Source organism: Cnephaeus nilssonii (genome assembly GCF_951640355.1).
Source record: "Cnephaeus nilssonii genome assembly, chromosome: 5".
NCBI lineage: Eukaryota > Metazoa > Chordata > Mammalia > Chiroptera > Vespertilionidae > Cnephaeus > Cnephaeus nilssonii.
In genome coordinates this window covers 37,797,264-38,019,999 of record NC_137076.1, presented here as the reverse complement: position 1 = coordinate 38,019,999, position 222,736 = coordinate 37,797,264, and the positions used below count along the sequence as shown (strand labels likewise).

Below are 222,736 nucleotides of genomic sequence, written 5' to 3'. Positions count from 1 at the left end.
TGAACAATCATTCCTTGGGGAGCTATGTTCTTAACCCCTGAATCATGTTTGCTCTTCTCTGTGCCTGTGTGTTTTTGTTGGTTTTCCCACAAGCTTATTAAAGTAAGAATACCAAACTGAATTCAGGATTAGTCCCTCTTAATGGGATTTCCAGGGTACTCTGAAGAAAAGAAATGATGGACTAAAGCTATTTGCATAGTTCTGTATGAAAAATCCTAAAGCAAATACTGTGTGCTTTGTGATTATTAATGGGTTCAGCCCTCCGCAGGGAAAAAACAGCCACCAAGCAAAGATTTTGCACTTACTTTGCAAAAAGGCTCCAAACTGACCTTCTTTCATTGTCCTTATTTCTGCATCCTGTTCTGCCCAGTTTATCTCAGCCATCGAGACTCTTTCAATGCCCGGATGTGACTTTCCTCTGTGGCAGTTTCTCTCTTCTGGGGATCCTGGCAAATATGTAAATAACTAGGCCTTCCCTCAGATCTACTAAGTCTGAATTTCTTGATAAGGCTGCTAGATACAGACAAGTCCACAATTGAGAAGGTAATGAATTCCTTTGTGCTCCACTCTGAACGTCTTACCGCCAGTGAATCCAAGTTTCTCCTCTGGCAGGGTTGTCTTGCTCACATACAGGGACTGCAAATGTCTGAGGAGAGATCAGTTGGAATCCAAAGCTAAACATTGAGAGAAACATACCCAAGAGCATGTTCTTTCAAACGTCTTCTAGCTTTTCCTAGGTCGGTGGTTATTAAACCTTAGCATTGAAGCATCTGGAGGGATAGTTACAACAAAGATGGTTAAAACTCTGGGCCACACACCCCAAGTTTCTGATTCATTCAGTCTGGGATGGGGCCCCAAAATTTACATTTCTAGCAAGTTTCTAGGTGTTGGTGATCCTGATGGTTTGGTATCCACACTTTGGCTTAGATTAATAGTCTCACCTTTTTGAAAATGCCTTTTTAAAGGTAGTCTTATTAATGTTGAATGGGTTTAGAAACCATTTATCATATTTAAAAGCTACCTATTAGAAAATGATAGCACCCCAACTCACTCAAAATCCAGATGAGTGTAACTCATTCCAATAAATATTTACAGCCAGAAGCAAGTTCCTCTTTTAAGCAGGATCACAGAGCTGGAAGACCAAGGACAGACAGTATGATGGTATCATAGTAAATATCTTTTTAATCACTGACATTTCTCAATTAAACTATAGTGAATAGGTCAAGACCCCTACTGTTAAGTGCCTGGCATTGAACATCACGTTAATAATTTAATTCTCATTGCTCCTTCCTCTGAGCTGTTAGTGAACGTCGTACTACTTACCGTTGAATAGTACCAAAAATCCAAGGACGGCGTAGTATGGTCAAATAATTTATTTACGTAACATTGCTTTTCAGTATCTCAGCCCTCCCAGCCCAAACCGTGCTTTATCTCTAGCTCTGTCTTGAGAAAAGAACCATTATTTTTTGGTGGCAGATACCTGGCCAACCTCATTTCACATACACTGTGAAAATATGATGGAGATGGGCTCCTCTCATATTTGAAAACTGCTGCAAGTTTAATTAAAAGTCTTTTAAGTGGAACAATATCTCACTATGTTCATTTCAGTTCAGTAACTTCATTAGAAATAGTCACAAAAAGTACAGTTTAGTGTTTCTACCATGTGGGAACTGTAGTTCTCTCGGATTTGTAACCTCCTTTTCATGGAAAATAAATACGAAGATTTTTTTAAAGATTATTTCCTCCTCGTCCTCTGTGTTCAAAAACAAAAGTTAATTGAGAATATTTTTTCCCCAGTTTATTTCAATTTCAGCTTCTAAGAGCACACAGAGGAAATCCTGCAAATGGCTTTTTTTTTTCCCAAATATTTTTCTGGGTTGTGTGTGTGTGTGTGTGTGTGTGTGTGTGTGTGTGTGTGTACACTAAGGATGTAAAAAAGAGAGTGTATGTGAAAGAAGTTTTGCTCTACTGATGCTTGCTCTCAGACTTCTATCACCCAGCAAATGGGTTGTGAAGGAATTTATAATGTGCTCATGTGCCAATAATCCAAGCCACTTGTGTTCAGATTTTGTGGAGAAAAAAAGGACAGTAGATGCAAAAACTCCTTTTAGGGCCAAAATCTAGACAGTGCATCTCAAATCAAAAGGATAAATTTCTATCATCAGGACTTTCAATTCCTGTCCAAACTAATCAGATCCAAAGAAATTGAAGTCCAAAACAGCACTCCCCTCCCCTAATAGAGGAGGGATTAAAGGAGGCAGAGACCAGCAGGGGGTGAGGTTGAGAGAGAAAGAGAAGCAGCCAAGCTTTATTTTCCTTAAGATAATATTTTTAATGTCCTGGAGGAAGCAGCAGGGAAGTGTGGGAGAGACTAGATGTCAAAGAAATAATCTCACAAAAGAAACGCTGCCCTTGAAGCAAGGTGCCACTTCTCATTAGTATCTACCCGCCAGCAAATGGTGAGCGTCAGACACACACACACACACACACACACACACACACCACACCACACCACACACACACACCACACACACACACACCACACACACACCACACACACACCACACACACACACACCACACACACACAGCCACACACACACACACATAGCCACATATACACAGCCACACACACCACACACACACCATACACACACAGCCACACACACACACCACACACACACCACACACACACACCACACACACACACAGCCACACACACACACCACACACACACCACACACACACACCACACACACAGCCACACACACACACCACACACACACCACACACACACACCACACACACACATAGCCACACACACACACACCACACACACACACACACCACACACACACCACATACACACCACACACACAGCCACACACACCACACACACACAGACACACACACACACATAGCCACACACACAGCCACACACACACAGCCACACACACACACACACCACACACACACACATACCACACACACACAGCCACACACACACAGCCACACACACACAGCCACACACACCACACACATCACACACACACCACACACACAGCCACACACACACCACACATACACACACACACAGCCACACACACACAGCCACACACACACACCACACACACACCACACACCCACACACACCACACACCACACACACACACCACACACACACCACACACACACAGTCACACACACACACCACACACCCACACACACACCCACATACACACCACACACACACACAGCCACACACACACAGCCCCACACACACACACACACCACACACACACACCACACACACACACATACCACACACACACAGCCACACACACACAGCCACACACACACAGCCACACACACCACACACATCACACACACACCACACACACAGCCACACACACACCACACATACACACACACACAGCCACACACACACAGCCACACACACACACCACACACACACCACACACCCACACACACCACACACCACACACACACACCACACACACACCACACACACACAGTCACACACACACACCACACACCCACACACACACCCACATACACACCACACACACACACAGCCACACACACACAGCCACACACACACACACACCACACACACACACCACACACACACACACACACCACACACAGCCCCCCACACACACACACACCACACACCACACACACACACACAGCCACACACACACACCACACACACACACCCTCCCAACCCGCTCTCTCAGAAGAGGAGGCTTTCAGATGAGTGCGAGCACAAACAGTATGAGCTGTGCAGAGTCACAGAATGTCTAACAGAAAACCATCCCTGGGCCACCCATCCGGAGGGTGAGTGCCTCCGCTTGAGAAAGGACACGGAGCCCAGGTTCTCATGGTGAACGACAGGGAAGACTTCACAGGAGGAGAGCTAACGGCCTTCTTTCTGCATTCCTCAGACATCTGCCGGCTGCCGAGAGCCCCACGGGGGAGGCAGTGGGGGTGCAAAATGGCCAGGGAGGGAGCCGGCTCCCGGACCAAGTGCGGCCGCTGGGCTGGCAGCTCTTAGCCTGCTGGTGAGTGCGTCCCCGAGCCGGCAGCACCTGCACTCCGGCCTGCTGGGCCCAGCCCCCCGCCAGGACGCTGAGACCTTAGCCAGGCTCCTGGACAAACTAGTCTCCGCCTCTCACTTCCTCCCTCATCTTTCCCTGCTTCCACCCTCCTGAGTGAACGCCCTCCAGAAGGAAGTTAGATCTGCAGGTCACCTACCCCTTTGGCCACTTGAGGAAGTCAGAGCATCTTTCCCGCTGGGGTAAAGAGAAATGGTAGGACAGCAAGATCCCCATCTTCCTTGACATCCATCGCACTTCACGTCTCTTCTCCTGAACTAGAAGCTGTTTCAGGCAATGTCAGCAGGCTGCCCTTTTCTCTGAGGACTCAGCATTCTCCCTAAATTTAATTCAATAAATGTCTGTGGAGTAGCCATAAGAGTGAGGTTTCACAGGAGACCAAAAGGTACAGACAGCTAGGGGGAAAATGTCTGTTCAGTTGTCAAAAAAATAATATTCTTGACCTAGTTGTAGCCCTTCTCTCCCATTTGAAACTGGCTAAATCTTTAAAATTCAGTTTCTTGGGGGACACGGGTTAATAAGATTATACAAGTTTCACGTGTACATTTCTATGATACACCATCTGTATATTGCATTGTGTGCCCACCTCCCAAAGTCTAGTCTCTTTCTGTCACCATATGTTTAACCCTCCTTACCCTCCTCAACCTCCCCCCACCATACTCTCTACTAATCACCATACTGTGGTCTGAATCTGAGTTATTTCTGTTTGTTTTGTTTGTTCATTTGTTGCTTTCAAGTTTATCCTTCACATATGAGTGAAATCTTATGGTTCTTGTCCTTTTCTGACTTATTTCACTTAGCATGATACTCTCACGATCCATCCATCTTGTTGCACATGGCAATATTTCATCTTTCCATTGTATATAGTATACGTACCACATGTTCTTTATCCAATCATCTATGGAAGTACACTTAAGTTGTTTCCATGTCTTGGCTACCGTGAATAATGCTTCAATGAACATACGGGTACATGTATCTTGGTGAATAAATATTTTCAAATTTTGGGGGTAGATACCCAGAAGAGGGATTGCTGGGTCATATGGTAACTCTATTCTTAATTTCTGAGGAATCTCCCTACTGTTTTTCATAGTGGCTATACCAATTTACTAGTATATTCTCATCAACAGTCTATGAGGGTTCCTTTTTCTCCACATCCTCTCTAACACTTGTTATATGTTGTCTTGTTGATAATGTGATTCAATTTGCATTTCCCTTATAGTGAAGTTGAGAATCTTTTCAATGATCTGTTGGTGAAACTGGCTAAATCTTTAAATGGGTGAGTCTCGCTCAAAGCATAGTGATAACTATGAAATACGATAATGAACAAAATATTGCCATGCAACTTGTAAACAAAATGTAAATGAAATATGTTAGTACTTAATGAAAATCTGCCCTCTAGCAGCTTACAATTTAGCAAAGGATGCTAAGACAGTGATGTTAACATAATTTACTGTACAAACCAGATAATTTTTTAGAGTGAAATGAGTTGTTACTAATAAGTATGGCGGAAAAACAGATGAAAACCAAAATTGAGAAAACTGGGACATATAGTTATCTTCTTCTTAAAGACAGATTTAATTATTTACTCATGTATAGGAGTTCAAAAAGAAAGGGACTAAAGAGGCAGTTAGAATTTGGGGCTGATTATACCTTCCGAATAGGGAATGGATAGGGGTAGAGAGGCACTTCTGAGAGAACAAGTGACTTCTTGGATGGGGCTCAGGGGAGAAAGAGCACTTATGGAAAAACAAGTGCCTTTTTAGAAATATAAATGGGCCCTAAGGAGAATAGATGGGAGATACAATAATAATTTGTGACAATGTCTGTTTGGGTACGGTGCTGACTTCTACCTCCAAGAAAGGATTAAAATTCTTCCAGGGGTGGAGATTTATGACAGTTGAGTCCTTTTGGGAGGCTCTGCTTTTAGGCAGATAAAGGATTTCAGGTTCTCAAATGCCTTAGTTTAAAATAATTCTTATGCCAAAGTGTCCTATTTTAGGGTGGCATATTCTGATCCCTATCAAGGTTCACAAAGTGGATTTGGGTTTTCATACTTAGATTCTCTTATTGGGAAGTTCCTTGAAGTCATCTAGGCTATGTGGTTCTGTTTGCTATTTTTAAATGTAAGCATGAAGCTTTATGTAAAATAAAATTGTTCGCGTGTTATTATTGGTAGAATACAATATCTAGGCTAATCAATCATTGCTTGAAAATTGCCCTAAAATCTTTATTCATAAAATCAGGGTATCAAAATAATATCATAATAATCAGAGTAATTTAAGGAATATAAGTAAAAATCTTATAAAGAAAGTGTTTGGAAAAGAAAATATAGTCTTCTCTCTTCTGATATGCAGTTATATACACTTAATTTTTAAAAAGCGGAACTATAAAACAACTCAGTTATTAAGTACCTCCCACAATATTAAAAATGCTGTTTTGTAGTTTGCTTTATGTGCATTGCCAATAGAGTTGTGTTTTCTTGATGAATGAGGGTTTTGGAAGGAGGCTGCTGTCAGGGAATTCAACAGTAAAACAGAACACTGAAGAAGACATTAAGTTTTTATTGCTAATTTACTTCCTTGATTTTGCAGTGCACCAGGCCTAATTCCTCTATCAAAGTGTGGTAATAATGTTGACAGACTTACCTGATAAATGCACCCCATTTTCAGAATGTGGGATGAACTGTGTTTGTTCAATTTTACTGCTTCCTGAGACAAATGCAACTGGGGACAGGCTGCAGGGTTTGCTCCTGACAAGCTAGATTGCAGCCCCAGCAAAAACAAGGAACAATCTATCACCTGCTTTACAACCAAGCAAACCAGCCAAACCAAACCATCAAAACAACAAAACAAACAAATGTAAGTCCCCTAACTGCTGTTTCAGCAATAGACCTCTGGAGACCAATGTCAATTTATCTAAAATATGCATATATTAAATTAAAATTTTTGTTGAAAGGATGGATAGCAGGAAGGATGCCTACTTCCCTTTACTGCTCTCAATATTTCTCATAACTCAACCTTGGAAATGGAGAGCAGAGAGAATGGAGAAGATAGAAAGACTCATATGTAATACTTTCAACAATAAAGAATTTAAATTCAAAAAAAGATAGAAAGACTAAGAGAGGGAGAAAAAGTAATATAAATGGAAGCCAATACTCTAGAGTTTAAAGCATAAGAAATATACCTCCTCTGGATATTTTGATTGATATGGTAAGTTGTTTTATAATTGCTGCTCTAAGAAAAAAAAAATGAGGCACAACCAAAATATGCCCCATTAGGCAGTAGACAGGAAAAAATGTCTCCATAGAAGAACATAAATCCCTGTCTACACTGAGTCTGTAGCAATCTGAACTGCTTCAACTCCACCTTTTGTAGTTGCCCCATTGGAAGGGATACAAGTCATAGAGAAACTACCACCCTCTTTCCCTGATGATGTTTTTACCTTAAATGTATATAGTAATGATGTTTACCAGCGATTGTCAGTAGTTAGAGAAAGGAATCTGCGGGGGGGGGGGGGGGCAATAACATCTGATAAGTATACAAATTATATGTGCTATCTCTACTTATTGATGGAAATGGCAAATATAGATATGTTATTCTGTCATGTGCCATATAATGATGTTTTGCTCAATGATGGACCACATATATGAGAGTGGTTCAGTTAAGATTATAATGGAACTAAAAAATTTCTATCACCTACTAACATCATAGCCTTCATAAGGTTGTAGGACAAACGCATTACTCATGTATTTGTGGTGATGCTGGTGTAAACAAACCTATTATGCTGCCTGTGATATAAAAATACAGCACATGCAATTATGTAAAGTACATAATACTTGATAATGATGATAAACAACTAGGTTACTGGTTTATGTATTTACTATATAATATGTTTTTCTTAATTAAATTTTTAATTTTTTTAAATTTTTCAATCACAGTTGACATACAATATTATAGTAGTTTCAGGTGTACAACCCAGTGATTAGACATTTATGTAACTTACAAAGTGATCACCCCAATAAGTCTAGGACACATCTGACACAGTACGTAGTTATTACAATATTATTAACTATATTCCCTATGTTGTACTTTACATCCCTGTGACTACTTTTATAACTATTTGTTCTTCTTAATCCCTTCATTTTTCCCCCCACTCCCTAACGACCCTCCCCATCTAGCAACTAACAATTTGTTTTCTATACCTATGAATTTGTTTCTGTTTTGTTTGTTCATTTATTGTTTTATAGATTCCACATGTAAATGAAATTATATGGTATTTGTCTTTCTCTTCCTGACTTATTTTACTTAACATAATACCCTCTAAGTCCATCCATGTTGCCACAAATGGCAAGATTCCATTCCTTTTTATATCTGAGTAATATATACCACATCTTCATTATTCATTCATCTACCAATGGACATTTAGTTTGCTTCCATATCTTGGCTATTGTAAGTAGTGCTGCAATGAACATAAGGGAGCATATATCTTTTTAAATTAGTGTTTTGGATTTCTTTGGATGAATACCCAAAAGTGGAATTGCTGGGCCACATGGCACTTCTATTTTTATTGAGGAAACTCCCTACTATTTTCCATAATGTGTGCATCAATTTACAACAGTGCATGAGGGTTCCCTTTTCTCCACACCCTCTCCAACACTTATTTGTCTTGGTGATAATAGCCATTCTAATAGGTGTGAGGTGGTATCTCATTGTGGGTTTGATTTGCATGTCTCTGATGATTAGTGATGTTGTGAATCTTTTCATATGTCTGTTGGCCATCTCTACTCTATAATACTTTTTATAATATTTTAGAATGTATCCTTTCTATTTATAGAAAAGGTTGTTGTAAAATAGTATGCTGTGTTATACTGGCAGTAGCCTCATACATCTCTTGACCACATTATTTTCTCTTGTGCTTGATTTAATCTCATATTTCCTACAGTAACATGATATATAGGCTTGTAGCCTCAGAGCAATAGGCTCTATAAACCATGTAGCCTAGGTGTGTAGTGGGCTCTAGCATCTGGGTTTGTGTAAGTACACTCTGTGATGTTCACACAACAACAAAATCACCTAGTGACTCATTTCTCAGAATGCATCTGAGATAGTTAAGTGATCCATGACTGTATTGAATCCCTTCAGGGAAATATTAATTCTATTGGCTTAGACATCCATAAAGCTAAGGCAGAATGTTCCCATTGTGTAATGGTTTTCAGCTTCTTTATTGTTACTAGAATGAGTACTAACCTTCCTAGGGGTAGCCCTGGGGCACCAGGAGCTCAGGGAGTAGAAGAAACAGTGGAAGCCATGTAAGGGTGTTGTAAGCAGGCATCTGTGGTTTGAAAGCTTTCCAGAGTGGTGACATTGACTTCAAAAACTAATTAAGCAACAAGAAATGCATGAAACTGAGGAAGGAGGCAAGTCCAAAGCAAACACTGGGCTATAACACCATCTGAAAAGGCTTCAGAAGTAACTGAAGATTTACTGACTGTTCTTGACCTACAAAGTTTACTTCATTTTGCTTATACTGCTGAGTCACACAAATAGAAAATAATCAAACGCAATGAATGTGGTATTTACTTTCTTAATAATCATCGGTTCGACCTGATGTGAATTAATATCTTAAACTTATTTAAGGTACATTTCATTTGATCACCTGTGCTTATTAATTCTAAATCACCACAAGAGCCCAGATGGTATGGCTCAGTGGTTGAGCATCGACCTATGAATCAGGAGGTCACAGTTCATTCCCGGTTGGGGCATATGCCCAGGTTTCAGGCTTGATCCCCAGTGTGGGGCATGCAGGAGGCAGCCAATCAATGATTCTCTCTCACATTGATGTTTCTATCTCTCTCTCCCTTTCCCAAGTCAATAAAAAAATATATTTTTTAAAATAAATAACCACAAGAGGAACCAGCCTTAACATACATGTAGCAAAGCTGTTTTTGCTTTTTGTTTTGGATTCCTAAGGCCATCAAACCTAATTTTATTGCAGTTAAAATTTGTTACTAATTAGCTGTATACCCATGGTGAATGGTCTGATATCTACAATTTAGAATATTCATTCCTATATTGCACTATACTCTAAAGTTCCTTATAAAAAGAAAACTCTGTTATTTTATAATAAAAATAAAGCTAAAAAGCGAACCATGGTAAACTATAAGAATTTAGTCTGGAGAACATGGGATATATTTTCCTGGGGTTTTTGTTTTGTTTTGTTTTTTGAGGATTGGGGTAGGATAATCATTGGCAATGTTACACTGAACAAGTGAACTTTATCTATACATCATACAAAAATGAAATGATGAGTTATAGGGCACTTTTGAATATTACAAGTGACCGACAATGTATTAATTCTATCAGCTATTGACTCATCCATCAAACATTTATTGAGTGACTAAATGGTAGACACTCCTCAGACAAGTTCTTAAAAACCTATAGTAATGTGTCCTGGCAAAGCTTTCCCCTAGGAAGCTGTTTAAAAATAATTGAATTCACAGAGAGGCTAGTCAAATACTCTGTAAACCTTGCCAGCAGGCTGCAAATCTGCTTATCAGATTACAAGACCACAGCCAGATGTAATGTTTAAAGGAACATTCTTAATAGCAATCTTACTGTCCCTTAGTATTGTTTTTAGTAAATGACTGGTGATTTCTCAAAGAATAAGATATTGAGTACTTTTGAACTCTTTAAGTTTTATAACATAAAAAATCCTGGTTACCTTCAGTATAGGGAGGAAACAAGGAATTACACATCCTTGGGAGTGGACAACATCTTCCTTTTCCTAATATTGTCCTCTGGACCGGCCAGTTGACAAAAGAGTACTTTTCCCCCTTGAAATCCTGAGAGGGGAGCAAAGGAAAGGCAGCAGCTCTCGGCTCCTTATTGGGTGTATTCGTGTATCACTATTAATTTCTTAATAACATATAAAGCTCCAAAGTTTTTTATTGAGTTAAAGGTATCTAAATTTTCCCTGAAATAAAATCATGCTGATTCACTGTATTCTGATATGCTTTCTGAAAAGCATGGGAAAGGGGTATAGTTACAGTTAGTCCTGAGAACTGAGGACAATCCTGATTCTGCCTATGAGAAAACATTGGCCACATGGAGGCTATCCATCGTTGTCCCAACAGCACAAAGACTGAGAAGAGATGCCTCAGGGAGTTCCTCATGAATTCAGTCACTGGCCCTCCTCTTCTTTACTTCTTAGGACCTCTGAGCTCTAATGGTAGAGTAGAGGGATAGACAGAGGCAAGTTAATTTTCTTGCCAAGAAAAGTCCTAAGAAAACTGTGCACAGTCTATTGAAAAATGTGAAGTCTGTCATATTGTTCCAATATGATGATAAAAGGGCAACCCAGTAGTCCTGGCCCGTGTGGGTCAGTTGGTTGAGTGTGGTCCCATGTACCAAAAGGTCGCTAGCTTGATTCCCAATCAGAGCACATGCCCTGGATTTCAGGCTCAATTACCAGTATGGGGCATGCAGGAGCCAGCCAATCGATTCTCTCTCTCTCTCTCTCTCTCTCTCTCTCTCTCTCGTCTTGCCCTCACCCTTCCTTTCTCTTTAAAGTCAATAAACACATTTTTTTAAAAGCAACCCAGTGAAGGGTAAAATTTACTCTACTCGGGCAAATGCTTTTGATAAGCCAGACTCAAACTCTTAATTATCAAATGTTAATTAATTAGGTGCCAATCACTCTACCAACACTAAGGAGGCCTCCATTTTTCTTGCACTACTTTAAATTTATCTGAAAAGAGACATAGGACAAGCACAAGCTCACTGATCAAGTTCAACCTGGCAGGTAATGTACCAGCTGTACCAGCTTTAGGAAGAGAAGACTATTACCCCAATTGCCAGCTTTTACCTATCCAGTAATAAATACTGTAGGCCCAATCTTTATAGGCAGCTAAACGGTGTAGTACTTGATAAATACTCCTGTGTGGCTGCCTTAAAGCAAAGCAAAGGACACTACTGGATAACAAGACAGCAGCAAAATTAACATTAGATCCCAGAGGAGATTGGCGTTTCAGGATCACAGATGCTATCTCTGGCAAGAGAGATACCTGTTACAAAAGAGTGATGGTTATTAAAAGAGCAATAAGCTACTGCAGATACATTTAAAGCATTCTACGATCAATTTTAAGATAAGTAACATTGCCTGAAGTTGAGTCCAATAAGATCACTAAAAACTATGATTCTATGTTATTATTTGAGATTCACAGCCTAAGGGAAAGAGCTGCACAAAATACAAACTCCATCTGAATTTTGTATCAAAGCCTCGCAATGAACTTCCCATTATGAGAAGCAAACTTGCTATAAAAGGGATTTTGAAGAAGGATATTGGTCCATGCAATAGTGGAATTTAGTAGGTTAGACCTTGAGTCTTCTAAACTCCTTATAATGTCTTTTTGCAACCACTTGTAAAACCCTAGCCAGAAGTAGGAAAAATCCACATGCTAATCAGACTTCCAATTGGGCTAAAACTGAAGAAAGATAAGAGGATAGCACAAACTTGACTCAGAGAGCAAAAAGATTGACATGTGAAAAGAAATGATTTAAAAATTCTAAAATGCTCAGCTCCACTGAGTAGCAAGCAAGACAAGATGTGAGTGTAAACAACAGTCAGAGTAATTACTGAGCCGAAGAGAAGGAATAAATTGGGGTGCAATGTAGGAAAGAGGAATTAAATGTAACGTCTGTGATGAAAAGAGCTGCCACATAGAGAAACAGCTCCCCAATGGTAACCATGAGACATCTACTCAGGAGGTTTTCAAACGTCAGGCTTCCCCACAAACCAATTTTTCCAGTTCTTTGGATGGGAAAAGCTCCTCATAAAAGACCAGGATTCTAATTTTTTGGAGAAAATCATTGTCTACAATTTCCATTGGATAAGAATCAACACAGGGAGCTAGTTTTAGAGGAAGTGCAGTAAAAGCAGAATGCTCTGGAAAGAGGCAGGTCATTGGTAACCAAAGAAGTGATAGGAAATACCACCCTGTCTAGACTCTTCAGAAAGACAATGAAGACCTCTCCCTCGCAACAAACTTCGGCAATGATTTTGTGTTGAGAGCAATGGCACAGACATCTTTAGTTCATCAACATGACTTGATTTTTCCCAGCAGGAGCCTCAACAATTGGTGTTAACCTTCCACACGAATCCTCTGTGTCCTTAAGCTAAGAAATAATCTCTTAAAAACTATAGTAAGCTAGTCTTTGAAATATTTTCTAATTTTAACTAACAAGAGTCATGTCTCAGAATACAGGCGCGGCATCAAGTAGATTGGGGTTCAGATTTCAACTCTGATATTTACAGTGTGACCATTGGCCAATTAATATAACTTTGCAATGACCCTCCATCCCCCCCCTTAAAGATGGGGTAATCATATCTACCCCTAGCAGCCAGTGTTCTTGGCTGCAAGAATTACACATAAGCAGAAAAGGAATTTATTGTCAAATATTGAAGAGCTCAGAGAATCAGCTGTATAACTAGGTAATAAAATGGGTGAGAATTAAGAGAGGTGAGTTGCTCCAAGCCATGGGCCAGGTTATGCCACAGAAATGGTCTTGTTGGGGTGTCACTCCATGAGTTGGTGTTGTCCCTGCTGCTGGACCATACACGGCTAGACTCTGCCACCACTGGACACTGGATGCTGCCTCTATCCCCCCTGTGCTTGGCCATTGTGAAGTGAATTGTAAACCATCTCTTTCTCTCAAGACTCTAATTGCTATATAGTTGAAAGGTTGCAGAAGCACCTTGCCAGACGTTGCATCCTATCTGGCCCCATAAGTAAGTTCTCGATAGGCCTTTCAGTAAAGCCAGCTACTTCTGGATAATGGGGAACATGTAAAGTTCATAAATAACTGAGCATGAACCCACTGCCTTTGTTAATTTACTACAAAACGAGTCCTTGGTCAGAGCAGATTGTAAGGGATACTATGTATAAGGTCTTCAGTGAATCCAAGATTATTAGGAATCCAATCCATTAGCAGCCAAACCATCATCCAGTGATCCTGACCTGGGTCAAACATTCCTTGGGCCCTTCTCCTTTCCAGACTTAACAGATAGCAAATAGGTGCTATTCAGAGATCCTCCCACCAGAAGGACTTACCTTCACCACCCCTTCACCAGGCTGAGTGGGGCCATAGTTGCATAGCGCTCCATTTACTGCTAGTTCATGCCAACGTGGGGTTCAAAGCACTAAGTCAAGCTCCAGGCTCTTCCTCCTCAATCCAGTAGTCACAGAGAACCCGAATGGGGGCCAAATTTGTCTGCTCCATTGTAGAGTGGGTTTTAGGAGCCTCTCAGGTTGAAATGGGGTAAGTATTTGAAGCAGTTAGTCCAGAGTCTGATATAGAATAAACACCCTAAAACCCAAGTCATTATTATTGCCAAGGGCATTCTCAGGTAAGAGCCATTATGTTTGGGCAAAGAAATGAAATTAAATACAGGTTTTTCTTGAGCCCACATAACAAATAAGAGTATTCAATTAATACATTAATTGGGTGCTTACTTAGCATTCTATTAGCATTCAAGTTATGCATTTTAAACCCAATTAATGGAAACACAAACACACATACACATTCCTGGGGAAAATAATACAGGTCTATACTATCAAATAGAATGAGAAAATTCTAAGCCTTTCTGCATATAAATACTTTCTATATCAATGCTTTTCATAGAAAAATTCACTAGTCCAGTCCAGTGGGTTACCAGGGTCCTGTTTCTTCTCACAAGTCACTCCCTTTCTCCAAATGTATCCACTTAGCAGCTGAGAAAGGAACCTGTCAACAGAGGTCACAGCAAGTTCTTGAAGAGTCTTTTTGGAAGTCACACCTGTAAAGCCTTCACTCGCTGACAGTGTCATCATGCTGACTAAATCTCTAGATCTTTGTCATCTTTCCTGAAACATTAATGTAATTACGGGGGGCAGGGGGCGCGGAATTAAGCACAGGAGACATCTGGGGAATCTCAGAAACCCGGAGGTGAGAGACTGCTTGTTAAACTTCCTCCTACGCAATATATTCTAGACTGAAGTTTTGGAGTGTCTCTTATAGCAAAAGTGTTACTTATCACAATTCTCCCTTCAACCATCAGTTTTAAAATAACTGAATATTTAATGAATTCTCCAGAGGAACCTAAAATATGCAATTTCTGAATTGATTAGAGTAAAAAGGTTGCAGTTTCTCTATAGCTCTAACTTCACTGAATTCCAACAAAATGCCCCCAGACGTTCGTGGTTATACAATCTAAAGGATGTTTCAAGGTATATAGAGTTGAAGGTTCATGGAGGTTACAACTGGAGGACCATGGACGAAGCCCTCTGGGTAGCTGCCATCTGTTTTGCACAACTAAGCTGGCCTTGAATTTAAAGGGAAGGGGACTAATCGTAACCTGTAATTCTGTGAAGATATGTCACTACGCGTTTGTGAGTGGTAGTTCACAGTAAAAATTAAAAGCTCCATGGTTGATCTTCTTAATGGGTACTTCCTTAATTTCACGCGATAAATTAAAAATTCTACAGCAGAATAAGCAAAACGGTATCCGGGTCCCCACCGAGCTGCAACTGAACAATTTGATAAGCCCTGCGTGAGACCAATGTGTTGGCTGAAATAGTGGGCAGCTCAAGCCTGATTATTTATGAAACCTGAATGACAGGAATGAGGGCATTTCAGGGCAGTCGTGAGACCATTTCACATATTACCAGGAAACAAAGTAGCCTCAGTCAGATATAGATGCTGCTTGTTACAAAGCAATCTCGACTTCAATGTACCTTAGTGATGACGGGAATGGTGATATGAGGAGGAAAGTGGCAAGAAGGTTGTACTCGGTGGTGAAATAAAGGAACTGTTTGTCACTGCATACACCTTAATCAAAACAGTAGTCGGGGAAGAGAGTCAGAGATTACACCCAGGTCAGCAGCAGCCGCAAATAGGTCATACCTGAGGTTACATTAGGACCTTGGTCAGACAAGCGTTGAAGTGCGCATCATAATTTAAACACAGCGTCGCCAATCTACTCAAACAACAAACAAAATACATTTCTAAAACTTAACATTTTCCTATAAATGTTTGAATATGCCGTTTCTGATATGAAACATTGGACTTCTCGTTCTGAAAAAATAAAATAATGACAGATCAAAGTCTTTTTTGGTACAGCAAACATCCCGAATTTACTCATACTCAAAACTTACTCATCCCAAACTACGTCAGCCTCCAGGAAAGTTGTGTTTCCAATTTCGTGGGCGAAAAATAAAACTGATTGGGCCCCATCGCTGTCTGGATCCTCCTGAGCGATGGGGATGGGCCGCAGGCAGCGGGGGCAGCAGCCGGTGGAGTCTGCACAGAAGATGAGGTTCCAGCAGCCAAGCCGGTCACTGAAGAAATTAATTACTCAGCACATAAAAGACAGAGAGAACCTCCACCAGAAGGAATCCAAGTTGTTAGTACAAGAATAACAAAAGCAGGTGTGTCAAGTTCAGGGGCTAAAAGTGAGATGTTTTTAAAAGGGAAAATAGCCAGGAATGTGGGAAGAAACAGATGGTAAGAGAGTTTCAAACTAGCCAAAATGAATTCTTCGCCATGTAGGTGGGGTGCTGGGCGCTGCATAAATGAGGTAAAGGTGCAAACCTAGACTGTGTGGTGTAAAAGCTCATTAAATAAATTGCCTGTTATCGTGCACTGAGTGGCATTAGTGAGAGAATTAATATGCTGCAAAAATACCTAGTCATTTTGTTTGCTCCCGAAATGCCGCGTAGGAATTGAAGGTCAGATTTACATTTGCACTTTTCTTCCCGAAAGCAGATGGAAGGGCAAGATCTTCAGCATCAGTCTGGGAGGCAGCTTGTTCCGAAGTCCTGCTGTCATGCCGAAGGCAGCCCACTCTTTCAGGGGAGGCCGGCTGAGCAGGCATTTGTCATGCAAAGAGTAGAGACAGAGCAAGATCCACGGAAGGAACATTAAGAGCACAAAATCAGGCCACATGGCAATAACCCTGAAGTGCCGGGAAGCCATAGCCGCACTGGGGAGAAAATGAGTCATTGTGAATACAAGGCATGTGTGCCACGAGGAGCGAAGAAAAACAAGGGCAGGTTTTGCAAACAGTGAGCACAACCAACAGAACCCAGACCACATTACAGATGGACCTTGGAAAGGACTGCATGAAGCACATACACATTCAGGTACACAAAGGGTTCGGCTCAGATATTACAAAAGGAGAATCAAGGAGAGAGAGCATCTCTTAATAATTAATGGGTTATAGCCACAAATAAATTACTTCTATTTTAATGCCATTTTCTCTCTTTGGGGAGATTTCCCCAAAATTTGAATGTAAACATTTAAGTATAAATCAGCTATTATCAAGAAATTATGCCTGGCCAGTGTGGCTCAGTGGTTGATTGTCGACTCATCACCAAGAGGTCACAGGTTTGATTCCTGGTCAGGGCACATACCCTGGTTGGGGGCTGGATCCCCAGAAGGGGGTTTGTAGGAGGCAGCCAGTCCATGTTTCTCTCTCATTGATGTTTCTATTTCTCTCTCCCTCTCCCTTCTTCTCTCTCTAAAATAAATAAAACCATATTTTTAAAAAATTGTCAACACTATTAAAAAAAGAAATTATAACAGGATTTTCAAATTATGAAACAGGAACATTAAAAAAAGAATGTGTTTGAGCAAGACATTCTGCAGGTATTACGTTTTCTCATCTGGGGAAGAGAATCACAGATTTTGGTATAACTTGCTAAGAGCAACAGACAGTGGACATTTCAGATTCCATCTGTTTTTCATAAGAAGAAAACATTTTTTATAGCAGAGAATGAAGGTCCTCGGGCTTCTGAAAGGGTTATTCTGAGACATTTCCCACAAAAATGAGTTATTGGTAAAGGAGGCTAGAATGAGAAATGGGGAGGACAAGAAATATGCATGCAAAGGCCCGGGTGGAGAATCATGGTGCATATGAGGAGCTGAAGAAGTCACTGCAGCAGGAGCAGAGGGACTAAGAGGGTAAGTGGTAGAGATGAGGCTGAAGAAATGCCAGATGCCATAGGGCCTGACAGACCATGTTAATGATTTTGATCTTTTTCTTAAAACAATAGGGAGCCATTGAAGGATATTTAGCAGGAGAGTAATAACGGATGTGTGTTTTTAAAAGATCACATTTTCTGCAACTTGGAGAAGGGATTAGAAAGGAACAGAAATAGATGTAGAGAAATAGTTATAGGGCTACGGTAATAGTTCTGTGGGTTTTTGTTGTTGTTGTTGTTGTTGTTTTCTTAATCCTCAGCCAAGGATATTTTCCCATTGATTTTTAGAGAGTGGAAGGGAGGGGGAGAGACACACAGAGAGAAACATTGATGTAAGAGAGACATATCGATTGGTTGCCTCCTCCATCCATCTCAACCAGGGCCAGGTATCCAGCTTGCAACCGAGGTATGTGCCCTTGACTGGAATTGAACCTGGGACCCTTCAGTCACAGGCCAATGCTCTATCCACTAAGTCTAACCAGCCAGGGCTCTAGTAATAGTTTAAGAGGGAAATAATAATAGCTTAGATTTAGGATGGTGGCACTAGAGGTGGAATAAAATAGACATGAAATTAATAGGATTTAATCATAAATTGGATTAAAGAAGATGGTGATCTCAAAGATGAGTTCTTCATTTTAAGCTTTTTTTATAAATAGATGAGTAGTGAATATATTCACTGAGAGAGGAAAAACTGTAGTATGAACAGGCTTGGTAGGGTAGTGTTGTTGGTGGTGGTGGTTATAGTTGTATTTAATTTAGAAATGTTGAATCTGAGGTACTTTGGATATACTGTGTATATACAGTGTGTCCCCCACAAAATGTATACACACTTTAAAAGCTAATAGTCCAATTGATGTTTCTTTCTTTTCATAAAGAAAAAATAATAATTCCATTATTATTATCAGTAAATAATTCCATTATTAACCCACTGGAATTAATAATGTATAATAAGTATGTATACATTTCTTGGAGACACCCTATATATTAGTTGGAAAGTTGCATATTTAGCCCAAAAGTGAGATTTGTGAGATAGTGGTATTAAATTGGAATATTGGTGGGGAAGACAGAAGAATGGATGAGATTATTTAAGGAGAGAATGTGGAGTAAGGAAACACAAAAGAAAGATAAGAGGAAAATCAGAAAAGCAGCTACCCAGAGGCCAAGGTTTTACAGAGGACTAAATAAGCCTGCTGGATTAGCGGCATGAAGGTTACTTTTTAGGGCAAAAAGAGTCATCTCGACAAAAGAGCAGAAACAGCTTCAAAGTGTGTTGATTAAGGAGTAAGGGGGTGAATAGAGTAAGTGTAGACAACAAATCTTTCAGGAAGTTTTCTGTTCAGGGAAGATTAGTACAGGAGAGAAAAGTGAAACTGGGCTAGGTCCATAAGAACCATAAATGGATGAGACTTGAGCACAGATACCTCAATACCAAACAGAGGAGTCCATCAAAGAAGAAAAGGTTGAAACTACAAAGGGGAGAATGGGTTACAGAAAACATAATTTTTCTGAATCAGCAAAAGCTGTGATCTTGACCACATACATAATGACTGACCTTAGAAAGGAAAAAATATAAAAGGAGGTTGAGAACATTCCCTCTGACTGCTTCTATTTTCTTTGTGTAAGTAAAGGGCAGAGCTAGCCCAGAGGGTGAGAAAGAGATGGGATTGATGAGTTGGAAGTTTGAAAAGAATAGTGGTCTGATATAGACCTTTCAAGGAATGGGTAAACAAGTTAATCAGAGTAGCATTGATGGATTTCCAGGTAATGTTGAAAGACCAGTTGAAGTTGTTTAATCGTAAATATGTGATGGTTGATATCTACCCCATTCTAAGATTTTCTCTAAAAATTCTTCAACTCCCTGAGAATAGAAACAGAGAAAATGGACAACTAGCATTGAAGTTTTCTCTGATAAGTATAACAAAAAACAGAAGTATGAGGTACTTTGGAATCTTAGGAAGAGATACGTTGAAATGATGGCTCATAGAATCTAAGTTAGATATGAAAGAAAGTAAAGATAAAATAGGTTAATGATTAGAAAGAAGCCCAAGCTGTCAATAGAGTTGATGCCCACATGAGTTTGAAGTATAGACAAAGTACAAGTAATTGAACAAGAAATCTGGAAAGATAAAAGGCTTTAATCCTAGTGGATATCAGATTTGTGATTCAGAAGTAGAGAAGTGTTAGGTGTTTTCAGCTCCAGGATGTGAGTGGGTAGAGGTGAAGTAGAGGAGAAAGTCACCGGAGAGAGGAAGTCAAGAAAATGGGGGCCAAAGTGTGGAGTGGGTCATATATTTACATGTAATAGTAGAAATTAGTAAATGACTGGAGAGTGATGGGAGGTCATAAGAATGAGAACATCTTAAGAGAGGCTAGCAGAGCCAAAAGACATATGTCTTAATGAAGCATGATTTCAACAACTCTATGGAAATTATACAGAAATAGGAATGAAAAGCAAGGAAGACACCAACACTGTCTCTAGCCTCAAAGCTACATGGGTATGAAAAAATGAGCGACCGCCTCCTACCCCCTGAGATCCCCATTCCCAAGGCAACTCCAAATTCTTAGCTTCTACCTCTCTAGGCCATCTTCCCTTGTTCTTCTAAATCTATCATTCCTCTCATCAAAAGCCTCTGCAATGACATAATCATGTCTTTAAAAATATAAAGTTGATTTACCATTTGAAAGATTACATTTTTTGTTTAACCAGCTCAACTCTAAGATAGTTAAAGCAGCTGCAACAGACCTAGCAAGATAATCTCAGAAGCAAAATTGGGTAACATTCCATTTTTTTGAAAAGTCTAAATCTGAGTTTAATTTTTAAGTAAGACCTTTAAGGGAAATTCATCAGACACTCATATTCACAATCAATTCAGCTGGTATATTTGGATTTGATTCTCAATTTGTCTATAACAGCATATTTTCACACTTGCACAGCTCCACAGTTACAAGGTCTTAACCATAATGAGTCATAATGAACTCTTCTTTGGTAAGTGAAATTAACATTCCCTCATGAACTTGAGACACTAAAATATAATAGCCTCCTAAGGCTTTTGGTTTTTACTGTGATGCCTGCAATACTTTCATAAAAATTTAAGATCGTTAAGATAAAATGCGGGCTCAAATTTTTTTAAAGTTTTTAAAGCTATTCTTTCTACTGTGGGTTCGATATTCTTCAAGATAAGGAAAAAACTAACAATAAAAGCCATCATGAGGTAAAAGGTTTCTCTTGAGGTAAATATTGAAGCAATGAACTTAGTTATACTTTAAAAAGTGTTATTGCACCATACTGAAAAGGAATAAACTCTAAATATTTTGTTTTTACTATGTGGCATTTATGGTTAATCAGTATGACTTCCTCAATAGTCTGCATTGGCATTAAACTAATACTACTCAATGAAAAGTGAAAAATTCAAACAACTGTGAGATTGCCCCCCAAAGACATAGTTTTACTGGTTTTTGCCTCTTTGTTTTCACTAGATTCATTGGGGGAAATAGTGTAAGAAAATATTCATGAGAAACTTTGATCACAAAGAAAACATCTCTATGCAAAAGGATGAAGAACTTGTCATTAAAAAGGTGGGGGGCAGGAAAAGAGAGATGCAGGGACTCAGGCATAACTATGTTACATTCAAGGATGAGAATAAAAATAAAAAGGATCCGTGGGGTGAAAAGGGCATTGGGGGGATAAGGACACATATGTAATACCTTAATCAATAAAGAAAAAAATAAAAATAAAAAAGGATCCAAGGAAAGAAGCTCATAATAAGGGATTTTCAGGAGAGATGTAGATAATTTACAATTTTTAAATGGGCTTCAGGATGTGAAAGGATGAAAAGAAATAAAATAGTTAAATTTGAACAAAGGCTATATTTACCAAAGAAAAGTAATCAAAACATATCTGCTTCAAAAGAAATAGCTTTGCAACTTCTAGAAAAGGAATGACATGAGGTGAGAACATTCGAAGTTGTCGAGAGAAAACGAAAAGAAAAGAAGAATTCTAGGTCTGCAGTGGATGAAACTCATCAAGAGGAGAAAGAAATGCCAAAGGGTGTACATTATAGAATAGAAATAAGAATATCACATAAAATGAAAAGGTAAAAATTGAGGAATCAATGTGAGAAAGGGCAGAGGGAGTTCATAGGAAATCTAGGAGTTGTAACAATATCACACAATCATGGAGAATGCAAAACTTCTAGTAAGAAGATTTAAAACAAATAGCACATATGTGTAGATATATGGTGATAGAAGACTAAAAGGATGAGATACACTTTTTTTAACTAATTTTTTTAAATTATAACACCAACTATAAAAAGATAAAGTGTGAGGTGACTGGCATCAGGACTCATCTCAGTGGCTGCATCAGTTTGCTAGGGCTCTCCTGATAGAGGACCACAAACCAATGGACTTAACCAATAGAAATGTCTGGTTTTATGGTTGTGGAGGCTAGAAGTCTGAGAGGCAGGTGTCGGCAGGGTTGGGTTCTTCTAAGGGCTGTGAGGAAAGGATCTGTTCCAGGCCTCTCTTCTTCACTTGTAAATGGATGTCTTCTCTCTGTGTCTCGTCATGTGGAATTCTCCCTGTGTGCCTGTCTATGTCCACATTTTCTCTTTTAATAAGGACACACATCATATTGGGCTAAGGGACCACCCTATTCCAGGATGACCTCATCCTAACACAACTGATTTCATCTGCAATGACCCCATCTCCAAATAAGATCATATTCTGAGAGACTGGGGATTAGAATTTCAACATATGAATTTTAGAGGACACAAGTCAACCCGTACCATGGTCATCAGGGTCACCAGCAGAATGCCAAGCAGCAGTGGGCTTTCTGTGTTATCCAGAGGTCATCTAGGGTCTCCTGCTCCTTGAAATTTAAATATAATCATATTGGGCCCTCATTCATGCCCAGAGGATATTCAACCAATCTCCAACACATCAGTAGTTTCCCTGTGGACTTATTCTGTCAAAGGCAACTCTGGTTTCTGGCTCCTGGTCTCCTGCGTTCTCCATCCTGCACTACAATGATCTGGAAGTACATTTCCTTGATATCCACCAATGTAATATGAAATAAGTAAGAGCCCCATTCACTAAGTGTTTGGGAGGGTAATGGAAGTTACCAAAGATCAGAAGGTCATTGGAGGGGAGAGAGGTGGGGCATGTAGGAAGCACACAGTGAACAACTTAAAATCACTCTTAACCCTCCTGCTACTAAGAGTTCTTTAGAACAGTTTGCCACCAGGCTTCTGCTCCAAGCTTGCTGCCTCCTGGTGTCTGGCAAATCTTCAAACTGGCAAATCAACCCTCAATCCTGCAGTCCTCCGTGAGCTGGAGTGAGTTCCCTGAAGACGAGAGAGACCCAGCTCCCCACTTGGTCACATTCATCGCCTTGGCCCCAGAGCAGGGCCTGTGGTATCCCTGTGATCACTGTTCTCTCAGCTTTCCTTTGGAGCCCCTCTCTCTGTGAGACTCATCCATGGATGTGTCCCTGTATCAAATCAAAGACACAAACCTGACCATCCCCTCCATTCCTTTCCAGATGGCACAGGGCAAAATGCCTTTACCTCACTTCATGCAAATAAACTTCTTACAGCCTAACCTATGAGTTCAGACTTGCCTGAATCCCAGAATATACTCAAATAGGGACTTCTATTTCATTTATTCATTAACTATTATGAACTGGGAGTTTAGGCAATGAGAAACAAGAACCTTCCTGTCGGGACTGGAAGAAATTGAAAATGTAAGAGAAATGATATAAGAGAGTAAGGCTCTGTCCTTTCAATGTGCCGGAAAACAGGGGGACCTATTAAAATATAATATACAGACAGCACAAAGTCAAAGATTTTAAAGAGCAAAGTAAATATTCCCAACTGCTAAGATATTCCTCAAGTACAAACTAGAAAAAAACAGAAGTAAAATACTGGAGTAAAATATCGAAAGACAACATGCAAGAGATAATTTTGTCAACAGAGTCCAGACTGCTAAGATAAGAAATCCAGCAAGGTGAAAGACATTTTCTACACACATTTTAAATATGCAAGAAGAGAATAAAGGGTGATAGTAGGCTTAGGAACTAAATATAGATTGAAGTTTAGCCAGAAGAAAATTCTTTTTAAAGGAATATTGCATACAATTGTTTCCAGAACAATGTATAGAAAGGACTAATTTTTTTTCAACTACATTCAATATTATGTTGTATTACTTTCAGGTGTACAGCATATTGGTTAGATAATCATATACTTTTCAGAGTGTTCCCCCTGATATTTCCAGTAACCAACTGGCGCCATACAAAGTTATCACAATATTATTGACTATATTTTCTATGCTGCACTTTCTATGCCATGACTATTTTGTAACTACCAATCTGTACTTCTTGATCTTTTTACCTTTTTCACCCAGACCCCTAACCACCCTCCCCTCTGGCAACCATCAGTTTGCTCTCAGTATCTGAGTCTGTTTCTGTTTTGTTTGTTCTTTTAGATTGTTTCTTAGGCTCCACATATAAGTGAAATCATATGATATTTGTACCCAAGTGATCATCAATAGACCAGTGGCTAAAAAAGCTGTGATACATACCGTATATACAATGGAATATTACTCGACCATAAAAAAGAATGAAATCTTGCTATTGGCGATAGCATGGGTGGACCTAGAGAGTGTTTTGCTAGAAAGCACTAATTCTAAGGGGAGCAGTGATGGATCTCGTGACCCACTGCCCAGATCCCCTGTAACCAGTGAAGCAACCTCGGCTCCTGGGAGTGCTGGGGACCTTCCGTTGACAGCTCCTTCAGGGACTGCTGGAAAGAAAGACTTACCGAAGGCCACGCCCCTCCCCAGGACAGCCCACAGCCCCTATTCAGTGATGGTTCACTGCAAGGGTAGAAAGGCCCAGCTACCTTGATACAACTGAGGACCATCCTGAAGGGCCATTCTAGCTCCAAAGTGCCCATGGACTCGGATGAGGCTGTCATTAGATCAGCACCACAGCTCAACTTCTCCATCTGCCCTATTCTGCTTCCTCCTCTCCCCTTTTAGGAGTTGATACTAAAAGTATTCCTTAATGAATATCCTGCCCACTAAAATCCACCTCAGAGTCTGCTTTCCTGGGAATCCAACTTGTGAAGGAAGGTGATTCATGTATATAAATAGGCATATATGAACTTGCATGCCTGTTTGTATACATTCATTTGCTTATTCAACTGAATTTATATGAGACCTTAAAAATGAGTGGGGTATTAGTCCATTTGGGCTGCTATAACAAAATACCATAAACTGAGTAGCTTATAGATAACAAAAATTTATTTTTCATAGTTCCGGGTGCTGGAAAGTTCATAAACAAGGTGTGCAAATTCAGTGTCTGGTGAGGACCAGCTTCCTCATAAATGGTATCTTCTCATTGTAACCTCACATGGTGGAAGAGGCGAGGGAGCTCTCTCGGGCCTCTTTATAAGGGTGCTGGTCCATTCACAAGGGCTCTGCTGTCATGACAGAATTACCTTCCAAAAGCCCCATCTCAAAGTAACATCACACTGGAGACAGGTTCAGTTAATGCATAATTCAATCTTAAACTCAAATAGTTAGACATTGGTAGCATCCCAACCTTTCAATGTGACACATCCCTTACTGAGTTTCTGTTCAATAAATAGCAGTCAGATTTGATGTTTACATGCAGAAATAGCAATTGCATATGTATGTGTCTATATTATATTTATAGTCATCGTGTTTTTCTTCAGCCTGCCTGTCTGCTTTCACCAGATGTAGTTTACTTTATTTTGTCCCCACCCTTCCTACCCAATGCTTGCTTATTCTCTCTTCATGGTGTTGTGATTGTTGCCTCAATATTTTTGGCACCTTCCCTAACTCTGAGATTTGAGATGCTCCATATGCTTTATTTTACCATGAGGTGTATTTGCTTTGCCCCTGAAGTTTATCAGTTTTGTCCTGTTTCTCAGAAAGGCAAATAACAGCCAATGGCCACCATTAATTGATGGAAAGGGGGCTGTCTGCCCTGCCAATCATCCAGTGACCACTTTTCACTCTTCTACAGTGATTTTACTCCAAAAACTATCTGGACCTCTAGAGTTTCTCCCAAGTACCCCAAGAGATGGGGGTATATGCTGAGAACTTGAATTACATATCAAGAATAGGTCTCCCAGCAGTGCTCTTAAAATGTTCCAGATACTCTGGCAGTGAAAGCAAACATTTGGAATTCTCTTCACCTTCTTCATGTTTGGTCAAGCTGCTCTCTCTAAATTGCTAGTTTCTTTAAGTTGCAGTTTTATTGTTCATTATCAGAACAAACATTTTTGATTGCTTTATTCAAAAGGTCTGCATCCAAATATGCTATAAAGATGTTTCCTGGAAAATTGACTATTGTTGCTTCAATGCACATTTATCAGAGAACTCTAAGAACTCCTAGTACGTTTCTACATTTACATAAAAAGATTAATTTGCATCACAACTATTACACTTTCAATGCCTTTATTTTTTCCCTTTTAGTACTCGTTTCTTACTCTTTTCTTTTCACTGATTTCTTTAAAATCTCAGCACTCTCCCATTTGTCAGTAAAAATACTAGTACTTTTATTATCTACCAATGACGTCTTTGGTAGATAATATTACATTGTTTTTATGACTAGGGTGGGTGCCCTTCTCTAGCTTTTTTCCAACAAATACTGTAAATATATTTTCTCTTTCTTATAATTTTCTTAATAATATTTTAGATTCTCTAGTTATTTATTGTACAAATAAAGTATGTAATGCACAGAATATATAAAATATGTGCTGAAAGACTGTTTATGTGATCAGTAAATCATTCAATCAATAGTTAGCACAATTTTCTGGGAGTCAAAAGTTAGACGTGGATTTTCAACTGCATGAGGGGTTCACACCCTAATCCCCCCATTGTTCAAGAGTCAACTGTACAAGTGTTTGGAAGAGATATTATCTACATCAGTTTAATCCAGTGAACTTCCTTATTTTTTTCCTATTACTTATAGGAGTAGAGAGTTAGCCTCGGGGAGTCAAGCGTAGCCCCAAAACGTCAAGCTAACCCCAAAGAGCCAAGCCTAGCCCTGAAGGACCAGGCCTATCCCTAAGAGCTGAAGCTAGTCCCTAAGGGATGACCCTAGTTCCTAAGAGCCAAGCCTAGCCCTTGAGAACTAAACCTAGCCTCAAAGAGCCGAGCATAGCTCCAAAAAGATGAGATAACCCCAAAGAGCAGAGCCCGGCCCCAAAGGTCCGAGCCTAGCCCTGAAGGACAGAACCTCATCCTAAGAGCCAAGACTAGCCGAGTCTAGCCCGAAGGAGCTGAGCCTAGTCCCAAAGATCTGAGTGTAGCCGAAGGTTCGAACCTAGTCCTAAGAACCAAACCTATGCCTAATTGCTAAAGCTAGACCCTATGAAATGACTCTAGTTCCTAAGAGCCCAGCCTACTCTTTAAGAGCTGAGCCTAGCCCCAAAGAGCTCAGCTAACTCCAAAGAGCTGAGCCCAGCCCCAAAGGTCCGAGCCTAGCCCCAAAGGGCCAAGCCTAGGCCTAAGAACTGAGCCTAGCCTGAAAGAGCTTAGCCTAATCCCAAATGGCCAAGCCTAGCCCCAAAGAGTTGAGCCTAGCCCCTAAGAGCTGAACCTACAGCCTAGACCAGTCCCAAAGGACAGAGCCAAGCCCCTCAGAGGCGAGCTAAGTCCCTAAGTGCCTAGCTCAGTCCTGAAAGGTGGAGCCTAGGTCTGCAGAGCCCTGTGCTCTGTTAAGGAAAGTTTTGCTTCATTTGATTACTTAGGAATAGAGAGGTAGTCTTCTCAGAGCCTAGCGTAGCCTCAAAAAGCCAAGCTAGTGCCAAAGAGCTATGCCCAGCACCGAAGGTCCAAGACTAGCCCTGAAGGCAGAACCTAGCCCTAAGAATCAAGCCTAGCCCTAAGAGCCGAACCTATAACCTCGGCCAGTCCCGGAGGCTAATCCAGTGAACTTTTTTTGAAATGTCTATTTAAATTAGGCTGAGATGGGTTTTTCTGTGGCATGCCATTTAATCCATCCTTACCTGACGAACCACAGAGAGGAAAGAAGTGGAGGAAAGCCTGCATCTTGGGGCTGATATCCCAGAGTTGGGATTAGCAAAGCCCTAGAAACCTGAATTGAGGTGTCAGTGCATCAGATCCCAGCTGAGAGTTCAGTAGCACCTTCAAGTTCACCTGGACTTGGCTTAGGTACCAGCAGAAAATAGGCAATAGTAAATGGTGATGATAAAATTCAAAGTGCTTTTGTGAGGCCTGGGATGGGATAAGATAGGTTGGGTCCTGAGGTGGGAAAGATATGGCAAATAATATAGGTGCAGGGATGTATGGATAGCCAGACTGGGTATAGAGAAGAGAGGCTGATAGGCAGGAATCTTTATCCTGCTTTATTGCCAATACTATTCCTCTAACTGGTTTCTTTCTTTCAGGTTTTTCATCTTATATTTATTTCTTCAGTAAACAATCACAGAGCATGTAGGATACACAAGACATTGTACTGGCAACATGCAAATTAGATAAGAGAGTGTTTCTACCTTAGTAATTGCCCTATTATAGAAGACTAGAGGCCCGGTACATAAAATTCATGCCTGGGTAGGGTCCCTAGGCCTGGCCGACAATGAGGGCCGATCTGTGGGGCAACCAGCAAGGCGATCAGGGGTCCCCCGCTGGCACCTGCATTGGCCGGCCTGGCACCACCCACTCACCAGCCCCGCCCCCCACCGCAGCCTCTGGTCACCTCCCTTTGCAGGGTGACCAGCAGGGCAATCAGGGGCCCCCTCTAGCATCCACCTTGGCTGGCCTGGGGCCTGTGGGCTGGGGGCAGCTCCTGTTTTGAGTGTCTGTCCTCTGGTGGTCAGTGCATGTCATAGCAACCAGTCGTTCCACTGTCTGGTCAATTTGCATATTAGGCTTTTATTATATAGAATTATATTCAATTTATATTTCCTCAACTATGTGTAAAGAATCAATACTGTTCCTATAAGCTACATTTTCTGACATTTTATTTCTGTAGTCAAAGGATTTGGGGAAATGCCTGTAATATACTACTGTTACATAATCACTCTTTATTAGCACAGGAAAGGTACTAACATATCCTGCAGTACAGAAAAGTTCAACTCATTATTTCATGAATTTTTTGGTGTATTTTATTTTTCATAACAATTTGTGATATCCTAAATGAGGGATAGTCTTTGAACATACTGGTGGGCAAAAGTATGTCTATAGTTGTTTGTATGAAAAATAATACAAGAGTTAATAAATAATAGTAATACAAGAACAAACTCTGTGTTTTACATACTCACAACTATAAATCTACTTCTGCCCCACCCTGAATTTATAATGAGTGATTTAAAGTATTTCTCTAGTAAGAACAACATTTGAACTTCCTAGAAGCAGTTTCTATTAAATGCTTTTTATTTAAAAAATTGTATAAATTTATTAATGCAACATCTATAAGAATAAAAGTATAATATGCTAATTAGACCCGACAATCTTCTGGACGAAGCCAGGGCTGCAAGGGAAGCCCGGGTCCCAGGTGCCTGCAGCCAGAGGGAAACCTGGGTCCCAGGTGCCAGAGGGAAGTCGGAGCTGGCAGCCAGGGAAAGGAAGGCCTACTCTTGCATGAATGTCATGCATCGGGCCTCTAGTTGGTTAATAAGATTATATGTTTTACATGTATAACTCTATAACATATCATCTGTGTATTGTGTTATGTGTTCACCACCTAAAGTCACGTCTCCTTCTATCCCCATATATTTGACCCATTTACCCTTTTCTACCTCCCCCCACACTTTTACCCCTCTGTTAACCACCATACTATTGTCTGTGTCTATGAGGTTTGTATTTGTTTGTTTGTTCATCTGTTGCTTTCTGTTTTTTGCCCTATATGTGAATGAAACCATATAGTTCTTGTCTTTTTCCCTATGACTTCTTTTGCTTAGTATGATATTCTCAAGATCCATCCATGTGGTTACAAATGGCGGTATTTCATCTTATACCTGAGTAGTATTCCATTGCATATATGTACCATATCTTCTTTATACATCTACTGACTTTTTTTTTTTATCCTGTGAGCTAAACTTGCTTCATGGGTAGGAATCATCACACAGAGAGAGCACTGACTCAAATAACAATTTTAAAGCCCTGAGAATAGAGCTCTTTGATGATCTGCAACAAGTCAAGTAGTGACAATTCTCTGGGGATGAAGCTTTTGGGGAGCTCCAAAACTGCCCCCCCTCTCCCCGCTCCAGTGTGTGCCACGGCGCTGGTTTTCATAGCTACCATAGTTATAAAGCTGTTGGTTTTCAAGGGTACGGGGCTACAGCAGAAGTTGGAGAGGGAGATGGGATCAGGGCAAGTTAAAATGTCACAAGCTTTGCTGTTTTTTTGAGATTCCGCTGTTTTCCTTGAACAAACATCCCTTGGGTCATTACAAGCTTTTAGTTAATTTTGAGAGTTCTGAAAAAGTTGATTTAACAGTTTTACCAATGTTCTTACTGCTTTTATGGATGAGCAGCTTTTCAAACATCCTTACTCTGCTATTCCCTCCATGCATTTTTTGGATGTCACTGTGCCTTTATTTTTGTTTTTCCCCTCATGATAGAAATGTTCTTGTCCTCTATTTATGCTGTATTCAGATGTTAAATGTCTCATCCTCAGTATCAACTTCACTGACCTCCTTATCTTCTTCCCCTCCCAGGCAGAATTATTTATGCCCCACATGATTTGTTCATACATTTTATAGCAGTAATCACATAGCCTTATGCTTAGCTATATCAGAGCTCCACATTCGGTTATGAATGGTGTGTATTACATACCCCAGGGAGCACTGTGCATAGTAAACCTGAATGTGCCCGCTGGAGTGACATAATGAGCAGTTTGCATGGTCATCCCTTCTGTCTATCTCCACCAGGTATCATGAAATACTTAAGATAGAAGTGGAGTCCAATTCAAATTTGTTTGCCCAAGATTAAGTCCAGAACTTCGTCAAAATACATACTCAATAGCTTAAAAAAACGAATAAATGGAATATATTCTCCCTATCTTTGTTATAGATCACAGACAGGCTCTTCCTCAGAAAAACTTACAATGTAAAATATGAACAAGAAATCAAAATCACTGAACTAAATAGAAGTCTATAACTGCCATGGGTTAAGAATGAAATTCCTATTATTTTCGCAGCAAAGGGGTATGATTAGCAAATTCATAATTGACTTGTTTTACTAAGGGATTTCTACTTAATTCATGCTTTTGGCCTTAATTATACATGCTCCCATATGTCTTATTAAGAAATCCTTAGGTTGCAAGAAACAGAAGCTGCCGAGAGACAGCTGGAGTAAAAAGGAGTTTTTATAAGGAATCAGAGGTCTTTCATGAAAACCAAGTACAAAACTTGAGCAGAATGTCTCGAGAGACTGAAAGGCAAAACTATAAAAAGTTCAGAGCCAAGGTCCCTCCTATCTCTCTGAGACCATTTTCTTTAATTCTTATTTCTTCTCTCTGCACATCAGCTTTATTTTTTTTTTTCTTTCTCCCAAAAGACCTACTTTCTCTGGGTCAACATAAACAAGGTCACAACAGCCCGGGCCTCAAATACTCTCTCTGTAAAGTCATCTCATCAAAACTAGAACTAGAGTTTCCAAGTCCTTGTTTTGAATTCCCACAAGAAAGAATCTGCTGGACAAGCTTGGATCAAGTGTGAACAGCATGGATATGACTGTGCTCAGGGGTCAGGGTTGCATGACTCACTTGCTACCAACTTAGAGAAAGTAGGCAATGAGGACAGTGCTGTAGGAGATGGAGAGTTTAGCTGGATAGGCATCTGTATTAGTCTGTTAGGGCTGCCATAACAGAATACCGCAGACTGGATGTGTAAACAACAGAAATTTATTTCTCACAGTGTCAGAGGCTAGAAGTCAAGATCAACATCCCAGCAGGGTGGTTTCAGATGAGACCTCTCTTCCTGGCTTGCAGACGGCCAGCTTAGAGAGGAATCTCTGTTGCCTCTTCCTCTTCTAAAAAGGACACCAGTCATATTGGCCCTACCCTTCTGACCTCAGTTAACTTTAATAATTTCCTTAAAGGCCCTACCTCTGAATTTGGAGGAGAGGGCTTCATTATATGAATTTAGAAGGACACAATTCAATCTATAACATCATTCCCAAAGGTATCTACTGTGCCATATAAAATTATTTCTGAGTTGATTTTTTTAACATAATGCACACTGTTTTATTTACTAATAGCCAATAATGGACTAGAATTAAGACAGACGTATTAAAGAACTAGAGGCCCGATGCATGAAATTTGTGCAAGGGCCTTGGCCCCGGCCCTCGCCCGCCACCGTCGCGGCTGGGGGCCTCTGTCGCCTCTGCTGCGGCCCCTGCCTGCTGCGGCTTTGTCCGACAGAAAGGATGTCTGGTCTAATTAGCATATTAGGTTTTTATTATTATAGATAATTAATAAATTTGTTTTTCTTCTCCATGACCAATATCCTCACATGTGTACATGCATGTATACACTATCTGGTCATGTAATCCAATTTTCAATTATCAAAACTAATGAAGATGTATAATAGATAGCCAGATTAACTGAAAATAAAAAATATTATTGCCTGTCTATTCTAATAACCAAGTGTCCTACAAGAGGAAATAGTACAATTCAGAGGATCCACACCCTTAGGATTGAGTAGAAGAGATGTTCTATTGGAGTCATATAGATATCTCCATTCTATGTTATTCAGTGAGGAATAGGTCGCACAGCGAAAAGCATGAAAGTGGCCTAAAAATAACAGAAGTGAGTAGACTGGGCAGAAAACTAAGGGGACTCTTTATAGTATGCAAAGGTCAATTTATATACATCAAATTTACCAAGTGGTAACTCAGAATTGTAACTAAGCACTAAAAACAATCACTTTCTAAGCAAGTGCCACTTAACTCAGTCACTGAAATCCATTCACCCAAAGCCAATGACTTATGCAAATATTATTTGGGTGCCACTCTAAAGCAGAAATTCTAATATAATCTCAGGATCTTAGGGATATTTTTCTGTGCCCAGCAAATATTTCTGAGCATTTTTGGTTCTCAGCAAGCTAGTAATACAGAAACACTAGAGGGCCGGTGCACGAATTCATGCATGGGTGGGGTCCCTTGGGGTGGCTTACGGGAATCAGGCCCCAGTTTGCACCCCCAGCCTCACAGCCCTGCAGCCCCGCCTCGCACCCCTCCTTGGCCTGGCGCTGCCCCCTCACCTGCTCCACCATCCCTCCTGTGGGGAGATCGATGGGGGCCGGCCCCCTGCCCGGCTCCCTCAGTGCCTAGGAGTCTGGCAGTGGCCCCATCCCCCTGCCACTGGTTTCCATCTGCCGAGTAATTGGCAGGGTGACTGGGCCCCCGCTCCCACCCGCCTTGACCTGGTGCCGCCTGCTCACCTGCTCCACCATCCTGCCGTGGTCCCGCTCTTGTCAGGAACCATTGGGGCCAGCAGCGCCTCCATTGCTGCCCACTGCCAGCACCGCATTGCAGGTGCTTGCCATGTTCTGTGCCACCCCCTGGTGGTCAGCGCACATCATGGCAAGTGGTCAAACTCCCCGTTGAACTCCTGGTTGGACAATTTGCATATTAGGCTTTTATTACTTAGGATAGTTAAATCTTGAATCACTCAATAGCTGTCCTATGCAGTGTTACCCTAATTCTGCTTTGCCCATCTCAGCTGCCAAAACAAGGGAAGGAAAATAACACAGACTTAGCAGTACAAACATTATCTCATCTACTCAGAACATTTTAATTTCTTATAATATTACTAATAATCTGACAATTCCTTAAAAATATATATAAAATAAGAAATAGACTAAAATCAACCAATATGTCAATAAATTACTAATTATAATTTTTATTATATAAGGCTGTAGAGTATATGCAAAGTAGAATAAGGGTTAAGAATAAGGACACTGGGATTAGAATATCAAGGTTCCAACCCCATCTTGACCACACACTAGCTGTGCAACCTTAGGCAAATCACTTAACCTCTCTGTGCTTCAGTGTCCTCATTATGAAAACAAAGATAATAACTTCTACTTCATAAGATTGTTGGGAGGGTTAATGAATAATAAGTGTAAATGCTTAGAGAAGTGCATGGTACAGAGTCCGTACTCAGTTCATTTTTTGCTATAATTACAATTTCTATTATTCCCATGTTAGCTACTATGGCAGACAGACTCTAACATGGTCCCCAATGATCCCCAATTCCTGGTATTCACACCCTTGTGCAATCTCTTCCCTTTGAGTGCGGGTGGGACCTGAAGTGCAGCAAAGGTGATGGATGCCACTCCTATGACTAGGTTACAGAAAACTGGGACTTCTGTAACTAGCAAACTTTCTCTACTGCTTTACTGGCTTGTATGTGTTAATTTAAAAAAAGCAAGCTGTCACATTAGAGAAGCCCATGTGACAAGGACTTGAGGGCAGTCTCAGCAACCCACAAGGAATTGAATTCTGCCAACAACTATGTGAGTTTAGAAGTAAATCCTTCCCCAGTAGAGCCTTCAGATGAGACCCCAGCGCTGGCCTATAATCTATACTAATAAAAGGGTAATATGCTAATTAGACTGGGTCCACCAGCCATCTTCTGTACGTCAGACTTTCTTCCGGACAAAGCCATAGTGGTGGGGCAGAGGCAGAGGCAGTTAGGGGCAATCAGGCTGGCAGGGGAGGGCAGCAGTTGGGGGCGAGATCAGGCCAGCAGGGGAGGGCAGTTGGGGGCGAGATCAGGCCTGCAGGGGAGAGCAGTTGGGGGTGAGATCAGTCCAGCAGGGGAGGGCAGTTAGGGGCAATCAGGGAGGCAGGCAGAGGGGTTAGGGGCAATCAGGCAGGCAGGCAGAGGCAGTTAGGGGCTATCAGGCAGGCAGGCAGGTGAGCAGTTAGGAGCCAGCGGTTCCAGATTGCAAGAGGGATGTCCCCCGAGGGGACCCCAATTGGAGAGGGTGCAGGCTGGGCTGAGGGCCCACCCCCATGCACAAATTTTGTGCACCAGGCCACTAGTTTGATTATAACCTATAAAAGACCCTGGAGCAGAGGATCCACCTGAGCTGTGCCCAGTTACCTCCCCCACAGAAACTGTGAGAATAAGTTTAAGTCACTAAATTTTGTATCTACAGTAGTAGATAGCTAATATACCTAGATAGTGCTTAACACAACGTGATCACTCAAATAAATATTCATTCTCTCTCCCTCCTCAGTTCTATATTTTAATATGATTTTTGCAAGAAATTATTCTTTAGAGAGTTGTCTAATGTATTAGGCACATGGGATCAGCCCAAACTTGACTTATGTCTCCTTTTGTAATCATTATTCTCTTGCTTCGATTTCGTTTCTTCCACAATACTAACCATTCTTTATGAAGTACCTACATGTGGCATGTACAGGTGTGTACTAAGCATCTTACCCATATTATCTTATTCAATCTCCACATAAACCCTGAATGGTGAGTATTATTACCTCCACTTCACAGGTCAGGACACTGGTATTCCATGAGATTGAGCCCCTTTTCCAAGACGATAGTTAGATGCTCTAAATTCTTTAAACAAAGCAGAACAAAAAACCACCACTATTAATGCTCATTGCAGTTCTCAAGATAAATGCAAATAGTGCACAAAGACCTCCAAGATGCTATTATACCTTTTCTTCATTCTATTCTCCTAAAAAATCCTCATACATCAATGACCATTTAATCTGTCTGTCTCTGTGTATTTACACTGCAATCAAACAGTGCTTATGCTGAAGGGTAGCTACATCTAGTTGGTATCCTGTGTTAGGGGGCATCTTCATACACAGCTATATCTGAAAAAAAAATTAGATGGTGACTTTAATAGCTCAGAGTCAGGCCAAATGCTCTCATCACAGTATGCAAAGAAGCCTCCAAAACATTTTTTTTCTGTTTAATTTTATGGCTTAGCCAGAAACCGAGCTGAGATTTATGCCCACAAACATCAAGTTTTAAAATTGTGGTTCTTATGACAGTCATAACTTACCCTCAAGCACACAGGTAGTATTTTTAGTTGGTAGATTATAGTAGGAATGTTGCAGCTTTAAATATATGTGTGAGATGTTCAGACCACAGCTAATACAAGATTGGTTAGTTTAGATTTCCTTTACTCTAAGGTTGTTTATATTTATACATAAGCTGATTCACTTGAGTGTGATTTTTGCACTTAAAAAAAAGTGCATTTCAAATTCAAGGGGGTAATAATTGCTTGCAAATTTAAATTAAAGTAGTTAGAGCTTAAAATAGACAGTGTGTGAGCTCAGCATTCAATGACAGGTAGTGGGAATAAGGTAACCTCAGAATACATTGAAATATTTAAGTTAAGGAGACTCAGAAGAAGGAAGGCTGTCTTGTTTATAAGGTATGAGAGAAGTCTCAAGGTTAAAATAAGCCAGACAGGTTAATGTGTGTGTTATATTTAAGTCCTGATGATCCACATACATGCATACAAGTAATTCTTCTAAATGCACTCATGCATTTAGAGTCACTCTCTAAAATCAGTATGTAGTGGATATGAGCATTTAATCTTGAAAAAATGTACACGTGTGCCTGGGCCTGAAAATAAATTCTGAAGAAGAAAGGAGAAACAGGATATAAGACAAAAGGAAGCAATATATATTTAGCCTCCCCCTTCTGTTTGGATTTCTCATGTACCAGTGGCTACTTGGGGAAAACTGTGAGTAGTTTGGCTTCAGGAGATGATTAAATTTTCTGAGTCAAAGTAGAATGAGGCCTGATACACAGCATTTGGGGGCCTTTTACTCTTATAGAAATGTAGATTTCTGAAACAATGTGTAGATATTCAAATTCTTCTCTGTCAGTAAATACTACATATTTATATATGCAAAGATATCAAGGTTCTCCCCACATACACACACCAGCGTTTTCTTTCTTCACTCACAATTTGCACTATTTGAAAAGATGGACTTCTGGAAGGCAAACAGGGATATAAGATCACTCAGGAGTGATATAAAAATTGGGAATAATTTTAAATGGACAGGAAACATGGAGGTGTGCTGATGCATCACCTTAAAACTAGAATTTTAGTTGGATACTAAAATACTCAGCTTCTAATACTCAATTATTAAAATTCTAGGTTTTAGAAAATAACATTGGTTTAAAAGGACCCCAAACTCTGAGATTGGAACAATACAGTAAACTATGTGCACACCTGTTGTCCAAAGGTTCATTGAATGAAAGATCTATTTGAAAGCAGTGGTTCTCAAAGTGTGGTTCTCGGGGCCAACAGCATCAGCACAATGTATTAGAAACACAGGCCTCCCCAGCCTCTCCCCATATCCACTGAAACCCCCTCCAAAATCTGTGTTTTAACAAGACCTCCAGGGGATGCGTATGCAGGCTCAAGTTTGAGAACCCCTGACTTAAAAAAGAATAAAGCCAGAGCAGCCCCCAAACATAAGAAAGAGACCCATCAGCAGAAGAAAAAAAAAGAAAAGAAAATTGAGACCTTTCTGAGAAGTAGAAAGCAGACTGGATCAGATACTCAAAGCAACAACACAGGAGAAAACTAGGGCGGAAGCAGCTCAGGAAAGGGATTATCTTATCAAAGAAAAAGTGCTGAGGGGGCAGTTCAAGGTTAAGAGGGTGGGGAGCCCTTGGTGGTTAAACACACTGCTGCCTGGGAACGTCTGGGCAGGGCTGACCACTCTCCTGCGTCCCCGTGTTCCTCCCCCACCCAGCGGGTGCCAAGTAGCAGGCAGTGCGGCCTTTCGCTGTTACAGCAGAGGTTTGGGGCTGTGCCAGCAAAGCAGGACGGGGCCCCAGGTGGGCACTGGTGGGAAAGATAAGGGACCCCACACCAAGGACACGTGGCTGCCTCTCGCCAGCAATCACTATTGACAAAACAGGGTAATTCTGTAAGCAAACAGGGACTCAAACAAGAATTATAAACTTGGAGGAAACCAAGGGGGGAGCCGGGCGGCGTTGGCAGCGGCGGTGGCTGCCCAGGGTGCCTGGTTAGTGTCTGCACTGGGCAGAGGCGGTGACTCTGCCCATGGTGGCCAGGTCCCAGGCAGTGACACAATGAGTGTGAGCCTGGCCGGTGCAAGGTGCGCTCTCCCTCCACAGAAATGAGCCTCCAGACACACAGAAATGACCTCCAGGTACACAGCTTACCAGAGGGTGCCTGTCCTGACGGCACCACCGCGTCCAGCAATGACCTGGCCAGTCTTTGAGAGTCCCGTCTGCTTCGACTGTGAGTGACCAGCCATTCTTCAGTGTCACAGTGGGCTTGTCTGCAGCAATCAGGACCAAAGCTCACGTCGTCTAAACTGCTGAGACCCCTGGGGATCCAGTCGCAACTTGGCAATGGAGAAATTGGCCAATCCAGGACTTTTTCCCTTGTAAATATGCCTCTTCTAGAAGGGAAATACCTCTGCCTCACTCAGGAAGACCTCTGAGTTTTGGCTTTCCACCTGCCTGGTGCCTTCTGTAAGTGGCCAGGTTCTTTGGATGCTGTCCTGCCTCCTCTGAGGCATCAGCACCCGTCCATCACCACGCTGCGGGGAGCGCATATACACTGAGTGTCCAGATTATTATGATCTCTGAATACATAATAATCTGGCCACTCAGTGTGTGTGTATATATATAAATATATTAGAAGCCTGGTGCATGAATTCGTGCATGGGTGGGGTCTGGCCAGCCTGGCCAGGGAGAGGGGACATGGGTGGTGGCCGGCCTGCCTGCTGGTCGAACTCCTGGTCAAGGGGATAATTTGCATATTAGCCTTTTATTATATAGGATATACACTGAGTGGCCAGATTATTATGCGTTCAGAGATCATATAATAATCTGGCCACTCAGTGTACTTTTTCTAGCTACAGACGCCAGTCTTCCAGGGGCTGTGGACGGGTGCTGATGCAGGCCTGCTTCGGCTTTCATGTCATGTCAGTCTTGGAGAAACGGGAGAAGCATGGCAGGCCCCGCAGTTCTTTGCGGCTGTACAGCTGATAGGAACACCCGAGCAAGCGGAACGTTTTGCTTATCGACTGGAGCTAAATGGTCATAGGCGGTGATGGACTTGGGAAGCCACTCCTCAATCTATTCATGAGGGCATTGAAACAGCCATTAGGAAGAGTGACTGTCTACTCTTTGACGCCGGCATTGCACGGCATTTTGCAGAAAATGGCCATGTCGGCATCAGTGTAACTATTTCCCGGTGATGAAAGGGCAATCAAACATGTTCTGGCCTGTGTTTAAAAACATTGCCTTCAATCTCACAGAGAATAGGCGCCATCCTGCCTGGCAACCTGAGACTTTTGGTAGTTGGAGCCAGTCACATGAAGGTAAATAAGAGGAAAGGCTGCTAAATGCAGGAAACAGTTGCCTGTTGTAACACTAATATATTTAAAATAAGTCAACAGTAAACCCCAGAAAAAGATATATATGCACAATATCTATTATGTAAATACTAGAGGCCCGGTGCACAGGATTCGTGCACTGGTGGGGGGCGTGGCCTGCAGGGATCGCCGGCTGTGGGAGCACCGCTCATCCGGGTCAGCCAAGCGGCTGTGGACCCGCCGTCTGAGCAGCTGCTCCCTGGTCTAGCATCTTTGTGGAGCCAGAGCACTCGCCTTTCCAGGGAACCCGGTCGGGACTGGGCCTAGGGACAATAGCACTGAGAGGCGGCGGAGTAGGCCTCAGTCCCGCGGGGGCCATGAACCCGCCTCCAAGCTTCCAGGGTCAGCTCCACGAGCCCAGAGGCAGCACTGCACGGCCTTCAGGCATCCAGAGGAGGCAGCAGGGAGAGGGGAGGAGGAGCCTGGGGCGAGGAGGTGAAGATGGCAGCCTGGGTTCCTGCCCATCGGCCCAGGGTTTGCAGTGGGAGCAGCCACTCATCCCAGTCAGCCAAGTGGTGCTCCCACTGTGGTAGCACACTGACCACCAGGGGGCAGCTCCTGCATTGAGCATCTGCCCACTGGTGGTCAGTGTGTGTCATAACAACTGGCCAAGCGGTCATTCTGCTCGTTCTGCCATTTGGTCACTGGGCTTTTATTATATAGGATATATACTCACCCAGGATGGGCATCATTTATATTAAGAAAAGAAGCATTGTAAAATAATTCTGAATTTGTGTTTGTTATAGATCACATATACTGTTGAAAGATATTGTGTGTGTGTGTGTTGTTTTGTTTTTCGTTTAACTGAAAAGCCAAGTTGAGTGGTCTTGGACCACTGCTTTCTCCCTTTTTGAGTCAATACATAGTACTGCTGTTTGTGTTTATTTTTGTGTGTGTCTATTTGCTAATTTAGTTTTTCCATTAAATAAATCTGAGTTTTCAGGCTTTTCCCACTTTTTTTGGTTCCTTTTAAAAGTTAGTCTCTTTTTGAATGCATAATTAGTTGTGGTAAAGTTTATACATATGTGTTCTATATATTTTTTTTCCATTAATCATTTCATTAGAAATACTTTAAATTCAGCTATTTTTTTTAACATAAGTGTTTCAGAAAGGAAGGTAACATAGAAAGAATTATCAGAAGCTATTTAAAGCAGTATAAGATGGCGGTTTATTTCTCTTTTCTTTTCTCCAGTTGAGTCATACATTCAAACTTATTCTTTGAAAGGTTAGGGTATATTGATTTTTGTTTTAAATACTGACAAAAATCAGGCTCTTTTTAAATATCTTGGACAAACCACATGTTTAAAATTTGTATTTATTGATTTTGCAAAGAAAGGCATCATCTTACACAGTATTTGTAATTAAAAGCAAATCATTTGTGCTCTTGCCAGGTAGCTCTTTTGGTTAGAGCATCATCCTGATGCATCAAGGTTGCAGGTTCAATTCCTGGTCAGGTTACATACAGGAATCAACCAATGAGTGCATTAATATGTGGAACAACAAACCTACTTCTCTCTCTCTCTCTCTCTCTCTCTCTCTCTCTCTCTCTCTCTCATAAATCAATAAAATATTTAAAGAAACATTTTTAATAAACAAATCAGTGTTTTTAGAAAGGTGGTTTGCAAGGAAATATTTTTGGTCTTTTATAATTCTTATTAAAAAATATCTAACAAATTTAAAACTGTTTTGTGTTTGCTTTAGCTCTAAGTTTAATTAAAATCCAAAGTTATTTTCCTATTCAATTCTGTGCTTTATAACAGAAAGCAGTGTGCTGTTTTGACATGTGGTTTTATTCTGAAGTGCAGCACAGGAATGGGTACAGGCCTGTTTGCACTACATAGACTTTCCCCCTCCCTCTTGCTTACATTTTAACTCTCACAACTCTTAGGAGACTGATTAGTTAAAATGCTGATCACTTTTTTTTTCTCCTTAAAAAACAAAACAAAAATGAGTTAATATTTCATAGCCTTGTGATTATGAGTATGGGCTCAGCAGCCAGACTTCCAATGACCACATGCCAATCCTATCTCTAATCCCCTTAACTAGCTGTGTGACCTCAGGCCCCAGTTTCCTAGTGTGTACAATGGGGTTAGTTATGTAGCTACCCCAGAGGATTAAATTGGGTACAGGTAAGTTACCAGAACAGTGCTTTGCACATCATGAGCACCCAACAAATGTCAACTGCTATTATTATGCTGTCAACTAGCTCCTTACCCTGAGGCAGCTGGGAGGATTCTGAAATTGCCTTCTGAAGATTTTTTGCAGCCATTGTGGGTTCCCTAACTGTAGAAAGTCAGTTAAAATTCTTTGGGCTTCCCCCTTATCGCACCACTACCAACAATTCTGGAATCAGAGTTTACTTCTGTACCCATTTTCAGTTTGGACGACTGTGTCGCCTACGTAAGCATTGTTTCTTTCATTGGTTATCTGACAGGCTGTGTAACCACTTCTGTGGCAAAAGGAAACACAGGTCAACCACAAATGTATATTCAGGTCTATCTGTTCCTGTTAGTGTGCGTGTTTAGAAAAGCAGCTCCTTCCCCTCATTTAACATACAGTTGAGTCTGGCCTGCGTGGCTCAATGGTTGAGCATTGACCTATGAACCATAAGGTCTCAGTTGGATTCAGTCAGAGCACATGCCCGGGTTGTGGGCTCAATCCCCAGTATGCGGAGTTCAGGAGACAGCCAATCAATGATTCTCTCTCACCATGGATGTTCCTATCCCTCTCTCCCACTCCCTTCCTCTCTGAAATCAATACACACACACACACACACACACACACACACACACACACACGTATAAACAGTTGATCCTGGAACACAGGTTTGAACTGCACAGGTCCACTTATATGTGGATCTTTTTCAATAAATATGTACAGTACTGTAAATGTATTTTCTCTTATAATTGTAACATTTTCTTTTCTCTAGCTTACTTTATTGTTATTTACATATAACATAAAAATATGTTACTCTGCTGTTTGTTATCTGTAAGGCTTCTGGCCAACAGTAGGCTACTAGTAGTTATCCTGTGGGAGTCGGCCCCTAATCCCTGGGTTGTTCAAAGATCAACTATATTGAATATTTTTGCAGAGGTGTGTAATTTTGTCTTTAAAATACTATTTTTTAAAATGTTCTCAATATATAGACTTTGGAAGTTAGAAAATGGCACACACAGTAGAGACCTATAACTTGCCCATCCAGAGATGACTGAATATTTTTATTTTTCTAGTCCTTTATGTGTATTTACATGTGCTTACACGCATTTAGTTTGAAATCATGTGATTTTGGATCATGTAATTACATAACCCACTCACATCCCCACACACATGATCATCTAAGCATATCACTACCTTAACAATCTTGGAAAAACTACATTCTGGGTAAATTTTGTGAGGATTGACTAATTTTAGCCAGTTTCCTGAAGTTAGATATTTGCTTTGTCCATTTTGACCAGGTAAATTTTTTTGTCTATTTATTAATAACCTGTGAACATTTCTGTTTTCTGATATTCTTGAGACTATTTTTTTAAAGGTCTTGATACTTTTATCATTGCTTTCTGGAGGTTTTAGTGGACATAGTAACCCAGTAATTTTCCATTTGGTTGTAACCTCATATTTTGCTAATTTATGCAAATTAAGATAATAAATTTTGTGTTTGACAGCTAATAAGGTTAACATTTTAATATTTGCTAGCTATTTACATTTCTTCTAAGTTGCCTTCATATTCTTGGCATACAGGGATGATGAGATTTAGAGCCATATTTCGTGGTCCATTGGAGATTTGATTTATGAGGTCTATTTTGTTCTGAAATCATCTTTGTTGTAATCAATATTCTACTGTCTCCTATTTAAAAAAAAAGAAAAGAAAACCAACACCATGAAAAAAGCACCAAACACAACAAGCACAATAAGCAAAGAACCTAATACAAGAAGAATTATTATTCTTTGGGAAGACAAATAAAATAAGCAAACTTTTGACAAGAAAAATAACAGACACAAAATAAATAGCATTAGAAATTAGAATGCAGCATGTCTGATATAGACAAGATTTATTTTTTAATTATAATAGAAGATAAAGTAAAATTTTGCTTCAATAACTCTAAAAATCTAGATCACATGAAAAATTTCCAAGGGAAAAGACTGACTCAATATCAAGTAAAAAAATCTTAATATATGAAAAACCATCAAAAAATTTTTTAAGGTAAAACAAAAAACAGCCCTAAAAGTATAGAAGGACTACAATGTTTTTAAAACAAATCTAGCAAATAAAGAACAAATCATTTCTGTGCCACATAAACCAGTCTAGGGTATAAAAAAATATTAAAGACTTAGCAGCTAATTTTGACACGAAAGCTGGCAAACATAATATAAATAAAATGTAGACCAATGTCACTTGTAAATATCATAAATACAAATCACAAATAAGATGTTAGCATATAAAATCCATCACTCTATGCATAAGTGGAGTTTATACAAAGAATGCAAATTTACTACACTAAAGGGGAATTTGAAAAAATATCATTAAACGTGGAGCAAGAAGATTTGCATTATAATCCTAGAAACTGCAGATCACCTAGCCTGTCTGAGCTGTGGTAATGTTAATTTTAAAAATCCCTTTTAACTTTAAAAACAAATGTTGGAAAATAAGATTTTAGAGAAGGAAAAAGACTTCTTTATAATGCTCTCATCAAGGATCATAAAGTTAAATGTTTTAAATATACACATATAAAGATGGAAGTGTCTCCTGAGTCATAAATGCAGGGCCACTCCTAAACAATGTAATGAAATGGCAAGATTTCTGAAGTAGAAGGAGAATAAGAATTAACATTAATTACAACATGCCGATACTCACAAAGTAGTTATAGAAGGTAAGTAACTAGGGTGGACCTGTCAATTAATATGAGCTACTCAAGCACATAATTCTCAGAGTGAACCTACAAAAAGCCAGATGAATCTGAGAACTATTTAGGTCAAACACTGTATTTTCTAGGCACAGAAAGAAATACCTTTTTGCTGACACCTTCAAATTCTCTAATACTTCCAAATTAGTCATCCCTAGTTGATCTCTATGAGATGTTGGTAATGGAGTCTTCTCATGCTACTTTATAAAACATCGTGACATCTGCAAGATAAAATATTATACATATGATAAAAATAAACTTTATAAAGGATAAAATATATATCTTTAGAGAGAATGCCTCTAAAATAATGTTTTGTTTTTAGGAAGCAGATATAAAACTGTAAATACAGCGTGTAAATACATATTTTTATACAAATAAGATACATAATATATATAAGCTTTAGGTCTTCATCCACTTTCTTCTGCCACCACCTTTTCGTTCCTGAGAGTATCAATAACATAGGCTGTTAAGTGTGAATATTTTCACTAAAAGTTGAGACATACAAAGGGGAATTACTACAGCACATACAGGAAACTACCTAAACCTAGCTAGAATAAGAGATTTTCCTATTGGGTATTGTCTTTTGTAAACCTACAAAAATTAAAGCATTGTAGTACTGCATCCAAATAGATGGATGGAATAAATATTGTATCTAAAAATTAAATCCAATTTAATTTTAAATCCAATATAAGAATTTAGTATGATTAGGAAAGCACTCCAAAACAACAGGGAAAGAACAGATTCTTTCATAGTCAGAAAGACAACTGGAGAACTACTAAGTTAAGTTAAATTTTCCACCCATGTTGCATTCCAAATAAATTTAGGATAGTGTAAAGATTTATATAGAGAAAATTAAAGCATTCAACAATAAACATTAATAAAATCTTGGAGTAGGGAAAGGAATTTCTGAAACATAAAAGAATATCTGGAACCCTTAGAAAGGAACTAGCAAGTAAGTACACTTGCAAAAAGTAGTTCAAAGGAAATAATAAGACCAGAAAACAAAGGTGTACTTAAAACGGTGCTATCATAGTGTTCATAAATCTAAATATTTGAACTAATTTAAACATCCATCAGGGTGACATCGATCAATAAAATTATATAGGTTTCACGTGTACAATTCTGTAATAATCATCTGTCTATTGTAATGTGTGCTCACCACTAAGTCTAATCTCCTTCCATCACCATTTGTCCCCCCTTTATCCTCTCCTACCTCCCCCCATCCCCTTTCCCTCTGATAATCACCATACTGTGGTCTGTATCTATGAGTTTTTGGGTGTTGTTTTTTTTTTCCTTAATCCCTTTACCTTTTTCACCCACCTCCAACACCCCTCCCTCTGATAGCTGTTAGTCTGTTCTCTGTATCTCTGAGCTTGTTTCTATTTTGTTAGTTCATTTTGTTCATTAGATTCCACATACTAACGAAATCATATGATATTTGTCTTTCTCTGACTGGCTTATTTCACTTGTATGATACTCTCCAGGTCCATCCATACTGTGGCATAGGGTAAGATTTCCTTCTTTTATGTGGCTGAGCAGTATTCCCAGCTTTTAATCCACTCATCTACTGTGCACTTCAGCTGCTTCCAAATCTTGGCTGTTGTAAGTAATGTTGCAATAAACATAGGGTGCATATATTCTTTCCAATTAGTGCTTCAGGTTTCTTCGGATATATCCCAGAAGTGGAATCGCTGGGTCATAAGGCAGTTCCATTTTTTATATTTTGAGGAAACTCCATACTGTTTTCCATAGTGGCTGTACCAGTCTGCATTCCCACCAATGGTTCATGGGGATTCCCTTTTCTCCACATCCTCGCCAGTGCTTGTTGTTTGTTGATTTTTCCGGCATTTTATGGTCTTTACTATTTAAAGAAGAAGTAACAGAAATAAAAATGGTAAACATAATTCCTCCCCCCAAGACAACTTCTATTAAGAATTCCATATATATATATATATATATATATATATATATATATATATATATACCCTTTCACAATTTATGTCTCTAATTTTTTTATAAAAATGGCATCATTACAGAAAAATTTTCCTCAGATTAGCAAGATTCTTCTTCCTAAATTCCTCATCAGAAAAATTTAGAACATTTGTTTCTTTTCAAAATCCTTCTTGCTTCTTTCCCATATTATACCAAGCACTTGTTTTTTAATTTTATTTGTCCCCATTCATAAGTCCTCGATTTGTCATATGCTTTCACTAAAAGGAGGCAATAATTCATGGTGACTCAGCTGGTCTGCCTGGGCCTGCTTGTCAGTCTGACTCAGGCCTCTCACCCTTTGGGCTTTCTCATTACTGGGCTTAAGTGGTCCTAATTACGTATTAATGAGATACTCACAGAAATTCAGATACTGTCTTTAAAGCAGTATCTTGAGATCTGCAGAAAGTGAACTTGGCTGGCGACCAAGTTCAGGGTCTTCTCGAGTTCCGTTTCCCACAATCTTTGTCACAGGGCCCTCTGGATCTCAGTTTCTTGGTTAATGACTCATTGGGTGGACATCAGGAATTTTTAAATTGTGCTCTGAAAAGTACTAAGACCCTGAGAATGTGCCCAAAGATTTTCAACAGAAGGATAGAAAAAGAATTACTGAATAAATAATTAATTAATAGAAAATCACAGTTCATCAAATAACTCATCTTGGAAATTACTGAAAATGATGAGAAAGTAAAATTAGCTCCTAGCTTATAGGAAAAACTAAATCTCTTATTTGGTAAGGAATGAAACGTAGGTACTGTCGAGCCTAGTCTCTAAATTGGTATCTTTAAAGTTTAAAATGCATCCTTTTGTTTCACTTTATCTCTATTACCTGCTTCCCCTACTCCCCCCAACCACTCCAGTCTCTTTCAAAGTAAACTCTTGTTCAGTTCCTAAGCTCAATACAAATAATGAAATGGAAAAAGCATTGGTTCAACCAGTCAGAGAATTTGAATCTGAGTCTCAGTCTGCCACTAATTTTTGACCTTGAGCTAGTCACTTACTTCCCTGGAACTGTTCTTTCATTCAATAATTTATTAATCCATTTTGAGCACTTACAGTAAGCACACCTGCTACTAAACGGAACACCACAATTAATATGTCCCAGCCCACTTTCCAGGAACTTACCCTGTGATAAGGGGAAGGCAGAAAGACAAATAGCCACAGCTATGTATACCATAGTAAGTCAGTGGGAATGAAAGGAAAAAGACAGCCTTGAGGGAATATGACCACAGGATTGCCAAATCCCTTTCAAACCCCCAAAGTCTGCAGCTCTGTGGAAAGTAGCTTGTTTTTCTCAGGATCCTAAATACTGTAAAAGTCTTCTCCTGAAATCACTGAAGAGAAGGGGATAAACTTACAAATATGTAATGTGGGTTGACTAGCACTTTCTCCAATATCCCTCCCAAGCTGGTCTGAAACTAATCACAGCTGAGGCAGGATCTTATCACCAGTGTGTGTCCAGCACCTGGGAGGGACTCAAAAATATTTGTTGGGTTAACTCATTAATGCCTGGCAGGCAGACTAGGCCAAAGAAGAAGAAACCTTCTAGCTTTTTTCTACAGGTATGGATTTGGCAAAAGCTAAGTCTTAGAAAATATGACTCTCAGAACAAGAGTGGAACGTGAAAGGCACTCCTTGGGACCTGAACCTGTGCAGTTGCTCATTCTGTTATGTTTCCAAAGCTGATTTTCCAGCAAATGAAAATGATGATGATGACGATGACGATGACGATGACGATGATGATGATGATGATGACAATGACACTTGGAGCTTGTCATCATCATCATCAAGCTTGGAGATATTACCAGTCTTCATAGACTTATAGATGAATCTTTTGGCCCATGACAAAGAAAGAATTTCCCAAACATGAATATGTCTTTACATTAAGACTCTAACTCAACCGGAGATGTACTTCTTTCAGCAAATCATTTACAGATGTCTGTGAGTTTCCGTGTGTCCAGGAAGGAGCGATGACGGACTTATCTGTGGTATGCATCAACCTAGTTTGGCGCGTCCAGTGACATTCTGGGCTTCCAGGTGTGGCCTCGAGGCAGGAAAGTGTTCTGCAAAGGCTGCAGACACTGCAGCTGCCTGCCCAGCAGATCCAAAGCACAGCTGTTTGGCTCAGAGAGCGGCAGATAGGAAGAGCGCCACAGCCTGCCACGGAAGTCAGCTGGGATATCTGCTACTCCTGCAAATTGGTCTATGTTAGATACGTAATTCAAGGGCTAAAATTAAAACCAAAAATGAATGCACAATTTCTGGAACAGTCTTCAAACCTTCCGGTGCTTTCTTTTAAGACAGCCAGCTGTCGTCTTCTCAGGCGCAAAAGGAATTTCCTCTAAGCAGAAAAGTCTGAAGCGAGTTCTTCAAAGATCCTTGAGGGAAACTTATTCTGATAGCAGAGAAGGAAGGTTCAAGATGCCTCGGAGCTGACATGGATGAAAAAAACACTGTAGGCTGTCAGGGGAGAGGAGGTCATCTTAAATGGTACATGAGAATACAGTAATCGAGTTAGAAGTCTAGATGGAAACTAAAGAGCAGGAGTACTATTAAAGACATAACCTTGTAAAGCAAGGACCCAAGAACACGAATACCTATATAGAATACATTATATGTGTGTGCATAGATAGCAATGCAGGAGTGAGCTTAACAACCAGAACAGATGGTAGCTATGCACAACCATGTGGCCTTACCGATGCCATGTCTGATCTCTCATCCTTGTTATCTGAGGAAGCTTGAACTGCATAAACCCTGGGGTTCGTGCAGTCCTGGGTTCGGTTCCCCAAATTTCTCATGCTTTTTCCTGCCTCTGTGCTTTTGCACAGACTATTCCCTCCACCAGGGAAATCCTTGGCCAACACCTGTAACTTCCTGCAAGAAGACCTCTTGACCCTTCAAAACTGAATTAGGTACATTTTTGAAGGTCTTCCCTAGGACTCCATATTTACTCTTATATTCAGCATTTGGGGTGGGGGTGGAGGGGGGAGGTGAAGAAGAAAGACATTACCAAAGAAGCAAAAGTGTTCATCTCAATTTACTTCCGAACGAGGAAGAACTGGTGAGCAATTTTCTAAATCCCCACCTCCAAATTCTGAATCTAAATAATTTTATCACAGTTGGTAACATTCTCTAGGGAGCCACTAAAAGCTATTAGAGGCTTCTGTTCATGTTTCTAGAGCCCCAAACAGCAGGGGGAAAAAAATCTTAATCTGATGATTTTAGGTACAATAATGAAGACACACTGTTCTGCGAGTCTGGGCCACAGCCTAGTAATAAGAGAAATATTTTTGTTCAAATTAGGTTTGGCCATGTTGTCACTGAGAACATAATTACTGTATGTCCTTGGGAGGTGCAATTAGTTAATAAGGTGCCAGCAGACCCAGAGCCCTCCCAGGTGGCGAGCCTGAACCAGAATTGGAGGAACCTTGTGGGCCCTCCCCTGCTCCCCAGGCCCACCGCCCTCCCACACCTATTGTTGACACTGCAGGATTCAGGAAAGAACCAGAATTGAACATCCCCTTCTGTGGAAAGAAGCAGAGTTTACCCAGGGGCCACGTCACGAAGCAGTGTGAACTGAAGGTGGAACCAGGTCAGGGATTGGGGAACGCCCAAAGGACTGGGTCAGTTAAGGTCCCAGTAGGAAACAAATGGCATACTCATAACAGGGAAATTCAAGGAGAGTTGAATAAAGGGTCTGTTTGCAAAGGTGTGGGCAGGATGTAGAGAAACCACAGAGATTAGTGCTGGCGATAGTACAGCAGGTGTCACCGCCCCTAAGCAACAGGAGAGGATGGTTACCAGCACCAGAGACAGAGAGTGCTGGGTGGAGAGAGCCATTTGACAGGAGGTTGACACCTGTGGTGGGGAGACTAGGCCAGTGATCGGGGACAAGGCAGGAGGGAGTTGACCTCTCTCTCCTTCCTCCCTCCAATTCTCTGCTGAGGTCAAAGGGTAAGAGAGCAGGGGTCAATCTCTGGGTGCACAAAGCAGAGTGGAGGGACGCGGAAAAGGCCTGGAGGACAAGCAGAAGAGTCCAACACATGGATGCTCACGTTGTGAAAGCTGCATCATATGGTCATTTCCCTCGCATGTACAAAGAAAATTCCAAACCACGTAAACTTGAACCTTGCCAGTGGTTAAAAGCCTGGGTGAGACTGCCCAGGCTAATGACTTGGCTCTACCTGTGGCAAGTGGCTTCATCTCACTCAAACTTGGTTACTCACCTATAAAACAGGCACAGTAATAGTCCATATTCAGAGTTGTTGAGATTCAGTAAGGCAGCCAGGATAGTTAATGATGAACTGCAAGTGCTCAATAAATGTCAATATTCATTTTCCAGTTATTGCTATTACCGTGTTTTGACAAATATTACATGTGCCATGTCATCTGATGTTTTCTGATTGAAGAAACTAAAGGGCCAAGGGGGCAAGAGGAAAGTAGAGGCATCTTCTCCATCCCATTCTCTCTGGCACCAAGAAGGAAAGAGGAGTCAGTCACTGAGGGTGCTAACACAGAGGGCATCATGTCAGACAAGAAACCTAGAATGTCAGAGACCCCAGAGAGGAGGTTTGCAAAGGAGGTGGTGAGATCAAACGTCCTAATTAACTCACATAGGTTAAAACATCCACCCACAGGAAAGGGTTGGGAGGCTCACACATTCCTGTTATGCTTAAAGGAGAAAATATATTGGAAAATGGAATTGCCTCTGTGTAGAACAATCTCTGTATTACACAGAGAAATGAAATCTCTTCAGCAATTCAGTGGTGGTCTTAGTATGTGTCTGACAACTCTGGCAACAAAAAAGTTCATGGTCTGCAAAAGTTTCTTTTATGTAACTGGCCACAACTTAAATGCATTGGCAGAAATGGATGCCGTTCAAGTATTCCCTATAGTTAGGAAGCATGGGAGTTTCTCCTCTGTATCCTACCATAGGTATAATCCTTTATAGTAAAACTACCTGTTTTGACAACCTGACGTAGCTAAGTTAAAAACGGAGAATTAGTATTGGCAAGTTAATAGGATTCTATGGATCTATAAGTCACCAAGTTCAGCGTCAGAAGAAGACAGATGCAGAGAAAGCAGAACGCAGTTTCTGCCAGGGGAAAAGGAATGAATTGGATCAAACAAAAGACGAACACCAAAGACATGCCTAACACAATCCCTGGGCTTAACATCTAGTCTTTGATGAACTTACCTGTTTTGATTTAAGAAATTTAAATATTGGTAGGTTGTGGACTTCTCTTTTTTGGATGGCTGGTTTTAGAGTTTTGTTGTGTTAAATAACAGCTTTCTTAAAATGTAATTCATATACTATACACTTTACCCATTTAAAGGTGCAGTCCAGGGTTTTTTTTTTTAGTATATTTATACTTATTTACAACCATCAGCACAGTCAATTTTAGAACAGTTTCATCACCTCACAAAGAAACCCCGTACCCTTTAGATCTCATTCCTTTGTCCCCTGTCTTCTGCCTTCTCCAGCCTAAACAGCCACTAACCTAGTTTCTATCTATATGAATTTACTTATTCAGGCCATTTTATATAAGTGGAATGATATAATATGAGATTTATTGTGACTGTCTTCTTTCACTTAGCATAATGTTTTCAAGGTTTATCTACGTTGTCACATATATCAGAGCTTCATTCTTTTTTTCTGTGGCAGAATAATAGCTTGTCGAAAAGATATACCACATTTTGTTTATCCATTCATCAGCTGATGGACATTTGGGGTTGTTTCCACAATTTGGCTGAGATGAATAATACTGCTGTAAACTTTCTTGTACGGATTGTTGGATGGACATATGTTTTCATTTGGGGGGGATAAATACCTAGGAGTGGGATTCCTGGGTCATTTGGTAAATCTATGCCTAACGGATTGCTTGTGAAACTGACTGCACCATTTATCTTTCCATGACTCCTTCATTTTTTTTCTACCATCATTATAACTATGATAATCAAGTTAATATCTAAGTGAAAGTACAAAATACTGGATTGGTCTCTATGCCAGTCACATCCACAAATAATTCTTCTCACTTCCCCACCCATTCCCAAATATATATATTGACCATCTGTGTAACAAGTCACAGTGAATCTTATGAGGCTTCAAATAAGAACTATGTCGTCCTTTCTATTATCTCTATGAGATTAATTCATCTTACTTATCTCATTCTCAAAAAAATCAAGTGAGATAGGCAGGATGGGTGTGACTATCTCCATTAAACTTATCAAGGAACAGCACACAGGAAAGTGAATAACTTGCCCTAAGGCACGGCTAAGCGGTGATGCCAGAGATAGTAACACACATTTCAATCTCTTTCCTTCTGTAGGAATGATAAGATATTAGCATAAGCAATAGCAATGCTATGAGTCAAATGAGTGACAAAAGCCAAAATGTAATGAGTGTTGTAAGCAGTGAGAGCAGATGTACTGAGATAAGGGTGTAGTGGGGACAGAGGAGGAAGATATGAGGAAGAGTTCCTGGAGAAGAAGAGAAGGTAGCACTGGAGGTGGGTTTTATGGGACACATAAGAATGTGAGAGTTTGACAAGTTGAGTTGAGAGAAGACACTGCTGCCTACAAAGCAGTAGGACCACCAACTTAGAAAACACAAGCAAAACCAGGGAACAATGGGTGTTCCCCTTTGAGTGGAAAATATTCCCTTATGGTTAGCTGAATAGTAATAGGTTATGGGTTTCAATACAGAAGTCAGAATCTGGTCTTTATTCAGTCAGAAGTAGAGAAAAATTGACAGAAATTTTATTAAAAGATTTTTACAACAATGTGGTACTCTAATAATTCTGTTGTGACAATACCGTATGAAAACAAAAGTAAGATAGATAATGGGACTAGAAACACTAGTTAAAAGACTGTCACAATAGCCCAAATGTAATTAATATAACAAATGTCTAAATCAAAAATTCTCAACCAGAGGAGATTTTGCTCCCTAGGAGACATTTGCAATATCTGGAGACATTTTTGGTTGTCACACAGTGTGGGTGCTCCTGGCCTCCATTGGATAGAGACCAGGCATGCAGTTAATATCCTAGAATGCAGAGAACACCATACAACAAAGAATTATCCAACTCATATCGTCTGTGCCATGGTTGAGGAAATCTTGTCTAAATTCAGGTCGTGGCAATGAAAATAAAATCAAAGGACAGATAATAGAATTATTGTCAAGGAATAAACGATAGGATTTAGTGATTGATTGGATCTGGAGGCAAGAGATGGAGAGCAGGTGGTTTTTAACTTGAATGGTTGACAAAATTATAATAGCAAAACCAAAAAATGTTAAAGAAATTGGTATTAGGAAAAGGAAAGAGTATAGTGAATACATGTTTTAATCTTTTCAGTATTCCTTTCTTTGGAAAGAACCTCCTTCTCAAACTGTAATGAAGTCTGGATGGGGAAGATCACACCCTCAGCCCCACTCCAAGTGGCATTTCCCTGACCTACTTCTGGACAATCAGAATCCACTCTAGATTTAGCTCTAGTGAATGGTTCTCTAGGTCGGCATGTGATCCAAGCAGAGCTCTCAGAGTTCTTCCTGGAGTTCTACATGTCACACATGAAGCCTATCTGAAAATTAAATTAAAAAGAGGGAAGCAAAACATGGGGGCGGGGTGGGGGGGGAGAGAGAGAGAGAGAGAGAGAGAGAGAGAGAGAGAGAGAGAGAGAGATTTAAGTGATCTCATTTAAGGTCCTGGATCCAGCTATACCTGAAATACAAGATTTAGAGTTTCCAATTACTAGTATATTAAGTCAATTCGTTTTCTTCTTTCTTTAAGCTAGTTTGAGTTGGATTTCTATTACTTTCAAATGAAAAATCTCTGCTAGTAAGAATGAGACTAGTTTTGGATATGTTAACAGGTGGAAAATTCATTAAATAGATATAAGTGGGGGAGTAGCTAGAATTTAGAGGACTATGTTGTTAGGAGACATATTTCATAATTTATATTTCATTTTTTTAAATATATTTTATTGATTTTTTACAGAGATGAAGGGAGAGGGATAGAGAGTCAGAAACATTGATGAGAGAGAAACATCGATCAGCTGCCTCCTGCACACCCCCTACTGGGGATGTGCCTGCAACCAAGGTACATGCCCTTGACCAGAATCTAACCTGAGACCTTTCAGTCCACAGGCCAACGCTCTATCCACTGAGCCAAACCGGTTAGGGCCATAAATTATATTTTAAAGATTACGGTTAGATACCACAATAGTTACAATCTTTTTGAAGCAGGCCAAAGATAGAAAAGAGACTTGGTATTTCTTCTTTAATCCTACCTAATAAAAGAGAAACATGCAAATTGACCATACCTTCGCTACGCCCACAGCCAATCAGAGCCAACAAGATGGCAGTTAATTTGCATATGCGGGCGCTGAGCGGCCTGGGTCCCAGAAACATCCTCCAGACCCAGGCGGCTCCTAGCCTATAGGCCCGCGCTTAGGTCCTGAGCGGCAGGGGTCCCAGAACGCTCCCTGGCTACTCGAAGCCTATCGGTGCAGGCGCCAAGCCTCCTGGCGGGCAGGAACATTCCCGCATCGCTATAGCGACGCGGGGATGTTCCCGCCCCACCCCCGGCGGCTTGCAAAGGCTCACGCACGAAGCAGCAGTTTGGGGCCATGCCCCCAGCCAGGCACCCATGACCGGGGGCTGGCTGCTGGCCTCTGGGGTGTGCCGAGACCCTAGCGGCCACCGCTGCATGCTGCCCAGGGTCCCTGCATGCCCCCAGCCTGGGGCCCATGGTGAGGCTGGCTGCTGGCCTCGGGGCGTTTGGAGACGGGGATGTTCCCGTCCTGCCCCAGAGGCTTTCCAAGCTCCAGCACCAAGTGGCGGTTCGTGTCCATGCCCCCAGCCCAGCTCTCTCCACAAGGTGATGGCTGCTGGCCTCTGGGGTGTGCGGAGACCCCAGCAGCCACCACTGGGTGGCAGGGACATGCCCCTAGCCCAGTGGACACAACCCAGGGGCTGCATGAGCTGCAGAGGATACACCTTTTTAAAAATATATTTTATTGATTTTTTTTACAGAGAAGAGGGGAGAGGGATAGACAGTCGGAAATAGCAATGAGAGAGAAACATCGATTAGATGCCTCCTGCACACTCCCCACTGGGGATGTGCCTCCAACCAAGGTACATGCCCTTAACAGGAATCAAACCTGGGACCCTTCAGTCTGCAGGCCCACGGTCTATCCACTGAGCCAAACCAGTTTGGGAGCAAATACCTTTCCTGACTGCTCATTGGCTAAGCTCCCTGTAGGCCGCCACTTGCAGTGTTCTTGGTAATTTGGATTATAAGAATCCAAGAAGGTGATCTAGGGTTTTTCCACCTCACTCCTGGAGGAAAAAATGAAGGTCCCTTGAGGGGTCCCAGATTGGAGAGACTGCAGGCTGGGCTGAGGGACAACAACCCTCCACTCTGCCCCCCCCCCTCACCCCCATGCACGAATTTCGTGCACCGGGCCTCTAGTTTATAATAAAATAAAAGGAATTATAAATTATTATTTAAGAAGTTTAAATTATAAGTTGTGATCAGTCAGAAATAATAGTTTTAGTAAAGATATTGGAAACAAGTTACTTGTGAATTATTTTGAACTATTTGTAGTTTCACCATATATAGAACAGCTTTGAATTTATTCAATTCTGGCCCATCAGTGTGTTATTCTTTGCTCTTAGATCTCTTTCATCTGCTTCCCCTGCTCTGTTTTGTACAACAGAGGGTTGATTTCTGCAAAACACACTGGCCTGGCTTCTCTGCCAATTGGCTTCTGGTTAATTTGGCCAATAAGAGTCATTGGCAGGAGTTTGGAGTGTAGGAGATAGGAAGAAGCCAGAGCATGCCTCTTCTTCTCTCCTGGCTTTGGCCAGTGTTTCTGGTGGCCGTGTCTCCTCTCCATGGTCCCGGTTTCCCCAGGGCAGCCCTACCCTTGGCAGCCTCATTTCCTGCTGAGCAGACCCAGCTCCTAAATTCTAGTGAAACCACCTCCTCTTTTTGTCCCTTCAGCCCTGGAGGTGTTGACAACTTCTTCCTATTGCTAATATCCAACATCACTATTTACTGTTTGCTTTTTTTGCTCTCCCAACACCTTTGTTCCCTATGTTAAATCATTTCTACTACACCACCAACTTTGGGTTCTCTGACTATAGTCTGACTGATTTGTTTGCTTCGAATCTTAGTCAGTTCAGGCTGTATAAGAAAAATACCATAGACTGGGTGGCTTAAACAACAAATAGTTATTTCTCATACTTCTGGAGGCTGGGAGTCTGAGATCAGAGTGCCAGCGAGGTCAGGCCCCTGGTGAGAGCCCTCTTTGTGGTTGATGGACCTTCTTGCTGTATCCTCACATGGTGGAGAGAGACATCACCTCTCTTGCATTTTTTTATAAGGGCACTAATCACATTTATGAGGGCTCCATCCTCATAACCTAGTTACCTCCCACCTCTGAATACTATCACACTGGGGATTAGGGCTTCCATGTGTGCATTGGGGATGGCGGGGCACAAGCATTCAGTCCATAGCATTTAGTCTCCAATTCAAATCACCAGAGGAACAAAACAAGCCCATTTACAATTTCTGACCCTTCAATTAAATAAAAAGATGTATAAATGATTGTGTTGCTGCTGGTGGATATAAAAATATAAAATGTAGTTTGTAAGAAGCATGGAATGTAAAGTCATATAAAAATAAAATTAAAAATGTAAAACGGTATGGATGTAAGTTCTGAAGGTCAGAGGAGGGAGAGACTGATGTGAGCCGAACTCTAAAGGAAGCAGAATTCCAGACGGCATTATGTGGAGAAAAGGGCAGCGCCTAAGCAAAGAAAGAGGCATAAGCCCAGGAAGGTCTGACTGAAGTGGAGGCATGTATGAGTAAATCAGTTCAAATAAGTAAGAAAAGGTCACAGTGCAGGGCCTTCCATCGCAGGCAGAGAACCGTGAAGTCTGTGCGATCAATCGCAGAGGAACTGAATGGAGAGACTGTGTCCTTGAGGAGATAAAGCCTATACCCCCTTTTTCATCTGGTTAATGAAACACAGAACAAAGGGTCCGAAGCTGCCTTTCATTCCCACTTCCTGACCCATTTTATAATCTTAAAATCTTCCCAGAGTTTAGGTCTTGGTGGCCTAATTGTAGAGGAGTTAATAATAAATAAGTTTCATCGAAAAATAAAGATTTTTGTTGCTTTTCAGATGACTAAAGACTTTTTAAATATTTACTATAGACACCTAATCTTTTGCTAAGCTAACATTATGAGGTCCGTTTTATTTTTCCAATGACCCATGCGTGAGACTGTTGCGTGAGAATAACCAGAAAGAAGGGTGTTTTCCCAGCACCTAGTTCTGAAACATGCTAAACTGAGTGGTAACTCTGACCTTCATAAACCAGACTGGCAGAAACAAACCAATACTTGAACATAGTCTATTAATTGCTTTTTAGAAGAGAAAGTACCTAGTATACAGCACCCAAGAGTGTGTCGTTCAAAATTGATGTGGTTTTTGAGAATGAAGATGAAAAGAAACACTAAGGCGAAGATTAAAAACTTATTTTAGAATTTATAAGTGGGTTAGCTTGACAGGTGGCTGATGAAATAAAACCCTACATCCCGTTTTAGATGAAGGTGAGTTTGTTTTGTCATGTGTCTGACGATCCACATTAGAACAGCTAGTAATCATCTGCTGTTCCCTTCATCTTCATTGTGGGAAGAACCTGCAGAAGTGCTGTCTTAGCTCTCATCCCAGCCAGGAATGAATTGCAGACAGAACAAACAAAAGACTTAATTGTAGCCTTTAACTGGGAGCAGGCATAGTACACATGGAACGGAAATCACATCCAAGACAAATTGTTTAAAAGGCAGGGAGGAGAGAATAAAAGAAGTGAACTGAAATTTCAGTGTTGGGAAGAAGAGATTAAATTTAGCTTCTACCCTTCTATAAATTGCTGTTGGTAAAAATTCGTTTGGCATTTTGAAAGGGGTCTTCGAAAGGATTTTCAACAGATTTTGAGTCTGTTTTGTTAACTTGCTCCCAAATAGTATTTCAGTGCTGATAATACACAGGATTACAGTAGCTAAGGTCACTATAACTTTATGAACTAAGGACCTATATGATTTACGCATAGTTTACAAAAATGTGTGACTTCTTTGATGGCTTGGGTTGGGCGCAGAGTGCGTTTAATAGAAAACACACAAAAATAAACCTGTTAACAGAAGGCGAGTGGAAACTTGGCAGAGTTGCATAATCATGTCATTTGGTAAAATGAGCAGGCGGGACGAAGAAACATGAATTGAAAAGGCGTTTCCAGTTCTGGACAAGACGTGGCCAGGCAAGTCCGCTGAGTTGTGGCCCTTCTACAATGATGACACGGAGCAGTCTCCGGGGTTCAACAAGCTTCTCAGCTAACCCTTAATTGTTAAAGCACTATAACAACTACCCATGTGTCATCCCTGCTCTAGTTGCTGTAGGCTTCTTTCAGCACCTGTTTTGCATTTGCTGTTAGTATAAAGAGACTTCACACAAATGTAAAATGAGACTATTACTGCTGCTAACTACATGTATACATTGGTTACAAAACATTTAAAACACACACACACACACACACACACACACACGCACGCACGCACGCACGCACGCACACACCAGAATGGGAATCATCAGATCAGCTCTTTGAGCTCTGAAGGTCAATAATTGTAAAAACAATACAACAAAGAAACGCATGCAGTCCATCCTCCAGGGATTTCATGAAAACCTTGAAAAGAGAAGAAAGCAACCTTTTTCACATGGGCAGTTTGCTGCTAAGGTACAGTATGTACCTCAGTAGCCACTGCACCCGCCAGGCCAAACTTGCTTCTCGCTCAGCCTCCTGATCCACGAAAAGACTGGAACTTAGAGGCTGAGAAGTCCTGGAAAATGAGGCCACAGAAGCCGAAGCAAGCGCGCTTTCCTGCTCCTGTCTCCCCATCTCATCCCACCCCTTTGTACCTGGGGACAACTTGTAAAAAGAAAGCCCTGATAATCACATGTTCACATTCCTGTGCTTTCTCTATGAATGACAGTGGTCCTTAACTAGACAGGTTTAAACTGAACTTCTTCAGAGAATTTTTTAAAATGTATTTTTTATTGATTTCAGAGAGGAAGGGAGAGGGAGAGAGAGATAGAAACATCAATGCTAAGAGAGAATCACTGATTGGCTGTCTCCTGCAAGCTCCCCACCAGGGATCTAGCCCAAAACCCAGGCATGTGCCCTGATGGGGAATCGAACCGTGACCTCCTGGTTCATAGGTCAATACTCAAAACATTGAGCCACGCCGGTCAGGCTTCTCCAGAGAATTTACAGAAAAAGTTTGATCTCTACTGATTGAAGGGAAGGTCTATTTGCCCGGAGTAACTCATTCCCTTCAGAGTATTAAAAATATATGTACCGGGATGTAGGTGTGTGATCAACACACATTTAACTTATAGTTTTCCTCTCTTGTTGGTCTCTGGAGGGGCAAAAAAAAATGCCTTCACTCGGACCACTGGGTCAGTGTGGAACCACAGACCTGTGGGGCTTGTGACCGTGCTTCTGAGAGAATGACTGCTATGCTTCAGCCCGACTGCCCTGTGGGACCTGCAGAGTTCCATCAATCCCCCCCTGGTTATCACCCCGTGCTGCTGTCCCAGAGTGGGCGGATAACTGATCATCCACAGAGGGAAGGTTTATCAAAACTGCCCAGCAGCTGGCTGGCCTCCTCAGCCCTGGAGCTGAAGCGATCTTGTTTTAGTGCTGATGTTTGAATTCCTTCTTTAACATAAAAGCACAGTGGATCAATGGGAGTTTTGAAAATCTGTACGCAGAATGAGTTACCAACTCTAGTTCATTTTCTCATCCCTGGAGGAGAGTTTAGAAAGTATACTTTCCGACGTGAACCATCTAGAAAAGAAGTTAAAATAAATTGCTTATCATAAAAGGTTTACATTAAAGAAAAACATAAAGACCTATAGTGGCTATTCAGGATCTGATTTTTTTATAGGGGTGGCAAAAAGTAATATGGAATGATGTCAGTAACTGAAATTGTCAGTAACTGAAATTGTAGATACACAGGGTCAACATATCTGATATCTGAAAGTAAATAAATGTGGTCCTTAAAAAAAAAAAAGAAAACTTTCACATTTTCATACAAAAAAACCCACAACACTATGCTAAGAGGTCTCAAAGATTTCTTCCTATTCTTACTGTAGTGGAAAAAAGTGATGTATTACAGAAAGATAAGTCAACTTACAGGACACCAAGAGAATAAGAGGACTGTTAAAGATTGCACAGCAAGACCATTCTTGACTTTCAGTCTCCAAATACACCACTCTAACCGCATTACTGCACAGTTGTTTTAGGGGTCATTTTTACATGAGAATGCTTTCTTTCATTGACAAAGGGAAAAATAAAAAAAAAATCCCACTAAATATATAGGAGTAGGTTTAGGTCTTAGAGAAAATAACCACTCATTATTTGTTACAGTCGACTTCATGCCCGATGATCTTGTTTTCTTAATGCCATAATACAAGCCCCTAAAATGTATATCTTTGCACCATCTTAGAACCAGTTGAAAGTCAGCAGATGGTTCCTTTCACAACAGTCTTGATCAGCATTTTTTCTGATCTCTCACTCTGTGCTGGATGAGGTATAATTTTTAACACAAAAGTCCTATGGCTGCCTGTGAGGATAGAAGAAAGAAACAGGTGTTGGGTGACATACAGACAGAAGATCAAGTTAGACTTGAAATACCATTTCCATTTTTCCTTTACTTGGATCCCAAGGAAGGGGCTTACTCCCTACAGAGAGGAGATTTTGAAGATGAAAATGCTAAGTTGGGGATTTCAGACTAAAACTGTCTCTCTATCATAAAAAAAAAAGCATGTGTTTTATGGCTTTTGGAGAAGATTAAGGGGGAGATGGGTCTTTGAGAAAGGTCTGTTAAGGATATGAATTGTTACGATAGAATAGTGCAAGTATGGCAATTTCTTTTATCCTCTGGAACAGCATGGAAAGAGATATATAATTGTATCTGTGGATTTAAAAGGCACCCTGAAGATTTATGACTTAAAATATGAGCCTAGCAATGTCTCCTTTTCTGCAGCTACTGCAGGGTTTGATTTGCAAATGCATTTGATTTGGAGAAATGGCACTTTGCAATTTATCCACTGGCATAATAGATGATCCAACATTCATTTAGTCCTGTTCCCCATACTGCTAACAAAATGGATTATGATTTGGTGAAATTACCTGGTATTGGGAGCAGGGAGCCAAGGAGATTAGAGGTGAGCAAAGGTTATATTACAGAACGATGTCTTCTAGGAAGTAATCTTGCCTGAGGGTGATATGAAATAAGCATCTTGTGAAGAAAGTTACAGAATATCTCATATTTGTTTTTGTTTTTTCAGCTGAATCCGGTAATACTTGATGGTTGGCATTATCAGTACACACACATAACTACATTGCATTTCCCTTGGTTTTGTTCTTTATTTAATATTCCTTCATAACTTTTCACTTAAAACACAGCATGGAGATGTAGAAAGAAAATCATGTGGATGCATAAATAATTCATTTGTACCTGAAGGCATAAAAATCATGCTAGACAAAAACAAGTAGCAAGAAAGGTGAACAAGAAGTTAAATTTAAATGTTATTTTAAAAAACACACCCCAGTGGAAATCTAACTGAAGGAGTCTGAAAACTAATAAAAAAGGACACCGCTTTCTCAGTGAGGATGTATGTAACCTTGCTCTTTGGCCCACATCATGGGAATCGACTAATTCATCAGGGATTGTCTTGAACTTGAATAACTTTAGTGTGGGGAAGATTGTTCATGTTCAGGTGGTGAATTGTCAGTTCTATACAAAGAGATCTCCCACTCTATTTACATAGTGTTCTCTTATACATTCTAGGATAATATTCTGATCTCTGCCCATGCTTCTTAGAAGCACCTGTCAATCCATTTGCAAACTTCAATGGCAGTATGTCTACAGACTTCATAATAACAGAGATTCTAGTACTGAATAAAAGATAGTGACTGCATTTTCTAAAGAGTGTATGTTTAAAACATAAAACTTAACTTTGAGGAAGGGAAAAATGAAATAGCCTTAGATTTATCATATTTTACAAAGCATTTTGTATCTCTGTAGAGTGGTAATATTAGTACTTTATTTTCCTATAAGTATTGAAGCATGTACAGCTATCTAAAAACCTCAAAAAAAAATAAGTGCAGAGATAGAAAAGGCAGCCAAATTTCCCTTTTATTTATTAGTGTTATACTTCCCCATATCTTATTTCCTTTTATTTCATAGAAGGTAGATTAATGATAATAATAATGGTTAACATTTATTTAGTACTTACGGTGTGTCAAACACTATGCTGAGTACTTTAAAAGATTTTTCCCTTTGAAACCTCCTAATGGTCCTATGAGTTATCCCCATTTGATAGGTAAGGGAACCTGCTATAGATGAGGAAACCCAGATAAGAAACTTGTTCAGTGTGATCAAGCTGGTAAGTGATGGGGTTGGAGTCTAGCAGTTTGAATCTTGAAATATATACTGTTAAACACTGCTATTTTCTGGGCTCATCAAAGAAGAAATTATCACTAGCCCTATTATTATCAAGCAAAATCAGATATGTGTTGAGTCTGTCTTGGATCCTTACCAATGGATCTACTGAACTAAAAGGACTTCAGTTTTAAGATAGTTTCATTGATCAAGCAGTTGTCTCAAAATATGGATATCAAAGATTGTGAAATTACAATGATCTGTACCACCATTATCTCCCAGTCCTATTATATCATTTTTTACTCAACAAGCATTTATTGATCACCTACTATGTACCTGGATTTTTTTTTAATTGTAGGAAAGATAGAACAGAAGATAAATTATACAGATGTTTTATCTAGGTAGACATCTTTCTGCAAATTGTATTGATATTTGTATGCTCACCTTCATTTAACAAGTAATTAATGCTATTAAGGACACAATTATCTGGAATACAGACCCACTGACTGGACTCTCTCTGTGCTTTCAATCATTCTCCCTTTCTTACAATGAGTGACACCTCTATCCTAAGAAAAGGGGGATCTTGGGGCATGATTAAAAGTTCGCATCTCTATCTAGAATTTCTTTCCCTGTGATGGTTTAGGTTTGGCTCTTAATCACCTTCAGTTTGTGGAAGGAAGACTCAAATAGCTAACAGCTGCAGTTCCAAAATCATCTCAGACTCCTCACAAAGCTGGAAGTTCAGTGGGGCATCAGCTGCCCTTGCCTAAGGAAGAGGAGAAAGAGAGAAAAGGGGCAAAGGCAGAGAGAACAATAGCAGCAGGAATACTGCCTAGCTCTACAATTTCTCTGGTCAGTGGGAAATGCTTTATCTTAATCCACATGAGCTCTCTCAAGGATGAAAATATTCTTCCTGGGCAATCTTTGATTCACATGAATAGTTGCTATTCTAAAGCAGAAAATGGAAGTGTACTTATGTAAGAGGTGGTAGGATAATAAAAGGGTATTATTTCCCCCTTAAAAAGCAGTAAAACACAGGAGGAAATCTGAACATAAGCACAGTGCTTTCTCTTACACACACCCATACACCAATGACATTACATTAAAAATTACTGAAACTGTTCTCCAAAGTAGGACAATCAATGTATTCTGAGATTTCTTAATTGATGTCCATTCACTTCTTTGGGAAGGATTAAGGAAAGTAAAGAATCCTCTTTGTCCTATTCCAATCCTGCTGAAGGTGAAGGTTTGAGACTGTATTTGGATTTTTCAGAATGAATGTATTACTGACCAGGTCCTGGAAGCTCCAGAATAATAGGGCAGTCTTCTAAGAAAGGCACTTGTAAACTCTTTGGAGAACTATTGAAACTTCTCTCTTGGAAATGGGCTCTTTATCCACATGCAATTAGTCTAAAATACAAATCCCTCCTCAAAAAAAAATGTGTGCAAGAGAAACAGTACTTCTAACTCAATCTTCTCATGCTTTTTACATGCTATCACATCATGAAACTTGAAGCTGGGATTGAAGCAGAGATCAGCCAAGCAGAAATCTCCTCTAAAATTCCCCTAAGATGTAATCACTTGCTGATTCCCATCTGGGGGAGGAAATTCTACCTTCAGAAGATAATCATTTCTTCCATATTTGGAAGTAAAGTCTGTCTTCCTTCATGATTCCACTCATAGGTACTAGATTGACCTCTTGGAGCATCAGAAATTTCCACTCTCTCTACCACAGAGGGTCCCTTAACATTTGGAGATGATTATCCTATATCCTATATAATAAAGAGCTAATATGCTAATCAGACCGAACCGCAGAACGACCTTCCGGGTGACTTTACAAATGAAGCCGGGGCTTCGAGGGCCGGCCAGGGCTGGGAGAGCTGAGCCTTTTGCATGAATTTTGTGCATCGGGCCTCTAGTATACACACAAGCCCTTTATGTCTTCCTGTTTGCAGAGAAAACAAGGGCTTTGGGCTCAGTTCTACTTTCAAAACCTGGCTCTGCCCTAGCTGGTTTGGCTCAGTGGATAGAACATCAGCCTGTGGACAAAGGGTCCCAGGTTCGATTCCTGTCAAGGGCATGTACCTCCATTGCAGGTTCCTTCCTGGCCCGGGCCCTGGTCAGGGTGCATGCAGGAGGCAACCAATCCATGTGTTTCTTCTCACATCGATATTTCTCTCTCTCTTCCATTCTCTCTAAAAATCAATGGAAAAATATCCTCAGGTGAGGATTAAAGAAACAAACAAACAAAAAACCTGGCTCCACCATTTACATGGACCTGGATATAACATTAAATGTTTCTAAGCCTCAGTTTCCTTAGTAAAAAAATAAAATAACACCCATCCCATATGGTTGTTAAGTAGATTAAATTAGTTCAAGGTATGCAAAATGCCTGACCTTGGAGGCCCTGAGTTAATTGTGACTTGTATAATTCTGAATACTCTGGCTTTCAGCCCCCTCTTTCCACCCCAGGTGTTTTGCTCCTGAAGCAACAGAGCAGAGCTTTGCAAACATGTGCTACAGGATGTGCCAAATTATTATCATTTTCTGTAGGTGTCATAGCCTTGGTGTGTGTGTAAAAGCAGCACATTGCTTTTCATGTCCTCTCCCATGGACCTCAGCAATTTTTTAGTTTAAAAAAAAGTCTCTCTCCCTTGTCATATAAATATTCTTTCATTATCAGCATTTAAACAGCAACTTTTGTTAGAAATAAAGGATTCTCAAAGAGAAACATGGTAGTTCTTGACAGCTTTTTAGTCCCTCAGCAAGAGTGGCCCAGCAAGGCTTTTTTTGGCCAAATAATATTTGCATCCTACAAATATTATTTTCACCATGGTATAAAAAAAGTTAAGGAAATACTGCAGTTATTAATGACTATTTGTTATGTGGTACTAGAATTAACTAAATATTATCCTCCAGAAGGCTAAGAAGAGTAGAATGAATTATATTATTCATTTGTCCTAGATCTGACACTTCTGTTATTGCAGTTTAAAGTGGTACTTGGGTTTGGGAAGAGCCACATCAGACTGTTAACTAACATTGACCTTCCAGTAGATGAAAATTTCTAGCAAAAATACAGATTCATTCATTCATTAAAAAATATTTTGGATGTACTCTGGGCACTATTCTAGATAATGTGGACATAGCTTTAAAAAAAGAGCAGTAATATTTCTTCCTTCATAAAGTTAAAATAATAATAAACTTCCAATAAAGTCTGTGGTATCTATAATAGAATTTGAATTTTAAAAATAAATAAATAAATAAGTAAGTAAATAGACTCCCAGGTTGCTGCCCTGGCCCATTTCTGGTCAGGAGGATAAATATCAGAGTCCAAATGGAATGGAAATAAATTACTTTTAAAAATAACCTCCTAATATTTTTTATTCATTTAATATTAATAAATGCAAATGAATACTCAGTAGGCTGCCCGATATGGCTGCCACTCTGCCAGCTATTGTGTATTATATTATGCACCATCTAGCCCCCTGCTTCACCAGTTACATCTTTGTTAAATTCAAATAAATTGGCACAATTTGGGTTATCTTTCTCCTAGCAACTACTGGCAATTTTTTTCTTTGTAAAACAGAATCAAGGCCAGAAACCAGTCTGTATTTCATTCTTGATGATGATGTCCAAGGATCTATTCCTGTATACTCTTGTATATGGTGTTGTGACAGAACAGGCTGGGTTGTGACACAGTGGCAAACTCCAAAACCTCAGTGGCTTAAAGCACACATTTACTTATTTCTTGTTTACACTGTATTTCTTTCTCTCTTCTTCTTCTTCCTTTTTTTTCCTTCTTCTATTTGGGATGGTTGATCTTGAACCTGCAGGGAGCAAGCTGGCTCTAGATTTCTCCAAGTCCACATTTCTTTCTTTGCCTCCAATTCTTAGTGTCCAAAGACAGGGGACCACAGACACGCCTTTGTAGGAGGGGCTTACGCTATATTTCTATTGCAGGTAGCAAGTAGGTGTCTGTCTTTCATAAACCCTCAGGGGTCCCAGCTGGCCCAGCTATGCCATTTTAAATATTGTCAATCAGAAAGCCAAAGGGAAATTGGATGTGGTGAAGGGGACACTGCCTCTTAGAGCTTTCACTTTCTCTACTCAGAGAAATTACTTGCCACACCCAATGCCAAGCACACAGGGAAATACAACCCTGCCATGAATTGAGAGAGACAGCCTGAAATTTGTGAACCACCATAATGATTTTCACAGGAGCACTATTTACTGATTATATTCTTCCCTCCCAAAGTAATATTACTTTCAGGTATTCAGAATCATACTTTGACATTTATGCTAATATGATCAATTGAACAACTTATGATAATGCATTAAATTTAGGAAGTTCTTACATTATCTGTCAGGTGTCATCATAAATCTTGAATATATCTCCTAATTAGACATTTCACTTCTTTAATCTTAAAGAAGTAAATCATTTCATGCTTTTGGAGGAGAGTGATATTGACATAAAATACGTAGGCCTCTGAGGGTAATGAGTAAGTCTATAATGATGTGGGCATGGATTGGAATTTTTCTCAACTGCTAAAATGGCATGAACTGTAATAAGTGATTATTAAGCAATCCTTGGAATATTTCTCATATACCTTCATTCATAATCCATCTCATCCATTTTTTATGGGAAAAAATATGAGACACTCATGGTTTTTTAAAAATTAGGTTTTAGGAATTTACCGATTGTGGATGGTTTGGGGAGGCCTGAATGTGACAGTGGCAGCACATTTGGGGGAACGCTTCTGCTCAGTGTTTACACGTTACCTTTGAAGTCCTTGTAAATTAAACCACTGTCTGGAACTCAGCTTGTGAAGAAGGACCTGGCTAATAGCCTATTCAGGCTTGTCTTTCTTTTAGAAAAATTCTGTTGCAAATAACGTTGCATTTTCTTTGTACCATTCACCTCTAAAAACCTGATTTTGAGCTTCCTTCCGTGGTTTCCTACAGGCTCTCTGTTTGTGGCTGTTTTGTTTGTGTTGGTGCTTTATTGCTTGCACCTTTGATAGAAGTGAATATTTTTCTCTTATTTCTTTGTTCAGTACAGAAGGCTGCACTGTGCGTTCTCCTCTGTTCCTTGAATGAATTTCTAACAGTCTTTCAGAACCCCCGCATTGGGGCGACAATGAAAGTAGTCAGTAATTGTTGATGAAAGCTTTGTAACTCCTGCATCGGATCACAAAATTGAATTGTGAAGAACAAAAGCTGGGCCCTTATCCTCCTTTGTATTCTGAGAGAGCTTCCAGAAAGCTTAGGTAAAGTCTAAGTATGTCATTCTGCCAATGTAGCACCTGCAATATAAGACACAATCTGATAGAAATTAATAAGATAATTTGACAAAATGAATCCATAGGTAACTAGGAAATATTATCTCTTCCTGATAGAGTTGGCATTCTGTGTCTGAGGTTGTAGGATGTTCAGATATTGCCGAACTAAGTAATTAGAGATTTACCTATTATTTGCATTCATGACTGCCATGAAGTCTCCATAAATTATTGTTTATTATACATTTTTTATGATTTTTTGGAAGGCTGGAGTTATAAATACTTATTTGTTGGGAGCATAAACTGAATCTAATGGTTTGTTCAACTTTTATTTATTTCCTACTCCATTAACTTTGGTATAACTTACAAAGATACTGTAGTACAAATGGAAAACAATACTTGAGAAAATTCAGGATGTAAGAAAATTATAAATGAGAAAAATAAGGGTATGACAACCATTAAAACCAAGAATTACAAAAAAAAAATTTATTTGGAACCAGATATCTGATTCTGTATTTCTAAAGCTCACACCAAAATTGCAAAAATAATGGAGCTTATCAGTCATATTGCTTTCTCTAAAAGTTCATGTTAGTAAGAGCAAGAGAGAGTTCACAACAATGTCAAATTCTCTAATCTTGCCTTTTGTGATTTGCCCATTTTGTGTTTTGATGAAGAAATTCTTCCAAGGTCATAAAGATAATCTCTATGCTTGCATCTAAAATTCTTAGTGTTTTGCCTTTCATATATAAGCCCTTGATTCATCTGGGATTTTATTTTTTTTTTAATGTTGCAGAGTAGCAATCTTTTTTCCTTCTTTTTCTACATTGAAAAAATCAATTGTTCCTAGTCATTCTAGTTGAGGGCAAATGAGTGAGAAAGTGTAGCCAAGATTAAAACAATTTAGTACCAAAAGCTAGAGTCCAACCTCCGTGAAGCGTGGGGAACACTGCTGGTGTACTCCTGGCAGAAACACACACTGCTTGGAACTATTCCCTTGACTCATAATTTGAGATTTTAGCCGTTCCAGTTCCCTTACACATTATAAAGCTTCATTATTTGGGGCTTCACTAATTCAGAAGTTGTTAGAATTCACACAGGTACGCTATTGAAGTTTATTTTTACACCAAGAATAATGGCAGAGATTGCAAGCAAGCTTAGTCATAGAAAGGAGGGTGTTCACAAGAAATAACACTATCTTAAACTACTTTCAAATACTGTAAAAGAACTTGTTTGTGTACAATATTATGCTTAACTATATTTGAAAGTCACTCCAATTGTCAAGAACTTCTACTAGGCAATTATTATGTTACTAGAGGCCCAATGCACAAAATTTGTGCAAGGGTAGGCTTTCACAGCCCCAGCTGCCTTGGCCCTTGCAGCCCTGGCTTCGTCCATAAGGTCGTCCGGAAGGACATCTGGAAGGTCATTCCGCTGTTCGCCGTTCAGTCAATTTGCATATTATGCTTTTATTATTATAGATTATTATAGATTACACATTGCTAGAAAGAAGTGAGAATTTTCAGACTAATTTGAAGTAGCTTTTTTTCCCCAAAGAGTCCAATAACATGTTTTTTAATAGAAACAAATACACTGTATTACTGCTTAATGAGTTTAATAAAACAAAAAATAATGCTGTGGTTACACTTTAGTTTCCAAAGCTAAATGTTAACGTTTCTAATGTCCTGCTGGTAACCACTTTTAACACATTTCACTGAAAGAATTAATTTGAAGGAAAACAATTAAGATGAAACAGAAATGTCAAAATTTGTCAAATCATCTAATTTACTAATCATTGACCCATATTGCCTTTATTTATATGCTATGTGTCTTAATTATCTATCATGTAACATATTACCCCAAAACTTAACAGAGCAGCTTAAAACAACAAACATTTATTATTTCACATGGTTTCTGAGATTTAAGACTCTGGGAGTGGCATAGCTGGATGGTTCAGGCTCAGCTGTGGTCATCTGAAGGCTCAACTGGGGAATGGTCCTCTTCCAAGTTCCCCGACATGGTTGATGGCAGGCCTCAGTTCCTTGCTGAATCCTCAGGTCCTTGTCACGTGGGCCTCTCAAGAGATGGCTCGAGTGTCCTCCCACAGGAAGATTGCTTCCCCACAGCCAGTGATTCAAGAGAAAAAGAGTGTGAATGTCTACATAGATGTAAGCCACAGTTTTTATAATCTAACTAGAGGCCTGGTGCATGAAATTTGTGCACAGGTAGGGTCCCTAGGCCTGGCCGGTGATCAGGGCTGATTGGGGCCTTCCAGCTGCCAGCCGGGGCCTCCCTTCATTCCACACTGCCCCCGGTTGTCAGCACACATCATAGCGAGCTATAGAACTCCTGGTCTCCCGGTCAAACTCCCGTGGGGACACATTGCATATTAGCCTTTTATATATATATATAAATGACATACCATTACTTCTGCTGTGTTCTACTACCCACAAACCTGGTACAAAGTGGAAGGAGACCACACAGAGTGTCAACTAGGAGGTGGGTAACATTGGGAGCCACTTTGGAGACTTTGCTATCACAGTATGGCATTTAAAAATATATATAGAAAAGGAAATAAAACACAATATAGGGATCAGGAGAAGTTCACTAAAATAGAAGGCTCAGAAACCTATCCATAGATAGATATAGATATAGATATAGATATAGATATAGATATAGATATAGATATAGATATAGATATAGATATAGATATAGATATAGATATAGATATAGATATAGATATAGATATAGATATATACTATGTATAGATATAAACATAGTATACAAAAAATGATAATTATATATGTTTGAATATACTTCTGGGTCTTCTATTTCAATCCATTGGTCTGTCTACTGTGGCATCATCTCTGTTCTGATTTTGAGCACCATAGCACTGAAACATTGCAATATCTGTTAGGAAAAAAAAGAAGGAAATGTTAATTTTTAACAATAACAAAATTACAATTTTTCAAAGCTGTCTTTTATTTCTATGCTGAAATAATTGCTTTTATCTTCCTCCCCTTGCAAATTCATTAATTTCAAAGAAGTGATTATCAACAAGTTATGAAAAACAGAAAATAATTTTAACAACTTGGGAAGGGAATGCAGGGTAGTAAAACTAGTTAATCAAGGAGGCTATGTTGAGTGGAGGAAATGAACAATTGATTCCCAAGGGCAAGTTAGCAGCTATATGTTTGGGGAAACCTTAATATATTGGTTTGCTAACTTTTTGTTTATGTCTGGCACTTAGATTATGTGGTTTTGCTGTTGCCATATTCATTTCACGCAGAGTAATATGGCATTAGTGGCAAACTATAAAGCAAGGATATTTGCTTTCTTATTCTCCTACCTACCATCTCCCTTTACTGACTGCATTATTCATTGTGTATTAACGGCTATGATAAATGATCCCAAACCTTAGAGGTATAATGCAATATAGGTTAATTTCTTGTTCAAGTCACATTCCAATATAAATGCAATGGGAGGAAGGGGGTGCAACTATTCCACACACTTCCTCAGGCTGCCTCTTCCATTCCCTTAACCTCAGTCTTTCCCTGAATTCTGTTCACAGTTAAAGGAAAAGACAGAACTTGAAGGCCTGTACAAAATGGTATTTAAGGTCTAGGCCTGCAAGTCATGTACATAATTTCCACTGACCAGAACTCAGTCACATGACCCCAATAGGAGACTCTGGGGACTGTAGTAAAGCTGTGTATCCAGGAAGAAAATGGAATGAAGTTTGGTGAACACACAGTAGTGTCTACATAGCATACCCCTTAGTCTCCCTGGGCAATGGGAACACATGTTCTGATGAAACCACTCCTACAAAACTCTAGTATTCAGTCCTTCAATTTATAATTTTCTTGTATTTTATGATTTGAAACAATGATTCTTTTTTTAAATAATTTTTTAATTTTTAGTTACAGTTAACATACAATATTATTTACGTAAGTTTCTGGTGTACTGCATAGTGATTAGACATTTATATAACTTACAAAATGATCTCCCCAATACATCTTTAAATTTATACAAATAAGAAGGGACTTTCCTGAATCTTAGTTAAAACTATGCAGTAAGCTTTGAACTGGGTGGTAGACGAGAGGGAAAGGGCCACTTGGAGCTGTTGTGAGTTATTGAGTGAGATGGTGGGACTATTCAAACCACTTGTGCTCAAACTCTGGGTGATCAATAAATGCAAGTTGTGACAACTCTGAATAGCAAAGTTCCTTTTTAACTCACTGATCCTGAAGTATGAGAATGCATATCTAAAATGATGTGCCGATTTAAAAAGGCCTACTTGTATGCACATGTAAATTCTTATTCATAGCACCTTCTACCTGTGCAATCACCATTTTTAAAAAATATATTTTTATTGATTTCAGAAAGAAAGGGAGAGGGAGAGAGAGATAGAAACATCAATGATGAGATAGAATCATTGATTGGCTGCCTTCTGCACGCCCCCTACTGGGGATCAAACTGTAACCCAGGCATGTGTCCTTGCCTGGAATGGAATCCGGGACCCTTTAGTCGGCAGGCCAATGCTCTATTCACGGAGCCAAACCAGCGAGGACTGCAATCACCATTTTAAAAAACCCAGGAAGTAAAACAATCTGCACTTTAGGAATCTCCATATATAATACAATGAATTCAATAAACTGTGGCTTGAGTCTGAAAAGACAGAACTATAATGAAAAATTCGGATTTTTAATGCTGAAATTTCAGAATTAGAGAAGCAAAATAAATCTAAAACCTCAAACTTAATAGATTTGGAGTATTTTTTTCCTTGCTTGAGTTGTTTTTGTTATTAAGCAGCAAATGACTCATGAAATCAGACATCACATATTTTTTGCTGTCATTTATTTAATTATCCTATTTCTAGGCAAGACATAGTTCTTAGTCACTTGGTAAACTTCACGAGGACAGTTGGTGGCTGAAATTTTACTGAATGCTGCATTAAAAAATTGCAACAAGTTATTCCTCTTGATAACATACCCAATTTAAGACCTTCTCAATCCTTAGCTTCTATAGTTGAGGATTTTCCTTAGATTGCATTGGCGAATTATGAACCTTCTGTTTTCCCAACTTTGGTTAAAAAAATAATTTTGACTTGTTGTACACTTCTATCTATATTTCCCTTTCATGTCTTTCTATGCTCCCAAATTGCTACTGTGCTTAATTATTTTTTATAATACATTATCCATAATTTCATTGGTCATTATGCTCATTAACCTTCCTTCCTATCTTCCTTCCCTTCTTTCTCCTTTCCTTTCTCACAACATAAGGAATCACCTAGAGGGAGCATGGCAGTGTATCTCCTTGCTAAGTTATAATGTGAGCCATAGTGGCAGAACACAAATGAAAGTTACTCAGAAAAAGAGTGTCTTCACACAATTCCAATGGAAAAAAAGAAGGGATATTTGAAAATATTTGCAAAGTGTTAACTTTAAGTTTTTTTTATTAAAGGTGTAGTGAGGAGAATGACCAAGCCAAAGAAATGCTTTCTATTACCATAAATCATTCCATTCAGATTTTCCAGGCGGTAAACTTCTAAGAGCAGGACGGTGTCTCCTCAGTCTGGCATTATTACTCACTCAATATTTGCTCAATGAATACATCAATGAAAGCATGTATGAACGGTGAGACTTATATCATTGCATGTTTTAAATGCAACCAGAAACCTTTTCACGTTGAGATATGAAAATCAGTGTGTAGCACGTAAGACAAAAGCTAAACAAATGCATTTAAAATGATAAATAGGTTATTTAAGTCTTTTAAAGAAAATGGCATTCTGATAAAGTTTTCCAGGGCCTAGTCCACTGGTTGATTTTCCTTAATCTGTGCTGATAGAGAACTGTCTAATTATACTGAATATGAATATGTCTCCTTATGATTAAAACAGTTTCGTTTGGGGAATGCAGTGTTCCTTTTCTCATTAACAAAAGATTAACTCCCCAAACAGGAAATGATTGATCACTTTTATAATTTCATTTGACATCTTATTCTAATTTAGAAAATTTTAGGAGAAAACAGGAATGAGTTGGATTTCAACCATTTTATTTAAAATTGTGTCAATAGAAAAAATGCAAGAAAAGCATTTCTCTCATATTTGCAGTGTGAGGGAACAAATTAAGTAGGTTTACAAAGTTGCCTATGTTGCTTTAACTCCTTGCCTGTAGCACATCTAATGATAATGTATTTGTTCATATGTCTAACGCTCATATGTCTACATACATTATTTCTTTTCTTGTTTTTAAGCTTCTCAGAGGCCAGGAACAATGTCCTCAGTTTTGTCTGGCATGTGATATGCATTCATACTTTTTAGCAAAAAGGAATTTGGTAGCATAAAACTAAACTTTGTTCTTAATCTTTAAAAAAAATAAGCCAAATATTATCATATCCTTGGATTTAATCTGGTATCAACTTAGTTGCTTATTGAAACATTAAGCAGTCTGCATAATATGTTTGTAGACGGGCCCCATTGTCTCATTTTGTTTTGTCTTATCTTCCCATCAGATTACTATAAATAAGGCCCTCCAATAATCACAACTCAAGAGTATAATGGGTAGGCAGACGTTATGTAATCACTTGCTCATTGAATCTTCAATAGTGCCTAGTACAAGGTGTTATATGCCCTTGAATAGAGCAGCTATTCAATAGACATGTATTGAATAAATTGAAGGATAGCATCAAGTCGGAGAGTACTGACTTCTCTTTCCTCCAGTCTACTTTTAGGAAGGTAGGTATATGTGTATTCTTAGCATTATCAGATAAAATGAGGTGAGGGACTCTAAGCTGGACCATCTATATACTCTGGGATGTTTAGCCAATGCTAAGTCTCTCTGTGGCTCTCAGATCCACCCATTGAGAGTCTGGTTTCCTCTCTTTCCCATTGTCCCTAGGAGAAGCATGGAGCAGGCTGTAGGATCTCAGAGGGAAGGAGGGAGAGGGTGGGTGGGTGGGAAGAGATCCACCAAAGAACTTGTATGCGTGTATGCATAACCCATGGACACAGACAATAGGTTGCTAAAGGCCTGGGGCAGGGGAGGGGGTGGGCTAGAAAGGGTCAATGGAGGAAAAAAGGGGGGACATATACTTTCAACAATAAAGATTTAATTAATTAAATAAAATCCTTGGTTTAGCTAGTGCCCACCCTGGAATACTCAACCAACCACAAGGACTTGTTTCTATTCCTTTCTCTCATCTCAGGCATTCGGGACATTCTCCTTCCCACCTACCTCCTTGATGGGGCAACACCTGTCAGTCTCCTCTTAAGCACCATTTCTTTCAGGAGGCCTTATTTGACCAACTGGATTAGGTTTCATTAGGTGCATCCTCGGCATTGTGCGCTAGATCTGAAGGACACAATCTCTTCAATACGCATTATATAACTTAATGTCTACCTTCCCTCTGGGCCTATGCACTTGGTGAAAGCAAAGGGTTTTTCTCTCTTGTCTACCCCTGTATCTCCAGCACCCATACTCAGTGTACAGCTACTCAGTTACACTGAACAAATGAATCGTGTCTTCACCTTGAAATAGTAATTTTCACAGAGTAAAGGGAAACCCGGACTGGGAGTGTGTAGAGATGGGTTCCCATCCTATGATGAGCACGGTATGTATGTACTCAAGCCAGTTACTCTGTCCTGGTTCCCCTCTTCCAACAACAGAAGCAAAATGGTCTGATTTAGTGTGTTCATATCACAGTTTATGAAGTTAAGAGAGTCTTACACTATGATAAATTGAGGAGAGGTATTTTGATGCCCCTGAAAATGACTGTTATGTATGCAATGTAGCTGCGAAGACCAAAAATCAAACAATAGCCTTTAGCACAGAGCCATGAGGACTGTCCTTGGGTATGCAGCTGGAACTGTCACTGTGTTAACCGATCTGCAGCTCTGCCTCTTGGGAAAACACAGCCCAGTGATTTCTCCAGCGCACTGACCAGAGCGAGCCAAGGGGAACATCTGTCCATTGCTTCCCCGGCAGTCCATGCAAGAAAGAATCATTTCTATTATTTTATTTATGAACTGTAGCCATTATCCCTCAGTGCCAAAACAACTAAAATGTACATTTGTGGGTCTCTCTGATTCTCATCTAAAGTCTAATGAGGTCAGTCAAATCTGAGGCCAAATTTACCATTTATTATTCATCATTTATATCCGACTTCAAACAAGATGAGGCAATTAGAGTAACACATGAAGTAGGCTGTTTAAGTCATATATGAAACACAGAAAAGGTCAGATACTCTCAAAGGAGAGAGAAAACAGTATACCAGGACATTTGATCACTGAAGCTACATATAATATGGGTTAGAATTCAAGCATGTGAGACGGTGGGTAAATGGGACATTTGCTATGGGCCCTCAATCCTAAGTATTTCTTATATTTTTTTCTCTTTTTAAATTTAATTTTCGTTTTATTTTTTTGTTGATTTCCGAGAGGAAGAGAGAGAGATAGAAACATCAATGATGAGGGAATCATTGATCGGCTGCTTCCTGCATGACTCCACTGGGAATCAAGCCCGAAACCTAAGCATGTGCTCTGACCGGTAAATCGAACCGTGACCTCCTACTTCATAGGTCAACACTCAACCACTGAGCCACACCGGCCAGGCTATTTTTTTCCTCTTTACCTTTATCTTGTGGATGTACAAACACTTCTTGTTAGATATCAAAAGGAAAAGAAAAGCAATTCATAGTTCCTCACTAGCAGGAGGATTGGCAGTTCTGAGATGTCCTCCTTTCCAATTATTCATTTCTTGGTTCAGTAATTAAAATCCACCCAATGGTTGAATCACACGATAGAATGAGTATATGTAATGGAAATTTAGTCACATCTAATTTGTGATAATAACGAATAGCTCAGCTAATGTGTTTGTGGTCATCAGCATTCAGGAAAGGGCTTATTCCAAAAGTCTGTGCCTCACAAGGAATGCTAATGTGCATTAATCAGCTGTTGTTCCATGAGGTAGATCCTCCGGAGTCTTTGTCAATGGGATTTGTGCTGAAGATTTTTGTTTTCTTTTAAAAATGCAGAAGAAAATCTTGCAGGTTTCCCACCCCAACCTATCTAATGTCACCTACTAAATCATTCTGCTTGTCTCGGGCTTCCAATTATTCTTTTGCTGACTCCACCTTGTCTTGCCTTGTTCCCACCCCGTTTTTAATACTTGGCTTAAAAAAAAGAGAGAGAAACTTAAGAATAATAACCACAAAGCCAGAAATAACTAAGGAACCACACCCCTCCTTTTAGACAATGCATAAATCATCCCAGACAGATCTCTACCCTAAGGATTTCCTCAAAGTAGAGTCTACAGTTCCCTCTGTGCTAAAACTCAAAGATTGTCTTTTCTTTGTTATGCATAAAGAGCCCTACATCCAAAAAAATAAAGAAACCTTCATCCAAAGTATAAAATTAACGACCAACTTTTGTTGTTGTTACTTATCATCTCTGGGACTAGGATTATAATCTCAAAAAAAACAACAACAATAGATACCTCTCTATTTTACTCACTTAAGCTATGTGCAAACCAAATTCTGGTCTTTTAAAAAGTTTCATATGTTAACTAATTTACCATGTTTAGTTATAGAAACATTCCATGTCCTATTAGTGGGCTTTCAATGAAAATGGGATGTGTGTGGGAGAAATAGAGTATTCATTGTTTTAAAAAATTGTTAAAAAATACATTAATCTAAAAAAGGAGACATGTAATACTTTAAACAATAAAAATTAATTAATTAAAAATACATTAATGTATATATAGCACTTATAAAAATTTACTTTTTGGTAACTACATATGAACATAAATCACAAAACTAGACCATAATCCTAAAATAGATATTCTGTCAGATAAGCAAAATCTGTATAGTTCATGGTCCCTGAACATATAGAGAAGCTTGACCCTAAAGCATTAAATATGTAAATATAACACATAGGTCAGTTACTTCTAAACATGGGGTTAAAAAGGATGATTAAGTAGAATGCAAATATTTTTAATTTTGATAATTATTTTAATGCTAAAGGCCTGACGCACAAAATTCGTGCAACAGTAAGCCTTCCTTCCCCCGGCTGCCAGCACCAGCATAATATGCTAATTAGGGCTTCCCTCGAAGCCCCGGCTTTATCCGGAAGGATGTCTGGTCTAATTAGCATATTATGCTTTTATTATTATAGATGTGTAGAAAAAGTAACACCACAACCTGTGATTTTACAGGTATCATTAAATTTAAGTTTGGTGCAAAGCTAAATTTAAGTTTATAAAAGTATGTAATTTTAATTAAAAATAGTAAAGCAATAATAATGTACTACTCTATGACTAAAATGGTATAAATAGTACAAAGAGGAACAAAGTTTAGGAAACGCTAACATCGTTAATTCACTAGTATTGGTATCACACCTACTATAGGATTTAGGTGCTGTAAAATTCAAATCAAGGTATCAGAAATAAAGTATGGTAATCTGGCTCATCAGCTACTACATATAAATAGCAGAGTCCCTTCCCCACCCCTCAACCAACCCACAGAGAGGAAGGGACTGTTGACCAAGCCCCTGAAATTTTGGAGTTGTGTGTCATGACAATCAGCCTGCCCTGATTGATTCATGTTCTCCCTCCAAGTCTTAAAAACTTCCAAACTCCTGATCCCTTGTTTTGCAGCACCTCTTCTCGGGGCCTGATTTTGACTTTTTCAGTTTACTTAATTTGAGATGAGGTCATTTATCTAGTGGTCAACCAGTTGTGTGAATGTACTTGATTTCACTTACAGCCACTTTGCAAATCCAAAGCAGGGGAGTAGGTTGCTGAACATAATGTTGTCCTATAAGACAAATTTTCTGTCAAGGACTTATCTAATAAGGTGCTGTGGGATTTCCTCCTTCCCCACCATCTACCTGGTGTTCTAACACTCCGTGTTAGAAAGTCCATGAGACCTATAACCTTCGGGATGGACTGCAACCAGGTCACTCACACCCTGTGGGGATTATACTTTCCAGGATGCCATGAATTACCACCTTTAAGGGTGCACCACCAATGGTTTTTGCTCCAGGAGTGATACAATTGAACTTAATATACTAGTATTAGAAAAAAGGTGGGAACGTGATGGAAAAACTGCAAGGGACCCTAGATCATAGCAGGGGGAATAGATGCAAAAGGAACTATCAATGACTGAGTGGCCCTGACTTGTTCATGACGAAAGCTGGAAGAAAAAGTGGAAGAAATCATTGAAGATGTCATGGAAACTTCTTTCTCAGTGTCAATGGCTAAACAGGGAGCCTGGGAAGAATAGACGATTTGGTGGGAAAATACTGAACTTCACTCACAAGTCTGCATTGGAAGCTCGAGTGTGGCAATGATTAACATAATCAAAACCTGATGAATGGGTCAGTCCAGGCAAAGAATAAAAACGGAGGGAAAGAAAAAGAACTAGAACTGACTCCTCAATGATGCTGTCTTTTTAGATAACAGACTCAGTGAATCAGTGATGGAGGCTGAGAAGGGGTGGCCTAACAGACGGGAAAGGAACCAGGAGCCCAGAAGCCAAGAGATGAGAAAATTTCAACAACAATTCTAATGAGCTGTTTAAACCATCCATTATATTTTAAAATTTGTATTTATATCTTTTGTTTCTGGAAATTAGATCTTTTCTCAATTTTACTTAGCTCGTCAGAGTTCTCATCTCTCAAAACATATTAACCATGATTATTTTATATTTTGCTTGATAATTCTAAAGCAGGCGTCCTCAAACTACGGCCCGCGGGCCACATGCGGGTGTTTTTGCCGTTTTGTTTTTTTACATCAAAATAAGATATGTGCAGTGTGCATAGGAATTTGTTCATCGTTTTTTTTAAACTATAGTCCGGCCCTCCAACGGTCTGAGGGACAGTGAACTGGCCCCCTGTTTAAGAAGCTTGAGGACCCCTGTAAAAAAGGCTACATTTTTTTAAGCAGCATATTTTGCAGTATATTGTTTTGGCTGGCCCTCCCCTGTGGGGCCTTGAGTGCTCAGTAATTTTCAAGTGTGAGTGACGCCTTTTCATGAGGGCTCACGGGAACAGAACCTTCTTCAAAGCGTGAGGTGCGGAGGATTCTTTCAAAATTACATTTGTACTTGCTTTTCAGAGGTGACATGGGTGGTATGGAACCGCGTTAAACTAAATTCTTGGTTTGATGTCTTCCTAGCCATGCAGCTTGTGTGATTCTGGCTGCAAACCAGCATGCGGGCCAATTTATGATCATTAATTTCTTAGGTGGATGGTGTGGGGTATGTATACTGGGAGGTTTCTCTTCGGGGCATAAAGGGACTGAGTCAGTTTTTGTTCTCTTTCACCCTGAGATTCTACATTTTTAGGTCCCATTTTGGGGTGAGCCCTGCATTGGTTTTCTGTTCTGAAACCCTTGAACTCAGAATATGAATGACCCTCAGGCACTTGAGGTTTGGCCAAAGCCCTAAAGGCAAAAGCCAGCTCAGTTTACTTCCTTTACTCAGTCTTTTAACATCAGTATTCTGTTTTATCTTGTTACCCATGGATGCATTAAAAAAGATTTGAAACATTTTACCTGGCATTTTCAATTGTTTGCATCAGATCGGTTGATCCTGGCACCTAACCTGCCACTGTTGTATGGGAGGTTTTATTTCCAAATAGAAGGTTGTTCCATTTGAAACTCTGCTGTATATATGATACTCGAAAGCAAATTGCCGAATAATCACTTACATAGTTTCTTAAAATAATGTGTGCTGCCAGGGCATTTTCAATGTTTGTCCTATAGATTAATTTAACAACTTACAGAGTATGGAAGCAACACAAAAAAACTCAATTATTTGGGACCATAATGGTTGAAGAATAACTAAAATATGTCCACGTTTTGGCCAATTCTAACCACCTCCACTGTCATAACCCTAGTCCCGTGGTCGGCAAACTGAGGCTCGCGAGCCACATGCGGCTCTTTGGCCCCTTGAGTGTGGCTCTTTCACAAAATACCATGGCCTGGGCGAGTCTATTTTGAAGAAGTGGCATTAGAAGAAGTTTAAGTTTAAAAAATCTGGCTCCCAAAAGAAATTTCAATCGTTGTACTGTTGATATTTGGCTCTGTTGACTAATGAGTTTGCTAACCACTGCCCTAGTCTATGCTACCACCATGGCCCATCTGGACTATTAAAATAGGCTTCTAACTGGTCCTTGCTTTTGTCTTTGTGCCTTTCCACACCAAACCCAGAAACCAGAGACTGTGATCCTATTTAGATGTAAGTTAGGTCATGCAACTGTCAATGGCTGCCCATCTCTCTCTAAATCAAACCCATAGTCATCACTATGCCCAAATGATCACTCCTCACTTTATCAGCTAAGGCTCTCCTTATGTCCTTGCTTTTCCTAAAACTAGCAGGAATGTTCTTCCTTAAACCCTTTGTTCTTGCTGCCTCCTTCTGCTTGGAGCCATCTCCTCTCAGAAATCCATTTGGCTTATTCTCTCATCCCTTCTGGTTTGTTCAAATATTATCTTCTCGACGAGACTCCTCAGACTATTTAGAATTGAAATCTTCCCTCACTTCCATCCAGCATCCTATATCCCATGTCCCTGCTATATTTCACCCCATAGGATTTATCTTGTTATGCTATGGAAATTAATCTTTGTAAACTCTTGGAAAAATGATTGGCATATAAGTGATTTACCTGTTTATTTGATTGCAATAATGTACATACCTGATTTACTCCGAGGGCAGGGATTTCTGCTTTTAGTTTACTACTGTATCACATCATATAGAACAATAGTTAGCACATGATACACGTTCAAAAATATGTTGAATAAATAGAAACACCTATATACAATAAAAGATCATAGAAAATGATTCGATTTGTTTCAATCATTTTAGGTAGTTTGAATAAGTCCTCAAAGACCATTCTCCAAAGAGAAATACAATTAAAATTAAAATTTCAAAACTCTTTGCAATATGCCAAAAGGTGCATTTATCTAAATGACAGTATTTTGTGCTCCTCTGAAGAGCAGCATTCTTGGCTCACATCTCCCTGGTGTAACTCTCCACGTGGTCATTTAACATAGAGCCACACATTCGAAGAGAGAGAAAAATGTACTTGTTCATTGTTCGTCTGTTAGAAAATAACCAAGGAAAAGATGGAATTTCCAGGCTCTAACACTATGTAGTTGGAAAATATAAGGTTTGAAATGACCAGATACCTACTCTCTATCCAGCCTTTAACTCCTGGATCATGTAGGATAATCTCTCTGTAGTCTGTACCTCAGTTATTTTATTTGTATGCAACTTTGCTTCTCTCCTCTGAAATGTCTGAAATGGCTTCTGAGCATAGTCCATTATGAAAAATAAACCAAGCTTATTTACAACTAACCAAAAAACATTCAGAAGATGTGCAAAGCACTTCATTGTTGTTCCCATCATGTGCCTTGTAGGCTGGAGAGTTGGCCTTGGACAAGCAGGAGGATGCCCCGCCTGCTTCAGTCCTGTCTTCTGGTCTACACGTCTTCATATCCCTACAGAGATCCTGATTATCCAGCTGTGTCCATTGTGGTCATGCCAGAGACTCAGCAAATGCATTGTCCAGAATCCCACATGCTTTCATGTGGGAACTTGATACCTGCAAGACAAACTAGTCTCTTTTGATAATACTGATAATCTCTTCGAGTATAACTTTGATGCAACAGGGATGAAATGGAAGGAAGCTAGGTAAGAGGGACAGAGACCCCAAACCTGTCACATGTAAAATGAGAGATTTGGCTAGCCTCTAATGGAATTCTTATTTCCCTTCCGGTGCTAAAATTTCATGAAATTCATTGAAGAAAGACTAAAGTTCTCAGCAGAGTATGGTTAAATGACATGAAAAAGTCTTCATAGCTGAAATTTGTCAAGGTGTTACTACAAATCCTATTACAATTTGTGCATATAAACCTCTGCTTCAGTGAGCAGATTGGTAGGTTCAAACTGATCAGTTTTTAAAATCTAGGAATTACAGTACACACTTTGGTCAGATCAAAATATACAACAGTGAACCCTCCTTTTCCAGCTACTAAATAGGGCAAAGCCACCTACCCCTAAAATACTTCTATAAAGCATTTAGAGATTATTGCCTTTTAAGATCGGTTAATTTAAAATTATTAAAGCCTGGGCAAGAAAAAGTAGCTCCACTTCCATACACATTATCAAGTTGTATAAAGACACTAAAACTATAAGGTGACCAGACGTCCCGCTTTTGGCGGGACAGTCCCGATTTTTAACAATTTGTCCCGCATCCCGTGGCGTTTTAAAAAAGTCCCGATTTTTGGAAAGAATGCACGACAAGCTAGGGAACGGCGGGAGAACGGGAAGGGAATATACGGTTTTCAGCGGCCACGTGGCTATTTAGCCAGGATAAATAATGCACTAAAATTTGTGGAATACGCACTGTCCTTACCAGGAACTAATGCTGCGACTGAACGTGTTTTTTCTTCGGTAAATAAAGTGTGGACATCAGAAAAATCACAATTAAGTGTTGAGACTTTGAAAGCCATTTTATGTGTGCAATATAATTTAACAAATTCTTGTGAAAAATTTCATGACCTTTTAAACAACGACAGCAATCTACTAAAAAAAATTCACTCAAATGAGAAATATGCCAAAGAATAAAATAATACTATACATAATTTTTTTATTTATTATATTTGTAAATTGTACTTATGTTGAAATTTAAAAAAATATATTACAATACTATTTTTGCGTTCTATGAAAATTTTTGTTGCTCCATATAGACCAAATTTTTAATCAAGAAACCCCCCCTCCCCCGGGTCAATGGTGTCCTGCTAAAATCTGGTCACCTTATAAAACTATGAAGATTAGGGAACCACCTGGCCACAGTGTCTCAGTGGTTGAGCATCAACCTATGAATCAGGAGGTCAAGGTTCAATTCCGGGTCAGGGCACATGCCCAGGTTTTGGCTCAATCCGATCCCCAGTAGGGGCATGCAGGAGGCAGCCAATCAATGCTTCTCTCTCATCATTGATGTTTTTATCGCTCTCTCCCTCTCTGAAATAAATAAAAATATATTTAAAAAGATAAGAAAAAAAGATTAGGGAACCAAGCTAAAGAATTTCATAGCTGGGGGGGAGTGGAGACAGTTAAGAAACAAGAAGGGAGCTTCAATTTATAAGATTTTTAGCTTTTAGTGACAAGGCAACCTGACATATTTTTTGATTCATTATAAAAAAAAAAAAGATGAGTTATTTTTAGCCATGGACTATGCCTAGAAGCCTTTTCAAAGGAAATACACAGAACTGCATAGAAACAAACTGAGGTACACACTATAGAGAGATCTGCAGAGAGCTTATCCTAAATGATCCAGGAATTAGAGGTTGGACAGGGAGTAGATAACCAGTAATTCCAAACCTTTTATTTTCCAATTGTCATACTACATCTTACTGATGCCTGGGGATTTCACTTTTTCTTTAGTTATTTTCTAGCAGCTGAAGAGTGAACACATACATTTTCTCTTTATGTACATATATGCAATACATCCTCTATGACACAATGCTTCCCAAGTTTGCCTATGCTCACAACACGGAATGAACATATGAAATATGTTCTCATTCGTTCACTCTCAAATATTGAGCAGGCTGTGAATATCTAGGAATGCAAAGCCAATAAGAAGAACATGGTCCTTGCCCTTAGAAAACTCGGTCTAATGAGGGTGACAGACCATTGCATAAGCAATTACAAAGTAGGGCTCTGGAGGCCATGGGAGAGAGTAAACAGGGTGCTCTGAGAGTGAGAAGCAGGGGTTCCTAAACTACCAAGGGGTGTGCTCTAAAAAGAATCAGAAGTTTCTGAAAGAATTTGTGCCGAGCCAGCTCATCCAGGTTCGGTGAGCCTGAGAGGGGGCGGTGAAGGATTGAGAAAAGACAGACAAGAGAATGAAAGCTGGGTCTGGGTGGGTCACTGTCCTCTCTGATGGAGAGCTAGCAACAGCCCCACAGCCTGAAAGCTGTCTCCTTATTTTATAGCCAGATTCCACGAGGCAAAGTAAGGGTGTGGTTACAACATTCTCATGAGTTTCGAATCTACTCAATTACATGCACCAGAACTCTATTAAGCCCACATCACTCAGGCACGTGGGGCCACGTGTTCGGACCATAGGTTCAAGCTTACAACTCTGGCTATAATTGTGCTGGGAGGGCTCTGCCCTCCAAGCTGGGATTTGCACGTGACTTTGCCATGAGAGGACTGTGCCTTCTCATTAGTCCGAGGCTTGAACCTGTCCAAACACTGTAGCCGCTCTCCACAAGAATTGAGGCATAAATTGAAATCAGAAGGATGATCAGGAGATTAGTAGGAGGGTGTTGGTGCTAAAACTAAGAAAAGTTCCAGGTAAGGGAACACAGTCATGACAGGGATATGTTCTGAAAAATGCATCCTTAGATGATTTTGCTATGGGAACATCATAGAGTACATTCACACAAACCTAGATGGTATAGCCCACTACATACCTAGGCTATATGGTATAGCACCTTTGTATGTGCAGTCCGTGTTGACTAAGATGTCATATAGTCACTCTGTGTGACTATACTGTGCATGAAGGCCTAGGAATGAGGACTTGGCCTGTTCCAGAAATGGAGAGAAGGCCAATGTCGCTGTAGTTTAAATTGACAAAGGGGAGGTAACTGACCAGCTATGAGACTGTGGAGAAAAGCAGAGGCAAGCTCACCCACAAAGGTCTTTGTAATAAATGGGGAGTTTGGGCTTAATTTTAAGAGCAACGGGAAGCTGCTGAGGAGGTTCCAAAGAGTGGTCAGAGATAAAATTCGTTTCAATCACCTCTTAAACAGATGATTAAATCAGAAAAGCATTTGGGAATTGTGAGTGTCCGAAAACAAGTACCGAATGATGAGGAGGTAGTGTCCTACAGTGTTAAATCTAAGAGGACTTTTAAATAAGCATTTTTGCCTTCAAAACACTGTAGGAGACCATTCACCTCGTCAAATGGAAGCCGTAGTGACAACAGTCTTTTATTCCAGATGAGCACAACTCAGGAGTTATCTGTCTCTTAAGCTTATGATAGAAATAGTCATCCATGTCAGAAAAAAAAAATTTTCAAAGGCAAAATTTGACTTTGTTGTATTCCACACAAGTACAAATTTAAAAGTGCTGACCATATATTAACATCACAGGACCATCTCACAATTTCACTGTTGGAAGGGATGTTAAAGATCATTTGGTCTAACTTCTTCATTTTACAGATGAAGAGAGTATAGAGTTGGTTTTTCCCCAAGATAATCAGAAAGAAGCAGTTTTTAAGATTTGGATTCTTACTGAAAGACTTCAGCATATCATAATGGTAATTGAATTACTACAAATAATAATGGAAAAAACTAGTTTTCTGATCCAGATATTTGATTCCCAATACTATTTTCAAGACTTCAAAATGACCTCCATTGATCCCCATCTAGCTAAGCCAGTCCTGGATTCCTGACCTTCAGAAACTGCATGAAATAAAAAGTTAGTTAGTTTCTTAAAGTGCTAAATTTTGGGGTAATTTGTTATACAGTAAGAGATAACAAACAATCTACAACATCAGTATATGTTTTTTAATTATTTTATTTTTCATTTACAGTTGACATACATTATACTAGTTTCAGGTATACAACATAGTGATTAGACATTTATGTAAATTACAAAGTGACCCCAAAATCAATATATCTTTTTCACAAACTTAAACTATAAACACTTTAAAAATATCTAAATATTAATTCTTTTCTAAACAATAAAATACATCTTTAACTTAAAAACACTACCACTGGTGTTCTTCCTTGAAAGAGGTGATTAAATGGTTTACAGAATAGGCAATGGGATATTTAACTGTTAATTTATAGTTCACCTATTCTAATTTAACCAGAGTTTTTGGCAATCAGACATAGTTAAAATTGAGATTTGATTGCAGATAGTAATTGCCCATGGCTACATGTTCCCATTTAAATACAACTTAATTTCTTTCCTTGGTTTGAAATCTCAGTAGATACAAAAATTTGAATTTAAATTAAACAATCACTTTCTTCTTAGTCCTGAATAGCCATAGTAGGATACAGAGTAAGAAGGAAACAATAGCCTACCAGCTAATGATGATACAGACATGTAAAATAATCACTTTTCTAATTAAATAAAACCTCCAGATAAGGAGAAAAAGTAGTTGAAATAGCCCTGACCCCTCTTCGAAATTTCACCTTCCCTTTATATCCTCAATCCAATTATTTATTCAGCATTTTATTAAAAAATATTGATTGAACCCTTTGTATACACTAGACATAGGGATACAATGGATACAATGATGAACTGGATAGGCAAGGCTCTACCCTCATACTCTTATCTGGGAGTGAAAAAAGCAATGAAGCAATTACAATGTTGTGGTGATTATTAGGGAAGGAAATACCTACCAGGGTACCTATCCCAGTATGCTGGTGGGGAGGGACATGGGGGGTGGGGACATGAGAGAGAGTGTGGGAAGGCACTTTGTTAAGGTATCATTTTGGGCAAAAAGAACTCCCTGTACAAAGGCCTGAAGGCAAGGAGATTCAAGATACATTTGGAAACTCAGAAGTTCAGCTTGGCAGGAAGGAGTGGTAAGAGCCCCAGGGAGTGCACTGCACCTTTAAGTCACAACCCAAGCATGGGCACAATTCCTTTGGTGGGGGTTCCCTTTAACAGAGCAGGTGTAGGGGAAAAAGAAAAACTAAAAAAAATGTTTAGGCTCTGACCTTCTGCATCCTGTCTGAGAACACCTATTTATAATCCAGGTCCAAAAAGCTAATACCGTTTGGCAAGGAGTATGCACATAGTGGCAAGAATTCTGAAGTCAGAATGGCCTGCTTTGAATCCTAGCTTGAAAACAGTAATACCAACCTCACTCGGGTCGTGTCAAAATGAAATGAAAATAACAAGTGTAAAGCATCTTGCACACGCTAGGCACTCAAAAAGTCTCTTCTCTCCCACTGTCTTGCTTCTGAGCCCACAGCTGGAAGGTACCATGTCACCATCCACTACTTATGACCCATAACCTGGCAGAAGACAATGGCCTCTTGGCCGTCTCCGATGTCTCTTAAATTCAGTTCTAGTCTACCCTCTGTGAGCCCTGGGTTAGAGAAACCAGAAGTATTCCAGCATAACAATCCCTGTCATAGAATAATGGTAGCATTCATAAAGAAAAAAAAAAAAGAATTATGCCATACACAACTGAGACTTGCTTATCACATCATCTGTATATTTGCATATGTACTTGACCTCCATTATTCCTTGTGACAATATTGTGAGGTGAGTACTGTAATCACTCTTTGGCAGAGAAGAGTCCTAGGTTCAGAGACGCTAAGTGACTGACCCTGACCTAAGTTTTGAATGTAGCTCATTTTCTAAACAAAGTTGTGTCAACTCTACAAAGGGTGCCTCCCAGGAAATGTTACAATGGGCATACAGTTTCTTATCCTTTTAGTTTCTTTTAGGCATTGGTAAGACTCAGAGAAAGATGGTTTTTACAACTATATGCCCATTCCTCAATGCCTTTGTGTCCTAGCACACATAAATTAAATTCTCTGTGTACAATTAAAGGGGTAGCAGAATTTTCCCAAAATAGTACTTTTTTTTCTGCCCAAGAACCATCCCAATCGTATTAGTGATAAGTACCACTTTCGCTTTTCCACCTGCCCACCATGCTCGTAATAGTGAAACTAAACCTTCCTATTTTCTAGAGGTAGAAACCTGTCTCCTCTGTGAAAATGAGAGCACAGATGAAAGGTTTAATGACTTCCCGTGGACTTTGGTTGCTGATTTCAAATGGAATCATTCCCTCATATGATTAGAATAAGATCTCTTGAAGGTCGCCTGCTTCAAGCCCAGTCTCGGTTTAAGGAACTGTCTACTTTGCAAAGGAGACCTCCTCATTCCTGCCTTGTAAGGTTATCTAAGTAATATTTCCCTCAGCACCCCTTCCTTTCAGTATTTCTCCCAAGGTGGTGCCCAGATTAGCTGGATCAGAATCACCAGGTTACTTATTAATAGGCGATTCCTGGGTTCCAACATTGATCCTAGTCTTCACCCAGGAGTGGGGCATTAGCTTTTTACATTACCCAGTAAGTTCAACGTGTTATTAGTCAAATATTCGATTGTTTTTCACCAAAATAAAAAGAGATCTTCATTAAAGTCTCCATTATCTTATACTAAAAGCAACTGGTTTTTAACAAGTGGTTGATAACAGTGTTGAGTCAGACAATCATTTGTGAAAGACACCTGATACCCCTCTTCCAGGTGCTCTGAATGTTGGGCTTTTGTGAAATACTATGTACAGTTATTCAGCCAACCAAGATTATATCCAATTATACTGTCATCCATTCTACATTTGCCCATGTTGTGCATGTGGATATCATCTCAAGTATTTTGTGGAAATGTGTAAATGTTGGCACTTACAGAATTCCCCAATAGACTTAACCCAAACAATGAAACAGGGGAAGTTAGTTTGGTACTATTAATTTATTTATCTTGATGATTCAAATTCCCTACTTCATCCAGAAAGTTAAATAACCAGGGCTTATTTGTTTTAAAGTGCTAGCAAATAGGAGATATTAGGAAAAAGGATCAACTTTCACCATCCTAAAACTTAAGGGTATTAAACATTCTGTTCAACTGAAATTAGGCAGTTTCGGGTATGTTACCTTAATTAGGTAATTACATACACTTGGCCATATAGTAAAGTGATTGACATTTTTCCTGGGAGATACGGACACAAAAAACAATTTCTTCAGGGTGAGTCATGTGGCCAGACATTTTCCAGTATCCTTTCCTGTATAATTCGTGTCTCAGGCCGAAAAGGCGTTTGAAAAACAAAAATCAAGGCGCCTCCATCAAGTGGCAAAAATCTGGTCCTCCGAACAGAAACTTAGCAGCCCAGGAACAAGGCTGGTATTGCTGAGGGCCATCCGATTGCCTTTCTTGTCATTGGCTCAAAAGAGAGCTCAAGAAATACCGACTTTCCCAGCGAGCTCCTCCACGCCAGTGATATTTACACATCCCACCTGGGCCTTCGGGTTACAAATCCACCTCCTTAAGGAGCCGTGTGAAAAAGCAAGATCAATAAGGAGAGAGAGAGAGAAAAAAAACCATCCTCCTAGCTATAAATCAGCCACGTGGAGCTGCTGCGGCGGCGGCGGTAGCCCCGACTTCCTGGTTCGCTTCCTGCAAACCCAGCGGCGGGGGGCTCGGGCCGCGGGCGTGAGGGAGGGAGGGAGGGGCAGCCCGGCGGCTCTAGGACCTGGGCGGGGGCGGCGGATGCGGGATCCTGCAGGGCACGGGCGTCCGGGGAGCTGGTGGGGCCCATCATTTCCATAAAAGTTTGGGAATCTGGACGCTTTTAAGAGCCGAGCTGTGGGGCAAAGGCTAAAGCTAAGGACCAGGCAAGACCTGGGGAAAGTATAAGTTAGTTCCAAGGTAACGGGGGACAGCGAAGGAGATTCGTGGGGCCAGTGGGGGCGAGAAGAAGGGGACTGCGGGTCTGCAAGGGGCCAGGTAGACCGAGAGGCAGCGGAGAGAGCGAGGCGCACGGGTCGGTTGGAGGTCTGCGGAGGCCGCCGGCGGAGGGGGAGTACCGGGGCCGCGGAGCCGCGGGGCCGCGGGGCGGGGGTGGAGGGCAGGGCCGGGGAAGGTACAGCCGAGGGGAGTTCCGGATCTGGAGCTGGGAAGGGCAGGCGGCGGAGAGGGCGGCAGCCGAGGCGGCGGGGGTGGGGGAGGGCGGAGGAGAGCCGGAGGAGGGGGAAGGAGGGAGGGGAGGGGAGAGCAGTGGCGGCGGCTGCGCCCGGCTGTGTGTCTCCAGCCGCCGGAGGAAGATGAGGCTGAAGATTGGGTTCATCTTACGCAGTTTGCTGCTGGTGGGAAGCTTCCTGGGGCTGGTGGTCCTCTGGTCTTCCCTGTCCCCGCGGCTGGACGACCCGAGCCCGCTGAGCAGAATGAGGGTGAGTGACCCGCCCGCCCCCTCCGGTGGCGGCGACCTGCAACTTGTTTTGTTGGCGCGCGAGTGGCGGGAGCGGGAGCGGCGGGGTCGGGCGCGGCGGGGGCGCCGCGGCTCCGCAGGTGGTGCGGGCGCCGCGCGGGCGATCGCGGTCGCCGAGCCCCACGCACTCGGTCCCCGCCGCCCAGGTCCCCGCCGCCCGCCGCCGGCCGCCGGCCCGCCCCCTCGCCGCCCCTTCCTCCCGCGCCTCCCCGCCCCGAGCACCCCGCGCTGCGGCGGCGGCTCCCGCGGCCGCGCTCCTCGCCGGGACCTCTGGGCGGAGCGGGGAGCAAATCGGGTCCCTGGGGGCGGGGGGCGCGGCCGCCCAGCCCCCGACTCCTCGGGGTGGGACCGCGGCGGTCGTGGCGGGGGATGCGGGGTTGGTCCAGGCTGCGGCCTGTGGCGCGGGCAGGCCTGGAGGAGGCGAGATGCCGCCGCTGCCATCACCACCGGTCCGGCCCAGGCCCCTCGGTCCGGCCCTCCCTCCGCCCCCGCCCGTCCGGGGGTGCTGCAGCCGGGGCTCCCCCTGCCTGCCCGCCGCCGGGGGGCGGGGGGACGGGTGGAAGGGAGATGGCGCTCCGCCTCCGGCTCTTACGGGCAGCGTCGCCGCCCCCGCCTCGCCGGTGGCCGGTGGCCGGGGTGCGATGGGCGCGCGAGGCCTCGTCCTGGACCGGCCCTGCCTCCCGCTTCCTTGGCGACGGGAGGGGCGGTTGGCCCGATGCGGGGAGAGAGGCAGCCCCTCCCGCTCTGGGGCTGGGTTCCCCCCCTCCCCCCCGTGCCACCCCCGTTCTGGGGAAGCCCTTCTCCCGGAGCCGGTTCCTCTTCCCGGGCTGCGACCGGACTGCTCGGCCGGGAAACTAACTTGTGCCGGCGCCCCGCTCGCTCAGCCCGACGCGGAGGGGCGCTGAGCTCCGCTGCGACGCGTTTGTCTGCCGCCCGCGGAGCGAGTGTCCGCCTGGGCACTCCCCCGCCTGGAAGGGCTGAGTCGGGCGCCTCGGAACTGGGGTTACCGGGCCGAGCTGGGATGGGGCCGCGGTTAATGCAGCTTCGCCTTCGGGCTTCCCGGCCTCGCCCTCCTGCCGGACATCCTTACCCCCAAAGGAACCACTCCCCTCCCTCCCGACCCCGGACCCTGGGGTGGTCCCCTGGGCCGGCTGCCCTGGGAGGTAAGGGAGGGCGTGGGAAGTTGGGGGCCCCCAGGTAGCCAGGGGCCTCCGGAAGAGCTGTGCTCCGTTGTGAAGTGCCTTTTGCAAATATTTTCTGCGTTGCATCTGTGTGATCTCCTTTATTAACTTTTCTTCTTCGGGAAAGTTAGCATCAGGGAGTTGAGCGAGGAGGCTTTTTTTTTTTTTTTTTCTTGAATAAGAATCTTAGGAGGAGATTTCCTTATTAAGTTCCTGCCTATATGATGGCTGGGTTTACTCTTACGTTTTAGCATCTGAAGTTTTCACGGTAGTGGAATCTCTTTAAAATATCGGTGGTGGGTTCCCATCCAAGCCATCTACTTTAAAGTTCATGGGGCGGGGGGGTTGGGGGGAACAAACAAATGTTGCTTTTGTGGTTTTAAGCCTGTCAGCTCTCAAGGACTGGTGCCAGCCTTTTTATGGTTTTACTTTCAAAATGACTCATTGACAAAAAAAAATTGAATATTACAGTTGTTTGAGAGTATTTGTTTTAAGTTAAATGGCCTTTTACGAAGAGCTAGAAATGTTAAAACGTCGTTTTCTGGGAGAGAAATTGAGAACTGACAAAACTAGCCATGTTCAAAATGCCCCCCCAGTTCAGATGGCAAGTCTAGACCAGTGGTGGAGCATGAGCACCAATACCCACCACCCAACACATTTTGTTTGTGCTGATATGTAAGTACCGAGCCACCGCGCCCATTTAATAGCTCTTGGAGGTGGTAATATATTGATTTTGGTCAAAATTACAGTCACGTGCCGCATAATGACATTTCAGTCAACTAGGGACTGCATATTCGACAGTAGTCCCATAAAATTATAATGGAGCTGAAAAATTCCTTTCACCTAGTGACATGGTAGCCATGGTAATGTCACAGTGCAACATGCTGGTCCCGTGATTGAGATGCTGGCATAAACAAACCTGTGCTGCCAAATTGTATAAAAGTGTAGCACATACAATCACGTGCGGTTCATAATACTGATAATGATAATGACTATGTTGTTAGTTTATGTATTACTATACTTTTTATCAGTATTTTAGAGTGTGCTCTTTCTACTTATAAAAAAAATAAAACTTTGCTCTAAAACAGCCTGAGCCCTAGCTGGTTTGGCCCAGTGGGTAGAGCGTTGGTCCTTGGACTTGAAGGGTCCTGGGATTGATACCGGTCAAGGGCACATGCCCAGGTTGCTGGCTCGATCCCCAGTAGGGGGCAGCTGATCAATGATTCTCTCTCATCATTGATGTTTCTCTCTCTCTCTCTCCCTCTTCCTTCCTCTCTGAAATCAATAATATATACACACACATACACATATATATATATAATATGTGTATACAGCCTTACACATGTCCCATTTACCATGTCTCTTGATTGCATCATTTTCTCTTGGGCATGATTTAATCTCATGTTGTTTTGTACAGTAACATGCTATACAGGCCTGTAGCCTAGGAGCAGCAAGTTATACCATATGACCTACATATGTAGTAGGCTATACCATCTAGGTTTGTGTAAGCGCACTCTATGACATTTGCACAATGACGAAATTGTGTAAGGACACATTTCTCAGCAGGTATCCTCATTCATCATTAATTTGTCAGTGGATCCAATGTAATTTTGTTTGCCAAAGACAGAAGCTAGCTTTAAGACTTTTCAAACATAATTAACATTGAAAAGAATGCTTATGGATCAGAAAAGCCAAACCTTTTTATTAACTTTGCAGGCAAACAGTAAGGTATAGAATACAGATTATAAATCATAAGAGCATAAATAAAAGAACTATTGTCTCCCATTAATGAAAACCAAACTAAGCCCTGGCCAGTATGGCTCAGTTGGTTGGAGCATCGTCCAGTACACCAAGAGGTGGCAGGTTTGATTCTTGGTCAGGGCGCACACCAGGTTGAAGTTTTGATCCCCAGTTGGGGCGCCTTCGGGAGGCAACTGATCAACGTTTCTATATCACATCAATGTTTCTCTTTCTCTCCCTTCCTCTCTCTAAAAATCAATTTAAAAAACTAAAAAGCTAAACTAAGAGTTTCTGAGATAAAGCATTAAAAAAATATCTCCTTTATGGAAGCTTCTGACCCCCCAGTTTCCCTTACCCTCAGGTTCTTTTACTTTGATTATAATTGTAGATTCCTCCACCCACTGTGAGACCCCTGCCTCTCCTTTAATGCTGACCCACATAGGGACTTTTTTGGATGTCTATAAATGGCCTGAGATTGGCTGCAGGAATCCAGTTTATCAAATATAGGTTCTGCCTCGCTTCCAGCAAACTTATACTCAGGGTTCTGCACCGTGCCACTTGTTTTGTGCTTTCAGTGTTCCAGGTACTAAAGCCTGTTGCAACCTGGTCTTTTTTTTTTTTTTTTTTTTTAAACGGCCTACTTCCTTGCTTTAGATCAGCCTAGGCACTATTGCAGGATGCATTATATGTGGTCAAGACAAGAGCAACACATTTATCTTCCTTCAATCTTGGGGCCTCTTGCCGTTTAAGGTGAATGGTGTGAATTATACTCTGTTCAAATTGTATTCTGGTGTGTACGATTGTATAGTCAACAAACATTTCATTTTTGAGTGTCTACTCTATATCAGTGTTAGTTGTTGAGGAAACACTTCTTGCCCCTAACCTTAAATCTTGCAGTTTAGTCAAAAGAAGAAGAAGGAAAAAAAAGGCACATTAGTCAAGGCTCCATAAATCAATACAAATTGTGGTACATGCTGTGAAGAAAAACCTGTCGGGGGAGCGGGGGGAGCAGAGATAGATAAGAAAATGGAGGAGCTTGGTCATAAAAGGCTTACCTGAAGATAGGGTTTTTGAGTTGAAATCTGAAGATTTGAAAAAGTAGCTGTTGGAGTGGGAGGGGACACTCCAGAGAGGGAGAAGGCCCTGAGGTAGGAGGCAGCATGGTGAACTGAGGCACTGGAAGAAGATCCGTATAGTTAGAGCATGCAGAGCGAGAGGAGAGGTAGGCGAGGATGCAAAGGTAAGTGTGGGTCTTGTACACCATGCTAAGGATTAGGTCTTTAGAGCAGTGGGGAAGCCATTAAAGGGTTTTTAAGTAGCAGAGAGACAACGATCAGCTTTGTGTTTTGAAAAGATTGCCCTGGCTGCCTGCAGAAAGGATGAATTGGTTTGGAGCAAGAGCAGATAGTAGGCATCCTGCTGGAGGTTGTAACAGTTCAGGTGGGACAGGATGTTGCTTGGATTGGCAGGGTGACAGTGGAAGTGGAGAAAAGTAAATTGATTCAAGGGCTATTAAAGATACAAAGGCATCAGGACTAGGTGATTGGATGTGGGAGTGATGGAGAAGAAGGCGTCAGGAGGCTTAGGATGATAGATTATTTGTTGCATTACTGAAAGTTCTGAAGACAAATTTCATACATTCTTATGTCCTATTTTATGGTTATGGGAAAGCTTATATTTTTTAGGCTTTGTCCTCTAGATATTTTAAGGTCAGCATTGATTAATACCATCTGTTTAGCACTTGCAAAGTACAAAAAGTTCCTTTCATTAAATAAATTATATTACCTCCCAGACTGTGTATCCCAGATTTATTCCTGACTGAGTGTTTCAAGTTGAGTCATAAGCCTCCGAAAATAGAGGTTTGTAATGGAAATGTTGAAAGATCTTTAGTGGTTCTAATACAGCACATGCAGTACTGGTGCGAGCTGATGATTCTCTGTGCAGTTGCTACTTTAGTCAAACCATCACTGCCGCTTGGGTTCAGAGCGTAAATAGTAGGACAAATCCAGGAACCATTCCCAGGCAGAGGAGTTTTATGTGCTGGGCAAGCTAAGACTGGTTGAAATGAGTATCACTTAAACCAAGATGAGTGAATGGATTACCCTGTCACGTTCCACCTTATGAAAGCCATTTTAACCCAATGATGATTGGTTGCAACCTGAAAAACTCTGCCCTTGGCCATGAGATTTTATTTCCAAGGGAAGTGCCACGTATACTATTAGGGATGGAGCTATCACTTAGCAAAAGAGTGTGGTATCTGAAGTCCTAAGTGGATACTTTTGCCTCAGTTCCCCAGGCAAAATGCCTGGGATTGGTTTTTGTTCTGTTTCGCTGTCCTCCCGCAACGCTGCAATAAAAAAAAAAAACTTCCCCGTTGCCAAGTCTAATAAATTCAAGGTTTGTAGAACTCTTGAAATTAATGCAGACTTTTGTATTCACATATATTCTTCTGAGTCAAGAATCAGAAGCTTTCACCTTTCCTAAAGGTGCCTGTAAACCACTCACTGAGCCATTTGGAGGCGGGATTCATGTTTTCTGCTCATGGAGCGTCTCCCAAGGTGCTAGCCATTCACAGCCATTCACTCATGACACCCCCATAGGTCAGGACACCCGGATATGCAAACATTCCTGAGAATTGCTGTATCTGTCCATTCTGTGGAACTGTTTCCCACTTAGTGGTCAAAAGTCAGCCATCAGACCTGTTACTACCTCACCTTCTTTCCCCCCAGTAAGACCCCATTGGAAAATACCAAGAACACGTGAAGTAAAAGTCCCTGCTCTCAAGGGATCACATCCTAGTGGAAGAGAGAGGCAATACTCGCATGGCCTGGGTTCCTTCCCCTCTTCCTCATCCAAGCAGTATAAGGAAACAATCTGAGAGCTATCACAAGGATATGTTCCATTAATAGCCAAACCAGTTGGTGATTTGGAAAAGCCATTCAGGGAGAGCACAATTACTAGTAAAGAAAGAATGAAAACTATTGAACAGTCAAATTTGGATAACTATTTTGTGTATTCGGCTAGCTGCATGGAATGGGAGATAAGGTGTGGGTGACAGTTTGGGTTTAGCATAAGCTGCATTAGATCATTTAATAGTAAATTGGAGTCCAAGAGAGAAAAAATAATGCATCGTGGGAATGAAAATCAGAATTCTGAGGCTGGGCCATTTGTAAACAGAGTATTTGTAAATTCTAACTTCAGAGTTACTGAAAGAGATGGACATCAAGTTTTGAATAGCTATTGAATGTAAGAAAATGACTATCTTCAACTTTAACCTAGATCATTGTCTTTGTTCAGATTTTGAATTCTGATTTTCATTCCGGAAGAATGCATTTATAACCTGACAAAAGGAAAAAAGAAGTTAAATACAGGGTGTGGCTAAAGTAGGTTTACAGTTGTTTCTTGGAAAATAATACAATAATTAAGAAATAATAATACAAGAATGAACTCTGTTTCACATACAATTATAAACCTACTTTTGCCTCACATGTATAGAATTGAAAGTTTCGAGAATAAAATGGCTATAGCTTGAGGCTATGAAAGAAATGATTTTATAGTTAGATTATGGATGGTGGAAGAGGGAGAATGGTGAGAAGGTGGAATATATATTAGCAGTGTGGACAAACTTCTTTGTAAGAATTGGAAGATAGTTTATAAACATGGCACTCATTCGCTCAAGGAATATTTCAGATATTTATTGTTTAGCATATGCCCATCCATTGCTATAGGCGGTGGAGATAGTATACTGTACAGTGGAGAGATGGAAAGTTTTGACATCACAAAGAGGTTACTTAGGTCTTGACCTGACAACCACACAGTAGGTGTTATATCTGTACTAACAGCAATTTTCTTTTGATGTGTTTTTACAGTACTTCCCAACCTCCAGCCATCCATACGTTCAAAATAACGTATTGAGGGCTTTCTTCCCTGAAAGACACTGGGGCTGGATACTGGAGAAGGCAAGAACACAAACTCCAATCTCCTCTCATAAGTGAGATAAATGGTGTGAATATGGAACAGTCATAAAAAGGAGATTTTACACAGCTGTAGGATGTGTATGTTCAGGGGCAAGAGTGAAGATCATGGCATTTGGCTGGACCTAGAGTATCAGTGGGATTTTGACAGGTACCGATGAAGGGAACATCATTCTAGACCAGCGGTTTTTAATCAGTGTGCTGCAAGAATTTTTAAAATACAATACATAACTATTTAGTCAGGGGCTCCGATCTCTTTTCCTTTAGATTGTCAAATAAAATGACAACAGCCAACAAAACAATAGCTGTCCAGTGCAAATGAATCAAAATTGTATATTTTTTGTCAGATTGGCAAAAAAAATGCATTGTGTGACGTGAACAGAATTTTAGTAATTAGTTTGTGTGCCATGAGATGAAAAAGGTTGAAAATCAGTGTTCTAGACTAAAGGAATATGGTGAGACTAGAAAGAAGTCTGGTTTTCTGGTGAAAAGTGGTAGATTTAGGATTGGAAAAGCAAGTTTGGACCATGTTTTGCAGGGAATTAAGCAGTAGGCTAGGGAACTGGGGTGGGGTTTTATCCAGCAAGATAGAAAAGCTCCTTGGAAGTTTTGAAGAGGAGTTGAGGGCTTGTTGGAGTTCATTTTTTTCATCAACTCTTGAGTCATTAATTCACTCAACAAATATTTCAAATATTGATTGCCTACTAAGTATCAATTGTCCTAAGCATTGGAGATGCCATAGAGTAGTAAATAATAGCAACGGTAATAGAGAACATACATTGAATCCTTACTTTGTGTCAGCTAACCATTCTAGATGTATTATGTTGTTTCATTGAAACAGTGGCCCTCTAATGCAAATTTGATATAATCCCCACTTTATAGATGAGTTACAGAGAGGTAAATGCCTTGCCCAAGGTCCTTTACTTAGGAAGTGGTAGAGCCAGGTGTTCTGACTTCAGAGCTTTGCTCTCTGGCCTTACCCTATGCCTATGGTTTTTAATAGCATAGACGAGACCCTGCAGACTACAAAAGGGGAGACGGACAACAGAGAGGTCATTTCAAATAGCGACCATCACTGTGAAGACAATACAGGACAATGTGAAAGAGAAAGGGGCAGCAGGAACCACTCAGGGAAGGTCTGAGAAGATGATGGCTGAAATGAGGCCCACAGAGTATGAGCCTGTAATGCAGTTCTGAGGAAGAGCATTTCAGACAGAGGGAGCATCAAGTGTGAAGCCTCGGAGTTTGAAAAAGGGGCCTGTATGTTTGAGAAACAGAATGAATCCTAATCATGTAGTTTTGATAATATATAATATATACTATGTGCAATGTAGACATTATATGAAAAATGATTAAAATACATAGTAGGCAATTTTTTGTACCCTTTTAGTCTGTGCCCTGGCTGGTGTGGCTCAGTGAGTTGGTTTGTCCTATGCATGGAAAGGTGGTGGGGTCTGATTCCTGGTCAGGGCACATACCCACGTTTTGGTCTTGATCCTCAGTAGGGGGTTTGTAGAAGACAGCCGATAGATGTTTCTCTCTCCCATCAATGTCTGTCTCTCTCTCTCTCTCTCTCTCTCTCTCTCTCTCTCTCTCTCCCTCTCCCTCTCTCCCTCTCTCCCTCTCTCTCTCTTTCCCTCTCTCTCCCTCTCTCTCCCTCTCTCTCCCTCTCTGTCTCCCTCTCTCTTTCTCTCTCTCCCTCTCCCTCTCCCTTCCTCTCTATCTAAAAATCAATAAAAAAAAATAGTGGGAGGGAGGGACGAGGCCAATGTAACTGGAGCATGGCGAGTTTGGAGGGAATACAGTACTTGATGAGCTTGCAGATATAGGCAGGGCTCTGGGTTGGATGACAAATTATATGATCATCGCACTCTGTGAGCTGGTCCTAGATAAACAAAATGAGTAATAACTTGTTTTGGCCACAGGTTTGTGGGCCAGACACACAAATAGCAATTGCAGTGGGTATGACAAAAACTGTATTAACTAAGTTCACTGGGTCCTGTGGGATCACAGAGCAAGCAGCATCTCGTCTGCCGTAAGAGAGCTCATCTTAGGGCAGGGACGAAGGAACTGTGAGCAAAAGCATGAAAGATTGAAGCAAATCCTGGGGCCTGCATGGCTGGAAGATGGGAGCAGGGAGTGGAGGGATGGAAGAGGGGACCGTAGAAAGATCAATAGAACCTGAACCCTAAACGATTGAACACTGAATGGTCAGAGCCAGGGTATCCTATATAATCCTATATAATAAAGAGGTAATATGCAAATTGACCATCACTTCAACACACAAGATGGCCACCCCCATGTGGTCAAAGATGGCCGCCCCCATGTGGATACAAGATGGCCAGCAGGGGAGGGCATCTGTGGGCAATCAGGCCTACAGGGGAGGGCAGTTGGGGGGGCACCAGGCCTGCAGGGGAGGACAGTTAGGGGTGACCAGGCCTGCAGGGGAGGGCAGATGGGGGCGACCAGGCTGGCAGGGAAGGGCAGTTAGGGGCGACCAGGCTGGCAAGGGAGGGCAGTTAGGGGTGACTGGGCCAGCAGGGAAGGGCACTTGTGGGCAACCAGGCCTGCAGAGGAGGATAGTTAGGGGTGACCAGGCCAGCAGGGGAGGGCAGTTAGGGGAGACCAGGCCAGCAGGGGAGGGCAGTTAGGGGCAATTGGGCTGGCAGGGGAGCAGTTAGGCGTCGATCAGGCTGGCAGGGGAGTGGTTAGGGGGTGATCAGGCTGGCAGGCAGAAGCGATTAGGGGCAATCAGGCAGTCAGGCAGGCGAGCAGTTGGAAGCTAGCAGTCCTGGATTGTGAGAGGGATCCCATATTGGAGAGGGTGCAGGCTGGGCTGAGGGACACACACACATACACACACACACACACACACACACACCTGTGCACGAATTTCATGCACCGGCCTCTAGTAAGGAATAATCTGGAATCAAGTGCAGGCTAGATTTCAATGTGGAGAGAAATGTCTCTGTAAGAGATGATGAGACCTAACCAGGGAGAGGGGCTGAGAACATGAATATGAAGAGAGAGATAGTATGAAAGTAGAATTCCCCAGGGTAGCTGATGAGAGGAGGAGTCCTACTGGATGGCATAGGAAAGGAAGGCTGCCTTTAGAAGGACCAGAATTGTCTGGAGCAGTGGTTCTCAACTTCAGCAGGCATCAGAATCACCTTGAGAATGTGTTAAAACACAGATTACTCAGCCTCGTGCCCAGATGTTCTGATTCAGTTGGTTTGCGGTGGGGCAGAGAATTTGCATGTCTGACTAGCTGCCAGGTGATGCTGATGCTAGTGGTCCAGGGATCACGTTTTGAGAAGCACAGGTGTAGAGAACATGTGGGTTTGGAGGCTGTAAAACAAAACATTGGTTTGGTTTGGGCATATGGTATTTTACAGACTTGGGTCAGTCAAGTGAAGGTGTTCACCAGGTAGATGGAACTCAGAATAGAAGTCAGTATTGGATGCAGAGGGCCTAGCTCATTGGCAGGAACGTGATGTCTGTAGCTCAGGGAGTAGATTGATAGATTAAGGGAGCTCATGTGGATGGAGGAGAGAAACATGGGTAGGAAAAAAGAAACATGGAAAGTGCCTTATTTTAGGTGCTAAGAAGGTCCAGGCAGAGGTAAAATGCTTTACAGAATATTGCCCTCTCGAAAACAGGAGCAAAAGGTAATCTCCTTAAGGGTGGGCCCATCAACAATTTCAGATGCTACAATATTTGAGCAAGATCTGATTAGAATTAAGGATGTAGCAAGTGGCTGTGGAAGTAAGTTCACCTGTTGCCAAACTAACCAGTGGTACTTGAGAGGGACTACAGTAGCCTCTTCATTGGCATCAGTAAATAAGATGACCCGGGAAAACTGGATCACATGACAGAAGTTCAAGGGGTGAAGGACGGGTATTTTTTAGAAAACTCTTAACTACCAAAGAGGAACATAATCCATTTGGGGTTGTATCTTTTCTGCTTTCACCTCCCCCCAACCATCAGTCTGTGTCTGTATAGACATATGTGTATACAAGGGTGGGGCAAAAGTGGGTTTACAGTTGCTTGTATGGAAAATAATACAATAATTAATAAATAATAATACAAGAATAAACTCTGTTTTGAGTACTCACAACTGTAAACCTACTTTTGCCCCAATCTATATATTTTTAATTGAATTATACTCATGTAGTTGTGACCCCTCGGGGGATGTCAGAGGTCCAGTGCAGGGATTTGGCCCGATCCCCACAGGCCAGGCCAAGAGACCCCCCCCCCCCCCCCCCGTGCATGAATCCGTGCACTGGGCCTCTAGTATGCATATAAGATCTTTGGTTAATCTCTTCCTACCCTCTCCCCTCCCCACTTCCCTCTGAGATTCATCAGTCTGTTCCATATTTCCATGCCTGTGCCTTGAGCATCTTCCCCCTAGTGGTCAGTGCATGTCATAGCTACCAGTCGAACGGTGAAACGGTCCCTTAGGCCAGTGGTCGGCAAACTCATTAGTCAACAGAGCCAAATATCAACAGTACAACGATTGAAATTTCTTTTGAGAGCCAAATTTTTTAAACTTAAACTTCTTCTAACGCCAGTTCTTCAAAATAGACTCACCCAGGCTGTGGTATTTTGTGGAAGAGCCACACTCAAGGGACCGAAGAGCCGCATGTGGCTCGCGAGATGCAGTTTGCTGACCACGGCCTTAGGCTTTTATATATATAGATGCTATATGTAATGTAGACATTATATTAAAAATATGCTTGTAATACACATTAGGCATTTTTGTACTCTTTTAGTCTGAAATCCAGTAACTTGTAAAGCTGTGCTTAGAACAACACTTTAATATTTGAAGTTGGGAAAGAAAAAACAGAATAACAAAACAGTATGCTCAGCATTTCAGTAATGCTAGCTAAAAAAATGAGGTCTGCCGCTGCACTCCAGTTTAGCCTAGTGATCCCGAAAGCAATGCTGAGACAAGTGGAGCTGCAATTACCCAGGGCTTACATCTTTCTTGGAGAGGGAAAAACTTCCAGTTGCTAAGAATCCTGAATATTTCAAAATGAGAAATGTCCTCATTTCTGCCCCATTATAAATTCTCTCCTGGGCTTCCCAGCCTCTGTTGCATTTTTAAGTGTTGCTCCTGAGAAAGCATTTAAACATGCCAACAGGGAGACCTGATTGAGTTCACTGAGTATAAGAGCTGGTACACTGCAACTTGAGGAAAAATTAACTTTGCATTATCTAATTAGGCTGATGGACTTGCTGCAGAGCACCCTGGTTTCCCAAACCAAGAGGTACAATTAGCTGCAGTATTATATCAATATCAACTAGTCCACTAATAGGCTTCCAAGCAAAGCAATTGGAATTTGTTATTACCAAGGATATTTTAAACTGGATGAATTAAAATTAAATCAGATACCATTGGGAGCAGTTCTGTTCAAGATTAGAATGGAATAGATGACCTAAGTTTTTGTTTTTTTTTCCCCCACCTTTAATCTTCTATTGAGTCCCTGGGTTTAAGAATACATTTGGGCCTCAAAGGGTATGCTACTCTCTTCAACAGTAAATGTACATGATTAATGATTATTTGGCTTAGACATAATTTGTAGTTCTTGTTTTTATAAAATATTTTATGATTTGGGTTAGTGCTTAAGTATTGAGGTACTTACTATAAAATATATATTTAGTAGTATGTATACTTTATTAGAAGAATTGGTATTAATTAAAGAATAAGTGTGTCTTAAATAGATATTAGCTGAGAAATTACCAAAACTTTGTCACTCTATGAGAAGGTGGATATATCAGCATTTCTGGTTTTTAACCTTTTGCACTCAGATGTTGAGTGTGACTCGACACGGTTAGCATCGGTAGCAGCTCTTTTTATACTCTTCGAATGTATCAATAATTTGAAATATAAAAAAATCCCAATAAATAAGTTTGTATGAAAAGAAACTCCAGTTTTTTATTCTACTGCCGCGCTTTGTAAAATCTGGGGTATTTAAAAAATTAAATTCCCTAGTAGAATAAAGGAATCGAGAAAAAAGCAAGCGAGTGCAAAGGGTTAAACTATCTGTGATTATCTTGAGTTTCCTTTTTAATAAAAACATACAAAAACAAAAAAACCTGTGATGAGATGTTCTCTTTCATGTGAGGCAGGTTTGCAAATTGCTTTTGTAACTGTGTGGATGCCTAACCCTTCTCCAGCTGGAGCCCTTGTTAAGTCTGAAGCATTGAGTCTAGCTATTGAAGTGAAACAGTGGACTCGGGTTCTCAATGTAGCAGGAGACCCTTTGAAACAGTTTTACAGAATTTTAGGAATGAACACTGGTTAAGAAGTGATGCCATAACATCAGTGCACTGTCTCTATGCTTCTGTGAGAATTTCTCTTTTTATAAACTTTTTAAGAAAAGCTAAATAGAAAAAATAGAACGCTACAGTACAGTTATACTTTTATAAAAAATAAAGTTGTAAACCATGATGTTTGAAGTGCTCTAAAGGTTCATTACTTGTCAGTATTTACTGTTGCGCTTAATAATTTTAGTCTGTTGAATTTGAATATTTCATGTATAGTTTATTAAAATCTGTTATGGAGAAATAGTCCCCTGTAACCCTAGCACAAAACAAATGGATCAGTATACTTAAGTGAGTCACGCAAATTTTATTTTGCCAGAATCCTATATAATAAAAGGGTAATATGCAAATTGACCCTAAAGGTGGAACAACTGGGAACGACCGGTCACTATGACGCGCACTGACCACCAGGGGGCAGACGCTCAATGTAGGAGCTGCCCCCTAGTGGTCAGTGCACTTCCACAGGGGGAGTGCAGCTCAGCCAGAAGCCAGCTCATGGCTGGCCAGCGCAGTGGCGGTGGTGGGAACCTCTCCCACCTCCGTGGCAGTGCTAAGGATGTCCAACTAACAGCTTAGGCCCACCTGCCAAGGGCTCCCAGGCTGCCAGAGGGATGTCTGACTGCCAGCTTAGGCCCGATCCCCTGGGGAGTGGGCCTAAGCTGTCAATTAGACATCCCCCGAGGGGTCCCGGATTGCGAGAGGGCACAGGGAGGGCTGAGGGGACCCCTCTCCCCTGCTCCCGAATGCACGAATTTTTGTGCACTGGGCCTCTAGTTAATATATAAAAGATACCTGACAGAGATATTCAGATATAGAAGATTGGAAGGGAGGAGCATGATATGTAGATTCTATTTCTATTTAGATTTATAGTTTATTAGTCAGTTGTATAAACATTTAAAAAATGACTCATGAGGACACATATGTAATACTTTAATTAATAAAGAAATTAAAAAATAATAAATAAAAAATGACTCAGAAACAGCCTGGTGGGGTTAAATAATTTACGATATTTTTATTTGCTTGATTGTTTAATGTTGCTATGAAATACAGGTATTTGTGATGGAAAATATTTGCCTAGAAAAATTTACAATGCAGTATATTATACTGTGGTTCTCTGTCAATATCAACCCATGTACCTAATTTAGACATTTTCTAAAATATTTGGCTCACCTGCCCGGCTAGCTCAGTCAGTAGAGCATGGGACTCTTAAAGTATTTGACTTATTAAGTATAGGTTTTAGTTATGCTTACTTGGAATGACTTAACTCCAACCTACCCCCAATATTTCTTCTGGAAATTCTTATCAGACAATCTGATCATCATGTTTCTTAAAATTTAACTAATCTGACAAGATAAGTCTTTTAATCTCTAATACAGGAAGGTGTCCCATGTAAATCTTAGTATTTGTTACCTTTACAGTCTGTTTACAGGGTTTTTTATTAAAATCATTTTTATTTTTTAGTTACAGTCAACATTCAGTATTATATTCGTTTCAGGTGTACACCCCCATGATTAGACATTATATAACTTGTAAAGTGATCATCCTGGTAAATCTGATACTCATCTGACACCACACATAGTTATTAGAATATTATTGTCTATAGTCCCTATGCTGTATTTTAATCCTCCCTCATGACTATTCTGTAACAACCAATTTGTACTTCTTAATCCCTTCACCTTTTTTTTTCTTTCTCACCACCTCACCCCAACTCCCATCCCATCTGGCAACCATCAAAATGTTCTCTGCATCTACTAGAATGAGTCTGCTTCTGTTCTGCTTGTTGGTTTATTTTGTGTGTTTTTTTTTTAGATTCAATTGTTGATAGATATGTTTCATTTTTTACTTTTGAAAGAAAGCATTTAAAACCCACTGTTTGCAAGTCTGCTAACTCTTGCCAGGGTGATTTAAAATGAATAAAAAACCCATTAGATTTTTGGCAAATAAGCTCTCAATTATGGTACAGAATAAATGACTACAAAGTGCTTTTTAATGTAATGGCCTGGAAATGACTGAAATCTTATTACTTTACCATGCAGATTTTTCTCCTATGGTGGGGTGTTTCATTTTTAAGCTAAAACACCACTGTCGAGATTGGAAATTTTGATCACTTAAAATATATAATTACATTTTAACATTTAAGCAAAGATTGGTAGAATTGGGAAATATAGGCATGCAATTTCATTAACTGTTGCTCTCTGCATGGTGGCCTCAGAGGAAATTCTAAGTCCAGTATTTGTAAAAGAAGGTTGAAGGAGAGTGTTTTTATTGTGGTGGCCAATTAAAGTTGCTCACAGTCCAGGAAAGTTCTAGTGGGTGGTAAAGAGAAAAATGCTTTTAGCAGATACTGGTTTTCTAAAATTCTGTATCCTAAAAATGTGCTAAAAGAAGGTGACTTCCAAATACCTTGGTACATTTTCTGTGTGCAATTAAAATAACTCTTACTCTTCTTTCCATAGTTAACATTTAGACTCTAAAACCCAGCACACATTTTAAAATAAATGTAGCACAGTTGTTAACTTTGGAAATTTTGAAGAGCGGTATCAAACATTCAAAGATAATAGAGCCCCAAATACCACCCCTTTTCCAGTCCTGCTCTTGAGGGAAACACAGGTGTCGTCCGAAGTATGGGTGGAACTGTGTATAGGCCACATCAGTGTTCTCAAACTACTTTCCCCTGCATCTTCTTGGAATTCTGAGGGTAGTTTTCATGGATGTGGCTTCATTTTACTTTCCATAAATTGCTACCGCAGGAAGAGTGCCAGCACTCTGGCCTGAGCATCCTATACTTGTGACTAAGTTGAAGAAAATCACAGCCGACAGTCTAATAAGTAGCTTCACGGTAGTACAATCATGTTTCATAAGAGGCCGTTAGCGTCCTTGACCTCTGCTCAATTAACTGCTAACACCAAGAGGAAAGTAAATGTTAAAATCTTTGTTATATGTTGGCAAAGATTACTTCCTGACGATCAAGTGAGTGGCTTGAAGCATGTATTCTGATTTGCATGCGTGTGTTTTTTTAATCTTAAATATTAGGTACTTGTGTTTAAAAGTAAACATCTCTTATGCGATGATTTATGACTTGGAAGGGCTGATAAAATGCAGAAAGAGTAGCTAAAAGAAAATTGTAAGTGACAAGGAATAGGTTTTTAAAGTTATAGAAAATCTGAAACTTAAGATAATTGCAAAGATAATGTATAGATATTGGTTCGGTATTTTTGTTTTCTAATGAATTTTGATACCTTTCCTACTGTTCCTTCAGGACTTCATAAATATAACTGCAACCTATTGAACTACTTTTTTTTCTCCCTCTGGACAGAGGATTCCTTCCTTTGATTGTGAGACATTTGTTGAGCGGTTGGTCAGTTTCTTTGAGTCCTAAATGTGAGAACGATTCCTTCAAGGTTAAAAATGTCAGTCATGCCCTAGCCGGTTTGGCTCAGTGGATAGAGTGTTGGCCTGCGGACTGAAGGGTCGGGTCCCAGGTTCAATTCCGGCCAAGGGCACATGCCAGGGTTGCGGGCTCGATCCCCCATGGGGGGCATGCAGGAGGCAGCCGATCAGTGATTCTCATCATTTATGTTTCTATCTCTCTCTCCCTCTCCCTTTCTCTCTGAAATAAGTAAAGAAATATATATATGTAAATAAAATAAAATAAAATAAAATAAAATAAAATAAAATAAAATAAAATAAAAATGTCGTCATGTAGCTAGATAAACCATGGGAGCTAGGAAAGCCAAGCCTGCCATTTGGGCACACAGCATGTAGCCTTTGACGGATGAGGCTAGCAGCTTACTCATAATTTTCTAACACACTCGGGTTGCATTTTCTGAATAGTCCCAATTCTTTTTAATTAAAGATAACTGAAGCTTCACAGTCCTCTGTCATACCCATAACTCTTGTGATGGCTCAGGCCTAATGAGAAAGTAATATATTTCTAAATTAGGTATAATGAACTTTTTTTAACTTTATGCTCCTTTGGTAATCTCTGTGTACCCCCTCCCCACAACTCCTGTCACATGCCTCACTTTTTATTTATCATTTTTTATATTTATCTTTATTATTGAAAGTATTACAGATGTCCCCCTTTTTCCCTATGGATCCCATCTAGCCTGCACCCACCACCGCCTCAGGTCTTTACCACACTATTGTCTGTGTCCATGGGATATGCATATAGATGGCCAAGAGACATATGAAAACATCATCCAAGAGATGCAAATTAAGATGACAATGAGGTATCCCCTCACTTCTGTCAGAATGGATACCACTAACAAATCAACAAATGACAAGGGCTCCTGAGGATGTGGAGAAAAGGGAGCCCTAGTATGCTGCTGGTGGGAATACAGACTGGCGCAGCCACTGTGGAAAACAGTATGGAGTTTCCTCAAAAAATTAAAAATGGAACTGCCATTGGACCCAGTGATTCCACTTCTAGGAATATATCCTAAGAAACCCAAAACACCAATCAGAAAGAATATATGCACCCCTATCTATGTTCATAGCAGCACAATTGACAATAGCTAAGATCTGGAAACGTGCCTCACTGTTTAAACAGAATTCTTTAAGAAGCGTTTGCTTCCTGTGAAATAGCGAGGAGGAATGGAAGAAAGACTGGAAAGTTGGTTTCCTTGCAAGAGATTTTCTGTTCAAGGACTGCAAGTTTTCCTTGGTTGGCATGGGCAATTAAAAATTGCCTCATATATGCAGTGATGAAAATCAAATCACATGTAAATTTCTAAGTGGAACATTTTTCTGATAAATTTTTTAAAAATGAACAACAGATTTAGAGCAGTGTTATTGTTGCTTTGAAGTGTTAATATTCTGAAAGTTGAAATATCAGTCTCCTCTCTATTTCTACCACCTCTCATCGGTGCCTGTAAGCATTGGTTCACTTCTCAGAGTTAAGTAGTAAAAATGATGAGAACATACACAACGCATCATGAAGTCAGGTTCCTGATTTATTCCTAGTTCCTTCCATCTAAATATATATTTGATTTACTTATTTTATGTCCTCTATCCATGGGCAGTATGAATAGTCCTGGCTGTTTTTATTTAGGATATGCAAATACACATCTAAAAACATAAATGATGATGGGAAGAGACTTGACTTGGGGTACTGAACACACAATACAACATACAGATGATGTATTCTAGAATTGTATACTTGTAACCTATATTATTCTGTTAACCAATGTCACCCCAATTAATTCAATAAAAATTTTTTTCAAAACCATATTTTTTGTAATTGATGACTGACACCCAAAGTAAAACAGCAAACAAAACCCACCATGCTTTAACTGGTTTATGGTAAAGCATGAGAAATTTGCTGCGTTTCAACCTGCTTATTATCATTGACAAATCAATTTCTTGCCCAGAGAAGCCTTAGGCTGATTGAATTCTCTTCATTGCTCTGTGGAAACATGTAGTAGTGGGCATGACCTCATTAAATGTTTACGGAGTGACACCTGGAATCCTGAAAGGACAGTGCCATTTAGATGCCTAACTTACGGCTAGGAGTAAAGATCGGTAACTTGCAAAAAGCAAAGTGGAAAAATTCATTTTGGGGAGGTTAGGACTTGGATTACTGTAATTTACTGAGCGAATTTCATGATTATCTACGAATACAGGCACTACATTGTATGATTTTGTAGCACTGCTTAAATGTTTCCTGTCCCACTCAGCCTAATGAATTAAAATATTTTGGAGATTTAGCACAAGCTGCAGCTCAGGAATACTAAACTCAGAATTTCGTACTGTAGGCTGGTTACCAGGAAGTAGTGGAGGTCAAATCAGGGCTGATGGGGAGGTCTTCATTTCCTTGTGTAAGCCTAGAGCCTTCCCATCTCCTGTTTCTGCTTGTCCTGTGTAAATGGTAACAGTTTCTGTGGTTACCCAAACTGTGTGCTAGTCAAGTAAGAGACATAAACTCTAAGTTCAAGAAATTCGGCAATCTCATGGTTTTGGAATAATCTGATATTTTAGTGGTTTTTCTTTTTCTTCTCTCTTTTTTTTTTTTTTTTTTTTTTTTTTGTCACTGTCTTATGGAGAATTTGAAAACCCAAATAGGTCCATAATTAATAAAAAAGATTCCTAGGGAAGGTCTACTGACATTGATTGTAGTATTCCTTATTAGGGTTTGTGTGTAGGAAGTAGAGTAGAAAGTGCTATTAAAAGGAGGAGTGCCCAGCTGGCATGGCTTAGTGGTTGAACATCAACCCATGAACCAGGAGGTCATGGTTCGATTTCTAGTCAGGACACATGCCTGGGTTGAGGGCTTGATCCCCAGTAGGGGGCGTGCAGGAGGCAACCGATCAATGATTCTCTCTTATCATTGATGTTTCTATCTCTCCCTCTCCCTTCCTTTCTGAAACTAATCTATATATATAAAAGCCTAAGTGACTGGTTGACCGTTCAACCAGTCAACCAGTCAACCAGTCGCTATGATGCACACTGACCTCTAGGGGGCAGACACTCAACGCACAGGATCCGGCTCCCTCCTGTCTGGATCGGGCCTGCAGGGATCGGGCCAAAACTGGCTCTCCAACATCCCCACCCCCCCCCCCCCCCCCGCCAGGGTCCCGGATTACAAGAGGGCGCAGGCCAGGCCAAGGGACCCCACTGGTGCACGAATCCATGCACTGGGCCTCTAGTTAAAATATATTTTAAAATCTATAATAATCTATAATAATAAAAGAGTAATGTGCTAATTAGACCAGACAGCTGAACAACTTTCCTGAAGTCATTTGGACATCCTTCCGGACAAAGCCGCGGCGGGTGGGGGCCAAGGCAGAGGTGGTTAGGGGCGATCAGGCAGGCAGGCAGGCCAGCAGTTAGGAGCCAGCGGTCCCGGATTGCGAGAGGGATGTTCGACTGCCGGTTTAGGCCCAATCCCGCAGGGATCCCTGAGGGATTGGGCCTAAACCGGCAGTCGGACATCCCCCAAGGGGTCCCAGATTGCAAGAGGGTGCAGGCCTCCCTCTCCCCCTCGTGCACAAATTTCATGCACCGGGCCTCTAGTAAATAAATAAAAGGAGAGGGAGCTTTGCTGTAGTACAGGTGATAGTTTAGGCCAACCATTTGTGTTGGGGGAGAGGGGTAGGAAGGATGAGGGCATATAAACCATATACATCTTTTTTAAAATAATTGGGTTGAAAACTCTGAATATTAATCCCCATAAATACTAAATATCCTGAGGAAGTTTTATTGATGTTTAATTTACTTACTGTATAACATACAGCTCCCTAAGGACAACCTGGTGGATTAACCCTTTGCACTCGCTTGCTTTTTTCTCAATTCCTTTATTCTACTCGGGATTTAATTTTTTAAATACCCCAGATTTTACAAAGCGCGGCAGTAAAATAAACTGGAGTTTCTTTTCATACAAACTTATTTATTTGGATTTTTTAATATTTCAAATACATACGAGCTGCTACCGATGCTAACCGTGTCAAGTCACACTCGACATCCGAGTGCAAAAGGTTAAAAATAAAAGTTGACATCATTGTATAGTAGTAGACATGGACTCTGACACGGGTTAAAATCCTGGTGGAAACCCTGTGAATAGTTTAGTGGGCTTCACCTAGTGACTTAACCTCTCCAAGCCTCCTTTCCTCATAAAATCTACTTCAGAGCCATGTTCTTCTGCTTCCATCAGGTTAAGTTTATCAGAGCTCCTAGTGCAGAGTATAACTGGCAGTTTTACACAGGTTGTTTTCCCTTCTTTCCCTTCTTGTATAAGCAGTTATAATTTGTACATAGTTTCTCTATTATAATTTGTACATAGTTTTGAGAGCAGTTAAAAGAATGAAAATAATGAAGTTATGCAAATTTGTTATGCATTCATTATTTTGAATTACAAGTGAAAAGGGGTTGAATATTGTCTTTTCTCCTGGACCTCTAGGCATTTGGCTTACATGTCATGTCCTTCAATGTACAAACATTCTAATATGGTGAAAGAGGAAAATGCTATCATTTGTATACTTTAAAAAATATACCATATTTTCTGGCATATAAGACGACTTTTTAACCCAGGAAAATCTTCTATACGCCCAGTCGTCTTATACGCTGGAAAATACGGTAGTCCTTTTTCCTGAATGTACTAGTAAATGTATGTTCATTGTAGAAAATATAAAAAAGTGAAAGCAAATAAGAAACTAAAAATCACCTATAATCCATCTTATTGAAAGCTAATTATCATGATGATACACACACACACACACACACTAGTGACCCAGTGCATGAAATTTGTGCACATTAAAAGGGAATTAATTAGAGGAAATACTTTAATATTGCTATTTGCCCTTTCTCTATAATAGTGTCAGAGATGAAAGAAAATTAGTAAAATGTATATGAAAATCTTCCTCTTGTCAGAGTCTGGGGTGCGCCATGGGAACCAAAGTCAAGTCCCCGCCTGCCCACGTGTGCCTCGAAATTGCACGAGACCCAGACCCGCTGGCCCCACCCACATTGGGCTAGATCCAGACCCGGCCGGCCCCACCCCTGTCAAGCCCCGCTGGGTTGGGGGCACGGCCTCAGGTCGCCTGGCCCGGTGCTGGGGCGGGGGCATGACCTGAGGTTCCCCCAGCCTGGGCCAGGGGGTGCGCCCTGAGGTCCCCTGTCCAGCTCTGCTGGGCAGGTGACGCGGCCTGAGGTCCCCCATCAAGCTCCACTGGGTGGAGGACTCAGCCTGAGGTCCCCTGTCAAGCCCCACCAGGCGGGCAGCACAGCCTCAGGTCCCCTGCCCTGGCCCAGTGCCACGCAGCCTTAAGACCCTGCTGATTGCTCATTAAGGCTCATTACAGGAACTCGGCCTCCACTGTGGGTGCAGCCATCTTGTGTTACGGGATCCCCGCCTCTGCTGTGGGCACAGCCATCTTGTGTTACAGGATCCCTGCCTCTGCTGTGGGTGCAGCCATCTTGTTACTGTGTGATGGTCAATTTGCATATTCCCTCTTTATTAGATAAGATTAATTTGTAGATTGCCTCTTTATTTTACTGTAGAAATATTTTAATTTCTATATTGTTTCTAGGATATATACTGTTTTATAAACGAATCTTTTAACATCTGGTAATTTTATTATTGAGTGGTTTAAAGATCCGGAAAAAAGAAATTCCTACATTGTTGTGTACAACACATTTGCAAAATTGTTTTTCATCTGCTGCTTTCAAAATGTATAGGTATGATTCTGACTTTTATAAGATGGTTATAAAAGTTGCTGTTGAAACTAATTTGTGCTTCCTTGCTAAACCAACAATTAAGTGGAGAAAAGCAGAAGTGATCTGAGGGAGAACAATACTGAAAGAACAGTTTTTCTTGGCAGTGATTTATTTCACCCTCTTCCTTATTCTTCGCCCTGGGAAAGTCCACAACTTAATTTTGAGTTGCAGTTACTGAACACTCTAAAGCTTTTAAGCTTCTGCTTAAAGACTAAGTACTAAGAAATCTTAAGTCACTGCCATGGGGTTAATTATGCTGTGTGGTAAATACATTGTTAATTTATTAACCTTATTCCCATTGTTGTGAAGAATTTTTCTTTCTACTTGTATAACTCAGCCATTTCTGTATTATCTCAAATATTTTCCTCCAAATTATTAATATTTTAAAAAATAACAATGAAAATTATGCCCTTTCGTTTAGTCACCTCTTGACTAGACTACACCTATTTCACTGACAGTGATGTGGCTTCTTTTCTATGACTGTGAGTCTAATTTTGAATCCACACACAGGTTTTGTTTGCATATTTATTTATACTTATGCAACAGTTCAGCACTGTCTCTTTCTACCCATGAAGGGAGCCAAAAATGTGTCTGAAAATTGGTGGGTAAACATCAAGTACTAATAAGGAACTTTTATTGAATTCTTACTGTGCCCTCTGTTAGGCATGTTTATCTTCTCAATTTAATCTTCTGACATTTTTTCAGATGAGGAGATTTGCAGCTTAGAAAAGTGAAACGCCTTGCCTGGGGTCACTGGCCTTGTAGGTAATGGAGCCAAACCCAGGCTGACTACAGAGCCCACCCTTTGAGGCAGGGAGGGTCACTGATTCAGTCTTAGAGTTTGCTAATAGCTGAATCAGAGTAAGGGGTTACCTGGGTTATGTTACTAGCCAGTGCTTTATGGATAGGTGCACCTGTCTCCAGGGCAGGAATCTAGCTGCCTGGGCTTGCTGAATTCTGCCTTTAGGCCATGACTCTATGTCCCTGTTTGGCATAGCATCAGCTATCTAAATCAGGGGTCCTCAAACTTTTTAAACAGGGGGCTAGTTCACTGTCCCTCAGACCGTTGGAGGGCCGGACTATAGTTTAAAAAAAAACTATGAACAAATTCCTATGCACACTGCACATATCTTATTTTGAAGTAAAAAAACAAAACGGCAAAAACACCTGCATGTGGCCCGCGGGCCATAGTTTGAGGACACCTGATCTAAATCTCCTTATATCCTTCTGAAGCTTTCTTTAACAACTTTAGACCACACTGATATCTCCAGTCTCAGAAAAGGATCCTCATTATGGTGCATGATTATAAATGGCCATAATACTCTTTAGCACATGGCTGCTTCCCCAGTTGGTCCCCAAGCTCCTGGAGAGCAGGCCCTGTATTACACTACTCCCTTGGGACCCTGCTAATTAGCCTCTGGTCTTACTCTCCTAAAGAAGAGAGGTTCAAGTTCTAGTGGCTTATTTTCAGTTGACAAATACTCATTGTTCCCTGGCCATGACCCCCCAGTGAGACCTGCGCTTCATTCTTGATCCTCAGACTTGAGGAACTCGTGCAATCATTTTACGAAACACTGACATCAATAGTCATACTCTCTTTACTGCTTTCCAATGGGACACCGCTCTCTGATCTTGCTGTATTATTTATCAAAAATGATTTCAGGTCTGTTGTAAATTATAAAGCACAGTATTTTACAATTGCAGAAAAATCCTACTGATCAGTTAAACTACGTTTCTTAGAATAGCCCCTGCTAGGCAATCACCTACATCTTGCTCCATTGTCTCGGCAGCCCAGTGAATCTGCTAAGTATTTGTATTTAGGAATTTCTTTTATATGGGTGTTAAACAAAAATCTTTCACAGGCCAAAAGCTTTTATGAAAGAAAGGGTTTATGGAGCCAGATGCTAGCCAGAAAAGGAACTGGTCCTGGGGCATGCGGCTGAAACCCCCAGCTGCAGGGCTGGATGGAGAAGGCCGTGGGCTCTTTCATGCATCATGTTCTGGGGAAGACAAATGTAAGTGGTTTTGAAATCATTGACATTGACTACAGATAAGTGGGGGAGGGGAGGTGAAGTGGGGGCAGTCCTGGGATAGATGCACAGTCCATAAGGAAGAAATAGTTACTACTTTTTATTGGTTGTGGGCAACAATTCTGAAAATTCATGCATATGCAGGAGGGTGGCAGCTGGTGGTCTCTGCTTCTTTCTAGACAGCTGCCTGGAACTTGTTTCAAAGCTCCAACATACAGGCAGGAATGTGACAGTCTGTTGTTGATCGGTCCGCAGCTCTTGCCTCTTTCTCTCACTCTCTGGCCTGCTGTAATTTAATTTAGGACATCTCTGAATTTCTCTGTTGTCACAGGGAATCCCAGCAAAGTGGTTCCTTGACTTTGGTTGGGAGACAAATGACTTTAATAGTTATTAGATTTATGTTCATATAGCAATAGACAGATGTTCAGTGTTTAAATTATGTTTCAGGTGCTAGAAACTCATTTCAAAGCAGGTTTCCAAATAAATGCTTTTACAAACATTTTGCAGGCACATAAAATGCCAAAGCCATACCTTGTATGTTATGTGGGTGCATTTTTCTGCATAGGCAAGATTGAGTGAAGCTTCTTAAAATATGAGTCTAATAAAGTTTGCACTGAAAGGGCCACCTTTTCCTTTGGAAACTCCCTGCAGTAATCCTGGGTATTCTTCCTTTGCTCTAAGAAACTTCTGTGTACAAAATTAACATCATCTGTCTTGACCAGTTTCACTCCGTAGTCAGGGTGCACAGCGCCTCTGGAAGTCTGTGTGGTATCTGCTGGGAAACAGACAATTTCCACCACTATCCCAACCCTCCCTGGGAAATACAGGAAGAGCAGACCAAACGTTCAATGATCAGTTGGCTCTTTTGGCTCAATGTGAATGTTAAGGCGTGGTAACTAAATATTTGGAGTTTATATCATTAAAATACAGATTTGACTACTGTAACAGACAGACATCTAAAATGTTAGGGTTTCCCCTCCCTTACATAAACACCCAAACTGATCCGGCAACTCTTCATAGCCCCCTGTATGACATCATCAGGGACCATGTCCATTCTCCATTGTTATTCTGTCACTAGAGGCCTGGTGCACGAATTCGTGCATGGGTGGGGTCCCTCAGCCTAGCTGGCGATCGGGGCCAATCAGGGGGTCCGGCTGGCCGCGGGGAGGGACCGCGGGAGGTTGGCTGTGGGAGCGCACTGACCATCAGGCAGCAGCTCCTGCATTGAGCATCTGCCCCCTGGTGGTCAGTGCGCATCATAGCAACCAGTCATTCGGTCGTTCAGTCATTCAGGCTTTTATATATATAGATTCCCAGAGAGTGGCTCTCAGGTGTGTGGTTTGAGATTTACCCACCTTGTCCACACTCCAGCAGTAGGAAGGAAGGAAACAGAAAGGGGTGTTTGCTTCCTCCATCTGTACATATATCACTTTCAGTTGCATTCCATTGGCCAAAAAGTAGTCACTCTAAGGGAAGTTGGAAATCTTTATTCTGGGTGGCCATGTTCATAGCTGAAAATCAGTCGTTAAGAGGTGGTTAATTAATGAGCAAGAAAGAGAGAAAGGATATTTGGAAGAATAGTAGTCTTTGCCCTAAGGCATTGGTCGGCAAACCGCGGCTCATGAGCCACATGCTGCTCTTTGGCCCCTCTTCCACAAAATACCATGTGCGGAGCCCTAACCGGTTTGGCTCAGTGGATAGAGCGTCAGTCTGCAGACTCAAGGGTCCCAGGTTCAATTCTGGTCAAGGGCATGTACCTTGGTTGCAGGCACATACCCAGTGGGCAGTGTGCAGGAGGCAGCTGATCGATGTTTCTCTCTCATCAATGTTTCTAACTCTCTATCCCTCTCCCTTCCTCTCTATAAAAAATCAATAAAATATTTTTAAAAAATACCACTTGCGGGCGCGCACGTACAGTACGATTGAAGGAGTACCCTAATTAAATTAATAACAATGTACCTACCTATATAGTTTAAGTTTAAAAAATTTGGCTCTCAAAAGAAATTTCAATCGTTGTACTGTTGATATTTGGCTCTGTTGACTAATGAGTTTGCCAACCACTGCCCTAAGGTAATAGCATATGTTTTTTAGTGATAAAGTAAAAACAAGGGTCAAAAGTCACATTAGCTCAAATTTTAGTCCCACCTAACTTTTCTTCTCTAAAAAGGTCAGCATGCTCTTGGTATCAGGTGTAGGTTTGGTCTTCTCACCCAAACATAACATTTATTTTTTTATTACTTGATTAACTGTTGATTCCAAAACTCATTTCAAACTTGTTTGCTAAGTTCACATCAACTGGACCAGGTTTTGAGTTTCTTGTCTGTACCCATTATCAACAAGCAATTCTTTCTTTTTTCTTTTTTCTTTTTTTTTAACAAGCAATGCTTTCTAATATTGGTGTTCAGTAAATTTATATCACATGGAATTATGACGGATTATTAAAATTCTTCCTCTTTTGCTTATTTGGTGTGAATAGAACCAGTGGTTTCTTGTCTTTATTTTTTGCCAGCTGGAACAGTCCCTACTTCCTGCATCAGATGCTTCACCCACTCTCAGAAATGTAGAGGAGGTATGGACTTCTCAGGGCTGGTGAAGATGTGGTATCACCAAGTCATTCTCAGGCCCCTTTACTGCTGACAGTCAAGGGACCATGGAAAGGGTTATGGGTCATTGGAGGAGGTAGCCAAAGTTTGGATCCCCATAGCAGCATTAAGAGGTAGGTCTTACAGCGGGCACAGTGTAGTGGAGAATTGAAAAAGCAAAATGGGAATACTGAGGAAACACAGATAGTGATTGCAAGAAGAGCTACCACCCCTAGGGCGGAGGGGGTGGGAAAATAAAGAAGTTGGGATTATCAGAGTTTAGAAGCTTACAGGACGGGCCCTGCAAGTTGGGGTTCAGATCTCTAGGGATGGCCTTGGAAGGCCCTGGCCAGTTGCCAATGCTCTCTGGAATGTAATGAGGCTGTTTGGAGGATGGAGCTGGGTTGGATAAGTGCTAGAAACTAGAACCATTCCAACTGCCATGGTGAAGCGTCTTGACTTTGACAGCAACCAAAGAACAGTGATCTCTTCTGCCAGCCCGTCTCCTTCTAGAAACCCTTGTTGGTGAAGCCTAACAGGCAGACAGTTGCAAAGGAGAAATGTCTGCAGAGTTCCAGACTGTAGAGCAGAATATAGAAGGGTGGGTTTGGAGCTGAGAGATAATAGTTTACTACCCTACACAGTACAGTACTGGACATAAGGTTTTCCTTTGGAAAGTTCGTGTTGGAAGGTTTAGAGTCCAACAGTTCTTGAGAGAATAGTGGTCAGCCCAGTCTGGAATTCTGTCTTATACCCATGCCACAGCTATTTCTATGCAAGAGAGCGTGACTTCCATTCTTTCATCCTCATAGATGAGGGATGAAGCTTAGATTTTCCTTTCAAAACCCATTCTGAAATTATCATTCATAAATTTCCTTGAGCCTTTCTTGATTTGGTTTATTTCTAGTGTCTGTGATTCATTTAAAAAACAACAACACTACTATAAAAGGGATAGGCAGAGCACTCTTCCAAAAACTGAAGGGAATCTGAGTGACTGGCTCTAGTCCGAGGCTAACTTGGAAGTGTTTCCCATTTGGGACAGTTCTCTGGACCTAATGTCTGTCCGTTCCCAAAGACCTTCAAATGCTTGAGTTGGTTCTCCATCTTCACTGGAGTAAACTTGGTAACTTCTCCAGGATCTTGGGATCATTCTGCAAAGAAACACAAGTGGCACATAACCACTCTGTACACTAACTTGCGCCTTCAGTATCTGAGTGTAACTCGGAAACCTGTTTTCTTCTCTAGGAACACCAGATCCTGTAGATAATTTCTCAGTGTAGGAGCATAGTTGTCCTTACCCCGATTGATCTCTTGCACAATCTGTAATGACTGTTAAGAATTTGTTTTATCCCATGCTTACAATGAATGCTGTTCCTCTTACACAGCTATGCAAATAAGTTGATGACTTGGATGAAGTAGGGAAAGGAACTTCTGCTTGATTTACTCATATGCGTAGTCTCTTAGATAGTAGACGCTAGATCTGGCATGGAATCCAGTGAAGCTTTAAAAAATGTCATGTGGGATTTAGTAATGAGGGAAAAGAATACACATCACCATGTGGCTTCTGTTGACATTTTAATTTAAACCCTAAAACTAAAATGCGCCAAGAGTAGCTGTCTTCAAGTTAATATGGAAATAACTAAGAACTCTAACTGTTTACTTTACTTGCTTTCAGACGTGAATGAGATATTTATAGTTATTTGACAATTCCATAATTAATAGGGCAAAATTAACTCTTGCACAATGCATCTTATTAAGTTACATAGAATTTAATTACAGTTTCCTAGTTCACATTTTAATAGAATCTGAAGTTGGGATGCATTACTAGTAAAGTTGTTTAAAATGGAAACATTGTAAGTGTTGCACATAACCTTTTAAAAAGAATTGGAATTTGGAGCAGACATAGGCACTATTTGTTGGTAATATGAAGATTGTTGTTTGGTTGTCATGAAAACAAATTAGTTAGATGATTATGGTGCAATAGTGTAATAATGGCTTAGCCTCAGAGCCCTTCCCATATTGTGGACTTTGCTTTGCTTTCTAACGTTCTCTTTATTCATTCCTGTTGTTTAAATATCAGATGGATGTATATTAAAGCTAGGTTATTTGCCCAGACTTCTAGAGGTACATTTGAGAGGTATTTGTGTTTCAGAGAAGGTGAAATTTTTAGATCATCCTTTTTTGTTGTTTTTGCAGAAGGAGCTATCATTCCGAATTGTCCAGGATATAAGTAGTAGGGATCTAATTCCATGAATGCTTTTTTTTTTTTAAGCTCTGAAAAATAACCCCAGAATTTCAAACTCTTATCACTGAAATTTTATTCCTGTCTTAAACAAAATAGTACTGCTATGAAAAATTTCTATAACCTAAGCTTTAAGAAATTTATATTGCATCTGAAGGCTATTATAACATTTTCTCTTAGAACAGGGAAGAAATGTCATGTATATGAGGAAAAAATAGAGGCTAGGAACGGTTTTGATAAATTCTGGACCAGACATGCATGATACAAATAATTCATTTCCTAACCAACTTAATTCAGAAAAAAAGTCTTTCTCCTCTTTCTCAAATCTTTCCTGTAAAGGGATGAAAAATTATTATACTACTAGTCATCAGATGTTCTTACTTTGTTTTGAGCTTAGATTCCGTAGTACCTAATGTTCTCGAATATTAAAAAAAAGAACAAATGCTCTCACCATAGTTGCTTCTTGGCTGGGAATTGTACCAGCAGCAGTGTAGGCAAGGGCGAGGTGTGCTCTCCTCTGCGCTGCTCCGTCTTGGCTAGCCCCACCTCACTCGGGGTCATCCCCAAGCCCAGACTCAGGGATGTCCTGGCTCGGGTTGCAGAGAAGGTAGAGGTGAAGAAGTGGAGTGCACAAAGCCTAGGTGGCTAGGCTTTGGAGCCAAAAAATGCTGAATCTGAGCCCGGATTCACCCTCTTACAGTAGCTCCCAGGTGATTTGGGGCATATTACCTAATCTTCCAGAGCCTCGCCCAGAGCCTCGCCCTCCCTGATCTGTAAAGTGGAGATTGTACCACCTTCTAAATGGAGCTTAGTGCATGGTTTACATGTTAATTCTTGGCCTCCCTCACCCTGTGGCATTCTGGGGAGTGGTTAGAGGAAGGAGGAAGCAGATGCAGATTGGTGTAGCAGAAGATTTGAGGAAGGAAAGGAGGAAAGTGAGAAGTCTCCAGGAATATACACCCTAACTTAAAAACCCAAATTTTCATAACCTCACAACTGTAGAAAAATAACACAATGAAGAGAAGTGGCCTACACAAGCTAACACTTTTTTTTTTTTAATATATTTTATTGATTTTTTACAGAGAGGAAGAGAGAGGGATAGAGAGCTAGAAACATCGATGAGAGAGAAACATCGATCAGCTGCCTCCTGCACACCCCCCACTGGGGATGTGCCCGCAACCAAGGTACATGCCCTTGACCGGAATCGAACCTGGGACCCTTGAGTCCGCAGGCCGACGCTCTATCCACTGAGCCAAACCGGTTTCGGCAAGCTAACACTTTTAGTTGAGAGTAAAATATTTCTTCTTGCATTTGGCTATTATTATTTGTCCTCTCCGTTCAGAAAAAAAAATATCTGAAGGAAAAGCTCTCCCTTTTTTGGTTGGTGTTAAGTTTTTAGACTCATTAAAATGTGAAAAGGGGAGGAGTCTTACTTAGTTTACCCAGGGAAGGTGGGAAGTTTATCAAGTGGGGCGGGGGAGGGGGGGTGCAAATCAGTTAACAGTACTCAGCCTTTCAGCCCTGAATACGCTCCCTAACACTGCTGTTCACTTGCTTCAGTGACATTACTGAACCTGCTTCTTTAGTGAAAAGGGCTTAGGGAGAAGACCACTTCTTATAGGAGTGTTCACAGCGTTGCTCAGAGTAGATACATCTCTATGTGGCCCTTCTCAGAATGTCCTCCTGTGAGCGGCTCAGAAGGTGATGTTCATACCATCATCATCTTCATCACAGAAGACGGCATAGTACCATAGCACAGCCCAGATGCCTTCCGTCCCTCCTATGGGGCCCAGGCTTGCCCATGAGAGTCTGATACATCATCACCGCCCTCTGTAGGCACTATCCTTACTCAGCAAAGGAGAGTAAAACTTGCTTCACCTGTTTTCTACCCACGTTAATTTTTTCAATTAAAAAAATTAGTTCTTGAGAATTAATGTCTTAAATCTGGTTATCTTCTATTTTGAGCAGGGAGAGAGGTGCTAATAGGGTTGAGACTAGGGTGGACCAAATCAGAATCTGCAATTAACCATTTGCTGGCAGGATTTGGTTAGATCAGTGGTCCGCAAACTGCAGCTCTCGAGCCACATGCGGCTCGAGAGCCTCAGTTTGCCACTCTGTTGACTAATGAGTTGGCCGACCACTGGGTTAGGGGCTTAATCACAAGGAACAACAACAGCCTGTAATTATTGGAATCGAGAGTCTAGGTCAGTGGTCGGCAAACTCATTGGTCAACAGAACGGCAAACCGCGGCTCGCGAGCCGCAGTTTGCCGACCACTGGGTTAGATGCGAATCATAGTTCTGAAATAATAACAGATTATCCTAAGTGATTGTGAGGCACTAAAGGATATACCATGTTTCTTGCAGTCAACAAATGTTAAAATTAATTTGGAACAGTTTTCGCATTTTATGGATTTCTAAGTCTTAGAAAATTGGCAATCCACTTATAGAACAGGAAAGTCTCAGTTGCTGCAAACATTGAAAACCTGAAGAACTCATTTCCTAACCATTTAGATAAGTGAGAGATTTTTATAAAGCTGAAGAAATTATAAAAATTATATTTGTACATGAAGAAGCCATTTAGCTAACCAATCATATATCTAACTTTTGAAGCAGCCCTTTGGAATTAACCTAATTGCATTCTATTGAAAGTCACTCACCTTTTGTAACATGACAGTTTCATGCCAAGAGAACGAAATGCCATGTCAGGTCTTTCCATTACCGCAAACCAGATTTCCCCTTGATGATTTAAGGCAGAAAGAAAGCCACTCAGATTCATTTGTCTTAAAATTGTTTTCCGTTATCGTTATGTGTCATATGTGCTGCCATGTTCAAAGACCCCTTTGTTCTCGGATACTGCTTTCCAAAATCTGTAGGTTTCTACACTGAAATGTTTTTTAAATGATGAACTCACTTGACGTATTATCCTGGGGAATCCTAATTACACACTACTGGAGAGTTGACAACCTCCTACATATTATTTTAGGATTCTATATGCAAGACTGTTATTCTAGTTACTTGAATAGCATACATTCTCCACAACTTGCTAGTAGCAATTTTATTATTCTTTTTTTATTTATGCCTATCTGGTCATTAGAGTATGCTAAGGAGTGGGAGGTGAACGTATTCTCATAAAGGATGTTGAAGAAAATTATTTTGCAGGATATAGTTATTTCCTTTTCTTTCTTTTTTTTTTTTGTACAAAGATTCCATAATCCTGTGATTCTATATCATAGAGTGTGTTGAATGTTGCTTTTAATTTCAGTGAGATAAAATTAATGTTCTGAATGAGAAAAGGATTAGAGTAGCATTTCTTAAATATCACTTTTGAGCCTCAGCTTAAAATAGAGAGATGTACCACAGAAAAGCTTAAGAGAAAGGGGGGAAAAGAACATGAGACAGCTACTGTGTGCTAGGGATTTCATAGAGGATTTAATTCTTACAATCAACCTTCAAGGTCAGTGATAGTGCCCAACCGGCGTGGCTCAGTGGTTGAACATCAACCTATGAACCAGGAGTTCATGGTTAGGTTCCCAGTCAGGGCATATGCCCGGGTTGCGGGCTCAATCCCCAATGGGGGATGTGCAGGAGGGGGCTGATCAATGATTCTCTCTCATCATTGATGTTTCTATCTTTCTCTCCTTCTCCCTTTCTCTCCGAAATAAATTAAAATATATATATTTTTTAAAAAGATCTGTGATACTACTCACTTCAAATAAATTTCTCCAGAATAAGTATGTTGCCTAATTGTTTTATAAATTTTAGTTTTGACATTGTTTTATTGTCTTTAAAGTTCAGAGCCAAATTTTTTACTTACTCTTAGTAACTATATAATACCTATAAGGATGAATTTTGTGCGTATCTTGTTTTCCCCAATTTTCCTATCTTCATTTCTCTTTTCTGCCTGATATTAAAATTTTTTTATTTTTGCAATATGTTTTTAAATAGACCACCTCATATCCTTTTCAGTATAAGCTAGGATTATTAAATTAATGAATTAATTCATTACACATTTAGCCAGAGTCACACGGGTAGAAAATGGAAGATGAAAATATTAATATAAACCCACGTATGATTAATTGCAAAGTAGTTGCTGTTCCCAATGCACCTTGTGGAATCCAGATAAAAATAAAGAAAAAAATTCAAGTACTTTGAATGAGTGCACAGCTATTTGTATGACTAGAATGCAATCTATTTTGAGCAAAGAGAACTGGGTTATATTTTATTTCTATACTGAGCCAAACTAGAAACTCATTTTCAGTCTATAGGATTCAGTCTACCATTGTATTAACTTAGAGAAATTGCCAACTCCCATTCAGGCAGATGACCACCAGCAAATAATATCAAAGAGGACATCTTAGGAAAAGCATCCTTTTCATAGTAGTTACTGATCATGTCCTACAGCTTTCCATGTTAATTGGCTTGGGTGCTTAGTAATGTTTCAGCCAGGACGTCCAGAACCCCACAAACATATTTTTATCGACTCCCATTAGGGTGCCATTGAGTGGCCTTCCCTTAATAGGAAAGTAGAGAATTTTCATGCTTCTGTGTCTCTTAGTAGCTTTTGAAATTTTGAGAAAAGTGACAGTTTTATTGTAAATGAATGTCTGACCTTCTAAAGAGAGGAAGAGAAAAATCTTTCTTACACACACACACACACACACACACACACACACACGAGAGGAAAAAATCTTTCTTAAACACACACACACGCACACATACACACAGATCCTATCTTTATCAAGTTCATAATAGTCATTGCTTTTTCTTCTTTCTTATCATGATCATTGCTATTTCATAGCAACCTCGGTACTGTATGATACTAATTGCTGTTGTCTTTCCTGGTATTTTTTGTGGGGTTTTGGGCAAAGGGTAACACTTCTGTTTTTCTGGAAACTTGAGAAGCAAACATTAAAGTGCTTTTCCTGGTCCGTCCGCATTGTCGGGAATGTGGCCTGGTACTAAAGAAAGCTACTCAGACATCCAGGGTGAGTGAGATTCTCTGAAAGAGAAGCACAAGTCATTGTGGGTCCGGCCCATAGCAGACATTACAGAAGTTGGAAACCACCGACTTCTCTCCATCCCCTCATGATTTCCTTAGGATTTTAATTATTTGTAGAATTTTTAATTGTTGGGTCAAAGGGTATATACAATTCTAATACCGTATTTTCCGGCGTATAAGAAGACTAGGCGTATAAGATTTTCCTGGGTTAAAAAGTTGTCTTATACGCCAGAAAATACGGTGTATATATATATATATATATATATATATATATATATATATATATGTGTGTGTGTGTGTGTATACCGTATTTTCCGGCGTATAAGACAACTTTTTAACCCAGGAAAATCTTATACGCCCAGTCGTTTTATATGCCGGAAAATACGGTAATTCATTTGCTTTTTAGAGAGTTTATATAAGTTTACTCTTCCTACCAGTAACTAGAAACCTCGCCAATACTGGGTATTATCATTTCAGATGTTGTTAATTTTATAGGTAAAGAAAGAAATCTCATTGTTTTTAATTCATATTTTAAATTACTAGTGAAGTTGATTTTAAAATTAAAAATCGCCTTCCAGCCAGCTCTCACCTGCTTCCTATCTTCCAGGGAGACTCTTTCCTGCCCTCTGCCTTTCTCTCCTCTGTTTCAGGTTTTCCTCTCTTTGCCTCCGTCTTTTACGTGTGTTCTCAGGAAGATGAGAGGCAGCTATGCCCAGCCTGCCATCTGGAACAGAACTTTATGGTGGCTTTGGCAGTATGAAATTCAAGCTTTTTTTTTTTTCTCCAATCAAACCTACAAATGATGTTTTGCTTTCTACCTTTGATGCCATGTTTAGAAAGTCCTTCAATTTAAGCTTGTTTTCTTTCAGCACTTCCATGAATTTTTTCTTGCATTTAAGTCTTTGTTAATTTCCAGAATGTATTTTGGTAGCTGGAATAGTTTAGAGATCTGTCTTTTGTCCACATGGTTAGCCAATTGCTCCAATATAATCTATATATATAAAAGCCTAAGTGACCTTTATGACCAGTCGACCGAATGACCAGTCCACCAGTTGTTATGGCGTGCACTGACCACCAAGGGGAAGATGCTCAATGCAGGAGCTGCCCCCTGGTGGTTAGTGCACTCCCACAGCCAACCTCCTGTGGTCCCTCCCCCTGGACTGGGCGAGATGGCCCTGATCAGCTCCGATTGCCAGCCAGGCCAAGGGACCTCACAGTGCATGAATTTGTGCACCAGGCCTCTAGTTTATTAAATAATCCAAAGTTTCAGAGTACTACCTTTTATTAAATACTAAATTCTTACCTATATTTGTGTCTGTTTCTGAACTTTGTTTCATTAACCTGTCACCTGTCTACACTGGTGGCAAACTTAGTTGTTGTGACTTCAGAATTTATTTTAATATCTGGAAGGCAAGTCTCTCCCCCATCACCCATCATTGCTCTCCTTTTTCCAAGTATTCTTAGCTGATGTTGTGTTCTCTCTTCCCTTCAGCAAGAAACAAAGTGTCCTGTATTATTGTACATTTTGAATGAGGTTGAAGTAGGTCAGCCCACGTTTTAGCTCTTCCTCAGTCATTTTTTCCAGCTGGGCGGGAGAAGTAGAATTTCCGTATTACACTGGTTCCCTGTCCCATCTCGATTTTGTTTTCACTCCCAAGAGTGGGATTGAGAAATACAGTTCGTTGCCAATAACTCAAACTCTTTCTGATGTTGTGAACATGCACCTTCGCTGACATTCCTGTGCAGTAACGTGGAGCCAAAAGAAAAGCAGTTACTTAGCCTGATTTCACTAACAACACTGCAGGCGTGCGCTTCCACCACCTGGCACCTGCCAGTACCTCCGGGCACCTAATCTGCTCTCCCTATCTCTGGCAATCTCCCCCAGCCTCCATCACTGCCTCGCTCAGGAATCTTAGGTGACCTTGAGGCCTTCTCAGCAGGTTCCTTCCCGCCCCATCTGCCAACCCTTCCTTGGCCTTCCCTTCCGGGGTGTGAGCACAGAAAGTTCCTGACCTCTGTTCTCAGGCAGAGCTGAGCACCTAGCAATTCAAGAAATACTTACTGAATTCTACTTACACAGAAACATTGCAGCATGAACATGACTCTCTCCAGCCAGAAGAATGAGTGCTGTTTCCTGGCGGGAAGAATGCCAGGAAACCTATGCTTTGGAGTCTCTGTGGGCACGGAGCCTGTGTTCGAGGTGGATAGAATTTCAGCCGTCAGAAACTCACCTTCATTGACTCTTTCCTAAACATACTTAGAGCAAAATGAAAAGTAGTCACTTTTGCACAAATTCTATCAGAAGCCACCGAGAGCAGAAAATCGCTTACACTGTTTCTTTTTTCTTTTACATTGGTTCTGTGAGTCACATATTTTTTTGATTCTTCAGCAAAAAATTAAAATGTTAAAAACAATTTTTTCTGCAGAAAATACTTTACTGAAACTCAATTCTAGTGCTATCCAAAAAAAAATAAATAAATGCAAATCACATATATAAATTAAATTCTAGTAGCCACATTAAAAAGTTTAAAACACCCCTGCCCAGCCAGCATGGCTCAATAGTTGAGCATCGACCTATGAACCAGGAGGTCACAGTTCCAGGTCTGGGCACATGCCTGGGTGGTGGGCTCAATCTCCAGTGTGGGACATGCAGAAGGCAGCCGATCAATGATTCTCTCTCATCATTATTGTTTCTATCTCTCTCTCCCTCTCCCTTCCTCTCTGAAATCAAAATATATATTATAAAGTTTAAAACACCCAAGTGAAATTAACTTGGAACATATTTTACCCAATATACTAGTATCTATTATATCCATATAAAATATTGAAATACTTTAAATTGTTTTCCTTTGAAATCTGGTTTATATTTTATACTTACAGCATCTCACTTTGGACTTGCCACATTTCAAGTGCTCATTAGCCACATGTGTGATCATCTTCTAAATTTTAGATTATCTTAGTTGTTCTTGTATCAGAAATAACCATTTCTAGGAGTACTTACCTCTAGGAGTGCTCATGTTAGAGCCACTTGGAAACTTTTTCAAAATAGATGTTGTTGTCTGAATCCCCACTAGATCTACTGAGGTAAAAATTCTCTGTATGGCCCTGGTCTGTGTGGCTCAGTTGGTTGGGCGTCGTCATCCATGCACCGCAAGGTTGCCAGTTCAATTCCCCATCAGGGCATATACGTGGATTGCAGGCCAGATCCCTGGTAGGGGGCTTGTAGGTGGCAGCCCATTGATGTTTTGCTCTCACATCAATGTTTCTCTCTTTCCCTCTCCCTTTCTCTAAAAATCAATAAACTATTCTTTTTAAAAGCAATTCTCTGTGTATGAGGCTGGGCATGTGCATTTTAAAACACATAGGTGATTCTTACCAGTACCGTTTATTAAAAACTACTGAGCTAGTTCAGTTTTTGTTTTTTTATTTTACCTATGACTAAACAGGCCTAGTAGTGGATAGTAATGATACAAACCTGAGTCTTCCAGTGACAAATCTGGCATCCTTTTTGCTCTACCATGCATCTCATCATTTTTAACATACTAGGTAAGAAAGCATACTAATATTATACATAGATTTTCAGTAACAAGAAAGGGACTGGCAACAAAAGGAATTTTTAGATTGCCAGAAAATCAAATGTCAAATACCAATAATAGTGCGTGTGCAAGTGTGTGCATGTGCACACACATTGTCTAAGTGCTCTTGTTCATTGACGTTTCATTATGATGGACATCACTGTGTGGATTTTATATGTACTTCCATTCTCTTGAGGTCTAACATTATGGACTGCTATTTTGAAACTACTTTAAAAAAAAGTTATATATCAAGATCAAAATAATGGTGGACACCAAGGGAAGAAGGAGTAGATTTGAAGACAGCTTACATACTGGTCTATCTAGAAAGAAGTGTTCATAGAAAACCCCGAATAGGGCCACCTGCCATCTGCACATGAATAACAATGAAATTCTTATAAACAAGCAGAAAGATCCAGGAGGCATAAAGAGTCGCAATGCTTCAAAAATGCATGTATTATGACATTACAACCTCAGAAAAGATAGATTTTATAACTCTAAAAGCTCAACCGTGGGGAGGATAAACAAGCTATTTGATGGCAGAGTACTAAAAATTGTTGAAATTCCTTTGGAGCTTTAACTGGATAGAGTCACCAAAATGTTCAAGAATTAAATTGTAAAATGTTCCTTTAAAATATATATATCAAAATAGCAATCAGGTCTGTTGCAATTATTTGAATGTGTCTCTAGACAACATGACCTAATGTAAAAGTTCTTCAGCCTATCAGTTTTAAAGTGTGAAAAACACATTGAACTCTTCAGTTTTCAGGTTAAAATTTCATCTCCTTAATGACAAGATGGCCAGATACCAGCAGGCAGTATGGTTGACTGCTCTGTAATTTTATAGGGATTCTTTATAGGGTGAGTCACAACAGCTTTCTTCTCTCTCACATACAGCTGACAAGAGCAGCTCTGACTGAAAGACCATAAATCTCAGAGAGGTCACCCAAAGGTAATGGCAGATTATTTTAGAGGAGTTGACAATATGGAGAAAAAATGTTCGCTTTTTTTTTTTTTTTTTTAATGCTTGCTTTTTAACACTAATTTTGTATGAAGTGACTAAACTTAAAAGATCATCCGACGGTTTTATTTAAGGCAAATGAATTTAACAGTTAAGTATTTTCATAGTTCTTTCATTGATATCCTTGCTTATTAAAAACCAGTTTAAGTCAACAGAAATTGCAAGTAATTAGCAAGGCTTATTAAATGAAATAATGGCATCTATAGTGCCTTGCAAATAACTACTTGACTTTTAGAAAGCATTTTTAAAGTTCCAGACTGCTTAAACAGATTTTTAACAGTAATCGGGGTGGTTATATAGCTCCCAATTGAGTTTTGAGTATAGATTATCTAGATTATCTTTCTTTCTTTTTTGTATTGATTTCAGAGAGGAAGGGTGAGTGAGAGAGAGATAGAAACATCAATGATGAGGGGGAAGGTTAGGGAGAGGTGGGGGAGATAAGAGATCAATCAAAGGACTTGTATGCATGCATATAAGCATAACCAATGGATGCAAAACTCTGGGGGGTGAGGGCATATATGGGAGTGGGGTCGGGGGGCAATGGTAAGATATGTACACATATAATACCTTAATAAAAAAATTGAAGAAAAAAAAAAAAGAAACATCAATGATGAGAGAGAATCATTGATCGGCTGCCTCCACACCCCACACTAGGGATCAAGCCCGAAACCCAGGCATATACCCTGACCAGGAATCGAACCATGACCTCCTGGTTCATAGGTCAACAGTCAACCACTGACCCACACCGGCTAGGCTACTTTCTTTTTCATTATTTTTTTTTTAGAATATATTTTATTGATTTTTTTATAGAGAGGAAGGGAGAGTCATAGAGAGTTAGAAACATCGATGAGAGAGAAACATCGATCGGCTGCCTCCCGTACACCCCCTACTGGGGATGTGCCCGCAACCAAGGTACATGCCCTTGACCAGAATCGAACCTGGGACCCTTGAGTCCACAGGCCGACGCTCTATCCACTGAGCCAAACCGGTTAGGTCTATCGTTCTTTTTTAAAGATGATTTTTTTACAGTAGTTTTGGATTCACAGCAAAATTGAGAGGAAGGTACCGAGATTTCTCATATACTTCCTGCTCACTCCCTCCCTAAACCTGCAGAGACCCTCCATTATCAACCTCTCCCACCAGAGTGGTGTGTTGGTTACAATTGATGAACCTACATTGACATGCTACAATCACACAAAGTTCACAGTTTCATTAGGATTCACTCTCAGTGTTACACTTACTACAGATTTGGACTAATATGTCATGTATCCATCATTATAGTATCTTACATTGTATTTTCGCTGCCCTAAAATTTTTCTATGTTCTACCTAGTAGAACATCCCCTCCACCATTGATTTTTTTTTTTTTTTTACCATCTCTAATTCTTTTTTTACAAAGGGAAACTTTAGACTGAGATCCAGAGAGATCAAGGGGTCTCTCCTGGTCACATAGAGATTCCTTCTGGTCTGCCAGTGTCTTCTGACTCACTTCGCTGACTTTTCTCTTTCACTGGCTATGATGACTTTTTTGGTTGGAGTGTAATAGCGTATTAAGATGTGACATGCTATGACAAAGTGATTAAAAATATTTTGAGATCTACCTGTTGGATTTACAAAGACAATAGCAGCATGACTTCAGTGTCTCACAGTTCCGTCTGTATTTCCTTCTGTTCCTCTACCATTGGGCATTAAATAGAGAATAATTATTTCTTCAAAATAAGTTTCTTATGACTGAAGGCAGGAGCCAAATTTTTAAGACACCTTTTTACGGAAAATATTAAAACGTGGGACCACAACCCTGTTTTTCCCTTTGAACATACTTGGTCAATTTAGGAAAAATTTCACTTTGGGCAAGTGTATATAGTCATATACATAATGCTCTGGGAAGTACCAGTTGCTCCTAATTGACATCTAATATAATAAATATAGGATAAAAGTGTATATATTTTATTAATAATTTTAAGTTGACCAAATGGTAAACAGAAGACTTTTCATTGGGAGTGCTCTGATATATTCTTAGTATTCAAGTTCCTTTATCTAAATAAGAAAAAAATAGCATTTCTCTTATAATCCAGTAGTATTTTTTTATGATGGACAATGTTTTTATTGCAGAATTAAAATTGATAAACCTGACCCTCAGCTCTGTGTGCTATTCAGGTTTCCCCAGTGAGTAACTCTTCCCCATAAACCTTGAGTTCATTAGCAGCTAAGCAGTTGCCATTTGAGAATGTTAAGGACAACTAGACTGAAGCTGGCAAGAAAAAAGAGTTATGATTTCTATGGCAGTGTTTGTAAGAGTGGTCAGGCATTGAGCAGTAGTCTCTAAGATAATTGGACTATGATGGATATATATGAATAATTATACATTGTCTTAGAAGTGTTCCCGATTAATATTTTATTATGTACTGTACTTCACAATCAAACAAGGAACCTGTAATTTTGGAAAGTCTGCCAACCAAAAAATTTGGAATAAAACTTAGTCTTACAAAAATACCTCTGTTCCAATAAATATTAAAGCACCAATAAGCATATAACACATCAAATCTAGTTGTATTTTCCAACTTTGGCTTTAAAAGTCTTTTTTCTCATTACATGAATTTCCTATTATTACTAAAAAGGATTCTTCATAATTTTTTATAGCAACTTTGATTTTAGTCAGAGGTCTTTTGGATAAGTTGAAATGTATTCTTCCACCACGTGATTCTGAAATGTTGACCCCTGCACTTTCCTAATGTATGTCTGACTTTATAAAGTTAATAGAGGGGATTTTCTATTGCTCCAGGCAAATGTCATAAATCTCAAACAATATCTGGTTTGCAAAAAAAAGATCAGAATAGCTAGGAAAAAACATGCAACCCAATATTTTGGGGGTGGGGGTTGCAAGATAAAACTAAGATGTAATTGTTAGACTGTATCATTTAATCTTGATGTTTTAGTAGAAGTTCAAGGATTTTCTTTCAATAATAAAGTTCAGTACAAAAGGCAGGATAAATGCAAGGCTCTTTAAAAACTCTTAAAAGAGTCCATATTGTGATAAGTATTTTAGCCTTTGGCTTTTGATAACCTAAGAAGCTTTATTTGGAGAAGTCATTAACTTGTGGTTTGACCCAGATCATTCTGTAAGGTTGCAGTAGTTTCAGGCTTATCTCTAACTGGCCTTCCCCATGGAACACGAAGTATGTTCCAAGAGAAAGAGCAAGATCTCAGTGTGATTAAATCGAGGCTACAGGGCACTACGGGCACTCAGGAAATACCAGATTTTAAGAAATCTTTAAACAACAACAAAGGGTCGGATAGACCCAGATGAGCCCTGAGGAAAAGTGAAATGCTTGGTCCACGTACACAGTATGTATACTCTGATTAGAGCTGCTCCAGCCAGGAATCCAAATCGAGTTCTCAGGCCTGGTAGAGAGTTAGGTTACTGCACCTGGCAGCCAAGCGTGTGTAGAATGCCTCGATGGAATCAAGTAGTAACCTGTCTCCCTTATCTTTCATTTGTTCCTAAACTTAAGCTTCATGGATTTTTTTTTTTTTCATTACATTCCTTCCGGCCCCAATAGTTGGACAGCATTTTCCAAACTAGTATTCAACACCTCTCTAATACCAGAGGCTGTACCAGCACACCCTGGCATCAAGCCCATGGTCGTACTTCAGGAATACAGTGGTTGCCTCAGTGATGGCCAGATGCCAGTTCCCGAAGCCAAGTTGTGGTTTAGGCACGTGGACCCGTTCCTTCCTGTAGCCCTATCATAATTGCCTGCTTTCTTTCCCACCCCCACCAGAGTCGAAGCACCCAGAAGGCAGCTGCTGTGACTTTTGTCTCTGTTATCTCCAGAGCTGAGTCTGCTAGGGATGTGGTGGGTGCACAAAGAAAGTAGGTTGAAGAAGCAGATCTGACTATCCAAAAGGTTCTGAATTAGTCCCCTCAAACCCCAGGTCTTCTCTGCTTAATACCCTCCAGTCTTATGGGAACTGGATTTAGTAAGGATCTGAGCTGCTAGCTAGGGGAGCATTCCTTTAGATAATAAAGTTCAGGACAAAAGGCAGGATACATACAAGGCTCTTTAAAAACAAAGAGCCTTCTGAAGACGCCTGGGGCACTCGGCTCTTTGGCTCCTCAAGAAAGTTCTAGAGTTGGTCCAGGGGCTGGGATTACAGTTCCAGCAGCAGCAGTAATATTAGTATCTTCCTCTATCTGTAAAGACAATAATCTTACATTTAAAACAACAAGCAAAACAACCAAACCAAAAAAAGAAGCCTGTGTGAATCCATTTCTCTGGGTAACCTTACAAAGGCATAAAATTAAAACATGCCTTACGTCTTCACCTATGAGAAGGATAAAATTACATGAAAATGGGATTGATATGAAAAATTCAGGAAGCAAGGTCATTTGAGTATAGAAATGTAATAGTGCTTTAGGTTTAGCTGTCATTGATAGGGTGCCAATCGCAAGACTTCTTCAGGTATGTGATACAGTAAAACTTAACCTTTTTGACTTAACTGAGAAGCTTATTTCTACTTAATGAAATGTTACAATTATAGAACCATATAAAACTATAATTCTTTTGAAACTGTTGTAATAATTAGGATTGGCTAGACAATATCGACTGCATTTTTACAGACATCCCGTTTTTTGAGACTGGCTTCATTGATTACTGAGAATGATGGCCATATGTTGTTTCTACATTAGATGATTCAGTATGTTAGCTTTTCCCTCCTATAACATTTTTTCAACCACTGATTTACTTCAGCAAACACTTCATAAAAAGTGCAAAGGTAAACTTAAACCTTGTAAGTAATAAACAATTCCAAAGCAATAGAAACTAAATAAATGAAGTGTTTTATACATCCTACTTTAATAAAAAAAAAATCACTTTCATTTCTTGTGGCAATTGTCCGTTGGTTAATTTGCCTTACTAACTAGTAAATATCTCACATCTATAAGAGTATAAGGTTGAAGTGAAAAGGATGCTTTAGGTTGTGCGTTTTAAAACAATTTTCTACAAAAGAAAAGAAAAACAACTAAAATTACCTTGCATACCCTTCTTTAAGTTGGATTTAATATCTGAATTGCCCAAAGATTCAGGTGTTAGTCTTCTATATTTCTTTGTCTGAATGATAGGAGGAGGTGATTTTGCCATTGGGTATTTTTTCTTAAACCTTTCTACCCCACAGTGAGGATGGAATTTAATAGACATTGAACTTTTTTTATATATATATAATTCTTTATTGTTGAAAGTATTGCATATGTCCTCTTTTCTCCCCCATTGATCCCATCCGGTCCCCCCACCCTCAGCCTTCACCACCCCACTGTCTGTGTGTATGAGTTATGTATATATGCATACAAGGTCTTTGGTTGATTACCTCCCTCCCAGCCACCCTCCCTCCGAGATTCCACACTCTGTTCCATGCTCCCATGTCTCTGGATCCACTCTGTTCATCAGTTTATTTTGTTACTTAGATTCCACATATGAGTGAGATCATGTGATACTTGTCTTTCTCTGACTGGCTTATTTCACTTAGCATGATACCCTCCAGGTCCCTCCATGCTGTCTCAAAGGGTAACAGATCCTTCTTTTTTTACTGCTGCATCGTATTCCATGGTATAAATGTACCACAGATTTTTTTTTAAAAAAATTCTTTATTGTTTAAAATATTACATATGCCTCCTTTTTCCCCCATTGACCTCTCCCCGGCCACTCCCACCTTCCAAGCACATGCCCTCACCGCCCCCCCCCCCATTGTCTGTGTCCATCAGTTATGCTTATAGGCATGCATACAAGTCCTTTGGTTGATCTCTTACCCTCCCCCTCAACTCCCTTGCCTTCCCGCTGAGGTTTGACGGTCTGTTCAATGAGACATTGAACTTCTGTTCCAATTTGGTGAGGCACAGATATTTTGCAGCTGGACTTCGTTCTGTCATTAAGGATGTTGCCGATGAATTTGCAGCCTTGCTTATAGATGCTATTAGATGCTCTGCCTTAAAGGAAAAAAAAAAATGCTAAGGGTGGTGACAGTCATTTATAAAATACCTTCATACAGTCATCAGGCTCCCGAGAGTTCTCTGATTAAATTTCATAATAACCTTAATTTCTCTAACTGAATCGCCTCATTAAATTTTCTCCTGGCTTCTGGAGCTAGGGTAGGAAGATGAATTAAATTCCAATACCTTATGCTATTCATTGGGCTTGGCAGAGTTTCTTAAAAGGCTTAAATGAGAATAAAGATGGATTACGAACTCTGGTTTATCCTCAAATCTTAGCATAGATGTTTTCTGTAGATTAGAAATAATTTCATTTGTGAATGAAAAATGGCTTCTGATATTTAAAAACATGAATCATATTCAACTGCTCCAGGTTTAGACGAGATTGTTGGAATTTGGGGTTGGGTGGGTGGTTTTACTCTACTTCTCTAAATGAGGAAACATGAGAAAGGTTTTCTGAAAGCTCAAAAGCTTTATCTTAAAGTCAATTTGAGAGGATTTTCTTTTATTATGAAGAACATGATAGCATCACACTTGCCTAAAATTCTCCCTGAATATTTTGTTTCCTTTACTATAGAGACAACATCCAGCACTGGCCATTGAGAAGGATGTGTGTGTGTTTTAATGAAGGGCTATTTGCAGGAAATACTCTATACTTACTCTAGAAAGAACAACTTGGGCAAGTTTCTCAGCCACTTAGATTTCCTGTTTCTTTTTAGTTTGAGCTATACTATTTCATTGTGTTGATTGTAGAAGGATTGATAGTATCCAGTACAAATAATAATAGTAAAATAAAATTTTTCTGCTCAGAATTCATTGTAAATATTAAAATATTTTAAGTAGAGAGCGAAAAGCCTGTGTGTACTTTTACATTTTGGCAGTTGCCCAGTGCACCCATTCATTCATTCACTCATTCATTAGTTCATTCATTCATTCATTCTATTCAATAAGCAGTTACTGGAGGCTCCTGCTGTTTCTAGCACTGTGCTAGATGCTCAGCAGTCAAAGATGAACCAGTCATGGTCCCTTCTCTTAAGGAGCCACCAGCTTCCAAATGCTTGGTCGCTTTGGCTCTATTTTTACTTCTTTTCATCAACAACTTCCTGCAGATCTGTTGGGTACTAGGGTTATGGCAGTAGGAAGCTAGGAATAGTCTTCTTCTTTATGAAGTTATTCTGCAGCCCAATAATAAAAGACAACATAAATAAAATAAAGAAGCAAGCAATCCTGAGCTGAACTTTTCAAAGAAAGCAGAGCTATCAATCATAAGAGTACAGAGAATAATCCTTTGGTGAGAGGCTAATTAATAAATAAAATAAAATCAGAGGTGTTTTTTTAAATAGACTTTCTTTTTTTCAGAGCACTTTTAGGTTCACAGCAAAATTAAAAGAAAGGTACAGAGATTTCTCATATGTCCCATGACCCCACACCATTTATAACCTCCCCGTTATCAATATCCCCCACATTGGTTATAATCAGTGAAACCTATAATGAGATATCATTATCACCCCAAATCCATTGTTTATATTAGGGTTCATTCTTGGTGTTGTAATTCTGTGGGTTTTGACAAATATATAATGAAACCTATCTACCATTACATTATTATGCAGAATATTTTCATAGGCCTAAAAATCCTCTGCATGCCACCTGTTCATCATTTTCTACCCCTGCTCCTGGTAACCACCAAATCACTGTCTTTAAGGTTGTGCCTTTTCTAAAATGTCTTATAGTTGGAATCATATAGTATGTAGCCTTTTACAACTGGTTTCTTAGTTGGTATGCTCTTAAGATTTCTCCATGTCTTTTCATGACTTGACAGCTCATTTCTTTTTAGTACCGAGAGATTCCATTGTCCTTATGCACTACAATTTATTTCTCCATCCACCTACTAAAAGACATGTTGGTTGCTTCCAAGTTTTGGCAATTATTATAGCTGCTATAAATATCTGTGTACAGTTTTTGTGTGAATACAAGTTTTCAGCTGCTCTGGGTAAATACAAGGAGTCTGATTGCTGGATCATGTGGTAAAAGTATGTTTAGTTTTATAAGAAACCACCTTATTTTAAGAAAGAAGAAAAAGAAAAGAGAAACCATTAAACTGTTTTCAAAGTGGCTGTACCATTTCGCATTCCCACCAACAATGAGTGAGAATTCTTATTGATCCACATCCTCGCCAGCCTTTGGTGTTTTCAGTGTTTTGGATTCTGATCATTCCAATAGGTAGGTAGTGGTATCTTCTTCTTTTAACTGGCATTTCCCTGATAACATGATGAGGAGCATCTTTTCATGTGCTTCTTTCCCAGTGATTTATCTTCTTTGATGAGGTGCCTGTTAAGGTCTTTAGATCATTTTCTTTTTTCATTTGGAAAGGGTGATTTTTTAAAAAATTACAGTTTACAGTTAATATTATTTTGTATTATTTTCACGTGTACAGCACAGTGGTCAGACAAAGTGCTCTCCCCAATATTTCCAGTACCTACCTGGCACCATCCATAGTTACTAGTATTGCAATATTATTGACGATATTCCCTATACATCACCATGACTGTTTTGTAACTATAATTTGTATTTCTTAATCCCTTCACCTTTTTCACCCAGTCCCTCCAACCCCTCTCCCTTCTGGCAAGCACCAGTCTGCTCTTTGTATCTATGTGTCTGTTTCAATTTTGTTAGATTGTTAATTTTTTTTTTTTTTTAGATTCCACATATAAGTGAAATCATATGGTATTTGTCTTTCTCTGACTGACTTATTTCACTTAGCATAATACCTTCTAGGTCCATCCATGCTGTCATAAATGCTAAGATTTCTTTTTTTTTTTTTTATGGCCAATACTCTATTGTATATATGTAAGAAGGGTGATTTTTAAAAGTGTCTAATTGAAGTTATGGAACCACCAATAGAAATAACAAAAATACATTCTAAAGTAGCTGTTTTTAGACTCAGACTTGGGATATTCCTTACTTAGCATTTGACTTATTAAAAGCTTTAATATTCAGTAATAATTCAATAGTATTAACTATTAAATAGTTATTAAGTTGACTGACTTTATTTGAAAAATAAAGCTTTAAAATCCACTTCTCAAATGTTGGCAAGTTTTGCTGTCACATCAGACTTTATTATATAGGCAAGGATATTAATTAATTAATGCAGTTGCCTCAATGTTGTGTCATTTGGATTGATTTGACTCCACCTATTCTTTAATTACTACTGTTCAAAAAGATGATCTAGTGAGAGATAGACTTAAATTTTACCATGAGTCATAAAAGAGCCAGACACTTTGTTTTCATCACTTTATGCTTTATAGTACTGCTTCTCAAACTCTCTGTGTGAAGGAACCACATTTGTGGTTTGTTTGTATGGTTGTTGTTTTTTTTAATCTTTCTATCCAGTCACAAATCAATACTTCTATATAATACAAGTGAATCAATAGAAAAATGGAAATTTTGAAACATGCAAAATGCAGCCCTAATTAGGTTCAGAAGACATAAAATTAAGCTATCAGATGGCTTTAAAGTTTCTAAATGCTGCCTTTTACCTTCTTTACTTACCACCTTATGCATCCATAACACAGGTCCCACAGTCTCCATGTTCTACAGCATCAAAACATGTTTAGTGGCCTCTCAATAATGGAGGGTTTGTTTCCCAGAGAAGATAACATGATTGTAGTAATCTATAACCCATACTTATATTTGGTATTGATTTGTTTTAAAATGAGCTATTTTTTTTAAGTTATGGGTATGAAATGGTCAAAATTCTTACCTGCTGAACACTTCTTTAGAAATTTTACACCACCTCTAGTCCTTAATCTATTACATTGAAATAGGTCTTTTCATGTAAAGTGCTCTCCCAGGCATTATCTCTTGATCCTTTTGACGGCTCTGAGGTTGGAGACTTCTTATTTCCCCCATTTTGCCATCGAGTTAACTGTGACTTCTCTGAAACTTTATAGCTAATTAGTGGAAGACATGGACTGGAAACTAGAATTTCTGACTCCTATTTAGAACTAAGATCCGTCTCCTTCTATCATTGACCTCCATCAGTGTTTTAAATAAAATTACTGCTAAGGTCAAAGCACCAGACTGCCAGTTTCTGACTCTAATCTTTTTTGGCAATAGTACGTAAGATAATTTTTTTTTTCACAGTGAGAATCATTCTTTAAATTTTTTTTATTCTAGCCTCAGCACTTATTGCTTCTCAAAGTCTCAGTTCTAGGAATAACTGTACTTCAAACCCTTCTTTGTTAAAACATTCTTTTTCAACACTCAGCATCCATTCTTCATCCCGTGATTTCCTATGAAGAAAGGTACTCGCTTTTGTAGCCTGCTCCCACCTCTCCCAACAGCCTGTCCTCTCTGTGAAGCTGGAGGCAGAGGGTGGTCTGCTCTGTTACACCGGTTCACAGAGTCCCACTTTCACTTGGATCTGTGGATACAAGGCATGAAATATGGTGTCACTGATCACTGCCCGTCATGTACCTTCTGCCTGGTGTACCTCGTCCCTGGTGTGTGGGGGATGCCCTCAGCAGAAGAAATGCCTGATTGAATTGTGTATTGTTAATGAACTATTTGTTAGCTTCTTCGTTTGGAGGTATATCTCTGGCCTTCATTTTGATTGGGGGATCTTGAAATACTTTCAGTATGTTTGTTATATAGTTTTTAAACTTAATCGTTTCTCAATGCACTGAATTTTGGCACCCAACAACATACTTTCTTTGCTTTACAGTATTTTCTAATCTAGAAATGAAGTGCTTTAAAATTAGGCACATGCCGGATATATTTTAATATGTGGTTAGTTAAAAGACAATATAATTTTTTAAATGACCTCAAAATTAATGCTAAAATTCAACCATTCCTTCTTTCTAATTTACTATGAATACCTATTGCTTTGGAGAAAAATCAAGATGAGGACTTTTAATTTAACCTCTTTTAAAATTTTAATTTAAAAATTTTAAAATATAACTCCTTTTAAAGAAGTATCTTGAAGGTGAACTGGGAGCAGGTATAAGTAGGAGAGGTCAGTAGAGAACAAAGTATAATAAAGGATTTATTGTTTTTTTAAAAATGGTCTGTCTTCATATGAAGTACTTGAGGGTGTAGGACTGGGGCTTCCGCCTCAGGAATATCTCATTTTAGAAGATGTCATATGATACAATTCACTCTTCTTTGCTTTTAAGCAGTTGATAATTGATGATTGAGTGCTTAATAATTGAATTCATTACATTCTGTTTTTTTGCACTTTTTATAAAAAATTTAGTAAAACTGGTAATTGGTGGTGTTGTTTTTTTAATATGTGTTTACTGATTTCAGAGAGAGGAAGGGAGAGGGAGAGAGAGAAACATCTATGAGAGGAAAACATCTATTGGCTGCCTCATGCATGCCCCCTACTGGGGATCGAGCCTGCAACCTGGGCATGTGCCCTTGACTGGAATCGAACCCAGGACTCTTCAATCCTCAGGCTGACGCCCTATCCACTGAGCCAAACCGGCTAGGGCTATCCTGCTTTTTAAAAGCTAACATTATATCATAAGGATTTTCCACAATAATTATTTTTAAACAGTTTTATAGTTCTGTATTATTGAGTCATTGAAGTACAACATAATTTTCTTGACTTCTCTTACTATAGACATTCTGTTTGTTTCTAGTGTATTTGGTGGTACATGCTGCAGTGAACATTTATGCATAATCTTCTGTAATTAGAATTATCTCTCTAGCACATATTCCCAGTTCTGACATTTTGTAATCAGAAGGGATGAATGTTTTTGAGGCTTTTGATACATACAGCCAGATGGTTCTACAAAGGACTCTACCAACATTATACTGTTTATATTTTTTTTCTAGGAGAGGGTCCAAGATCGTTGTCACCCTAAAAAGGTTAAGAACCACTGATGTATGTTTATAAAAAACTATTTTATGTTTCTTGAAGTCATCCTGCCGATTGGCTTTCTAGAAGCCTAGCAACAAGCATAGCCTGAAATAAAGTGCCAGAAATTTGTTGAAAACATGATCGAAATGAGACCTACATGTTATCACAACTGAGGATGCCCGCCAGGAATACCCCGGTGCCTCAGGGAGTGGGGATGGTGGTAACTCTTCCTTAGGGTCAATTTGAACAACCTTATTTTATTTACTTCCTTTGTCAGTGGCAGACAAACAGATTTTTTGAAAACCATTCCATGTTTCAGTGAAACCAGAACAACAAGCATAGCGTCTCAGTTTAATGTTCCTATATGCTAAAGTGACTAACTGGAGAGAACTTCTTTCTATTTTCTCTGTAGAAATAAAATCACATGAGATGAGTATACCATTCTAAGGTATATTGCATTTTTCTACAGCCTGATATTTACCTAGGCTAGTGGGCCTCACTGTAGGTTACTATTTTTTGAAGTACTAATTGTAAGTTTAGTAGTTTCAGAAGCTTAGCCCTTTCTAAACTATTTTATTAGTAATTTTGGTTAATATTGTATTGGTTTCAAAATAAAGGACATTGTTATCGAAATGAACATACTAAAAGTAACAGTGATTATAAAGAATATGTTGAGGTTTTTGCATATTAAAAATCTTGAGGATAGTTTATAGACCTAAAACTTATGAAAAACTCGTGGCTGCCTTCTTCTCTGGAGAGAGGAAAGGAGTTAAGAACATGGGCTCTGGAGTCAGAGACCCTGGGTTTGAATTCTGCCTCTACCACCTCCTCAGTGTATGGCTTTCAGCCAGTTACTTAAACTATGTGCCTTGGTTTTCTCATCTGCAGAATGGGATCTTGATGGTACCCAGCTCAAAGAGTTATTGCAAGGATGAAAAGAGATAGGTGTCATGCAGTTGGAACAGTGCTGGTTACAATGGAAGGGTTCTTCTACCTCTTCTTCATCCTGTGATTATCATCTTCATTGTGGTCTTCTTGGAAATCAGCATAAAATAAAACACTTTCCGTGATAAATTGATTTACTTCCTGTTGTTGTTGTTGTTTTATCTCTTCTATTTTTCTTGTCAAGCCTTTGGAGGTTCCGTGCTAACTTTGACAATGCTTTGACTGACACCTGGGCAGATGGTCTTCGGTGTGTGCCATAGTAGCAGGAACTTCCTTTTCTGTTCATTCATAGATACCAAGACAACTGTGTTGCTTACCTTCATTGTACAAGGTAAAAGAAGGAAATATTTTTTAAAGAAAAAAAAAATACTGGGTTACTTAGTGTCAACAGAAGATAGTAGCAAAATAAAACTGGTGTGTTTGGTTAAATTTGGCTGTTCTAAGTACTGTGCATATTATTTGTCAGAATTTTACCCTTAGTTACAAAAGGGTATCAGATTTCAGTTGTACCACTTTGGCAACCACCTGAGGTGGGTTGGAAAGTGTCAGAGCAGCCAAACTTAGCATATCTGCTTGACTGGCTTCTCTCTACTAATTGATAGAATTGCTTCCTGTTGCTCACCAGCTGCTATGGTTCCTTCTCCCAAAGCGCCAAACAATTTCTTGAAATGAAGTGATCACTAATTATTTATAAGGTGTTGTAGAAAGAAGTAAAGCTGTTATGAAAATGTAGTTATGATAAAATTAGAACATTATTTCCAATTTCTAACAGGTAGTGGTTAGCAAGATTAAGAAGTGGAACTGGTAAGATTTCTTTTTTATGGCCAAGTAATATTCCATTGTATATATTTGCCCCCACTTTTTTATCCACTTGTCTATTGATAGGCACTTGGATTGCTTCCATATGTTGGCTATTGTAAATAATGCTGCAGTGAACATGGGGTGCATATATTCTTTTGAATTGGTGTTTTGAGTTTCTTCAAATATATACCCAGAAATGGAATCATTGGGTCATAAGACAGTTCCTTTTTTTTTTTTTCCTGAGGAACCTACACACTTTTTTTTATAGTAGCTGCACCAGTCTGTATTCCCACCAACAGTGCATGAGGGGGTCCCTTTTTTCCCCATGCCTGTCAACTCTTGTTTGTTGATTTATTGATGATAGCCATTCTGATAGGTGTGAGGTGATATCTCATTGTGATTTTAATTTGCATTATTCTGATGCATCTTTTCATATGTCCATTGGCCATCTGTATGTTCCCTTTGGAGACATGTCTATTCAGGTCTTCTGCCCACTTTTTAATTTGGTTGATCGACCTAGAGGGTATTATGCTAAGTAAAATAAGGCAGACACAGAGAGAAACGAATACCATATGATGCTATTTATACAGAGTGTGTATAAGAGGTATATATCTAAAGAACAAAATAAATGAACAAATAAAATTGAAACAGACTTATAGACACAGAGAAAAAAACGAATGGAGGTCAGCCCTGGCCAGGTCACTCAGTTGGTTGGAGCGTCCCTTAAACCAAAATGTTACGGGTTTGATTCCTGGACAGGGCACGTACCTGGATTGCAGGTTCTATCCCCAATCAGGATGCATACAGGAAGCAACCAATTGATGTTTCTCTCCCACATCTCTCTCTCTCTCTCTCTCTTTCCTTCTTCCTCTCCTCTCCTCTCCATGGAAATATCTTCAGGTGAGAATTAAAAAAAAAAATGATGGAGGTCAGAGGGGAGGGGTGTTGGGGGCTGGGGTGAAATAAGGTGTTGGGATTAAGAAGTACTAATTGGTAGTTACAAAATAGGCATGTGAATGTAAGGGAATATAGTTAACAATATTGTAGTAACTATGGTGCCAGGTGGGCACTTGAATGATTGGAGGGAACACTTTTTAACCTATATTACTATCTGTCTACTGTGCTATACATCTTAAACTAATACAAAATAGTGTTGAATACAACTGTAATAAAAAATAAAATAATTTTTTAAAAAGAAATGGAACTGGAAAGAAATGGAAAGCTAATTTTAAGTTAACTGCATCATTTTTGTTTAATCCTCACCCAAGGGTGTTTTTTCCATTGATTTTTAGAGAGAGTGAAAGGGAAGGGAGGGAGGGAGAGAGAGAGAAACATCAATGTGAGAGAGACACATCGACTGGTTGCCTCCTGCACACACCCCGACTGGGACTGGGGATCGAACCTGCACCTGAGGTACAACTGCATCATATTTTTAATGTTCCCATATAAGTATAATCCCTTCACTGCATGATAAATCAGAGACTAAATTAGGAGGGCTCACCCCTGCCCCTTTCCCTAAATGTTACCTCTTACCCATGAAAGGAAAAAAACTGAACTCTGGTCTTCTGTGTGAGCTGCATGTCTGAGAAATGTCTAAGTTCCTCTCTGATGATGTAATTATTTTCTGTCGTCTCATGGAGCCCTTATTTGATAAGTTTTTGGTTAGAGTAGAATTTCAATGAAGCCATAATCATGATCTTGATCGTGAACAATTTGATTTTGTTCCATGGCCCCAACAATACTTTTGATCCCAAAAAGACATGCGTATCCTTTAGTGGGGGTCTAAACAGCTCAGAAAGGCAAAAGAACACGTCAGTGTTTACCTAAGAGGGAGACTGATTTAATTCTTTGTGTAAAATTAATTCAAAATGTCTTTCCTCCTATTGTGTATGCTGTCAAGGGAAATCATCACCTAATACACTGAAGGAGCAAAAACAAAACAACCTTGACCAGGCATATCTCATTGTGTAGATTGTCAGAATTGGCTGTTTTTTGTGTCTAAGAAGTTGCCAAAGACAGACTTTATAATGTGATCGAAAGCGGAATAAAGAGCCATTAAAGTGTATATCAATTGGACATTTTTAAGCCCCTCAAATTAATTTTTTTTTAATTTCTAAAAGGAAAAGTTATCATCAAGCAGTTAGCATTGTGGCTAAATGCTCAGGGTTAGTAGTCACACAGACTAGGGTTCAAGTCCTAGATCGGGCATTTACTAATTAGGTGACATTGGACGCTATTTCATCTCTCTAGTCTTTGACTTCCTCTACTATAAAATGTGAAAATAAAACTACAGAGTCCATCATAGGATTGTTATAAGGACTGGAGCATGTAACATACTTAACAATGTCCAGTTGTTTTATTTTTTTAAGTCAACCTTTTTGTTGTCTCCCCCTCCAAGACCCATTTTTTTAAAAAAAAAACATAAACTACATTCTCCTTTAGAAATATGGAGCCAAGGAGACATCATGTTTCCTGTTGAATAGGTATGATTATTTTGTATATGGGTGTAGGAATAAGGGAAATCGAAATGTCAGAGAATTTAGGAGACAAGAAGTTATACATTACTATATGAGACTCTCCTCAACTAGAGCTTTTAGTCTGGTTGCGGAAGAAAAAGCTAACACATAGAATAGTTAGAGGATTATAAACGTATTAAGGAGCAGAAATTCATAAGAGAAAAATATCCCTGGAACTAGAACAGATGGCAGGGGCTGAGTCGTTATAAATGGAATTGGAACTGAACCTAAAAAGAACGAGGAGGAGGAGACCAGGGCAGTGCCGGAGGCCAGGGTTGGCAGTATGAGCCAAACTCTACAGGCAGGACTGAGAATGCCTGTTTTTGTTTGTTTTTAATTTTGTTAAACTAATTGGGGTGACATTGGTTAATGAAATTGCATATATCTCATGTACAATTCTATAATACATCATTTGTGTATTACATTGTGTATTCACCACCCCAAGTCAAGTCTCCATTTGTCACCATATATTAGACCCATATTTTTTCCTCTTTTACCTCTCCCCACCCCCTTTCCTCTGGTAACCACCATACTGTTGTCTGTGTCCATGAGTTTTTGTTTGTTTGTTTGTCTTGTTCATTTCTTTCAGTTTTATATCTCACATATGAGTAAAATATATGGTTCTTGACTTTTTCTGTCTGACTCATTTTGATTAGCATGATATTCTCAAGATCCCATGCTGTCACACATGGCAGTATTTCATCTTGGCTTATGGCTGAGTAGTATTCCATTGTATGTCAGTTATTAGCTGCATAAAGATGTCTAGTCTCCAGTCCAGACCACTTCACTGAGATACAGAATATACGTTTCCTTCTTCTCTTGAATGTGTCAGACTCAGCATATCCGAAAAGCAATTGGTCATTTTCCATTTCGGCCTTTTTCAGTGTTTCCTCTTTCCAGAAGTTCAAATTGGAAACCTTAAAGCCACCCCAACACCTCCGTCTCCTTCACCAGACATATCCAGGCCATCATTAAATTTATTCATTTCCTAATTAGCCTTCATCCACTCTGGCCTCCTTCAGGCCCTTTTCAAAATGCTGCTATCTCGCCGAAACCGGTTTGGCTCAGTGGATAGAGCGTCGGTCTGCCGACTGGAAGGTCCCAGGTTCGATTCCGGTCAAGGGCATGTACCTTGGTTGCGGGCATATCCCCTGGTGGGGGGTGTGTAGGAGGCAGCTGGTCGATATCTCTCTCATCGATGTTTCTAGCTCTCTATCCCTCTCCCTTCCTTTCTGTGAAAAATCAATAAAATATATATTTTTTTTAAAATGCTGCTGTCTCTTCCAGGAGCATTAAAACTGTGAACTGGTTTTCCATTGCTCTTGTATCGAGACCACACTCGTTACCCTGGACACCAGACCCTGCTTGGTGTGGCCGCTACCTGTCCTCAGCCTCACCTGCACCAGGTCCCCCTGACTGCACTCCAGCCACACTTAGTCCTTCTTACTTACTTTAGGCCTTTTTTGTTTAGCAAGAGCTTTATTTCTTTTAAGTTTATTGTGGTAACATCCTATATAATAAAGAGGGAATATGCTCATTTGTCCATTATGATGTCTGAGTCACACCCAGTCAAAGGTGTGCACGCACAGGAGCTGGGGGGCGGGGACAGGGGTGGGGACTTGCGCCACCAGGACGTGAGGCTGCCGCTGGGGGCGGCCCCCCAGCGGAAGCGCGCAGGCCTGCAGCACCACCCGGCCCAGAGGGGGGGGCATCAGGACGGGGCGGGGCCTCGGCAGAGAGCTCTCAGCACTCCTGCGCTGGGGTCTGAAGGCGCCAAGAGGAAGGGAGTGCACATAGGCAGTTAGGGGGTTTAGGCCAGGAGGGGAGAGCAGATAGGCAGTTAGGGGCATCAGGCAGGCAGGCAGGCAGGTTGAGCGCTTAGGAGCCAGTGGTTCTGGATTGCAAGAGGGATCCCAGATTGGAGAGGGTGCAGGCCAGGCTGAGGGAACCCTCCCCTCCCCATGCATGAATTTCGTGCACCACACCACTAGTTGGTAATAATGTATAAATTTCAGACATACAACTTTATAATTCGGTGTCTCTGTATTGCCTGTTTACAACCAAAAGCCTAGTTTCCTTCTGTATATGTGACTCCCCTTTATCCAGTTTGCTCTCTTCTATCCCGCACCCTCTCTGGTAATCAACATTCTGTTGTCTGAATCTATGAGTTTGTTTATGTTTTATTTTGTTAGTTCATTTGTTCCTTTTCTGTTTTATATTCCACATAGGAGTGAAGTCATACCATAGGCCTTCTTGCTGTAGGGACATTGCACAAAATGTTCTCTACCTGGAATACTCTTCCCTCCTCTCCTTACCTAGTTACCTTCCCCTCATCCTTCAGCTCCTGCTCAGTAATCCGTCATTCTCAAGGAAGCCATCCCTGAATTCCCAGATTGGATCAGCCCCCGTGAAAGGCTCTTTCAGCACCGTATTTGTATGATTATTTGATTATATGTCTCCCCCAATGGACAGAGCAGGGATGCCTTTGCTCATCCTTGTACCCCTGTAGCCTGGTACAGAGAAGGTACTCAACACGTTTGTCAAACCATCAGTTAGACATTCCTTTCAAATGTCTAGGGCAGAACAAGAGGGTCTCAGAAGTGCCTCTAGCACGCTAGAGGATAGAAAATAGTAGGGTATTTCCCTCTGCAGCTGAGGAGGAGGTCACTGGGAGCCTGATCCTGGGGCCTCCCGCAGCGTTGTGCATCACAGAGCTGATGAGGGAGCCATACTGCAGAGCTGAGACTAGAATACTTCCCTTGCCCGTGCCTCAGGCCTGGGAGTTCTCATCAGTTCAACAACTTGTCTGCAGTTCTTAGCCCGGTTGACCACTCCTTTCTTGAAATTCTCTCCCACGTTGCTTTTCCCAGTGTTCTATTTCTAAATATTTTCCTTCTCCGTCTGAAAACATCTCGGCTCCTCTTCCCGTTCATTTGCTCCATCAGAATACTCTTTCCAGCATTCAGTCCTGATCTGGCACGCTCCCCTCTCATGCTGCCATTTGTAAGAGGATAAAGTCTGAACCTCCTGGCATTTCCTAAGAGGCACTGCCAGTATCTCCAGTCTCATCTCCTGCCACCATCCCATATGTTCCCTGTACTTGTTACATCAAACCATTTGGAGTTTACTGAATATTCCCTGTTCTTTTATGCTTTTGTGCCTTTGCCTCCATCCCGAGTGACAGCCAAACCCCCTTGCGCCCATGCCCTTCCCTACCAACCGTTCCACCATCCATGTGCTGGGGAGTGCCTGCTGTTTTTGAAACATAGATCATGTCACTTACCGCCTTCTCAAGCATCCCCACCCCCACTCCCTCAGAGGCAGGAGAGTGCCTGGCAGATATTGGGCCTGTAATAAATATTTGGATAACTGAAAGGATAGTTCTTTTATCTTTTAATGAATCAGATAAATACTAACCCGAATGCCAAATAACTCATGACAAACTGGGGTATCTCTGACTGAGCATTCGCTCCTGAGATCAGGCTTGTTGATAGCCCAACAGTAAAATGTCAGGTTTATTACTTAAATAACCGTGACCTACTCTGAATGTGTTTTTTCTGTCTCACATAGTTATGTTTCCTTGTCACTCTCTCCTAAAATGAATTTCTAGTCATGACATGGTAGTAAAATGTTGCTCCACACTTTAAATTGATATATCTGCCCTGAAAACTTTGAGGAATTTTTTTTTTGAGGTGATTTTTTTTTTCTTTTTAGATTTGCAAGAGAAGATTCTTATCCCGATCAAAATGTACGTGTTCCAAAGGCTCACGTCGCAATACTTTTTTATGAGCTGTTACAAAAGCCAAGCTCCAGGGCAGAGCAAGGAAGCACTAGAGGAAAAGCTGTTTTATGCATTTCCAGCTGCAAAAAGTAGTAACATTTCATGTGGGCGTGATGTATTCATCCTAGAATTTCTCCCCTCAAGGGATAATATAGGACATTGCTTTTTCAGCTTTCAAAAGGGTATTACAAACATTCGCTCCAAACACAAATACCACATTTGACCTCATTCTGCTCTCACTCAGTAAATGTTTTTTCCTTACTATCATAAGAATTATTGATGATTCTGTTGGTGATATAATTTCTGATAAAGTTTTCAGGAAGCTTTGGAAATCATTAGGTGCTTTCACTGGGTTGCCCGGTGTGAAGCAGAATTAGAATTACATGGTTTGGCTTTGGCTGGTATTACATTATGAAATTCATTGTGATTAGAAACAAGATTCAAAGGATGGGACTACATAAGCACTTTCCTGGTTTAAAAAAAAAAAGTGTTAACAGTGTGGGCCCAAGGGTTGATGCTGGGATTGCTCTCTTAAAATATTTACAGTTGATCTAGTAAAGAGAATGAAAGGAGATTTTTTAAAATATATTTTTATTAAATATATATATATTTATATGTATGTATTTTTATTGATTTCAGAGAAGAGAGAAAAAGAGATAGAAACATCAATGATGAAAGAGAATCATTGATTGGCTGCCTCCTTCACCAGCCCTCCCCTTGCCACCCGCCACGCCCCCCCCCCCCCCCACGCCCAATCCCTGTGGGGATGGAGTCCGAAAATCTGTCATGTGCCCTGATTGGGAATCAAACCATGACCTCCTGGTTCATAGGTTGATGCTCAAACGCTGAGCCATGCCGGCCGGGCTGAAAGGAGAGTTTTAGATCTTCTAGGAAGAAAGTAGAGTTGGTTGGCACAAGCTGAAAGTTCCACAACATTATGTGTGGGCAGAAGAGGAGCAGATGGGACCTCATTTCAGTCAATTCAGCGTTTAAGTAGTTCCTCCTTTCTCCACCTGATGAAATGGTGTGATGTTCTGTGGAAGGGTCTTTTTCTTATTTCTCATCCTACTAAGCTATTTGGTTTTAAAGTGTATATTTTCTCTCACCATGTGCATGCATAATATATATGCATACATAAATTATTCATGTGTTTAAAAATCTTCACAGATTTTATTTTATAATTTCTCTGTCATTGCTCTGCTTTCATGTTTTTCTGCTCCTTCATTCCCCAATACCTTTCTTTTTCTTAGACAGGTCATTTTGTGGGAATAATGGTGTAGGGTATTTATTATGAAATATTGACAATTTTATTAAAATATTCTGTGTTATGTTTTTTTAAGAATGAAAATATCATTCAGGAGCTTTCTTTTTAAAATTCAGTCATTACTTAGCTCCCAGAGAGTTAAAATCTATCCACTGTATCCATTTATGATATATTTTAAAATATGCATGTTAAATATATTTTAATATATTTTTTATATTTTAAGAGGTATTATAATTTCCCTTTTACTACCTGTGGGAGATGGGGCTTTTAAATTAATTGGTGTACCTTGTATATATAGCCCTGTCTTAATGTCTGTGCTCCTACCACTGAAATAATAGCATAAATTTGACAAGAAAGCTTCATCACCTTTGAAATATACTACAAAATTTTTATTGATCACTTGTTTCATATTCATGTTTGATTCAGCAAAAAATTTAATATTAAATATTTGCAATAAAGACTTTTTCAACCTGTAAAGTATACACATGATTCAGTCCATGAGCTGAGGCACAAATATTTGTTAAATTCTCTGAAAAACAGATATTATTTTGATTTAACAAATATGTTTAAATTTCATGTGCTTCATAGACTTTTTGGTTAGCTGTCGATGATAATACTATAACTTTGATCTGGCCATTACACAGTCTTACAAATAAAAGCTTTAGTAAAAGAATAATCAGTTTGTTGGTATTTTCCTCCTACTGTAGACATTAACCTGTATTTTGGTCTTTTAATTGCTCGTTTATTCTTTTCAGTATTTCGTGATATTTTTCTGACCTGACTTAGAATCTCTATCCTATTACTGTTTTACAACAAGGACCAAATTTAGCAGTAAATCATTTACAAGATAAATTGGCCTAGAGGACCAAGACTAACACCTGAAGATTAACTTTCTCATGTTTAAACAAAGTACTCATTTTCCAGATTTCACTTGCAGATATGCATCATTTATCCAAATCTAAAGAAGAGAAGAAACTAAAAAAAGGATTATTCAAATTTTAGATGGGCAGGGAGAGTAATGCTCTTTAGTTATCTCTTTTGGATTCCCGGAATGCTAGCTTAAACCAAGCCAAGCAGTGACATAAGACAGTGGATCCAAAGTCAGTTTTATATTGAGGTGTTCTTCATTTCCTTAGTCCATGAAGAAACATGCCCTGAGTACCCACTGTCTGCCCAGTGCTTGGGACACAGATTAATACACTCTCAGAGAGCCCTCAGTCTAATTGGGGAGAAATATGTCAACAGATGCTAAGGCAGATCCGGAAGAGCAGTGCTAGTTAACATTCACCTGATTGGAAGGAGGCAGGGGGTTACCTGGAGCCCATCCCTGCGTTTAGAACTGCTGGCCTGAACCAGTGGGTACTGAAATGGTAATTTCACACTTCACAATAGAACATTAGAGATTGTAGTGTGAACACAGAGTTAGATTTTGTGTGAAATTTCCCTTTTTTTCAGTTGTAATTTTAATTTATATGTTGAAAATGGACAGTTTTTATTAGTCACAAATTTGCCGTTTACCGATACCTTTAAAAAAATGCAGTGTGTTGACATGGTTTTAAAATTTTATCATAATTTTAAGCAACTTGATCACTTACTTTAGTTGAACTCAATTTTGTTTTAAATTGTAATATTACTTTTGAGGAAATGTAATGGATTTTACTACCCATGCTTACTGATATCACTGTCAAAACCACTTTTAAACTATTCCTAGTCACTGGAATAATCTACAGTATAAAAGATCAAACATAAAAATTATAATAGTTTTACATTTCAAAAGTTTTTCTTTTTAGTATAGCCTCTTATCTCTAAAACATTTTAAGTAAGCCGGTTTGGCTCAGTGGATAGAGCGTCGGCCTGCGGACTGAAAGGTCCCAGGTTTGATTCCGGTCAAGGGCATGTACCTTGGTAGCGGGCACATCCCCAGTAGGGGGTGTGCAGGAGGCAGCTGATAGATGTTTCTCTCTCATCGATGTTTCTAATTCTCTATCCCTCTCCCTTCCTCTCTGTAAAAAAATCAATAAAATATATATTTTTTTAAAAAATTCATGCCCAACTGGTGTGACTCAGTGGTTGAGTGTCAACCTATGAACCAGGAAGTCATGGTTCGATTCCCAGTCAGGGCATATGCCCGGGTTGCGGGCTCGATCCCCAGGGTGGAGCATGCAGGAGGCAGCTGATCAATAATTCTCTCTCTTCATTGTTGTTTCTATTTCTCTCTCCCTCGCCCTTCCTCTCTGAAATCAATAAAAAAATATTTTTTAAAAAAAGAATACCGAATGAAAATCCAAATCCGCAAATGCTAACTCACTAGTTGCATAACTGTGAGATTGATTGGGAGACTCCTTTATGTTGGAAATCTCCCTCTTATTAAGATGACTGATTAAATGTTCAAAAATGTGATACAGCCAACATATTAATTTCCATTTATTCACCATAGTACAGGATAGATCTGTATTATATCCTGTATTTTATATTTTGCTTATTTGGTTAAGGAGGGGTGATATTTAATTGAGTCAACGTGCCCTTTTATGAACCTGGTAAAACTTTCTAGTAGGTGGTTAGAACTGCAGCCCTAACTTACCCATTTGTAACTGTGGTTGCCACAGTATATCATAAATTTTGAGAGGGGAAAAAAAAGGAGTAATCATTAGCTGTTACGTAATAGCAGCTCTCCACAGTCCAGAGTCTCAGTGATTCAGTTCCTAGGGTAGGTCTGGGTCGGGCTGGCTTACTGTGTAGTACTTAGCCTTGAACCAGTGGTTATCCCGCCAAAGTCTAATATATAGTGCTAGAGTTGCTGACCTGATTTCTTTTGTTGGAGGAATTACTGTGATGTCAGCCATGCTGTTTTCTCCATTCTGTTACCTGTTGGCTTATAACCTGGCCTGGTATTTAGGGGGGAAAGAATAGGAATTTCTCCCTAAGTTGTTTCTTTCAGGAGATAATTCTTTTATGAGGATGTAATAGTTTTTCTGTACTGATAAGCCACACCCTTCTTTATTTTCAATTCTGCCCTAGTTGCCAACAGAGACATGACCATTGATAGGCCTTAAATCTCTTCCTAGTTTACAGGTCTTGGAATAGGGTCCTTTTCCATAAGGGAGGACATCTAACTATTCAAGGACTGGTAAGGCCGCTGTTTAACCTTGGGTCGATCCATTTGAAACCCTGATTAAGTAAAGACAAAGTACTTGACCCCTTGCCCCTCTTCCAATGCGCAGTAGGGCCACTGGCTCCCAGTGAGGTGGACTCTCCGTCCTCTGAAAGGAGCAAAACTGGATGGTCTTCAGACTTATTTTAGCATAAAGTCGGCAGGGGACAAACTAACTTAGAGTCCAGCTCTAGGAAACCAGAGAGAAACAAAGGTACTGCGCCTGGAGCACCCCACACTCCCACCCACATCCTGCCACACGTAAGAGTCTGGGAAGGCCCAGCCTGCATGCTCACCCTGTTTCTTCTGAACCCCAGCGCCTCTTTGTTTTTGCCACCTCCCTCTCTGTTCTTGTTGCCCCTGTTTCTTCTCCTTTAAGGTGAGTACGTGCAGCTAGAGAAAGGATGCAGGTGTGATGTTTTCTAAATAATGGTGTTTTTTTAATCAAGAGGGTTTTTAAATCATAAAATTAAATTTGACTTATTATGTTTTCAAGTTCTGTGGCTCATGCAGAATGATAACCAAATCGTGTACATCTTGTTAGCAGTGGCCACTTCCTATAGCTAAATTGTAATTTCTCGAGAGATCGTGAGACTGCAGAAGCTTATCATGAAGGGCTTAGTTTTTCAGGGTTTACCTATAATTTCAAATCCAAACAAGTCTATATTACTTTCATTTGCTCTAAAGACCATTTTTCTAAATCCCTTCATATTCATATCTTTTCTATAAAGGCATGGCCACCTTAGACAAATATCACATCTAAGTAAGATATAGGGGTGAGGGAGGAACTTTGTAAATTGTAAGGCATAAAGTGAATAGTCTGACCTGATTTCTGATAATCCCATATTTCCATCTGGTGATACATGATTTTATTTTTTTAGTTCATTTCCACCTTTATGAACATACTGATCTTAGAAGATTATCTGCCGATTCTCTTTTCCATTTCTAGTCACCAGTGATTCATTGACTTTGACTGTAAATCAGCTGGTGCTTATGAAGGCATCACAGTACCAGTGAGTCACAAAGGCATCTGCTAATTTTCATTCACTCTCAGAAAGGAATAAGTGGTTTTCCTTCTCAGGGGAGTTGAGTGATTATACAGCTTCATAGCCATTCTTTGAATCATATAACATTAAGATTTGACATGATTATTCTTAATTGACTTGGGACTAGACAGACAAGTTTCATATTTGGTTTTCCCTTCAGATTTAATAACATACAGGCTTTGAGAAGTGAGCAAATTCATTTTTTCTGCTGAATATTACATAGCATTATTAAGAGTACAATACTGTGCAGAGAATATAAAGTTATGTCCCATTCTCTTGCTGACTCCATAAAGTATTGCCAGAAAGCTTATCTAAGCTCCCCTTTCCCATTTCATATTCTCCATTATCTCTTTCCTTTTTCTTCTCAGAATCTCTCTCAAACCAAAGAAGAATTTTTAGGATTCATTTATTTATTCAGTAAATATTTACTGAGGGTTTACATGCCAGGATAAGCATTGAGAATGCAATGGTGACAAGCATGATTGCACCCTTTCATAGAATTTATAGTCTAGTGCAGGGGTCAGGAGCCAAATCTTCCCCACCGCCTGTTTTTGTAAATAAAGTGTTATTGGAACACAGCCATATCCATTCATTTACATATTGTCTGAGGCTGCTTTTGCACTATAATGGCAGGCTTATATTTAAATAATTGCACCAGAGACCCTACTGTCTGCAAAGCCTAAAATGTTTACCACTTGGCCCTTTACTGATAAAAGTAACCAATCCCTGCTCTGATAGGTACGGTGGGGAAATAAGTGCAGGTGGGAACCTGAACAGCCTTACCAACCTTGTTAAGCAGGATGAATTCTCCTGGGGGAAGTGGGCTGGTGGTGAAATGTTGTAAGAAGAGAAAGTATTTTAGACATCACTGTGGCTGTTGGGTTGAAAAATAATGAAGAAAGGCAGTGCATGTGTTAGAATGAGAAACACGAAACAAAGCATTGGTTAAGAGCATGGGCTCTTGAGACAGACGGCCTAGATTCAAATTTTGACCCCCACTATGTACTGATTCTGACGTTAGGTAACTTTTCTGTCTGTAAAATATGGGTGGTAATTATAGAAATTAATTCTGGGGATTAAGTTATATATGTGAAGCACTTAAACTATAGTATTTGTAATTGTCAATATTATTGCTGTTGTGGTAATCCTGTTAAGAGGTAAGGGTAGAGGAGAGAAGTGGGCAGATGCAGGAACTATACAGGTGATAGGATTGGCAGGAATTCATGAGTGATTGGATGTCAGTAGGGTTGATACAAGAGAATAGGAAGTGAGGATGAAATGCAGGTATGTACTTGGTCAGTTGAGTGGATGGTGGTTCTAGTCCCCAAAGTAGGAAAGACAGTAATTGAAACAGGTTTATGATGTAGGGTCAATGTTAAGTTCAGTTTGGGGTTTCTTAAATTGAGGTACCAGGTTGATATAAGCAGAAATGATCAGGAAGCAGTTGACGATAAGGTCCAAAGATCAGAAGTGTGGTGTGGGCTAAAGAAATGGAAGTAGGAATGATAAGTATAAATCAGGTTGACTAGTTTAGAAGCAGTATAATGCAGAATGAAGGTGGAATGACAGATAGGCTTTTAACAGAACTGTAGAGAACACCAATAGTTAAAATTTAGACAAAGAACCCTTATGTTAAGAAAAGATCAAAATAGTTTTTGGAGGAAGATAAGCATGAAGTTTGAGTCCATTAAATATTCCCTTGTTGAGGTAGCTGAATTTGAGAAATATTTAAATGTGCAATTTTTATGTAGGCATAGGCCAACCTACACTATACTATCTATAATAATAAAAACGTAATATGCTAGTTAGACTGGACATCCTTTCAGACGTCCTTCCTTCCAGACAAAGCTGCAGCGGGTGGGGGCCGAGGCAGAAGCAGCAGAGGCCCCAGGCCGTGGAGGCGGTGGCCGAGGGCCGGGGGCCGGGGCCAAGGCCGTTGCACGAATTTCGTGCATTGGGCCTCCAGTGTATTTCATAATTTGGCTATCTTGGTTTCATGTACCATCATATTCCACATTCTTCCAATATGTAATTTTCCCCTATGAGATATTAGGCAACATAGTGGATGCTATGGTTATGGATGTTGACATCTGATGACCTGTTTAATCTACTTTTTTATATTTTTTGACATTTCCTTCCCCTCATATTTTACCTCCCCAGTTACTGATTTACTGGAGCCTTGATATAAAAAATTGAAAAGGGGGAGAATGTGTTTCTTCTTTTTGGGGTCCAATATCTTAGAGTTTTATAATGATTTCTCTATTTCAGTTTGTTTACAACACTGCCATAAGTGAGTATAATTTTGGAAAGAGCCAGGAGATAAATTGGAGAAATGGACACTTTTTCCAACATCACAATCACTTCTCAGCTTTGGTGCATGTATCTCTAATACAGTGAAGTTTGGCTTCCTCTCCTTAGTAAGAGTTAATTCTCAAAAGAACCCTCAGGACTTCATGAATGTAAGATTTCTGGCAGGACTGCCTCCTACCTCCTTCACCTCTGATCCTTATTAGGGCTCACAGGTCAGGCTCCAGCCAAGTCCCTCCTGGAGGGTGCGCTGATCAGAAAGGCCTGATCCAGAAGCTTTATCTGCCTATAACACATGCCTACAGGAAGGCATCATATTTATAGAATCAGGCTGAGTGTTGCATTTTTTTATGTTCAGTTTTGTGTTATCAGAGAAAAATTGTGAGACAACTTTGAAATGGACCAAAAAGATTACTGGGTATACTATCTGACTCAGCTTTCTAAGATTACCTCGCCCTTTTATTATCTTTGAGCTCTTTTACAACCCTGTAAATGATAGAAAACTGAAAGTAATGCAAAAGTTTCCTGTTCATTGAAAAGGAAATTGTGTACTGTGGAATGCAATTGGTTATTGCCCTCTTGATAGCTACCAATTTTACCAGTTTTGCATCTACTTGTAAATTCTTTGTAGTACTCTTTTTTTTTTTTAATGTTGAGATTTTAATTGACCAAAAATCTATTCCAATCTCACAGTGCCAAACTGGAAGTGGTCATGAGTGCTCCCTTTTTGCTGTATTCTTGATGTTTATATATTTGTCTGTTCCTTGAATTTACCTTTCAACCAGTTATAACATCTATGGATTTCCCTTTTAATGAGTGAATCAGTTGAACTCTATGTCCCATGTGCAAAAAGAATTCTCTCGCTAAATATACACATGTATGTTTATACAGGCATATCTCTAGAAAAATTCATAGAAACTGCTGGCTATGATGGCCTCTACAGAAGGGAAGGCAGGAAAACTTGCTTTTTACAATTTGCCCTTTGAATCCTTTGGATTTTGTATTATATGCTTCTATTAACTAAACAAAGAGATAAAATTTTAAAATTTATTACTGAACTCTAAAATCAGTTCTTAGCTAGTTCTTACCAAAACATCAACATCAACTAGATTCACATTTGAATTAACTGGCTCTCTGAAAGATCTTTGTTCCTAAATAAACTACCAGTACATAACAACCTACCTGTCAACATCCTGCCTAGAGTCTTATTTCTGTACCTTTTAAAGCAAAGCTTTCAACTCTTTTTAAGGTAACTCCAACACTGGAGAAACATTTGGTCAGATGGTACCTATTCTATTCTGAATCTATTAAAGGATCACAATCTTAGTGTACAGTGAGGTGGTAGACCAGTTAGCCTGTTTTGCAGTCATTCTAAATTCACATTATAAATTCACCTTGCCTCTTCCCCTGGTCTAATTATAGCTAGCAGCTCTCCCTTTAAGCTAGAGGTTCTCAAGCTCGGATGCACAGTGAAATCTCCTGGGAGCCTTTAAAAATCGGGATGCCCAGAACAATTAAATCATAAAGTCTGGGGGTGGGAAAGTGGTACATTTTAAAGCCACTGGGATGATGCTCAGGTTGAAAATACTGCTTATGCAGAGAACAGTACTGTTTTAGCAGAAACTTCATATACTGCACCTTGGGAGCAAAAGCACTGTGAGTCTCGGACTGGAAGAGCAGCATTCGTGATGAGGAGGGTCCACACAGAAGGGTGGGGGGCAGCCTTTACTGAGTCTCCTTACAAGCAGAACCTATTTTCCCCTGGGCCACCTCTGGAATGGGGAAAAAAAGAGATTGGGTATGATTTAAAAGCCCAAACTGACTTGGTTACAGTTACTAGAGCTTTTAAAAAACTTAGTTCTCAATTCAGCTGAGGTTTCACTGAGTAGAAAATACCAAATTGGGACTGCTGGGTGCATATGCCTGCCTTGTTCCTCTGCCATTAGGGGCATGTAGCCAGCCTAGTGACGGGTGGCATCTAATACCGCTGCCACCATATGGCTGAATTACTGACACAAAGTTATATTTGTCATACACCGATCAGCTGGGAAAACCACATATTGTACATCTAGAGGCCCGATGCATGAAATTCATGCAAGAGTAGGCCTTCCTTCCCCCAGCTGCCGGCACTGGCTTCCCTCTAAGACCTGGGACCCGGGCTTCCCTCACAGCCCCAGCTTCATCCCGAAGGTCATCCGGAAGGACATCCGGTCTAATTAGCATATTACGCTTTTATTATTATAGATGTGACCTGTTAAGTGTCTATTTTTGTCAAAGGTCCTAGAACTTCACTGCTCTACCCCACAACACTGGGCTTTGTTAAGAGGTCTTTGGTAGAGAGTTGGTTTTAGAAGGGGAGAAGTAAACAATGCATTTCCTTGGGGATGGTAAGGCAGGGAAATAGTCTATCTCTCGGCATGCCCTTCACTCCCTGAAAGGAATCTTCTCATGGGAAGTCCTGATTACTGGCCTGCTTCGGTTTCATGCTTTAAGCTGTTTTATTGTTGCCTCCGCCATTTTTAAAACATGAAAATTGGTATCATGAACTCTGCTGTGGTTTGCCTTCATGTACTCATTGTATATCCCCCTCCCTTTTGTATAGGAAGACAGAGATGTCAATAACCCCATGCCTAACCGAGGAGGCAATGGACTAGTTCCTGGGGATGACAGATTCAAACCTGTGGTACCCTGGCCTCATGTTGAAGGAGTAGAAGTGGACTTAGAATCTATTAGAAGAAAAAACAAGGCCAAAAATGAACACGAGCACCATGCTGGAGGAGAGAACCAGAGAGACATAATGCAGAGGCAGTATCTCACTTTTAAGCCTCAGACATTCACCTACCGGGATCCTGTGCTACGCCCCGGGATCCTCGGTAACTTTGAACCCAAAGAACCTGAGCCTCATGGAGTGGTTGGTGGCCCTGGAGAGAATGCCAAGCCATTGGTTTTGGGACCAGAACTCAAACATGCAGTTCAAGCCAGCATTAAAGAGTTTGGATTTAACATGGTGGCAAGTGACATGATCTCCCTGGACCGCAGCGTCAATGACCTACGGCAAGAAGAGTAAGCACACGTCCTCTTCTTTCTAAAACGGGGGCCGCTGTTGTTTGATAGAGATTTAGTCAGATGCTTAGAATGGAGAGAATATCTGTGCCTTTATTTCAAGGAAATAAGAGGATCTTTGGTCCACAAAATGGCCAGAAGGAAGAGAGCTCTCCATTTATGTCTGCTATGATATGGAAGGTATGTCGTAGGGAATTCTGGGATCTTCCCCATGAGCCTTGCCCAGACTCTGGTCCTCAGACTGGCAGCAGGCTGTGAGATTTTTGGGACCAGTCCACAATGAGAAAATGCGCTTGCACCAGGATGTAAATCAACTATTAAATACTTTGTTTAGTTCAACTGACAACTTCATGACAAAATTTTGTCGGTGTGTTGCTTTTCATTCTGGATCGAGCTCCTTATTTTGTTGTGGAACAATAGCAAATAGTAACACTGCTCCAGCCTAATACAATTAACTAGATATTTATGTGTCCATTCATTTTTTCCCCTCAACACCAAAACTCCTGAGTATGCAAAGGGAGCACGCAGACAGATAAAATTATGGCCTAAACTTTCAAATTCTTTTCATGTAGTTTAATTTAAAATAAAAGATTTCCAAGTCTTAGCTTTCAATAGATGATAATTATTGAATGAACTCAAAGCTTTTCTCTTTCAGTTTATTCAATAACTGGTTCTACTCCTCTAGGATCTAAATCGTGCCCATTAATGTGGATGCATATTTAATTCACTGCTACTATAAAACACAAAATGTATTCCTGATGATGCATTATTCACTAATCCTCATTTTAAAAGGTTAACACAACACGTGCACGCACGCACACAGCAGCATTTTTTACAACCACAAAGTAAAATTTTGTACCTAATGTAGTGCTACCCAGTAGACTTTGGACGTTAATGTTTATTGGAAGAGTGAGGGGGGGTGAATGAAATATGTGAAAATGTCGAAGGTGTAGGAGTATAGAGCCATGATGGTGAGAGGCATAACCTTTTCTACGGACATCTTAAGGAACTATAAAGGGAGAACCTTGGATCAATTTATTTCTAACCAAAGTAGAAATTTGCTTTGTTATAGGGTTGCGAGATTCCACAAATGGAAATAGAGGTCTCTCAGTTAAAATTGAATTTCAGAGAGCAATGAGAAACATTTAGTATAAGTATGTCCCAAATGGTGTATGGGACATACTTATACTTAAAAATTTTATTATTTATCTTAAATCCAAATTTAACTGGATGTCCTATATTTTATTTGGCAACTCTTCTAGTCAGCACAGTGAAGATGGTTCTTAGAGAGCTAGAACTGCCCTGCACGTGCCCTTTAGAACCCATAACAGGATCTGCAGTCCCTCCTCTGGAGTGTGTCCCAGTAAAATACAGCACTCGTCTCTGTTACAGAGGTTCTCCAAGAGCCTGCTGATGGCATTCTCATCACTGTAACGGGGAAAGGATGGGGACGGCCTAACATTTACTGACTTTCCACGACATGCCTGCACTTACCATAAGTTATCTTATTTCATTCTCACAATGAAACAGTAAGAGAGTTCTTACCTGTGTTTGTAAAGTCTGAGACTTGGTTGTGCCTTCTTTGTGTTTGCCAGCAGAACGGTACAGCTGTGCTTCCAGCCAAGGTGGTGTAGTGTGGGAGCCCCTTCTGTCTCCAGCACACACCTCAGGTGTGGCAGTGTGCCTCAGTGCGGTGTTACCGTCCGACGGTGAGCTCGGTGTAGAAGCTGAGATTTTAGCACATGTTATTTACAAAAGATACGTCTTTTCAAACACCAGTATAAATCTAGCTCACTTTTCTGTATAAGAAACATGCTAAGAAAATCAAATGATGTACAAGGCAGAGAAGTACCCAGGATTAGAGTTATCCTCTGTACCTCCCTCTCCTTCACCCCTCACATCCATTCTGTCTGCAAGACTTCTTGTTGCTGCCACCAAACCATGTCCCAGATCAGGTCTGAGTGCCCTTCTCTCATCTCCACCGCCCGCACCCAAGTCCAGGCCCCCAGCTCTCTCGGACTCCTGCGAGAGCCTCCTTCCTGGTCTCTCCATTTCTCCTCTTGCCTCCGACCTTACTCACACACAAGCCAGTGTGGTGTTCGGTCCCACAAATGTAGCTTATCTAAAGCCGTTCTTTGCCTTCCCAGTGAACCGGAAATAAAACCCACATTCCTAACCAGCAGCAGTCCCCATGCCGGAACCTTCCCTGCCTTGCCAACCTCGTCTGCTACGCTACTCCTTGCCCACGGTGCTCCAGCTGTGTCAGCCCTTCCCGCTCCCTGCGGCTGCTCTTCCCTCGTCCAGGAATGAGTTTCCCTTCTTGAGGCCGGCGCCTTCCCATCCTTTAGGTCCCAGGTGAACCTCTTGAGCCATGCTGTCTAATTTGGTAATGCCCTGCTTTATTTTCTATGACTGCCCTCTGGCCATTTCTTTCATAGCATTCATCAAGTTTTGTAACTAGATATTGGTTTATTTAGTTGTTTATTGATTACCTTCCTTACTAGAAGATAAGCTCTTGAGAGCAAGGAGTATGTCTGTTTTCTTCACCAGCTACTCTGAGTAACTGACAACTAGGAGGTTGGTAGTTCTCAGTTGGTTAATATCTGTCGAGAGGATGGAGGGAAAGGTGGGTGGACGGACGGATGGACGGATGGATGGATGTAATGGATGGATGAAATGGATGGATGAAATGGATGGATGGATGGATGGATGAAATGGATGGATGAAATCTTCCAGGGTTCAAACCTTGGCTTCATTAACAGATATATGAGATCTTAGACCAGTTATTTACCCTCTCTAACCCTTAAATTACATAATCCTTAAAATAGGTCTAACAATACCTGTCTTTAAGGATTGGCATTATACTTAAAAATGACATTAGAAACTTACCTCTTATTGGCTGTTTATATTGATGTGACACATTTGAATGTTTTCAGTTACTATTTAACTTTGATGTCTCTGTTGCTTTTTGGAAAACATAAATGTCACACACCGCCTTATCTGCATCATCTTCCACAATGGCAAAGCCTTCATCTCGCCTTTGATCATCTCAGACACAACGATTACAACCCTTCCAGCTCTCCGAGTCTTCCTTGCTCTCCTGCAATTTCCTTCTTTTCTGTCTTTCTTTGTCTCTCCCTCCCTCGCTCCCTTCCTTCCTTTCCATGGTGCATCTCTCCTTTTTCCTTCTCTCCTCCCTTTTTTTTCTCCTTCCTTCCTTTCTTCCTCTCCTCCTTTCTTCCTTCATTCCTTCTTTCTCCCATGTTTTGCCAATTGTTCCCCATGTTCTTTTTTCTTGCACAACCGGAACAGTTCCTAGAAATAGGATTATTACAAATTTCTGTTTGTCATTCCTCTATGTATGTGTGTCCAATCAAATAAAAGGACCCACGGCCATCTTAGCAGATGTTCACAAACCCCTCTTTAAAATTCTCTACTAGTGAGAAACTTTTTTTTTTATATTTCAAAATACTCAAACATGATAACCCCCAGAAACTTTTAAAAAACTGAATACAGATTATTTTTTAAACTTGATTCTTTCTCAGACTTTTTAAAAAATGAAATAGGCTTCATTCCTCTTTGAGCACATAAAATTCAGTATAGAGTAGTGAATAATTTCTAAGGAGTTACTAATAAATGAGAATGTGGACAGTCAAGAATTTTCTCTGAAAAAAAAAAAAAAGCCAACAACAAAGAAAACACCCCTAAGTTTTGTACATTATTTAATACTAGAGGCCCAGTGCATGATTTAATCATGCACCTGGTGCATCAGCGGGCTGGCTGTCCGCCGGTGCACCAGGCCTTCCGAAAGCCTCCGGCGCAGCCATGGCACAGACGCTGAGCTCGCGTCGCCAGTGGCGCCGCGAGCTCAGCGTCCTGCTGGCCCAATCAGCTACCCCGGCCACCCTGAGTCCCGCCCCCTGCGCCTCCTGCTGGCCCAATCGTGGGCGTAGCGGAGTGATGGTAATTTACATATTACCATTTTATTATGTAGGATGCATTAGCACTTTCCTGCTTTTACTGGCAACATGCACCATGTTAAAAACAAAACATACATCCATATCTCACACACACACCCTCCTTCATACCTTCATCCTCATTCCTTGTGGAGAGCATGCTACAAGGAGCCCCTCAGAGACTGGCTTGGCATTGCTGACTTTCTGAAGCTTTAGAATATAGGCCTTATCAGCCTTCTTCTCTCGCCTCTGTCAGACATATAAATGTGCCACCTGCCTTGCTTGGAAACCACTGCTGTGAGCAGTTTGTCCAGCTGTGACATCTGACACTGTGGTTAACTTGTTCGTTTTTGTGGCTGCTCCATAGTCTTTTCAGATGAATGTTCTTTTCCTTACAAGCAAGACAGAACTGTCCAGCTGCCAGCATGACTCATAGTTATGTATGCTACAGCTTTGAATTACATTCTCTGACTGAGTAATTTACTGGCTGTTGATTACTTGTTAAGAGTGAGTAACAGTATTTTGCATGAACTGGAGGCCCTCTCTTTTAAAAACTTGAGCCAAGAATGACTTCACTTGCCTTCACACTTATTTTCTATAAAAAAACACATATGATTTTCTTCATAGTTCAACAGATATTGAGTGTGTCCAATGAGCAAGGCACTGTGCTAGCCCATCGGGGGATGAAACAATGAGAAAAATATAGTCCCTGCCTTCAAGGGGTTCACCATCTACCCCTGGAGAGGGGAAATGATACCATAATTTAAAAGCCATAAGAAAGGTATGAGCAACATGGCATGGTTCAGAGGAATGGGAAGCCACGTGGAGTTACAGGGGAGTCCGAAAAGGAGTCATTGCCTGGCCAGTGTGGCTCAGTGGTTGAGCATTGGCCTATGAACCAGAAGGTCACGGTTTGATTCCCAGTCAGGGCATATGCCTCGGTTGCGGGCTTGATCCCCAGTATGAGGTGTGCAGGAGGCAGCTGATCAATGTTTCTCTCTCATCATTGATGTTTCTATCTCCCTTTCCCTTTCTCTCTGAAATCAATTTAAAAAAATTTTTTTTAAGAGAAAATGATTCATGGAGGGGTCTCCAGGGACAGACCCTGGAAGATAAGTAAGGTTCCCCCAAGAAGAGGTTACAAATATTGAAGACATGAAGATAGGCATTGGCTAGGAGGAAAGCAAGTAGTATTGATTACTTGGATCAGGAAGTGTGTGTAGAGAAACAAAGCTGATAGGTAGGCTCATGTTTAGAAGGCCACGATGCCATGTACAAAGCCTGTACTGAAGTTGGTAGTCAGGGGAGACCCACTGAGCGTTTATAAAGGGAACTTTAGGAATAGCAGAGTGGTAGAGGTGTCGAGAGTGAATTGGGGGTGCAGACCTGTTAGAAGCTTAATAGCATTACAGTGGGAACATCAGCGAAGGTCACAAACCAGAAAAAGAGACTCAATGTAAGAGAACAGGGTTAGTTAGCATCAGTAGGCCTTGGCAGCTGATCGAGTGGAAAGAGGAATTAAAGCTAAATCCAAAGCCTTGAAGCCTATAACACAAAGAATGGTGCCATTGACAGAAATAGGGTGGATGGAATTGAACCAGCTTCTCTGCCCAAAACTGGGTTGCCTCAATCAGCTGGTTCCCTGGCTTTAGAGGAATTCACACAGAGCCAGTCAAGCAGCCTGTTTGTGGGGAGAGGTGGAAAGTTCTGTTTGTGAATATAGTCGATTTTTCTTCTAATAAAATTTGGGATTTCATTTTCTTTACTGTGAGCTAACTGCTGATGCAAATTCATGGAAATTAGGTTTGCCCTTTTTCAGCCCAAGAAGACAGACAATCAGGCATATAATGCAAACGATTTTGTTTCAAACAAATGAATTAAATATTTTGACTTGTTGAACAAATTCATCTGTTTTTAAAATTTAACCTTTCCTCCTACCTACATCTCTATTGCACTTCTATTTTGTAGAAAGTTATGTTAGTTGCATTTACAAAGTGAAATAATAGACATTAAGGTGCTTCAAAAATTCTAAGAGCTATGCAAATGTTAGTTATTAATAACTTCCTTGCATTTGTGGGAAATTGAGGGGTGTTTTAAAAAGAGATTTTAGTTTAGAATACACTTACGCTTTATACACCAGATAATTTTCTTCTTACCTGATTTCAAAATGCTGATTTTTATACTCTTAATTTTATTTAAGGTGAATTATGGTCATGAGCTTTTTCCCCCTCAATCCATGTTAAAAGCTCTCTTTGATACTTTTGTTTAGAAAGTAGTGCTGTAATTACAGAATAGATGCTATTTTCAAAACATTGATTTAATTGAAATGCTATAGATTCTTGTTTAATTTCAGTTTCTACATATTCTGGCCCAGGGGTTTCAGTTAGAGCTCACTGAAACTCTAAGGACTTGCTCAAAGTGGTTAAAACAAACCATCAGAATAATATACACATCATATGCGCGCACGTGCGCACATACACACATATGAATCACATATATGCATATATATTTCAGTACTTTGTCCCAGTTTCTATTATCAGATTATATGGTGGTTCCATATGACCCCATCTAAACTACACTGGTCACAATTATTAACAGGCGATCCTTTTCTCTCATAGTTTGCCCAAAATATGTCTCATCTCTCAAACTGCTATTTGATCTAATCTGTAGGAAGCACATTTGAAATTGGTTTAGATGACCCTTAATGGACGTGTTGCTTGTTTTATGTCCAAAAATTATTATTTTCTAACTGGCCTAAGAAATTTTACTCTTAGAAGCTACTTTTTGTGAGTTCAGAGGTTTTCCAGATTTAAAAAAATTTTACTCTTAGAAGCTACTTGTGCGTTCTGAGGTTTTCCAGATTAACTTTAAAGAAAAATTGTGTTCTGATGCCTGGTTTCTTCTTTCTCCTTAGCACACACACACAGACACAAACACATACAGCCATTGTCCTTTGGGATTATCTCAATTATGAGGGCAGAGCTGACTTTTGTTTAAGGTCCTGGCTGCCAATGAGATGTATTTAGCCAAATTGAAATTATTATAGTGATCAGGGGGTAACTTAAGTCACCCCAGTTTCCACAGAAGTTTTAGAAGGGTACCACATTTATGGAGTAAGCCTACAGAAAATGGAAACAGAAGTTTGTTGCTCTAAACCACCATTAGAAAGTAGCAGCAATCTTGAATCCCCCCTCTCCGTGTTGGCATTTTAGGGTGGCTCACTTCTCTCAGTGAAAACATTCTTCTAATGTGGAGACCTCATATGGTTGATAAGGTCCTTCCCACTCTCTGGTCATTTTCCAAGTTGCTCTATTAAAAAGAGACTTAGCTCCATTTCCCCTCCCCTTAGCCTCCCTACCCGCCAAACTCCACCACCAATGCTCCCAAAGCATAAAGTGTGCCTGATAGAAAATATTGTAAACTTGGGTTCTAGGTTTTGATGTTGTTTGTTTATTTGTTTTTACAGTCCTTTGTCCCCCAACCAGAAATTTAGAATAAGTTCCCTGGAGGCTAGTTAGGAAAATATTTATGGAGGCACCACTAGATATTCCATAACATTCCTCACCATTGACAGGCAATTTCAGGAAAACCTTGACTCTCCTCACCCCGCCGCCCCGCAACCCCCCTCCCCACCCCCCAGTGCTCCCACCAACAGGAGCACTGACACGGAGACTAAGGGGTGATTTTTTTTTGTGTGTGTGTTTTTTAATATATTTTTTATTGATTTCAGAGGGGAAGGAAGAGGGAAAGATAGAAACATCAATGATGAGAGAGAATCATTGATCGGCTGCCTCCTGCATGCCCCACACTGGGGATCAAGCCTGCAACCCAGGCATGTGCCCTGACCAGGAATCAAACCGTGATCTCCTGGTTCATAGGTTGACACTCAACCACTGAGCCACCCAGGTGGGCTCCATTTCTTTGCATGACTACTATGTACATTTCCAAGGACCTTGTTGTAATGCTCTTTATTGCTTGTTGATAGAACTGATGGAAGGATTTGAATGCTTTAAGTGCTCACACCTTCTAAATAAGGTTCTGTGTGTACCAAGAAAATGAATTTTCATGACCCTAAGACTCACTGTAAAAAATACCACCTGAAGAAAAATTACTGCTCTTAAGGATGTATTGTGTATAAAATCTAATAAGTGGAAGAAAAAATGATAAAATGATAAATAAACAATAAACAAAAAGCAGCTCTTCTGTCTTAATTAAGTCTGCATATTCCATGTAATTCTTTGCTTTAAAACACTTTATAGCTTAAGTGCTGTATGTTTTAATTATAGCACTAGTTAATCTTAATAGTGTTCAGGTAAATTTCTATTACCTCACTTTAAATGTGTTTATTTTTTATATACTTTTTATTCCCATTCTTTCCACCTCATAAGCCTCCACAGTCTTTTTATTTTATTTTATAAAAGTCCTTGGAAATGTACCCAGCCTTGCATAATATGTAGGTCCTTTTTTTAAAAATTTCTTTATTGATTAAGGTATCACATATTTGTCCTCATCCCCCCATTCCCAGCCCACACCCCTCCCCACACATGCCCCCAACCCCCTGTTGTCCTTAACCACTGGTTAGGCTCATATGCTTGCACACAAGTCCTTTGGTTGATCTCTCCTAAGGGGTGTTTTTTATACCCTCTCCTACTGGGGCATCTCAGTTCTGGAGCTAACAGTCACTTCAAGGTGTTTAGTCATTGTCCTCTGCTATAAGGTTATTAACCCTTTGCACTCGCTTGCTTTTTTCTCGATTCCTTTATTCTAATGCTAACCGTGTCGAGTCACACTCGACATCCGAGTGCAAAATTAATTCCTCACCGAGGGGAGAGCCTCTGCCAGTAGACCCAGACATGCCACAGTGCAACGTGGACGTCAGAACGCAGGCCCCTCCCTCAGAAGGTTGGCAGGACCCTCTCGGGTAACTCGGGTAACTCGGCTCAGACTAGGGACGCAGGAGTGCCCTTAGACACAGCCTGCGACTCTGATGTGCGTTTCCTTGATGCACATTGGCTCGCGTTGTGTTTGGTAAATAGGGAAACTGTGTCAATTCAGTGTGAAAGCCCTGGTGTTTCTAGATTTCCTCCCGCACGTTAGTGTGATCAGGAATGTGGAAGTGATCAGGGGCGAGGTTGCTCACAGTGAAAGCGACCTCCATGACCACAAGTTCATGAGGACTACGAACAGCGCCGACAGTCCTGCAGAAGTGTTTCTCTTGAGTGTATGAGATGGGAGGCGTCTAGTGGCTTGAAGATACACTACACTTGCCACTGTGCTGAGCTGCCTGGGGAGCTGCCAGGGCAGCCCGAGGAGCGGAGAGGAAATTGATGGATGAAAAAGGCTCTCTCTGGCTCATACTCTTAATTTTGGCAACGTTACTCTGTATTAGGAGCGAATGCCTCCAAGGACCTACAAAAAGGAAAACACAAATCCCTGGGTTTAAAGGTTCGTGATGCAAACCGCAAATGTCTGTGGCGATTTAACTGGGCTGATTGGTTTTCCTGAGGGCTCTGGCCCCAACGTTCCCTCAGTTTTGAGTGGTCTGGTCCTATCCCTGTTTTTCCTTTAAATCCTATCGTTTTCTTTCTTTCTTTTTTTTTTTTTAAAGCATAATTTAACAAAAGAGGTTTACCCTGAACAAAAAATATGTATGGCCTGGTAGCAGAAGTATCTGTCTTGTACCTGTAGGGTAGTCGAAGCCAAACTGCTGGGCATTGGGCATAGTGTGACTGCAAAATCATAAGGTGTTTTCCACGTTTGAGCTGAGTAAGTTATATGAAACTGGTTAGCTGGTTAGTTGTTAAGCCAAGTATAAACCAACATTTAAGAAAAAGAAGAACCCCAGCCTTCCCATGTATTCTAGAAGCACAGCAGCCATTCTGAAAGATGGGCGGTCAGTGAGAACTCACATTGGCTACTCATCCAGGAGAGACTGACCCGCGTAGAGCCAGGCCTCACTACTGCCGTGACAGGCTGTGAAAACACCACGTGACAGCCTCAGCCCTTCCACATATACACCGTTAGATTTTCTCTGAAATAGCTGCTAAAAGGGCTGGTTTGGGAGAGCCGCAGAAGTAGGATTGGGGGAGGAGGGTAGAGAAGAGTCTTTATAAGTGGATGAACCACGTCAGAGCCTGCCTTCCTCTCAGGTTAACTTTCAAGCTGATGCCCACAGCTCCATCTATGGGGCACTTTTGACAGCTCCCCCCTGGGAAAGGCAAGTCCTTGGAGAGAGCTGTAAAGCAGGGATCATCAGCCCTAGCCGGTTTGGCTCAGTGGATAGAGCCTCGGCCTGAGGACTGAAGGGTCCCAGGTTCGATTCCGGTCAAGGGCACATGCCCGGGTTGTGGGCTTGATCCCCAGTGGGGGGCGTGCAGGAGGCAGCCAATCAATGATTCTCTCTCATCATTGATGTTTCTATCTCTCTCTTCCTCTTCCTCTCTGAAATCAATAAAAAAATATGTAAAAAAATAATAAAGCAGGGATCATCAGTACCAATTGTCTTTCATTTTTAAAAATACATTTTTATTGATTTCAGAGAGGAAGGGAAAGGGAGAGAGAGAGATAGAAACATCAAGGATGAGAGAGAATCATTGATCGGCTGCCTCCTGCATGCCCCACACTGGGGATCAAGCCTGCAACCCAGGCATGTGCCCTGACCAGGAATCGAACCGTGACCTCCTGGTTCATAGGTTGATGCTCAACCACTAAGTCACACCAGCTGGGCCCAGTTGTTTTTCTTACTCAAGGATTGTGGACGTAGTAATATGAATAATTTGTTGTACAACTTCTTGAATGCACTTATAAGTTAACTAGAGACCCGGTGCACGAAATTCGTGCACTCAGGGTGGGAGGGGGGTGGTCCCTCAGCCTGGCCTGTGCCCTCTCGCAGTCCAGGAGCCCTCGGGGGATGTCTGACTGCTGCGGAGGCGGGAGAGGCTCTCCTGCCACAGCTGCTGCGCTCACCAGCCAAGAGCCTGGCTTCTGGCTGAGCGGCGCTCCCCCTGTGGGAGCACACTGACCACCAGGGGGCAGCCCTTCATTGAGCATCTGCCACCTGGTGGTCAGTGTGCATCATAGCAACCGGTCATTCCACCGTTTGGTCGATTTACATATTAGCCTTTTATTATATAGGATTATCTTGGTTCATTTTATGTAAAAAATGCACTTGGTATATATTATAAACAGAATTACCCTTTCACCATTCCTATGATATAAGGTGAACAAACGAAAACTGTTAAAAGGCCAAACTAACTACACGAGTTTAAATTATATAAAAATATAATTTAATTCAGTTATATCTTGTAGTGTATCACTGGGAAATGGCCCATGGTTTCTCTTTCCTCTTCACTGAATCTTGTAGTTCATGTGTAGGAGGAAAATTACACTTTTGATAACTTAGCAACTTATTTTAGAAAGAACACTGCCATTTTAATCACAAGAAAAATACCCAATATTCTCCAGAATAGCAAGTCCCAGTGAGCAAATCAACGTCCAGGAGAAAGGGCTGTGGAGGAAGCTTTGAGAATTTAAACTGCACGTTCTTAAGACCCTGGAGATACACAACCGCCACTTTAAAGGAAAGAGTTGTCAGGTCTTCAGTGAAGGAGAATGTGAACAGCCAGCTGCTGCTTTCATCCTTTGTGAGGCAGGAGCTCCCTCCAGAGCCCAAACACGCTCAGCGGCCGTCCTAGGGAGAATGTTCACACCGGCTGCTTCTGCTTCTCGGAATGAGAGTGGGAGAGAAACTCTCTCCTAAAAGCCGGGGAGCTCGTGTGTGTGTGTGTGTGTGTGTGTGTGTGTGTGTGTGTGTGTGTGTGTACAACAACATATTCGGAAAGTAGCTTCAGATATTCTTATTTAAATCAAAGAAGAGTCTATTTTCTAAGCAGGTAATGAAACAACCTAGATTAGGTTCTGGCTGGTTCTTGACCTATATTCTGTCATTGTGGGGCCCCCTTCCCCTGTCAGCTGCCAGGCATTGGGGCTGAGGAGGAGGACTGGGATTAAGGCAGGTGTGCTAGGACATATCCCATAGAACGACCCAGAACGACCCAGAAAGGCAGGTTCCAGCCCCAGGGCATTTTTTTTTTTACATTTGTTTATGTGGTTTGGGAGAAATATTTCTCACTCGCTTTAAATGAGGGATAAACTATGTCTTCTGTCACTGTGATGGTGCTCGGGTCCCTGAAGACAGAGGGGTCCTCAGTAAATGACAGTGGAGGTCAACAACGTCATTGTCCATTTACTGAGCACCTACTATGTGTCTGGCAGTGTGCCAGGTTCTTGAATACACTCTCTCCAATCCTTATAACCACACTGAAACAGCATATTTTTTCCACAGGGTTTTAGAGGGTGGAACTGAGGCTCAGAGAAGCAGATAACCCGAAGTTCATACAACTAGAAGATGGTGGCACTGAGTTTCAAATGGGGCTCCTACCCCGCATCACCTTCTTAGTGATGCTCTACTAATGGCCAGGGGGTGCGCTACGTACACTACATACAGTACCTTAACTTTTTAAAGGAGAAAAGGTTAGAAAGAGGGAACAGGGAAAGCTTTATGTCTCCTTATTGCAGAACGGTTCCCCGCCTCTGAGGCAGGAAGTCTTAGTCTCAGCATTGTTGACATTCTTTGTCATGAAGACTGCCCTGCACATTTTAGGGTGGTTAGCAGCATCTCTGGGATCTACCCACTAGGTACCACTGACACACACCCCGTCCCCGTCCCTGGCTGTGACAACCAAAGCGTCTCCAGACTTTGCCGCCGGTCAGTCACCCTGGGCGGCAGTCACCCCTGGTTAAGAATCACTGCTCTAAGAGATCAATCAAGGTGATGCTGGGGGGAGGGAGTGTTATTTACAACACAATATGAGAACCAGAGGTGGGATTTGTAGCATTGCGGGGAGGAAAAGAGGGAGTTGTCAGTGTTTTTAACTTGTGTTAAACCCAGAATCCTTTGTTCAAACGATTTCTTAGGCAAACTCTGTGCTTGGGTTCTTTGCACCCCCCTGGCTTCTCAACCCAGTTTGGAGAACACTAGACTAGGTATCTTCCAAGGTCTCTTCCATTTTAACCCTTTGCACTCGCTTGCTTTTTTCTCGATTCCTGCTACCGATGCTAACCGTGTCGAGTCACACTCGACATCCGAATGCAAAATTAAAATTCATTTTTTGTATGTCTCTACCTCCCACACCCCACCCGGGTCTCCCACGCTGTTTCTCTAGATACGAAAGCTGAATAGAACGGCCAGGCCGCCAGCAGCTGGCGTGCAGCTGTTATCCCTCCAGCTCCGCGGACTGCTTTCTGTTTGGATTTTGCCTCTTCCTGCTTCCTGGAAGGGCTGAGAGGCCTGGCCGTCCCTGGGCCTGGGCCTGGGCCTGGGCCAGGTCTGACACCTCTTCTTGGAAAGTTACACTAGATAGGATGTCTACTGCCTTGGCCGTGCAGTGTCCGTGCAGAGGCGAGCCCTGCTGGGATTCCGGCTCTTTAGCCGACCGCAGTTTGGCAACACTTGCGCTTGGTCTCCAGCCCCTGCACCCTGTGCCCGACCTGGCAGACAGAGCATCGGGCTGGCTGCCAGGATACAGGCTCAGCCTTCTTTGATTTCTCAGAAGCAGGAAGGGGACCAGGATGGAGTAGCGAGAAGACAATCAGCCGTTTCACATTGCCAAGCTCAACCCTGCTAGCATCTCAGGATACGATCCTGCGCTGAGCGCGTCTCCTCCTGTTAACCTTTATGTGTGCCAGCTGCTGGGAAGCCCGTTTGGCCACGTCACCCAAGAAGTCAGTCCCCCTTCTCCCTTTTCAGGGGCAGCTGCTGTTTGATGAATATTTATATACATATGCTCATGGTTTTTAGAACATAAAAATGGGTTCTGTGTTCTAAAAGCTCTTCCAGGCTGTGCCATGGTTAGCACTCTGGCACCTGGGCAGCAGCAAGTAGTGCCAGCTATTTAGAGTAGTGGGATGGTGTAGGCACCCTGTCACGCTTCGCTTTCTCCTCCCACTCCCTCTCCCTCTCCCACGCACTCCAGAATTGCCTTGAATTCCTCCCACACTCCCATTCCCAGTTCCTGCCTCTTCCACTGCTGCCCTCTGAGTCCAGTTCTTTGCTTTCATCTCACCCCTCCAATGGCCCAGATAAAGGGCTGATCAGAATGGATGGGAGGCGAGGGCATGAGATTACACGCTTGGAGTTGCATGACAGTTTTCAATGGGAATGGCTTAGACGCTTCAAACCTTGCTCATAATGTATTAAATATTTCATAAACTCATAGAAGTTTGGAACTAAAGGGGGCTAGGGTGGTCACTTGGTACTGTTCCTTCATTCTGCAAATAGGGAACCTCAAGTCCAAAGAGTAGTGACTCCAGGATTATATGATGGCCAGGAGTGAATCCACATCTTCTAGGGCCTTTCACCAAATCAGATAAAAGATCAGGAATATCTGTGTAACAGAGCGGTCATTTTGTTGTTGTTTGTTTGTTTGTTTGTTTTTTTAATTCTCATCCGAGGATATTTTTCCATTGATTTTTAGAGAGAGTAGAAGAGAGAGGGAAAGACAGAGAGAAACATCGATGTGAGAGAAACACATCGATTGGTTGCCTCCTGCACGAGCCCTGACCAGGGCCCGTGTCGGGGAGGAGCCTGCAACCAAGGTACATGCCCTTGACTGGAATCGAACCCAGGATCCTTTGTTCCACAGGCCAATGCTCTATCCACTGAGCCAAACCGGCTAGGGCCAGAGCAATCACTTTAAATGTAATATGTGCCACATACATTTATGAAACACTTTTATAGTAGTAGAAATTTTATTTAGGAGCACAGAGTATGTCAATCAGTCCCATAGTGACTCTCTCTTTAAATGTGACCACTTAAAATTCCAACCGTTCGTAGCAAGGGCCTCTGTGTAAATCTAAGTTGAAAGGTGCCATCCTGAGAAGAGAGCAGAAGGCCCCGAGGTGTGGTCCCAGGGCAATGTGGAGGGAGTGGGCATTGTACCACGCCTTCACTTAGATATGTCCCAGGCCAGCTTCGGAAAATCTCCCTTGGAGGCTAAGGAGATGCTATGAAGAGCTGTTCACTAAAATGTCTGCAGAGCTAGGGAGGATAGTTCTCCACACTTGAGAGTGTGTGCAGATCACCATGCAGTGGTTCTACAGCAACAGGAAACCATGGCCATGGCACAGACTGGCAAGCATCTTTGGCAGTGGCCTTGCCTTCGAGTGGGCACAGCAGTGGGGCCAGCATCACAGGCCCCTTTGCAGCAGGGTAGCCCCTCAGGCAGCCTGAGCTAGCGGAAAAGGGGGGCACTGCCTGGCATCTGTGGGCACCGAGTTCATGAGTGCACTGGAGGTATACCTGGGATCCCACACAGTTGAAAAGAAAAGAATGGTCATTGGTATGTAGAGAGCTTCTGGCAAATGTGGGTAATAATGTTTGCCTCATGCAGTTATTGTGGATATTAAATGTGATAAAGAGTATGTATAAAAGGCAAATATCCAAACACAGCGGGGAACGTGAGCCCCACTGGCTGGAGGTCACGGTGGTTGGAAGCCATCCTCGTCCCTGGCGTGGCACAGAGAACCCTCCAGAAACTCTCCCTCCTCTGTAGCTCTCCTCATGCCAGGTGTGTCATATTCAGCCTCATCTTTAGAGTGTACTACCCTCATTATTGTCTCATCCTGTCACCCTACTTCGTAAGAGGAGGGGAAGTCCTAAAGACAGGGAGAAAACACAAAGAGGTCCTTGATGTCACCATACGATGAAGAACTACCTGCTTGAAGGTACTGGGGGACTGAGTCTATGAATTGCATCAATAAGAGGTATAAAGGAAAAATTAAGATGCATCAGGGCTGTAGGGTTTAATATGTAAATAAACACTTCATAATAATAAACACCTTTATCACTTCTGCAAACATAGATCTCTTTTCCAATTTTACCCTTTATTTCTTATAAGAATCTGTGAAGCCTAGACTGACATCTAAGCGAGAGACCACATTGCCTTTTAAAGGGGAGGTTTGTCAGTGAAACAGGCTCATTTCTCTGTGGCTGGTGCTTGGTTACTACCGCTGCTCAGCTATCAAGTGCTCTCTCTCTTTCTCTCTCGCTCTCTTTCTCTCTCATTTTATTTTATTTTGTTGGCAGTTTCCTGTAGTTTTCAGGACACATTTCATACAAGGCATCCCTGAATATGTTACAGAATGTTCCCGACTTACCCTGACTTTTTGTAACCTTACTGATTAAAGTTCTATTTTCTGGCATAGTAATTGTTTTAGTTGAGAGAATGTGATTGTCTCCATCTCTTACACCTTGCAGGTTACGTTGGCAACCCGGAGCACTTGCCCATAGAATAGAAATGCATCCACCTAGCACACTTCCCTTTATAGTCGGCAGTCCAAAAGGGCAACAAACTTCATAGCTGATTTTTTATAACTGTCCTTTCTTATTGGTGAAGGTGATGTCAAAATGCACGTGCATTCTGATATGCAGTGAGTTCTTGATATTGAAGTAGTTGCGTTCTGTGAAGTCACCATGAGCACTGGATTAGGAAAACAGAAGCATTGCTCCTAGGAGGGAATTCAGGGTTAGGTTCCTGCAAACCTCTGGTCCCGTTTTGGTCCACTGATCAATACATAATGTTATGTTCTGTGTGCCTCCGTTTAAACGCCTTATTTAACATACGCTGTTAAACCATAACATTGACCTCTTGGCCAGCAGTACTAGAACTCAGGCCTGCAGGAAGCCTGCCTGAGACACATTTTCTCCATAAGGCACAGCACAGCCTTCTCAGGGTTAGAACACGAGACAGCACTTCAGCACTGTGTTTGGAGCCAGCGAAACCAACGAAAAGCACAAAAACGAGAAAACCGTGGCACTGAATAATAGACTGTGAAAAGGACACCATTTACAGTATCAGTTTGGAACCAAGAAGGCAGAGGCATGGTCTTGTACCTGCACGCAGGCATCTCAAATTGTAGTTCACATTTTCCACCGCCCTGTGCGTGTTCTCGGATGACTGCAGCAGTGTCCCAAGGATTGATTTGGGGCTTACAAATAAGTTTTAGGGAGTAGACAAATACAGAATCCACGAATAATAATTCACTGCATGTTTTTATATTTGAATACGGAATACAGATGAATCACGGAAATATTCAATATATAGTTAATATATACTGAATGTCGTCCAATACCCATTATAGTAAAGGCAGATTGCAGTAACACTTAAAATGGTAATTCCAATAGGCCAAATATGTTTTACCTATTAATTTATGCCAAAAAGAAAAATCTGATAATGGCTTGTAGCAATGTCAAGACCCAGAAGCACAGAATAGTAAGTTCTTCCATTCAAAGAGCAGAAATAAACTGGCCTAGTTGTTATTCAGTGTATCCCCATAATTCATCATTCCTTTCTCGTTCCCCGCCCCGCACCCCTCACCTCCTCTAGGAGGTCTTGCTGCTAAAACAGGCTTGGGAAGGATGCTGGAATCTAGCCAAGATGTCCTCCACAAGCCGTGCAGTCAGTGACCAGTGCAACCCAGGAGGTGTCTGCTCTGTAGGAATATTTATTAGATGTAGTGCTGACATAGTCTCTGTTGGTCAGCAGACCTAATCTGAATGCAAAGGTACAGATCCCTCGTAAATGTGATAGCATCGTACTCGCAGACCTCAAGCGCATCATCTTACCTAACAGGTTAGATGCTGTATTAGATCTGTTTAATTCTGTGGTAACTAGCCTAGACTTTTTTCTTAAACAGAATATATGAACTATGTTAATAGCTACTTGCTAAACACTCATTCAGATTGTATCGCCCCTCCTCCTCAAGAGAAGTGATTTAGCCCTAGCTGGTTTGGCTCAGTGGATAGAGCGTCGGCCTGTGGACTGAAGGGTCCCAGGTTTGATTCTGACCAAGGGTACATGCCCAGGTTGCGGGCTCAATCCCCAGTATGGGGCGTGCAGGAGGCAGCTGATCAATGATTCTCTGTCATTGATGTTTCTATTTCTCTCTCCCTCTCCCTTCCTCTCTGAAATCCGTAAAGAAATATATGTTTTTAAAAAGAGAGAAGTGATTTAAATTCTTCCGCACCTGTTTTTTACTGCACTCTTGGTCTCAAAGAAACATACAGCAAAGTCTAATAGACGCTGGCCAGGAAGTCTAATTGGAATAACACAGGAAAAGAAATGGTGTTTGAGGATCAAGAGTTGCAGGCATGATGCTGAGGGTTTTCACATACTCTTGGGATCAGTAAAAGTACACGTATTTATCCCCCAGCTGATTATGGGGAAGTTGTTTACAAAAGTCCTATGAAGAAAAGAGCAAGATAATACAAATGTGTGCATATTTCTAGAGCCTGGAAATATAAAATGCTAATAAAATGTACTTTGAAGTATAGCCACGCTTTTAACAATTCTGCAGTGGCCCAGAGCTACTGTTACTGGCAATATGTAAGGATGTGGTTATTTCATGGAGAGATCTTTAAAACTAAAGTGGGAATAATTTGGAGGTAACTATAGACAAACTCTTTTTTCCTTTCAACTATCACAGTAACCCTTATAGTTATCTGTGCTCGCCAGTCAAGATTTAACAGACTGACCTCAGCTTCAGGAAACTAGACTAGAGGTAGCCAGAGAATTCCGTTAAATTGCTCCTGAGGTCTTGAGTTTAGCAACTTGATTTTTTTTTAAAGTGCTTTTTATTTTATTTATTTTATTTTATTTTATTTTATTTTATGTTTGGTGACCGTGTTTTGTGAATGAAATTTTAAGTGTTCTGCATTCTAATGCATCAGATAATGAGGAAGCGGGAGAATCAGCTTCTTTGCTTTCATGAAAGCCTTTAGTGTAAAAGATCTCCACGGAGGTCGGAGGTCGTGGCAGTGACACTAATCTGGGGAGTCGGACCCCACCACCAGCCGGCTATCAGCAGGTGGCCCGATGGCAGGTCAGGAGCGCTCAGAGAGCAGAGGGACCGAAAGTCAGCTACACGCATTACATCTATATGGTTCTGAGATTACGGCGAAGTGATGTCCATTTATAGTTATTTCAAGGAATTGAAGCTCTTTTTCTCTTGAAAAACGTAATTGAACATAGCTTGATTGCCACAGACTGTCTAAACTGTTAAAAAAAACAACTTCAGAATACCTAGGATTTTTACAGCTTTTGGTAGATTTTCAAGAGGTATAATTTTTCCACCCCATGCAGTACTTTATTTCTCAAATGGTGATCATTAAACACACTTAGTAATAATATTGGAAACATTATTCTGGAACTCAGAAGAGCCGGCTTTTCTAGTTGGATTTATAAACTTCTGGAAGTTGGCAACTGGCCCTCATAAAAGATTTCTTCCGGCGGAGCTCTTACATCTTGTTTGCGTTTTCCTGTCCCACTTGAGCACGATTATCTTTGCTGCTCGCTGCTGCAGCTCCGAGAAGCAGCGGCGCTCTTGGCAGCGCTGTCCGGGGTGGGCTCCCGCTCCGCTGGTGTGAGCGGCGGCAGCTATCTGGAAGGTTATATAATTAGATAATAACAAGCTGGTATCCGGAGGGGAAAGACTGGCAGGAGTGAAATGCAGAGGCACCTTCAGTATAATTTGCAAAGCCATCCAATATCCTACTACTGAATCAAAATGAGAATGGGTAGAAATAGTAATGTTTTTTGAAAATGTGCCCTAGCTCCTCAGAATAGATGCCTTCCAGCCAAGTCATGGACAAATGAATGCCCGAGTTTGGTCTCATTCCGTGAGTAAGGTGGCGCTCTGGTTCCAGGGAAGGCCCGGCTGTGATTGTTTCAATAAGAAAAGAAGAATCACAGCGGGCAGGTTAGGGAGAGGTGGGGGAGATAAGAGATCAACCCAAGGACTTGTATGCATGCATATAAGCATAAGCAATGGATGCAAGACACTGGGGGGTGAGGGCATGTATGGGAGTGGGGTGGAGGTGGGGGCAATGGGAAGATATGTACACATGTAATACCTTAATTAAAAAATATATAAAAAAAAGAAAAGAAGAATCAGGGGTTTGGCCTGCTTATGACGCTGCCACGTAATGTTCTGCTCTCTGGTAGCAGACTTGAGTAGCGTTTTTATTTTAAAGTGTTTTGCAAAAGGAAAGTGTTTATGTTTAACAGACCATTTTTAAAAACATAAAAATCACCCAAGTTCCCTAGTAGGATTTTTTCTTCTTTTTTTAACATAGATATTCCACTGCCTGGATGACCACCATTGACTTCCCCAGTCCTTTATTTTGGGACATTTGGGTTGTTTCCCGCTCCTCACTATTATATTCAGTGCTGGGATGAGCAAGCCTGTGGCTCCGTCTTTGTGCCCACTGTTGATTATTTCAGTAGGACCGACTCCTAGTGGGATTGCTAGCTGAAAGGATTAAAAACTGTTTCCTTTTACTTGGTAGTATTTTTTTGACTCTGGAGTCTCTCATCCATTGTCCGCCATATCCCTGGTCCACACTGGTCTATCAGCTTTCACCTCACACAGACTTGTTTTGCCCTTTTCCTTTTCTCTTTCTCTTTTTCACAATGATAGTCTCCCTTGCATATGGCCTGTAGACATATTAGAAACCCAGGGACTCTGTGGAGAAAAGGTAACAAATTGATAATATATACTGTCTCAAGATGACCATTGACTGTAGGAAACCTCACTTACAATGTTCACATGTGTTTAGTCCTTGTGTTTCCTTGTCAGATTTTAGTGAACTAAAATGTTTTCCAAAATTGTGGTTTGAGATTTCCTGGCATCTGCCTTTTCAGGGTCAGAATTAACATACTCTTTCAGTTTTTATCTTATAATTCCATCCCATTTGGGGGCTAGAAGCCGTTTGATAACTAACTCCAACTCACTTTTGTGACTCAAGAGGATTTGATTTTCTGGAAAATTAGTAATGAAGCAAAGATGTAAGAGAGAGAGACGTAAAGATAATTTAGTCAATGCAGGAAAAGAGGTAGACTACTTTAATGATTTCTTGAAATGCTATCACCAAATTTTCTCCCACAATATTTATTAAACATCTCATGTCTATCAATTATGTTACATGCTAAATGAACAACCTGGCTTCCTAATACCTTTAAGAAGATAAATTACTAAACATAGTTAATGCATTCTTATTAGCCCCAGAAATTGCCTGTTCTGTGAATTAATAAATGCTAACCATTATAGATCTGTCCTCTTTTCCACAACTATATTCAGAGTTTTACAGTGGAGAGAGCCTTCAAAAAATGATCTAGTGCATCTCTTCATTTTGCTGTGGAAGCATTAGTATCAATCAGTGTTTAAGACTTCCATAAGTAAATATTTTATACAGCTTTATATTGGTAGCTCCTTCGATATCTAATATTTCTCTGCTGGGAAATGATTTACTAACCCCAACCTAAAGTTACCAGCTACCACTGTAAGTTGATACCTTTTCTTTAAAAGTAAGAATCTGCTTTTGGAAATACAGGTCCTCCATACGGTCAATATGATTTCCTTATAGTAATCAGAGTACATTGAGAAGACTTATAATCTTTCACTGAGTGATGAAGCATGGAATAGGAGATGACTCAATAAACATTTTAAGGAATGTTTGCAAAGTGTGATTTTCAACTCTGTGTTGAACTTAAATTCCCAACTTGGTCTCTGCACAACTGTTTTTACTGACTTTTATATTTTGGTATCATGCCATTGGTCTCCATTGACAGCCTCCATGAAACACAGCTCAGTGAAACGTATTACTGCCTTTACCATAAGGAAGCCCCCCCTAGAAAAAAGTCCCATCTGGTCTTCACACCGAGAATATTGTACTCCCTCTGAACAACTGGTTTTTTAAACACAGTCCTGACCAGATTTCCCTGCTAGAAAATTCAAGCCAAACTGTGGCCTACCCATAATAAATATAGAGGCAGGGGGCAGCCTCGAGGCCACCGTATTGCCCAACTCAGGGTGGTGCCATTCATAGTGCATTCTTTGTGAACGGTGCCCCAGAATTATGCACACAGGAGTCCTTGAACCCGCCCCCTCCCCCCCATGCATTTTTTTTTTTTTTAGTTTTAAATTCTTTATTGTTTAAAGTATTACATGTTTCCTTTTTCCCCCATTGACCTCTCCTCTCTCCTCTACCCCGCCCCCTACCCCCGCCTCTTCTGTGTCCATTGGTTATGCTCATATGCATGCATACAAGTCCTTTGGCTGGTATGCATTTTTAATGTCTCATTCTTGGTTCCTCCTTTTGTTTCTCGGTCTCTCTTTATGCAAATTTTCCCCCTGCTACTTTGACTTTTTATAATATTATTGCATTCTGTGTGTCTCTGTAAGCTGCCTGGAGTCCTTTGTGGAATAAGGTGCGGCACAAATTAATAACTAAGCAGCAGATGCAATCCTGTCCTGGTTCATTCTGTTATATCCAGGCCATGTCCCCCAAGCTTGATCCTTAATCCTGCTGGTGCTGGTTGTTTCAGCTGAAATTTATTGGTTTTGATAAGCTGGTACTTCTGTAAAATTAGACTCTGGTATGCAAGCTCATTTGAAATGAGAGTCCAATATAGCTATAAACATATGGCTCACACTGTGAAATATTCCTTTTCCTTTCCCAGGGAGTTTTGAAGAAATGTACCAGAACATATGTCCAGTCCTAGGATTCCCTGCCAGAATCTTTTTCTAAATTGTGGTTTGACATTTTAGATCATTGGGTGGACACATCTGTCTGAGTATGTTTGCCTTTTCAAAAAAAGAATACTTGAAGACAGCAACCCAATGACATAGGTCAACATTGTTAGTTCGCCCCAAGGTATTCCGTATGCTCAACCCTTAAAATCAGGCAGAAATCCACAGAGCTGTGTGCAGTCATTTCGGTTAGTGGCCATGTATTCCCTGGGTACGAAGAGAAAACAAGTAATTCATGTTCCTGTTTTCTTTAAGCCCATATTTGTGAGTAATTCATAGTAAAACAGTGGTTTAAGGGAAAGAACCTTGGAGTCAAAGGTTTAATTTTAAATCTCGCCTCTGTCACTGTGGCTTTGAGTCAATCATATAACCTAATGTAGCCTCAGTCTCCTTGTGTATAAAATAAATAATACCAATGCCTGTTCCACCTACCTCATAGGGTGCCTTGGACGCTCTGAGAGCTACTAGAACTCTGGGATAAAATATCACAATAAATAATAACAAATATCACAATAAATAATAGCAAAAACACCATTTCTTTGGCTCCACTGTGCTAGAATTTTAGCTCCCTCAAACTTTCCCAACTAGTCCTGGGAGTCAGCGGGGATTGTGGACCGCATGCGGGGAACGTTGTCTCCATGGATTGATTCCTCACAGGCAGGCTTTCGTGTCCCCTCTCCAGGGCTCCCTGCAGTGGGCTTTCCATTGTGCTCACACAGAGCACTCACTCCCGTGCTCACTAACGCCTTGGCCCGAGGTCCCTGGTGCCACTAATGTCCTCACCAAAGGGACATACCGTCATCCCTGCGTGATCTCTCTTGGCACCTCTCAGCTGTGCAGTTCTGTCCTGTATCTCTCTAGTATCGCACAATGGAGACCCACCCTCACGCCGCATACCTAGTTGGCTTGGCAGACCCTGAATGAATAGGAGCATCAGCAGGATGGCTGAGATGGAGGTGTTCTCTAAAGCCACACTCAGTGTTTGCCCCAGAGTGTGTGCACATTATTTTAAAATGGTTGCAGATACCGCCGGCTCAGTGGCCCGGGGATGGTGTGAGCCTTTAGGAAGCCTCTGGCTGTTTGGCAGCTGGGAGTGCCATCCACTCTGTGTCTGTGTTTGAGGATCATTGGAAGCTGAGCTGTCATGACTAACGACTGGACAGCTGTCTCCCTCTAACTGAGGGGGTGCCAGGAAACTGGCTAGCTCCGAGAAGGTAGAGAAAATGGAAATAAATGCAGGTGCAAGCTTTTCAGGGAGCCCTAAGTTACAGGAGGCCACATGTGGTCTGGGCAGATAGTGGTGTTATTCTTTGTTACATACGCCACATAAAGCAGTGGTTTTCGTAGTTCTGTTTGCAGTTTCTTGCCTTTGCAACCAGCCATGATGAGCCAGAGAGTTTCTGGCCCTGGTCATTCTGCTCTGCTCAGAATGTCCCCCTTTCCTCCAACATGAAATAAATCTTTCGATCTCAACGCTCTGCCTCAGAAAATGAAATCCATCCCAGAAGTTTAGGTGCAACTACCTGGTTGGAACTGGGGGTACTTGTCTTAAAACCTTGCACAAATGGCATGGTTTTTATTTGTTTGGTTGGTTGCTGTTTTTTTTTTAGTTTTTGCTGATTGGGAGGGTGGACCTGGTAGAGATCATAGGCATGATGAGCTAAAGTCACCATTGTCCCTATCTTCCTACCCATTCTGGTTTCTTACCTTCCAAGTACAGCACCACACAGTCTGCTCCAAAACAAGTATGGCAAACAGTTGTACTTTCTCAGTTACCTAGTTATATCCTGAAAGGTGTTATACCTGAAAAACTTTTGCAAGACCCAACCATTAATTCTGTGTTCATCAGTTGTTTTTTTTTTTTACTTTCAACCACAATAGAGAAGTGAAAGGTTTATTATTCTTCTTTTCATTAATACTTAAATTGTTAAATAAATGTATTGATTTAAAATGGTGAAAAGCTTCCTTGCCAGTGGCTCAGTGGTTAGAGTGTCAGTCCACAGACTGAAGGAGGGTCTTGGATTAGATTCTGGTCAAGGGCATGTACCTCGGTTATAGGCTTGATCCCCGGCACCAGTGGGGGCACATTCGAAAAGCAACCAATCGATGTATCTCTCTCACATGGATGTTTCTCTCTCTCCGCCTCCCTCTCCCACCTTCCCTTCCACTCTCTCTAAAAAAACAATGAAAAAAATCAAAAGTAACATATTAGACATGGATTATTTGCCGGATTCAAATCTACTCAGCTCGCTAAAAAGGGAGATGGGGAGGAGGGGGGATATGAGCAACCACTTGAAAGGACATAGGTGTATCTCATAGAACCCAAGGTCAGGAAGTATACCTGACTGAATCAGAAAGTGAAAAACTGAGAACCAAAGTCATACGCTCTTTCTCTCTGAGGGTTTATGAACTCTCATCTCTACTTCTGTCTTTCTCTGCTTCTCCATAAAAATAGCTGCCCAGCCCTTGCCTCATGATATCATTCAAGAGCAATAGAAACCAGCTAGGGCCTCAGAAGCCCAGAGTACCGGAGAGGGCCTCTGATTGGCCCAGCTTGGACAAGGGCTCACTGCTGCACTGGGGATGACGAGATGTGGTCTCTTCTACTCAGTAACTCTGGTTTAAGGAGACTGTTAGAGAAAGGGGCCTGGGCAGGACTGAGAGTGCCGGGCAGCTTTTGGAGAAGCAGAAGACATTCCCGACATGCATTCCAAGTGGTGTCTTCTAAAGATAACCATAAAAAATATTATTTAAAAAATATGTTTGGAATAAAGTAAATAAAAGGCAGGGTAGGCAGATTATTGGAGCATATTATATGATTTTCACATGAGAGAAAACAGATATGTGAAATACAGATATGTTTCTTAGCTCTCTGCAGGAGTGATCTCCATATTGAAAGTTTTATAGCCATCATGCTAAGAGAGAATTAAATTTAAATATAATGAGCACAGAATAAGAAAGTACTCGAGTAGTGCATTAAACTTGTTGAGACCTTTAAAGCCTCTCATAGGACTAGATATTGAGGAACTTGCCAGATGACTGTGAGAGGAAGTGCCGTCAGTAATCCAGAGGTATTGTGGAGAAGAGGAGAGGTTTTAGGAAACTGGAGGTGGGAGAATATTGCCTTATATTTTCCAAAGGGGAAAGAGAACGTTTGGTTCTGGAAACTTGATGTTGATGCACTGTTTAGATCCTAGGGAGGATCACTTATACCTACAGAAGAAATACCAGTCACTGTGTGCCAGCATAGGTCTGTGAAAAGGAGTCAAACCAAACTAAGTAACTAAGAAAAGACATGGGCTTTACACTAGTGGACCAGGAGACTGTGTGATCCTAACGCACCTCGATGCAGGATATCTGAGTAAAGTCTTCAGATCCCTGCGGACAGGTAAAGACATGCAGTCAGGGATAGTGCAGTTAGATGAAGTTGGTGAGTGGAGTAATAGCAGTCTCTCAAGGATTACACATAGCTTTAAAGCACTAGATTTGATCTCATATTCGTTCACATAAACAGTAGATACAGAGATAGCAATCTTACTAATCCAATTTTCAACACAGAAAAGTGGGGAGTGATGGTTATATATAGCAATTGACAGAATTATCAAAAGAGCAAAACCTGCTAGACATACATCTAAACCAACAATAAATGTAAACTTGATATTGTATGCTGAGTTCAACTGAAAAATAAAAAATGAGAAACATTGGGCTTCACAGTAATTTGGAGAGAAAAGTTCCAGGGACTTGTGAGCTAGCAATATGATGTGGTTGCAAAAAATAAAAATAAAAAATACAGTGCCAATGTAATTTTAAATTATATATTCAAAGGATTATATCCAGACTAAGGGTTGTAATACTTACCTATTTGGCAATATTATGAATTATTATAATAGTCTTTTCTGGGAAATACATTGACAAAAATGGAACATATCCAGATGATCAGGAAGTTTAATTTATAAATTTATTTGATGCTCAGATTCTTTATTTTGCTATGTGTAATGGACTATAAGGAATAAAATCTCCCATAGCGAGTTTTCAAGGAGTTTACTTGGTATCATTCCAGTCAAAGTACATAGGAACTGCTACTTGGGTAAAAACCACTCCCCTCAATCTGTTGAGCTTGAATGATGGGTTTAACATTGAAAATATATATTGGTTTCTGAATGCCAAATTAAATTTTATATTCTATATTACTAATTTGTTCATTGGGTGCAGCACTGCTTCATGTAAATTATAAGTATTTTCCCACTCCCTTTTTTAATGGGAATGGGTAAACGTGGTTTTATATGGACACAGAAAAGATTCTCAATTTATTTAAAAATAAAATTGTGTAGTTTTTAAAAAAATCAGTGTTTCCCAACTTTTGAGAAATTGTTTCCTATCCCTAAAGAATATTCCCTATTATAGAATGCAAAATTAAAGGGAGAAAATCCCAAAAGACTCTATTTATTGAGACTCTCAGGAGTAAGGGAGTAAGATACAACCTTTAAAGGGGGCAAGATGAGTAACTTCAACACACAAATACACAAGTGTGTACACACATTACTGTAGATTAATGATAGTACATATGGGTTGCAGGAACTTGCAGCCTAAAATGTTGTTTTTCATAGTCTGCTGAATTAATGTTATTTGTTTATAAAGACCAAATACATGGCACAAGAACAGACATAGAGATCAATGATAGAATAGAGAACCCAGAAATCGACCCAAGCCACTATGCTCAATTAATATTCAACAAAGGAGGCATGAACATACAATGGAGTCAAGACAGTCTCTTCAATAAATGGTGTTGGGAAAATTGGACAGATACATGCAAAAAAATGAAACTAGACCACCAACTTATACCATACACAAAAATAAACTCAAAATGGATAAAGGACTTAAACATAAGACGGGAAACCATAAAAATACTAGAGGAATCCATAGGCAGCAAAATCTCAGATATATGCCGAAGCAATTTCTTCACTGATATTGCTCCTAGGGCAATGGAAACTAAAGAGAAAATAAACAAATGGGACTACATCAAAATAAAAAGCTTTTTCACAGCAAAAGAAACCATCAACAAAACAACAAGAAAGCCCACTACATAGGAGAACATATTTGCCAATGTTATCAATGATAAGGGCTTAATCTCCAACATCTACAGGGAACTCATACAACTTAACAAAAGGAAGATAAACAACCCAATCAAAAAATGGGCAATGGACCTAAACAGATACTTTTCAAAAGAAGACAGAAGGAAGGACAAGAGGCATATGAAAACATGCTCAAAGTCACTAATCATCCGAGAGATGCAAATCAAAACGACAATGAGGTACCATCTCACACCTGTCAGAATGGCTATCATCAACAAATCAACAAACGACAAGTGCTGGCGAGGATGTGGAGAAAAAGGAACCCTCGTGCACTGCTGGTGGAATGCAGACTGGTGCAGCCACTGTGGAGAACAGTATGGAGTTTCCTCAAAAAACTAAAAATGGAACTACCATTTGACCCAGTGATCCCACTTCTAGGAATATATCCCAAGAAACTAGAAACACCAATTAGAAAAGACATATGCACCCCTATGTTCATAGCAGCACAATTTACAATAGCTAAGATTTGGAAACAGCCTAAATGCCCATCAGCAGATGAGTGGATTAAAAACTGTGGTACATCTACACAATGGAATACTACGCCGCGGTAAAAAAGAAGGAATTTTTACCATTTGCAACAGCATGGATGGAACTGGAGAGCATTATGCTAAGTGAAATAAGCCAGGCAGAGAAAGATAAATATCACATGATCTCACTCATTTATGGAATATAATGAACAACATAAACTGATGAACAAAAATAGATCCAGAGACAGAGAAACATCGATCAGACCATTAAACCTCAGAGGGAAGGTAGGGGAGGGTGGGGATAAGGTGGGGAGATCAACCAAAGGACTTGTATGCATGCATATAAGACTAACCAATGGACACAGACACCAGGGGGGTGAGGGCATGAGGGGGGTGGGTGGGGGGGTAATGGGGGAATAAGGACACATATGTAACACCATAATCAATAAAGAAATTTTTAAAAAAAGACCAAATACAACAAGGCTTTATATCAAACTACAGATGTTAAAGAATATAGCTGGTACAGAAAGAAAGCAAGTAAAATATTCACAGGCATTTCATTTTTTTTTTGTTCTGAAATCTACTTTTTTAAGTTATAGAAAAGTCACTGTGAAAATTTTCTATTCCCTTCTTTTCTTCTGATCCCAAGCACCTGGCCCACACAGCTACCATGAAAAAGTTCTGTAAAGTTACTTTAGGAATAACTTTATAGCTTTAATCATTGCAAGCCTTTAACCTGAGTGTGGGTATTTGCAGCCAGAGTTCTGTGGCAAAGCTAAGGCACTACTGTCCTTGAGGTCAGAGGATTTTTAAGCTCTCTTGGAAAATGAGGTGCCAGACAGCAGAAAGAAATTAGTCAAAAGTCTGTACCAAAACCCATTCATTTAAGTGTGACATTCTATTCTCAGTTGGTCTTGAAGGAAGACCAATTCTATGCCAGTAAAGTGAGACAAATGATGCAAAATAAGGGGTTTTACCTCAATACCATGGGTGCTTCTTTCCATACTAAGTCTTAACATCAAGGTTTTGTTTATGATAAACTCTACTCTGTGTTCTACCCAATGGCCTCATCTCAACAGAAAATCAGAAAAATGTTGCCTGAGGCTCCATATGGGTTAGAGTTTGTTGGTGGGGTGGGGATTATTATCCCTATCCATCTAAAAGTCAGACATACCTTGTTCTGCCCAGGTTAGTGTCTCTCCAGAAACTATCTTCTTTCAAGATCTGCATTCCTCCACTTCTATATTTTTATAGGTATAACTAGTATTTTTTTTTTCTCCTTGTTCATGTTTAACAAGATTTCTTATAAACTCACTATAGCCTTGATTTATTTCCTGGCTTCAGGACTTACTAGCTGTGTGATCTTAGGCAAGTCATTTATCTCTGAGCCTCAATTCCCTCATCTGTCAAATGGGAGATTAATAGCACAAAACTCAGAGTGGTGGTGGTAGGTTACATAAGTTAATAAAAGTAAAGCAAATAGAATAGTGCCTGGCACATAATAAGAATATGCTGTTATTTGCTGTTATAGAGTAAATGCCTTCTTGGTAATTTTTTCCTCCTTATGTTTATTTTTCATAGTTTAAGTATACCATCTAAAGATATAAATCTTCCATCTATGTATTTTAAAGTTCTTGTAATTTCTGAATCATATGCACACGAGTCATTCTTGTGCTTTCATCTTTTCCTCCCCACTCCCTTCCCGCTTCTTTGGTCTCAGTACCTTTTTTTTTTATCATCCTTTTGGTTTCACCCTCCAGCACTAGCTCCAGGCCTTCCTGACCACACGTCTTGAGGCCAAGTAGGGTTTTCCCACCAACACAGTCAGGGGAATATTTGCTCCATGTCTTGAGTCCCCTGTAGGGGGGTGGGCTCATAGGAGCGAGACCAAGAGTGTCTTCCTCGAAGCTCTGGCTCCAGTGCCCAGCTCCGAGCATGGGCATAATAGGCACTTACTACTCACTCATTCAATGGAAAAATGCAGATGGATTACCAGACAGTCTGCCTTTCTACAAAAACAGCCTCTGTGAACACAGTTTAGAACAATCATGAAAGGTAACAATCACCTGGAGAAAAGGTTATCTCCCTGTACTTTGGACCAGGCCCTATGTTAGATAACAATTACTATTCTAAATGCTGGAATGGGTTATCAGTCTGATAAAGTGAATTATTGCTTTTATGGTTTTAAATTTAATCTTGGGATCAAGCTTATTTACTGGTTCACGGAGAGCTTTGGGGGAGGGAGGGAGAGGGAAAACCTTTTGCTCCCACTTATTAAGGAGAAGGTCATAGGCTTCAAATGCTAATTCTGAAAGTTAACTCCTGCAGAAAGAACATGGGTCTCAAATCCTTCTTGTTAGTCTGTCTTGTTTTTACTATCTTGTTCTTCCCCCAATAACCAAACAAAAATATATATAGCATGTGGGTATACATGTATATAGGATATACACACAGAGACACACACACATATATATGTGTAAATGCATTTTATATCACACTTCTGTGAAACTCACCAAGCGTTCCCTGGCTCCTTGAGTCTATCAGGCCTCTTTTGAGTTTCCTTCCAATTAGAAAAAGGTTTCTGGCAACTTTAATCCTGTTACAGTTTCAAATAGTTCTGTGTCAAATAGCCAAAGATCCTCTTTAGCCAATCTATAACTGTAAACAATACAAGATCTTTGCTTATTCATTCATGTTAATTTTTGCTACATGCCACGGTTCAGCTTTAAATTGTTTTTCTTAATAGTTTAGTCATATTAGAATAGGATAGCCTTTCAAACACAGTTATTTAGTGGTTTATTCATAGCAAGTGAAGTAAATGCCTTGCACCAGAAGCTCAAGTTTTAAAAAGGAAAATAAACTGAGTTCTAAGTCATGTTGTCTAAAACAACAACAAAAAACCCTGATATCTGTAAGTATTATTTTAAGCATCCCAGCTAAGAAGTATAAATTCACAAATTACTTATCTAGGAAGTAGCTTTGTCTATGAATAATTTCTTCTCATAGCAGCTTCTCTCTTCTATCTTGTGTTTCTATAAAATGTAAAAGGTTGTATTTCATTCACTTACCTTAGTTAAGTCAATCATACTTATTCCAATCAGAAAACATAATCATAAGTTTGGATCCAAGCATTATAGGTTATCGCTATATAAATATGATGAAATGTTTCTTTTGCAGGTGCAAGTATTGGCATTACGATGAAAACCTGCTCGTTTCCAGCGTTGTCATTGTCTTCCATAATGAAGGATGGTCAACCCTCATGAGAACAGTCCACAGTGTCATTAAAAGGACTCCAAGGAAATATTTAGCAGAAATTGTATTAATTGATGATTTCAGCAATAAAGGTAATGGCTATGGAATTGACATTTTGTCCATAAAATAAGTTAATTATGAGTAATTGCAAAAAATGTGATTTCAAAATAATTAGTCTTTAAAAAGTAATAGCATCTACTGATAGCATCTATTTTCAACAAGTTGGCACTATATCAAGCATTGTGTAATGATTATTTTGTTTAATCCTGACCATAACCCTTGCAATGGATATTTGTTATCTTCATTTTACACATGAGGCTCAGAAATGTTAAGTAACTTAGCAACAGTCACATGCTATTCCTGTCTCAATAATTAATAGCTGGAATCAAATCTACAGGCTCTAAGTCTGTGTATTCAACCACCATCTTACACTATATCAATTCTTTGGGCCTTGGATTTTACAAAAGTTTTGTCATGGAGGTAATTTATTGAAAGACTGAAAAAATGTAATTGCATATATACTGTAATGCCACATGGTGCTCCAACCATAGTTGTCCAACTAAAATCCATATACCTATTTAATAGCCTATAATTTGCATTTTAACAATACAATATTGAATTTAACCAGAAACCATGGGCTATTTTTATTTATAATAGACAGTATCCACTAAAATTTATTTTGCTTTATATTTGATTTAGTATATTGAATAAAAGGAAATTGGTTGGTTTTTTTATTATTATAGCATTTAGGGAGGCATTGGTTAGTCTTGGTTCATCTTGGACTTAAGTCATTTTGGATTTAAGTTTTGAGATTGAGCATTGATTTTTCCCAATAAGTGGGTTTAAGTTAACATGTTTTTCTTTAAATAAATTATTGTAAGCAGAATATATCTTCTTAATGACATGAGTATCAAAAAATAGATAATGCTGCAGCTCAGACCCCAGAGCAGCATCCTAAATAAAAAATGTAGTTGTGCTGCTGAAACCCAGATCTGGGCAGTTATTCTTTTTTGCTTGTCACAAAACTGAATTAGATCCTTTGAAATTTCATCAAAGAACTCAGGCTAAGTAACAATAGGATATTTGTTTTATGGCAAGTAAGTTTTGCCAACAATTATTGTGTACAATTAGTAATACCACTGACTATATGTCAGAAGACAGAACATGGGTAGCATGAAAATACCATTCAAAATGGCTTTACAAAAGCATCCTCCAAAACTTCGTGTAGAGCTCCTACTGTCTGGATAAACCTCTACTGTTTATGCAAGGATGTGACCAGATCTTGATCTTGTACACATATGCTAGCATGGAGAAGAAATAGAAATATGGCCTATTTCCTTTTCCCCTCATTTTTGTTCAGCTAATCACTTTTTCAACCACTCATTTTTAATTACACTAGAGAATGTATTACTTGCACTTTTTCAGTCATATCAAATGCCTTTAGCTTAGACATCTTACCTTGGTTGCAACTTTTATGACAGGAATGTAGTCATTAAAAATACTATTCCTATCTCAAGATAAATACAGGGTGAGGCAAAAAGTAGGTTTACAGTCGTTCTAATGGAAAATAATACAATAGTTAATAATAATACTAGAATAAACTCTTTCACTTACTCACAACTGTAAACCTACTTTTGCCCACTCTGTATTTAAAAATATGTTTTACCGTGATATTGTTGGTACCAACAATATTTTAGATTTTGAAAAACTTAAATCTATAAAAATGACTGAGAAATCCCATGTCTATGATTGTTCTGGTTTTTAACAAGTCCTATGTTATTAACACAAGTAATATCTTAGCATATTATTTTAAAAAATTGTGATGATACACCAGAAATAACTGCTTGGCCCCAGAAAAGGAGAATAAAATTTTGGACTTAAGTTTTTTTTTTGGTCCATTTTACTTGAATTTTTTTTGTGATCAGAGCTTCTGTTACTACGAACCTCTAATATTTGGTCTCTTATACATTGTAAAGTCCATCACAGGGCAGGGTCTGCTTAGCTTATAGCAGTAGGAAGTACAGAGGTACAGAGGTCTTTAACTAATTTTCTCAATTTCAAAACAACCTTAAAAAATCTGTCAGTCCCCTCCTCAGTAAAAGTGTAGAGTCTTTGGTAAATCTGACTGGAGTGAAAATTGGTTCATTCTTTCCCCCAATAAATTCAGAAACTAGAACTTTGAGTTAGAAGTTTTCTTATTTTAAAGACAAAATACTTTACTAATATAAAACTTCACAAAGGAGCTGGCTGCTCATAGCACTTGGGTTTCTGGAAATTAGAGTATTCTCTTAAACTAAGGTTTGGGGCCTTTATATAGAGCACACCCCCTGTACACATGTGCATCAGCCAGCTGAGACTGAGTGGGGTCAAGGCAAAATGCACCCCACACTCTCAGTGGCTTGTAACAACAGAGGGTTATGGTACTGTTCTCTTGCTCTAACAATACATTCCCTGCAGGTCAGCCCTGGTCTGCCCCACATCTTCACTACCGGGCCCAGGGTGGCAGAGCAGCCTGGTCTCAGACATTGCCTGCCTAAGAAGCAGAGGGAACAAAGAGACGTGGTGACGCGCTAGTGGGATTTTAACGGTTCCACTCACAAGTACCTCAAGTCATTTTCAGCCCCTTCTCATTAGCCGCAGCAAATCGCATGGCCCAGCCTGACATCAGTGGGGTGGGGAGGATAATCGTTCCCTAAGGAAAGGGGTGAAGACTTTGAACATTAATAGAGTACAGTCTGCCATAGCGTAAGATCCCAAAGAAGCCAGAAGTCATTTCATTCACTAATTTCCCTTTGGGGCCATCTTTCTACACATTTAAATTTGAAGAACACACCATCAACTTTGTTTTGGCTGTAAAAAATTGTTACAGATTTATTTAGATAAAAGCGCTTAATGCAATTCAGAAGGGCCTTAAAAAACAACTGTACTGGGCTTAAAAAAAAAAAAAGGAAGCTTTTAAAGAAAGTTCCAGTTGAAGGGAAAATTACTTAGATTTTTCTGGAAGAAAAAATATAGTTTAGCATGAGAATTTTGTTTATAATTGTCATTAAAAGTGGATGGCAAAATAGAAAAAGGGAAATATTTTTCTCCTCAATTTTGAATATCCATGTGTGGGTGTCTTGATAATTATAAGTTCTCTATAAATGAGTAAAGTATTAAGTACAGTCTGATTTGCCCATTTAACCACTAGCTCATCACTAAATACAGCTATGTTTTCATCTGTTTTTGTATTCATGGGCTAAAAGTTTAAACAATTTAAAAATAATTTTTGTGTCCACAAGAAATATCTCTAAGGATACAGGAGCTAGTCGTGGCTGTGATGAGCCAATTTCATGGGCTCATAGTGATGCAAACAAAAACTGTTCTCCTGCAACTGGGAGGCCAAGATGGAAATTTTGGCAAATGTATCTTGTTTTTATAACACAAAATTTCTCTATCAAATTGCAAATATTTATTATTTTTTTATTATATATAAATATTATATATTACTAGAGGCCCGGTGCACGAAATTCATGCATGGGGGGTGGGGGGTGGGGGGGGTCCCTCAGCCCAGCCTGCACCCTCTCCAATCTGGGACCCCTCGAGGGATGTCAGACTGCCCATTTAGGCCTGATCCCACCGACATCCCTCTTACAATTCAGGACTGCTGGCTCCCAACCGCTCGCCTGCCTGCCAGCCTGATCACAACCTAACCACTCCTCTGCCAGTCTGATCAACACCTAACTGCTCCCCCGCTGGCCTGATTGCTTCTAACTGGCCTCTCCTGCCGGCCTGGTTACCCCTAACTGTCCTCCCCTGCAGGCCTGGTCACCCCCAACTGCCCTCCCCTACCAGCCTGGTTACCCCTAACTGCCCTCCCCTGCCGGCCTCGTCACCCCTAACTGTCCTCTGCTGCCAGCCTGGTCACCCCCAACTGCCCTCCCCTCCAGGCCTGGTCACCCCCAACTGCCCTCCCCTGCAGGCCTGGTCACCCCTAACTGCCCTCCCCTACTGGCCTGGTTACCCCCAACTGCCCTCCCCTGCAGGCCTGGTCACCCCCAACTGCCCTCCCCTGCAGGCCTGGTCACCCCCAACTGCCCTCCCCTGCAGGCCTGGTCCCCCCCAACTGCCCTCCCCTGCAGGCCTGGTCACCCCCAACTGCCCTCCCCTGCAGGCTTGGTCACCCCCAACTGCCCTCCCCTGCAGGCCTGGTCACCCCCAACTGCCCTCCCCTGCAGGCCTGGTCACCCCCAACTGCCCTCCCCTGCAGGCCTGGTCACCCCCAACTGCCCTCCCCTGCAGGCCTGGTCCCCCCCAACTGCCCTCCCCTATATGCCTGGTCACCCCCAACTGCCCTCCCCTGTAGGCCTGGTCATCCCTAACTGCCCTCCCCTGCAGGCCTGGTCACCCCCGCAGGCCTGGTCACCCCCAACTGCCCTCCCCTGCAGGCCTGGTCCCCCCCAACTGCCCTCTCCTGCAGGCCTGGTCCCTCCCCAACTGCCCTCCCCTGCATGCCTGGTACCCCCAACTGCCCTCCACTGCTGGTCATCTTGTGTCCACATGAGGGTGGCCATCTTGTGTGTTGGAGTGATGGTCAATTTGCATATTACCTCTTTATTATATAGGATATAAATATGTATATACTTATTTGTAAATATACATACATTCATACATAAATACTCCTGTTGATGCTTAAAATGCAGAGAAAATGGGGTCTCTCGATTGTTTTTTACCAACTTGATGGAAACTATATTCATTACACCAAGAGTACAACCTTAGATACGGATTATACTTGGAGAAAGATGGCCCAGAAACAAATGTTTTCCTACATCCTTTGTGGATTCCGAAGAAGTCACATGATGTTATTTATAAGCAGTGTATCTTCAGAAATCCTGAACTATTGCTTCTGCCAAAAGCAAACAAAATATCATGCCTGAAAGCTTTTAAATATGACATTAACATGTGAATTTTTGAGTTTTTAATTTTTTTAATTTAAATTTTTTAAGTGTTTATTATAATTGGCACAGTTATAATTTATTTCATTTTCAGAGAGATGTTTGATCTTTCTCATGCTAACCAGTTCTCTGAAGACATATTAAGTTCAAAAATATTTTTTTAATTTTTTAAAAATATGTTTTATTGATTTGTAGAGAGGGATAACATCAATCACATCAATAGGCTGCCTGCCTCCTGCACGGCCCCTACTGGGGATTGAGCTTACAACCCAGGCACATGCCCTGATCGGGAACCAGCCACATTCTGGTGCATGGAACGATGTCAGCCAACTGAGCCACACTGACCAGCATGTATTAAGCTCAAAATTTAACTCAAATACTTCCTCCACCTAATTTCCCTATAGATTAAACATTTCATCTGGTCTATGTAAAATCATTGACTGCCTAAAGTACCTTTGCCTGTCTCTATTTTTTGATAAAAGTAATAGTTTAATTGGTTTAGATACATACATATAATTTATAATGCTGATTGAATTTTTTATTCACAGAACACTTAAAAAAAAAACTGGATGACTATATTAAGCAATGGAATGGCCTAGTAAAGGTATTTCGAAATGAGAGAAGAGAAGGTTTAATTCAAGCACGAAGTATTGGTGCCCAGAAGGCTAAACTTGGGCAGGTAGGAAATATTTCTTATTATTGATATTTACAATGTCATCATTTTGGATAACTAAACAATCATATTCGTTTTAAGTATTTTTTTAAAAACTGAAATGAAAATGCTGGCCTAAACAGATAAAACTTATACTAGTATGTTAAAAATGACTCTAATGCTAACTTACGTTGGTATCTAACTTTAAATTGTATGTGATATATGATGTGCCATATATGAGTGTTCTTCACCCTGCCTCTTTTTTTTTAAGGTTTTGATATACCTTGATGCCCACTGTGAGGTGGCAGTTAACTGGTATGCACCACTTGTAGCTCCCATTTCTAAGGACAGGTAACATCACCTTGCTTTTTTGCTTTCCTGGTTGAAAAGTAAACCTCATCCTAAGACAGATAACATTCTCGTTCTTCTGATTTCAGTTCCAGTCAACAGATAAAGTGTTCTGTTCTGAGTGTTATCACTCAGCCAGTTGTTTCCCGGGGTGGAGATAGACTAATACTTTGGGCTGATTCAGATGCAGGCAGTTGGGCATTTGAAATAAGCCTACAGTGTCAGATTCAAGAATCATCTGTGGTTGAGAGACTGCCTGTAGCTCCAAAAGCTTTCTCTAAGAGTAATATTGATTGCTCCCTCTACACCATAGTAACAATTCTAAAGATTTGAAGGAACAAGCTTTGAAATTTTATTTATTGTTTTTTTAATTATTACTCCAGATAGTAAGGAGCAGTTTTACTTGTGTCAAGGCTTTGGGATCCTATAGAAACTTTAAGTTTAGAAATGGGCAGCCATTCAATGGAAATGTGGTGATCCCCATCAAATTTACAGAAATATCTTAAACAATAGAAGACAGCATTCATCTCCTGGTTCCAAAAGTCTTCCCTGCCTTTAGTCCAGAATTGTGACTATTTTAGAACCTAGGCAAATAAGACATGGCCCTATGGCAAATGGCATGTCTCAAAGGACGCCCTCTGGAGGATTGAATCATCAGAAGAGTAAGGCCTATTATAAACAACTAGAGGCCCGGTGCACATATTCGTGCACAGGTGAGGTCTCTCAGTCTGGCCTGCACCCTCTCGCAGTCCAACATCCCCCAAGGGGTGTAGCAGTGCCAAGCGGCAGGTGGCTGGGGAGGAGCCCGAGCCAGGGCCAGGCCCTGCGCCGCTCCTGCTCATCCTGGCCCCACTGCGTCTTTCGCCAGCGCCACTGATCAGTAGCACTGCTGCTGAGGCGGGAGAGGCTCCTGCCACTGCAGCTGCACTCGCCAGCTGTGAGCCCGGCTTCTGGGTGAGCAGCGCTCCCACTGTGGGAGCGCACTGACCACCAGGGGGCAGCGTTGAGCGTCTGCCCCCTGGTGGTCCGTGCGCGTCATAGCAACCAGTTGTTCAGTTGACTGGTCAGAACAGTCGCTTAGGCTTTTATATACGTAGATTTTTCCATTTTTAAACCAGCTGTCTGGTTTAATCCTCATAGCACCCCTGCAGGATAGGTATTATTAGCTCCATTTACTGAAGAGGATACTGAGGCTTACAGAAGTTAATTAATTTGTCCCAAATCAGACAGCTAATCAACTGTGAAACTGAGATCTCTCTGGGACATCTTACACGGCACCATTTATTAAGAAATCTGAGACTCAGGAGAAGTGAGGAAAGAAAACCAACCTTCACCTCTCCAGGTGGAAACTAGCAGTCCTCTGGGGCAGTAAGGAAGTGGTTTTCCACAGGATTTTGTGGCAATGCCACAGATCCCACAGTGACCCTCCACCGTCTCATAGGAGTGATTCCAGAGGGAATAACACACCCTTCTCAAATCTACTTCCACCATATCAAAATTTTAAGCACCTAACGTTTTTCCCTTCTCCTTGGTTTCTAAACATTGAAAAGCACTGTAATCTCCATTTTAGGAAATGCATTTTAAATCCTCTCTGATAAAATGAGCAATGAAAAAAGCAGGAGAACAAATTATCTTTGTAGAGTTGACTCTGCACCTAGTTATATAGTACTAGCATTTTCCTAAAGTCAAATGTAAGGGATTTTTTTTTACTCCAAATTCTCAGGCCACACTTAAATTCTTTAGGTTTTGAGGGATCTTTTTTTCCTCATTTATTTAAAGGGTAGGAATACAATACAGTACTCTTTTTTTTTTTTCTTTGCAATGAAAACTGTTCGTTGCAATAAAAAGAAGTAGGACAAAAAGATCAAGAAAAAGTGCAGAAATAAGTTTTCATAACTACTTCTAAAGAAATAGAAAGCAACAAAGAGTTGGAAGAACTGCTAAAAATGGAGCAGTATCATCCTTTTATAAGACACATGCACACACACGCGCGCGCACACACACGCACACACACACTTATTTTATAATGGAGGATTATGGAGAAAAAGTAACAGGCAGGAAAATCTTGTAAGCAATACAAAATTACGAAGAAAAAGTTGCCCGTAGGACCAAGGTGAAAATGAGACAACACTATTAAGCTAAAAGACATGGCTCTTTGTCCCTGACATTTGTCTGTAAGCTGAGGGATAGTCTCCTTCCTCTGTCCTTCCCTTATGAAAACGGGCTCTTTGACTTTTATAGGCCATTCATTTACTTCTACTTCCCATTAGGTATTTAAGTCCCCTAATGCAAAAAACAAACAAACAGACCAAAAAAACAAAACAAAACAAAAAACCCCACAACAACAAAAACCTAAATCAGTGACAAAAAGAGATAATTTATCTAGGCATGCTAAACTAGTCAGTTTTGGGTTCTTAAATGCTTTTTCATTTTCTGTAAATGTTTCAGAACTACATGTACTGTGCCTCTAATAGATTACATAGATGGGAATGATTATTCCATTGAACCACAGCAAGGTGGGGATGAAGATGGTTTTGCCAGAGGGGCCTGGGACTGGAGTTTACTATGGAAACGTATTCCTCTAAGCCACAAGGAAAAGGCCAAAAGAAAACATAAAACTGAACCTTATCGGTAAAGATTACTCCTTTATTTTCTTATGTGGAATGTTTATCTAAGTCCTTTTTTTTTTTTCCTTCCCCATGTACTCATGTATATATATATGGGTCCATGCATACCCTTCCATTTCATCTTTGCTGCTATCATCAACAAAATACAGAACCATTTGCACTGTGCCGATTATAGATGTCATAAATGGCAACACATACGAAATTGTGCCCCAAGGGGGTGGTGACGAAGATGGGTATGCCCGAGGAGCATGGGATTGGAGTATGCTCTGGAAACGGGTGCCTCTGACCCCTCAAGAGAAGAGAATCAGAAAGACAAAAACTGAACCATATCGGTAATCACTAAATCACTTACATGTGTTTCTTTTCTCCATTTGCTGCTAACCTATTAACCTCTTGCCAAGCTATAACATTTGTTATTAAAACTGTAGGTGCTGTTTTAGATTCTGAAGACTTCTTTCCTCGCACTATTTCACAGGTTTAAATTCACATTCACTTCTTTATAATTGATTTTTCCCTAAATGCAGGTGCCACATTTTTGGGGGTGGGGCGGGGGGAGAAGGGGGATGTTATATGGCATTAGTTCCAAATTCAAGCAAAAAAGGAACAATCATTCTGTAAATTTACAATGCATAAATTACCTGTAATCCAAGTTTTATCTCCGCTTTGATGCCTTGGATGTAATGTTAGCAATGAAAGCAATAGCAAGAGATTTGGGGTGTTTTGTTTTTTTCTTCCTTTTGTTTTATATGCTAATTTTGTACCAGTTAAATCTGATGGATAAAAATACATGACTTTGGCAAATGTTGCATACACTCCTTTATTGTTTCCTTCTCAGAAGAGCACTTGGTAAAAAGGAAACTGTATTCCAGAATCAGCCTTTGTCCTTCCTATGACTCTTCTAATAGAACAATGTACGCTCTTCTGTGCTTTTGGGGTCCTTTATCAGCAACAGTTGACTGTCTTTCAAAAGAGTGACTCCAAAAGAACTGTTTAGTCAAATGTTAGTGTAGGCTTCTAAATGCGCCTAATTTTATTTTTCTGATCTTATGGTTCTGCTTTTGGTCTCTCTCTCCCTGTTATACTGCTGATAATGTTAGAACTCTGTTTTGGGGAGATGTTTCCACTGTCATGCAAATGCTGGTGGGACTTGGGCATGTCACAATATTAAGATACTGAAATGGCAAACATAAGGAAATTATAGAACTTTAAGCTTGATTTGACATTTTCCAAATTTTCCTTTGAAGTTTTTTTAGAATAATTCAGGAATTTACTGCTTACCTGCTTACCTGACTAATATAATCCTGGGAGAAAAAAATAAGGGGTAATGATTATGTTTTTTTTATTTCTGACAATTCCATAGACTAGTAAAAAAAATTTCTTTAAGTGGGTTAGAAAAATGTAAGGGAGGTTTCCCTGGAAAGAACTCACTGGTTTTTATGTTAAGGTGCATTTTCAAATATATGCTGAGATAAGTGGGAATATATTTAAAGATCAAAAAGGCAGAGTTATAATAGAGTAATTTTAAATGACAGTTAAATAAATGTGACATGAAAATGTAACCAAAATTGTAATAGTGCTAATATTTAGAGAGCAGTATACTCTAAGAAGAAAGGGTATGACAGAATAACATTGCCCCAATGGGATTTTTCTTTAATATTGAAAATATTACTTGATTCATTATTTATCCACTCGACAAATATTTAATGAGCACTTACTGTGCGCCAGGCACTATTTTCTGGGAATAAATTTTTAAAAGATAGGTTCTCTTGTTTCACTTACATAGCGGGTGAGACAGAAGTTGAACAGAAAACTACACATATAACTCCGGAACAAGAGTTGATGGAAAGGATGACCTCTTGACAAAGTGTCACCAGAGCTGAGACCTGAAGGTTGAGGGATCAACCCTATGGAGGAGGAGGGAAAACATTTCAGGAGCGTGAGCAGCACAGGTGAAGGCCCTGAGTCAGAAGAGAGTTTGGCAAGTTGAAGGCACAAGCGGAGCAGGGAAGAAGACTCAGACGAGGGAGCCAGCAGAGCCTCAGAGTGGAGAGAGCTGGCATGTGGGACCGCTGTTGAGTCCTTTCTGCCTGTGGGCGGGGGCAGAAGAGAATAAAGGACACAAGTTACACAGTTACTGCAACAGTCCTAGCAGTGGTGGCTTGGTCCAGGAAGGGAGCAGTGAAGTTGGAAAGAAGTAGACAGATTCAAGATATGTTTTCAAGGTAGAATTAATAGGAACTAGTGGTAGAGTGAATATTAGGTGTGGTCATTTTTTAAAAAGGTACTTTAATAGAGGCATCTCAAGAATCATGATGCGTTATTTGGGTGGGAGATGCAGGCAACAGGATATAAATTAGTCCCATATCTCATCTAATGATGTGAGTGGCTTGTCCGTAAAAAGCTACCCAGTCGTTTTTTTCTTGTCCCTAAAAAATTCCAAATTCAAGAGGCCGCACAGATCGCCCTTCTGCAGTCCTACCCCTGGCACAGTAAATGGCCATGTCTAATTCTTCTGTGTCGTTTCTGCGCTGCATTTGCAAACTCTGAATGAACTGTGACTGTTCTAAGATGAATTACACCCTTATTTGGCAAGCCCCTGAGCTATAAAATTAAAAAACGACAGACTACTTCCATGGTGTATGGTTTTGCTCATCCCATAATGACTCATGAATCATTGCAGGAGCAGTTAGCAGACCAGGGCTATATGGCTCCGTATTTTTAGGAGTGAAAGAGAAAATGCTACTTCCACTAAATCTAAAGGCTTAATTTTTAAATTAACACAGGAACCAAGGCTCCATCTAATGGTGAAATGATGCAATGCTCTAATTTGTAATGATCTATATGATTCTATTTCAATTAGAAATTACAGTAAATTCATTGAGGAATTATGAACAGATCGTTTCACAAGGTTTTAAAATTTCTTAATGTTTGGCCATCAGTTTTATCTCTTCTGTGCATTGTCTATCTAGATTGTGTTCCAAAAGGGCTTGTTGTCTATTGGTGAAGGGGCTTATCCTTAATAGTTATTCAACTGTTTCTTTTTCTCAGGTCCCCAGCCATGGCTGGTGGATTATTTGCCATTGAACGAGAATTCTTCTTTGAACTGGGTCTGTATGATCCAGGTCTCCAGATTTGGGGTGGTGAAAACTTTGAGATCTCATACAAGGTAACCATGCATTTAAACAAATGGCGTTTTCTCAGTAGTGACTGACTTTTGTGACTTTCAGGTAAAGGCTGGGTTCTTTGGGGAAAAAATTGTTCAATGCATTTCTTTAAATTATAAGGAATGACTAGCAAAATGTATGCCTTTGGAAGAAAGTAGGCAAAATACAAGGTCCAAACGTACTACATGTTTACATGGCTCGTCTGAAAATTGAAGCCAGGAGGCTTCAGAAATAAAAATACCTCCTCCTCCCCCGCACCCAAAGCTTTCTGGACTTTGGAGCCTTTTGCTATAGAAGCCCTTTGGGGAATCTGCATGTGTTGGGGCCACATCTGACCACCCACTGACACAGTTGCCCTTTATTACTATAGGACATGACTCAGGACAGAAGCAGATCCCAACGACCACTGTGCGTCCTCAGAGTGACAGTGCAGCTGCCTTCCTGCAGCACCCCCGTCACTGAGCCAGGCCTTGCGCACTAATGCCTTCCATGCTCCCACACCACCTCATTTCCCAAAAGAGAGAAACAGAACTGTATCACAGTTTGAGTTAAGCAAACATGCACCACCTCATGTCTTAAATGTCTGGTGCTTAGCACTGTGAGGAAGAAGCATAACTCAGTCTTTGCTCTCAAGGAACTTACAGTCAGTAAGAGATTAGAATTACAGTAGGTCCTCGGGTTACGTCCGAGATCCATTCCTATGGCAGGATGTAATGCGATTTTCGTAACTCGTTTTCGTCATAAGTCGGAACCCACCTACATGAGCACCTACATCACTCACTTGGAGCACATACACAGCAGTAATGAAGTGAAACAGTAAAAAAAAATTTAAAAGAAAGATAACAATTCCTGACCTTTATTTGTGGTAAATAAATAATAAAAAACATAAAGCACATATGTACATACGTTGAAATGACGGAACTTTTTTTTAAATAAATAAATGGGAGATGGCAATATAATCACGAAACAACATACGACGAGTCTGACGTAACCTGAGGACTGCCTGTATACTTAACTTCATAATATGATAAGAAGGTAGAATGCCATTTGGTTGGTGTGATTAAGAAACAGCATCTCGCTGGAGGAAGAATTTGAGGCAGAACAAGAAAGATGGATATGATATCAGTAAATAGAGATAAAGGTGTTACTGGCAATGTTGCCTTTCGGTTTTTGAGTTTGGCAAAGAAAGAATTCAGAGCCAAGAACTCTAGCATTGTGGAAGTTTATTTAGCATGTAAATCAAAAGTAGACTCCCAAGAAAATTGAGCTGGCTGCTCAGAGCTGCCTTGGCCTTTTGGAAAGTCACAGAGGCTGAAGAAGTGAGCCAGCTGGGCTGTGTGGGCTCAGGAAACAAGTTACATAGGCAAAAGAAAAGCCTTTGGAGACACATTCACTGACCAGGCTAGCCCAGGCCGAGCTGCCACTGCCCACTGCTCTCCTGGTTGCAAGCCTCATGGGAACCCTTAAGAGCTTTGGAGAGAGAACGCAGATATACATGCCTGAAGAAAGAAGGTGTGTGTGTGCTCTTGAGAGCGCACACTGGGTCCTTTGTCTTAGGTCTCTTTATCTGTTTTCTAAAGCAGGAATTTTAAGGGAAGTCTTGGGGGGAGGATTTCAATAGAATATTCATCAGCTTTCCAGGTGTGTCCTTTAATATGCTGATCCATCAACATGAGCATACAGGGTCAGGATCATGGTCTCTATTAATTGGTCCATGCTAGGTTAGGGGTCATTGGTCATTGCATCTGGTCCTGATGCCAACCATGACCTTTCTTCGTCTGGTTTTGCTGCTTTTCTGGGCCTGGAGCTGAAACACAACTGAGGCCTGTCTCTGTGGTCAACAAACCTGAGGCTTTGTTCCTAACATCATGTGATGCTGATCAGAAACTCACTGTCCTGAGGGCTTAATGCTTAAGAGAGTGGTCATGCCAGGGAGGAGGCAGGAAAATCCGGTGCTGGGTGAGGCCAGTTTGAATCAGCTGTCTATTTCAGTTTACCCATTCTACCTGCCAAGGAATTTTTCTGGCTTCTTACTATCCTGGCTCAAAGGGAAGGGAGGGGGACTTCTAAGCAAATAGAATGGGAAGAGGTACAAAGGTGAAACATGAAGAATGTATTCAGGAAACAGTGAGGAGCACAGTTTAGCAGAATCTGGCAGTATGAATAAGACAGACATCCAAGAAGGTAAAGTGGACGGGTACGTTAGGACCATACTGAAGAGAGTCTTTCATGCTGAGCTACGAGATTTTTACTTAATTTGATAAGCAATGGAAACCCATCGAAGATATTAAGCAAGGGAATAACATGACCCAAAGCTGCCCTTCAACCAGAATAATCCCTTGCTATAAATAAGAATAGCATTGAAGAGAGAGAAGTTAGAGGTGAAGAAGCCAGGCAGGAGATTATTATAATCACCCAGGTGGGAACTATATTAGCAATGGAAATGATGAATGATGTTAGGAATGGAGAGTCTGCATGGTTTGGCAAGGTTACACTGCGAAAAGGTTGCTTGGAGCTACAAGTACCTAGGAAAAGGCCCCTTAGCAGCAGTATATTACTGCTTTCCTACTGCCTCCTTTGTTATTATATGAGTTTGGAAAACAGGCAAGTTATTTTAAGATTTGTTTAGTTTACAAAATCCCTGTGGACACTGTATCTAATTAAGATTTCAGATTTACAGTTACAAGACAAATTTTTAGCCGTAATTTATTTTGGCATTTGAAACAACTTCCACATGTGTTTTTTCTTGATAGATATGGCAGTGTGGCGGCAAACTACTGTTTGTCCCTTGTTCTCGTGTGGGACATATCTACCGTCTTGAGGGCTGGCAAGGGAATCCTCCGCCCATTAATGTTGGGTCTTCTCCAACTATGAAGGTGAGTCTTCTGGTTGAAAGTGGAGAAGGTGAGGGAACTAACATTTATGTACCACATGCTGTGGTACTCAGAGTACAGGACAATCTCTTAAGCAATCACACAGGTCCTCACTTTTACCCTAGGCTAGACTTACTCATGAAATATCTTATTGTTCTTTGAAGTTAGTCATTGTATCCCATTGATGAATGTTCTCCATAAAGACATCGTAAATAAATTCCAAAGGACTGACACTCTGTAGGAAAGGAAGGTAGTGGAAATGAAAATACCAACTTCTATTAGTCACAAATGAGGAAAATATTATTTTAAATATATATATATATATGTATATGTATATATATATAATATATAAATAAAATATATAAATATTTATTTATGTAATAAATAAATATTTATTTATTTAATTTATTTATTTATTTAAAATACATCAAAATGACAAACAGCCATATCCCACAAGGCCTAATTTCACAGTAGCATGTGAAATTTAAAAAATTTAATTTTAAAAATTAATTATATTAGGAGTTTTTGTAGTAAACAAAATCAAGTTTTGAGTAGTGCTTGTGAAAGATTAATATCTTTTGTCCCTCAGAACAGGACAAACCAGGGAAGCTCCATACAGAGGCCAAATGTCCCATTGCTAGGATAACAGCCTCTGTTGAAAGTCTTGTTGGGCTGCTGTCGTAAGTTCTAAGAGCCCTCTGATGCCCTTCATTTTCTGGAGTCCTTAACCAAGTCAAGAGCACTCTACAAGTTAATTGTAGCTTCCATAAAAACTACCCAATAAGTGTCATGTTCAGCATATTCTTAGAGAATGCCCGAATGTGCCAGGCACTTGCTTTTCTCCAATTTTAGCACCATGCACTTCAACCACGAGGGTGCCAATGGTTTTTGTGGATTAATCTAGCCCATTTGTTTTTGAGCTTCAGATATTTATAATTAATTGTCTTCTAGAATTATCCTCTTAGATATTTCAAACTCAACGTAGTCAAACTTTTAAGCTTTTTCTCAAAAGTGATTCCTTTTCCTATGTTCTCTATTGGCCCATGAATAAAACTTGGGGGGAATGTTAGGGTTGTCCAACTCACCTCTCACCTGATAAAGCCCTGACAGTTCGACCTCATACATATCTCTTAAGTCCATTCCTTTCTATGCTTAGTGCAGGTCTTCAGATGTCTCCCATGGATACTAAACAGCCTCCACTTGGCTCTCTGTCATCAGCTTCAATGTCCTTATGTCTGTTTCCTGTTTAAAACCTTTTGATGACTCTCATATAAAGGATAAACTCAAAGTCCATAAAAATAATAATAATAGCTAACACTTTTTGATTGGTTATTAGGTATCAGTCACAAATCTACATGCTTTCCATAGGTTAATTTTTTAATTTTCACAACATACTAAAAGATAAAGACTATGATTATTCTCATCTTAAAACGAAAGTGAGGCCAGTTTTCTCTGAATCCTGCATTCATTCCACCTGTGGCATACTACTTGGAGGACTCCAAATGCACCATGATTTGCCATCTTCATTTGCCCTCAATACGATACCCACCTAATTAACCACTCTTTCAAGATTGAACCATCCAGCATCCCTCCATGGTGCCCCTTTCCACCCCAAACAAATATTCCTTCTTTTTGTTGCTATAACCTTATTTGTGTGCATTTAATTCTTCACATTCATAAGCATCTAGAAGACATGGACTGTGTCTAATTTTGGATGGATTTGCAAGGATTCAAAATACTTAGCTATACTACATGCTCTTTCAGGATACTGCTGCCTAAGACTTGGTTGAAGCCATTAGCTTTTGCAATAACATGCCTGCAAGGTCACATTCACCCTTTGATAGTTATCTTGTAGTGTAGAAAAAAATGTAAAAGAATGCTAGATTTTCCTACTCCTGATGGAAAACAATGGGCCAGATCCAGCCCTTTAGTAAATCAAGTTGTATTGGAGCACAGCCCACACCCATTTGTTTACACACTGTCTGTGGCTACTTTCTCAGCAGAGTTGAGTAGTTACAACAGAGATATCTATGGACCACTGAGCCAAAAATGCTTTCTCTCTGGCCCTTTACAACAAAGTTTGCTGATGCTGCCAGAGAAGACCAAGAGACTAGATTGAGTATGTACTAAATCTGTCCCATATATTCATGCCTACATGCAGCATTCGCTAAAACCTTAGAAGTTAGGTCTTTGTCAGTTGTCACAATGTCAACTGATTTTTTTTGTTTATTAGTTACTTTTTCTTAAAGTGCACCATCTGGGGGAAAATACCCAGTTAATTCTGGGTTATGGTAAAAATGGTCCTTTTATAGTTGTAAGATGTGTTTTATTAAAGTTATTGTTTTTCGTGATGGTTTCTGAAATGGGATTTTTTCTTACAAAGATGTGTTTTTATTAAACAAAACTATTGTTTTTCATGATGTATGAAATGGGATTTTTTCCCTGCATATGCTAGTAGTATGGAGATAATTCTGGGAGGAGCACCAGTGTCTAGCCAGCTTCTCATAAACCCCCTCTAGGTAGCAAATTCTTCCTTTAGGAGCAGGACAGAATATATTCTCTTAGAATAGGTATCTCTTGCAGCTAAGAGTCTATGTCCATCACTTTTTAGTTGAACACGCATGATGATTTTATCCTTGGCAGTTGACATATTAGAGTCATTAGCTCAGTTGCATTTTTGTTTAAATATTAGGTCTTATTGAAATAAGTTTGTTATAATTTGGTCCTATTTCAGATGTCTAAGATAAGCTGTTTATGACATTACAAATATTTTTGTTATAATGGTATTAATTTTTTCCTCCACAGAATTATGTTAGAGTTGTTGAGGTCTGGTGGGATGAATATAAAGACTACTTCTATGCCAGTCGTCCTGAATCCAAGGCGTTAGCATATGGGGATATTTCTGAGCTGAAAAAATTTCGAGAAGATCACAACTGCAAAAGTTTCAAATGGTTCATGGAAGAGATCGCTTATGATATCACCTCACACTACCCTTTGCCACCCAAAAATGTTGACTGGGGAGAAGTAAGTATCACTGATATTCAGATATCAAAGTGCATGTGTTTGGAGATGAGTTTGGGAGAATGCAGAGAGAGGTGAAATGTACGAGGGAGAAGAATCTTGAGGGAAAGTTTGGGTAAATCTGTCCGGTACCTCCCCCACTTTCCCAGTTACAACCACCCTGAGCAGCTGACTGTGTGTCCTCTCCTCTCTGCACATATGGCTCCTCTAGTCTGGAACACTGTCCACTCTCTCCTGCCACATCTCTACCCCTCAGTCTGACTCCCTTCCTTGGCTAATTACAACTTATTATTACTGCTTTCAATGTAGGAATTACCACTGTAGGCTTTTTTCAATGAAAAGTCTTTCTTTTTCTTTCCCACTCTATCAAAAGACTCAGTCCTATGGTTTTTTGCATGATTTCTCATAACACTGAAAATTGCCTCTCTCTTAGCCAGTCAGTATTTGTTCGCCATTGTGTCCCAGTGAACTAATGCAGAGACCCCCATGTACTAAGGCCCTCAAAAAGCTTGTCAAGTGAATGAATGAATTAATGGTAACTGGAAATAATTAAAATCAAAGTCATTGATCTGTGTTGTCATTTCTTTGTTTCTTCAAACTTGCCTTTGTAACTGGGTGCATTTCTGATTCACCCACCCATATATATGGGTGCTGCCTCGTCGCTGTATTAAACATGCCACGAACTTTCACATCTATATGTTTTTGCTTGATTATGTGTCCAACAAATATTGGCTGAGCCAGTCACTCTTCTATATAGAAAGAAAACAAGACAAACAAGGTCCTTTTCCACAGGGAACTTACATGCTAGTGGATGAGAGACAACGCCCCCGCCCCCCCCCCCCCCAAAAAAAAAAACACACACACAAAAAAAAACAGGAAAAACAAAGAAGATAATGATAGATGGTGGTAAAGGCTATGAGGGAAATTAGGTGATGTTCAAGAGGACATAAGGATAGGGTAGGGAAGGCTTTTCTGAGGAGGTAACATTAATCTGAGATCTGAAATCAGAGAGCTAGGAAAGTGTTCCAGGTAAAGAAAAGAATGAGTTTGAAGGCTCTGAGCCAGGAAATGCTTTGCATGCTTGAGCAGAAAAGAGCAGGTTTAATAAGGTGAAGTGACAGGCAGGTGAGGAGGGAGGCCTTTTATCGTAAGGGTGGTAGGAAGCCATGCAAGGGTTTTTAAACAGAAAGGTAACGTGATTTGATTTATGCTGTTGTTTTAATCACACTGCTGTGAGAATTTAGAGTAGAAACAATAATGACATTTTAGGAAATCAGTAGGGTACTTCCAGTGAGAAGTGATGGGGGCTTGGACGAGGGTGGTGAGGACAGAGATGGAGAGAAGCATACAAGGTGAAGATCTGGAGGTAGGTCACTGATGGATTTGTATGCGAAGGACATGGGCCAGGATGACATCTAGTTTTGTTTTTTATTTGAGTAGTGGACCAGGTGGCATCTGAGATTAGGAAGTTGGTAGCCAGGATGAGTGAGGGGGTCGGGAATAGCAAGTTCTCTATTGGTGTTCTGGACTTGTGAGAGGCCCAGGTGGAGTTGTCAAGTAGATCTTAAGCCGTGTAATACTGAAACCCAGAACAGAGGCCAAAGGTACATCTAAGGGTGTGTGTTTGGAGCCATCAGCAGGGGGCTGTTTCATGGGCTGGATGAGAAAACAGAGGACAGGGTCCGTTCCTAAGAAATTCCAAGAAGCCAACAAAGGACTCTATGCCACTCTCTCTGCACCTCTTATTTTAGTACCTTTTTTCTTGTACCCTTATTTCACCTCTGTGTGCTATTACAGCAACCAGACCATAGCCCCTGGCAGTTCAGACCCCAGTTTTGGTTATCTTTTAATCTCCTAATTCAGTGGTCGGCAAACTGCGGCTCGCAAGCCACATGCGGCTCAGGAGCCGAGGTTTGCCACTCTGTTGACTAATGAGTTTGCCGACCACTGACCTAGACTCTCGATTCCAATAATTACAGGCTGTTGTTGTTCCTTGTGATTAAGCCCCTATCCCAGTGGTCGGCAAACTCATTAGTCAACAGAGCAGCAAACCGCAGCTCGCAAGCCGCATGTGGCTCGAGAGCCGCAGTTTGCCAACCACTGTCCTAATTAGTATAGTGCCTTCTATGCCGCAAAAGGAAGGCATTCTCTTGGTGATCTTGTCTGTCTCATGGCTTTAAAACCATCTACATGCTGGTGACTCCAGTTTCTATGTTTAACCTAAATCTGTCTCCCAGAGCTCAGACAAGTATATCCAACTGCCTACTGGACCTCTCCATTTGACTAATAGGCATTTCAAACTCAACGCATCCAACAGTGACCTCCCCATCTCCCCTCCCCAGCCTATCTTTGCTGATTGCTCAGGCCAAAGCTTTGGAGTCTTTTTTGAATCCTTTCCTTCTCTCTCACTTACATCTAGTTCGACTCTGATTGATCCTTTCTTACTCTCGTCTAAGCCACATCTCACTGAGACTAGCTTTGCCTTCCTACATCCTATTCTAAACACAGCAGTCAGGGTGGTCTTTCAAAAATGATAGTGTTCCTGTTAGAAACCTGCAGTGACACCTCCTGTCCCTCAAAGGGAAGGCACAGTCCTTTCCAGTGGCCTCTAGGCCTGCATCTCTGGCCCTATTCCTCTCTGGCCTCATCTGCTACTCCTCTCCTCACTCACTCCGGCCCCACTGTCCTCCTTACTTACTGCAGGCAGCCTTTGCTGCCCCCTCTGCCTGGACCGCCTTCCCTCTGCGTGCGTAGCTCTACACCTCAAGTCTGCTCCCATGGCACCTTCTCAGTGAGAGCCACCTGCTATCCCCCAAACACCTAGCCACACAGGCCCTCATTAACTTGCTCTTTTTCTTTTGTTTCACGGCGCCTATCACTCTATTGTGGCTTGGGCTTAAATTCTGTTTCCTTCCCTAGAATATAAGCTCACTGGGGCAAGGGTCTTTATCTGTTTCATTCATGGGTGTATCAGAGCCTCCAACATACCTTACACAGTACTCACTTCATATTGGATGAATAAATAAATGCCTAAGTGAGTAAATAGATGGGATTTTCTGTCCTCCCTTTACAATCTCAATCTGAATTTAACCGCTTCCTGTTCTGGCACCTTACGTTTCACTTTTCAGCCTTCCCTGCACATTCAGGGTAACACCCACCAGCTGCTTCAGAATTCCTCCAGGCGGCTATGGGAGAGGGCTCTTCCTCCTCACGTCCATCCCTCCATCCTGACTGACTTGACCCCTCAGCCTCCCTGCAGACGTGAGGGTCCTGAGGACCAGGACTTGCTTTTGCTTCTCTTTGTATCTTCTCAAGCTCTTACATTGTCACGAGTATATACTGACTAAATGAATAAAACATATAGTAATCTATAATTGAGATATATAATATTTCTAAAAAGGGAAAAGGTTATTTTTATAAGAAATATGCATTTCCAAGATGGAAACTGTGTTGGCTTTTCACCTCCCTTATCCTTAGAGAAAAGTCTCACTGCCTGGTCCGGCTGCCATAACGTTCGCCCCTTAGGTCCCTGCAGACAGCTACCAAAGTGCCTCTCAGCCATTTGGGAGTTACCTTACAAATCCAGTTCTGGTCTGGACATCAGGGCCAGTGTCTGTGACCACTGTGGTCAGGTAACTCTAGTTGCTTCTTATTCACGTGAATTATCTGAGTCTGAGATTGTACTTAATAGTTACTGTCTTTTCTTTTTTTTTCTTCTGTGGTATTTTATCAAAATCTATAGGCCAGTGCCCTTCCTGAGAATGAGCCTATTCTAATATTGAGTTAAAGACCCTCAATTATTTCAAAGATGACTACTATGTTCTAAGCTATTCCAAGACTAACAATAAATACAGTAATAACCTGGCATTACACATACCCATATGTCCACTATGAACTGCAATATTTAACATGAAACTCTTTTACTCTGATGTTAGGGCATAATAAAAACTAAACGGTTGCCTGCTATTGGTTCTTTGTTCCTTGTTTTTAGATCAGAGGCTTTGAATCTGCTTACTGCATTGATAGCATGGGAAGGACGAATGGAGGCTTCGTTGAACTAGGACCCTGCCACAGGATGGGAGGGAACCAGGTAAATTACCTCCTTTCATATTTAAGTTGGTTCTGCAGTGAGGGCTGCCAGGCTTGTTGATCTTGGGAATTCCTTTGGTTTTTAATTTGGTAATTTTCTTTGTTTGGTAAAGTAAACCTTTCTGTAAAAAAAGAAAAGGAAAAGAAAAAACTGAGCTAAAACTTTTAGTTAAATGAGGGTATAATAGCAGCACTGCTTTTCACATAAGCAGTCACAATCTAGAATTTAATATAAGACATTCTATCCTATATAATAAAAGGCTAATATGCAAATCAACCAAACAGCGGGACGACCGGTAGCTATGACTCACACTGACCACCAGGGGGCAGACGCTCAATGCAGGGGCTGCCCCCTGGTGGTCAGTGTGCTCCCACAGGGGGAGCGCCACTCAGCCAGGAGCAGGGCTCACGCTGGCGAGTGCAGTGGCAATAGCGGGAGCCTCTCCCCGCTCTGCGGCAGCGCTAAGGATGTCTGACTGACAGAGAGGCACCAGCCTCTAGTTAGAATGTATTCTTGTGTGAGTCTATAACTATGCATGCCTAGCTCCCTAACAATTGTATTTGTAAATATTATCCAGAATTCCACATTTCCTCCCAATAAGCTGGAATGTTACTGCCAGTAATGTATATTCCCCTAATATATTTTCCTACTTTCTTATGTATTTTTCTTGCCTCCAATTTAGATTGTAAGACATCAGATCTGTTTTCACTTGTATTTGCTCACATTGTTGGTACATGATAAATATGTGTTAATGACCCCTTCTGTATCTAAGAGGGTAAAGAACATAATCCTTCCAGTGTTAGTTCGTTAACATCAAAATGAATACAATTCCGGTCTTTGGATTTGTAGTTCTGAACGTACAAAAATATTATAAAAAAATAAGATAGCCATTGAGTTAGCTTTTGTGTATCAGCAGAGAAGGTGCCTCTGTTATTTTTTTATTTCTTTTTTTTTAATAGCTTTTCCGAATCAACGAAGCAAATCAACTCATGCAATATGACCAGTGTTTGACAAAGGGGCCTGATGGATCAAAAATCATGATTACACACTGTAACCTAAATGAATATAAGGAATGGCAGTACTTCAAGGTATTCTGCATTTCAACTTCCAAAATAATAATTATATGCTATTTCACTTTAATAACACCTACCTTGTGGAATTTAGATGTATAAATCTTAAAACCTGCATTCAAATTGACTTGCATTGCCCTCTCATTTAGTCATTTGTTTTCCTGAGCACTAATGACTCCGTTGTTCCATAATGAAGCATCATTTTTATTCTCTGGTGCAATATTGTCATGTAATGAGGTCATGAGATATCCGCAAAGACCCACTAATGTCAGTAACCCGGGAAATCAGTGTTCTGTGAGGGCAAATATATGTAACAAAAAATACTGTGTTTATATTTCATGTTGTCCAGCAGGTGGCGTTGGAGACAGACAAATAACACTTGGAAATCTAGGCCTTCGTTACTTATCATTGTTTTATAGATACAATAGTTAGATAAATGTTGCCTGTTTCTTGCTTTAAAAGTCATATTTAGTTGACACTGTGGGGAGGAACAGTTTTTCTATTTTAGCTGTGAATATTCAAGAGTTCTGTGCCAAGTTGAGGATTCCATCATATTGATGGATTTATGTATAATTTTCAAAGTATGCACTTGGCTAAAATAAATATATTGCAAAACATAAAGTTCGGAAAGCTGCCCCAATCTGAAATAACCTGGCAACCTCAACTTTATTTACTCATTTAATATATGTTATCATACCCTGACTGTCGTGCAAGCACTTGTTTGCTCTGTTGGTATGTATTATGACCTAGCTTAATATTCCCAGTCATCAACATTCATAGATAATTACTATAAAGTGGTGAGTGTGTCAATTGCTGATTTTTTTATAACAAGTTAGGAAGGAGAAGATCAGCATAAATCTTGAAGAACAGAGCATTTATTTCCACAAAGAAATGAATAATAGCAATAAGTGATAGGGGTCAGTGAGAACAATATTAGTAAAGTAGTAAAAGAAGGCTGAAAGACCAGAAATTACCATTGAGAAGTAATAGATAAAAAAAATGGAATGTGCATATTTTAGATATTTTAAAGGGCACAGCACTAAATATACATTTGTGCATCAGATGTTACTAAACATACAGGGGTGGGCAAAAGTAGGCTTATAGTTGTGAGTACATGAAAGTTTATTCTTGTATTATTTATTATTATTTCTATTATTATTGTTGGTTTTATTATTTCATATCCTTACTTATAATTTATCTTTTAGGTAATGATGGCTGATAATTTAACTAATGACCAATGAAAGTGGATAGTGAAATCTACTTTTGCCCACCCCTGAATACTGGGGCCCGATGATGTAGTGACTTCAAAAAATAAGCACATCATACTACAATAGCAGAGAAGGGGGGAAAAGGTAGAAATTAAAATAAACACAATGCCATAAGACAGCAGAAGAGAGATTAATAGGCATTATTTCTGATGAGTTTCATAGAAGAAGTATCATTGTACCAGTATCACTGAAGTATAAAGAGACTTCTCCTGGAGAGTAAGTAAGACAAATGGGTGAGCAAAGGCATGGCATGAAAGTGTGTAGAGAAAAATTCTAGGAATCATGTTTAGAATTGCCCTCCATATGACAGAACATTGAACTTCACTTTGTAAGTTTAGGAGAGCAGTTGGCATTATTTGAGGAATGCAGTGATAGGAAACAATGGATATTTTTAGGAAAATAATTCTGGAAACATTGTGAAATATGAACTGAAACGCTTCATCACAAGTTCTCAAATGCATCGGTCTCTGGATTCCGTTTACACTCTTAAAAATTATTGAGACTCTTCTCACACAGATTATGTTTATGTAGATTATAGCTAACAAAATACCCAAAATTAGAAATTAATCCAATAAATTTTACAGGTATTTATGTATTAATTTATAATTTATATAAAACTAATATTAGCCCTATTGCATATTAATATAAATAATACTTTTAATGAATAATAACTTTTTCAAAAAAGTGAGAAAGGCATTGTTTTATAGTTTTACAAATCCCTTATCTGGTTTAGTAGAAGGCAGCTGAATTCTCATACCACTTCTACATTCCATTTGAAATTATATCTTGTTTTAGTTGAAGTAGATGAGGAAAATCTAGCCTCACATAAACATGCAGTTGGAAAAGAGGAATAATTTAATAGCATTTTCAGATAATTTGGCTATTCTTTGATGCTACTACACAAGTCTATAAGTGATAGTTTCTTAAGTTATTTGTCATTTAAAATCTGAAACCATGTAAGTGAACACTGTTCTGTTAAAATCCATTGGTCTTTGAGTGGATTTTTTACCCATGTCAGCTTTTGTAACATCATGCATTGCTCATTTAGAAAATCATGGTTCACTAAGTCATGATCTTGCAAATGGTGACACATTTCATTGTGCAATGTCAAAAATATACATATTAGGAAGCTATCATATTCACGGTGGTGGTCGCCAGTTTTCAAAAATTCTTAATTTTTGCTTGAAAACTCAACTTGTAGCAATGGCAACAAATACTGTCAGATTTGTGGATTTATTTTTTGTGATTGTTGTTTTTCTTCTTGAAGGGAGAGGCTCACTTCCTTTTCATGAAAATGTCTACAAAGTTTGAATAATTGTAGTTTGTCTGTGAGTTGACCTTTCTAGTCAAAATGACAAATCATGGCCCTAACCAGTTTGGCTCAGTGGATAGAGCGGCCTGCGGACTGAAAGGTCCCAGGTTCGGTTCCGGTCAACAGCATGTACCTTGGTTGCGGGCACATCCCCAGTAGGGGGTTTACAGGAGGCAGCTCATCAATGTTTCTCTCTCATCGATGTTTCTAACTATCCCTCTCCCTTCCTCTCTGTAAAAAATCAATAAAATATATTTTAGAAATAAAAAATGACAAATCATGCAAAAAGCAGCTAGTTGAACTCTCAAGTCAAACAGTTGCATGTGTACTTTCCCTCAAGATAACCGTGGAAATCACTATACAGAAGTGTCTTATGCATATTTCCCATTTCATCTTATAGACTATTTTTAAAAGTATACTCAAGGGTCAAGATTTAGTAAAACTAGTAAGTTTTACTGCTTCATCAAGGACATTCTTAAGTGAAACTGGCATTTCCTTTTTTAACTGTTAGAATGTGACTATTAGCAGTTTTGTGACACTGCTTAATTTATGCTGAGGCACCAGTACTTTTACCCACCATTGCTTTTGCACCATCAGATAAATGTCAATATGAGGAAAACGGCAAGTGGGGTCTTGGTATTATTACGAAAATAGTTTTGACCTTACAGATACAATCTTAGATAGTCTGAGGACCACCCTGTAAGAAGCCTTGGACTATGTGAAGAAACCTACAACCGATGATGAGGGCTAAACTAAGGCATTGCAATGGGGATGGGAAAGGGTATATACCAGTGATACTGCAAATATCACACCTTGTCACTGCTCAACAGGAAGGGAGGGAGAGAAAGAGGAAGTGAGGAAGGGAAGGAAGGTAAAACATGAATGTCTCTATCATGAGGACTGGAAAGCTGATATTGTCATTAGTCAGAATAGGAATTAGAAAAATAGATTTGGAGGGGAAGATAATGAGTTTAGGTTTGTATGCACTGAACTTGCGGTACCAGCAGTACATTATAACTTATAAGTCTTTATATAAACAATAAAAGCACTTAGAAGACTGACGATCAAGAAAAGTTCGAAGTCTGATGTCTGGTTGGTTGGTTGAAGCCTCCATCTTGCTTGAATTATCTTTTTTTTTTTTCCAAAAAAAAATTTTTCAAGTACAGTTGACATTCAATATTATATTAGTTTCAGGTGTATAGTATAATGGTTAATCCCCCCAATAAGTCTAGTACCCAGCTGACACCATACATAGTTATTACAGTATTATATTCCCTATGCTGCACTTTATATCCCTGTGACTATTTTGTAATGGAACAGAATAGAGAGCCCAGAAATATATCTATGCCTACTTGGTTAATTAATCTATGACAGAGGAGACAAAAATATACAATGGGGTAAAGACAGTCTCTTCAATAAACGGTGATGGGAAAACTGCACAGGTACATGCAAAAAAAATAAAACTAGATCACTCTCTTACACCATATATAAGAATAAGCTCAAAGTAGATTAAAAACTTAAAATGTAAGACCCATAAAACTCCTAGAAGAAAGCATAGGCACTAAACTCTGACATGCTCTTCTTAATGTTTTTTTGGATATGTCTCCTCCGGCAAGGGAAACAAAAGAAAAAATAAACAAATGGGACTACATCAAACTAAAAGGTTTTTGCATAACAAAGGAAACCATCAACAAAACGTCAAGACGGCCTACTGATTTGAATTAACTTCCTATGAAAGCCAAATAAGGACTTCTTCTAATGTCAGTAACATCAAAAAAGTACAAATTTAAAACTTTTTTTCTGTGTTTTCCAGAACCTGCACAGGTTTACTCACATTCCTTCTGGAAAGTGCTTAGACCGCTCGGATGTCCTCCATCAAGTGTTTCTCTCCAATTGTGACTCCAGTAAAATGACTCAGAAGTGGGAAATGAATAACATCCATAGTGTTTAGAAAGAATAAAAGAAACCAATAACCTACCTACTGACACATAAATTTTCACAGGACTGAAAACCGCCTGAAACCTGCTGCAACTATTATTAACTCTGTACAGCTCCAAACCCAGCACCTCCTGATAGGTTTGAAGGACATTGATAAACTGTGACTTTACAATAACATTGTCATCTGCAGTTACTGTTTACAAAACTGCTTTTACCTTAAACTTTATAGATGTTTACATCTTTTTGTTTTGTTTTGTTTTAAGATGATGTCGGTAATTTGTGCATTTGTATCTGTTCAGAACAGAGCTAAAAGCATCTTTGTCTTCTTTGGGATTACACTCAGGGGTCTGACAGGCAGTTTGATTTTTTTTTTTTTTAACACACTTGAAAAAGGTTGGAGTAACCAGACTTTCATATATAACTTGGTGATTATCAACCTGTTGTGTCTTTATTTAATTTTACATCTTTTTGAAGCACTGCCACAGGTTATTAGCCAAGGTGGCCTTCCTTCACAGTCATGCTGCTTTTTTGAAAGGTGAATTTCAACACATTTAGTGCCTCTTTCATTTTCTCAGTATATATTTCAAGAGCTTTCAATGAAATGTATAGGATGGTAATGATGGAATGGTCACCAGTAAATACTTTTACTACACAGAAATGAATTTATGTGCTACCATTTGCTCTGAGATCGAATGTTGTATGGCTTGAAAAAAATAACAACAAGAAATCCCAAAGAATTCCCATAGGAATTGAAGATTGTATGGCATTAAGTTCCTTACTTGCTGGCATTCCCACTGCCCTCTGTTAATACCAACTCCTAAGAGAGCAGAAGGGTCTGCCAACTAGAGAAAAATTGACCATTGACCTCTGGAATTTACTTTCCCCCAATACCTGTCATTTAGAAAACTATAATTCTCAGTTTCAAATCTTAAAATGGGGGGGAGGGGAGGTAACAAAAACAACAAAACACTGCTATAAACAAACATCAAAGGTTCATTCTGAAGTAAGAATTTTCGAACCCTTGTTAAATTAAGCCTTACAAAGCTCCTGTGTATTATAACCTAAGCTGTGCAACCTTTCAAGCCAAGAGTGAATGGATGTTTTATTTATATCTTCATCCAAATGAAATTCCCTGCACATTTTTAAAAAATTTAAAAAGGCTATTTAAAAATATAGTTCATTAACAAATATGAACTCCTTTCTGTTAGATTAAGTGTTAGTTCCCTAATCTTTATTTTTTTTTATTTCTCCCCCCCTAATCTTTATTAATTTTTTTAGGAAGTATATTTCTATTAGTATTTTTCCAGTAAAAAGAAGACTTGTTTGGATTTAAACATTTACTAAGACAGTATAGGAAAACCAAATACTGGAGATGATTGGTTAGGTTTTTATTTCTAACGAAATACTCTTTTCTTACTCAAAATATTAAAATGCTATATTAATAAGCCTGACCAGCGTGACTCAGTGGTTGAGCATCGACCTCTGAACCAGGAGGTCACAGTTCGATTCCTGGTCAGGGCACAAGGTTGCAGGCTCGATCCCCAGTAGGGGGCGGGCAGGAAGCAGCCAATCAATGATTCTCATCATTGATGTTTCTTTCTCTCTGAAATCAATAAAAATATTTTTTTAATAATAAAATGCTATGTTAAGTGGGGGGCAAATAACATGAGTTGGGAAATGGCAAGTAAATTAAGCATTTTTGATCCTGTAATCATGATATCATTACAATGAGAGGAATTCACAAACTACTGCCAGAGGGAAATATTTTTAATTAAAGCTCAAAAAAGAAAAGAAAAAAACCACCTACATTTGTTTAAAAGTCTACAAATCTGTTTCTTCCAAGGCTAGTCCTTAAATTTGGGGAGTGAGTTAAATATCCTAAACAGAATTTTATTTATAATTTTGAACTATTTGTATTTTGCTACTGATCTATAATCAACCATTTTAACTTTCATTCATCTCTAGAGATGTTTAAAAAGGAGTACATTTATATGCTTAAATAATTGCAAAATAAATCAACTATAAGAAAGAAAGAGAATTGGTACTTATAATTACTTGTGTGTTTGCAAATAGGCTCCATTTTTCTTGTTGAATAAATTATAACCTTGTTAACTATGCATAGGCCTAAGAAAGGTGGCACATAAACTGTGCATGTAAATTTTAAATAGATATTTTGTGCAATTCGTTAAGATAATCTATGAAAATGATTCTCTATATTGAAATCAGAAACCTTACCAAACACAAAAGAAAAAAAAACATCAGAAGCTGCTGCCATAATGACTATTTTCTACTGTAGGCTGCTTTGGAAATAATTCCCATATCCTTGCTTTGTAAGTTGATAATATCACTATGCATTTCTACACATTTTATAAATTTGATTTGTGCAGATTTTGATACACTGTATGTTTCTGTAGAAATTGTATAAATATTCAGAATTTTATTAGGGATAAATTTGAGAAGTTTATGTATATCTTAATTCTGGGTTGCTTGTTTTTTTAGATGAGAAAAAATAAAATACTGTATTTTAATTCATGGGTTTTTTTTTCAATACTTGTAATCGTTTCTAAATCTAATCACTGCACATTTAAAGTAATAACTGTATTGTTCATAAGATAAACAAGTAGAATGGCTAAAATATCATAAGCCATAGTTATATATTGAGTTTGTGCTTGAGTTTGGGGTTGAGTTCTTAGAGTGTGCTTAGAATACTCAGACCTTACCTATCAGTATGTGTAGGAAGGAAACAGGTTTATTTTTGCCTCTGGTTACCTATGTGTAGCAATTTTTTTTTTAAAGTCCCATATCCAATTATAAAAAACAACAACCAGCAACATACATCTTTTTTGACAGTATATTCTACAATATAATTGCCTATTGAAAGCAAAAATGTCTTTTAAGTCAAAATTCTTTACAACTGACTGAGTAGAAAGAAGGGAAGCCTACGAAAATGAAGTTAGAAATAGGCCATAGGACCTTGTGGCACAACACATGGCATCTCAAGAAGATTGGCTACTAACATCCAAGTAAGTGACCCTGTTGATTTGGGAAACTTGCTCTAAACTGACTTGGCTATTGTGTCTTCCAATTCTCAGCTCCTATGCCTAAAAAATATGAAAAACTGGCAGCT

General features: G+C 40.3%; 1 protein-coding gene across 3 annotated transcripts; it reads left to right on the top strand.

The window, feature by feature from the left end:
* The first annotated feature begins 87,010 nt into the window (after window positions 1-87,010).
* GALNT7 (polypeptide N-acetylgalactosaminyltransferase 7) lies at window positions 87,011-222,137 on the top strand. Of its 3 annotated transcripts, XM_079771735.1 has the most exons (13): window positions 87,011-91,218; window positions 160,397-160,857; window positions 192,238-192,404; window positions 197,795-197,925; window positions 198,170-198,249; window positions 200,695-200,877; window positions 201,023-201,205; window positions 203,922-204,039; window positions 206,791-206,913; window positions 209,716-209,934; window positions 213,923-214,021; window positions 214,981-215,109; window positions 219,485-222,137. In XM_079771735.1, the coding sequence occupies exons 1-13, from the start codon at window positions 91,093-91,095 to the stop codon at window positions 219,620-219,622; spliced, it is 2,157 nt and encodes a 718-aa protein (XP_079627861.1). In that variant the 5' UTR covers window positions 87,011-91,092; the 3' UTR covers window positions 219,623-222,137. The 3 variants fall into 3 exon arrangements, with proteins under 3 accessions (XP_079627861.1, XP_079627860.1, XP_079627859.1); XM_079771734.1 differs by lacking the exon at window positions 201,023-201,205 and having other exon boundaries at window positions 87,012-91,218; XM_079771733.1 differs by lacking the exon at window positions 200,695-200,877 and having other exon boundaries at window positions 87,015-91,218.
* The last annotated feature ends 599 nt before the right edge of the window (window positions 222,138-222,736 follow it).

What these genes read in the sequence shown, in the direction of transcription:
- GALNT7 (XM_079771735.1), top strand. Translation starts at nt 91,093, where the DNA reads ATGAGGCTGAAGATTGGGTTCATCTTACGCAGTTTGCTGCTGGTGGGA. An exon ending in TGATGATTTCAGCAATAAAG is followed by an intron (nt 192,405 to 197,794) that starts GTAATGGCTATG and finishes TTTTATTCACAG; the next exon opens with AACACTTAAAAAAAAAACTG. An exon ending in AGAAGGCTAAACTTGGGCAG is followed by an intron (nt 197,926 to 198,169) that starts GTAGGAAATATT and finishes TTTTTTTTTAAG; the next exon opens with GTTTTGATATACCTTGATGC.